The following is a 272,674-nucleotide window of genomic DNA, read 5'->3' on the forward strand; positions in this document are numbered from 1 at the left end:
TTTCCTAACAGTAAATATCCAGAACCATAAGGATTATGCTATCCCCCGAGGGGCATTTCAGTCTCACATGCCAGTGCTTCTCCTCTGTGATCTCACCTCTGCCCCCTTCAAATCCATAAGGCTCCTCCCGGTTTCCCTGGACAGACCCAACCACCCCAATTTTACCACCCCTGAGACTCAAAGAAGGTGCAAAGAAAATCGATCCTGCCTGAAAATCAGCAAGCCCAAGAGATCCCCTGGAGATGAGAGGAAGTGAGGGATGGCTGGGAATTCAAATCCCTCAAGTACATTTTAATGCCTTAATGTGATCAAGAGCACAGCCTTGTTGGCACTAGGAACATTCTGATGGACTCTGAGGAATTAATTGATTCCGAAAATGTTGGAAGGAGTAATCTGAAGAGTCATTGGGAGCAAGCAAAACACCACTTTGAGTAAACTGTTCCCCGACATTGGGTGACAGCTGAGCCTCTGCAGCAGTTCATCAGGTTTGGGAAGTAAGGCTTGACATCAAAAGTCTTTTGCTGCCAGAAGAGCAGGAAGGTAATAATTATGGCAGAAGGGGCAAGGAAGGCCAGAAAAGGAAAACCATCCAGTGACTCCAAAGCTCCTAGGAAACAACAATGATTGGAGTCAGGGACTGGGAACTCATACCATACATCATACCAGCCTCCTAGAGGCACAGTCAAGCTCATCTGCTCTAGGACCACGAGCAGAAGGGGCAAGGGGCAGACCAAAAGCCATGGCACTCAGGAGCTGGAGAACTCAACCTGAAGGAGGGACCAGTCCTGACCCAGGGATTGCATCATCACAATCCAGACATAAAGCTGGATGCAGCCAGGGAGGTGGCAAAGGGCCAGAGCGGGCAGCTAAAATGGTGCTGAAGGGGCACCAGACTCCCCAGCTCACCAGGTAGACTGCCTGCTTGCTGGCCTCTCTAATCAGGGAGGAGGCAATTGTCAGGCTCAAAAACCCTCCAGCATTACTGGGACTGGTACAAATGTCCATCTCACAGGGCAGTCACTTGTCAAAGGAATGTGAGAAAATCCCATCCTTCTCTCCCTGAAACTTGCCCCACAGGGCATTTAATCCAGGCCCTGCCCCACAGTGTCACATCACCAGCACCAGGCTAGAGAGAGAGAGGTCAATCCCATTTGAAAATCATCCTCTAGCCATAAGTTATTCAAGCATTTGATAATCTTAATTATCTCCAGGCAGAATCACAACTGAGGGAAGAGATGAGCATGCAGGAGAGGAACAGAGGAAAGAAGCCTCTCCATTGCTCACTATCACCAAAGAACCAGGCCTCATGTCTTCTCAAACTAAGATTTAAAAGAGGCAGAAGTGGAGGAGTTTTTAATTTGTTTTTCATTTTAGTTTTTGAGACACAGCGGGATATAATCAGCTTAGGAGTTAAATAGAGACATCTGCATGTTTCTACCTGAGGCCTCCCAGCTTGCTGCACATAGCCCAGAGTGCTTCTGAATAAAGCAATGGGATAAAGATACGTAAATATGTGCACACAAAAATGCAGAGTGCAGCCAGTTCCTCCCCATAGCCCTCCCACACCTCCCCTAAGTCACAGATTCCCTGCCACCTCAGAGAAGAGGCACTGCTTTCTCCAACAGGTGAGAACAAACTTCATCTAAGTGGCATAGTAGCAGAGGGGCAGCTTCTAGGGGAAAAAAAAAAAGTCCCTTAAGATTGAGGCCTTCCGGGATCCCTGGGTGGCGCAGCGGTTTGGCGCCTGCCTTTGGCCCGGGGCTGATCCTGGAGACCGGGATCGAATCCCACGTCGGGCTCCCGGTGCATGGAGCCTGCTTCTCCCTCTGCCTGTGTCTCTGCCTCTCTCTGCCTCTCTGTCTCTCTCTCTGTGTCTCTCATGAATAAATAAAATAAAATAAAAAAAAAGATTGAGGCCTTCCCCCATACTGCCCTGGTTGTGGATTCCCAATATTGCTGCCCCTTTTGGACACCAGGGGCCTGTAAAAAGCATTTAATCAGTCATGCCGCTTTGACTTGTTGGGCACCTACTTTGTGCCAGGGCAAAGACAAAACACGATAAACACCAGAGTTATGTGCAGTAGGAGGAAAGAACAAAAGGACACAAATGAACCAGTTAGATGGGGAAAAGGTTAAGGGCCATGAGGAAGACAAGTTAGGGTGACAGACAAGAGGGTCTGTGGGGGCGATATGTTTGCTACAACAGTCAGGGAGGGTAAATCTGAGGACATGACACTGGGCCAAAACCTGGGCGTTATGAAGAAGGCAGCTCTCAGCAAAGGGAGCAGAAAGTGTAGCACTGGTCCCAGCATGCACTACAGTGAAGCCATTCCCAGCCATGCGAGGTGAAAAGAGAGAAGAAACTAATGTAAGGAATTACGCACGAGGCAGCTGGACCTCATCCGTGTGCCCGCCAGTGTGTGCACATACACGAGTACTTGCATACGAGACGTCCCAGGTTCCTGCCACTGCTGGAGTGCCCATCTGGCTTTATTCAGCAAGCCCAAGGCACAGCCAGAACACGGAAATAAATGGCCAGATTGACATGTCAACCCAGTTCACAGGCCACAGAAAGCCATTCTACACGTCCATCAGGGCTTCCTGTTCACTCTGAATGTGGCTTCACCTGCTCCTGCTCTGTGCTATTAGGGAAACCTAATGGTCACCCATGGGGAGCAAGGCACCTTTCCCTCCAAACTGTCTGGAGCAGACAGAGCTTCCTTACATTTCATAACGAGCTCGGGCCTGAATTTATGCTAGGTCATTCTGTTCCATTAAGGTTGCCATGGTTACGCCAAGCCTGGGGTTACCTGAACTTTCAATGTGCTGGATGCAGGGGCAACAGACACTTCGCTGCTTCTGTGATTCTCAGGAAAGCCACAGTCCTGGTAAAAGTAGTCCAGTCCTACCTGTGCTGGACAGGACCCCAGAGTTTGGAGGATCTTCAGGTAGGAAGAACACACCACTCACCACTGGAAGACTAAGGCTTTTAAGACTGAGGTCCCCCAGCAGGGCAGGGACCCAGACTGGTAAATCCCGGTGTCCCCCAGCACCCGGTGCATTACAAAGTCTCAATAGATATGACTGGTTCATTTTGTGGTAAGAAAAAAAAATTACAAAAGAATTCAAATAAAGAATCCATCTTAGGCTCTAGCCTCTTTAAAAGTCAAGGAGCTAACGAGGAAATGACAAGGAAAACTCTGCCCCTCTTCATTGCAAACTGGAGTTCACAGAAAGTGACATTTCTTTCAATGAGGGAAAGGACCAGAACGTGTGAGAAGGGAGGCATGTTAGTGTCAGTCTAAGAAGTAGATGCCAAGATAGCATTAGATATGGAAGAAATGTGTTTGAGGGAAATGCCTATAAAGGATAAAAGGAGAAGAAAGCAGGAGCAGGAGGGGTGAGCCTTTGGACCACATTGTAGGTCTAACACTCATAAAAGGAGGAAGGGAAAAAGGAAGATTGGGTAGGAAGAGCCTTAGACTCTGGAAAAGTCTCAGCCAGGTGGATGGAGAGCCTCTGAGCAAAGGCTGGCCATTACAAGAGTCCCACGCTGAGAGAAATGGCCAACTCTAGTGTCCCCACAACCCTCGATCTGGGCAGGGCCCAGGGGAAATGTGGTCTTAACATTAATATGATAGGAAATTCAAAGGTAGGCAGCTGAGCCCACCACCTCTACACACACACACACACACACACACACACACAGGCAAGGAGATCTGGGCAGGGTACCTCCGTGGTCCTTCAGGGTGGGGGTATTTGGAGGGGGTGTCAGGAAGGAGAGGAAGATTCCCAACAGGGTAGGGTCTAGCACCAATGTGGCTGGAGGTGTGGGGAATGTCTTCAGGGCACAGAGACCAGAAGAGGAAGTGGTTGGGAGGCTGTGCTTAGCAATGCTGATTACCTACCCAGTCTCTGCTCCACTGTTCCTGCTCAAGCACAGAAACTACGTAGATTCCCTCATAGCTAGGAGGGAATCACATAACCCAATTCTGGCTGGTGAGATGGAAGCATGGAAGGAGAAATCCACTGGATATTCCTGATAAAAAGGGACTGGCTCAACTGGCATGTGCCTCAGGCTTTCCTGTCCGCCCCCCCACCCCCCTTGCTACTGGGAACTCTGGGCCTGAGGCCTACAGGGGAAGCAGTCATCTTGCTACTACAAGAGGATCACCCTGAGGATGAAAACCACAGGCTAGGGCTGGTGGAGCAGAAAGAAGAGACAAAGCCTGCAAAATTCACAACATGGTGTAGCCATGGAGGGGTAAGCCCACCTCCAGAATTCTTGCTACATGAGAAGAATAAAGTCCCATGGGATTAAGCTATGAAAATCAAACTAGCATTCCATGCAGTCAAGCCCAAATCCTACCTAATCCAGAGGAGATTTAGATGGAGGGCTACTCTGAGTTGAGCAAGGGAACTCCTCCTGTCTTTGTATTTGGTAAAATCAACTTGCCAATGCTCGCAGGAAAAGACAAGAGGCTGTCCGAAAGAACCTAAATCCTAAATCCTACCCTCAAGTAGTTTGCAATCTCACTGAAGAAACAAAGCAGAGAAATTCTACATTAATCTAAATATTAACCCTTAGATCCTACAGTTCAGGCACTGCCAGCCAGCTCTTCATCCCCTGTCCCCACCACCCATGGCACATGTCAGCAACTGTCAGGTCACTCTCACCTCATTAGGCCCAGAGAAGACGTGGCCCCGCCTTGCCTGTGGGCAGCTCCTACCACTCAGCTGTGGTCAGCCACTGAAATGAAACCAATTCACCTGACTTGATGTCATGATCTGCAAACCGGAAGATTGTCAACCACAAAAAAAAGAGAGTTGAAAAAGACTTTTCCTCTCATCTCAACACAACTTAAATGAAACAACTTTCCCCTAGAGATCCCTAGAATATGATTTGCCTCCCGGATACCGGTGAACACACAAAACAGGCACTCCAACCCTCCCATCTCATTCTGGCCCACGTTAGAAAGTGGCCCATCCAATCCAACTGATCTGGCGGCAAGAACTCCTAGTTCTAAAGCTCTGGGAGAACTGGCCCAGAGCAATTGCCCTGACAAACACCACACAGCTAAGCGGCTGAAGAGAGATCTCCCAGCCACACATCACCTGTCCACACGCCAATCTCAGAGTGTCAGCAGAGACGTGATCTTACCGCCACTGCTCCACAGGTCAAGCCTTGGACATCTGATCAACCCTCTGTGCTCCATGAAGGCACAGCTCACGGTCCAGAGAATTAATTAATGCCTCTAAAGGAAACAGAAAATTCTGGTCTTTAAAAGTGAAATAAAAAATAAATAAATAAATAAATAAATAAATAAATAAATAAATAAATAAATAAATAAAAAGTGAAATCAAGCCCCCTCTCCTCCTCTCACAGCCCCAGGAGACTTGCACAAAGTCAATCTTCTGATCTAAGCAAATCTATCCTTTTCTAATTGCCTTAACAAGAAAAAGTTCCCCATGGACCGCTTCAGTTCTTTCTTCAATCTGGAGAAAATACATTTGATTAATAATCATGTAATTACATTTCCAATTCAGTGACCATTATCACTGGATGAAGATCAAGACGAAGTCCATCAATAACTCTGACAGCTTCGTCTTCGTCAAAGTGGGGTCATCGATGACGGCAGGGAGGCTTTGCGAGGATTGCAGTCACCATGCCATTAAAAGTCTGACCTTTTTGCAGACTTTTTCTAAAAAACAAACGTACCTCTGTTAAGCCAAATTGATGAAAGTAGAAAGATAAAGACATGCAGAAGCTGGTCCTTTAGAAAAGGTGCCTAAGAGGAGACAGCCATAGGCAGGCTGCTGGATTTTGGCTTCACCCATTTCCCGCCCCTAATGCCACCCCCCAAATTGCTGAAATATCCTCACCAAACAGAGAAGCCACACTCCCAGACCTCCCAGCTCCCTCCCTCAGGGCCTACCATGCCAGCCATTTGCCCCGCTTGTGTGGTTCAGGTTTGCTGACTGCCCATCACTTGCTTATCTCTTGCACAACTGCTGTCACCTGGGCCATGTGAGCCAGCTCTTTTCAATAGATCTTTTGCTACATATCTCCTACTGCCACTATTTACTTGGTAGAATCCTGATTGATATAGCTAAGATACAAATAATTTGGAATACTCTCTTTCGATCACTCACCTTTTGTACTAAAATAAATATATTTTGCACACAGAACTTATATTCCTACCATAAGTAGAAAACTAGTACCACTTGCCAGCATGGAAGGAAACCATCAAGATAAATACAATTTTAAAAAATGGGCACGGAGGGGGGCACTTGATGGATTGAGCACTGGGTGTTATATATGTTGGCAAATCGAACTCCAATAAAAAAATATACCAAAAATAATGCCATGGGATTCCAGCTGGATGCTATTGCCTGCCAAAGGCTCTGAGCATGAGGCCCATCCTGCTAGCCTTAAAAAGATGAGAGAGTTGTTTTAGTGCTGGGGTGTGTCTCCATCAAGGACAAAGTCTCAGGGAGATGCTGATGAGAAAGATCACTAGAGAACTGAGAAGAGAAAATATTTCTCACCATGTGCTCCCTGTGATTTAATACTATGTCTGTGCACATCCCATCTGAAATCCTAGCCTGTGCAACCAGACATTTCTATTCAGCACTTGCAGATCCAACATGGCAGAGTTGTGGAAGGCCTGCCTGGGAATACCTGGAAGGAATTCCTTCACGGTGGTTACGTGGTGTCCAAAGCAACTGATCTTTTTTTTTTTTTAATATTTTATTTATTCATCTATGAGAGACCCAGAGACAGAGAGAGGCAGAGACACAGGCAGAGGGAGAAGCAGGCTTCATGCAGGGAGCCTGACGTGGAACCCGATCTCGGGGCTCCAGGATCACGGCCTGAGCCAAAGGCAGACACTCAACCGCTCAGCCACCCAGGCGTCCCGCAACTGGTCGTGGTTTAACTACAGAGAGTTGCCAAATCCAGTCATGAGGACAGTGGAATCAACCCACTCACTTCATCTTTCCTATGCACCCTGAAAACAGCATCCAGGAAAAGGCTCCCTAGTGACATATTAGGGTGGCATGGTCAGACCCCTTCTTGGTAATAGAAGCAGCAGCAGAAGCCACAGTAATACTGTCCCTTTCCCAGCAGCAAGAGGGGGCATCACCCCCAAATTCTCAGGTGTTATTGCTGGGGCTCCCTGTACCTTCCTGGGGCTAGGCCCCAGGAAGTGGTGTTCAGAAGGAAGAGAATTTTGGTGATGCTGCTGCTTCCTAAGAACCTGTCCTGTGCCTATCCACCATGCTATAGTTCTTTGGGCCCTGCTGAGCTCATAAGTAACGAGATTCATAGCACACAGAAGAGCTCTTTGGATCCCCCACCTGTGTCTCTGGCTCACGTCTTGTTTGACATCTGGCTTCACTTGTTTACAAGTAACCTGTAGGAGTCCAAGCCACCAGAAAGACAAAAGAGGTGCTCCTGAAATAGGTGCTGTCATATGTTTGCACAGGCCCAAAATCAGCTAAATAATGCAAAGAAGATGGGGTCAGGGTTCAAATTCCAGCTCTGTTACTTCCCAGTGGTAAGATCTCAGAGCAAATTATATAATTCTCTGACATTCAATCTCTTCATCAATGAAATGGATCCAATAATAGAATCTTATTTTTTGTCCTCTTTGGGTTAAAGAATCCTGATTTCTTTTGGGAATACCACCCCCTCCCACTCTCATCCCCATGCTATGAATGGGGTGGACCTTACTGCATCCCCCTAAGCACGTGTGGGACATACATGACCTAGCTCTTGCCAATCAACCTAATCTACGCATTTCTGGTTCAGGTGAGAATGCAAGCAAAAGTAGCCCACTGAGGCAAAGCACATTCTTTCTACTTGGGTGTTGAGGCTGGTGGGGATACAAGCTAGAGCTACTGGTGGCCATCTTTGCCATGTCATAAAGAGTTCCTGGGGAGAACAAAGCCAATATAAAGGAAGGCAAAGCAGTATGAGAAGAGACAGAGACAGAGAGAGGGAGAGAGAGTCCAATCATATCATTTAAGCACCTGGATCCTGCCAGGCCTAAAGCTATCACGATTTATCCCAAAGACTTTTTTTCAGTTTCATCACCAAGTAACACTAGATTGGATATTGGCGAAAGCTGAATCAAGTTAACTATCGCTTGCATCCTCACTAGGCAACTACCCCTCATAAGATGATATGAAGAATAAATGAGAATGCCATAAATAGTTGGTGATCAATAAGCAGTAGCTGTCATAGGGGTGGGGGAGTGCTTGCTGAAACAATGCCACCTAAAGTACCTCTCCGGTTGCTCACACAGGGTGAGCACTTACTCAATACATGGTAGTCATTACTTCTTTCCATGGTAGCTGTGTTAAAAGCCAATTTCATTCACCCAGCAGCCCAAACAGCCAGCAGGCTCAAATGGGGCTTTATTGCCAAAGCCCCACATCTTAGGCCCCGGGGATAAGAAGTTAATAAAACTATTTTTCATAAGTAAGGAAATTCTTGCAAAGCTCATGGTAGCCACCACTCAGTGCTGTGTGGCTTAGTGGATCTCAGCAAAGCTATTCAAATGGGAAAATCATTTTGCTACTGGTTAAGTTGGAACAAGCTCTGAGAAGTAAGCATTATGCTACTACAGAAGCTGAACTTTCTCAAAAGGAAAAATAGTAGGGGCACGAGGAAAATTCATCTTGTTTCTAAAATCCAGATTTAAATGCTGCCAAGAGTTACGAATGACACACAACCCCACTGCATCTTGATGACAAGAAAGATTTAATAATTACTTTTTTTAAAAGGTTGGCATACTTAACCATTCTTCCAAAAATACCAATGGAGACGGGAAGGGGGGTAAACAGATGGAAAGTGACAAAAATGCATCAATTGCCCACACCATTTCTTCACACCAACAGCCAGAAGGAGAAGTCAGTCAGCAAGTGATCAAACTGCCATCTTTAGATCCAGCTACCACTGGCAGATTTCATTTGTACCTGCTGCAGATAAGCCCGATCCTCTAAAAGGAAAAAAAAAATTGATAAGAGAAAACATTATAGAATGGATGTTGCTGGATAAACTCTTTAAAAATGATCTTTTAATCCCTTCTGAATTCTTCCAAGGTCAGTGTCATGGGCAGGCAACTTATGACATGGGTTTCATCTTGTTGGGGAAATGGCAGGAGGGAGGTAAGAAATTAAAACTTACTGTGTGGCTACCCTCTGAGTTCTCTCCTTTAATTCCCACCCCCATTTCATAAGATAAGTAATCAGTGACAATACAGATTTTGAGTTTGAAATGATTAAGCAATATACTTAAAATCACACTAGAAATGACAAAGGACAGGTCTGCATACTCCAAAATTTACATGCCCAACACCACTGCCCACCCTATGAATCTTTACTTTTTCTCTTTCTCTCCCAATTTTTATTGCCTAAATCCCTTTATCCCCTCTCTATAAGAACCGGAGCCCAGAGAGAATATGGACCAGGTCTATACTGTTGTACTTAATTCAATATATGATTGCTGTTCCCTCTCCATGTAACCACCTTAAGTACAGATTCATTCATCCAGCAGCCCAAGACCCTACTTTCACTCTAGGCAGGTATAATCTGTTCCCAAAAAAATGTTTGAGGAAGGACACAGGACAGAAGGAAGGAAAGCTTGTCTAGCCAGGCATCTTTTTTTGATCCTCAAAGAAGCTCAAAACCCAGACAGATGTTATAGTAATCATTATTTGAGTGGCTTTCCTCTGTTTTGTTCTTTCAACCTCTTTGGGGTCCATGAGGAGTCTATACCAATTAGAAGTTTCCAATCCGGCAAAATCAAAGAAACATGAAGATGAGGTCACACTAATAATCAGTAACATTTTCTTACCTATCTCCATACTACCTGCCTGGCACCCTTTCATCATTTAATTTACATTAACCCAGAGAATCTCCATAGCAATGCTAGACGGTACTATTAGCACCTCTGCTTTCATAGATGATTACTAAGACAAAAAGAGGTGAAGCCAGGTGACCAGAATCACCCAGCTGATAAATCGTACAAACCAAAGCAGCCAGCTCTGTAGCCTGAGTGGGAATCTACCACATACGTCCTCAGTGGGTAAGCATGACCCATTAACTATGTGCATCCTAGATTTTAGGCATATCTGGACAAGGGGCCTTTGCCTGAAAAAACAATGAGGCCAGGAAAGGAGAACAGACATGAAGCTATCCAAGTCCTCCCCTAACATAGTAAGCCAGTGTTGGGATGAGAAAGAAGTTTCGCATACAGCTGCCCATCAAATCATCTCTCAACCCAGTCCCCAAAGACTCAGGTGACCTGAGTCTTGGCAGGCGAATAACAAAGGCATTAACATTAAAATGCTGGGACCTTGATCAGATTCAGTTGCCCTGGGAGGAGACAGCCCCCAGATGCAGGTGCTGGTTGGCGGGACACGGCGCAGACGGCAGATGGCAGGAGTAGCCAGTGAACTAGAAGTAGAGCTGCTGCTGTTGGCATCCCTCGACACAGGAAAACCAGAGCAGCAGAGTTGGCATCTGCCTTGGGTCTCCAAGAAGAGAACAGACATGATCGCGAGGACTTTGAGAGGGGCTGGCATTTTCATAGATCGCATGAGGTCGACAGAGAAATTCTTATCTGTCTTCATCATCAAGACCCTACTTTTACCTTTTACCTGGTGCAACCTGGAAAGTGATCTATATCCAGGAAAAAAAAAAAAAAACAGCAATAAATCAAACATCAGACAGGTATATACATACATGTACATGGGTTTTGTATGTGGGTATATGTACAGACATTTGTGTACTCACATTTCCTTCACTTACAATTTTGACCAGTGTGTATATATTCTTCTCCTCAGAGTCACTGAGTCCTTTGAAAACGTACAGAAGCAGTTCTTAATGCTTGTGGTGATTTCTTTGGTTTATCTGAATCAAGAACTTCTTAGAAGAATCCTTCATGAAGACCCACTTGGAGCAAACCTCTGAGACTCAACTCATAAAACTCATTTGCCTATTTTTAAGATTCCAAGGCAGCAATGACCCTCATTCCTATAGCCCTCTTCCTCCATGCCATACATGCTGTTCTTTCAGACCTTGGGGGCACCTGCTCCCCCCACCACCAACAACCTGCTTTAAATCCCTTTGGCCCAGAACTGGCTCCCCTACTTCTCTCTCTCCCCCTCAGTGTCCAGCAAACAGTGGTGAACCCTGCAACTCTCCACTCAACATGAGGAAGTTGAGATTTGAGAAGTAAAACCACCTGGTTTCAGCTCTCCCCATGCCATTTTGTCCTCTTGCCTGCTTCACCCTTGACAGCCACAGTCTCCAATTCTGGGGTGACCTATGGAGAAAGAGTGGGCTGAAGATGAATCCAAGTCAGAGAAGCAGTGCTGAAAGTCACCACGGAGGTTTCTTGTTCCACAATTCATCCAGCAAATGTCAATTAAGCTCTTACAAAACAACAAGCAATACTTAAACCCTGGTGGAGGGAGCAAAGATCAGCTTACTTCCTCAGCTGCCCATCCCTTCTCTTATACTCCAAATCATTAGAAATTCCATTCACATATTGAATCAAAATCTGCCTCCCCATAACTTACCTCCTCTGACTTAGATATTAGTTGTAACTGCATTGTAAAGTATGAGGATTTAAATGTAAAAACAAAACCCAAAATGTATTGGGAAAAAATATAGGGAAACATACAATCTTAGATCAAAAGAGATTTTTCTAGACATGACACCAAAGGAGAATTAAACAAAAATTTTTGACGGATTAAAAATTAAGTAAAATTTTTGATGGCTTTGCCAATATGAATACCCAAAATCTATAAACACTAAATCAGAGGCAAGAAAGAAACTGAAAAGAAACATTTGTAACCCAGATGGCAAGTGAGGGCCATAAGACTTAATATTAAAAACCTTTAAAGTCAGTACAAAAATATATATAATATAGGAAGGGGAAAATGGGCAAAAGAAGCAAATAGACAATTCAGAAGAAGATATACAAATATGAAAGAAAAAACACTTAACCTCACTAATACTCCAAAACACATACAAGTTAAGACAAGATGCCACATTTTACTCATCAATCCGATAAGACATTTTAAAATCCTATTACCCAGTACTACTAGAGAGCCTGTGGGGAGACAGGTACCCACACACATTGGTGCAGCAGCCTAAGGAATGGCTTGGCCACACATATCAAAGATTTTTTTTAATGAAACATTTTTTTTATATATAAATTTTATTTATTTATTCATGAGAGACACAGAGTGAGACAGAGAACAGGCAGAGGGAGAAGCAGGCCTGGGACTGGATCCCGGGTCTCCAAGATCAAGCCCTGAGCTGAAGGTGGCGCTAAACCGCTGAGCCACCCGGGCTGCCCCAAAAATGAAACGTTTTAAAATGTTCATAATCCTTCGAGCCCTAGAACTTCCACTTCTAGGACTTTATACTAAAGAAATATTCAAGAGTGTGCATAAAAATGTATTTCCAATGCTATTCATCCTAGAATTTGCTGTATTAGACATAAATTGAGGGAAAAGAGAATTTTATAAATAAATCATGGTAAATCCCTGAAATAGAATACTTTGCGACACTGAAATACGGTGTTGTGGAAAAATATTTAATGACTTTGAAAGTGACTTACAATATCTAGTTGTAAAAAATATATTTAGTTATAAAAAAATTAGTTGTAAAAAATACATAGGTTTTTCAAAATAAGTTCTTTCAAAAATTGTACCATAGTGTATATATGAACTATTTTGCCTAGGAAAATTAATAGGTTATAACTCAATGGGTTAACAGGTAAACATGCAAGATGGAACTCCCTCTCTCTCCTCTTCTCTCTCTCTCATTTCTGTGTAATTTTCCAACTTTTTGGCGATGAATATCAGTTTCTTTTCTCCAAGGAAAATTCTGCATCATAAGCTAAGATTACATTCAGTGTTTTAAGAAGCTCTACCACACAATGTGTTCATGTTTAATTTTTCATAAAAAATAAAGCCCAGAAACATTTTTTTCCTGGTGTTACCTAGTTGATTTTTTAACCCAAATGCCATGTTTTGCATTTATGCCTGCAGAATGTCATCATTTTGGCTGGGACTCTGACTTCCAGTTTGCTGGGGTCCTTTTGATTCCTGTTTCTGTCATGGATACCTTAGCTTCCAGGCTCCATACCTTCGGGAAATTTAATCAGCATGCCTTCTCCTCCCTCCTCCAGCCCCCCAGGTCCAGAACTGAGGATGGGCTGCCACATGGGCAGTGCATCAAGAAGAGAGAGTGCAGTCTACCATGTCGACCCCCAGGACCCAGGAGCAGAATGGCAGAGAGGGAAATAGTATCAAGACAGAGAGATTATATGGAGGAGCCACAGAAAAACATTCTGCCTCCAATCTGATTACAGAGCCAAAGAAATAAGACCTCCGGGGCCAGCTCTCCTGGCTGCCTGCCTCGTCCGCAGACCCAGGCACTGTGGTTGACCCACTCTGCATCACTCACTTAAATGGCAACGACATCTGACAGACAGAGCATCGAGCCATGGCCCCGTGTGTCCCTAATGTGGTTAGAGCTGGAGAAATTATTCATCAGAGAATATGCTAAAGCGTTTAGTGTCCCCTGGATGCATTAGGGGCAGGTTCTGTTGGCCTCTATGAAGCACCTCTGTGTGTTTATCCTGAAAACCCCTGAGCTGGCTCCGCGCTGCCCTCATTACTCATCTCCAGAGCCCCAGCCAGTCTCCGTGACTCAGCCAGGTGGCCCCATCGCAGCCCCTTTGCTCTCTTCATTTCCCTCCAGGTCTCTTCTGGGTCACTTGCCTCCCTCCTTCTGAGGAGCGACAATCCCCAGCCAAGCTGCCAAGGGCTCCCCCTTGCTGTCCCCACCCTCAGTCTCCCATGCCCCCCGCAGCCCCCTGACTATGCTCTGCTCCCCAGCATCTCTGCCTGTCCTTCCTGTCCTTCAGGGTCTGGCAAAGGCCACCTTCTCCTCAAGTCTTCTCAGCTCTCATTAGCCAGAATTAGGAGTGCTCTCAAGTGCTTGCAGGGAACTTTCATTTTTTTCCAGCACTTCTGAAGCAAGCATCTAAGGACAGGAGAGGGGTGAGAGCGGGGAGAGAGCCATTGTAAGGGAGACTGCCTCCTTCTCCAGGGAGGAAAGCCCACCACCTCCTGCTCGTTTACACTTTGCATACAGCAGAAAACCAAGTACATGGGTTTGGTGGACATGGGCTGGAGTTTCTCATACTATATATACTATATTACACTATCCCTGTCCTATATAGACTACATTATACTCTACTATACCTATGCCCTGATTTTCTGTGAAAAAGAAGGGTTTACCATCATTCCCAATGACCATTGTCACAGAAATACTTGCCTAATATTCTGAAGTCTGAGTTTAGGGAAAGATCTCTACTGTACAGAAGCAACTCGTTATAACTCATTGTAATTACAACATTGTTGTTGTTGCTGCTGTTGTTAATCAGCTTCATTTACTATGCAGCTGTTATGAACCAGGTCCTGCTCTATGTGTTCTCTGCATACTGTTTCCAATTATTCCAATATTACCACAAGGTAAATCCTAACTCCATGTTAAAAATGGAAAACTAAGACACAGAGAGGTACAGTGACTCGCCAAAGGTCTAAGTACTCAAAACTTATGAAGCCAGGGTTTAAACCTTAGATCTAACTCCAAATCCCTGTTCTTGCCACAATTCAGGATTTTCTGATAAATTGTGGATTACTGAGCTGAACTTAGGTGTTTTGTTGGGCGAAAAGTAGTGTCATGGTTCAGAGCAGAGTTCAGGAGCTAGGCATCCTGGGTTTAAATTCTGGCTCCACTCTTTACTAGCTAGGAGACGTTGTTCAAGGTGCTCAACAAAGTCCAAGCTATTGCCATTCTGTATGCCAACCAGGTCCCAGCAATGAGCTCATTAATCCCTAAGAAAAAGGCATGATCAACATGGTGGGGAAGCTTATGAGGTAAAGGGCTGGAAAGAGTTTTAAAACCACCACGACTTGCAAGATCCCTCAAAATTTTTTTAAAAATTCCAAAAGTATCTTGTAAGTAATTTGGAAGTCATTTTATAGTTTTAAAATGCTTATTACGAGCACATTTTCAGAGATGTGAGTTTTGCCAGTTGTCCTGCCAGCCTAGACAAGTGTTTCGAGGTCATGGGGATCAGAAAGGAAACCTGTGCTTTCAATAGCTCATTTAAAACCCATCCTCCAGGGGATCCTTGGGTGGCTCAGCAGTTTGGCGCCTGCCTTTGGCCCAGGGCACAATCCTGGAGTCCCGAGATCGAGTCCCACGTCGGGCTCCTGGCATGGAGCCTGCTTCTCCCTCCTCCTGTGTATCTGCTTCTCTCTCTCTCTCTCTCTCTCTCTCTCTATGTCTATCATGAATCAATAAAAAATAAAATCTTTAAAAATAAATAAATAAAATAAAGTCTTTAAAACCCGTCCTCCAATGGGTCCTTACTGCCAATAGATAAAAGTCCAAATGCCTGAGCCTGCCCTATATAAATCTTATCAAGTTAGTCTCAGGCCAGATTGCCAGTCTTGGTACCTAATACACTAATCTTCCAATTCCACATGGTGCAAATTTCTACTCATCCTTCAATACCCAGCTCTAATATCCCTTGTTCAATAGAGCCTTAACTGATTTTTGTGGAGAGAAGTCATTGTTATTCCATCCCTGTTGCTACAGTCTTTTTGTACACCTCTATACTGCAACCCTCTTTACATTGTGTGCTAAATGTTTAGCCTCTACTCTTTGTCATGGATAGCAAGGTGGTCAAGGGCTGTGGTTAACATCCTGGTCATCTTTCATCTTTACATCCCAAGTACCCAGCACCTATCAAGTGACAAGTATATATTTCTGAGTGCACACATAAATTAAAAAATAATTTGTAATGCTAGTGAAAAAAATCACCCCAGCTAAGGTAGAATTTTGTCTGACCTTGATAAATAGTATCTCCTAAATCATCACTGTCGTCATCATAATCATCAAAATCATTAAGATCCCAGGAATACAGTCTGTGTGACTGAGAAAACTGAAGACCCTCTGTGGAGGATTTTCTTACCCTGTTCTCCTAAATAACCATGTCAATCAAAAGACTTTCTCAAGTCTCAGCTATAACTACCTTCCTTCAGCAGGCAGTGCGCTAATTACATAATAGCACAAGCACAAAAACCATTCAAAGGTTGACTTACCACTCTTGCAAGAACACATAAGCCTATGTCCACAGAGATGGCACACAGTAGGCACCTGGTAAATATTTGCAGCATGATGAGTATTTATGGTGTGAGGCAGCTCTCCTGTGGTGCCAGCTTGGAAATCAACTGTCCACATTGCTCTGATTCAGCCACCTAGTTATGAAGGAAAAGATGGTGTTACAAGGAAGAAAAGCATTCAGTCAGAAACCCCAAGTTTACGTCCTAGTTCTGCTGCTTAGCAGCTGGGTGACTCTGGGCAAATCACTTGCCTCTCTGGGAAATAGTTTCCCCATCTACAAAATAAGGATAATTTGCCTTGCCTTGTTGTGGTAATTTCATGAAATCCATACATAAGAAAGTATCTAACACAGGCCTGACATGGTGATCCATTGACATCTGTAGAGTATGAACTTATTTCTGTAGCTTTGCTAGATCTCAACTCAGGACCCAACATTTTATTTGTGTCCATTTTACCAGCATCCAAAATAAGAAGAGGAAGGAAGAGTAGAAAACAAAAGTGAAGAATTGACTCCTTGACTCCAGCTTTATTCAACTGAAATAGGGGTGGGGCTAAAGGAGAGCATCAGGGAAAACCATCAAACACACACACACACACCCTAGATGCTGGGTATAATAATGTGGAAAAACTCCATTTATCTGGCTATATAAAATTTGACAAAGTACTGTCCTTTATGGGAACTGCTTACTATTTGTGCCTAATCATATATTCATGATCATTATTAAAGATATTTGGCTTCAGCTGGCTATATGTTAGTAAGCATGCTGCATCTTCATTAATATGTTGCTTATTTGTTGGAGTCAGACAACCACTATTTTCAAAAATTAAAGTAGCCAAACTGTGGAAGGAGCCACAATGCCTGACAGATGAAAGGATAAAGAAGATGTGAGATATATATATTTAGCCATCAGAAAGGATGAATACCTACCATTTGCTTCGATGTGGATGGAACTGGAGGGTATTATGCTGAGTGAAATAAGTCAGTCGGAGAAAGATAATTATCATATGGTTTCACTCATATGTGCAATATAAGAAATAGTAAAAGGGACTAGAAGGGAAAGGAGGGACACTGAGTGAGGAAAAATTAGAGAGGAAGAAAACCAGGAGAGACTTGTAACTGGGAAATAAACAAAAGGTTGCAGAAGGGGAGGAGTGTGGGGGATGGGGTAACTGGGTGATGGGCACTAAGGAGGGCACTTGATGGGATGAGCACTGGGTATTATACTATATGCTGGCAAATTGAATTTAAATAAAATATTTTAAAAATAAAAATTTTAAATAAATTTTAAAATAAAAAATAAATAAAAATCAAAGAATATGTTGCCTCTTGTTCTCATTGATATTTGTGACCATGAAAAGAGAAACTTAAAATATATATATTTATGGATGCACCCATTAGAATAATTATCAACAACAACAAAATGGGGAATAACAAGCGTTGGTGAGGAGATGGAGAAATATAGAGGAACTGGAATCCTTGTGCACCGCTCTTGGGACTTTAAAATGGTGCTGCCAACTGAGGAAAACAGTATGGCAGTTCCTCAAAAAAATTTAACATAGAAATACCATATAATCCAGCAATTCCACTTGTGGAGAATTAAAAGCAAAGACTGAAACAGATACTGACACAACAGTGTTCATAGCAGCATTATTTATGAGAGACAAAAGGACACATACAAAGAAATATTAGCCAGCCTTCCTAAGAAAGGGAATTCTGATATAATGCTACACATGGACAAACCTCGAATACATTATACATAAAAGAAAAGGACAGATCCTGTATGATTCTACTTGTATGAGGTGACTGGAATAGGCAAATTCATACACAGAAAGTAGAGTGGGGGCACCTGGGTGGCTCCGTGGTTGATAATCTGCCTTCAGCTCAGGGTATGATCCTAGGGTCCTAGGATCAAGTCCCTCATCAGGCTCCCTCTTCTCCTGCTACTCCCCCTGCCTATGTCTGTCCTTTCTCTCTGTGTCTCTCATGATGGATAAATAAAGTCTTTAAAAAGGAAAAAAGACAGAAGAAAGTAGGGTGGTGGTCACCAGGAGCTGGGGGAGGGGTCCGGGGGAGGTGGTGTTTAATGCATATAGAAATGATAGTCACACAAAATTGTCATTGTACTTAATACTGCTGAATTCCACACTTGAAAGTGGTTAAAATGGTGAATTTCATGCTGTGTATATTTTATCACAGTGAAAAAAACATTATATATACATATGGAATGCATTTCTATGGCGTGGTGTTTGGGTCAGCTCTCAATTTTTCCTTAATTGTTTCAGTATAATAGCTGGCAAATTGGCAATGAAGGAAGTGTCCCAAGCTGGCCAGCTGCAGTTCCTTTTTGGAGACCTGCATTTGGAAGGTCCTGAAGGGACACAGTTTTCAATTCCCCCTCTGGACTGTCCAAAACCCTGCCAATAGGGTTGGCAAAATGTGGAACTAGGCCATTCTCCTTCCGGAGCCTGGGACTCCCTGGCAGGGCCTTAAATGAAAACAACCCTATCCTATAGTCCTGTGTCGGGCTTCTGCATGCAGTCCCCGAAATGACCTGCTGGGGCTTCTCCGATCCACTTAAGCAACCAGAACTAATTCAAGAAACGGGTGATAGAGACTCCACAGCTTAGCATACAGCCTCTCCCGGAAAACATATTTGCATTTTCACCAGGTTGTCTGGACACAATAGGTTAAATCAAAGGAGCAAATACAAATCCATTCTCTCAACAAATATTTGTTTATCATGGGACACACAGCTACACAATACTTTTCCTTTCAAGGATACACAGGGCGCACGTTGCAGGTAGCATCTGAAAAGAAGAGAACTCTCAAGCATCTGCAGAGAACTATGGGTACCTCTCTGTTTTAGGCTAGTCTCAGCCTACCAATAGTGATGCTGTCCCCTAGAAAGGCCTGGGAGCACACAACTGGGTGGGGTTCTCCACAAACAGTGTTGTGGCTGGCCCCTCAGTTGTGACTCTTTTTATGATTATAAGATGCCCTCAAAAATAACCAGGTGCAAACTTTGGAAAACAACACTATTACTCACGGGTCCTGGGAAGTACACAACATACTAGGGGCCACACAGCAAGGTCACAGGGTAGACAGAGAGAAAGAGGACCCATAGGCCTGAGGTTCAGCTTTTATTAGGGTCAAGGGTGAGGACCTGGGTTTCACAGATTCACTCTTTATTGGTGAATTTAAAACATAAAAGTGAGAAGTTAAACACAAGAAGAAAGGTGGGTGGTGGTCAGTTCTCTAAGTCAACCAAAGACTTCTAATACAAACTTGGGGGTGGCGGAAAGGCAGTCCAGCTCTCTAGCAGGTGGCTGGCACAGTTTTTGTTCAAATAGCTATCCTTGAAGTGGATGCCTTAGCAATCAAAGCTTCAATCAGGCACTTGCATTACAAAAAGGAAAACCAACTACCAGAGCTCACCCCCATACTGTAAGCAGGAGCCCCCCCCCTCCCTTATAAAGGAGATTCTTGGGCCGTGTTCTCTCTCGGGGCCAGTTCACTTCTAAATTGTACTGATTATGGCTCAGCTCCAGCCATACCAGACTCTCAGGTTACTCACCTGAACCACATTCCAAACCGAGGGCTTGGTAAATCAATAACACTGCCTTCCCACCCAGTTAATCCCATATGGTGCCTGAACAGGGGCAGGGCCAACACAGTTTTCATTCTTGCTGTTTGTGGTTATTGGATTACCCCCCACGTTCTCAGCTAAACTCCCTTAACACAAAGCTTTACTTTCTTTTTCTTTCTTCTTCTTCTTCTTCTTCTTCTTCTTCTTCTTCTTCTTCTTCTTCTTCTTCTTCTTCTTCTTCTTCATCTTCTTTTTAGAAAAGGGGAGGGACAGCAGGAGAGGGAGACAGAGAATCTTAAGCAGGCTTCATGTCCAGCACAGAGCCCCACATGGGGCTCGATCTCACAACCCTCAGATCATGACCTGAGTTGAAATCAAGTGTCTTAACTGACTGAGCCACCGAGGTGCCCCTCAAAGATTTAATTTTTTTTAAGAGTCATTTACTGATTTGAGAGAGAGAGAGAGAGCACAAGTGAGTGGAGGTAGGGACAGAGGGAGAGGGAGAGAGAGAATCAAGCAGACTCCCTGAGCATGAAGGCTGACATGGGGTTCGATCTTGTGACCCCCATGATCTTGAGATCATGACCTGAGCAGAATTCAAGAGTCTGACACAAAACAGACTGAATCACCCAGGGGCCCCCAAAAGTTTTACTTCTGAAACAGACTAACACTTGTTCCCAAATGAGCAAGGGCAAGGCCCCAAAGATACCTCGTTTTCACCAACAGGAAGCCAAGCAGAATGAGCACTCCAAAATGGATCTCGGTCCAAGGGTGTAAGGGACTCACAGTTTAGCATCTTTGAAGGAGGCAGGTAGGCATAGGGGTTCCCTAAGAAGGAGGAGCCATGCAACCTGTCCCTTCTGTCTCTGGCCCTCCAAGGAGCTCAAGCCAAGTCATCCCCAAAGAGCAATTCTAGCAAGAAGGGGTCGGGATTCTTGGTCAGAAGCATGAAGGAGAGGACTGGAGGCAATGGTGGGCTCGGGGCATGCCTCCCACTGCCCCCTCAGCTGACTGAACTACCCCACTTGACAGCATAAGAGCAGCTGCCTGTTCATACGGAGCACGCATGCACTGTACGCTGCATGGGCATCATCTCATTGCATTTTCAAGTGACACAAACTGTTATCTCCTCTGTATAAATGATGAGACTGAGACACAATGTGGTAGGCGGGTCGTACAAGAAAGCAAGTTTGTAGCTCCCCTCCACTACAAAAATAAGTTTTTAAAGGCTCCAATCATGGAATACCTTTGACCACTCTCCATGAAGCATTCCTCATTTTCTCAGGTGGAAGTAGAGGCCTCTTCACAATCTAGGATAGCACTTTGCCCTGCCTCTGTCCATGGTAACAGTTGTGAACACCTGCCGCTGGAGGCACTGGGTGTCAGGCTCATGCCTTGTCCATCTTGGATCCCAGCTGAACAGACCAGACACCCAGGAGGCCGTGTGGGATGACACAAGAGGAAACCCCAAGAGCCCGGATGTCTCACAAGGCCTTCCTTTCCAGGGACACTGACATTGAAAAGACCACTAGACACCCTGTTCCCTCCCCCCAGGCCGGAGGGCTGACTCTTGCCTGCAGTCTATAAGTAACAGCAATGCCAGACCTTGCAATATTTTCTCCGTCTTCTGGAGTCATTTGCCTCAAAAATATCCAACAGCTGTGCATTCCACAGCCGACTGTACATTAATCATGCGTCATAGGGGAACGTGCCATTGCTGCTTCCAAGGCTTCTGCGAACACACAGACGGGCACCCAGTTTCTAAGCTACTGGGGAATAGACACGGGTCTCTAAATTCCAGCTGGCCCCTCACTGAGTGCTGTAAAGCCTCAGACATCTGGCTAGAAAGATTGGCAAATGTGCAGTCCGTTGGCTGTGGAGCACATGATTATATAAGGGTCTGAGCACCATTTGACAAAGCCACGGCCACTCCTCAAGCCTGCGATGGTCTGAGGGCACCTGCCTCAGCTCACACCTTTTCCTTCCATCTGTCCTCTCTCTTTCTCTCTCCCTTTCGACAGTTCAGAGCAGTGCATGTTAAAAAGGATTAGACTCACAATATCAATTTAAAAACAACACAGCAGCCCTATCTGTTGAAGGCCTACTATGTGCCAGGCACAGCCCCAAGCCTCACAAATACCCTGTGGGCTGAGCGGTATCATCCCCATCCTCAAAGGAAGCAAAGGGAGCCAAAGGAAATTAAGGGACTTCCACAAGTCCCACAGCTGGGAAGTGGCAGGGCCAGGACTCAAACTCTGATCTGACTGACTGACTCGTTACACTGTCTCTTCTTTCCCACAGTCCTGTGGGGCCCGCCTTCAACCTCTGTCACCTGGGCAGGAGCCCCAAGCTTGGAAATGAAAACATGCTTCACCAGAGAGGCCAGGCCCACTCACTCCGGGCTCAGGACAGATCAGGGGTCAGGAGGGGGAAGGGGAAGGAGGCGGCTGTGGAAGCAGGAGAAGCCTATGAGGGAGACGGTGCAGAAGGAAAACTGTTTATTGTGAAACGTTTAATTATTGCACTTGGGGGTAATTTATTATCAGGGAAATTAAGTGATTCCATTAGCCTCCTGTCGCTTTCCAAAATAAATCTGTCAGAGTGGGGTGACGGGGAAAGAAGATGAGAGCTTCTCTGTTTTAATTTGTTTTTCTGCCGATTGCCAAATGGAGGTCCAGCTCCATTTATCTATGGGAAGGGAGCTGGCGGTGCTCCCGCATGAGCCTCCCTGCTACATTCAGCCCCTCTGCAGCCACATTTCCATATCAGAACAAAAAAAAAAAAGAAAAAGAAAAAAGAAAAATGAGCCCAGCTTGGGAAAATGGGGCAAGTGCCCAGTCAGCACAGGAAAGAGACCAGAGGCGTGGGAGCTGGAGCCAGCCCTGCCACCCACTGGCTCTGGGGCCTTGAACAGCGCAGTCCCCAGCTCATCAGTGAGATCCTCCAGTGCTAATGCCCCTTCTCCACCTAACATCCCCCAAGCACCAGCTGATGCAAGCTTCCAGTAATCCCTGTGCCTTAGCCCGACAGTCAGCTGATAGGAAGGCCCTGGTCAAGCAGAGCTGTCCCTCCTCCTCCCCGCCAGGTACTACAGCTCTCTGGATCTGACGGATGATGCTCTGAGGGAGCAAATGGTAGAGCCAGAACCAGGATGCAGGTCTGAGCCACTGGCCTGCGCTGCCATCGCACTCCTGTGGGTGTAGGGAATGTTCTTCCTGCACCTCGATCGTCCACATCACAGAGACGTGAAACCCTACCTGCCTGGACTGCGTGCAGCGCAAGACAAGGCACCATTGTTTTCTTCTTTATACCTGAACCAGTCCAGCGCCCAACCAGATCAGAAGAGCCTTTGTTACTGTTTGTACTCCCAGTTGGGCACTCAGCAGGCACGCGATATGTATTTGTTGAATTAATCAATCCCCCCTGTGATATGAAATTCCTCTCTTCGCTGAATAGGTAACCAGATCTTAACCAAGGGAGAGGAAGTTGCACCTTTTTTTACAGAAAATCTAGATATCTGGAGAGAGAAGAGCGGAGGGCAGTCTAGTCATTCCAGTGCAGAGAAGCCGAATTTGGTTCCTCGGCCCAAGAGATCTGATTTCCTCAGCAACTCTACTGTGGCTCCTTGGAGATGAAGGCCACCAACTGATAACAGTGCCAGGGGCCACAGGCCACAGGAATCTGCCTCTCCCAGATGCCCTGCCCTGGTCATGTGCCCAGGGAGTGCAGTCTTTCTCCAAGCACCGTTTCCTGGTCACTTCCTCATCTAGATGTCATAACAGAGCAGCATTGCCCAGCCCCTGAAGACAGAGCCAGGAATGACAGGCTACCAAGATTGTATTCAGGCCATCAGCACACACCCAGGCACTGGGTGAGAGACCTTCCGGAGAATTCGGTTCCAGGGAGTCAGGGAACTTCATGGTCCAGGCAGGCACCAAGCTCAAAGCCAAGAGGACCCAACACTGCCATCCATAGAAGCACCAAGACATGCAGCTGCCATTATCAAAGAGCTGTTCCAGCTCTCTAGCCATATCACATGTACAGGAAGTGAGACTTCCCCAGCATGGATGCTGCGCCTGACCCCACCCCAGCCTACCACCAGTGTTCACTCTGTGATCCACCAAGCTGGAAGGAACACACACCCGTCAGCCCTGGACACACGTTCTGGATGGTTTTCTAAGTCAGTAAATGGCTTTCATTACTATCAACCACTCTAACTGGTTGAAGATGTGAAGCCAATGAACACAGGCTGGGAGAGAGATTCAGATGCCTGACCCACGTGCTGCACATCCCTGTCTTCACCTCATGTGAGGGGTTGAGGGAAGAACCACTCTCATTTCTTGAATGATGACTTCCTGGGTCCCTTATTCATATCTGCCATAAGCTAGCTAGATAATGCCAGGCAAGTCCCCCAAATCCATGTGTCTTCAACGTTAATGTGCACACGAATCACCTGGAAACATAGGTTTTAATGGAGCAGGACTGGGCAAGGGCCTGAAATTCTGCAGTTTTAGCAAGCTCTCAGGCGATACTAATGCTACTGGTCTGCAGACCACACTTTGAGTAGCAATGCCCTGAATTCCTGGATCCTCAGTTTCATGTCTAAAATGGGGCTCACATTAGCTACCAAACAAGGTAGAGACTAAACATCATCATATCTGTGAAGCACCCAGTGAAGTGTCTGGCACAGAATGAGGCATGTAACAAATATGAGTTTCGCCTTCCCTGTACTTCTACATCTTTCTAGCTGACCCCTGAGCCAGTGTTTCTTGACCTTGTTTGGCCAATATTCCCCTCTGAGAACCTAATAAAAATGAAAGGTTCTTTACCAGCCATGGCTAGACTGTGCTGTGATAACTAAAAGTCCCAAAGCTCCATGGCTTAACACAACCAAAGTTTACTTCATACTCCTGCTACATGCCCACTATGGGTCAGCGGGGCTTATTGTAGTCATTCAAAGACCCTGATGATAGACCCTCCATCTCAATATACAAGTACATATTCATCATGTTGGAGGACAGGCACATGATGAATCACACATTGGCTCTGACAACATCTGCTCCAAAGTGACATATGACACTTCTCATATTTCAGAAACCAAAACAAGTTCCCATGCAGTGCCTCATTTCAAAGGGGCCAAGGAAGTGTAATTCTACCCTTTGCCCAGAAGATGGAGAGCCAGAAGTATTTGGTGAAGAACCCTAATGATTACCACCAACCTACTTCTCAGGGGAGAGAATACAATATAGAAGCTTGCTCATAATTCCAGGAGGTCCACAGACATCCCAAGCCCAGTCCACGCTTTGTACTTTCTGAGCATGTTCAGAGGAAACTGGGGAGAAGTAGGGCTCATTCATCCATTCAATAAATGTTAATTGAGCATCTACTATGTCAGGCACGTTCTGGGAGGGAAACAAGATAGAACAGATCCATGCCCTCACAGGTCTTATACTCTAGAGGGAATAAACTTATTGCTAAGTGGGAAAATTATAGCAGGTAGTAAGTACTATCAAGGTAAGGAACAAGAGTGCGATGTAACAGAGTAAGTGGAATGTTGGGAGAGACCTACTTTAGATGGAGAGGTCAGGGAAGGCCACTCTGAGAGGTGATACCCAAAGCCAAAACAGAAGGATCAGAATAAGCCAGACATGTGCCTGGCTAGAAAAAAAGCATTCCAGGTAGAGGAAACAGCAAGTGCAAAGGCCATGTTTCAGGAAGAGCTCAGTCTGCTAGATGGATAGACAGAAAGCCAGTGTGGTGAAGTCTTAGTGACATGAGCCATGGTTGGGGTGGAACAAAGAGTCAGGGAGGTCAGCAGGGGCTGGATCACATGGGCCCTGGATATGTATTCATGCTGCCCAACCCAGATCCTGAGTATCCTTCCCCCATCACCAGGAGAGTTGGGGATACCCTGAAGACTACGAGAGTCCACTAGAACCCCCAGGATAACATAGCTTGAAGCCGAGTCCAGAGGACATCTGGCCTAGAAGACAGAGGACACTAGTGCTAAGCCTAGGAACCTAGAGAACAGGACCATCCCTCAAGAGCTGCCATTCCAGTCTCCTCTCTCCCCACTACAGGACCCAACTTGAGAACTTCCTTCTGTAACCCAGCACATCTCCCTTTTCTCCTGTACAAAGACCCTTGCCACCCTCCTCTCTTGTCCTCAGCTGTGCCAGGCTGGCCTCCCCATCTCCAGAACAAGTTCCCTGCATTCCTGCCTCTAAGCTGTTAGGACATCCCTCCTTAAAGTGCTGTCTAATGGCCCCTCTACCTGAACGTGGACCATTCTTCCTACAGAAAGCAGCTTAAATCCCACCTTCTTTCTGACGCCTCTAAAGACCACCCACAGGCAGGAGCTGTCTGACCTCTTCTTAAATTTTTTAAGTAGCACTGAACTGGCCTAATGGCATTGGTTACTAGTTCACACATAATTCTCCGCTCTCAGGAAACTGGAAGCTCGTGGAGAGCAGGAATGATGCAGTTGAATAGCTGCCCCTCACCTCCCACAAAGTTGGTACTCAGGAAATGGTTTGACTGAAGACAGAGGTAGGAGACTGGAAAATGTGCCAACACTGCCCTCTGCACCCAGGCTCCCTGGAGGACAGGGTTGAGACCAGGGCCGGCTCATCTCTGAATCCTAGTCCCCTAACACAGGACCTGGAGTTACCAGCACTCAACAGAAGTTTGCAAAATAAACCACAGGACTCATTTAGGTGATTTTGAATAGGTGATTCGACATCTCTGAGTCTCAGCTTCCTCATCTCTAAACCAGGGATGATGAGCTCCTCTCCATACCAGGTTGTTGTGAAGACCAGATACACCCTAAAAGGGACTGAATGGATCCCTGGTCAATAGACTTGGTCATTTCCCGGGGGACACCACACCCAGAAGAGAAGGATGTAAACCAGAGGGTTGGTTGGCACATCCTGCTTCCTTGCCCAAGCAGGTCAGATGGAAAGGAAAGAGTGATGAGGTCATGTTTCAAGGAAGGGCATCTGTACTTTGAAAGATGATTATCTTCTCACCCATTGCATCTGATATCAACCCTGCTTGCCCTCTGATTCTTGCTTATGGTTCATAGTGTGAGGGGACGGAAGCTTGGGCAGCCAAGTTTCGTAACATCCTTGGTCTCCTGACTGCTTCCACCTTATTTGCTTCTCAGGGGGCTTATTTGAGTTGGGTTGCCCTCCAGAGGTCTGCTCAGCCTTCCCATACGTTCTATACACATCAAAAGAGAGCCTGGGTAGGAAGGATCAGTGAGTCCATCACATGTGTAAACAAGAGGTTTAGATCCTATGAGCAGTGAATGATGCACATCTGAGAGCCAACACCACTTTTAGCACCAGGTAAAAGGTAACATCCAGGTAACATTTCACTGGCAGACGGGGTCGAGCAGCACTCTGGCTCTGCCATGTATAAGCTGTGTGATGTTGGCCTAAGCCTTCAAGATCCACCTTCCTCCTAGTACCTACTTCATATGGCTTTGGTAAGAATGCACCCAGATAACACTTAACAAAGTCAGTGGCACATGAAGGAGCTCAACCAATTTTAGCTATTTTCATTACTATATCATCAACACAGGTTTGGGGTTTTAAAAGTGTCCTCTCACGCACCCCCCAAGAGGAAAAGAGCCACAAACCTCCAGTGCATGCTCCTAAGACATTCGGGGATCTTCTCTGTGACTTATGCACATTTGTCACACTGTCAGAGACAAAGGTGTCTGAGCCTTGGGAGCTTCTGCTGTATAATATATGCAGAACAAACTGGAAAGTGTCTACCCTGGCAAATTCCCCTAGACCATGATCATTCACATAAGGACCACACATCAAGACTCTCTTTTTTGATTAGAGCATGAGAACAGAAGGCAGAGCTCTCCAACAGTCCTACATCAAAGCCTGGCCAAGCTCAGGTACACACCCAGCACCATGAGGGGGCCAGGAGGAGGATGTCTCACCTTGGGGGCTGGTGAGTCAGGAAGTGAGTTTTCCTCCCCATCCCCAGTGCAGGAAATTGATGTTTGTGTGGGTCACCTATCTGCCTTGCTCATCAGATTTTGAATTTTGCAAAGGCAGTGATGAGTTAATACATCTCTAGCAGTCCAACCTGACCAAGAGTATGCACTCAATAAATGCCTGTTTACTTCAATTGCGCTGAGGGTATCCCTTTTCTCTCCCCACAGGTGAAGAGAGCAACAAGCCTGATCTAAGGAGGTAGCTTCCTGAGAACTCCACCAGCATTCCTGGGGCAGACGCACATCCCCTCTACTGTGCTCCATATTGGCATTTCAGTCTTGGGCTTTGGTTACCTGTTGACATCTGTCCCTCCATCCGGACATAGGAACTTCTGAAGAGTCAAGACACTGTCTTCTGGAGCAGAGGAGGCACAAGCATTATTAGTATGACATGCTGGCTACTCATCATTTGCCCCTCCAAATTCCTTCTCTGCTGTATTCTCTGTCATGGGAGACTGAACTCCATGAGCTGCATCAACAAAGTTTCCCTGGTAGCTGGCTTCCAGGTGGTTTCAGTCAATGGAGGTGCTAACAGGAGATCAGAAGGTGAAAGGGGAGAGAGGTCAGTGTATCGATTTCCCCAGCAACCTCCTTGATGGGTCATGGCTTGGCTGGTGGCTGTATTCCTCTCCACAAGGCCACAGCTCCTGTCAGGCACCTTCCTTCACTATAGCTCTCTCCTGTGTCCAGAACTGGAACCTTGAGCCCTTCAGCACAGGTGTGAAAATAGCGTCCCACTCTTACTAACCTTGGGGTCCTTCACCATCCTTGTCGGTGTCCTTTAACCCAACCCACTGCTTGGTAAACAGTCCCCTCATTGAATTCTCCCTAATTACTAGCCTGACTATGACATCTGCTTCCTGAATTTCAACAGATAGGCCTGGAAATCTGTTCTAGCTAGGTTCTAGTCCTGGCACTGACCAGGTCATGACATGGTCCGTTGTGGCAACTGACCACGTGCCTTTGGTGAGGCCCTGCCCCTTCTGGGATGCAGTCTTCCTCTGTACAATGGATGACTTGATTAAGTATCTTGAAGGCCTCTTTATGTTACAAATTGTTCTCACATATCTTGCAGGATCCCTGGGACAGTGTGGTGCACAGAGATGGTGCCGGAAACTACTTGATTGAAGGCTGCCAGGGTGGGGAAAGGAGTGAGTATGTGGGGGGCGTAGGGATGTAGGGGATGGTCTTTGAGACAGAGGTTAAAGTTAATACTATATTGTTCACTGGCAGAAATGTGAGCAGTAAGTACCAGAGGAAACTGGTTTCCTATGACCTGAGTTTTGTGCTTTACGTGGCTAATATGGCCAGTTAGGGACAAAGAGGCTGGGCTGAGGGGAGATGTGTAGAAACAGAGCAATACAATGAATAATTAAGCATGGGATGAGATCAAACCATCCTGAATTCAAGTCTCAACTGTGCCATTTCCCAACCCTGTAACCACAGCTGTTTCATCCTCTAAACCTCCCATCCCTTTCCTTAGAGTGAGGGTTATATGGACAGCTCCCTCAAGGGACAGATGTGAGAATGAGAAATGTGTGTATAGCATTTATCACAGTGCCTGGAACATCGCCAGTACTCAATAAACATCACCCATCACAATAAATAGCACCTATCATGTGACCAATCAGCTGGACTGGGAAGCAAGGTGCTATATGGTATGAGAACCAGGAAAGCTGGAGAACCCATGCACCCCTATAGCCCAAGATAGGAGATGGGAAATGAAATGCAAATGGTCTTAGGTGTTATGTTGGAAGAAACAAGATAAGAACTTGTAACCACCCCTCCTCCCTTTCTAGGGACAATTTCCCAATTTTGATGCGATGAACTTGAACCTAAGGAGAACATGTCAGTTTCAATAAGCTTAAGAGGCAGCTATTAGACACCAAGACAGCTGAAGCAGCCGAATTCTGCAGGACAGGGCACCATGGAGGAGAACACTGCACAGAGTCAGGGCAGAAGTCCCTATGGAGTTCCCTTGAAGTCTTGGGCTGAGGGCTAGGCCCTATGCGTGTGGGATGAGATGATCTAGTCCTTACCAGAGAGTGACTGCTATAGGTTTGAAAGCTGACCAGATAATGTTTGTCCTTCTCCGATTGACTTATTTCACTCAGCATAATACCCTCCAACATTATATGGTCTCATTCATTTGGGAAATATAAAAAATAGTGAAAGGGAATAAAGGGGAAAGGAGAAAAAAATAAGTGGGAAATATCAGAAAGGGAGACAGAACATGAAAGACTCCTAACTATGGGAAACGAACTAGGGGTGGTGGAAGGGGAGGTGGGCGGGGGGTGGGGGTGACTGGGTGACCGGCACTGAGGGGGGCACTTGACAGGATGAGCACTGGGTGTTATTCTATATGTTGGCAAATTGAACACCAATAAAAAATAAATTTATTTAAAAAATAAATAAATAAAATAAAATCAGCATAATGTCCTTGAGATCCAAAAAAAAAAAGAAAGAAAGAAAGCTGAACAGAGATATGAGCCGAAGAGTGCTGGGGAATGCTGGAGCTCTGACCCAGCCAGAATGCTGAGAGCTCTCTAATTCCTCATTAACATGAAATGTATACAGATGAGACACCAGTATTCAAGGGCTTAAAGGAAAATGTTGCCTTCATAAATGCACATATGGGGAATCTCATAAGGAAGGAAAATGAAAACTATTTTTAAAAAAGAACGAAATATAAATTATACAACTGAAAATTATCACTGCTGAAATGAAAGTTTCACTAGATATGCTTAACTTCAAATAGCAGAAGAGTCAGTAAGTGAAAAGACAGATCTATAGAAATTATTAGTCTGAAGAACAAAGAGACAAGGGATTGAAGAAAAATAGAGCCTCAAAGACCAGTAGGGCAGTATTATATGGCTTCATCTATCTATAATTCAAGCGCTAAAAGAGAAGAGAGTGAGATAGGGAAAAACATTTTTTAAGAAATAATTGAAAAACATTCCAAATATGATGAAAAAATAACAACTTACAGAACCAAGGAGGGAAAATAAAAAAAAAAAATTAAGTGAAAAAGTACAACCTGGCACATGATAGGCAAACTACTAATGCCTCACTTGCCTCTCTCTTGAACTGGCCCTTCTCTCTCTTAACTAGTCTGGTTTGAATGTTGGTCTGACACCAGATCTTTCCTGATTGAGAAGGCAGAGTCAAGGGGGAAGCATCCTTGAGTTTGGTCACCAAAGAGAGGGGCTCAGGAGGATCTAGAACCATGGACCCTGTAGGCATGGGTGTAGGTGGTGAAGTATGACTACAGAGCCAATGTATGGGTCCAGATTTATGCCACTGTCCACACTCTGCAAGCAGAGCACAGCATGAGCTATACGGTGAGAAACACCTCATTATTGTACACAGAAATAATAACCATCTCCTGGAGAAATAGTCAAGCTCTCCCTTTGCATGTATCCATCACCACTGAAATCTAGAACCAGGCCTTCCCCAAACTATAAATCCTGGCTCCAGAGAAAAGAAAGAGAATGTGTGCTGTATCTACCCATGGCTGCTCACCGCTTTAGACACAGGACTTCTCAGGGGCACCTGGGTGACTCAGTCAGTTAAGCATCTACCTTTGGCTCAGATCATGAGCCCTGGGATCAAGCCCCAGGTTAGGCTCTCTGCTCAGTGAGGAACCTGCTTCTCCCTCTCCCTCTGCCTGCTCCTCCACCTGTTTGTGCTCTCTCTCTCTCTCGCTCTCTCTCCCTTTCTCTCTCTCATTCTCTGTCAAATAAATACATAAGATCTTAAAAAAAAAAAAAGCAGGACTTCTCAGCATTTGTGGCTTGGAGCTTTCTGAGATCTAGCACCAAAGAGAGGACCCAGAGCCCAGAATTTTCCTCCTGAGAGGTATTTCTCAGGGATATCAGGAGATACAGTCCTATTACACCCAATTCCCAGAGCAGGGAGAGGAAGGTATCAAGTTTAGCATCAAAGCTAAAGCATAACCATCTATCTAGCTCAGGCCCTGTGACCCAGCAGCCCAGGGACTCAGCAGGGCCAGAGCTTCCACAGAAGATTCCATACCTCCGTTCCCTCCTGCTGAGGCCTGAGACTCCCAACTCATGGGGGAAGGGGAAGGACGGAGCTGAGTGGGAATGCCAAGCTCACTGTAAGACCAGAGAAGAGATGCATCAGGTTAACCTCAACTGCTGGCCAGAAGCTGATTGGGAATTTCTGAACAGGAGGGACTCAGGAGCAGCAATCAGAAGGAAGTGTTAGGGAGCAGCTCTCGGGCTTCCCGGGCAGCACTCCACCTGCCACTGGGAACACGTCCCTGTCCACATCAAAGATTGGGAGGCTGATGGGAAGTAATATAGGGGGAACCTAATGCCACTCACCCTCTTCGCACTGAATCCAGAGATTGCAGCCAAAAGGCGGAACGTGGGGGGCCTTTTGCCAGACAGTGTTAGAGAAGAGACAGGCCCCCCCAAAAGTAGTTGCTAAACATGGAGTTTCAAGCATCAGGAAGAGAGACTATGGGAGAATTTTCTTTTCACTCTTCAACTCGCGCTGCCTGTTGTACCCATGATCAAAGCCAGCCCTGGTTACTGGCTCAGCTTGGAGACTAGGTAGCAAAATAATCAAAGTACCTGAGTAGTCCTTGGCTATGTATATCAGCCAGAGTTCTCCACAAAAACAGAACCAATCAAATGTAACGTATGTGGGGCACCAGGGTGCTCAGTTGGCTAAGCACCTGCCTTTGGCTCAGGTCATGATCTCAGGGTCCTGGAATAGAGCCCTGCATCAGGCTCCCTGCATAGTGGGGAACCTGCTTCTCCCTCTCCCTCTGCTGCTCCTCCCTCTTGTTCTCTTTCTCTCAAATAAATAAGATCTTTTTTTAAAAAATGCATATATATACCATATGTGGAGACAGAGAGATCGATTGATTGATTTTATGGCACTGGCTGACACAACTGTGGAAGCTGACGAGTCCCAACTCTGCAGGGCAGGCTGGCAGATTGGAGGCCCCAGGAAGAGCTGATAGCATGGTCTGAGTTGGAAACCAGTCTGCTGCAGAAATTCCTCTTCTTCAGTCTTTTTCTATTCAGGAGGAGGCCAGGCATTTTTATGAAGGCCTTTAGTTGATAGGATGCAGCCCAATCACATTAGGGGAAGCTAATCTGTTTTACTCAATATTGATTGATCAAGTGCTAATGTCAACAAAAAACTTTCATAGAAACATTTGGAATCATGTTTGACCAAATATCTGGGTCCCATGGCCTACCCAAGTTGACACAAAATTAACCATCACACCATCATTCTGACAAAATGTGCCTACCGAGGAAAGGAGGAGCCTGAGGACAAGTCAACCAGGGCAGAGGGAGGTCGTGACTAGCAAACTTGAAGGTTCTCCTAGACAGTGGCCGTAGAAGTCAAGGGACCCATTTCCTTTCAGGGAGGCTTGACCAGAGCTTCTCCAACTTGAGTGTACATGCGACTCCCTCAGGATCCCAGGATCCTGAAATTCAGCTTTACCCACACTGGCTGAGCAACTGCCAGCACTCTGTAGGCCACACCTGGGGTCAAGGTCACAGGCCCTGGAGCTAGAGTTCCAGGTCCAGTCCCAGTTCCACTCCTTCACTTGCTGTGTAACTTTGAACAAGGGTAGATACTTACCCCCACCTCAATCTTATCTATAAAGGGGGGTGGGGAGTACTAGTAGTATCAGCTTCAGAAGGTCTTTGTGAAATTAAAGAGAAAATGAACAGGAAGTATTGTGGCAAACAGTTCAATCTCAATAAACGCTCTTGGTTACTACATTAATATGCAAACAAGATTTTAAAAGAATCCATGGCAGGTAAGATGCATAAATCTTATATCCATTGATTAGCTTGGCAAAAGGACCTAGACATAAAAACCACAGGAAGAACAGTTAATAAAATTGAGAACATTCTCCCTGGAGAGGAATGGATGTAGGAAGGAGGCAGAGGGAGAGCGGAGGCAGGAAAAGAAACGATTAAGGGCTCCGTGAACATACTTGAACCAGAGTTTCCATGAAAAGGAAATGAGAATTATCCTACGAGGCTCCCTAGGGTTAAACAAAACCCATCATATGGAGCTTCCTAGGAAGTCAAAAGGATATCAGTAACAGGACCTGGGAGGGGTCACTGAAGCTATCCAAAAGTGAAGCATGTGGTGCGGACTGAGTTATCCATCCACCACCAGTGATAGAACTAGGCCAGCAAGACTGTTACAGGCCAGAGGCCACAAATGCACGTGACAATTCCCCCCAACCCCCCAAGCCCTCCTAGAACTCAGAGCAGGTGGCTCTCCGTGGGAACGGCCTCTACCATGCAGTCCTGGCACTCTAGTCCTGCTGTCCAAGGGCCTCTCCTGGGGGACACTTGGCACACTGCAAGCTTAGTCATGATGCATCAACCAATTCATTCAGATTTCATCAATTCCATTACCAAGCCCTTTGAGAGCCAAATGGGAAAAAGAATCAGTTCATGTGCTGGCCAGAGAAGCAGCCATGTCCGAACAGCCTGCACCCCATGAAAACACTGGCCTGTCCTCCTGCAGCGTCCCAGACCAGAGCTGCCATGTTGCCGGGACATTCAGACAACCACACTGGGTGTTCATATGTTGAACACTTTGTATGCCCATTGAGACAGTTCCCCTAGTACCTTCTGCCCCAGCCTCTACCACATGACCTTCTGGATTGTTCCACAGTCTAGCTACCCAAGGGTTAATGCCTGACTCAACAGGAGTCATTAGCTGTGCGATATTCTGACATCACCTCATACATTCTGGGCATGCCCCCAGGGCCCACCTTTGGGTTGCTCCTCCATGCCTCTTGCACATGCCTAAGAGTTTCCTCTATCTGATCACAGCCTCCTCAGGAGCTAGAAGGACAAGGGAAACCATTGCTTCCCCAAACACATCCGACTTTGTGTGGCCTTTTACCCCCATCTCCTGACCCTCCCCATCTTCCCCTTGCAAGAGAAGAGAGCCTAGAAGAGAAACAGAGTAAAGAAAGAAGAACCAAGTTGGGGTGAGAATACCTGGGCCCAGCTGTTGGGTTGGGTGGTTGGACCATCTGGGCGGGGGGGGGGCTCTGCCTCTACACAGAAAGAAACAGCCTTCCTTGTGTTCCTACCCTTTTAGAGGGGGAGTTCATTTGTTCTCCCTGCAGCAACAGTGAGCACCTCAAGGCCAAGGACAGATTGGAAGGTCAAGCTTACAGGCCTGACTTCGAACCCTGACCTTGTTGCTCACTGTGTATCTGTGACGTGACTAAATCTCTCAGTTTCTTTATCTGTAAAATGGAAATGAGCGTAAAAATAGTACCTGTCTCACAGGGCTGTCATGAGGTTAAAAGAGATTAAAGCACATAAAACACTCAGTCTGATCCTTGGCGTTCAGTACTGAATAAATGTGGGAGTTAGATCTCATTGGAGATACCCCTGCCCCCAAGTCTGGCGCAGAGTGACCTCTGACAATACTCATCAAACTGAATCAAGTTGGGGGTCTGTCAGTTGGTCTGTCTGTCGCCAGCACCCAGGTCTGTCTGCAGGTGGATTCTGGAGTGGAAGCAGCTGTCTCCTAGCACCCCTTCACCCATCCTGCATCAGTAGGAGCCAAGGTTAAGGAGATGGGGGCCTCCCCATCTAAGGTCTACCAGGGGAGACAAGAGCTCAAACAGCCCAAGACTCATGCTGCTAAGGTGCTTCAAAGTCACAGCTCCTTCAGCCCCAGGCCAGGGTGTGTGCAGGAATGAGAGGGAGAGGGGGGACCTCCCCAGGAGGCCTTGCTCCCATCACTACCAGGCCCAAATAGCTTTAGCCTGAACATTCTAGCTTTTCTCTGTTACCTTCCTCACCCTCTATGAGGGGCCTCCTCTGCACGGACTTCCTGCTCTAAATCTAGAAGGGAGTTAGAACCCCATCTTACCCCAGCAGCCTCCACTGACTGCTGGACCAACCAGAGACAGGCCCACAGGTGGCTATGGCCTTGGACACTAACCCCCAACCAGCCCAAGTTCCTGGAGCTGAGCCTATTCCGACAGTTCAGTTAACAGTCGGGCATCTGCTGTGTGCCAGCCTCTGTGCTCCTTACAGGGGAAAATGAGGCACTCAGTCTGTGGAGGGAGGCAGGAGGGGTGGGGGACTGCCCCAAGGCTAGCTGTCTAAGGCTGCAGCAAAGGGCCACAGGGATCCACCTCTCACAAGCGCTTCAATGGGGACACAGGACTAGCAGCTGTCCTTCAGAGACATGCTTCCAGACCAGTAGGGAATTGCCCAGGGGCAGAGGACAGAGACCACAAGAGAATGTGGGTCATTTTTGGTGAGGTAGGCTCAAGGAAAAGCAGGGATGTACATGTGAAACAGAGGGACGGTAAAAGGCCTTGCACCTGGGATCTGAAACTAGCACTCCCAGGGGTGCTGGAAGAAACACTGACTTGCAGGACACCCACCTACAGAGGTTAGTGGTCAGAGGCCAAAAGAGAAAGCCCTGGAAGCTCCTCTCACGCTGCCCTGCCCCCCCTCCCCCACCATCCATGGAGCAGGAGGCCATCTCAGAACCTGGAGAACCTCAAGTAGCTCAGGTACCAGCTCTCCTCTCAGAAAACAGGTATCTGAAGAGGCCAGTTCCCCAAGAGGCGGGTCTAATTGCTTTCAGCCAATCATGGCAGTCCCTTGGGGTAAATCCTTGACTTTGGCCAATGATATGCAAGCCTGCATGGAGGGCTGCTGGTCAAGGGTGGCTTGCAGGGAAGCAATGGCCACCATATGGCAAACATATGGATGTGGCACCTGGGGATACTGCATCCGTGTAGTGACCCTGAGGGGCACCATCCTGAAGGCCAAGCTAAAAGAACCTCAAAGCAGGTAGAGCTGGAGCTCAGGGGACTCTCTGCCTCTGGACTCATGACCAATAGTAAATTCCCTTACTGCCCAAGCCCATACACTCAGGGTTTGTTAGCTTCGGGCCTTCTAAGAGATTTAGAGAGCCCATCTTCTCTCCTCTCCCCACATTGTGCTTGAGAAATATCCGGAGGCTAGGGTTGCCAAAGGAAACTAAGGTTAACAAATAATAAAAATATAGGGCACCAGCTAATTGAAATTTCAGGTAAATAAGAAATAATTTGTCTAGTATAAGTGTATCATATACTATATTTGGAACATACTCATACTAAAAAAAATTTATTCATTGCTTATCTGAAACTCAAATTTAACTGGGCATCCTATACTTTATCTGGCAACTCCACTACAAATCCCTCATTTTCTCTCACTTAGTGGTGATCTATCTTCCAAACTGGCTTCACTGCCCTGGGATGGCACCAATATACCCCCTCACAGAGCCCCACATACCACCCTGCATCCCCCACTTCCCTGCCAGGTCCTAACAAATGGTGAAAGAGGAATGAGGAGAGGAACCAAAATATCACCTTCATGACTCAGAAAGCCAATGCGGGGAATCTGGCTGAGAGCTGCAAGCTTCTGGGCTCCTAATATTGAACCCCAGAATTAGAACACCTACCCAGTCCCAGTCACCTAAGCCTCTCCCAGTCCTACAGGGGGAGGGGTGGGAGGGGGATGCCATCCCCCAACTAACCCCATGACCAAGAACAATGGAGACTCAGGCAGAGGCCTAGGCTTTGGGCTTGCAGAGACCTGGCTTCCAATCCTGACACCCCACTTGGTGGCTAAGTGAACTTGGGCGAGTTGCTTTCCCTTCCTGAGGCTTTGTATCCCTATGTATGAAGTCAGGATTAAAATATGTCCCTATTATCTGATCTATTACTTACTTTAAAATGCTTCAGTATAAAAAATGTGAAGTAAATGTCTATGTGTAGCTTATTTTCAATTTCACCTGAAGGCAACTCTTAGTAATTGCAGTTCCTTATCAAGGATCCACCTTCTAGTAGGTGCTCCTAAGAGCTTCAAATATCTATATCTAAATTTGCACCACAGAGTCTGTAGCCTAACCTCATGAAGGTCAGACAAACTCGTCGTGGGTGAAGTGACAGGTTCAGGAGATGGGGGCTAGCTGGGAAGACTGTCCAGCATTCTAGCCTTTGCATAATCAGGGTTCAAGAATCCAAAAACCCAGCCGCCTGACAGAGTGCTGGCGCGCAATCCAGTTCCTCTGGTCCTGTGTGCCCCGCCTTGTACTTCATGGAGGGGTCCGTCATCTGATCTGCCCTGAAGGGTGGCAGGTCCTTTCACCAAAATACCATGTCCTCCACCTGGAATGTTTTTATGCACAGAGCCTGTCCAAGCGCCGAAGTCAGAGCAGGGAGCACAGAGCTTGTAGAGACAGATTTTCTGCTTCGTCCCTCTCTTACCTGCAGTTTCCATGTAGCAGAATCTGTTCTGAGACTCACACTCATTGCCTTGCATATTCAAGTAGCAAGAAGATGTGGAATTCCAGCCCAACCACAATCACTGGAAGCTGTGTGCTAACAAAAAACAAAACAAAACAAAACACCTGACAGTTGCTGAATGGCCAAGTTGATTTAGATTTCCTCCCAGCTTTTCCTTCTGGCTTGTTGGGAGGATTCATGGTAAGAGACGTGAAGCAGGTGAAATAGGGCCAATGCTATTATAGTCATTATTCTTTTTCTTATTCCAGCCTCCCTTTCCCTTAATCAAAGAACCTCTCCATGTTGGGGAGAGAAACTGAGAGGAGGAGGAAGGAGGGAAGATGGGTGTTGTTTGCTGAGATTTAGAAGACCACAGCATGTCCCACCAACAACACCCGTGGCCCCCAGAAGCTGCAATGTGTGAAATCTTAGGGCACATGGGGTTCAAAAAAGCTCTCTCACTGGTGGCAAGAGCCCACGCAGAGCCCTCCATGACCAAGGTCATGAATTCCCGTCACTCTAATTTTGTGGTCACTTATGAGCTGCTGGAGCCCTGTACCCTCCCACGTCTGCCAGTGACACGTGACATTGAGATATGGCTATCTTGATGTGGGCACATTTTGTCGTGGAGACATTTTGATGATTATAAGAATAATAACATCAGAAATAATTGTTGTACCTAGTACATAGTAAGTGAAATAGTGCTAGCTGAGTTCTTCATGTGAATGTTCTCATAACACAATACCTTATGAAATCAACAACGAGGAAAGTGAAACTTTAAAAAATTATGAAATGTGCCCAAACTCCTGGAGTAAATGGTAAGTAGGGTTTTAACTCAAGCGATCTCATTCTGGAACCTGTACTCCTAACCACTGGTTTATAGAATAACCACAGATATTAGGGCAGAAAGTGACAGAAGCAGACAGTCACATTCTAAAGTTCAAAAGGAGCCATAAACAAACTAAAATATCCATAGAAACTCTGAAAAAGAAGATCCATAAGGAAGAATATGCTATCTATTCCCAATAATTAAGTCAGTGTGTCACGGCTTATGCCCAAATATCCCAATTAAACAGAAGAAAAATGTGACAAATAGACCCCTCTACCTCTATAACTATGTGATAAATATGGTATCTCAGATCAGGGAGGGAAATATGTATGAATTGATACATGGTATGGGGCCAACTGGATGGCCAACTGGAGAAAAATAAAGTCGGCTCCCTGCTCTACACTGTACACAAAGATAAACTCCAAACTGATCAAAGATTCAGATCAGGGGCACCTGGGTGGCTCAGTCAGTTAGGCATCTGACTCTTGGTTTTGGCTCAGGTTATGATCTCGGGGTCATGAGATCGAGCCACTCATCACTGGGCTCTGAGCTCAGCAGGTAGTCTGCTTGAGGTTCTCACTCTCCCTCTGCCCTCCCTGCTCACTTTCTCAATTTCTCTCTCTCTCTCTCTCTTCTCTCTCAAATGAATAAATAAACGTTAAAAAAAAAACATTTAAATTGAGAAAAAATGAAGTCATAACCTGGAAGAAAAAAGAAGAATTTCTATATAGCTGGGGTAGACATCTCTAACCAAAACTCAAATTCCAGAAGTCATAAAGGAAAAGATGAATCAATTTGACTACCACAAATTAAAACTTCTGCATGGAAAAAATGATAAGCAATAAAACTCTGGGAGGAAATATTTATAACCCATACCGCAGATAGAGGGCTAATCTCTCTAAAATGTACAAATTCTTACGAGTTGCTAAGGAAAGACAACACAAATGGATATGAGTAGAAAGTCCATAGAAGGGATGCCTGGGTGGCTCAGAGGTTGAGTGTCTGACTTCAGCTCAGAGCATGACCTCAGGGTCCTGGGATGGAGTCCCATAGCAGGGTCCCCACAGGGAGCCTGCTTCTCCCTCTGCCTATGTCTCTGCCTCTCTGTGTGTCTCTCATGAATAAATAAAATCTTTAAAAAAAAAAAAAAAGGAAAGGAAATTCATAGAAAAGGAAACAAAAATGGCCCTTACATATGTGAAAAGATTCTCTACCTTCTTCATAATGAGGAAAATGCGAAGGAAAACTGAGATAACATTGTTTATCTAGCAAGTTGTCCAAAAACCAAACATTCAACTCTCCACTCTGTTGGAGAGCTCGCGGAGAAGGAAGCTCCCTCACACAGAGCCTATGGGAGAACCCCCTTGGAGGGCAATTTGGCAATATCTATCAAAACTATAAATGCATATACCCCTTCACCCAGTAATCTCACCTCTGGGAACTTACCCTACACACGGACTTGAAAACATGTGAAGTGATGTACTTACAAGGCTATTTATTCACTGCAGCATAATTTGTTGTAGCAGAAAAAGATGAGAAACAGCCAAACGTTCATCAGTAGGGACTGGCCGAGTAAATCATGACATTGTGGTCCATCCACCCCATGATGCTGTGCAGCTGTTTGGAAAAAAAAAATAAAATGAGGAAGCTCTTTATGTCCTGATACAGAAAGAACTCCAGGGTATGTAGGGATTAAAGGAAAGTGCAGAACAGTGTTTAATATGCTACTTTGGGTGTAAAAAATGGGGGAGGGGGTATTTTTTTTTTTTTTTACTTACCTGTATTTTCAGAAGAAACTAAAATTTACAAAGGAAACCAGAATGATTGCCTATTAAAGGCAAGGGAGTGGGGGTGGGCACTGGAATGGGGGGGCTGAGGTGGGAGGGAGGATTTTCACCCTCGATCTTTCCTTGAACCACACGAGTATATTACCTATATCAAAAATTAATATTTTTACATTTTTTGATGTTAGGTTTTCAATCTTTTTCATGATTTACCAAGTGCTATGTGAAGACAGACATCCTCCCCCACTCCCTCGAGTGAGGCTCAGAGACCATTTAAGTGAAAAAGATGAGGGTCATCTAACCCTAACTGCTGGATGTGTTAGTTGGAAACTAAAACAGCAATTTTGCAGTTCGACGAGATTGTATCAAAAATGAGATTGTATCAAAATGTCCTACTCACATAGGTAGAAAGCTTCAGAGAGCATCCCCCGACCCCCACCCTAGGATCTGCCTGCAGCTCTGGGGCTTCTCAGGCCAGGTTGCACCTTCACCTCACCTGGGGGCTTTAAAAATCAAACCAGGGCCCCTCCCCGCTGCTAGACCAGCCAGGGCAGTCTGGACCTCCCTGTGATCCCAGCTCTCAGCTCAGACACTGAGTGCAGTGAGGCTGGGCCACTCTGCTCTGGACACCAGGACTTGCAGAGCCCCTAACGAGTCCCAGGTGTGCACGGGAGAGAAAGGGATCGCATGCGAAATGCCGTGCAGGACGTCCTGCCCTGTATTCCCAGCCTCTCTCCCTGGAGTGGCAAAAAGGAATCAGGAGAACTGACTTCCAGGCTCAGTGGGGCCCAGTGCCACCAGACAGGCCACCCAGACCTTCTGCACCTCGCTCTCCTCACCGGGCAAATGGGGAATAACATATATGACCTGGGCTTACTGTGGCACAACTCATAGGTGCCCAACAGAAGGCATCTGGATCAAATACACCGGATCCCATGACTCAAACCAGCTAGCGAGGCAGTGCTGGGGAAGTGGGAAGTGAGGGGTTTTCCTTTTAGTAAATACCCCACACCTCCAGTGCTTTGGCTCAGGTAGCTTATTGGAAATGGAGACATTGAAAGTCCTAAAGAGCCAGAGGGCAGGGACCAGGAGACAAAGGGTTAGCAGGAGCCACCACCACAGGAGAGTTGCTTTCCTTAAGAGCATAAGGCAATGAAGAGCAAAGGAACCGCAGGTGAGGCGCTCAGAGTCCAGGCCCCTGGGGGGTCCGGGAGCCCCGGAGTGGATCCCATGGGTGGTTTCTCCCATGTCACCCACTTCACTCCTGTCCAGGGTCAGGGTCCCTTTCACCCCCACATCTCAGGCATATGGATACCGATTGTAGGAATGAGCATGTGCTGAAGGCTTTCTGAGCGGGGGGCTGTGCTAAAGGTAGGACCTCAAGGTACTATTATCATTCCCATTTGGCAGAGAGGGAAACTGAGACACAGAGAAGGTATCTGCCCCCATCCTGCCCCCCCCCCACCCCAGCATAACTTGCTGAAGCCTTTGAGACTTTGCCAGGCAATACGATAACCACTAATGACACGCAGCAGTGAGTGCTCCTGTGTGCCAGTCAGAACGGGGATGTGCTCCACCGTGGCTTAAGCTACTACACTGTAGTTTAAGGTATGAGGAAAAGAATGTAAAATTCCTCACAAACAATTTTTATACTGATTACATGCTGAAATGATAATATTTTAGATATGTTGGATTAAATGTATTAAAATTAAATTCAGGGATGCCTGGGTGGCTCAGCGGTTGAGTGTGTCTGCCTTTGGTTCGGGTTGTGATCCTGGGGTCCTGCGATCGGGCCTGCTTCTCTCTCTGCCTATGTCTCTGCCTCTCTCTGTGTGTCTCTCATAAACAAATAAAATCTTTTTTAAAAAATTAATTTTAACTGGGTTTTTAATTACTTTTTTAATGTGATTACTAGAAATTTTTCAATTACATATACAGCCTACATTATATTTCTGTTGAGTAGCACTGCTCCGGGACCTAAGTTAGGGGGCACAGGGCACAGCAAACATTGGAGTCAGGCCATACATTATTTATGACTGACACTCATTTCATATAACTTCTCAGGGCATATCTGTTTCCCCGTCAGCTTCAGGTCGTATCCAAACCATGCATCGGTTGACTCTCACTGTTGGTCCCTTCTCTCTTCTGAGCTCTGGGACCTCAGAGAGCAGGCCCTCGGGGTAAATGCCAGGGCATGGTGCCAGGTGCCTTGCATGGACTCGGGCAGGGTCAGCAGAGGATGATGGTGACAATGATGCAAGCAAAGTCCTCACCGGGCCCACTTGGTGGAGAAGCTGGGAGGCCAACGAGCCCCAAGGAGGCCCCAGCCAGCTCAGCTGTGTGGGGTAGGTGAAGGAAAGGTCCCAGGGACATGCATGGTGCTCGAGCTCCTTCTCTTTATTCAGCTGCTGGGGGCCCCTTTGCCTCCCTGGCTAGACTCCTCTGAGTCTGCCTGCCCCATTCTAGAAAGGATAGGTGATAGGCTAGGATAGTGGTTTGGTAGAGATTGCCCTCCCTCCCTTTCCTTCCAGTTCATCAGAGAAGCTGAGTTCGAGAACGAGATGGGGCCACAGCCCTCAAAAGATGCCACATGCCACCCAGACAGACACAGATGCCACCCAGAACAAGATGGAGCCACAGCCCCCAAAAGATGCCACATGCCACCCAGACAGACACAGATGCCACCGAAAACAAGATGGGGCCACAGCCCCCAAAAGATGCCACATGCGACCCAGACAGACACAGATGCCACCCAGAACAAGATGGGGCCACAGCCCCCAAAAAATGCCACGTGCCACCCAGACAGACACAGATGCCACCCAGAACAAGATGGGGCCACAGCCCCCAAAAGATGCCACATGCCACCCAGACAGACACACACATGAAGTCAACAGGCCCCAGGGAAAGAAACATGAACAGGCCAATGAACAGCCCACTGTTTTCCCCACAGTGGCCAACGCTGTGCTGAACATGGGGGGGACTCCGTCTCCCGGAGGTGGGGATCTGGCTGAGGAGGAATGCAGCAGAATGCTCCCCTTGCTCAGCGCCAAGCTCCAGCTGGGTGGCCATATGTGCACCCAGCGCCACATCCTGCACATGCTGTTCCTTACCCGACAAACCTCCCACTCTGCCCCCCCCCCCCCCCCCGCCTCGGCTGGGGCCTCTCCTCCCCGTGACACCATCCCCGCCCCCCCACCCCGTGGCAATGGCCCCTCCAGCCCCTGTCCCACTGCCACACCTGGGACTGCTCTTCCCACGGCGCCCGGCTCGGTGCCAGCTCCTGCACCCCTGCACTCATCGGGTGGGGGGGTTGGGGATGGATCAGAGACACAGGCCTGCCCTGCTGGCACAGGCAGCCCGGCTGTGTCATGAACGACACCAGACAAGCACTGTTTTATCTCAACCTTCCCTCCTTTATTCCAAACACGAAAGAGAGAAGTTTTATCAAGCACATTTAATCACTGCTCTTCCTCCTCTTCCCTGGTCACAAGGAGGGTGACTTAAGCCGCGCCCTTGGCAGCCTGAAACACGTGAGGATACAACCTCCAGTCACTCCCCAGCACATCCCACATCCCGGAGTTCCTTCACCCTCACACTGGCTCCCTCCGTAATCCTCAGCCAGACTCTTCTGCGAGCCAGGGCCAGCGCCACTCTGCAGGGTCACGCTGTGGTCCCCGCCCCGTGGAGGCGGATGGGCTCACGGGGGACAGCCGGCTGCGGCCTGAGTTGTCCGTTTCTGTTCTCTCTTCTCTAACAGGGAAAAGAACAGAATGCTGTGGGGAAAACAGATGATCTGAGGGGCAGATCCCATCTGGGGATCAGGGAAGACCTGACAGAGGAAGGGACCTGTTAGCTGGGTCGTAAAGGACAACAAGGAAGGGAGAGACATCCGGGCAAAGGGAGCAGCCCGTGCAGAGGCAAGGAGGCATTTAAAAGAACACGTGCTGGTGACACCAGGGAGAAAAGTTGGGTCCAGAACTGGAAGGGCCACGTGTGTTGCTGCAGGCAGTGGGGAGCTCTTGCTGTCTATTTTGCAGGAAGTTCACAGTGGAAGCTGAGCGGAGGCTACACCATTCTGGGGAGTGTAGGGCGCTGTCCTGGGCACAGCCCATGGACTCCCGTAGGAGACAATTGACCTTTTAAAGTTTTGTTTTAAAGGTCTTATGCCTACAGACTGGCCAGGTCGGGGTGAGGAAATTTAATCAAATCCTCAAACAGGGGATAGCACAGGTGCCACCACTCCTCTGTCCCTGGCATTACTAATCAATCACAGCATCATCCTCATCCTACAGTTGAGGAAAACAGGTAGAGGTGGAAAGGTGGGCCCATGGCCCCACCACATAGGAAGCAGCAGAGCCAGGACCGCTGACCACAAACAGACTGTCAGGTCAGGGATTCAGACAAACATCAGCATGTAACCAGGTGTTTCCATCTACTGGTTGAGTATCTGTAGGCTCACTTACCTTCCCTGTGCCTCAGTCTCCTTAGCCGTAACATGGGGATAATAATGTCCTTTCTTGGGGCGCCTGGGTGCCTCAGTCAGTTAAGCATCTCACTCCAGCTTGGGTCATGATCTCAGGGTCCTAGGATCGAGCCCCATGTTGGACTCACACTCAATGGGGAATCGGCTTTTCCCTCTCCCTCTGCCTTTCCCCCTACTCATGCTCACGCTCTCTCTGTCTCAAATAAATAAATAAAATCTTTTAAAATAATAGGGGATCAGCGTTTTAGCGCCTGCCTTTGGCCCAGGGCGCAATCCTGGAGTCCCGGGATCGAGTCCCGCGTCGGGCTCCCGGCATGGAGCCTGCTTCTTCCTGCCTGCTTGTGACACACTCTGCCTCTCTCTCTCACTCCATGTCTATCATAAATAAATAAATAATTCTTAAAAATAATAAAATAATAATAATATCCCTTTTCGGGTTGGGCCGAATGGGATAATGAATGCTAAGTGTGAGTCCAGAGCCAGGCATGAATTAAGTGCTCAGTGAATGGCAACTATTGGTTATATTAATTATGTTATTATTTCTCACTGCTAACATGCCATCTTTCTATATGTCCTGCCCAACAATCCCCCCCTCCTCACTGTAGAGGCCCCATCTTTTCTATCTTTCAACACGCTGCCGAGGAAGCGAGGTGTGAGGTTCTTTAAGTAGTCATGGCACAGACAGATACGTGCCTGCTTTGATATCTCTGTTTTGTTCTGGATGGGCCAAGAAATGATCCTTTGTCCCTTCAGCAGTGAAGGGCAATGAGGAAAAACAGCTGCAATGGGCTGGAGCTGCCCTCATGTTGTCTGGGCAATCACTTAGGGTTTCTAAGAAAGGAATTATCTCGGATCCTTGGCACTATTAGCACGTGGCCAGCTGGGCAGCTGCCAGGAGCCTCATCTGTAAGAGGGGACACATAAACCCCAATGGAAATTTAATATGATGAGACATATTTAACAGAGTTGCTTTCAGGGAAAGTCCAGTGATGTTGGAAGAATTTTTTTGGACAAGCTCGTTGGGCTAGAGAATGTTCTCACTGGTAGATATTGAAAACATAAGATGGTCCCTTCACAGGATGGAGACAACACTCTGATGAGCTTTCAGCTTGCTGGATGCATGTAGGGCCAGAGCTGAATGGTTCAGGGCTGGTGAGGAGAGGCTGGCGCCCACCATTCGGGTTCTCCTTAATCTCCTCGGCACCCTGGAGGAATTCATTTTTAAGGGGTACCTAAATACTTGCCAGCCTGGGCAACCACATCCTTTGGCCAGCTCTGCTTGGTACCTGCCAGAGCAGCAGAGGCCTCAGGACCCAAGAGGCTGCTGCTCTGGGCCCTCCGGAGAGCCCTCCATGGAAACCCGGAAGCTCCTGTCCTGGGGGTGCAGGAGTCTCCATCTGGAGTCTGGCCAGGAGCAGGAAAACTGAAAGAGGAAAGTGGAGAGGTGCCAGGGGTGCAATTCTCCTGCTTTGATGTCATTCACCGAGAGTGTCCAGCCCCAGCTTGTATCAGGCAGTTGTTGCAGGAACTGCTGGTCCTGACCTGGCCACACGGAGAGGAAAACAGACCCCGTCAGGAATTCAGGTGGCCCAGGGAAGTGGGCAAGTGAGTGTGTGTCATGAAGGCCGCCGACCCAGAGACAAGGGCTGGAGATAGCTGAACCAATTTCTTCCCAGGATCTGCTTATGGTTTCATAGGCCTGAGAGGTGAGCATGGGCTGAAGGGTTGGCCTGGCCTGGCTCCTCCACGTGCAAAAGCTCCCACTCTACCTCTTGCCGGAACAGCCACCTCCCTGCCACTGGTAAAAATGAATGAGGACTCAAAGCACCTGGTCCTCTCATGGGCTATGAGGACCATCCAGCTGGATGTCCTGCCCCTGCTACCTGGACACTCCCTGGAGTCAGTGAACTGGCCTGGATGACAGCCAGCACACGTGCCAGGTGCCAGGTACCCTATAAGTTGACTCACGTTGCATATGGTCTTCAAGCCTTGCGATAAGCCTGCAAAGTCAGTTGTTAAACCCCACATTTCTACAGAGAAAGAAACTGAGGTTTAGGCTCAGGACTAAGTCTCAAGGTGGCCAGAGACCCTGCCCTGGTCTGGAAAGAGCTTCCCATGGGTGTCCCACAGCTATAACGGTGATGACAGATGAACTTTCTATTCTGTGGCATGACCCTGCCTGAGGGGTCCCGGTGGGGTTTGCAATAGTCCATCCCTCCCTGGGTAAGGGAACTAGCACAGGTCCTGAGCCCAGCCAGGTGATGGGTTCTCAGCCTGTTAGGACCCCAGTGGGGCTTTGTACATCCAGGTGAAAGAGAAGCAAATATGTGGTTTTTTGCATTGCCCAGCAAGGAAAGGGGGTGGGACCTCTTCTCACAGCACTTTGCAGGCCGTTCTAATTTGGGGTTTGGGGGTTTGAAACCCCAGGACCGGTATCTTTCCATCCCCTGCCCAGGGTGGGGTGGGGAAGCGGGAGAAGGAAAGGCAGGCCCTGGGCAAGGATCAAGCACAGAGAAGGGAGGATCACAAGGCCAGCGTGGTATGTCCATGTCCTATCTGCTTGCCAAAAGCCACAAGGAAGCCAACTGGCAGCTGGAGCACAAGACCCAAATCTTCCTCAGGATATAAGCCCTACTGGCATTCTGGAACTCTCCAGTGGGAAAGGGAAGGGGGGTAGAGCTCAGATGTATTCTCAACTCTTTCCCAGCCAGGGGAGGAGTGACCTTCTTGGGCCAGATAAGGAATCTGCCTACCCTGCCCCCTGCACCCCTGGGAACCCCAACTAGATGAGTTCTTGTTTACATCAGACTCTGCAACACCCTTCTCATTCTGCGGGCGAAAGCGGAAATTGGAAGGCAAGACCTGTGATGGCAAGGACTTGAAAATTGCTTATAATTTCCAAGTGTGTGGTAGAGAGAGTGACAGGTGCATGATGATTACTGTGTGATTCTGTAGCTTTGTAGGAAAATTAATCCCAAAGTACTTTATTCTAAAAGTACTTTCTCAAGGTTGTGAACTTGATTCTTCTCCACCAATAATATCTTGGATTTATTCTGAGTACTTACTCCTTGGGAACTTTTACGTTAAGCTTTCCTACCTGGTGCTGCCTGTTTTAACCAACTAATGTCAATGTTCAGTTTTATTTTCCTGGACAAGAATGCCAAACATGCCTCATTTCATGTGTCACCTCAGCTAAATGGTGGTGGCTACCTGGAGCTCTGCCTTGGGAAGAAATCTGTGGCCAAGACCAGACCCAGCAGGGGTCTGGTCATAATAGTGTTATGATTGATCAGTAATGCCTATCAGGGACAAGGGACGGAGGAGTGGTGGCACCTGTGCTATCCCCTATTTAGACATTAAATTAAATTTCTTCAGCCCTACTGGGCCAATCTGTAGACATAAGACCTTAAGAATAAAATATTAAAAAGTCAGTTGTCTCATAGGGGAGTCCAAGGAACAGAATGGTGTAGCCTCCGCTCAGCTTCCACTGTGAACTTCCTGCAAAATAGACAGCAAGAGCTCCCCACTGCCTGCAGCAACACACGTGGCCCTTCCAGTTCTGGACCCAACTTTTCTCCCTGGTGTCACCAGCACGTGTTCTTTTAAATGCCTCCTTGCCTCTGCACGGGCTGCTCCCTTTGCCCGGATGTCTCTCCCTTCCTTGTTGTCCTTTACGACCCAGCTAACAGGTCCCTTCCTCTGTCAGGTCTTCCCTGATCCCCAGATGGGATCTGCCCCTCAGATCATCTGTTTTCCCCACAGCATTCTGTTCATTTCTCTGTTACAGTAATAGACATATAAACAGGGCAAAAAAAAAAAAAAAAAAAAGGCATCATAAACTGCAAGGGACTATGACTGCCGAGCATCTCGTCAAGTTCTTGTTGAACAAGAGGGAATTCTGAGGAAGAAAGGCACCCTTCTGCTCATCACAGCCTGGAAGGCAGTGATTCCTCCTCTTTTCCTTGGAAAGGCCTTATGACATAAACAAGCTCCGTGTTGAGCCCAGGTCATGCCAACTTCAGGCTCCTTGAACACTAAGTCCTGACGCCCCTCCACTCATGTCTGGCCCGGCGTGACTCAGAGCAATCACATGCCCACTCACGAAGCCAGGTTGCACAGGGCCCCAAAGTGGGGAGTTGGCTGGATTTTTCCCATGTGAACAAGGAACACGAGATATGAAAATAGACATGGACAGAGGAACTCCACCCGACTGCTGATTGGTCTTGCTGAGCTAAAAAGGAGAACGGGGTTTTAAGACCCGGGCAAAATCAACAATGAATTGGCTTGTGGGGAGGAAAAGAGATGGCATTTTCTTGAGCTAAAGGGACTAAAAATAGTGTGAGGTTTTCCAAGAGGCTGCAGTGGCCCTTCAGGATATGACTGGGAAGCGTTTATTTCGACAGCTATTGGCGCACGCAAAGCCATTGATGGGACCGTCTGCTCCCCAGGCCCTGGGAGCGGAGAGCTGCAGCCTGCTTGAACATCAGGCCTCCCTCTGCTCCCAGCAGACCTCCTGCCCAGAAGGCTGCCCTTGCCCCCACATGGAGTCCAGACCCCCATGCCCTGGTTCCAGCCACTCCTCTGAGCTGCATTTCCCAGAGTTTCTGGCCAAAGCACCCCCAACAGCAGAGGAAAAATTACATTGTGGGGAGGGACTCAGATCTACAACTTGCCTACAGAGGCTACCCCAAGCATGAAATTTCCTCCAAATCTCGGCTTTATCCTAAGAATTCATGAAAATATCTCATTGTGGGGCGCCTGGGTAGCTCAGTTGGTTGGGCGTCTGCCCTCGGCTTGGGTCATGACCCCAGAGTCCTAGGATCAAGTCCCACATCAGGCTCCCTGTTCAGTGGGGAGTCTGCTTCTCCCTCTGTGCCTGCTCGTGCTCTCTCTCTCTCTCTCTCTCTCTCAAAAAATAAATAAAATCTTTAATTAAAAAAAAAAATCTCATGCTACCAAAAATAAAGTCCCAGTTTGTGTTAGTATTTAAAAATCAGTTTGTTCCTAATCTCATAGTTATCTCATCACTCCAAAAAGGAGGGTGAGGTTTATCCTAGGACATCAAGAGCCCCCCTGGCCCACCACCGCCTGCATGCAGTGCCCCACAGTGACAAAGCCGAAGCCTTCACTGAGGACCTAGTCTCAAAGCTCCCTCAGCCACGGAAGGAAATCATTCATTCACCCATCACCAATAAAATCATTTATTCACTCAACAGGTATTTACTAGGCTCCTCTTAACTGCCTAGACTTGAGATAAAGCAAGAAGGATCTGAGCCGTCCGGGAACCGCCCCAGAGGAGAAAGAGACAAGGCCACTAGGTGTCACCCCTTTCCTCTGGTGAGCATTCTAATAGGGAATTGCCACCAAGGCTCTGGGGGCAGGGAGGTGGGGATCTGGAAAGACTTTCTTCCATGGAAAGCACAAACCAGCCTCTACCCCAGGCCAGCAGTTAAGATCCATGTGTCCTTAGGGAAATCAGTTAAATTCTCAGCTTCCTCATCTGTGAAATGGGTACAACAGCTTCATGCAATTTCCATGGGGATCACAGGAGCTATGTAGTGCAACGTGCTCCTAAGTGCTGGATAAATGTTACCTGCTGAGCTGAGGGTTGAGGAATGGATGGAGTTAGGATGTGGTGGTGGGGCAGAGATAAAGGAGGGAGGGCAAGAGTGTGTTCCAGACGGAGTGAATGGCATGTTTAAGAACAGGTACTCAATAAATATTTGTTGAACGAATAAATTATTTAAGGGAAGCGAGAGTGATGCAATCTCAGTGAGCCACACACTTTCTCTCTTGTTTCCTGGTAAGTGCGTGTGGAGGTGGCAGAGGGTGGCCCCTCAGCTGAGCACCCACAGGCAAGCCCCCTGCATTTTTCTAACCAGCATGAGAAACATTTAAGGGCCGAGATTGGGTCCTTCCCCTCTCTGAGGCCCATCTCCCTGAGCCTTTAACCACCTAGGGAGGCCAACTCCCTTCTCTGTCCCTGTTTCCTCTTTCTGCTGTTTCACCCCAACCTCCACCCTGGAGAAAGGATTTGGCCAAGATCATTGGAGAGAGCTCACAAGTGACCTGAGAAAAGCAAGCAGGGAGCAAGGAGCCCTGACCTTATAGTCAGAGGCCCTGGATTCAAGTCCTTGCTCTGCTGGCTGGCAGCCTTAGGACCTGTGACCTTGGGTGACTCGCTTAGGACATCAGTCCAGAGGACCCCCTGGGCTCCTGTGATGAGTAGGTTTGTGGAGGGAGGGGGTTGAGACAGTTGGTTCACCAACCATCCTGGTTTTTCAGAGAACTGAGAGGTTTCCTGAGATTTAGGACTTTCAGGGAAGTCTTAGGCAAAGAGGCATGAGTTGGTCCCTCAAAGCCTTGCTTCTCCCCTGCCATGCTCAGACCCCACTGCTTCCCTAAACCTGAATCACAAGTTAGCACAGAGCAGCACTGAGCCCTCTGGCTTCCCAGCTGACCCATGGGGCCACGTCTATGCTGAAAGAGGAGGAAGAGGACGAACGAGCCTTTGGTGCTGCTGCCATGATGTTTCTACACCAGAGGTTGGCCTCGATTCACTGTCTGAGGAGGCCCATTGTCTGAGGGCTGGGCCAGGATTTCTCAGAGATTCAATGCAGGGCAAAAACCAGGCTAGTTGGGGTGCCTACAGGGCTGGAGTGGGGGGTTCTGGGGCTGCTCTGTGCTGCTCTCCAAAGGGTTGGGGTGGTGGAATTTATGACCCTGGTGGCACTGAGCCCATCACTCCTCCCCACAAGAGCTAATTGGGCCGGTCAACCCAATGCTGACCCGCTAGCCAAAAAGTAGGCAAGAGGCCGCAGACGGGTGCTCTCAGCTGGGCCCCACCCCGTCCACACTAGTAAATCCAGGAGAGCCTCCAGGGAGCTCTGCTCAGAACCCCATTGCATGCCCTGCCATAGAGATCACAGCAGGCTCTCTGCCATCCCATTGGAGAGACATCTTGTGTTTTCAATTACCAGTCCCCATTTACGTCCTGATTCGGGCTTGAATGCCAGGCTATATTAGGTCATGCCGAGCCAGGCCTGTTGTGCTTTCTCATTAGCTGCATCACATCGTATTTTTAGGGGAGGCCGAGACTCAGACAATGCTAGAGGGCTGCTTTTCTTCCTGACTCCCCCAGCACCACTGTCATAAAAATTTCACACTTGAAGGTCCGAGGGCCCCCATGATCCTACTGCAATATGGAAAGGAATCAGCTCCGAGAAGGGGATGAGTGGCTGGATAAACAGAGGCAACACGGAACACGGTCCCTCTGCCTGTTTCTCCATCCACTCCAGCCACTTACTTACACTCACTGGCCCAAAGTCCTGCTGAGCTCCTGGTTTCTCATGGCGACCACACTGTCTTCCTTGGAGCAGTCTTCTCTGTTCTCCTGTTCCTCTGCAGACCCACAGCCCTGCAGCGTGGGGGCTCCAGTACTCTATTGTCTGCCAGACCTTCATCACTATGGCAGGAACATTACAGTTCACAAAGTTGCCCCACTAGTGGGTGTGTCAGACTCACCCGTGGGGGTGGTGGTAGGATCTCTGTTTTCCAGATGAGGAGGTTGAGACAGTGAAAAGGGAGATGATGTGCCCAAGTCCTAGATATAGTACAGGTGGACACCAGAGCATCTGCATGGCCCTAAGGATGCAGCTCAGAAGCCAAAGCCCAGCTCCCTGGTGAAGGCCACATGCTGGGTAAGCCAGGAAGAGCTGTCATAGATGGGTTTCCCTCCCTGAAGCACACTACTCACTACTGGAAGTGAGGAGTCATGCAAGTGCCTGGGCTCTCTGTACTTTGCTCCTGCCCCAGCCATCTAGTGCCAAGACAGCCACCATCCGCAGGGGTGAGACTGGGGCTGCAGAGAGAGAGGCTGTGCTCTCTATGACTTTCCACCTATCTCTGGTCCCTGTTCCTATTTCACCTTAAATCGGCCTCTCTTGCTCTCTCCGTTTCTCTCTACACAACCTACACAGACATGCCCACATACACACATACACATAGGACCCAGCATCTAAGAGAACCCCCCAGGCCATCTCGGGGTGGAGGAGGGCAAGGCTATTCCTCTTGTTCTTCCCTAGTCAACTGAGCACAGTACCAATGTGCAAGGCCTAAGGGTGAAGGATGGCTCCCAGAAAGGGGCTATTACTGGCCATACTGGGGCTGGGGTGATAGGGATGAAGTCCTATTTCAAGGCAGCTGCTTTGAAACAGGCCTGGGATCTTCAAGATCTCTGTGTCCACGAGCTCTTTGGGATAAGGCTGCAGACGGTAGAGGGCAGAGAACCAGTTCCAGATGCCTTGCACACTCAGCCTAAGAAGGGCAAGGGCAAGCCCTTTGCCTATTGCTCTTTGGCCACTAGCTCTTCCATGTCATTCATATGTCATGGCTCAGAAAACAGACCACCTAACAGGGCTGGCCCAGGGGAAGGGCACCAGATCCAGCAGGTCAATTCACCTTAAGTGGCTGTGGTCACTTTTGCTTCCATGTCCCCAGCTTCACTTCAAGCTATAGATCCAGGCTCACTTTACTGGGGGCTCAGTGTAGCCAATGGGGCTCATGAACACAGACTAGACAATAGAGGAAGAGTTAGCTTCTTTCTCTCATTGACGGCTTCCTCCATCTTCTGGCCACCCACCTATCTCCCTCCCACATCAAACTTCTGCCCTCAGGCTCTTTCCTCACACCCACTGGCATTTCTTATCCCCATGGCAGCAAAGATCCTAAGGCCGACAAAGCCAACCAGGCACCCTCTATATGCAGGGCACAGTGACAGACACCAGGTGGGGGTAGGTGAGTTGGTTTGTAGAGAAACAAGACATAGTCTTGACCCATCCAGCAGTTTCAGGTTAGTTAGAGGGGAAGGAAAAGCCTACATAAACCCATCACCACCACCAAAAAAAGTCAAATAATATGGCAAGATAGAAAGATCCAGGATTCATCTCCCTAAGTGGTGGAATAAGCAGTCTAGAAAGATCATTAAGAAGGGGGAACAAAACATAGAGGAAGAGAAATTTGTAGAGTTGGTGACACCCCAGCTTGTCTTGGAAAGACAAGACAAATGTGAACTTCAGACATTTCTTTTTCTGGCATCACATAACTTATAAGGAACACAGGTCTGCAGACCCCAGAGTACGTACTCTTGACCACAGTGCTCTTTCATTTTTCCCTGGACTCACATTATACACAGCTGATTTACAGTCACTGCTGACATTTATAAGATTCATGCCCAATCACTATTGTACAGTTTCAAAGGCTCATATCTATATGAAGGTGTAAAGAGGCAGAATGTAAGTGCAGAAAGCTGGAAGCCCAAATGGCCCATGCTCTTTGCTCACAGGGCTTCATTTTGCCAACTAGATCAAAGAACAATATCTCAAAAACTCAACACACACACACAAAAGTACATACACATTTCAACAACCTCTAAACCCAGTTCCTGGAAGGTTTGGCCATGAAATAAATCATTAGGTGACAACAGCTCCTGTTTGGGGACAGTCAGGATTTGGGCCATGAACTCCATTGCTTTTAGTAATGATGACTGTGTTGGGCTATTTGCTCAGCCAGGAAACTGCTGTGAGAACAACTGTTCTGTCCTCTTTAGAAACACATGAAAGGTAAACTCAACACTGGAGCTGGAAGTCCAGATGACCAAGAATCTCCCACCTCCTACCCACAGCTTAGAAGAATTCCAAAAACAGATGGATGACCAACAGCTCCTCCCAACTCACCTAAGCAGTTGTACCAACTAACCCTGTTTACATGGTCCGTAGGCTCCCATAGCACATAGGTTATGGGTTTCTGCCTTCAGAGTGATGGCCTCCAGACAAGTTCAAAGAACTATTCAAGGCCGTTGAAAACCAAGAGCCTGGTTGAGCATCTGCCTTTGGCTCAGGGCATGATCCAGGGATCCTAGGATTGAGCTCCACACTGGGCTCTCTCTGCCTGTGTCTCTGTCTCTCTCTGTGTCTCTCATGAATAAATAAATAAGAACTTTTTAAAAAGGAAAGAAAAAGAAAGAAAGAAAGAAAGAAAGAAAGAAAGAAAGAAAGAGCTGAGTGAAGTAAGCCAGTCGGAGAAGGACAAACATTATATGTTCTCATTCATTTGGGGAATATAAATAATAGTGAAAGGGAATATAAGGGAAGGGGGAAGAAATGTGTGGGAAATATCAGAAAGGGAGACAGAACGTAAAGACTGCTAACTCTGGGAAACGAACTAGGGGTGGTAGAAGGGGAGGAGGGCGGGGGGTGGGAGTGAATGGGTGACGGGCACTGGGGGTTATTCTGTATGTTAGTAAATTGAACACCAATAAAAAATAAATTAAAAAAAAAGAAAGAAAGAAAGAAAGAAAGAAAGAAAGAAAGAAAGAAAGAAAGGAGAAAGAAAGAACATGAAAGAAAGAAAGAAAGAAAGAAAGAAAGAAAGAAAGAGAAAGAAAAGAAAGAAAGAAAGAAAGAAAGAAAGAAAGAAAGAAAGAAAGAAAGAAAGAAGAAAAGAAAATCAAGAGCAGTGTCAACACAGTTTGACTTAGAGAACTCATCATAACACTAGGACCAAGTGGCACCTACTAAAGAAGTAAAATAACTAAACTCACTGCAAAGTCATGGAACCTTTAAGAATATTGATGAGTTGATTTTGACCCCAAGCCCATAGGGCTATACTTGTTAGGATTTTCTTGGTAAGTGACAGAAAACCCAACTGAAACTGCCTTAAATAAAAGGAAAGGAGTGTATTAGCTCATGAAATTTATTTTTTAAAGTCTCAAGGTAGTTCTTATTTTACACATATCTGAATTAAGGGCTGAGTTGATGACATCAAGACTCCATCTCTCTCAGACCCCTGCTATCTACCAGTGTCACCCCAGGTGGTAGATGGACTCAGCAGGACCAGTCAAAACATACACCTGCCTCTCTCCCAACAGTTCCAGCAAAGTCTCCTGGCACCTCATTGGTTCTAACTGACTCAGGGATGGGACATGACTGCTCTGGTATGCATGTTTATGTACCCTCGCAAAATTTGTAGGTTGAAATCATAACATTTCAATGTGATTGTTATCAGGAGGTGGGACTTGTGGGAGGTGTTTAGGTCATGAGGGTGGAGCCCTCTGAATGGGATTAGTGTTCTTACAAAAGAGACCCCCAGAGAGTTCCTTACTCCATCTGCTACACAAGGATAAAATAAAACCTTCAACATGGAAGAAGTGCCTCACCCAATTATGCTGGCACCTTGATCTTGGACTTTTCAGTCCCAAGAACTGTGAGAAATAAATCTCTGTTGTCTATTAGCCACCCAGTGTGTGGGATCATAGTCTGCATAACAGGGGACTGAATGGACTAAGACAATGACCTGGTCACTGTGGTGGCTGGGGAGAGGGGGTGGACATACACTGTGGCCTACAGGTTGGTCTTAGCTCAGGTGACTACCTTGGAGCCCATCCCAACCATAGACTGGGAGCCATAAGAGGGAAGTGTCCAAACAGACTAGAGTGGGAGGAGATGGAGGAGGAAATAGGGTCTAGGAAGGCAAACCACAAATATTCACCACAGGACTTATGACAAATGGATCAATTTTCACAGGTGGATGTCATCATACACATGACCTTGATAAGCTACAGACAGAAACCATCACCTCTGTTCTCTCTGTCCCAGGGCAGGGAGATTCCTGGGAATGCTTTGGGAAAGCCAGGGATATGAAGAAGTTCAGATAAAGTGTCCAAGCCTGTGAAGAACTTAGAGGTGACACCTAGCAGAGAGCACCCGGTAACTACTGCTTCCCTCCACTTTGCTCCCACTGTCCTTCCCCCATGAGAGCTGTGTAGGCCTTATCTGCAAAGCTATGATCAGGAGAGTATGAGTCATCCCTGCCACCTTCCCAGTAGAGCCCTAGGGACTGGCTCAGAGAGGCATGTCCAAGACATTCCCCCTTGTTGCTGGGACAGAAAGCAGGCAGCACCAATACTAAGCAAATACTATCACCATCGAGAAGATCCAAGGCTCAGAAGAGAACAGCATATGCCAAACCCAAAACAAAACAAATAAAAAAATGAGAAAACTAGTGACCACATTGGTCACCAGGACAGCTGAGAGTAAGATGTGACAGTGTTGGGGCAGGTGAGTTGCAGTGAAGGGTTCAGGACTGAAAGCATGAACAGCAAGTAGATCCCAGGGCTGCGGGAAGACCAGTGAGAGGGGTAAGAAGGCCCAGACCCTGCCAGGTCCAGGCCACATAATAGAGAACCCAGAGGTGCTACTAAGGCACATCCAGCATGTCCCTGACTGTGAGGCTTTCCCCTCGCAGTCTCCACAAGGAGTGGCATAGAGCAGTTGAGTCACCCAGAGAGCAAAATAAAGGGTGGGATGTGTTGTTGCACTCACAGGGGATCGCCATGAATGTGAGGGTAAAGCGCTGAATTGCATGAACTGATTGCTTCTGACCCCTTCCTTATCCTTCACCATTGAGTCAGGGCCAGTCTTAATGAGCTGAAAACACCTTCTGTACATGGGCTGAAAGCTGGAACAGGAACTCTTGCCCCCTGACCCCGACCCCCCAAACAGCCACCAACTCCACTGTTCTGAGTACAAACCTCTAGATAAAGAGTTCTGTTTAAACCCATCTGTGATGGTCAATTTTATGTGTCAATTTGGCAAGCCCCAGGTATTTGGTCAAATATTATTCAAGGTGTTTCTGTGAAGGCATTTTTAGATGAATTAACATTTAGATCTGCAGACTTTGAGTAAAGCAGGAAGCTCTCTGTAGTTGTAGTGGGCCTCACCCAGGCAGTTGAGGGCTTCAATAAAGGAAGACTGGCCTTCCACAAGCAAGAGGGAATCTTGCCAGCAGACTAGCTTTGGACTAAAACTACAGTTCTTTCTGAGCCTCCAGCCTGCTAGCCTACCCTGCAGATTTTGGACTTGCCAGCCTCCACAATTGTGTGAGCCAATTTTCTAAAATAAAGCTGTATGGTAAATGATAGTGATGATGGAGAGACGGATAGATGATGATGATAGATAGATGATTGATGATAGATAGATAGATAGATAGATAGATAGATAGATAGATGATAGATATGTACATACATACATATATATGGAGAGATAGAGCTAGGAATGATAGAAAGAGAGAGGAGAGAGAGAGAGAGAGAGAGAGAGAGAAATGTGCACACATATACATCCTGTTAGTTCTGTTCCTCTGGGGAACCCTGATTAATATACCATCTGTCTGGGTTTAAACCTGAAACCCTTTCCACATCCCCACACAATCATCCCACTGTTGTATGAGATGAATATATAGCATATCTACTGTATACCATATATATCACATATACTATATCCCATACACACACACACACACACACACACACACACCTCCATTCCTCAAGGCTTTTCACAAAGGTATTCTCTCTGGGGATCCCTCCTTGACCCTCAAGCCCTACAGCCTTCAGGTCTGTCCGCACACCCTGCACTCCTACCAAAGAACAGCAGAACCACAGCTCATGTAGGTCAGAAGACCCAAATATCTCAGTTGATTCAACTGTAGCCCAGAAAAAAAAAAGCCCTTTTACTAAATCCACTTCTGCTTAAGGACCTTTAGGAGACAGGACTTCATTAAGCTGGAGACAGGCTCTCCCCCAACAGATTGTTCCCTCTGTTCCCCAAGAACGTAATCCACTCCACCCTACCCAGTGGGCATGCATGTGAGGGGAGTGTCACATAGTGTGGGTGCCTGTTCCACACTTGACACTACGCATTCACCTTTGGGCCCACCATTCCGTGCTTTAGCACAGTTCCCAGTGGTCCCATCTCCTGTGTGGGGTGCATTCCATCTCATTGTCATTCACTCATTCCTCTGAAAAAGCTTTATTGGATACCACTGTGGGCTCAGCAGAAAACAAAGTCCTTCCCCTTGTGGAACTCACACTTTCACGGATAAAACATGATAAACATGTAGATCTGACATGAGCCATGCAGCCATGACATTGTGGGAAAAGACAATATCTTACTCATTTTTCAGAGAGGGACATGAAACTCTGGAAGATGAAACAACCTGTCCAAGGTCACAGAGACAGCCAGAAATGGAGCTAGAGTGCCACCCATGTCTGTCTAACCCAGCACCCAAGCTCCTCTTTCCCAGGTGCCAGAGAGCTTGGGAGAACAGACAGGCTAGGAGTGGCTGGAAGGGGAGATATCCTTCCAAAGGCAAAATATCTGCGTTTCTCATGTTCTCCTCTTGCTTTACACCTCAAGCTCTTCTGACCAAAAGTTCCTGTGCAGTGGGCACAGTAGAGTTGGTGAAGTCTCTGGCTCCAAACCCATTCGAACAAGAAGAGTGGTGAAAACCACTCTGTGGGAGAGTAGTGCTCCCACAGAGCACTAGAGGATGAGCTGAGCAGCCCCTCTCTGCAGTGCCCAGAGCCCCTCGCATGCAGCCCCATCTGGGCACCTGCCACCTTCAGAGAGGGAAGTTGGCAGAGAGTCGGAGCCAGGGTTTAAGCCCTGGAAAAATGCCAAACCTCAAGCTCTTTCCTCTATTGAAATTAAAAAGTATTGTGGTGTAGCTTGGCTTTACAGTTTGGGTGTGATTTTGCTAGGCAGCTGGGGAAGAGCTGCGTGGCATTCTCCACGTAGAACAGCTTGAACGGTTATGGAGGCAGACACAAGAGTGGAGTTCTTCCAGGAGCCAGTAAAACCACCTGCGGTGAATAAGGCACCAAAGAGCATGATCCTGGGTGCTGGGAGACCTTGGTTTCGGGGCTGCTTCTCCTGAGACCACTGTGGTCATCGTGAATCTTACACCGGCCTCAGGATTCATCCAGTCCCACTTCCTCACTCTACTGAAGAGCACAAGGTCTTTCATCAGGCTGGAAATGAGAAAGCCAAGAGCCTGAGAGGTCAAATCTCTTCAAGAATCACCCTGAAAGGCTGGCTGTAAGGGCATGCGGCTCCCTCCACCGCTCCCCACCAACTGGCTGGCCCACCCTGGCCCAGACCAGAGCAGCTTCAAGAGCAGACACAAGCCTCCAGCTCTCAAACTGGAGTGGAAAAGCCTGGCACTACTGAGTCTCTGCCCTTTGCCAAGCCCTGCACTGGATAACTCACCAGAAGGCTAGAAACCATGATCTCCAAGTCACAGTGAGGAAACGGGCTCCGTCCTCTGCTCAAGGTTAAAATCAAAGCCATGTGATGTGATGGAACTAGAATTGGAACCCCATCTTTCCAACCCCAGTCCAATGCCTTACCTTTAAAATGCCCTTCTCGGGAACACCAGCCACTCCCTCTAAGACGTGGCGCCCCCCTGGGAACTCCTGCAAGGGACAGATCCCTCCCAAGCAAGCACATGTTGAAAGTATAAGGGCTAGGTTTCAAGCAAACAAACAAAGTGGAGAATCATAGAAGTAGACCCCCCAGGAACAGCGAGCTTGCTGCGGAGAGCTCCTGGGGCAGCCAGGTGTGTCAAGATACAGGTTCCCCAAACTGCTGGCAAGCAGAAGCCTTTTCCCTTGGAGAGGCCTGGACGGGCCTGGCACAGCAGTGAGCACAGTGAGTCCCAGCACTGGGGCTTATCAGATATCTCTCGATTCCAAGCGGAATCTCTGGGTGCTGAGTGCCTGCAAACCTTCATCCGCCTTGGCATTGCCACCTACTCTGGCAGCCCAGCAGTGCACACAGCCCACGTGTCTTCCTCCCTGGCCTATTGTATAGACAACAGGAGAGGATAAGAAACGGAAGCGTGTCAGACCAGGTCTCACAGCCGGTTGGATCTACGTAGCACCAAGGCCAACTGAGTCACCTCTCCTGGCGATGACTGAATGGTCAACCACAACGGGAGGCAGTGGCACATGGTATTTCACAAGCAAGGGTATACCTCTAAAATCCCGGTACCTGTGTCTGCACAGGAACTAGCACTGCCTTTGGGTGACCCTGGGGGAGGCAGGAGCCCTGGCTTCCGGAGTGTCCTGTCAGCACCCTGGTCAGGCCACTGTTGTCTCTGGGTTACTGCTCCCAACTCCACCCCACCAGCCTCCAGCCTCAGCCAGAATGATGGAGCCAGATGAAAAAAATCTGATGGTGCTTCTCCCCTCCCTAAAAGCCCTCCAGCGGCTCCTCTTTGCCCTCAAGACAAATCTTTCCAGGTGGCTGCCTTTCCAGGGCCCTGCCCCCTCTCACTTCTCCATTTGCCTTTCGGCTCTTCACATCCAGTCCCGCCAAAGGGGGCTTTGTTCAGTGGCTTGAACAGACGAGGCTTCCCACTCACCCCCATGGTCTTGGCCAGACGTCTTCCCGCCCATCCCTCGGTTCTCATCCAGCTGTCACTTCTCCGAGGACCCTCCTTTGATGCCTGGGCCCAGGCCAGGCCTCCTGAGTCCCCATCACCTGCTGTACCCCCCTCATCCTGCTTACCACTGCCTGGTGTCCCCTTAGTATCTGTCTCCCCCTGAGAGAAGCATGGCGGGGCAAAGCCCCTCACTGTCCTGCTCACCACTCTATCCCCAGCAATGAGCACAAACAGAGCAAGGTAAGCGATCCTTGTTTGGAGACACCTCCAAAAAAGAGTTGTTGAATGAATTAACGAATTAATGAATCTATCATTCATTAAAACTCCTGAGGCCAAGTCCTAAAAAAGAACCTTTAAGATGAGTATCTGCTGAGAAGGAAGGCTATGAGGTACTCACCGGTGCTGAGGAAGAAACCCCAAAATCCCCAGTGAACCCCAGGGACAGGTGGGGTCGCTGACCTGGGCCAGGACTCACCCCTCCTCACCAAGCCCCAGCTTCATGGGTCCCCACTGCTGGGCAGCCCAGTGCCTTGCTCTTGGCCAAACTGAGACCAAGCCACAGACATGACGATAGCCTAGAGAACTTGGTCAAGACCCAGCCTCATGGTTCCCTGGTGCTCTCTCCCCTGACGCACCAGCGGGCAGGGAGGATGGTGTGTGTGTCTGTGTCTGCATATGTCTGTGTCTGTGTGTCTGTGTGTCCGCATGTGCACTCTGCCATAGTCATAACAACCCCAACACATGCCCTTATATCCACAGAGTGGATGGAAAGAGGGTCTCTGTTTTTCTTCTACAGCTGCTCAGTGACCCAAGCAGCTGGTCTGTAGGCAAACCAAGTAGCTGGCCTCCCTCTCGTCCATCCCTCAAAGAGGTAGCACCTGGCTGCTCCCAGGTGTTGGGTCCTGCCCTGGCTATTCCTGATTTGCCCCTCTGGCTACAGCCCCTGGCTTTGTCCACCCTGTTTCAAGCCCTGGAAGGCTGTCCCCAGGAACTGCTCTCTGACCCTCACTCTCTCTGGTGATCTCCACATCCTGTGCACTCCCAAGGGGCTTCCCCACCACTTGTGGGTTCCCCTTAACTTTGCCTGCACCTTGTACATAGTCCCCTTCCAATCGCCCTTCACTGGCCTTCTCAGTGTGCCATCTTGTTTTTCTCAGACAGATTCCAGAGAGGCCCCAAATTCCTGCCCTTGAACAGTTGGAGAGAGCCTTAAAGGCCACTCCAGCCTGGCCTCCCAAGCCCTCCTGAACTCTTTGTTGTCACTTAAATTTCCTCTTCCAAGCAGAGCCGCTGCGAAAGACACCGCCTGCTACAGAACCAGTGTCAGCCTCTTCAAAAATATGCGCATTCCATCATCCCATCCTCCTAGCTCAGCTCCATCACCCCACTACTGTGAGGGGGAATGGAGATTCCAGCACTGGGGTGAGGAAGAGGAGCCAAGTCACAAGTTGGAGAGGTGCTAACTATAATGAGAATCAGTGACATAACACTACACTCCCTTTTAATTGACCTCTCCTTCCAGCATCACAGGTGTGCCCTCACCTCCCCTGATGCTTCCACCCTAGGTGCTGGTGAGCAAAATATCCCTGTGAAGGAGGTCTTGAACTTGTTCACACATGAAGAGACATGTGCACACACATACCCTCTCACATACACTCTCATACACAGCCATTCACATGTATGTATTCACTTATTCACACATACACACACACACAAAGGTAGAGCCCACATTTGAAAAACACCCCAAACTCTCACTTCCACTCCAGGTTTCTGTAAGGCTTGTGATTCTTCCAGCCAGCTGTCCCCAAGGACAACACGTGGCTTGGCCCTACCCAGCGAGGCTCACCTAAAGGGGGGACGGGAGGAGTCAGCATTTCAAAGAATCTTAAAACAGATCAACAGAAAAGCCCACCGCGATTTCATAGCCCAACATTACCTAAGAAGTATAATGTTCTCTCAGCTGCTCTATGAAAAATGAAATTCAAAAAAAAAAAAAAAAAAGGAAAAAGGAAATTCCGCAGTCCAGGGAGTTTGGGAAACCCAGCCCGCCATACTGTCTTCTCTCAGAGATTCCCACAGCTGTGTGAGGTCCTAAAGAGCAGGTTCCTGCTACAGGCCATTTCACCCAATATTTCAGTGACAGATGACAGATAGACGACAGAGAGATAGATGGTAAACACGTGAGAGAGGAAGAAAGGAAGAGGGAGAGAGATGGATATTGATTTTGTAGTTAAATAAACTTCAGGGAACATATGTTTAAAGAACACTGACCTAAACCAGCCATTTTCATTTTATAAATGAAGAATCGGGGGGGGGGGGGGCAGAAAGGGCTTCGCCCAAGGTCACTCAGCTAGTAAAAGGCAAAGGTGGGACTAGAGCCCAGGCCTCCTAATGCCCAGGTCTGGGCTCCTTCCAATAGGCCCTGTTCCATTTTTTTTTTTTTTTTTTTTATTTAACTCTAAACCTTAGGATTTCTGGGAATCAAAGGGATTGATGCTCTTTTCACAACAAACCCTGGTGTTTGTGATTGTACCTGGTGACTTCACCGGCTTCTCTCCCAGGCACACCGTCTGCCGAGGCAGACGCCCCTGCCTGCATCCCAGGCTCCCAGGTCCACCCGGCGGGGTGGCAGGGCCCAGGGCAGAGGCCTGGACACCTGGATCGTGCCACCCTACCTGGGTGGGGGTAGCTTCCTGACGGGTATGCCCAAACAGAGACAAGAGCTCACCGGGCCACCCCCAGGGATGGGGTTGGAGAAATGACAGCAGAGGTCTGACCCGGGCCGGGAGCGCCAGCAGCTGGCACCGCTTCCACGGGCTCCGCGGCATGAGCTAGAGCTCTCTTCCCGCCCCTCCTCCCTCAGCCCTAGTCCCAGCACCCTTCCTCCCGCATCCTCTGCCCTGGGCTCCCAGGCACGGTGACCTCTCCCTCGCTGCACGCTCAGGGCACAGAGAGATGCGGGCAGGCACACGCACTGCCCTTCCCCACGCTGTCCCCGGGGCTCGGCTACTCGCTGCTTCCCGCAGCACATGCCCGTCCCCACGCAGCCTCGAGGCTTCCAGAGCACAGGGCAGGCCCTAATGTCAGCTACCTCCCACGGGGCCCAGGCCTCGGCCCTGCGGGGCGCATACTCAGAGGGCAGAGACCTGCCTCGCAGTGCCTGGCATGGTGCTTGGCACACAGCAGGCACAGAGGGGACCCTGGGGCTTATCGGCGACTTCCCCATCCCACAGCAAAATCGAATCCAGGTTGGTTATCTGTCATCGGCAGGGGAGCCAGGAGGAGGAGTCTTCCGGACAGACTCTGGGATGCCACACCATCCAACGCTTGTCAGGGTCTCGGGTCCCTGAACAGCACAATGTGGGGGCTGAAGATGGGTGCGGGCATTTCTGGCTCTTGAAGTCTGATTCGGTCATAGACTCACCAAGAGGAAAAGCCCAAGCACTTCCCATCCTCTCCTCCAGGCCTGCGGAACGGCAGAAAATAAACAAAGCCTTGCACTCCAGACCCGAAAGCCGGGGGCTTTTGGTACCTGCACCAAAAGGACATAAAACAGGAGACTCAGCTGCAAAGACAGATTCTCCTGGCCCACACGCCTAGGAGGAATGTGGACAGGAAGCTGTGGGATAAATCTCATCTCCTGATCTCGAGGCTAAGACAGATCCCTGTGCTGGCCATTTCTCGTCCTCAGATCCCCACCCCACCCAGACCTCCTCAGGCTGATGCTCGAGCCCTGTGCTAGGAGCAAGCAGCGATGCCCTCCCACGGGGAACTCAGAAACCCGGGCCCCAGGTCTGAGCTCCAGCCCTCTCTCCTCCACCTCTCCCAGCCCCATCCACCTCTGAGGCTTCTCTGCCACTGGAATGGGGGTTGGGGGCTCCACCAGAGGCCTGTACCATGTGACACCATTGCTCAGACTTTTCCCCCCTTCTCAAGGAGCAAGGCCCCTGGAGGCGAGGGCAAGGCAAACACTTGCCCAGCAGACAGAGCAGAACAGAGTCAACAGCAGCAGTGTTTGTATCTACCCCTTTGTCTGGGACACACAGCCTAGTTCCTGAGGGCTTGCCACGGTGGCCTATTGTCTGGCAATGTTTGCCTTTGGGGCAATAGGTGCCCTGGAGTAGGAAGAGAGAGGCCCAGTAGGGGTGGGAAGTGGGGCCCAGCACCACACCAGGCAGCCAGCCTTGGTGCCAAAGGCCGTGGCTTAGGAGGCCCCCGGGGCAAGGAGCCAAGGGCCTGCCCACTCAGCTTTCTGCAGGCTCAGGTGACCGGGTGATGGCAGGAACTTCCCACCTCTAACAAAGACCCCTGAGAACCATTGTCTTCACACACACACACACACACAAACCCCAGACCCTGCTTAGGGCTCGCCGCTCTCCCAGCCCTGCACGCACACCCTCGCCCCCACCAAAGAAGTTAAGGAAGATAAGAGACACCGCTAGTGCCACCCGGAGGGTACAGAAACAGCTCGGGAGGGCTGAAGACCTGCTTCTGGGGGCACGTCCAGAGTTGTCCACGCAGATGTTAGAGGCAGCGGCCTTACGATTCCACCTTCCCCAAACCATGACCCGTCCCTTGATTGCCCTCAAACCCTGCTCCTCCGTGAGTGGCCCTCTCTCATCAGGCTACATCTGATCTTCCATAAGCGCAGAACCACTTCACATCTGTCAGCCGCTCCTCAGCTGAACGAGGCAGCATGGGCCCAAAGTCCTATCACCCGGGGCTCTGGGACCCCGAGCAAGGCACTCCCTCTTTGAGGATGAGGGGTGGGATCCCTGGATCTCTCAGGGCCCTTTCAGCCTCAAAGTCACATGACCAGAACCACAGGGTGAGGATCTTAGGCCCTCCTAGACAGCAGAGTGGAAGTTGATACTATAGAAATGCAACAGGAAGGGCCCATGCCCTTGGCCGGAGACAATTCAAGCCACCAGCCAATACACGGCTCTATTCAGGTGTCTCTACCACACTTTGTGCATATACCACACTCTGAGCTGTAAACCACATGTTGCATATTATCACACTGTAAGGCGTGATACACATTTCGAAGTATATTTCACACTTTGGATTATACCCACACTTTGAGGTATATACACACTTTAGGGCATATACTTTGCAGGATGTAGCACTTTGTGTATATCTACACACTTGGGCTATATCACACACTTTGTGTATACACCACACTTTATGCAGGGATCTCCCAGCTGGGAGCATTCTGCAGTGTTAAGGTGACTCTGGCAAGGCTCTGAGGCTCAGAGTACAAACCCTAGAACCACATAAAGCTGGAGTATGATGCCTTTCCACCACTTGTTCACCTCAAGCAAATCACTCTGAGATTCAAGTTTCTTCACCTTACAAAGGAGATAATAATACTGACCTCATAGGGCTTGGGGGGTGGAGATTAAATGAAGCAGAGTCTATAATGGGCTCACCGTAGTGTCCAGCACACAGGAGACACTCGGTAAGGGGTGCCCGGGTGGCTCAGTGGGTTAAGCTTCAGACTCTTGGTTTCCACTGCGGTCCTGATCTCAGGGTCGTGAGCTCCAGCTGGGATGGAGCCCCTCGTGGAGCCCCTCCTCTGGCTCTACTTGGAGCCCTGTGATGGGGTCAGCAAGGGCTCTGCTGCTGGCTGGGCTCTCTGGGAGTCCGCTTCTCTCCCTCTGCCCCTCCCCCCCTCACCACATGCCTGCCCACGCTCTCTCACGGCCTAAAATAAATAAATCTTTTTTTTTAAAAAAAAGAAACACTTGGTAAATGGTAGGCATATCATCGTTCACACTTTCAAAGGTGAGTGTTTTATAATGTAATGTGTTTTTTAACTTAAATTTAATTGAAATCATATATTGAATTTATGTATATACATTGAATATCTCTCTCTCTCTCTCTCTCTCTCTCTCTCTATATATATATATATATATATATATACACAAAGTCGCATGTTCCCAGAGTCTTAAAGCTTTGGAAACTCAGATAACAGACAGAACCATTTAATTCATATTTATTTCACATTTGATCTGTAAACTTTTTATTAAAAAAAAAATCCACCGTCATTAGCAACATGTGCTGACATTAGTTTGTCTTTAGTGAAATAAGAGCGCAGGCCTTAAAGAGTCTCGGTCTAAAACATGTAGAAACTCGGATGTAAACACGAAGTCTCCGCCCTCCTCCCTCGGTTTTGGGAGTTCATCAATGACACGACCTCAACCAGAACAGCAGGGGGGGGAAGGACAACACTTTGATACCTAAGAGCTCCTGGGGCAGGAACTGTACAGTTTGGCAGGCTCATTTGTCTTTTCGAACTGTTTACCTTGGGCAAATTGCATCAGGTTTGCTTCTTCCACATAATTTCCACTCCTCCATCTAAAAACAGCAGCCAAAAGATTTCTTGCAGTCAGCATTTTTGGGGAAGGAGGGGCAGGTGCACAAACATACAAGATAGAAACATACATATTCTTCAAGCAGTGGCCCTGGAGAGAGGGAAAGGGGGGAGGGGAGAGAGAGGGAGAGACCCAGGAAAGAGATACTTTTAAAGTGAGTTACTGGGGCCAAGGGTGTATCAGAGGATGATGGCTTTATACACAGGGCTGCTGCAAGGCAGAAAGGTTCATTTGCTTCTCTCTTGATCCCTCCTTGTAATATTTACATAGGAAAAGGCAATTATGCTGTTAGGCACAGGAAAAAATCGACAGAAATCTTTTCCCCCTCAGGAAATCTCCAAGCAGGTCCAGGCCCAGGGGACCATCACCAGTTGCTGGTGAAGAGGACACAGAAGGAGGTAATGACAGGAGAAAAGGGCTTGCATTGCAAAGGAGCTTGGCCTGAACCCAACACAACGTGTGTGCCTCAAGGGCATCTCCAACAGCATCAAAAGCCCAGACGTTGGGGACCCTCGCGAGTACTATCAAAAATAGTGTCTATTTACAGTGGGGGTGGGCCGTGGGGGAGGATGGGCAGGGCTGCCCTGAGCATTTGTTTAAAAACAGAGTTAGGGGAAGGGGGAGAGCAATCAGCAGGGGCTGGGTGACCCCCATCCCTTAATCCTTGGCGAGCCAGACCCTCCGGGGTCCAGGGCTTGCTTGCTCTCTTCTGCATGGACAGCGGGGCTCCGGGGGGAGGTGAAAATACCTTTAGGAAACAACACTGATTAGAGGAGGCCCCAGAGCCCAGGAAGACCGCTCCAAGTCACCAAGGGCCCTCCCGGCCAGCTCTTCCCGCTGCGTGGTCCGGGCGAGAGCAGAGGCCCACGGCGGGCCGCGGCGCAGGTCTGGGCCAGGACCCGGGGAGGCGGGCGGCGGGACCCGGGTTTCTGGGTACGCCGGGGCTGCATAGACGGGCCGTGCGTCCTGGATCCCCCGCGGGCCGCGGCGCTCACACGATCCGCTTCCTGTCCCCCCGGCAGAGGATCTTCTTGAAGGCCCGGCGGAAGTCGTGGTTGAAGATGGTGTAGATGACCGGGTTCAGCGAGCTGTTGCAGTAGCCGAACCAGAAGAAGAACTTGAAGAGCGTGCGCGGCACGGAGCAGCCCACGGCCGTGAGCGTGTAAGTGAAGAAGAAGGGGAACCAGCACACCACGAACACGCCGATGACCACGGCCAGCACGAACGTGAAGCGCTTCTCGCGGTTCTGCCGCCCGCGCCAGCGCGACGCCTTGGCCGCGCCGCCGCGCTCCGCCCCGGGCCCCGCCGCCGCCGCCGCCGCCGCCGCCGCCGCCGCCGCCGCCCCGGGCCCCGCGCCCCCGCCCGCGCCCCCGGGCCCCGCCGCCCCCCGCCCGCGCCGCGGCGGGCTGTCCCCGGGCTTCACCTGGCTCGCGCGCGCCTTGCCCTTGGCCCGGGGGCCGCGCTCCGACCCGCGGGGCCCCGGGGGCCGCTCGGCGTGCTCGGACGACGAGCTCTCCTCCAGGTCCAGCGCGTCGGCGTCGGCGTCGGCGTCGCGGGGCCCGGCGGGCGCGGGCTCCCCGGGGGCGCCGTTGAGCTGCGGGCGCGGCGGCTCGGCCTCGGCGCCCCCGGGGCCCGCGGCGCGGCGCTCGGGGCCCAGGCCGTTGGGCCTGCGCTCGGCGCCCCCCGGCGGCTGGGCGGCCGCGTCCGGGCCCCGGCGGCTGGGCGGCACGCGGGTGCGGCGCTTGGCGATCTGGTAGATGCGCACGTAGACCAGGATCATGATGAGGCAGGGCGCGAAGAAGGAGCCGATGCACGACGAGATCACGTACCACTTCTGGTCGTTGATCTCGCAGCGCGGCTCGGCCGGCTGCGCGCCGCCGCCGCCGCCCTTCTTCTCGATGGAGATGAGCGGCGGGAAGGAGATGACGGCCGAGATGACCCACACGGTGACGATGATGGCCTTGATGCGGCGCGGCGTGCGCTTCAGGTTGTACTCGATGGCCTGCGTGATGGACCAGTAGCGGTCCAGGCTGATGGCGCACAGGTGCACGATGGACGAGGTGCAGAAGAGCACGTCGAGCGCCAGGTAGATCTCGCACCACGCCTTGCCGAAATACCAGTAGCCCATGACCTCGTTGGCCAGAGAGAACGGGATGACGAGCGTGGCCACCAGGATGTCGGCCGAGGCCAGAGACACCAGGAAGAGGTTCTGGGGCGCCTTGAGCGCGCGGCTCGTGAACACGGCGATGATGACCAGCACGTTGCCGAACACCGTGAGCAGCATGAGCAGGCCGGCCAGGCACACCAGAGTCAGCGTCACCTGCAGGGAGTACGGGGTGGCCCGCGCGCCGCCGCCCGGCGCCTCGGTCCCGTTCCAGCTCGCGTTGCCCGCGTCCGGCTGCAGGGAGCCCATGGGCGCGAAGCTGCCCTCGGCCAGCGGCTGCTCCTGGCGGAACATGAACGCGGGCGCCCGCTCGCCCGGGCCTGCCGCCAGCTGCCTTCCGGCCCGGCGCCCTGGGTCCTCCTCTTCCTCCCGCGCCCCGCTCGCCCCGCCGCGCCTCACATGGGGAGGGGGCCGCGGGGACGCCGGCCGAGCCGGGGGGCCGCTAGCAGCCCATGGGCCCGGCTCCCGCGAACCGCACCGGCCTGCGCTGGCGGCGCGCGTGCTGGGCGCCCTCCCCTTCCCAGCTCAGCGCAAGTTTTATTTCTAAGCGGCGGGCGGGAGGAGGTCGAGTCGGCGGGGAGAGGGAGATTTACTCTTCAGGAAGGGAGAACAAGAGTCATCGGTGGCCTGACGACTTGGAGGGACGACAGCAAGTCTGCGGTCTAGCTAGATGTCGACTCCCGAGCCTGAGCGAAAGCGGGAGGGCTTACCGTGCGCGGGGCCGCCCCACCCCGGGGGCAGCCGAGGGGCGCTGGCGCGGGCCTGGGGTCCAGGGCTGTCTTCTCACATGCCCGAGGCGGCTACCGACTCTCTCGCTGTGCCCCGAGGCGCGGCGGTGCGGGCCGGGCCGGGCGGGGGCCAGGGCGCGGACCGGCCGCCTCCCCGGGAGCGCCGCCCGACTTCCAAAGTTGCGTGCCCCGCCGGGGCTGGGGCTCGGCGCGCGGAGCTCGGGGGCGGCGGCGGCGGCGGGGGGAGCGGTGTGCGGGCCGCATGAAGACGCCCCGTCCTCCGGTGGGCCGGGGCGAGCGGGCGGTCGGCCCCGCAGCAGCCGCGGCCGGCGCAGGGGTCCCCCGGGGCGCTGAGTGCCGCGGGACAGGCCGGGGCCCGAGGGCAGCGCGAGGCGGGCAGGAGCGCGGGGCGAGGGGCAGAGGCGCTGGAGTGGCCGGGCGGCGCGCCGGCTGCTGGGCGTCCGCGCCGGAGCCGAGCCGGAGCCGGAGCCGAGCCGGAGCCGAGCCGAGCCGGAGCCGAGCCGGAGCCGAGCCGGAGCCGGGGCCGGGGCCGCTGCTGCTCCGCCGCGCTCGCGGTGCACTGGTTTTATAGCCCCAGGATCAAGCTGGCGTTGCCGAGCAGCCGGCGTCAGCCCCCACGTGGGAAGCCGACCCTCCCCCGCCCCTCGCGCCTCCCCTCCGCGGGGCTAGCGCCCGCGCCCCGCGCGGGACCTTGGGGAGCGCTGCGCCCCCGGCCGGGCGGGCTCTCCGGAGGGGCGGGCGGGGGCCGGGAGCCCGGGGTTTGAAGAGCGGCCCCGGGCGCGGGAGCGGCCTCTGCCGGGGACGGCCGGGCAGCTCGGGCCGGCCCCGCGGAGAGCGGCGGGCGCCGCGGAGTGCCCCCATCCAGCCGGGTCCCGGAGGGCAGAGAGCGGGCGGCCGTCGCCCGAATCGGGAGCAGCCGCCGCCGGTACCAGTAGCGTCCGAAGCAGCGTGGTCGTGGGCCAGGCTGCCCCGGTCCGCGAGGGCTCCAGGCGGCGAGGCGAGCGGGGTCCCGGTGAGGAAGGCGGGCACGGGTTCGGGTCGAACCCCTGGGGCGGAGTGGCCAGCGCCCGGGGCAGCGGGACCCGCCCGAGTCCTGAGCTCGGCTTTGGGGAGCGGAGGCCTCGTGAGGGCCGGGCCGCAGGGTAGTGTGCGGGACGCGGGGCGCCGAGGGGCCTGGGCCGCGCCCGCGAAGCCGCGGGGAGGAGGGTCCCGGAGGCGGAGGCCAGGCCGCGAGAGCGAGGGCGCACTGACACCTGCTGGCAGCTCGTCGTCACGCCTGCCTCGCCCCGGCGAGCTTCCGCCTCCGCGGCCCTTCGCCTCCGGCGCCGTCTCCTATTTCAGGGCGACTTTGGGCCCGAGCTCAGGAGAGGAGAACCCAGATTTTAAGTTGCACTTTGTCACGTTGCAGAAATCTTCCCAAAGCATCTACTTTGTGTGTCCAGAGTGGGCGTTCGCCTGATCAAGTCACGCCGGGACGGGCTCCGCAGGCGTCAGAGCCCCGGACTGGCATCCCCTCCTGGACAAGGCGCGGCCCACCTGCCCGCAGATCCCGGAGGCCCGGCGCCCGCCCTAAGGATTGCCCCGCTCCAGCCTGCCACCAACCGACCATTTTGTCGTTGTAGAGGCAGGAAGGCCAGACTCCACCCCCTCTCCGCCCCCGTTTCACATGCATACACCCCATCTTCCAGTTAGGGAGGGCGGTGCTGGCCAAAAGAGGAGAGACTGTTTCCCACGTTCTTTCTGACAGGAATGGCATGGAGTGAGGTGAAGAGCTAGTTTTAGGAAGCCCGGGTGGCTCAGCGGTTGAGCGTCTGCCTTTGGCCCAGGGCGTGAACCTGGAGTCCCGGGGTCGAGTCCCACGTCGGGCTCCCTGCATGGAGCCTGCTTGTGTCTCTGCCCTCTCTCTCCTCTCTCTCTCCTCTCTCTCTCTCTCTCTCAAGAAAGAAGAGCTGGGTTTTCTCGGGATGCTAGATGTCCTACAATAGATCTTAACAATTGCTAGAGCAGCAGCTTGTATTGTGCTATCTGCACTTTTCCAATAAGCAGGCAGTTGACGGGTAAGCCCAGGAGGGTAGGAACTATTAACAGGAGAGATTAACAGATTTAAGGATGTGATAAACCAAAATACCTAGAGATCACCTAAGCTGGAAGTTCCAGATTCAGCAGATCACCTCTCTGCCTGGGAGGGTGCAGGCTCAGGTCTGGCTAGGGGCTCAGGACAAATTTTGTGGAGCCACAAAGCCTTTTTCTGGAGGATCTCGAGAAAGCTGGGAAGACAGAATTTCCTCCCTCTGTTGAGTCCATCACTTCCCATCTTCTACTCAAATCTCAGCTCTGAGTCTCACCGCAGGGAGTGGGCACATTGCATGAGGCTCCGCTGACAAGGTGATTACACTCATTTTGCACAGCAACCAGGAGCCTCCAACTTCAAGCATGAATGATGAGAGAGACAAAAATCCAAGCCCGATACAGTCTGTGGTTCGAGGTGTTGTCCTGGACCGCCGTGGCTGCCCACCTCCATGTCCAAGGCAAATACGCTGCTGTCCTCCACATCTCATTTCCGAAGCAAGAAGGAAAATGAAAACTCAGGCCACAGTACTTTCCTTTCTTGGATCTCTGCTGCTAGCCTGTGTATGACACCTCTTGTCACATTTTCTAAATGATTCCCAAACAGACAGTCAGTTCCTTGATTCCTGGGTTTGGAGTCCTTTCTTTTTTAAAAAAGATTTTATTTATTTATTCATGAGAGACACACTGAGAGAGAGAGAGAGAGGCAGAGACACAGGCAGAGGGAGAAGCAGGCTCCATGCAGGGAGCCCAACATGGGACTTGACCCCGGGTCTCCAGGATCAGGCCCTGGGCTGAAGGCAGCACTAAACCGCTGAGCCCCCCGGACTGCCCTGGAGTCTTTTCTACTAGAATGGAAACAGGTCTTTCAAGGGACTAATGTCCTTGGCAATTACTGACTTTTGTGAAACACCTGATATGATCATGTCCAGGGCTGTATGCAAAGCCCTTCACATGCAGAGTTCTTCCTTTCCTACATGCACCTTATCACTGGAGGCTCTGCTCCCTTAGTTTGACACACAGGGTCAGTCTCTCTGAGCTTGCAAAGCTAAGTGGGCACCATTATTTTTTGCCAGAAAATTTAGTGCTGTGCTGGCTGAGTGAGACAGCACTGAGCCGAGAGACATCCGCAAAGACAATACTTCTTAACCGGGCCTGTAGATCAGCATTGCCCTGGGGAAGGTAAAATACACTTATTAAAGTTCCGCCAGCACAATTAGGATATCAGGTCTGTGGTGGGATGCAGCATGTCTATTTTAATGAATTTGCTTGGCAGGTGCTAACAACACACTCAAGACTCCCGGGCCTAAGCAATACATCTCACTGAGGGGGCAGGAGTGAGGACCAACTATCTTGGTGGAGGCAGGGAGAGAGTGGCCAGACCACCTGAGGACTTTTATCAACCCAGTGTAAGCCACAAAGAATGTGCTCCTAGGCCACCTGGGTGGCTCAGTCATTTTAGTGTCTGCCTTCAGCCCAGGTCATAATCCCAGGGTCCTGGGATCGAGTTCCACATAGGACTTCCTGCTCCTCGAGGACCCTGCTTCTCCCTATTCCCTCTGCCTGCCATTCCCCCTACTTGTGTGCTCTCTCTCTCTGTCAAATAAATAAAATCTTAAAAAAAAAAAGTGAAGAATGCTTTAAGAATTAAAACATTAACACAGATTAAGAATCACTGTGTTAGTGGTCCAATGGGATGGCTAGGAGGGTGTCACAGCCCTCAGGGATCTGAGGCAGAACAGTAGAGAGCCACTGCATATAGAGGTTGACTTTCATGGCTCAAGGAGTCACTTCTGGGCATACAAATAGGGGTCTATCATTATCGCTGCTATTAATAAAAATAAACACTATTTATTAGCACTAAACCCATACCAGACACAATGCTGAGCAGTTTATGTACTACATATATTTTATATAATTCCAAAAAACAGCCCTAGAATGTAGATATTACCTGCCTTTATAGACAGGGAAAACAAGGCTCAGAGAGAGATTAAGTAGACTGCCCAGCTAATAAGTAGGGTCAAATCAGGACCTGGATTTCCTGGTTTTAAGCCCAATGAGCTTTCTACCTGCCTTTCATTGGGTGTCTGTTCTCTACCACACTGACAAAAGGAACCCTGCAAGAGATTCATTAGAAATAAGAAAAAAACAAGCTGAAAAAAAAAAAAAAAAAAAAAAAAAACAAGCTGTCAGATCCTCCCTGTATCCCTTTCCTCCTGGTCCATTGGTGGCTGCTAGAGCAGGACAGTATAGGGCCACATGTGTTCCTTCGTTCCACATTCAATGCCACTACAATTGGAGGAGGATCAGGTCTGCTCTACACAAGACTGAACATTCCCCATGGCCAGCCTATCGAGGGCCAAACCACACTAGCTGATTATGCAACCGTGGAGCCGCTGTCCTCTCCTTGGCAGAAGTCACCACTCCCTCTCATGGGTGCCCATACGTATTTCTTTCATGGCTTGGGTAAATTTTTATTGCACTAGCTTAGTTGTTCACTTATATGATAGTAGAATAAGGGGAAAGGACTGTTCTATTCATCTTTGTATTCCTAGAACCTACCTAAAACAGGCTTTCTAAAAATCAAATTTCTGGAACCTACCACTTGGAGACTCAACAGGACTATGGTAGGACTTGTATTTTTAACAAATACCTGAGTAATCAAATAAATACCAAAATGTAAGACACACTGGCATAGATAACCTGATAAATGCATGTGTGATGAATGAATGACTGAATTAGTGAATGGATACTACTTTCGATTAAAGTATCCAAGAGGTAAGAGGCCCAGAACAAGGTGCCTAAGATAGCTAGCATTTCGTTCCCAAATCGGGATTTAGTTGAGGTATCTTAACTAGCTCAGGAATATAAGTGTAGGACACTCTCATATTCTATCTATCTATCATCTATCATCTCTCTTATTATCCCTCTATAGATTTTTTCCTAAAAAAAAAAAAAGTAATGAGAGATGTTCTATTTATAGCCATCAGCTAGGCAATTTACCAATAAATGAAAGCTGCTTAAGCTAAATAATCTGTTTGTCCTGGAATTACACCTGTAATTAAAGTGGGAACACCAAAATGTACCTTGATTTCATCTAAAGGGAGAGTGGGAACTGGGTGGGGGTGTTATATTAATAATTGTAAGCTATTAAGCTTATTTTTTCTTTTCTTTCCTTCCTTCTTTCCTTCCTTCCTTCCTTCCTCACTCCCTCCCCTTCTCTCTCTCTCTCTCTCTCTCTCTCTCTCTCTCTCTCTTTTTCAAAGCCTTGATCAAGAGAAAAACTACATGGCTCATTAGCTTGGGTTCCTAGGCTGTGATCTAACCCTCACAAATAGAAGTTTGGACGCACAAACATAGGCCACACACCCACCCACACAGATTGTCCTTAAACATGGTCTCGTCCATCTGAACGCTGTGTTCCCACCGCTGCCCCTGTCGTGGGCACAGCTGGAGCCAAATGCTGCAGCGAAGCACAGACATCCATCAAGCCACTGTATTGTTGACACGGGGTTGGGGGGGGGAGGACCGTCACTAGAAAAAAACTCTATTGCTCCCTCTGAGCCATTATTTAATTCCTCCACTTGCTTGTACCTGCGCTGGAGCCCTGTGGAATCACACTGATTGAAGGTGAGCGTTGTTGTAAGGTGCTGCCCTATCACCCGCCTTCCACGTGTCTCCTAATTGCCGGATCCACCCTGCTAGACTCCCAGAAACAAGTGGAAAGTCCTGCCACTGCCTCCATCTCCTTTTCGAGAGTACTAGCTCATCTCACCATCGTCCCTGGAGGATGAAGCCGGGTGTTTTCTGCTCTTGCCAGGGCCCTGGCTGAGACCAAGAAGAGAGCACTGTGCCAGGATCCAAGGCTGGGTTCCACCAGGCTCCTTGCTCCTGCCCACCCCTGGGAGACATGTTTGCGTTTCTACTACACTGTGCCTGCGGAGGGCGGTGCGCATGCAGGAACCTTATCGTCACCTCCTGCAGCCCTCCAGATGGGTCCCCACTGCATCCAGGTGATTATCTTGCCTGCTGTGTCCAGAAGCATAAGGAAAAGCAAACCTTGAATCAGTTATGTCAAGTGATGGCTGTTCATTCTCAGGTATAATAGGTGAGCTAGAGCCACTGTTCCTGGGTATAAAGGAGATATTTTCACCAATGTTAATAACTCTTAAACTAATATTCATTAATCTAGGTAGGTCAGGGGAAGTCACCCTTCACATATACTCAAAGAACCATGGTGACACAGTGCCTGAAACATAACACACATGCTCTATTTAAGAGGTGGTCTGGCTACTAGTGCTCCCTAGAAATGATTTCACAAACTCCAAAAGAAACCCATCTTTCTAACCAGAAAGAAAAGGGGTTCCTGACAGCGAACAAATGATGGCAAGCTGGGGAATCCAGAGAGAAGGGAGGAGGGATCCTCTAAGTCCGTGTATGGCTGACATAAAACCCAGGCTCACCTGTGAGCTGTGTGTGCACGTAACCAACAGGATGCAGCATAGCAAAGGCTTCTAACACTTCATTTTAGCAACAGTGGCCATCAAAGGAAAGACAAAACCTGTGATCTGAAACCAGCCCTAACATAGCTGTGTATTTGCTCAGTCTTATACTATGTATAAAATAATTTCAGACTTGCTTCTTCATCTATACCACTACAAAAAGAAGAAAGAAAGAAAGAAAGAAAGAAAGAAAGAAAGAAAGAAAGAAAGAAAGAAAGAAAGAAAGAAAGAAAGAAAGAAAGAAAAAATCAAGCTCCTAAAAAGAGTTCAGAGACTATACAGTATGCTAAAGAAGCCAGACACAAAAGTCACATATTGTATGATTGCATTTACATGCAAAAATACCCAGAATTGGCAAATCCATAGAGGCAGATAGCAGATTTGTGGATACCAGGTCTGCGAGAAGGAAAAATAGGAGCAACCACATCTTGGGTATGAGGTTTTCTGTGGAGGTGATAAAAATGCTTTGGAACTAAATAGAGGTGGTAGTTGCACATTATAAAATAGACACTTTAAAATGGCTCATTTAAGAAAAGAAAAGAAAATGGCTAATTTTTTGTTATCTGAATTTCATCTAAACATTTAAGATTTTATTTATTTGAGGAAGAGAGAGAGAACACAAGCAGGGGGAGCTGCAGAGGTAGAGGAAGAGGGAGAAGCAGACTCCCCGTGGAGCAGGGAGCCCTATGCAGAGCTCTATGCCAGGACCCTGGGACCTGAGCCAAAGGCAGATGCTTATAGACTGAGCCACTCAGGAGACCCTCACCTAAAAAATTTTTTAAAGAGTTCAGAAATTGCAAGGTTCTCCCCTACCTTGCACCCAAGCCTGAGGGAATACAATTCCCTTGAGACAATCAAACACAATTTTATATGTTTCTTTCCTTCCAGTTTTTTTTCTTAGTTTCCCCTTCCTATTCAATTTACATTGTAAATATGCAAAATATGCTTCCAAAAGTCAAAACTATACAAAAAAGTTAAGAAAGTGTCAGCCATTGTTACCCCTTCCACACTCTTGCACCACCTCCACCATTTACACCATTGTCTTCCTTCAGTAAAAATAAGTAAACACGTATGTATTTTTTCTTATTCCCTCTTTCTTACACAAAAGGTAGTCTATGTTCTTTATGCTTTAATTTTTTAACTGGACAACATATCTCCTGTAAATCACTCCCTATCAGTTCATAAGGACCGTATTTTGTTTACCTTTTTTTTATAGCTGGATAGCATTCCATGGTATATTACATATTATGGCTTATTCAACCAATTTCCAATGCTTGGACATTTAGGTAGTTCCAATGCTTGCCGTTGTAAATAATGCTGTAATAAATAACTTCGTGCATATGTGCTTTCATTTTTTTGGAAACATAGCTTGAGCTTGAATTCCTAGAAGTGGGCCTGCTGTGTAAAAGGGCAAATGTGTTTGGAGGTTTGTTAGTTATCCCTGTGTTTCCCTCCACAGGGCTTGAACCGTTCTGCATTCTTGCCAGTCACGTGTAAGAGGGCCCATTTCCCCAAAGTCTTGCAAGTGGAGCATATTGTCAAACTTCCAAATGTTGCAAACCAGATGGGTGAAAAATACTATCTCACTGTAGCCTTAATTTGCATTTCTCTTAGGAGTACAGCTTAACATCCTTTCTGTATTTACATAAGTCAATTTTACAAATTTCTGTCAATTGTTTTTATGTTTAGCTTATTTCTCTATTATTCTATTTAGCTATTTTGGTCATAGTTAGATCTTTCTCACCTATGTTTTCTTCCAGTTACTTGTATAGCTTTAATTTTTACACTCAGATCTCTGATCCATTTGGAGTTCATTCTTGCTTATGGTAGAAGTGCTGGATCTAATTTTAGCCTGTTTCAAACAGCTGCCCACTTGTCCCAACACCATTTATTTAGAAGGCCATATTCCCCCCCCCACCCCCCCCCCAATGATCTGAGACACACTCTTTACCATATACTAGATTTTTATATGTGGGGCAATTTCTGAATTTTCTATACCAATCCACTGGTCTGTCTATAATACACCAGTATCACATGTTAAATTTCAGTATCTTTCGGGGCACCTGGGTGGCTTAGTTGGTTAAGGGTCCGCCCTCAGCTCAGGTCATGATCCTGAGGTCCTGGGATCCAGCCCTGTGTCAGGCTCCCTGTTCAGTGGGGAGTCTGCCTCTCCCTCCCCCGCTACCCTCCCCCACACTTGTTCTCCCTCTCTTGCTCACTCTCTCAAGTAAATAAAATCTTAATCACAATCATAATAAAATAATAAAAGCTTTTAAAATTTTTCAGTATATTTTGTTATCTGTCTGATAAAGCTAGTCCCCTCTCACCCTCTTCCTTTTCAGTGCTCTCCTTGGTATTCTTGAATGTTCATTTTTTCATAAAAATGTTAACATCAACTTGTTTCGCTCCATACAAACTCATAGGTGTTTTTTTTTCACTAAATTTTTAAAAATTCTTTATTTAAATTCATTTTAGGGGACACCTGGGTGGCTTAGCAGTTGAGTCTCTGCCTTTGGCTCAAGGTGTGATCCTGGAGTCCCGGGATCAAGTAGTCCCACGTCAGGCTCCCAGAATGGAGCCTGCTTCTCCCTCTGCCTGTGTGTCTCTGCCTCTCTCTCTCTGTGTCTCTCATGAATAAATAATCTTTTAAAAAATTTTAAATAAATAAAATTCATTCTAGTTAACATATATTGTATTATTAGTTTCATGGGTGGAATTTAGTGACTCATCAGTTACATATAAATACCCAGTGCTCATTACATCAAGTGCCCTCCTTAATGTCCATCACTCAATTATCCCTTCTACCCACCCACCACCCCTCCAGCAACCCTCAGTTTGTTTCCTAGAGTTCAGGATCTCTTATGGTTTGCCTTTTTCTCTATTTTCATCTTTTTTTATTTTTCCTTCCCTTCCCCTATGTTCATCTGTTTTGTTTCTTAAATTCCACATATGAGCGAAATCATAAGGTATTTGTCTTTCTCTGACTGGCTTACTTCGCTTAGCATATACCCTCCAGTTTCATCCACACCATCACAAAAGGTAAGATTTCATTCTTTTTGATGGCTAATATCCCCTTGTATGTATATACCACATCTTCTTTATCCACTCATCAGATGATGGACATCTGGGCTCTTTCCATAGTTGGGCTATCGCATACATTGCTGCTATTAACTTAGAGTCAACATCTGGATGATGCTAAGGTGTTCTATTTGAGGACAAGAAATGTCTTTCGAATTGTTCAAGTCTTCTGTGTTTTTAGGAGTACTTTATAGTGTATGTATTTATATCTACATCTATGCTTTTGAACATTTCTTGCTTATTAAGTATTTGGTTTTTCTTCTTGGTAGTGTAAATGGGATTTTCTCATCCATTGTATCTACTAACTGGGTATTTTTCATGTATATCATGAATTCTCAATGAGAGTATCATTGCCCCTGAAAAGACCAAAATTGCTCTAGGGGATGAAAAAATGGTATTACAATGCTTTGTGGATCTCCAAAGGGTCACAGTAATCAGCATACAGTATATTGTGTTAAAGTTTGGTCTTAATTTTATTGTATCTCTTCTTGTAAATTCTGTATTATATTTATTGTGTTTCTTCTCTACTTTGTCTTTTCTTGCTTTAATTTATTATTTTTTTTACTTAAGAAGGCTTGCCTTTTTCTTCTAGTGGTTATCTTTGTATTAATTTTACTTTGTATTGATACAATTAATTTTAAAATGCCTTAAGTTTTTTTCTCACTAACCTTTCATTATATGTACGTTGCTCTTAAGTGGTATCTTTTTTTTTTAAGATTTTATTTATTTATTCATGAGAGACACACAGAGAGAGAGGCAGAGACACAGGCAGAGGGAGAAGCAGGCTCCATGCAAGGGGTCTGATGTAGGACTTGATCCTGGGACCCAGGATCACGCCCTGGGACAAAGGCAGGCGCTCAACCACTGAGGCACCCCATGCGTCCCTTAAGTGGTAACTTTCAACTATCATCTACACAACAATTAACTGTCTTTTCCTCTCTCTCCCTTCTCGACAATTTTATCAAGATATAATTCACATACCATTCATCCACCTAAAGTACACAATTCAATGATTTATAGTATATTCACAGAGTTGCACAAGTAACCCAACAATCAATTTTAGGAAATTTCCATCACTCCAAAAAGGAATCTTATACCAATTAGCAATCACTTTCCATTTCCCCTACATCTCCCTGGCCCAGACCACCATTAATCTACTTTTGTCTCTATTGGACATTTCTTGTAGATTGGAATCATATAATTTGTGGCATTTTTTGATGGCTTATTTCATTTAGCATGTTTTCAGTGTTTATTTGTGTTGTAATATGATCAGTATTCCTTCCTTTTTATTGTCAAATACCTATTACACTTTGTGGATACCTCACATTCTATTTACTCATTAATTGATGATCAGTTGATTATTTCCATTTTTAGCTATTAATAATAATGCTGTATGAGTATTAATGTACAAGTTTTGTGTAGACAAATGTTTTCATTTCCCTTGAGTATATATCTAGGAGTTGGGTCATCTAATAGGTCTATGTTTAACATATTTTGTAACTTCCAGACTCTTTTCCAAAGCATCTGCACCATTCCCACCAGCAATTTGAGCATTCCAGTGTCATAACTTCCTCACTAATGTGTGCTATTAGCTGTTATTTTTTTATTATAGCCAACCCAGTGCATGTGAAGTGGTATTTCATTGTGGTGTTGATTTGTATCCCAACCCCCTTTTCTGGATTGCTAGGACATTTAAAGGTTGCATATTCTTCTTTACTCTCACTCCATCCTGGTTTTCATCCCAATCCTACAATTAAATATCCAAAAACCTCAGTTGGTATTTGTTTTTTCAGTCACCTTTTGACTGAATAGTACTCACCATCTAGGAGATGGTTCAGAAAGGGCACAGGTTTATGGTATCCCCCCAAGATCTTGTACATTTAAAACTGCTGGTAGTCTCAATACTTGAAGAACAGCTTGCATGGATTATAATAATCTTGGCTCACACTACATTTCTTGAAAATGATGTTCCCATAGCCTCTATGAGGACCTATCAAGTCTTTATTTGTATACTGTATTTTGGCATTTGCTGTCAAATTTCCTCTTGTTGGGGTACATTTATCTGTGCTTAAGCCTCCCATCCCCTGCTCTCCATACTCATAGGCTTGCAGCAACAGCTAGCAGTGAAAATTCCTTTAGAATTTGTTTTCTGTCTTCTAGTCATGCTGAAGATATGGGTCATGTGTGGTTTCATTTGGTCTTGCTAATTTTATGAAAAATGGGGGATGGATATAGAATCCATAGGGGTGGTGGGGAAATTCAAAATCGGGTAGCTGCCTCATTCTCCCCACCTGGAAGTTCTTTTTTTTTTTTTTAATTTTTAGAAAGATTTTATTTATTTATTCATGAGAGACACAGAGAGAGAGGGAGAGGCAGAGACACAGGCAGGGGGAGAAGTAGGCTCCATGCAGGGAGCCCGACGTGGGACTCGATCCGGGGCCCCCAGGATCACGCCCTGGGTTGAAGGTGGTGCTAAACCACTGAGCCACCCAGGCTGCCCCCCACCTGGAAGTTCTTAACCAGGCTGAAATAAAGTCAAGGTGAGTTCAGACTAAAATACAAAAGCAAATCAGACTCCATCAAATGCTGAGTAGTAACATACATGACCTGAGCTATACATTCAGCTGTATTTAAAACCTTTTATTTAAAAGTTTTGGCTGCAAATGGGCCTTGTTTTTGCAATATTTTGCGTATAGTATAAAGCATACTATACTTTATTATAGTAGAAAGGCTTTCTGAGAAACAAAGACTGTGAGCTGTATCCACCATCCCAGCTGATTCTGTATCCAGATAAAGGTGAAAGTGGTGATATGAGTATTCAAATCTCTGATTTTTAGATGAAGAAATGAAGGTGGACAGGGGCAGAGCAACAGAGAATGTCACTGAATTAGATTGAGGTGATTGTATTTTATTTCAATGATTTTCACATAACATGCCTACACGAGGTTATATGCAACAATAGTCATATGTATCTTTTAACATGCACACATACGTACATGTGTACACACATACACACATACACACACACACACACAATGGCTGACAGGCGAGTTACCTAAATGTGATTCCTCATAAGCGCCCCTCTTTTTTTTTTTAATTTCTAAATCTAAGCTGGAAATTTAAGACTCTTGGCACTTTTGAAACAGACAGACCTGTCTGAATCAGCTTCCTCTCTGCTTTCTTACTCTGCCCACACAGATGTCACTTAACCTCTGAACCTCAGTTTCAATGTCTATAAACTGGGAATGCTAGAACTTATTTCCTGTAGTAGGAATTAGATGAGATGAGGCACATTAAGTGCTTAATATAGTGCCTACCATATAGTAATGGCTAAGTAATGATAGGATCATTACTAAAATTGCTATTTCCTACTCTCTTCTACGTAAGTGGTGACCAGGAGGTAAACAGGATGGGAAGTAAAGGCTACCAGTAGAAAGAGACCTCCCCTCAAAAAGATGTTTTGCAAAAGACAGAAAAGATAGATGTTTTGCAAAAGATTGGCAATGATGCTGTTTTCTAAAAGTCTAGAAGAGTCCGAGAAAGAGTCTTCACATATCCTCGCATGGATCTTAGAGCACAGAGTCCATTAGGCTAGGGAGCACTATTCATGAGCATAGGAGAACCAGATTAGAATGTCTAGGCAGCTATGCACAGAGACCGAGCTGGAAAGTAGGTTTTCTAATAAATCTGAGATAAGATTAACCTAGGTAATTCAAAGATCTGAAGGAAAACAGTGGAAGCAATACAAGATTTGCCAAACAAACTCAGATAAACCAATGTCTTTTCCACCAACACCTTAAATCCCCTCTAGTTGATGATGATACTTTACTACGTTTTGTTCTATTTTTAAAATAATTTTTTCTCAATATTAGAATGTAATGGGTCAGAAGACTGTTATTTGCAAAGAAAAGGTGCAAATGTTTTAAAATAGGAAGATCATACTAGAGAAATGCAGAAATGCCATTTCAAGATTAAATTTCGGTGAAGGCAATTAATGAAATTCGAACAGACATTATCCAAACAAAGCAAACTTTAAAACGTGCCACTTTTTTTTTTGACAATATTGATTGCAAAATAAAATGATTTTTTTAATGTGTTAAAGAGGGACTAACCATGCTCACTACTAAAATAGTAGTATTCAAAATGCAGTATCTGGGAATGTTAGCTTGTTATCAAATGTAACTCTGAGAGTTGCACAATAACTACATGCTAGGGCTTATAGTTCACCTGTACAGCCAGGAGTAAAATCGTGCAAAATCATAAAGAAATGATACTTTGAGGCTGCTTATTACCACTTGGGGCATTAGAGTACTGCCATAATTTCTTAGAGAAGGCACAGGAGTCAATTTAACACCAAGAGAGAAAGAATTCTGAGAAAAATGGCATCTCAAAATTTGAGAGGCTAACTATAAACTTACCAGAATGGCTAAAATGAAAAAAATAATACTAAGTGTCAGAAACAATGCAGAGCTATTGGAATTCTTCTATATTTACTGGTAGATAAGAAAACTAATTCAACCACTTTGGATAATTGTCCAGCAGTATGTATTAAAGCCGAACACACATATATTCTATAATAATTTCATTTTTAGGGATATATTCAACAGAAATGCATATATCTGTTTATTAAAAGACGCATTTACAACTATTCATAGAAACTCAAAACTGGAAACAGTTCAAATATCTATCAGTGGTAGAATGGTTAAGTAAATTGTGGTATATTCCCAGGATAAAATGCTATACAGCAATGCAAATCACCAAACTACAACTAGATGCAATACTATGAATCTCATTTGTAATTTGTGTATTCTCCATTCTCTTTGCATCCTCCACCTTTTTTTTTTTAGACTTTATTTTTTTTTTTTAGAGCAGTTTTAGGTTCGTGAAATTGAGCGGAAAATAGTGTTACCATATATATTCTCCCCCCTATACAGTCACACACACACAGCCTTTCCAAACATAAGTATACTGTACTACAATGGTACATTTATCACAACTGATCAACTAACATTGACACATCATTATCACCAAAGTCCACAGTTTATACTAGGATTCACACTTCGTTGTATATTCTACAGATACAAATATATAATAACAGATATCCCCTATCATAGTACCATTAGGAATAGTTTAACCCTCCTAAAAAATCCCATGCTCCTTCTAATTATCCCCACCAAGTCTTTGGCAACCACCGATCTTTTTACTGTCTCAATAGTTTTGCCTTTTCCAGAATGTGACATAGTTGGAATCACTTAGTATATAGATTGACTTTTTCACTTAAAAATATGCATTTAGGTTTCCTCCATGTCTTTCATGTCTTTTCATGCCTTGATAGCTTATTTATTTTTAGCACAGAGTATTTCATTATCTGGAAGTACCATGATTTACCCATTCACCTACTGGAGGACATCTTAGTTGCTTCCAAATTTTGGCAATTATGAATAAACTCTCACAAATATCTGAGTGCTAGTTTTTGTGTAGCCATGTTTTCAATTCATTTGGTAAATACCTAGGAGCACAATTGCGAGTTTATGTCTACTTTTGCAAGAAACTGCCAAACGGTCTTCTAAAGTGTGCGTACCATTTTGCATTTCTATTATTAATGACAGCTCCTATTGCTCCACATTCCCACATTTGTCATCAGGGTTTTGGATTCTAGTTATTCTAATAGGTGTGCAGTGGTATCTCACTGTTGTTTTATATTTACAATTCCGTAACAACGTATGATGTTTAGCATCTCTTCATATATTTATTTATCACCTGTTTATCTTAGGTGGGATGTGCTTAGATCTCTGGACCATTTTTTAATTGGGTTGGCTTTTTTATGTTGAATTTTGAGAGTTCTTTGTAAAAATTTGTTATAAGTCCTTTATCAGATAAGTCTTTCTTCCAGTCAGTGGCTTATCTTCTCATTCTTTTGCCAGTGTATTTCACAGGGCAGAATTTTTAAATGAAACCCTCCTTATAAAAAAAAAAAAAAAAAAAAAAAAGAAACCCTCCTTATTTCATAGATCATGACTTCAGTATTGTACCTAGAAGGTCAACACCAGATCCAAGGTCATCTAAACTATCTCCTGTATTATTGTCTATGTGTTTTATAGTTTTGTATTTTACATTTAGGTATATGGTTCATTTTGAGTTAATTTTTTAGGAAGATTTAAGGTCTGGATTTTTTTTTTTTATACGACTATCTATCTAGTTGCTCCAACACAATTTGTTAAAAGGCTACCCTTTCTTCATTGCATTGTCTTTGCTCCTTTGTGAAAGATCAGTTGATTTGTGTGTCTGAGGTCTCTCTTCCGTTCCATTGACTTGTCTATTCTTTCACTAATACAGACTATCCTGATTACTGCAGCATTATTTAAGTCTCTAAATTAGGTAGTATTAATCCTCCACTTTGTCTTTCTCCTTGAATATTGTGTCAGGGATTCTGAGTCTTTTGCCTTTCCTTATAGATGTTAAAATGAGTTCATCAATATCCACAACATTTTCTGGAATTTTGATTGAGATTATGTTGAATCTATAGAGCAAGTTGAGGAAGAACTGACATCTTGACTGTTGATTGGTTTCTTATAATAGAATCTCTCTCCATTTTATTTAGTTATTGGTTTCTCTCACTAGAGATTTGTATTTTTCATCACGTAGATCTCATACATATTTTGTTAGATTTATACCAAAGTATTTCATTATTTGGATGCTAATGTTAAATATTATTTTTAATTTCAAATTCCTATTGCTCATTGCTAGTATATAGAAAAGCAATTGACTTTTGTATATGAACCTTGAATCCTCCAATCTTAATATAATCATTATCTAGGAGTTTTTTTGTCAATTCTTTTGGATTTTTTACATAGATGATCAATCACGTCATCTACAAAGATAGGTTTATTTCTTCCTTCCCAGTCTGTATGACTTTTATTTCCTTATCTTCTGTTATTACATTAGCTATTAATCCTAGTATGTTTTATTTTTTTTATTTTTTTTTTAAATAATTTTTTAATTTATTTATGATAGTCACACAGAGAGAGAGAGAGAGAGAGGCAGAGACACAGGCAGAGGGAGAAGCAGGCTCCATGCACTGGGAGCCCGATGTGGGATTCGATCCCGGGTCTCCAGGATCGCGCCCTGGGCCAAGACAGGCACCAAACCGCTGCGCCACCCAGGGATCCCAATCCTAGTATGTTTTAAAAAGAAGAAATGAGATATCCTGGCCTCTCAATAGAAAAGCTTCTACTTTCTATTTAGTATACTGTTAGCTGTAGGGTTTGCTTTATGTAGATGTTCTTTATCAAGTTGAGGAAGTCACCCTCTATTCCTAGTTAGCTGAGATTTTGCATGAATGGATGTTTTTTTTTTTTAAAAAAAAGATTTTATTTATTCATGAGAGACACAGAGACAGACAGAGGCAGAGACACAGGCAGAGGGAGAAGCAGGCACCATGCAGGGAGCCCAACGTGGGACTCGATCCCAAGTCTCCAGGATCATGCCGTGGGCTGAAGGCGTCACTAAACTGCTGAGCCACCCCGGCTGCCGGGATGGGTTTTTTTCAAATGCCTTTTCCACAACTTATATGATCATGTGATTCCTCTTTAATCTGTTCATATGATGGATTATATTTATTTTAGAACAAATAGCCTTGCATATCTGGAATGAATCCTACTTGGTCATGTTGTATAGTTCTTCTTATACATTTTTTGATTCAAATTGCTAATATTTTGCTGGGGATTTTTGCATCAATGTTTATGAGATATATTGGTCTGCAGTTTTCTTGTGATACCTTTGTGTGGTTTTGGTATTAAGGGGATGATGGACTCATAGAATGATTTACAAAGTATTCCCTCTGCTCCTATCTTTTGGAACAGATTGTAGATAATTGGTATCAAATCTTCCTTAAATGTTTGGTAGAATTCGCCAGTGAAAAACATTTGTCCCTGGTGTTATTTTGGAAGGTTATTAATTAGTGATACAACTTTAATAGAATTAGGCCTGTTCAGATTATTTCTTCTGAGTTTTGGCAGATTGTGTCTTTCAAGGAATTGGTGTATTTCATCTAGGTTATCAAATTTGTGGGTATAGAGTTGTTCACAATATCCCTTTATTATCCTTTTAATATCCATGGACACTATGATGATTGCCTCTTTTTTATTTTTGCTGTTTGTAATTCGTGTCTTTTTTTTGCTAGTTAGCCTGGCTAGAGTCTCTTCAATTCTACTGATCTTTTCAAACCAGCTTTTGGTTTTTAAATTTTTTTCTTTTGATTTCTTGTTTTTTATTTCACTGATTTATACTCTAATTTTTTAAATTTTTCTTCTATTTTGGATTTAATTTGGCCTGCTTTCCCCCTATTTCCCTAAGTTGAAAGCTAGATTGATTTTAGACCTTTTCTCTAATATATGCATTCAATACTATACACTTCCCTCTAGGCTACTGCTTTTTTTCACTACATCGCACAAATTTTGATTATTTTCATTTTATTTTGCTATTTTAAAGTTTTTATTGAAAGTACTCTCAATATTTAGAAATATATTTAATGTGCAGTATTTTCAAATTTTCTAGCTATCTTTGTTAGTGATTTGTAGCTTAATTCTACTGTAGTCTGAGAACATATTTGCATGCTTTCTTTTAAATTTGTTTATGTATATTTTATGGCCCATAATGTGGTCTATTTTTATTGGTCCATGTGAGCTTGAGAAAAACGTGCATTCTGCCGTTGAATGAAGTAGTCTATAGATGTCAATTACATCCAGTTGGCTGGTGCTATTGAGTTCAACTACATTATGATTTTCTGACAGCTGAATCTTTCCATTAGAGATAAAGGAGTATTGAAGTTTCCAACTATAATAGTGGATTAATCTATTTCTCCTTAATTTTTGCCTCACATATTTTGATGCTTTATTGTTAAGCATTTACACAGTTATGTCTTATTACTTATAATTTTCCTTGCTCTGCAGTTTGCTTTGTCTGAAATATAGCTACTCCAGTAGCATGATATATCTTTCTCCATCCTTTTGCTTTTAATCTACTTTATAAAGGGTTTCTTGTAGGCAACATATAGTTGGTCTTGTTTTATCTACTGTGAGTTTTAATTGGTACATTTAGACCATTAATGCTTAGTGACTACTAATATAGTTGGATTAATATCTAACTTCTGTTTGTTGTCGTTTTGCCTTCCACATTTTTTCTGCCTTCCGTGTCTGAATTGAACATTTTATAGAATTCCTGCCATCTTCTCTCTTTTCTTAGCATATCAAGTGTAATTCTTGTTGTTAGTGGTTGCCCTGGAGTTTACAATATACATTTACAAATAATTCAAGTCCACTTTCAAATCACACATCACCTCATTGGTAGAGCAAGCACTTTGTTTAGAGAATTTTCAATGCATCCCCCCATGTCTTATGACACTGTTGTGTCACTTATCCATAATCTATAATCATCAAATACACTGTTGCTATTTGGAACAAACTATTATCTTTAGACCAGTTAATTAGAAAGATTTTACGTTGTTTTTTAATGCTCTTCCTTAGCGTACATTGCTTCTGACCTACACCATTTCTCTTCTTTCTTAAAAACTTCTTTATGCAATTCTGGTAAAACAGGTCTACTGGTGATGAATTCCTTAAATTTTAGTGTGGGTAAGAACGTAGTTCTCCCTTGGAAGAATTAACTTCACAAGATACAGAACGCTAGGTTACTGGGGGCTCCCCACTCCCAACACTTAAAATACTTCTCTCTTCTTACATGGTTTCAAAAACAAGTCTTGTAATTCTTCTTGCTCCTTCATAATTGTTTTTACCTTCTGGTTTCAAGATTTATCTTGGACTTTTCTGCCATTTGAAAATGATATGCATAGGTATAGATTTGAGTGCATTTATTCTGCTTGATGTTCTCTGAGCTCCCTTGATCTGTAGTTTTGCATCTGATACATGTGGGAAATTCCCAGTCATTATTGCTCAAATATTGTTCTCCTTCTAGTATTTCCATGACATGTATATCTTTCGTAGCTGCCTCATAGTTTCTTGGGTACTTTTTGTAGTTTTTCTTTCTTTTCATTTGGAAAGTTTCTACTGACCTTCAAGTTTACTGATTCCTTCAATTTGTGCCATCTGCTAATGAGCCCATCAAAGGCATTCTTCATTTGTTTTATTTCCAGCATTTTAAAACTCATTCTTAGAATTTCCATCTCTTTGCTTACATTACTCCATTTCTGCATGTTATCCAACTTTTTCCATTTGAGCCCTTGGCATATTAATCAGTTAAATTCCTGGTCTGATGGTTCAAAACCCCTATGATATCTGAGTCTGGTTCTGATGTTGGCTCTGTCTCTACAAAAAAAAATTTTTTTCTCCTTTTGTTGAAAGTCAAACATGATGTATTGGGTAAAAGAACTGTTACAAATAGGTCTTGGTGATGTTGTGGTAAGATTTTGGGGGAAGGAAAGTGTTCTATAGTCCTGAGTAGGTCTTTTAGTGAGGCTGCGCTCCTGGGCTGTGGTAAGGAAATAAATACTTCGTAGTCCTCTCTTTCCCCATCCCCATTTCAGTGGAATAGGAAGGCTATAGTTGGATATTTCTATTCCTCCACATGAATAGCTAGAGGAGCCTGTAGTTGGTTATTTTTCTTCCCCCATATCAGTTAGGCTCTGATAACACCTCACCAGGTTAGGCTCTGGTAAATAGTTTCTCTTGAGGGGAGGGCTTGTTAAGAACAGAAATGCTCTCAGCATATTTCAAAATGGCTTTCCCCTCCCCGTACTGAAGGATGAGGAAATTATTCTCCAATTGTCACTGTCAGAACCTGCTAGAGCTTCTGGAGGTAATAACCTAAAAAAAAAAAAAAAAAAAAGGAGGCATGGGGGCCCCCTTTAGACTGGGCTGCTAGGATTTTCTTTTTAACTCTGACTTGTCTACACTGAGTCATCAGCATTCGTTCATTACAGTTTAGGTTTTCCTAACCTGACATGGTTTCCATAAAAATTTATGTTTATGGGTATCTGCTCCGGTATTGTGATTCTCCATATCCACCCATTGCTCCAATTTGAGGAGCACCAGTTGCCCTGTGACCTCAGTTCTCCTATAAATGTAAGAATTGTTGACTTTCAATTTGTTTAGCTATTTTTATCGTTAGGACAGAGTGGTAACTTCCAAGCTCTTCACATGCTGAGCCAGAAACTGGAAGTTTGGTTTTTGCTTTTTAGTAACATCTATCAACCTTGAATATAGACTACAAAACTTACTGTCTACCATTGGCCTTGCCTCAATAGACTATAAATTTCATTTCCTATGATCTGTTTTGTTCACTAATACATCCTTAGCATGTTACTGAGTGCTCAAGTATTTGCTGAATGAATATAGATCATTTCCTTCATAGTCAAGTTTTGGATCTAAAAAATAAATGCATAATTTTCTATCAGCTGTCTCAAAAGGCAACTATGATAACTTTAATTTGGATTTATACTTTATAGGCCACCTGGCTTCTATGGTCTTGGAAGTAAATGCAATCTGGTTACAAGACTGTCACTCCATTGTTCCCTTGGATTCATTTAAACTGATCAGGATGGCTAGCCAGGAGACCCCCTTTTGGAATTACTATTCACACAGCTCCAAACATCTCTCTCTCAAAGACGAACCTTTAGAAAAGAAAATGCATTCACAGTGAAGTATACAATATTACAAAGTAAACATGATAAAGTCAAAAGAACACTGAACTAGTAGAGGTAGTCCCCTGTACCACTGTACCACTTACTAGCTAGTTGACTTAACAAGCCTTTGATTTACTTTACCTTAAGTAATGTCTTATTCTACCTGAAAGACAGGGATGGTCCACATAATTTTTGAACTCCCAAATCTAAAGTCATTGATGACTTTATCCAAAACAAAAACTAGCAAACATTTCACCTACAATCAATGTGAAAGATTACCCACCCATTCAAAAATAGTAGTTAAGTGTATAAATTATACATTGTAGACTTAGGTCAAGAACTTTGCTTGTACCTTATACCTTACATATGGTTTATTCAAAGGATGCAAAAAAAAAATAAGTGTGGAACTCAATCTAAATTGTTCAAATTTATGGCTGTTACAATATATGGTTTTTCAAATTAGTAAATTCTTAACAGAGGAAAAGTGTTGCTTGATTTGGCTTTCACCCAGCTAGCAGATTTCACCCATGACAGGATACATGACGTGATTCAGGTGGGGAGGCAATACAATTAAGTAGAAGGAATACTAAGGAGCCATAAGACCCAGGCTCTAACTTCTATCTTGACATGATACTGCATCAGTGTATAACTCAACTAATACATAGACATAACTATGGTGTGCATATAATTAAGTATATAAGAAGAAGAGAAGGAAGAAAGTTTTTTTTGCAACATATTCTTAAATATGTTTGTTTTTTTTTAACTGGAAAATCACTAGGCACCTGGGTGGCTCAGGCTGTGATCCTGGAGTCCTGGGATCAAGTCCCACTTCAGGCTCCCCAGAGGGAGCCTGCTCTCCCTCTATGTCTCTGCCTTTCTCTCATGAATAAATAAAACCTTAAAAAAAAAAAAAAAAGGTGAGAGAAATGTAATCTCCATGAAAAGTATGTATGGGTGTATGTATATAAAAAATGAAAAAAGTAAACCTAATATAAATCTCATCTTTAATAACACTAAATGAATGTGTTAAGACTAATTATGCCCTGGGAAAAAGTAACATAATAACTTATTATTGTACAAAAGCAGAAACTAGAAAAAATTTGCTTTTAGTTTCCATCTGCAATCTGAATAAATTAAGGGTTACTTAGAATTCTTTACTGTACAATGTTCTTTTGAAGTTGACATCAAAGGCTAAAATGTGCACATTACTTGCATCTATGCTGATGTTCACAGAAGGAAAAAATAAGTCACCAAACATTTTAGAAGAATATGGTAATCATTTCAAACCCAGGTTCATCCAATAACTCTTCATGTTAATATTTTATTCTCTATTAACCAAGTCTATTGGTACTTTTTAAATGGCAATCAATGCTCTCAATTGCTTCAGGATGCCTTTATTAAGCAGTAATGAGAGGTGCTTTGGAGGTTAGAAAAATTAAATCAGCAATTCCTAATTTTTTAAGTAGATTACTCAACTGGTGAAACCCATTACATTGTGACGTCCTCAATGGAGAAAATTTGTCTGTAGTGTGTTTGACAAGATATATAGAAAAATCACACCCTGAGCCACCCAGGTGTGTCCCTACTTTCATTTTCAGAGAGTACATCATAGAGATGTACTCACACACACATACGGCATGTATCTTTACACTTTCGAAATTAAAAGACTAACCCCAAGCATTCTGAGTGCTATTTCTATCGTAAGAAATATGGCCATTTAGATGCTTAAACAGTGAGCATTAAAAACTCCCTAATAAATTACATTAAAATTAGGTTTTCTAATTTTCAAAGTTAGCAAAATTAGCAATTTTTAAAAATAAAAACCCAAGCATTCAAATCTTACCTATAATCTCAAAGAGGGAAATTTCAGTAACTGTATAATTAATTCAATCAAGTGAAATATTTTAAAAGATTTGGACATTCACAGTGCCTAATTTTGAAGATGATATTTATAGCATATATACTGTCTCATGAGGCACTGTTGCACTTATAATAAGGAGAAACTATTACCCAGTTTTTAAAAATCTCAGTTAAAAACAAGTTTGAGTTGGCAGTTTCATTGCTGTTGGTGAGAATCTAAACTGGTGCAGCCACTCTGGAAAACAGTATGGAGTTTCCTCAAAAAGTTAAAACTAGAACTACCCTATGATCTAGCAACTGCACTACTAGGTATTAATCTAAAGGATATAAAAACACAGATTCGAAGGGATACATGCACCCTGATGTTTATAAGCAGCATTATCAACAATAGCCAAACTATGGAGAGAGCCCAAATGTCCATCAACTGATTAATGGAGATATACATATAATAGAGTATTAGTCATCAAAAAATTGCAATCTTGCTATTTGTAACAACGTGGATGGAGCTAAAGTATATTATGCTAAGTGAAATAAGCCAGAGGAAGATAAATCCCATATGACCTCACTCGTATGTGGAATAAAGAAAACAGGCAAATACATGGGAAGGGGGCAGGGAAGAGGTGCAAACAAGCCATAAGAGACTCTTGATAGAGAACCAACCGGGGTTTGATGGAGGGAGGTGGGTGGGGGACAGACTAGATGGATGATGAGTATTAAGGAGGGCTCTTGTTATGCACTGGGTGTTATATGTAAGTGATGAATCACTGAACTCTTAACTCCAGAAACCAATACTGCGCTGTATGTTAACTACCTAAAATTTAAATAATAAAAATACAGGTTCAATGTTTTACTCTACAGATGTCATTAAAGAACCAATAATTTAATCACTTAAATTTAATCTAAGTATTTTTATATTCTATAATGTTATTCTTTTCAAGTCATAATCTTTCGGTATACATTTTAAAACTATCCCCCTCCCAAATACAGACATTCTCTTCCTAGGCCTGATTTTTGCAAGCGGGGCTAAAACCATGAAAATCTAGTTTAAGGAAGACTAGGTAAGCCAGTCTTGATCAAAGAGGAGTTAAAAGTATACTGATAAATTATCGAACATTATATCTGAAACTAATGATGCTGGCAAATTGAATTTAAATTAAAAAATTAAAATAAAAATTTTTTAAATGTATAAACTTGGCCAGTTATCTAAAGTCTAATCTATTTCAGAAGATTAACTACAAAGAGTTAAACAGCAAAAAGGAAGAAAACCCATCATAAACAGGTTGATTAAATAGAATATGGAAAAGGACAATTTTTTAAATGAAGAAAAACATGTTAAATCTTTAGGTGACATTTCTAGATAAGATTTAAGGGAATCAAGCTTAACTAAGAATATAAGCCATCACATAAGATTATTGGAAAGACCATGAAGAGTTGCCCTTCACATTCCTAATCTACTAGCACCCCCCACCCAATTCTCTGGGGAGAGAACAGGCTCAATCTTAAGAACAAGCACTTGGTATAATCTACAAGGTGTCAGGGCTAAAAATTAATTATGAAGAAAGAATGGCCATAGACAAGAGTCACTGTCAAAGAGAATTTTCTGTGAGGACAGAAATGTTTTGTATTTGTACTAATACAGTAGTCAGCTGCCACATATGGTTATTGAGAACTTTATACATGACTAGTGTGACTGAGGAATTCAAGTTAAATTTTTATTCAGTTTTAATCTCAGTCACATGTGGCTAGTAAGTAGCAATGAATTTAGTGCAGAGTCTTAGAAAAATCGGTATGGAAATTAAAATGATATTGAAGGAGAATACACTGAGAAATTAGAAAAAGTGAACTAAGTGAAATTAGCTATTAACTGAAGACCATATCCCATGTTTCTTCCCAATTCTACCATAGCTCCTTCAATCATTTTTTTTTTTATTCAGAAAGAATGCGTGCAAGCAGGGGGACAAAGGGAGAGAGAGAATTTCCAGCCGATCTCATGCTGAGCGAGGAGCCAGATGTGGGGCTCGGTCACATGACCCTGAGATCATGACCTCAAAATTCAGACACTTAACCGACTGAGCCACCCAGGTACTCCCTATCTATGTAAAAACTAAATGCTGGGAGTTCATCAGGATTCCACCGTGGAGGATTCTATTCTCTATCCAGTCAACATGTGCTCCCCTAGGAAATTCTATTTCAATGATCTATATGCTGGATCTTCTGTTTCCAGGTCTAATCCTCTAAGCATCAGGCTTAATTATCCAAATGCTTACCTGAAATCTTCAGTTGAAGTCCACTTATTTTGTATACCCTATGGATGTCATTTGCTGTTTTATAGTCTTCCAGAAGATTAAATTGTAGTGAAGAATCACTTTTCCCTCAGTTCCATATTTTTGTGGTTTGATGACACTGCAAAGACTGATTTCATGTTCCTATTTCAGTTACATGTCGCATTGAAATTTTTTTTAAAAGATCCAATTGGAAAACATTTACAAATGTATTATTTATTACTGAATACCTTAATAGAGAATGACTAAAAAAAGTAAGATAATTTTTATGTAGTGCAAATAATCAATAATATAATTCAGGTGAAAAGTACATTTCCTGAAGGCTGTTTTATACATCTGACCTTGAATCATAATTCAGAATAGCTAAGTATTCACCTCCGCATAAGCCCTGTTAAACATCAGTAGAAGCCTGAGCTTTATTACTAGGAGAAAAGTCAAAACTGTTAAATATGTTTTCAGATACTATCATTTTTGCAGTGTTGTATCTTGTCACTGTGTTCTATACTTTATAAAACCTATACTGAGCAAATTATCATATACCTAATTAAAAACAAGTTCTGACATGCCAGTTAAAATGTAATCGAAGGACATTTCATCTATTCATCATACAAAATATTTGTTATATTCTTATTTAGCAATTATAAGACAACTTGGTGAACTCTTTAAAAAATGAATTTTGAAGTGAGAAAAAATTACATATTAGTATACTTCTCTATTAAATACAAATATTAAAACAAAAAGATTCAGGCCATATAAATAATATTCCCTTTAATAACAGGCACCAGGTTTTAAGTGCTAGCTAGCTGGACAGACTTATTGAATAATAATTTCTACAAAATTATCTAAACAAAATGGTCTATAGACAACTAAAACAGATGTTATTTGTATATTAAGTCTGACTAGACTGGTTGGAGATTAAATTCTCCACATAAACAATGCCAGTAATGATAAAAGGTAACTTAATAACATATGAAATCTAATTAATAATGGCCATTGATAAAGCCCCTCAGAGTTTCCAAGAGGATTTTTATTAGTACCTAGCACATATAAAATGCTTATAATGTCATTTAAATATTATTCAATTATTAGGACTGTTAAGGTGGAGCTCTAATGATCTGCACAAAGACTGAATCTCCTGACTAACCCACCAGTACCATTGTGCTAAAGCAGAAAAAACTGCTCGTTCCTCAAGATTCTTTACTTCCATCTGTCAGAAATTTGACATAATATACTGATTTTGTTACAACAAGGCACTTTACTGCCATCTGCTGAAAAACTGTCATAATATACAAATCTATGATGTGAATACATCCTCCAACATGTACTGTTGTTGCACACTGCACAACCTGCAAAGCCTGTATGGGATAGCCCTGCCCATCCTACTCCTAATGGTGCAGAACTTAATAGTATGGACACTAATCTTCCTATCAAACTTTAAAAGTCCCCAATCTAAAACACCATAAATTACCATCCAGCTGAAGTCCTGATTATTAACAAGTATTTACATTCAAAACAGTTTATATCTAAAATGTATATGTCAGCAGGATAGTTAACAAGAGTGTAAAGTTTTTTAAAGGGTAATAATGACCCAATTTCAGTTTTTATAAAATCTCCCAAAAAACATATTTATATTTTAACTTCTATTTCAAAGTTAAACCCACAGGGGCACCTGGGTGGCTCAGTTGGTTATGTGTCCAAATCCTGATTTCAGTTTAGGTCGTGACCTTAGAGTCAGGAGATATAGTCCCAACTCCGGCTGCGAGGGGAGCCAGCTTGAGATTCTTTCTCTCCCTCTGCCAGGCCCCTCCTCACCCTGCTCACTCACACACTCTCAAAAAAATAATAAATAAATAAACCAACTAACCCACAAATGTTTCCTTACAATTAGTGTTATCAGGTTAGGAAGGCATTATAGTCAATAACAAAGTACTGACACCTATAAAGAACATTCTCTTAATATTTTAATATAACAACACCCAAGGTATCCCCTTATATACCAAATCAACATTGCAATTCTTACACCTTCAAAATCTCAGAGATGTAAACAATCAACCAAACATTGTCACATGTCTTCCAATTGCCCACACTGGCTCTTAAAGGCTAAAATAACCAAAGAATAGAGCAAAAATTTTAGCAAAGATATTTGGTATACTCATCCTCTAGTATAGGAAGAAGGAAACCTTTCTTTAGAAGTTGTTCATTTTAGTTAAATTTGAAAATTTCAGGAATTTATTCACCTGCTTATTTATATAGACTGTGCCATTTGTTTTCACCTAATTTTAATCTTGCAAGAGTAACCATATAACCTGGTTTTCCAGGGGCAGTTCTGATGGACGGCTGTTTGGCTCAATATAACGACTGTTAGTGCTCCTTTCTATTTTGAAGTGTCCCATTTTATACACTTTAACCACAACCCATTCTTGCTGATAAACAATTACAAATTTTGCAATCTGAAATTTGGACTCAATATGCATGGCCTAGCATTAATGGACATGAAAAGCAAAAGTTATAACAAAAGTTATCTCGGAAAGACTACATAAATTATGATGCATAACTGTTTATCCATATTAAATGATCCAGGCTTTACAAGGAGATAAATTAGAAATATGCAATTACATTTTGTTGAGCTCATTCCAATTTATCATCCACCTTTTTATATAAATACAAATAAATGTTTTATGTGTATTTTCTCCTCCAAGAGTTTCTATCTTGTCTTTATCAAGTCCATAAGTTATTTAGCATCTCCCCCTTCTGTATGAAATAATCATATGGGATTTAAAAAGTACTACCTACCACAAAAGGACTGTTTAACATCATCATTGCTATTTTGCAACTATATGTTAACAAAAAGCAAAGTTTAGAGCAATGTCTTTCAAATTTAACATTCTAATAAACATTCTTTTTTAATTTGCTGAGCCTTATGGACAGACGAAACCGGACTTCTTCAAAAGAAAGGAAAATGTCTGGATATGCCAATTAGTCCCACTGCAGTTTCATGAAAAGTATTAACTTATATAGAGTCATTGAACAATAGCCCTTAATATAGTCAAACTACTTCAATATTAAATATCTTGATTTCACCAGGATACCCCAATTAGAGTCCATTTTAGTTTCTTGTTAGAAGTAATGAAATTCATGGGCTCTTACAAGGTGGCAACCATAAAAAGGGCATATTTTATACTTAATTTTATATATATATTATATATACATTATATATATATATGTGTGTGTCTTCAGCTATGCATGGTTTGCCTATAATATTACTTGTACATATAAGAGTATGATCCTTCTGCATTTCTGTACAGACTAATATAAATGAAGGTAGGGGAACCAAAATGTTTCAAAAACCAAGTCTATTTTCATTTTTAAGAAACAGTAACTATGTTTTCTTAAAAAAAAAAAATAGACATTAGGTTACTGCCTTGAAAGTTCAAGTTCCATTATCTTAATATATATAAACACACCTGGATATAATATTTTTAAAAAACGACACATACACACAGGTGATAGAGCTGTAATAAACAAATTCCTTTTATAAACAAAATTTTAACTGAAAAGCCACAGTAGATGGAAAAAATGAAGAAAGGATATTACTTGGTAAAATCCAGTGACATCTACAATAGTTTTACAGCACATTTAAGCATTCTAGGGTTTTATATCTTCACCTGCCTTCTATTTCTTACTTGCTCCTTAAAAAATTGCCAATTATGAATACAGGTTTGACCTCAAACTTAGTCCTGATTGTGAGTGCCAGAAAAAGCAAAACACTTCAAATTTCTATCTTAATATAGCTTCAATTCAAACATGGTTTTATTTAAAAAACAATGCCCATCTAAAAGGAGGGGAAAAAAAAAAAACCAAGCAGCAATACTTAATCATACATAATATTCATTATATGGGAAGTGTTTTTTAGAATGATATAGAATGCACTTGTTCTGTCTCTTCAATAATTAAACTGACTTAGAATGACACCACCAAAAGTAAGATTACTGTCTAAGGGGCACACACTTAGAGTACTGCTAGCCTTAAAAGCAGTAAAGCAAAAGAAAACATATCAAACAGCACATGCACATCTTACAGAACTTCCACTGAACTATCAATGGCTTCTATACAATGTGCCTCTTTTCCATAATTGTATTAACAACTACCAGGAAAGGAAAGATGAGATTAAAATCAATGGTACTGAACTGAATTGTTTGAAGCCAGTGCCCCACATGTGGGGAAAAGTGCATTTAGTTCAGCAGCAATATAGCACAGTGTGAAGATATTGTGCTTAGACGCAGATATTCCAGAACTGAAAGATGTACAAGGCAAGTCAAGATATAAAACCATAGTACACTGTTAAATAACCTTGAAACATACATATATTGCAGTGTTCAAAGAAAAACATTCATTTCATTGTACAAGGCTAGGGAGAAATCCTTAAAGTTACCTATTGTAGTTTATGATATAATAAATACATATCTATATAGCATTGTATATACATATATAGAATGTGTGTGTTTATGTGTATCTTTTTATTTCTTTTTTTTTGCCAAATTATTGTTAGTTTTTGTCATTCTGCAACTTTCAGGAGTGAAAAGCTTCCATACTACAAGTTTCTGTTCCCCCAAACTTAAGAAAGGATATTTATACTAGAAAAGTTCTCCATACCCTCCCCCCAACCTAAAGACTCACTTTAGATATTTTGCTTTACAATTGATCAGAGAAACACAATTAAAAGAATCTAGAATTTTTGACTATATCTTTTCACTTGCCAGTTGTTTCAACAAGCAATTATCTTTTAGTATTTAAACCAGCCGATGCAAATTCTTTAACAGAGGATATAAACTAGATTTCACTGATTAAAACAGAGCAAATCAAACCAAAAAAAAAAAAAATCCAGTGATTTACTCTGACTGTAAACAATATATAAAATTTAAATCTCAAATTTCAAAATAAGTTAAAGAAAAATTCTACTTTCAGGGCCTATAATACTATAATGATCTGACAATTGGTAAGGGGAAAATGTATATAAAAAGTTGCAACAAAACTGTCCATTATTTTTGCTAAGAGAAAGTATATCTAACTATACTACCTCTGGCCCTTAAATTTAATAACTTCATAATTTGTTGGCAAATGTTTTAAGCAAACTGGCATATCATATTACACAACAAAAACATCCATCAAGTTCAGCAAAGAAAACTTATATAAGCCTTTTGTACAGAATTAAAAAAAATCTAAATGGCTATGATTCCTCTATTAGCAGAAACACATAATGCAGTCTTTATAAATCTGCCAAATATATCAATATCTACATAAATAGATACAGATATATATATATGAAACATTAATGGCAGTCTATTTTTGAACAGTGTGTGGGACCAGCAGATTTGTATCAGACCATGGCACGATATGGACCCTGCATCTTTAGGAACTGAATGATAAAGGAAGGACCCCCAGCAACAATCTGAGGTGGAAGATGACTGAGTGGACAGTTTTCAATACTCATGATTGAAAGCTTGCTGCAAAGGGCCAGCTCAAAGGGAAGGCTATGTAGATTGGGGTTGTCATTCAAATACAGTTCTTCTAGGTTCTCCAGTGTACCTGTTTAAAAAAAAAAAAAAATCAAATCAATCACTAATTTTTTAATTAGTTACTATTTTAGAAGTTCAATTGGGCATGATGCCATCCTGGGCATTATATATACTGAATACACATTTCCTCTTACTTTCCTCCTAGTTTTAAAACTCTACAACCATGGATCACCAATTTTCCTGCATATTCAAATAAAATGGGGCCAATTTAAAAACTCTGATGTCCATGTCATGCTCTATATCAATTAAATCAGAATTTCTTCCTTTATTGTTAGTTTTCAAGTTTGGAAGGCACTTTTTTTAAATACATATGCTACATCTCCAAACATTATGTTTGGGACAGCCTGACATTGGTATGTATTTTTTTCGAAACTCCAGAGGGTACTTTATAGTAAATCGGTGCCTATCGTCACTTTCCTGTTAGAAACAATGTGATGATCTCTTTTATTAACAAATTTCTCATGTGGGAAGATTTTTGTTACTTGATATAAATCTTTCACTAAGAGAGTTAGCACATATTTGGCAGGAAGTCAAAAATCAACCATGTAATTATTTAAAAAAATTATCTTAAGACTCTCTCAAGATATTCACACTTTCTAGGCAAATGTCTCTTGAAATCAGATGAGGCCAAATGAATAAACATACTAGAAGTAAAGTAGCCTCCTGTGTTTTCTGATTTTTAAAACTTCAAAATTTATAGTATTTGATAGTGGTATACAGAAGATTAATGAAAATAATGGCTACGGTAATGGGTAACGGATGCTTACATTTAAGATTTTATTTAATAATCAGAGCAACCCTATGAAAAGTTACTATTATTATCCTTATTTTACACAAGTAGAAAACTTGAAGCTTTGGAGTTTCCATCCCTTATCCAAAACCATAAAGCCAAAAAGCAGCACAGCCAGATTCTGAATTGTCTTATTTTACCCCAAAACCATTTTTTTAAAATTAAAGTATAACTTACATTTTAATTCCAAACCCATTCTTAACCACTAATGTAAAGGTAAAGGGACTCTGAAACAGCATGGTGTGTGTGTGTGTGTGTGTGTGTGTGTGTGTGTATACATATGGAAGAACATAATACATGGAATTACTAATTTAAGAATTATAGTGTGACCTTAATTGATCTAATTCTCTTTGTAGAATGGGGTTACAACCTGCACTGCCTAAAATTCAAGGTAGTCACGTTGATTATATGAAATAACAGGTATGAAAACACTTAGAAAAATCTGAAAGTACTGTCAAAATATTAATCAAATATTAAAATTAATCCTAAAACCTCATAAAGAAATGTTCTCTTGGAGTAAGATATTACTAATATAATTCAAACTTGTGTGATTTTTAAATGTGGAAGAAATATAGAATAACTCTTCCAAAATAAAATTAAATGTATTGGAAATAGTATGCTAAAACACTCTCAAATACAGTATTAACCCTAACACCCCAAGAGGAAATCTAACCAAAACCAACCACTCAACCAACTACTTGCTGCTCTACTAAAAAAAAAAAAAAAAATAAGAATCTTGACCCTGAGGTAACATCAGGTGACAAAAACAATCCTATTTATCTTAAATACTGCTTAAACACACAAGAGCAAATTAGTACAGAATCAAGCATCCAAAGGGTTCATACCAATTTCTTCAGGAAGATGAGTGAGTAGGTTCTCTCCAAGGCCTAGATGTGTGAGATTGGTAAGGTGACCAATGCCTCTGGGAAGGGTGGTCAACTGGTTGTTTGTCAAGACTAATTTCTGAAAGATTAACACAATAAAAGATAGTTACATATATATTTCCTACTACTGCTGTGAATTTAAAATAATACATCTACTAAGCTAATAAGAAATAGGTAAATTAGGTAAGAATCACCCAATAAATTTTACTTTCAAAGTATATTATTTGTTAGTAAGAAAAAAAAACAGGTTACATAAACATAAAACTCAGCCCTAATGTTACATAATTTTAAAAAAATCTCAGTTAAAGAATTACATCAAATTCTTAAGAAAAATGTACAATTTGGAATGTACCCCAAAAGCTTTAGTCATAGAACTATAAAATCACCAGGATAATGTCTTACCTGTAAATCCTTAAGATAAGCAATTTCATTTGGCAAGGATTCCAATTTGTTCTCCTCTAGATCCAATTCTCTCAACTTCCTAAGGTTTCCAAGACCGTGCGGAAGCTTCTTTAGAAGATTGTTTGATAATATTAGAACCTAAGAGAAATTATTGATAGTGTTTGGTAACTTATGAAATGGAATAATATATTACCATTGTGTGGCTTAAAATTTATTAAACTGCTAATTTTCTAAAGAATGAATATTAAGGATAATGTTCACTTATATAAGAGAAAACATTTAACTTACTATTCTTAAAAAAAAATCACCATAGTTATTGGAAATAAAAGAAATTTAAATCAAAACTAACGAAAGCAAAAGTTTAATTTTACCCATATAACAGAAAAATATAAAATTAACCACTTGCACTAAAATTCATATAGTTAATGGTATTTTAATATTAAGTGGTTACAAATGTGTATCTGATAGGAAATCACTTATTTATTCAAAACCCTTTATAAACCATTTTTAGGGAGGTAACAATTTCTAAACTGCCTATTTCAAAACACTACAGTTACTATTTGTGGTATACTTATTACATTGTAAGCCATCCTCCAATATACTGAAGACAGAAAAAAGTAGTTGAGAAGGATAGTTCCTATTCTCAGAGAAATGATGGTGGTGGTAGTGATGGGGAGTGTAGGGAGACAATACTAGGTATAGGGATAGTGAAAAGAGTACTGAATGGAAAGACATATACATAAGGTTCTGGCTAATATCTTATGCCCATGGTTTTCCTCCAAAGTTATAACACGTATAATAAACATGTAACAAGACCAAAGAAATAATAATAGCTAATATTTACTGAGTTTACTACTTGCAAGGCACTAAATGCATGTGTGCATTATCACATTTAATCCTAACTCCAACCTTTTGAGGAAAATACTATCATCTTCATTTCACAGCTAGGGAAACTGAAGCTTGGGCAAGTTCCATCTATAAACGGAGATAAAAGTGGAATGGTACCCAGATCTGTCTTGTTTCAAAGCATATGCTTTTAACCATTACACCATACTATTTCACCTTAATAATTATAAAAAGAAATTAGATTTTTTAAAAAGCATGGATACAGAGGAAACTTTAAATATATATATATTTACTATTAATAAGCTTTTTTCATCAAAAGGGACTCAGAAGCAGGAGAATTCAACCTTGACTAAGGAGGAGAAAATAAGGTGGATCTTTATGGAAAATAATCCTAAAGAAAAAAAGGGATGATGAGAAGAGGGCATTCTAGATACTGAGAACAATAAGACTAAATGTACAGAGCTAGAAACATGCACAAATTTCCAACAAAGAAGATAATCTAATTAATTAAATAAGAGCATACATGAGTAATCAGGATGTAAAAGTGCACCAGAATATATGAAAGGTTCTCAATGCCAGTCTGAGGAATCCATAATCATTTTGGTAAACAACAGTGCAGGATTCTTAAACAGAGTTAAGGGGAAAAAAAAATATGTCCTAAAAGATGCTAAATTTTAGAGACATTCCTTTCAAAGACACTTCATAATACTCAAGCTTACCAACTTTTAGCAGCAAGAGTAATTCGGAAGCACTGAGCCCAAATTAAGTTAATATCTCATCATCCTAATAAAGCTGTATGCTTAAGAGAGCTCTAATATTTCTAATTATGATCTTCCCCCCATAGAAACTGCTTATTTTAACTGAAGCTTTATTAGCAAGATAATTGCAGACAGGTCTAAGGAGTTCTAAATAAATAAGGAGCTCTTTTATACTCACCTCAAGAGAAACAAGACCAGACACATCCTCAGGAATCTTTGTGAGCTGATTAGTGGCTAAATTCAATTCTACCATACTGGTCCAAGTTCCAAAATCCAAGGGAAGTGATGTCAACTGATTGTCCTGGCAAAGACAGAAAAGAAGCAACCAAAGTAGAACCACAAAAACAAAGTTATACACACACACACAAACACACCTGGTGGAAAGAAAATTCTTAATTAAACACAAAAACTTATTCCCCTCTTTGATATCCAAATAAAAAATTAAAAAGTAATGAAAAACCTAAGCCTCCGAAGCAGTTTAACCTTTTTATTTTGAGGTTAAATTGGAAGTTTGCTCCCTATGTGATTATCTGTATTGAATATAAAAAATACACTCTACCGACCAACACTTGAGACTTCAAAGGTCCCAGTTAAAAGTAGATTTTCATTTCACAAATATCTACAGAAATCATGGAATAAATGTAGATGCTCAAGAGCACAAGGGAAGAAGAAACATTGAATTATAGCACATAAAGAAACCAGATAAGCTCAGCAATTCTAGAGATGCTGAGCAATAAAGTAGGAGAGGAAAAAGTCTTAAGATAGCAAATTAAATCATTAAAACACTACTTGATAGTATCCAAAATTTCACTTTAAAAATTCCTAAGAGATGACAAAAATACATTTCTCACTGAATAATACAGATGATGGAACACTTATCCTAATTTTGTTTAAAAACTAGATATAGCAATATGCAGAAAACATAGTGAAATATATGCCAGTGTTTCACTATTTTTCCTCCTGCTTCCTCCTCTCTACATATAAAATACATTTTCATCAGTAACAACTCTTACCACATTTTGTATTTGTTGGGGCTACTGGTAACAAGAAAGGACCACTAGTACCCCTGATGTATGCCAATGTGTTAACAGTGATGCTATCTCTCAGTGGTAGGATTATTTTATGTCCCTTTTGTTAATCTGTATTTTTAATTTTTTCTGCAATATACATGGATTACTTGTTTCATTTTACACAAAATCATCCTTAGATTCCAAGAAGCAAACATCCATTTGAAAGTCAAGTTTTTCTTTTATTATAATACTTACATTACCTATTCATTATAACTTTTAAATTAACTACTGATAATTAGTAGTATGATAAAGAATTTTCATTTAAAAAAACTTACTACTGGTGCTTATATGAGGAAAATATCAGGCTTCATTTTGACTTCTTTCAAAAAGAAAGTTTTTATTAAACATTTGTCATGCTATTGAAGAAAAAGTAAGGCAAAATTCTAGGCAGTTTTCTTATTTCATTGAAAACAAGCCTTTCCAAGCTAACGCTATAGTAATATCATATCCATAAAAATGTAGAACCAAATGCAAAAACTAATGAACACCTAGACTGCTGTGTTCTAAGCCTCTTATTATAGACAACATTCAGAATTGATACCATTACCACTGCTAAATCTCATACAACTGAAAAGATAAACAATAAATTTTAAACCTGTTTAAGATTATAAGATTATCTTGAATTTCCACTGATTCAATTATATACCTCTAAAGAATTATCATAAAAGATACATGTATTTATGAACAAGTATAGAGAAAATCAATAAACTCTATATTTTAGACTAAAGAACCACAATTATGTTGAAATAGTTCATCTTGGGACGCCTGGGTGGCTCAGCGGCTGGGCTGGGTGCTTGCCTTCAGCTCAGGCCATGATCCCGGGATCCAGGATCGAGTCCCACACATCAGGCTCCCTTCAAGGAGCCTTCTTCTTCCTCTGCCTATGTCTCTGCCTCTTTCTCTGTGTCTCTCATGAATAAATAAATCTTAATGGAAAAAAAAAAAAAAAACAGTTCACCAAAGATAAAAGGATGTAGTATAATACAATAGAAAGAACACTTACACCTGGAAGCAGGAAATCTAGGTCTTCTGGATTCCTATACCTCAGCCATAAATTAGCTATAGGGCCAATTTACTTATCACCTCTGTACCTAAAGTTTGCTCACTATAAATAAAATCACTGGAAAAAAAAAATCAGGTTTCATTTCTTTCCTCCTTTTTTCCTTATTATGTGAAACTCATTCACTCTAGAGAATACAGATATGCAAAAAGAAACTAAAGATCATCCATCAGAAGAAAATATTTGCAAATTATATATCTGATATGGGGTTAATATCCAAAATATATGCAGAACTCATACAACTCAATAACAAAAGAACAATCCAATAAAAAAATAGGCAGAAGATGTGAAGAGACATTTTCCCAAAAATGACATACAGATGGCCAACAGGTACATGAAAGTATGTTCAACATCACTAATTAGGGAAATGCAAATCAAAACCACAATGAGTTATCACCTCACACCCATCAGAATGGCTGTTATCAAAAAGACAAGAAATAAGTACCGGTGAAAATTTATATATAAAAGGTTATATAGGGGAACCTTTGGTGGGAATGTAAATGGGTGTACCCACTAGAGAAAACAGTATGGAGGTTTCTCAAACAATTAAAAACAGAACTACCATACAATCCAGCAATCCTACTTCTTGGCATTTATCTGAAGAAACTGAAAACACTAACTCAAAAACATATGCACCCCCATGTTCATTGCAGCATTATTTTAAAAAGCCAAGATACAAAAGCAACTTAAGTGTTCACAGATGAATTAAATGGATAAAGAAAATTCAGTACACACACACACACACACTGGGAACAATATTCAGCCATAAATACGAATTAAATCTGGTCATTTGTGACAACATGAATCTACCTTGAGAGCGGTATGCTCAGTGAAGTCAGTCAGATGGAAAAAGACAAATACCATATATTCTCACTTATATGTGAATCAAAACAAAACACCAAGCCCAAAGATAAAAAGTAAAGATTGGTGGTTGCCAGAGGTAAAGGTTAGGAGGTGGGCAAACTGGGTAAAGGGAATCAAAAGGTATAAACTTCTCTAGTTATAAAATAAATAAGTCATGGAGATATAAGCTACAGCATGGCAACCATAGTTAATAATGCTGTATTATATATCTGAAAGTTGTTGGGAGAGTAAATCTTAAACTCTCATCACAAGAAAAAAAAATTCTGTGTGTATGTGCGATCATTTCCCAATATACAAATATTGGATCATTATGTTGTACAACTGTAACTAATACCCTGTTGCATCAATTATTCCTCAATAAAAAGGTCATCCATAAAATAATTATGATATTCAAAGATAAACATATTTTAATAAATCCTAGCTATATCTATATATATAAATCTATACTTAATACATCATTAAGCACATTAAGAATAGTTTTTAAAAACTGTAGAAAGACAGTCTTGCATGCTTTAACTTTTTTCTAACTTAACAAACTGAGAATGTTTCAACTGGTATATAATATTCTTCTAAACTTGAGTATTATTTTTAATGACATCATAGTATTCCACCAAAGATGTACTACTTTTAAAAAATGAAATCTTTATTGGATTGGTACCAATTAAATAGAAAGTTCGACAATAAATATCCTCACAACTATGCTTTTATGGACACTCATGATTATTTCTTTAGGACAAAGTGTTACGAGTATGCACAGTTCTAAGATATTTGTTATCTAATACAAATTGCCCTCAAGTATCTATCAGTTGAGATAGTAACAGTAACAGTTCTCCACACTGTTCTGAGAAAACACAGAGATTACTTTAAGTACTAATAGTAGTAGCTTTACTCCCCCTCAAAACAAACAGAGGCTTACCTTCATATTCAGCTTACTTAATACTTTTGCTCTGGAGAAAATTCCAAATGGGATTTTATTGATTCGATTGTGTTCCATGTTGAGGGAATAGATGGTGGAAAACTGAGATGGACCACCTACTGGATATAATTGGAAGCAATTTCTAGCTAAGGTCAAACTATTCAGTTTCACAAGACTTGATAAAAGACTCTGTAAACAAATAAAATAAACATAAGAATTAGAATTGTAACAAGATTTCCTCCATAAAGTACAGAGCAGCAGTCACAAATGCCTCAAAGGGCCTTCAGGTAACCAATGACAGACACTGGTTGGGCCAGCTCTGTGCTGCCTCATATAGAGGGGACAGTCACTCCTCAGCCTTAGCTGTCACTTAGGAATGTGGAGCCAACAGAGTCAGATTTCCAGATTTTACAAGAAACAGAAAACTCATGCAAAATCTGATTTTTATTCCTTGGCTTTAGCTTATTAAAACACTCTATAAAGAAGGGGTGCCTGGGTGGCTCTGTCAGCTAAGTATCCAACTCTTGATTTTGAGTCAGGTAATGATCTCAGGGTTCTAAGATAGAACCCCAGTTGGCTGTGGAGCCTCCTTGGGATTCTTTCTCCCTTTGCCCCTCCAACCCCACTCTCTAAAAAACAAACCACCAAAAAAAAAAAAAAAATACTCTATAAAGAAAATGTCTGCAGGTAAGAGATATCTCATGAGTGGCCACTCTGAGAACCTTAAATGCAGAATCATTTCCATCATACAGTCCTGGCTCTCTCACTATTCAGGTCTGAGTTAATTATCCTCTAAATTATTATAAAGATTAACATAACCTGACTCAGAGTGAGCTATAATTTAATGGCTCCTTCACAGAATATTAAATTCAAAAGATAACAGTTCCCAATATTATATAATATTGTTTTTCCACATGGTAAAGTTTCAGAGGGAAAGATACATCTGTCAAACTATTACTGTGCATAATAGTCACACATCCCCTTACTTCAGCCTCCTACCATGTCACCACAGTGCTAGGCGTTTAGGTATTACAAAAGAAATTCTGCGATTAAAAAGATTAAACCCTATTTAGATAAATACAGCACACATGATGGGAAAAAGGAAACAATACAGAACTATATATAATCAATAACAAATTATATGTAATAGGCTCTCATTATCCAAAGTCTGGTTGAAAGAAGAGCAGCACTGCCTTGTTTGAAATGTAGACTTTTAGGTCCTACTCCTACAGAATCAATATGAATCTTAAGAGGATTCCTTAGTGATATGTATACTCATTAATGTTTGAGAAACACTGGTATAGGCTATAAAATAATTCTGAATCCTGGCTCTATCCTTCGGTGGCTTGTGACTTCAGGCAATTGCTCCAAACCTTCATTTATTCATTTGTAAAATGATGGCTTATTTTATAAATTGTAGTGAAAACATTTTATTTTTTATTTTTTTTAGTGAAAACATTTTAGAGAGAGAAATACACAAATAGCTTTACAATCTCTAGCACATAAATAGTGATTAATTTTTAAGTCCCTCTTCTATTTAAATTTCAAGCAAAGAGGAAATACTGGAGTAACTGGAAAAGCAGGAAGGAGACTGAGAGTGAGCTAGATCTTGAAGGATGAAAAAAATTTAAATATTTAGAAAAGTAGAAGAAATATTTTAGATTGAAGTAAAGGCCCAAGCAGAGAGGAAGAGGAAACAAGCTGTGTGAGGTATGTGTGTGTATTTTAAGAATGTTCAAATACCAGCTTCATACCATGAGGAAACTGAAGACTTAGTACCTGAAATTTGTAAGGCCAGCTGAAGGAATGAAATAACTATGTAACTGAAGGCATAATTATATGGTGAACTGAAACTTGTTCTTTATGCTGAACATTAAGCAGCTTTCAACATTTGTCTACTGATGTACACAGATAAAAGGAAGAGCTCAGGTAGTCAATTCAGGAAAATTGCCTACATCTTATTTTACTGGAAATACATGAAGTTTTGAGTATCATGGCAAAAATGTTATATTTATTATTCTTACAGCTGACCAACTTTACTGATATTCTTTGAAAAACCCTAAAGATATCTAAAAAGGGGCAATGAGAAGGCGGCTCTCCAATCTTTCATTCTTAGATCATAAAATGAAGCTATGCAGTTGTGCTCATCGTTGCTTTAAAGTCAGACACATCTGGATCCCCATCTTAGGTCTTCCACTTACCAGGTGTGTGACCTTTGGTGAATTAGACAATCAATATATTTCTCACAGTACTCCCAGAAAAATACTTATGTAACAAGTTAGGCCAAAAACATAACTTCCCTTAAGTCTTATTACCCCAATAATTAATACAATTTGATAATACCCCAATAATTAATACAATTATAATGAAGATTTAAATGGGTTGATCCACGTAAAGCCCCTAGCCTTATACCTTGAACATATGTGCTTAAATTTATTAAATTCCTTTTCCTTATGTGTTTGTGTCTACATGAAAACTAGTCCATTTTCAGACAGTCATCAAATAGAAAACTGTATAGTCATTTTGCCAGCTCTGGTATCAGCAAGGAGCCCCAACTGAAAACCACTGTCCTGACTGCACACCCAACCCAGCTTGAACTAGATGTCTAGTAAGTGCCATCTAATGGATTTTATTGTTTTCCTCATTGTGATTACAAATGCAGATAATTACATATTTGCATTAGGATTATGCTGCTTCCAAAGCACAGAGACTACTTTTAAATAAGACTTAATGCTTCCCCAGATTTGGAGAGGGCCAATCAAGGGCTTCCCCCACAGGCTCTCTATCTGAAAATAGGCCAGTTTAAATTTGTGTGTGTGCACGCACATTTCTTCCACAGCCAGATTGAGGATAGCTTGTCCTCTTTATAATTCCTTATCAAAAATAAATCTTGACTAATTTCAGTCACAAAATATTATACGTGAAACTACTTACCACAATGTCTGTATCCTAAGAGTTACCCAATAATTACTAGTTTCACTGATAGTGGATATAAAAATAAGTTTTAAAATTTCTCACTTTTTGGAATTTAATATACACCTAGTCTTTATATTTAGCCTTACTGACACTGTAAAAGCAGTCAATTTTACTTAAGCTCACAAATCACACCCTAAAAAAATCCCAAGATCTAATTATTTTGCTAATTACTGTTAGAAAAGGAGATGACATTAAACAATAGAACCCCACCCATTTTTACCATTCTACATTATCACTAGCAAAGAAAGACAAAAATCCAGACAGTCTAGTTGTCAGGGCTCTCTCTACAATCTGTGGATTCTGTTCCTGACCCCATTTAAATTGCAGATGATAAATTGTCATAGGAGTTTTAGAGAACTAGCCCATCCTAGAAACTATAATCCTGGACAACTGATTTGTGTACTTTGAACAAATGGTTTTTAAAAAAATCCAAAGACCCAGAATAAGAGAAGCAAAATTAATAGGTGCTTTTTTTCTGTATCCTGTAGCAACAAATCAATTAAATACATTTATTTTATAGCTAATTGCTATAAGCCTATATCTTCAAATACTCAAATTATTCTTTATAAAATCATAGTATATATCTATAAATAAACATTCATCCAAAGCATCTTTATTTTTAATTCAAACACACACACACACACACACACACACACACACACACACGGAAAAACTAGAAATAAAGGGCCACTTAAAGAAAACATCTTTAATTATATGAAAAAGAGAGACTTTGCGAAGTTCAATCAGTAATATAACAATTCCATTATTTTATTTGTTAGAATACCACAATAAGATCTAATGCTTGAATAAGCAAACATACAAGTTGTGGGTATGCTAATTAATAATATGTAGCAAAAGAAGGCAAAAGAATAAAAGAGTACTGCATTCTGCCCAATTAATCTCTAAGCAAAATAAGTGAAAACATTTTTTCATAGAACAAAACCCAAATTAAAAATGTGTTAAGAAATAACAAATTTTGGCGACTGGTATATGTTAAATAGGCTTTAATACTATTGCATAAGCAGGGTAATAATTTGGGTCATAAAATGTTACAGCTAATATTAATATGATTAATAAGTAATGTGTTCTATGTAGCTCATTCTATTCCTGGATCATCTTTCTATAGCACTTTTTAAAATATCTGAACTGGCTGGGTAGTTGAGTTTTAAAAGCAACCATACAACTTTTCCTTAATAGCTGTAGCTGTTATTACTAGTTCCAAAATGATGTGAGAAGCATGATGCTTACATGGGAATGTAGCACACTGATTTCTCACCTTGGTTTCTCCCTTCTATACATGAAAAAAGAAAAAAATAGTATGTTCCTATAATCATTCCTATTCTTTCTTCTTCAGAATATTTATCTTACTGGCAGCTAAATGTCTGTACTATATTCATTATTTAAACAACTTCAATAATCAAATTATTCACCCAGCTGTAAAGATTTACCACCTCTCACCTCTGGTAGAGCAGAAATGTTATTGTTCTCTAAATTTAGCTCTTCGAGGGCACTGCACTTTGCCAGTGATCTGGGTATTGCTGACAGTCTGTTGTATCTCAGACCAAGACGACTTAAACTGGACAGGTTTCCTGTGAATACAAAAAAAAAGGAATTTTTTCTTTTAATCTGATAAATCTGTCACTGTCCCTGGCTATTCCCTAGATATATACGAATTACTGAGCAGTACTATTTTGGCAAGATCCTTAACTCCTAGTACCAAGGAACTACATACTGCACTCTATCAATTAGGATGAAATTGAAACCACTTTTGTGTCCACTTGTCTTAGAGAAACAATGGAATACATAGCCATAAAGTCAATTTTAAAAATGAATTACTAGAAAGTATTGGCATACTTTAATAACAAATTGACCTTTATATAAGGCCTAACTGAATAACATCAAAGTATTATATAGTTTAAACTTATAATAATCATCTCGTTTGAATCTATAGAACCATCATCCAACACAGAACAATGGTTATATAACAAATGTTCATGTAATTTTGAAGAAATTTCCAAATTTCAAGTGACATTACTTAAATATAAGATGCACAATTATTTTGTGAAATTGGAAAGGTTTAGTATTTTTCATAAGCTGAAATATGAATATTCCATTTCTGAAGGTCAAACTGATAGTAAAAAATTAGCCAATTTTTAAAAATTACAAACAAGGGACAGCTGGGTGACTCAGTGGTTAAATGTCTGCCTTCAGCTCAGGGCATGATCCTGGAGTCCCAGGATTGAGTCCCACATTGGGCTCCCTGCATGGAGCCTGTTTCTCCCTCTGCCTATATATATCTCTGCCCTTCTCTCACTGTGTGTCTCTCATGAATAAAATAAAATCTTAAAAAACAAATAAAAAAATAAAATTACAAACAAAAGTGAAAGTTATAGTCTCTTATCTAAGAATACCAGTTAGAGCACAATTTAGCTATCACTGAATACATAAAAAAACAGCAGAAAAATAGGCTAGTTTTATTGGCAAGCTACATGCAGGCTACTTGGATGAATATATCTGCCGTCATAAAAAGTTTAAATCAAATTTGATTCCCCAAATGATATACTTTAGAAAACAAGTTCATTTTGATACCAGAAAGAGGGGGGAAAAGGTACAAGAATTTAATTTAGTTCAATGTAATTCCTTGTCATGGTTTGTTAATTTCTTTTCTGACTTCAAACTACAACTGCTGGTATCACATATTTAGATGGGCCAAGTTTAAATGTCAATGTAGTGTAACCAGCTTCTAGTTTTAAATTAAACAGTATTATCAGTGTTTAAATTACAAAAGTAGATGCCTGTGTCACAAACTGGAGACAAGTGTTTTGATGTCTTGATTTTCACCATCCTTCTGAAGTTTGCCCATTTCTTTCCTTTTGCTTTGACCATTTTTCAAAATTATCAAATGAATAATTTTCTTAGATATAACATTACTACAGTACGTACAGAAAACATATATTAGCTTTTAGCATAAATTAAGCCTTGAAACCCTAGGATGGCAGTCACTATGCCTCATAATTCTATCTAGTTATCATTCATCTGCATCCTTCCCTCTTGCTGAAGATATCAGTGATTAAAGTTATAAGAAATCATTAAATAGAGCTAATTTTTACTCTTTATATCCTCAAGGCAAAAATCAGCCATTGATAATGGTAATATTCTGATAATTAAATACCGTAAGTCTAGCCAACTATAATGCAGAAAAACTTAGCAAACATTTCAATTCCTGTAAGAATTGTAATTGGAACTATTCCAGAGGTATGTTATTTTCATTTACTTTTATACTCTCTTATAATAGTGTCTCGAAACTAGGCCAAGAGTTTGCTGGTCCTGTTTAAGATTCCTATAGGCAGAAAACTGAATTCAAATGCAATGACAGAAACAATCATTTGGCAAAGACAAGTTAATTTTGTCTTAAAATGCTTTCTAGGGGGCACTTGGGTGGCTCAGTCAGTTAAGTGTCTGCCTTCAGCTGGGTCATGATCCCAGGGTCCTAGGATCAAGCCTCACCTCCCCACCAGGTTCCCTGCCTCTCCCTCTCCCTTTGCCTGCCACTGCTCCCCCTGCTTATGTGTTCTGTGTCAAATAAATAAACAAAATCTTTTAAAAAATGCTTTCTAAATTAACTAAGGATGCTTCCCTGAATCTTTCTAATGATATTCTAGTAAGAGGTGTCAATTTTGGAGGGGAGGAAAAACAAGCTGAGCACTGGATGACTGTCCAAAGCCCCAGAGAATTTAGAGATTAGAAATAAGGTCAAGAATAGTTATCACTGCACTATGACATTGAATAAGATATAAATGTTTCTTAAAAGTTGGCTTCCCAGATAATAATCTGCTTTGTGATTAAATGTTAATTAACATTTGTAGTGGCAAAAAAATGGAGACAATCTATTTATTCAAGAATATATGAAGAATTATTTAAACTAGAGACACCACAGTGCCACAGATAAAACAAAGAATTTTATGTTATCTATCTGATTCTGGGCAAGTTACTTAACTGAGTCTATTTCCTCATCCATAAAGTGGAGATAACATCAAATACTTGACAGGATCACTCTCAGGGTTAAATACGATTAAGTAGCAATAACTGATACATAACAGATGTTCAAAACATGATTTTGCTCTATAGTGTGTATATATATATATATATATATATATATATATATATATTCTGCTATATCTAATACCTACAAAAAATTATGTTACAAAAAATTTTAAGATGTGAAAGAATCTATGATGTTAAGGTACGATCTCTACAATGTAAAAAACAAGTGGAAAAGAGTGGAAAGAAAACATCAAAATTAACAGTTATCTCTGTATGGTAGAATTACAGAAGATTAAAATTTTTTTCTTTGAACTTGACTTTTTCCTAATTTTCTAGTTTTGTCATTTAAAGATATTTTGATAAAGAAAAAGTGTATAATTCTAAAGTCATTTTAATTTTAAAAACTACCGTTCTTTTTCTGAATATTTTACATTAGATGTTTTATAATAATGTAGAGGTAAGACATTTGGACACTTTACACTGTGAGGTTCATCTTCTTCATAAAGTGTAGATATGAGCTAAATTGGTTGTTTGAGTATGGTTGTTTGAATTCTTAGGCACTCTGATAAAAAAGATGAAAAAATACCTAAGCAGCAGCAGTTAAGAGCCATCTAATAAGCATGGACTTTAGCATGAGATATGTGAAAAGACTTATCAAAGCCACCAACTAGTTAGTGGCAAAGCTAGAATCAAACTCAGCTGGCTCCTTATTTCAAATAATCATTCTTCAAGATCTTCACTGACTATGCTCCAGTTAGCTTGCTGCCTCTTGACAGAGAAGGCTATGTTCATTCTTTCTCCCAAACTGTTGTGCTCAAAGAAAGCATTTTTATTCCATACTAAGTCTAACACACTTGTTCATGAAGCTTTCCTGACCATTCTATCAAGATCTCGGTGATCTCCCTGTAAACTGGACTCATGGCTACATATTGTTTTCACTACAAGATGGCATAATTATGCTTGTTTTTAAGTTGTCAGTTATTACACAGATTAGTTACTTCTCTACCCAACAGACTGAAAACCCTTAGAGTGAGGCCTTATGTATTTCTATCTCCTCAAAGAATATGTTTCAGTGCTAAGCCCACAGCAGGCATTCATTCATACTTTCTTAATAAACTGCAGAAGCTAAAACATTTTACTATTTGTTCTCCTCTCCATTAGGAGCAAGATGTAAAATCTTAAAACTATATGAGACACTTTTCTTTGACCCATTCTCATTTTAAAATAGGGAGGAAGGGAAGAAATCAATTATTTTATTTTTTGCCTAGCCCATGTTTCATGGCCACTATAGCTACAACAAAGCTGGTAAAGATGGAAATTTTTCTCTAAGCTGTGAGAATGCCTGATTTTAAAGAACTTCAAAAATCTTATGGTAAAACTTTAATCTGCTGTATGAAGTTGAAGACAGAAAAGGCAGTTGTTCTTAGGGGAAAAAACTAAGCAAAACAGGGATGCCTGGGTAGCTCAGATGGTTAACCGTCTGCCTGCAGGGTTCTAGGATCCAGTCCCACATGGGACTCCTTGCTCAGCGGGGAGCCAGCTTCTTGCTCTGCCTGCGACTCCCACCCTGGTTGTGCTCTTATTCTAACAAATAAGTAAATGCAATCTTAAACAAAACAAAACCCAGAAGTAAGACCATCCCTTTCTCTCCTTCATACCACTGTTTTCCCTATAGAAGAAACCTGCTCCAATGTAATAAAATGGCAGAAGCATTTACCAGAGTCTTTGAAACCTGCCAAAAGAATAAAGCACAAAGCCCCTTATTTTTGCTCCATCAACTGACATCCCTCACTTAACGTTTAGAGCAGAGCAGGTACACAAATACAATATTTTAAACATTTTTTATTCTCATAAAAACCTAGAACTTTCTCTAATAACAAAGATTAGTATAACAAATTCTAAATGTTTGTCAACTCAAAAGCCCAACAAATAGAACCAGATTCCTGAAATGTCTCTTCTAAACGCAATATAACTCTGGAATTCCGCACTTTTAAAATCAGAATAGGTTTCTAGAATTCTAGTACAAAATTAGTGGTTATTTAAACAATAAGAGTATCTCCAACTTTCCTAAACTTTTCCTCCCTCCCCCGTTTTTGGTTTTTGTTTTCTTTTATTTTTGGTGTGGTAGAAACTGAACTTTTAAAAACATAATCTGTAAGAATATGCTATTTTGATGAAAAATTCACATTTGCAAAATTCTTATCACTTTACTGACAGCATGGCATATTCAGTCATCCACATTTTGCCAAAATCCATTACTCTCAGGAAAATAAAAGCGATGAAAAAAATTAAGGATGAAATATCAAAACTCTCTTGTGCCAGGAAAAAAGCTGGACATCAGAAGTCTGATATTTACTATGATTCAACCCCCTTAGTGGTTTCAACTCTTGCCTCTTTCAGTGAGCAGTTTTACCACAAACTAAACTACAACCTAGAAATCAAGCCACAGCTTGCTTTAATGTTGAGCCATTGTGACTACGAAATAAAATCAATGTTGCTGAGCTTCTGTGTATAAATGTAGGCTGATCACTGTCAATCACTGGCATTTAGCTTTTAAGTGCTTAACTTTGTAAATTGTTCTGTGCTCTGCCTCTGACAGCTTGTTTTCTTAGGCCGTCAGATTTTTAAATTACAGCAACATCAAATGGCTATGAATTAAAATTAGATGCTTTTAATTTCAGCAAATATAATCAACATCTATAGGTTAATTCAGTATAACTGTTCAGTAAAACTCTAACTCAAATGATCTTAATCTTACTTTAACAAAGTAGCAAAACAAAAACAAAAACAAAAACAAAAACCAGACCAGTATAAAAGGCACATAGTTCTAACGATGAAATAATGTCAGTTACTTTTTTCTCCAGGAACAGTGAGCCAAAAAAGTGAAAGCAAACTGAAAATATAAAAATTCTTAAACGTCAAAAACCCCAAAGAATGCCACCATTAAAAAGAAAACTAGTAAAGTTGTTATATGAAGCTGCACTGTAATTACCTAAAACCTAATTACTAAAACTCTACTTGTTGATATAACCATAATTACTCTAACAATTTCTTCTGAGCCCAGTGCAACAAAAGACTTCTGTAAATTGTTCTGTGCTCCAGCCTTGAAGGCAAGGTCTTGTTGCAGATTTCTCTCTTTATCTCATTTGAGAAGAAATAGAAAATAAAATACTTTTTTCCTACTTGAGACCTCTTAAGTCCCCTCACCCCTGGTTTCATAAAATGACCAGAGATCACAAAAGGCTTTAACATATCAAATTCATAGTTTGAAACAAAATGACTTCTGTAATGAAGTTTAAGATTTTCTTTAGTTCATGACTGATTTTTGAATTAGACAATATTAACATGAAAGAAAATATACATTCTGTTCAACAGAGTAGACTAATGGTTAAGTCAGAGAAACTAGAAATATGTTTTGAAGTACTCTCTCGCTTAACTGCAACCAGCTGTCCCCTCCCCACTTCCTTCTGCCTCTTCTCCACATCCTGTGAGCTGTCAGTGATCCTCGCACTGCTGCTCAGCCTGGATGTAAATTAAATGGCAGTGATTACACTGTCAAGGAGTGAGAACTACTCTAGGAGTGTTCATGTTAAATAAAGAAAGGGGTAAAAACATCTTGGTCTACTTATAAGAAAAAAGGCAAGGAAAAAAAGTGATTTTTTTTTGAAAACTTGATTGTCAGGTGACACTTTAAAGATATCATTTCAAATATGAATTTAGGGCAAGTTTCTTTAGCCCAGGTAAAGGACACCAGGGCAGCTACTGCAGGACTTACACTGACTGGGCAGGATAGGTGAGGATTTTTTTTTTAAGTTATATTTTCCAAAAGTAGCATAGGAAAAACAGGAAAAGTATCAGGAGAACTAAGTTCCAATTAAGTTTAGCACTAAATGTTTTGGGTGAATTCCTCTTCTCCAATAAATGAAAGGGAGAATCCCAAAGGTCAATGATTTTAAGACTGCTGAGATTTGTAATAAATCAAGACCAAAATGTTTGAATTTCTCACCAAATCTCAACCTTCTGCTATACAGTCAAAATACTGGGGATGAGAGGGATGGAAAAGGCAATAGAATTTTTAATAAACATGATATATAATAAATGACAGTATTATAAAAAATTCAATAAACATTTCTTACTTTACATTATTTGGATTAACAGCTAGAAATACTCCATTTGTTGACAACTATCAAGGCATAAAAATAAATAAAATGTTTACAATTATCTTATTGTTAATGTTTCAGTTCTCACTGATTTCCAATACATACTTGTAATGTGGTCATGTAGAATGTTCTAGAATAGAAGGCATCTGTGTTACTCTGAGATAATATCTTAACCACAACAGATTAATAATGAAGCCAAATGTTTTCATTATTAATAAACATTCTTAAAATACAGTTAATTCTGACAAAAGAGAAAGATATATATAAAATTAAGAAAGCCAGGAGGAAGGAGGATACATGGAGAAGTTACCCTTTGTCAGAGGAAGTAAATCCAAAAGACCTTGATCCTAGTCCGAGTAAATGGAAGATTTTTATCATCCACCACCACCTATACTTTGTCAGGGTATTCCTCTTTGTACTCTAATTTCATCCTCCTTTCATTGTTATCTGACATAACAGAGATACAGATATATGCACAAAATATTAAACAAAAGACTGTTGGACTATTTGAGAGAAAGAACAGCATGGATGACTTATACATATACATCCATTTGATCAGCTGAAAGAATAGAGGAAATTATGTGGGCATTTAGGAGAAAGAGTCATAAGCAGAGAGACTAAGAAGTATAAAGACTCTGACACTAGAACTTTGCCTGATATGCTTAAGAAGCAACAAGGTGTTTAGCATCTATAATATCCTAAGAAACATACAATGACTAAGCTTCAGTGAGAGGGATAAGAATATTTAACTTTGTAACATCTCAAGCATCTTTAATTTTGGTTCCCCTGTCTGATTTGTAGTAAATAATCTTTATTTTTCTTTCTAAAACTGAGCAAGACTTTAATTTTATAAAAATTAAAAGTGCTTTTTAAAAGTGCTTTTTCTTAATGCAACATTCCACCGAAAATCGATCATGCATTATTTCTTTTCTCCTTTACTGTTGCAATTAGTTGGTTATTCAAAATAAGCAAACTTACAGACATATCTTGCAATGTAAAAACAAAAACAGAAACTAAATAGGTCTATGTAATTCAAGAAAACTATAAAAAGTATATAAATTACATATAACTATCAAAATTAAGCCTATATGTTGAATTGGCTCAGAGGAACTCAGGGAAATGGACTCTGAAAGATCAACACTGAGAAATATAATAGAGTTCTTGAATTTCAGAAATAAGGAAAGTACTCTGGGTGGCCAGGCAAAAAGATTAAGTCCCTTACAATGAGAAAAAAATGGACTGGCCTTATACTTTTGTATGTTCAATGCCAGAAGAGAGTAGATCTCTTAAGTTCTATTAAGATGCTCAAGGAAACAAAGCTCAAGGTCCCCAATGTTTTTTATATCCATCAAAACTGTTCAAGTATAAAGGTTACAGGCATTCTAGAACTAGGGAACTATTACTTACGAACCATTTCTGAGAAAACTACTACAAGATTGACTTGAGCCAACCACGAGATGACTGGGGCAACTTACGACGACAGGACTGTTGATGAACAGTAAGATGAAAAACCACCTCAGATCAGCCTAACAAGATATACCATGAATGTTATATGTCCCGACAGCACATCCAACAAATGTTAGGAGGAAAAAAAAAAAAAGATAATAAAATAAATTCACTGACTGTCTCATCTATGTCACTCTATTCAACAAAAACAGAATACACATTCAGTTGCACATGGAATAATTATCAAGATACACCATATACTGAGCCATAAAATAAGCCTCAATAAATTTAAATGACTCAAGTCACAAAGAGTATGTTTTCAACCACAAAGGAATTTAGTTAGAAATTATGAACAAACCCTTGCAAAACTGTCAGATACTGGGAACAACACACCACACTTCTAAATAAATCACTGAAGAAACAAAAAAGTAAATTAGAAAGTATTTTAAACCAAAGAAAAAGGAAAACAATATATCAGGATTTGTGGAATGCTACTAAAGCAATACTTAAAGGGAAATTTATAGTACTACATGCATAGATGGGGAAGAAATCTTCAATGTCAGAACATACAGGCAAATCGAACTCCAATTAAAAAAAATTTTTAAAAAAAAAGAATCAAGTGGCATTTTCCTCTGCCAAAAATTGTTACTCATTCTCATTTTACAACATCTTAATCTCCCTATTATACCCAAATGCCCATCTCTGTTACAGAAATAGGGTTTTAATCTTCCATTTGGAAGATATCATTAAACTACATTTTTAAAGGTAATCAAATCCTAACAGCCAGAAAGAAAGATGGACACAACTTCCTCATCAACAAATAAGGGACCAAGACATTTTAGCCTATCTCTAAGGTGACCTTAGGTACCTACTCTTCTGAAAGCCACATGAAACTCCAGAGTTGAACTTGCAACTGAATTATTTGGGGATTATTTATTTTTCCAACATGGAGCTCCTATAAGCGACTCAAGGTAATCAGAACTCACACAACAACCAAAGAAAGTAAGTAGAGGGGATACAGGGCAAGATGGCGGAAGAGTAGGGTCTCCAAATCACCAGTCCCAACCAAATTACCTAGAAAAGCTTCAAATTATCCTGAAAATCTATGAATTCGGCCTGAGAATTAAAGAGAGAACACCTGGAATGCTACAGTGAGAAGAGTCTGCGCTTCTATCAAGAATGACTAGAAGGAAAACCTCACCTCAAAAGAATGAATCAGAAACAGTCCTCTGTCCCACAGAGTTACAAAATCTGGATTACAATTCAATGTCAGAAAGCCAATTCAGAAGCACTATTATACAGCTACTGGTGGCTCTAGAAAAAAGCATAAAGGACTCAAGAGACTTCATGACTGCAGAATTTAGAGCTAATCAGGCAGAAATTAAAAATCAATTGAATGAGATGCAATCCAAACTAGAAGTCCTAACGACGAGGGTTAACGAGGTGGAAGAACGAGTGAGTGACATAGAAGACAAGTTGATGGAAAAGAGGGAAACTGAGGAAAAAAGAGACAAACAAAAGATCATGAAGATAGATTAAGGGAAATAAACGACAGCCTGAGGAAGAAAAACCTACGTTTAATTGGTGTTCCCAAGGGCGCCGAAAGGGACAGAGGGCCTGAATATGTATTTGAACAAATTCTAGCTGAAAATTTTCCTAATCTGGGAAGGGAAACAGGCATTCAGATCCAGGAAATAGAGAGATCCCCCCCTAAAATCAATAAAAACCGTTCAACACCTCGACATTTAATAGTGAAGCTTGCAAATTCCAAAGATAAAGAGAAGATCCTTAAAGCAGCAAGAGACAAGAAATCCCTGACTTTTATGGGGAGGAGTATTAGGGTAACAGCAGACCTCTCCACAGAGACCTGGCAGGCCAGAAAGGGCTGGCAGGATATATTCAGGGTCCTCAATGAGAAGAACATGCAACCAAGAATACTTTATCCAGCAAGGCTCTCATTCAAAATGGAAGGAGAGATAAAGAGCTTCCAAGACAGGCAGGAACTGAAAGAATATGTGACCTCCAAACCAGCTCTGCAAGAAATTTTAAGGGGGACTCTTAAAATTCCCCTTTAAGAAGTTCAGTGGAACAATCCACAAAAACAAGGACTGAATAGATATCATGATGACACTAAACTCATATCTCTCAATAGTAATTCTGAATGTGAACAGGCTTAATGACCCCATCAAAAGGCGCAGGGTTTCAGACTGGATAAAAAAGCAGGACCCATCTATTTGCTGTCTACAAGAGACTCATTTTAGACAGAAGGACACCTACAGCCTGAAAATAAAAGGTTGGAGAACCATTTACCATTCGAATGGTCCTCAAAAGAAAGCAGGGGTAGCCATCCTTATATCAGATAAACTAAAATTTACCCTGAAGACTGTAGTGAGAGATGAAGAGGGACACTATCTCCTACTTAAAGGATCTATCCAACAAGAGGACTTAACAATCCTCAATATATATGCCCCGAATGTGGGAGCTGCCAAATATATAAATCAATTAATAACCAAAGTGAAGAAATACTTAGATAATAATACACTTATACTTGGTGACTTCAATCTAGCTCTTTTTATACTCGATAGGTCTTCTAAGCACAACATCTCCAAAGAAACGAGAGCTTTAAATGATACACTGGACCAGATGGATTTCACAGATATCTACAGAACTTTACATCCAAACTCAACTGAATACACAGTCTTCTCAAGCGCACATGGAACTTTCTCCAGAATAGACCACATACTGGGTCACAAATCGGGTCTGAACCGATACCAAAAGATTGGGATCGTCCCCTGCATATTCTCAGACCATAATGCCTTGAAATTAGAACTAAATCACAACAAGAAGTTTGGAAGGACCTCAAACACGTGGAGGTTAAGGACCATCCTGCTATTATATGAAAGGGTCAACCAGGAAATTAAGGAAGAATTAAAAAGATTCATGGAAACTAATGAGAATGAAGATACAACCGTTCAAAATCTTTGGGATGCAGCAAAAGCAGTCCTAAGGGGGAAATACATCGCAATACAAGCATCCATTCAAAAACTGGAAAGAACTCAAATACAAACGCTAATCTTACACATAAAGGAGCTAGAGAAAAAACAGCAGATAGATCCTACACCCAGGAGAAGACGAGAGTTAATAAAGATTCGAGCAGAACTCAACGAAATCGAGACCAGAAGAACTGTGGAACAGATCAACAGAACCAGGAGTTGGTTCTTTGAAAGAATTAATAAGATAGATAAACCATTAGCCAGCCTTATTAAAAAGAAGAGAGAGAAGACTCAAATTAATAAAATCATGAATGAGAAAGGAGAGATCACTACCAACACCAAGGAAATACAAATGATTTTAAAAACATATTATGAACAGCTATACGCCAATAAATTAGGCAATCTAGAAGAAATGGACACATTCCTGGAAAGCCACAAACTACCAAAACTGGAACAGGAAGAAATAGAAAACCTGAACAGGCCAATAACCAGGGAGGAAATTGAAGCAGTCATCAAAAACCTCCCAAGACACAAGAGTCCAGGGCCAGATGGCTTCCCAGGGGAATTCTATCAAACGTTTAAAGAAGAAATCATACCTATTCTACTAAAGCCGTTTGGAAAGATAGAAAGAGATGGAGTACTTCCAAATTCATTCTATGAGGCCAGCATCACCTTAATCCCAAAACCAGACAAAGACCCCACCAAAAAGGAGAATTACAGACCAATATCCCTGATGAACATGGATGCAAAAATTCTCAACAAGATACTAGCCAATAGGATCCAACACACATTATTCACCATGACCAAGTAGGATTTATCCCCGGGACACAAGGCTGGTTCAACACTCGTAAAACAATCAGTGTGATTCATCATATCAGCAAGAGGAAAAACCAAGAACCATATGATCCTCTCATTAGATGCAGAGAAAGCATTTGACAAAATACAGCATCCATTTCTGATCAAAACTCTTCAGAGTGTAGGGATAGAGGGAACATTCCTCAACATCTTAAAAGCCATCTACGAAAAGCCCACAGCAAATATCATTCTCAATGGGGAAGCACTGGGAGCCCTTCCCCTAAGATCAGGAACAAGACAGGGATGTCCACTCTCACCACTACTATTCAACATAGTACTGGAAGTCCTAGCCTCAGCAATCAGACAACAAAAAGACATTAAAGGCATTCAAATTGGCAAAGAAGAAGTCAAACTCTCCCTCTTCGCCGATGACATGATACTCTACATAGAAAACCCAAAAGTCTCCACCCCAAGATTGCTAGAACTCATACAGCAATTCGGTAGCGTGGCAGGATACAAAATCAATGCCCAGAAATCAGTGGTATTTCTATACACTAACAATGAGACTGAAGAAAGAGAAATTAAGGAGTCAATCCCATTTACAATTGCACCCAAAAGCATAAGATACCTAGGAATAAACCTCACCAAAGAGGTAAAGGATCTATACCCTAAAAACTATAGAACACTTCTGAAAGAAATGGAGGAAGACACAAAGAGATGGAAAAATATTCCATGCTCATGGATTGGCAGAATTAATATTGTGAAAATGTCAATGTTACCCAGGGCAATTTACACGTTTAATGCAATCCCTATCAAAATACCATGGACTTTCTTCAGAGAGTTAGAACAAATTATTTTAAGATTTGTGTGGAATCAGAAAAGACCCCGAATAGCCAGGGGAATTTTAAAAAAGAAAACCATAGCTGGGGACATCACAATGCCAGATTTCAGGTTGTACTACAAAGCTGTGGTCATCAAGACAGTGTGGTACTGGCACAAAAACAGACACATAGATCAATGGAACAGAATAGAGAACCCAGAAGTGGACCCTGAACTTTATGGTCAACTAATATTCGATAAAGGAGGAAAGACTATCCATTGGAAGAAAGATAGTCTCTTCAATAAATGGTGCTGGGAAAATTGGACATCCACATGCAGAAGAATGAAACTAGACCACTCTCTTTCAACATACCCAAAGATAAACTCAAAATGGATGAACGATCTAAATGTGAGAAAAGATTCCATCAAAATCCTAGAGAAGAATACAGGCAACACCCTTTTTGAACTCGGCCACAGTAACTTCTTGCAAGATACATCCACGAAGGCAAAAGAAACAAAAGCAAAAATGAACTATTGGGACTTCATCAAGATAAGAAGCTTTTGCACAGCAAAGGATACAGTCAACAAAACTCAAAGACAACCTACAGAATGGGAGAAGATATTTGCAAATGACATATCAGATAAAGGGCTAGTTTCCAAGATCTATAAAGAACTTATTAAACTCAACACCAAAGAAACAAACAATCCAATCATGAAATGGGCAAAAGACATGAACAGAAATCTCACAGAGGAAGACATAGACATGGCCAACATGCATATGAGAAAATGCTCTGCATCACTTGCCATCAGGGAAATACAAATCAAAACTACAATGAGATACCACCTCACACCAGTGAGAATGGGGAAAATTAACAAGGCAGGAAACAACAAATGTTGGAGAGGATGCGGAGAAAAGGGAACCCTCTTACACTGTTGGTGGGAATGTGAACTGGTGCAGCCACTCTGGAAAACTGTGTGGAGGTTCCTCAAACAGTTAAAAATATACCTGCCCTACGACCCAGCAATTGCACTGTTGGGGATTTACCCCAAAGATACAAATGCAATGAAACGCCGGGACACCTGCACCCCGATGTTTCTAGCAGCAATGGCCACGATAGCCAAGCTGTGGAAGGAGCCTCGGTGTCCATCGAAAGATGAGTGGATAAAGAAGATGTGGGTTTATGTATACAATGGAATATTACTCGGCTATTAGAAATGACAAATACTCACCATTTGCTTCAACGTGGATGGAACTGGAGGGTATTATGCTGAGTGAAGTAAGTCAATCGGAGAAGGACAAACATTATATGTTCTCATTCATTTGGGGAATATAAATAATAGTGAAAGGGAATATAAGGGAAGGGAGAAGAAATGTGTGGGAAATATCAGAAAGGGAGACAGAACGTAAAGACTGCTAACTCTGGGAAACGAACTAGGGGTGGTAGAAGGGGAGGAGGGCGGGAGGTGGGAGTGAATGGGTGACGGGCACTGGGGGTTATTCTGTATGTTGGTAAATTGAACACCAATAAAAAATAAATTAAAAAAAAAAAGAAAGTAAGTAGAAGAAAAATCTGTTCATATAGAATTCATCCAAATCAAGTTATTAAGTAAAATACATTTAAGAGATGGGGAAGTGGGACAGAGGTGAGAAATTAACCTTCAAGATTTGTTATGAAAAAAATGACCCGTCAATTAGAATCTTTTTTAATTCAAATGTATGAACACTTAAATGGTAGAAAATATGTCTATAGAGCACCAATCGGTATTTTTCCCCACTTATTTCATAAAATGAACTTTTCTCTCAAAGAAAGAATCATCCTGGCATTCAACTAATACTTGGGAAACAAAAAAAAATGTAAGAACATACAAAACAAACTAAATATGTCATTTAAATCGAGATAACTCAAACTACCCCCCAAAACAAGAAACTCGTATCAATGACCTCAAGCTTCCATCACAAGAAACTAAAAAAGAATAAAACTCAAAGTAGATGAAAAGATTAAAGGTCAAAGCAGAAATCGATGAAATAAAAGCCAGAGAAAAAATACAGAAAGTCAGTAAAACTTAGAAATAATCAATAAAATTGATACAATTCTAACTAGACAGGGAAAAAAAAGAGAAAAGATCTAAGTTACTGATACCAGGAATAAAAAAAGCGACATCACGATAGATTCTACAGTTATCAAAATAAGGGATTATTACAAACGATTTTATGCCTATTAACTATAACAAATGAAATGGACCCATTGAAAGATATAAATGATTAAGTTTACTAAAGAATAAAGTGAGAGACATCTGGATGGCATAGTCAGTTAAGCCTCCCAAAACCTCCAACTCTTGGTTTCAGCTCAGGTACTGACCTAAGGGTCCTGAGATGCATCCCTACATAGGGCTCCACACTGAGGGTGGATCTGCTTAAGACTCTCCCCCTTCTCTCTGCTCCCTCCTCTTCTCTCTCTAATAAATGAATCTTCAAAAAAAATAAAATAGTGATAATCTAAATAGTTCCGTATCTAGTAAAGAAATTGAAACTTTTTTAGAGATTTATTTATTTTACAAAGAGAAAGTGGTCGAGCGCAGGAGAAGGACCAGAGAGAGAATCCTCATGCAGACTCCCCACCAACATAGGGCTCGATCCCAGGACCCTGAAATCATCACCTGCACCAAAATCCAGTCTACTGCTCAACCGTCTGAGCCACCCACATGCCCAAAATTGAAATTGTTTTTAAAAGCATTTCTACAAAGAAAAATCCTGACTCAGGTGGCTTCACTGATGAATTATTACCACATATTAAAGGAAGAAAAAAATGCCAACTTTATACAAAGTGTTCCCACATTTTCCTACTTATTGTAGGAAAATGTTATTATATAACATATATATAACATGTATACACATTATATACATATTATTATATGTGGCCAGCATTACCCTGAAACTGAAACTAGACAAAGACAGGTTTTATAACATTACATGTCACTATATGGTGTATTCAAAGCAATTAAGTAAATCTAATTTTTAAAACTTCTACCAGAATGTACCTTTTTTCATTATGTCTTCTTTGTAAGCAGTGTCAATCATATTATCTGAGTTTTTGTCATAGTTCAGGGAAAGATTATAAAATTATATTTTATTAGTTTCTTCATTGTATTACCTCTATTCTCTTTCTAGAACTTCTAGTCCTCTCTCTCATGACTCTTATTTTGTATCTTTCTGTCTTTTCGTTCTAGATACTAAGAGACTTCTTCCACTTATCCTACACATTGCTATTTTAGTCTTTGGATATGTTCCTTATATTACACAGTATTTCCCATTAAACTAAACTTTATATGGCAAAGATATTTCTAAGGAATGTATTCTTTGCTTCTTTTTTGTATCAGTCTAACCATGTTAGATATGTAATACATATCTTTTCTATGCTCTTTTTTCTTCTAGGATCACTGCTCTTTATTCATTTTGGCCATTTTAAGATTAAAAAAAATAATAATAATTGTGTCCCAGTCCCTAATGATCCAGAAATTAGATCCTTTTATTTATATAGAAAATTTGATAAAATTATTAAGAATATACTAGAATAGTTCACCATATGTTATATACCATCTTACCTTTCAGAAATGAATCTAATGCAGCTAACTAGTTAACTAGAATTACTTAGTCTGTTGCCACTAAATATAGTAATGTAATATAAAGAACTCTGGGCCAAGAATCAAGAAGATAAAAGTTCTAATGGGTAGCTATTATATCTAAAGAAGTCTGAAATTAATTGCCCTGTAACCTAAAAACAGATTATAACTTACTAAAAAAATCCTCAACAATTACTTGTTTCAAGCAATAGTAGACTAGCTAATTCAGACAAACCCTTCCACCAAAAAAAGTTAAAAACACGTCCAAAACAAAAGTCAGAGAGCTAACAAGATAATGACTAATCACCAGGTCAGAAACCAGCTGGAAACCTAAGAAATACGCAAAATAATGGAGAAAATTTTGTCCTAAGAGTGCTTCTCTAACTAGAAAATGCAGCTAAGAAGGCAAGTATCTGCCAAGAGTCAAAATCTACAATCAGCCAATGGTGGGAAGTCCAGAAGTCAGAATCAACTGGGATACTAGAGGGCTGCATCCTAGCACTCAGGGTAAACCTGAAGTAAAAACAGCCCTTCAATTCGTCTACAGAATACCTCTGAATGACGTGTAGGACCAGAAAAATTTCAAACCTTAGAACACAGATGGATTCAAGTGGTCCCTTAGGTACCTGACAGAAACAAACAAAAATCCTTCTGGAGAAACATATCATCATAGGCCTCTTATGATATTGTAACAGAACCTCATAAATATTCATTACTGAAATTACAAAAATTAGGTACAGGTGTAATTTTCCTAAATAAACATTACAGTTTTCTTATAACACACCATTAACTACAAAGGTGTCCAAACTTTAAAAAATTTCCTTTAAAAAAAAAAAAAAAAAAAAATTTCCTTTAGTGTTTGTATAAATTTATGGACATTTAGAAAGATAAACAAAAGACTATGCAAATATATCACAATAAACACACTTCAACTTTTTGAGTCTGGCTATTTTGTACTTCAAGAGATCTCTTAGTCCCTTCAACAGTAGAGATGAACAAGCTTTAAGCTATACTGCCCATGTTTTTATTTATTTATTTATTTATTTATTTATTTATTTATTTATTTATTTATTTATTTATTTATTTATTACTGCCCATGTTTTAAAGACTAAATAGCAGTGGTTTTATTTTTCAGTGGTTTGATTTAGCATAAGAGACCATACCCTATATAATAGCAAGCAACATTCTGAAATAAGCAAAAGCAGAAAATGCACCCATTCTGCAATTTAAGAATTATAATAAAATATATACTCAATATTCCACAATCTTCTTTATGATCCAACATTTGCTAAAATCTAATTATTTTCTTCACCAAGAAATGGAAATAAAAAGCAATTTAAAAATATACTCTTTTAGAAGTTTTACTACTTTAATAATAATGAATTTTAAATTTTAACTTTTAATATAGAAATGGATCAAAAGTAGTCTTTTTAATGTCTAAGTAACTATAAATGACCATCAATGTCTTCTTTCTTCATTCATACCTATAGTATCTGGGAGGTCTAGCAGCTCATTGTGCTGCAAGTCAAGGTTGGTTATCTGTGTGCAGTTTCCAATTTCCTTTGGGAGGTGTTCAAGTTGATTGTGAGCTACATCCAGCGTAATGAGGTTACATAATTCACCTGTAAAATTGATCAACATAAATATTTAACAAGAATTATTAAAGAATATATTAAGCAAGACTGAAAGAAAGAAAAAAACTTCATTTTCTATATCATAATTGTACTTTCTTTCTGAAAAATGTAAAAGTCAAACACAAGTTCTGAAATGTGTTAGAAAATGACATCTTACAAATATTGAGTCACCTGGAATCAATGTTGTTGTATATCTGGAACAAATGTAATCTGTCAATCATACCTCAATAAAAAAAGAAAAAATAAAGAAAATGAAATCTGATAAACTTAAAATGTTGATTACAGAGGACTACCAATATACATGACCACCAGTATTATATACACAGTTCTAAGTAATCATCAACCACATTTATGTTTGTATATTCCACACTTTAAAGCTCACTAATTTTTTAACCAAATTCAACACAATAGTATCAGATTCATCTTGAGTTTAATTTGACAATCACCTTCTACTTTAAAATATATACAATCTCAAATAGGCATATGTTCTGATGTTATATAAAGTGAGATTTATAAATCAAAAACTGCTTCTAGATTTAACAGTACTCCAAAAGGATAGAAAATAAGGATATTTTTCTTGTTGAAAGAGTTGTACTGGCAATTTAGATTATTCTTAGTATTATTCCTCAATATTTTTGTTACAGAATCATCTGAACCTACAGTTCAAAAACTTTATAATTTGTAACAGCTACACTGGTTCTCTCATGACTTCCCTTTTTTTCTAAAGGCATTAGTCGGGAATCCTGAAAAAGTAAGATGAGCAAGTAAAGTGCATGAAGCTGAAAAATGGGGCTGGGACACATTATCATGCCACATTATTATAAACACAAGCAACAGAGAAAATAGGTAAACTGAATTTCATCTATATTAAAAACATGTACGTCAAAGGACACTATCAAAAGAGTGAAAAGGTAACCCACAGAATGGGAGAAATGTTTGCAAGTCATATATCTCCTAAAGGATTAATATCCAAAATAAAAGAACTCTTAAAACTCAACAACAAAACCCTCAATTTATAAATGGTTAAAGAACTTTATATTTGTCCAAAAAATACACAAACGGCCAATAAATACATGAAAATATGCTCAACATCATTAATCATTAGAAAAATCAAATCAAAATCACAATGAAATACCCCTTCACACATGGTTAGAATAATAATAATAAAACAGTAAATAATAAACATTGGCAAGAAGGTAGAGAAAGTGACCCTTGTGCTTTACCATCCAGGTTTTCAGGGTGAAGACAGAAGAAAAATCCCCTCCTATTTTTCCATAGGCATTGCATATTCAACTGCAGAAAACCCAAGGCAAAGAGAAATTTTTGGAAGAAGCTAGAGGATAAAAGCACCTTACTTTTGGAGGAACAGGATAAGAATTATATTAGACTTCTCTTCAGAAAACCATATAAGCAAAAAGAGTACAATGAAATATTTAAAGTCTTGAAAGAAAAAAACCCTACCAACCTAGAAGTCTGTATCCAATGAAATTATCCTTCAAAAGTAAAAGAGAAATAAAGACTTTCTCAGACAAACAAAAATTGAGGGAGTTTGTCACCAGTAAACGGGTCTTGCAAGAATACTAAAAAAAAGTTCTTCACAAAGAAGGAAAATGATATAGATTAGAAACTTAGATCTATATAAAAGAACACTGGAGAAGGAATAAAGTATTTTCTTACTCTTAATTGACCTTACAGATACTGGTTTGTTCAAAGTATTAATAGCAACAATATATTAGATGATACAGATCAAGGAAAAATGAGATGAATGACAGCAATGTTATAAGGGACAAAAGGGAGGAATTGGGAATACTCTGTTACAAGGTAACCACACTATCCATGAAGTGGTATAGTGTTATTTGAAAGTGGACTTATAATTGGCTGTGAATGCACACTGTAAACTCCAAGACAACCACACACATACATACAAACAAAAAGGTATAAAACAATATGCTAAGGAGAGAGAATATGGAATATAAAACGCTCAATTTTAGAACAAATTCAACTAATAGAAAATGGTTACAAATATAATTGATATTAATCCAACTAAATTAGTAAACACTGTAAATGTACATAATCTAAATGCACCAAGTAGTGAGACTGTCAGAGAGGAGAAAAGAAAACAGACCCAATTGCATGTTGTTTTCAAAAAACTCACTTTAAATACAAACACAAGTAAATTAAAAGTAAACGCATGGAAAAAGAAATAGTGTTAATCAAAAGGAAGTTGGAGTAGCTACATTAAATTCCGAAAAAGCGGACTTCAAGGCAGAAAAATTATCAGGGATATAGAAAGCATTACATAATGGTAAATGGAGCAATTCTCCAAAACATAATAATCCTTAAAGTGTGTAGAGCTGTTTATCCCCTCTTTATCGAGTACAATGCTCAGTACCATGTTAAAGAATAAGTGAAGATAATTAGGGAAAGATAAAATTTGGATCTAATACGCTTCAAGCCAGAATAAAACATTTTTTTGAATTTGCCATTATCGTTTCTAATAAATAATACTTGAAACTGCTTTAGTTCCTACTAAGACAACCCACTTCTCTAAAGAAAGATACATAAAACCAAAAGTGTACAGAGTTGAGGCAAGTAAATAAAACATGTTGAAAGAAGACTATGACTAACTTTAGCCCATATGGAATAGCTGGGATTCAACTCAGATCCATAACTGCTATACTATAAATTATTTGACTTTCCCCCCAAGATCCACATATAAATTTTAAGACTCATGAAGAACATTTTTAGAACTTTTAATTTTGCTCAGTTTAAAGAAAATAAATCCAATAAACTTCAGTGAAGTTTTATCATTATACAGTTTCCATGAAAACCTACAATATTTTTAAAACTAACCCAAAACTTCCTATTTAATACAATGAACAAAACATTTTTAGTATTGGAGTTTAAGATCTCTCTTCTTTAGAGTAACACTCATAACTGCCCAAGCTCTTCTTATTCATATTCAAATAATTAGAAACATTTGAAAATTGTGAATATATGAGAAATTTTATACTAGACACTGTGCCAGGAAAAGAGCCTGTTATATCTAAGCAGTTCTTGAAATACTTACAGACTACTTGCTATTTCTATACTCTGTCCAGCTATATAGTACTTTTAAACATGTTTCACCACATATGATCCAAATATGATAAAAACAAAACAAAATATAAATCCATCCCAGATGGTTCTCAAGGACAATAACCAAGGTGTTATAAGTGACTGGCCTCTGACTGGGTTTAATAGTGGTAAAAACCACTATTTTCTACTTTATACATTTGTATTGGGTGATTTTTTCCTTCATTTTTGTACCTTTTTTAATTCAAAGAGAAAAAGGAGAGACTCAAAGAAGTAAACACTAGCAGTCTCTCCTACACTATTCATAGAAGAACACTTTCTTATCCACAATAGAAGTTTTCTGTGGAGCAGATGTATCTTTTAGTGAAAAAGAATGCATCATGCTAGTAACATCAGTCACTGATATTACACATCTTATGATTCATATTCCATACTTAATAAGCAATCTTTATACTTACTAAGCAATCTTTAAATTTTAAATCTGACTTCCCACACATTTGCTTACAGAGAGAACATGGACTTCATTTATCCATTCTACAAATGTTTATTAAGCACCTACCATGTGCTACACAATATTCTAGGAAATGAGGATACAGTAAGAGAAAAAAAGAGCTAAAATGCCTGCCTTCATAGAACTCACATTTTAATAAGAAAAAAAAAACACATATAATCAAGGTGAGGAAGTATTAAGAGCTATACAAGACAATAAAGCAAGATAAAAATAAAAGACTGTGATAGGGGAAGGAAACTGGATGTATTGATAGAAGTAAAAGGGAAATAAACTGATGAAGTAGCATTTGAAACAGATCTATGCTTGAGGATTCTCTCTCCCTCTTCCCTATGCCCCTCCCCCACACTTGCACACAGTTGCTTGTTTGCTCTCACTCTCTGGAATAAATAAATCTAAAAAAAAAAAAAAGAAAGAAAAAGAAAAAGAAAACAGACCTAAATAATGGGAAGAGGGAAGAAGCAATGAGAATTCTGGGGGGAAGAATGTTCCAGGCTGAGTGAAGAGCAAGCACAAAGGCAAGAGAGAACTTCAAAATATAACAGAAGGCCAATGTGGCTAGAATCATGATTAAGGAATCAAGCGGTAGGAGATAAAGTAGCCCTGGGTTAGATTCACTTAAGGTTTTGCAGTCTAAGGTAAAGACTTCAGCTTTGACTAAAAGGAGTGGTAATGGTAATTAAGTGTTTTTTATTGTTGCTTTAATAGCAGTTTTAGGTTTACAGAAAAACAGCACAGAAAGTACAGACAGTTCCCAAAGATCCTCTTTCCCCACACACACACCAATTTCCCCTATTAACATCTTCCATTGTGTGATACATTTGTTAGAGTTGATAAATCAACATTGATACATTATTTTAACTGAAGGTTCATATTTTACATTAGCATGCACTCTGTGTTGTCCAGTTCTATATGCCTTGATAAATAGATAACATCATGTACCCATCACTATAGGTATCATATAGAACAGTTTAGGGGCCTTTAGGTGGCTCAGTCAGGTAAGCATCCAACTCTTAGTTTTAGCTCAGGTTATGATCTTTCGACTGTGGGATCAAGCCCTGCTTCAGGCTTTGCGCCCAGTGCAGATTCTGCTTCAGAGTGTCTCTCTCTCTCTCAATTAAAAAAAAAAAAAAAAACGGCTTAACTACGCTAAAAATCCCCTGTGCTTCACATACTTATTCACCCCCTTTTCTTCTCCCAAAGCCCCTGGCAACCATCGATTTTTACTTTTTCCCTTTTTCAGAATGTTATATATAGTTGGTATCATATAAGATGTAGCATTTTTCAGATTGGCTTCTTTTATTCAGCAATATGCATTTAAGGTTCCTCTATGTCTTTTTGTAGCTTGATAGTTCATTTATCACTGAACAATACTCCACTGTATGGTTGTACCATAATTTGTTTATCCGTTCATTTATTGAATGACATCTTGGTTGCTTCCAATTTTCAACAATTATGAATAAAAATGCTAAAAACATTTTGCGTTTAGTTTTTTGTACATATATAAGTTTTCAACTCATTTGGATAAATAACTAGGATCATGATTGATGGATTGTAATGGTAAGACTATGTTTAGCTTTGAAAGAATTTGCCAACTGTTTTCCAAGTGTCTATACCATTGTGCTTCCCACCAGTGACATGTAAGAGTTTGAATCTGCATTTGGTGTTGTCAGTGTTTGGGATTTTAGCCATTCTAATAGGTATGTAGTGGTGGTGGCTGTATTTTCAAAATACAGTTTTACAGGATATAAGGTAGCCTTATGGAAAAGCAATAATAATATGATAATGTCTGTCCTCAAAAAACAAAATCTACCCTGGAAAAATAAGATCTACATAAAAATATATAAAAGCTAAACACTGTAAACATAAAGGAGGAGGTAAATGAGCCTGGATGACTCAGTAAAGCATCTGACTCTTGATCTCAGCTCAGGTCTTGATCTCAGGGTCATTAGTTTGTGAAGCCTACAGAAAAAGAAGAAAAAAAAAAGGAAGAAAGAAAAGGAAAAAAGAAGAAGGAGGAGGAGGTATATATACAAAGTGATGGATAGGGGGTGGCTGGCTGGCCCAGTCAATGGAGCATGCAACTCTTGATCTCAGGGTATGGGTTCAAGCCCCACATTGCATGTAGAGACTACTTAAAAATAAAAATCTTAAAAAAAAAAAATGTGATAGGTAAATAGAAGCAAGATTCTGGCTGGGTAGATAGGGAAAAGCTAGATTTTAAAAGATGGTCAGAAACTGGGATCCCTGGGTGGCGCAGCGGTTTGGCGCCTGCCTTTGGCCCAGGGCGCGATCCTGGAGACCCGGGATCGAATCCCACATCGGGCTCCTGGTGCATGGAGCCTGCTTCTCCCTCTGCCTGTGTCTCTGCCTCTCTCTCTCTCTATCATGAATAAATAAATAAAATCTTTAAAAAAAAAAAAAGATGGTCAGAAACTACACAAATATTCAAAAATAAAGAGAGATAAGAAAGAGAGAGAAAGAATGAACAGGAAGAAAAGAGGAGTGGAAGGAGCCTCGGTGTCCATCGAAAGATGAATGGATAAAGAAGATGTGGAATACTACTCATACAATATATACAATGGAATATTACTCAGCCATTAGAAATGACAAATACCCACCATTTGCTTCAACGTGGATGGAACTGGAGGGTATTATGCTGAGTGAAGTAAGTCAATCAGAGAAGGACAAACATTATATGTTCTCATTCATTTGGGGAATATAAATAATAATGAAAGGGAATATAAGGGAAGGGAGAAGAAATGTGTGGGAAATATCAGAAAGGGAGACAGAACATAAGGACTCCTAACTCTGGGAAACGAACTAGGGGTGGTGGAAGGGGTGGAGGGCGGGGGTAGGGGTGAATGGGTGACGGGCACTGAGGGGGGCACTTGACGGGATGAGCACTGTTATTCTGTATGTTGGCAAATTGAACACCAATAAAAATAAATTTATTATAAAAAAATGCAAGAGGTTCAGTGATATTTGAACTTCAAATAAAAAACAAAAAACAAAAAAAAAGGAAGAAAAGAAGAAGGCAAAAAAAAAAAAAAAAACTGGAGCTCCAATTCCTTTGCCAGGGATATATTCAACAGAGAGGAGTCCATATATTTACTAAAAGATTTACATTATAGTAACACAGTAGCCCTATTTGTATTAGCTCCAAATAGAAAGCACTAAACAACAGAATGGATAAACTGTGGCATATTCACACTATGGGATATTAAGCAATAATGAGAATAAACTATCTCTATATACACCAATTATGATGAATACCGCCAAAAGGGAGAACTCAAATACAAAAATATACATAGATTTATGGTTTCATTTATATAAAAGAAATAATGTTTGTTCACAGAAGTCTGTATACTACACTTACTCTTGATGGGAGCAGTGACTGAAAGAGGGATCTCCTGGATGGTTTTGATGTTCATTTTTTAGCTTGGATACTAATACTATACAGTTTACAATCCTCAGTTGTACATTTATGATACATCAATAAAAGTAAAAAAAAAAAAAAAAGTCTCTGGCCCAAGCTCCTGCTTTGGACATGCTTTAATCTAAACCATGGCACAGAAATAGAAAAAGCCATTTCTTAAATTTGTATTAGATGTATAACCTTCAATGTATTTTAGTAAAATGTGCTTTTTTTTCTCCCCTCTATGGAAATTCTGAAGTCTAAATTAATTCCATTTTGAAAACATTATTTTCCTTTTTTCTTGTCTTTAGAGGAGGCAAAGGTTGCACATTATATCCAAGACTTTTTAAGCATGGTATTACCTTTTATCTAGACAATGAAACATGCTGGACATATTCCTTCTCAAAGGTGACAACACTGTCTAGACTCTTGCTGGGATTCTTCCTGTTATTTCTCTGAGCAATATAGTCGACCAGGTTATTCTAATATATTAAACCCATTTTCATCTTGTAATACAGAAAGTTAGTGTTCCACATGCAAAAAGCAGTGGGACACATGATGCCTGATATCTAAAAGTCACATAGTTGGTATGTAAAACTAATGTTCATCAAACAGAAGAGTGATTTAGGAGGAGAGTATCTTTTTTTTCCCTTCTGGAGGCTGCAAGTTATTAGGATGCATTTAAATATCAAATCCCTGAAGATTTGGAACTTTTCTAAGTTTCCCATTTTTTCACATTGTGTTTTAGAAAGATCTTTGATTTTTTAATAATTGTTAAATTATTAAATTTAATTTAATATTAAATATTATAAATTATTATAAATATTATTATAAATTTTAATAATTGTTAAAAATATTTTATACATTGCTTTGTTCAGAGTAGCTTAATATTTGATTAAATAAGTGACAAAACTAAACATGGAGTTTGATAATTTATTGCTCTAAGGGCATTAATTCAGTCTGAAAAAAATTCTTACATGCATGTTCTCTTTATCAGGCACAACACTATGCACTAAAGATACAAAGACACTTCAAGACACTAAATACCTGTTTTCATGAAACTTAAAATTAGGAGACATCATGTGATTTGATGGGAAGCCAGAGAGGGCTCTGCTTATGAAATTTCACCATTAAAAAGCCATTTTTTTAGTTGATCTTTCACTGTCAAAGTTCTTTACCTTTAGGATGACCATCTCATTCACTTAATCACTCAAGAAAAATTTATTATGTACCTACTGGAAATTAAGCAGTGAACAAAAAGTCTATTCTCAGGGAGCTTACATTCTAGTATGCACAGAAGGAAGAATCAGAAAATAAGGAAATAAAGGACTAACTGCTATAAACAAAAGTAAAGTAAGGAAAGACAGTTGGAGACAAGAGTGTATGGACCAGCTGGGAGGAACCATGTGCATATGTTAACTAAAACACAGGACATGTGAGAGGAAGTAAGGAAAAAAGGAAAAGAAAAAAGAAAAGAGATCTGGAGTCTTAAATATCAAACTAAGGAATACAGACCTTTTTGATCAGGCAATAAAGTACAATTTAAAGTTTCTGAATAAGCATGATAATCAGAATGTTGTTCTTAAAGTCTGTTTTCTTTCTTTTTTAAAAAAATTTTATTTATTTATTCATGACAGACACAGAGAGAGGCAGAGACACAGGCAGAGGGAGAAGCAGGCTCCATGTAGGGAGCCTGATGTGGGACTCAATCCAGGATCTCCAGGATCACACCCCAGGCTGAAGGTCGCGCTAAACCATTGGGCCACCGGGGCTGCCCTGAAAGTCTATTTTCTCATAGATTAAAAGAATGGATTGGAGAAGGCAAAATTAGGAAGCACAGTCTATTAGGAAACTATTGCAGTTAGCCCACATGAAACATGAGGGGGCCTACAGTGAGTAATCAAAAGCAGTGGAATGAACAGGCCCACTACACAAGCAACAAAGAGAGGAAAAAAGCAATAGGAATGTGGTAAATTATATACGGTAAAGGACTAGTTTGGGGTTTTGCTTTTTTCCTAGGTGGTTATAGACCAACATTCTGTAAAATACAAAACTGCATTCTTGGATGTTCCAGCAATGTCAAATTGTTATACAAGATTCTAAATGCTTACTTTCAATTTGTGTTAACTTGTGACAAACTGGTGATAAAATAATTGGTTGGCCAGCAATCTGTCTGGTGATTAGACCACACTTTGACATGATCTAGAACAGGAAAAAAATCCTGATTTCAAGATACTGAGCCAGATTTGACAGAGAAGATAGTGATGCAATTAAAAGAGAGAAACAGAATCCAAAAGGAAGGGAAGTGTTTGGTGAGGAGTTATATTTTAATAATGCTAAATCTGAGATATTGGTAAGATATACAGGTAACAATCTATTGGTTAATTAGGAAAAAAAAAATACAGGTCTGAAGAAAATGTTATCATGACAGAACATTTTTTGCCCCAAAGAGGGAATTGGGGTTAATAGCCAAAGAGTCAAATACTGCTCTTCTGGCTAACAGTCATGGTGGAGTCCTGGATAAATTATCTTTAAAACACTATATAAAAGCATGCAAAGAAACTCAAAGCAGAAACTAGAAGGAATTCAACTCTTGCAAAAAGGGAACTATGATACGCAGACTTTTAAGATGGCCTCAATGACCCTGTCTCATGTATAACTACACATTGCATAATTAACCCTCTTTTGAGTGTGTGCTGAACTCAGTGACTTGTTTCTAATGGACAGAATATGAGAAGAGTGATGAGATGTCACATCTGTGATTAGGTTACAAAAGATTGTGCTCTCATCTTGCTAGCATTCTATTCCCTTCTCCCCTTGTACCCTTTGATAAAGCAAGCTGCCACGCTGGAGAGATCCATGTGGCAAAGAACTAAGGGCAGCTTTCAGCCAACAGCCAGTAAGAAGCTGAAGCCCTTAGTCCAACAGCCTGCTAGCACCTGAATCCTGAAAACAATTACATGAGCTCAGGTGTGGACCCTCTTCCAGACATGTGTTCAGATGACACCCCAGCCCCTGGCTACCACCTTGAGTGAGAGATCTTATAAGAAACCCTAAATCAGAAGATCCAGTTAAGCTATGCTTGATTCTGAACCAAAGAAACTGTAAGATAGTAGTAAACAAGTGCTGTTTTAGGAGCTATGCTTCAGAGTAATTTCTTATGAAACAGTACATAACAACAACAAAAAAATTACACTGGGTAAGATCCACATTTTTAAGGCTTTTACCATGAAGTTACTCACAAATCTGCCAGCAGAAAATAAATCTCAAGTAGAAAACCAGAGTCCTACTGGCCTGAAAAGCCAGAGGATAAGGTCTAGGGTTTATGACAGTGGCTGGAATTCAAGGTTGGATATCCTGGAAAGGAGGAAACACAAAGAGTGTAGTCCCAAAAATCTGCATATGCATACCCCTCATATTTTTGACTGCCTCCAAAAGTGCTCCTATGGGAGAGAAGACTGCAAGGAACCCAGGGGAAAAACAACAGCTAGAAGGCTAAAAGAGCCAAGCAGAGATTTTGATAGCTGCTGTATGTAGTAGGTAAGTTTTCGGAATTTTGGTCCTGCCAAGTTAGAAGGGTCAGAAAACAAAATCCCCAGATAGTCATACTATAAAGACCATATATCAGACTAAATCTCAAAAAAATAAAGTATCTCAAATTAAAACTTCATTTGCATGAGATTAACAATAGATTAGACACTGAAAAGGAAATCATATATAGCAATAAAAAATGCAATAGAAACAATCTAGGGATCCCTGGGTGGCGCAGATGTTTGGCGCCTGCCTTTGGCCCAGGGCACGATCCTGGAGACCCGGGATCGAATCCGACGTCAGGCTCCCGGTGCATGGAGCCTGCTTCTCCCTCTGCCTGTGTCTCTGCCTCTCTCTCTCTCTCTCTCTCTCTCTCTGTGTGACTATCATAAATAAATAAAATTAAAAGAAAAAAGAAACAATCTAAAACACACATAAAAATGAATAAAACATCAGTTACCTGGAAGGGAACATAAAGAGATTTAATATACATGTAGTTAGAAATACACACCAAAAAAAAAAAAAAAAAAAAAGGCATTTTTTTTAAATATACGGAGAAAAACACTTAAAACACTGAAACAAAGATAAGAACTATAGCAAAACTGCTGGCCTGAAACTAGGCAAGCCAGAAAAAACAAACAAAACAAAATGCACAGAGATAGGAGAGAGTGTAAAATACAGAAAAAAGGGAAAAAAAGAAAAAGAAAGCTGTCAAACTAGAATTCTACACCAAGAAAAATAGTTTTAAAAAATAAAAGCAACAGGCTCTAAGACAAAAGCCTGGAGAATTCATTATGAGCATACCTGTACTACAATATATATTAAAGAAGTTCTTCGGATAAAAGAAAAATAACAAATTCAGATCTACATAAATAACGAAAAGACTAGAAATGGTAAATTCATGAGTAACTATGAAAGGGTTTTGGGTGGTTTTTTTTTTTTTTTTTTTTTTGCATTTTTTTAATCTCTTTAAAAGATAACCGAGAAGGATGATGGCACAGCAAAAGGCAGAGGAAACAACCTAAAAACGTCCACAATAACCAAAGCTGAAACAAAAGGAGCAATATAACAATAAAAGTAATACTGGGCTGGAAACCACAGAACAGAATGAGCCCAGACTGATATAATTTAAGTAAGGAAATAAAACAATATATAAGGGAGAGAAAGAACAGCTCTTCGTTATAGAAGAATATCAATTAATGAGAAAGAAATGAGGCAAATTTTTTTTTAAAAATCACCACTAGAACACAGTAGTAACTGTTTCAGGAAGATGAAGATCCATCCATGAATGCTAAACTCAGGGAGCAATGGATTAAGGAAAAATAAGGTATTGGTATAGACTAAAACCAGCACTCCTTAAGGTAATTATTAATTAAGAAGAAAAATTATTAACTTTAAAGTGGAGCAGCACAGCAAAAATCAACATAACCAAGGTCAAAATCACCAGCAATGAGACATATCAACATCATGTATCTCTCAATATGATTCACTCAGGAAAGCACCACAATCATCTCAGTGGCATTCTTGCCAAAACACATAATTTCAAACTAGTCAAGAGAAAACATAATATAAATTAAAAAAATGAGTGATCTATTACATAATGTCTGAGCAGTACTCTTCAAAAGTATCAAAGTCACAAAAGAAAAGACTTTCAATCTTTCTCCAGGCTGGAGGAGACTAGAAACATACGACTATTAAATGTAATGTAGGATTCTAGAACAGAAAAAGGACATTAGAAAAATTGATGAAATCTGAATAAAATTTGTAGTTTATAGGATTGTAGCAATGTAAAGTTCTTGGTTTTGATCACTGCATAATCACTGTATAATGGTTATTTAGATTGTTAATAAAAGAGGAACCTGGGTAAGGAGTATGTGAGAACCCCATGTACTGGTTTTGCAACATTTTTGTTAAGTCTAAAATTTGTTCAAAGTTAAAAGTTTTAAAAAGATAAAATTTAAACAAAAATAAGAGCAATTATGGGATTTATAACATATAAAGAAATAAAAGGTATGACCATAATTGCACAAAGAATGGAATAAAAGTGTTCTATGTGAAGTTCTTAAGAAATATGAGAAGGGATATATTACTTGAATGTAGACCATTATGATAGGTATTGTAAATACCAGAGCAGATACTAAAGCAAATTAATAAGGGCATATATAACTAATATGCCAAGAGTTGAGATAAATAGAATTTATAAAAATAGTCAATCTAAAAGAAGGCATGAAATGAAGGGGAAAAAAACATATGGCACAAACAGAAAATAGATGGCTGGGCAGCCCAGGTGGCTCAGCGGTTTAGCACCGCCTTCAGTCCAGGGTGTAATCCTGGAGACCCGGGACTGAGTCCCACATCAGGCTCCCTGTATGGAGCCTGCTTCTCCCTATGCCTGTCTCTGCCTCTCTCTTTCTCTCTCTCTGTCTCTCATGAGTAAATAAATAAAATCTTTAAAAAAAAAAAAAAAGAAAAGAAAAAGAGAAAGAAAATAGATGGCTGATTTAAACCAACCACATTGGAAACTATATTAAATGTAAATGGTCTAAATCCTTCAAGTTAGACAAAAACTTCCAGGATTAATAGGATCTCACTTATATGTGGAATTTAAGAAAGAAAACAGATGTACATATGGGAAAGGGGAAAAGAAAAAAAGGAAAAGAGGGAAACAAGCCACAAGAGACTCTTAATGAGAGAGAACAAACTGAGAGTTGATGGAGGGAGGTGGGTGTGAGAAGGGCTAGATGGTATCAAGAAAGGTGCTTGTTATGATGAGCACCGGGTATTGTATGTAAGTGATGAATCACTGAATTCTACTCCAGAAACCAATATTGCACTGTATGTTAACTACCTAAAATTTAAATTAAAATTTTAAAAACTGCCAGGATTAAAAACCACAAGATCTATATGTTGTCTATAAGAAACCATTCTAAATGTAAAGACACAAAAAGGTAGAAGAAAGGCAAAAGATATACAATGCAAGTACCAATTAACAAGGAAGTTGGAGTGACTGTATTAATATCACTTAAAATAGGATTCATAAAAAAAAATTACCAGAAATGTTACCAGAAAAAAAGACAGATATTTCTCAATGACATAATAAGTAGCCTCATCAGAAGAAGGGGAAAAAAAATCCTAGGTATATCCACAAGTACTAACAATTTCTAAACATAAGCAGCAAAAATTAATAGCACTAAAGGGAGAAAAATCTATTAGTATGGTTGGCTACCTAGTACTTATTTTCTCACTAACTGAAAAAACAGTGGGCGGAAAATTGATAATAGCATAGAATAAATGAATATTATCAACTAACATGACTTTGCTCCAAAAAAAAAAAAAAGGCAACTCAATAAATACTCTCTTCAATTTCATATAGAATGTTTTTAGTAAGATAGGCCATATTTCATAAGTGAATAACAAAAACACTGGAAAACATCTCCCAAATACTTGACAAATTGAACAATTCACTTCTAAATAATCCATGGGTTACAGAATAAAAGATTTAGAAAATATTTTAAACAATAAAGAAAATACAGCATTAAAATTTACAGGTTGCTGCTAAAACAGTACTTGGGAAAATTATAATGAAATGCTTATATAATGAAAAGGTCTGAAATCAATCCAATAACACAGTCGACAAAGAAGAGCATATTAAATCTAAAGGAAAAACTAATAGAAACATAAAACAAAAGATTAAAAAAAAACAAAAAAAAACAAAAGCAGAAATTTTTAAAAGACCTATAAAATTGATATATCTCTAGCCAGACCGATCAAGCAAAGAACCATCTTTGAGGTGCCTGTGTGGTACAGTCGGTTAAGTGACCAACTTCTGGTTTCACCTGAGCTCATGATCTCAAGTTGTGAGAATGAGCCCCAAGTGAAGCTCTGCATTGGCCATGGAACCTGCTTAAGATTCTCTCTCTCCCTCTCCCACCCCCTCTAAAATAAATAAATCTTAAAAATTATTTCATCTCTTGTTCCTGAGCATATGGGAATATTTTCAATTATTCAGAGATTAACTAATACAAAAAAAAAATCACATCAAATCTTACTAATTTGTAAAACTACATAATTAACAAAAGCTGGAAATACCTATCAAACAAGCTTGAACAGATTTAGGAACTTACATCAGAGTTTTTACTATTACTTAAATTTATCTAATAGGCTTAATTCTCTCTTTCATTGCAAAGACGACTTCAGTAAGCTCTTCTAATCAAGGGCATCTGCAACTAGGCAACATGGACAACAGTGTCTATATTCCTTTGAATGGGTAGGGTAGCATGCTGTTATTAGAATACAATTCCCTATACCTCAGTAGGGTGGAAAGTCAATTGTACCCGATCCTATCAAACCCTTCTAAGATGGCTTAAGTGTTATTTTCTGTTCTCTTACAGCCTCCTTTAACAATAACAACTCATATAGGTTTTCGTTGTTCAGTGAGACACCTGACAATCTGATGACAATAAGTTAACAGTTCATTTCCAAATTTCTAGGGTCTCTTGTAGATTCTCAGTCAAAAGGAGTTATTTATTAATAACCATGAATTCCCTTCCCTGATCTCTTTTTCCTGCCAAACTAAGTTATTCATTAGCACTCGTACAAAACACTCAAATGAGATCCATCAAATAATGTTACCTGGACCATGAATTTTATCACCCCTGGCAGTCCTGGGAGAATTTCAAGAATTTTAGGAACTAAGGGTTAAAATTTGAGTTAATATTGAAAAATGAGTAATAGTATTGAATTTCATTACATTGCCTTCAAGCTCCACTTATTGAAAAACTACCGTTTATTATCTATAAAAATATAAAAATCCACAGAAAATTAAACAGGGAATTAAAAATCTCTAAGGTCCTTTCAACTTTTAAAAAAATTGCTGATTCTGATTCTGTCCTTAGTATTTTTATATAGACATTGATGATATTATTTCACTTAACTTATAGAATGTAACAGCAGTAATTCAGTATAGTAGGAATTGTTTTCAGTAACTGTTACTGTGTCAAATGGATAAAAAATTTTTGCTGATTCTAATTTCTTACAGATCTGAATGCTATGAGAGCTCTTTCTTTAAAATAGGTAAAAATAATATGGGTTTGAAAAAGCATACATTTTAACATACCAGATCATTCTCATAAGCAAATGGATTATTTTGACAGATTCACATGAAGCTGTGTATTATATATAATGTAGGAAGAATACATTTTTTAAAAAAGTACTCCTAACTTTAGCTGTTTTTATAAAGAATAATTAAAAAGGGTTAAAGTTTAAAGAAATCCTAAACTAAACCATACTTTTCAATGAAGGAAAACTGTAGGAATACTCATAAGAGAGAAAGATGGGAGTTTTTTCTGGTTTCAAAGAACTACCATTTCCTTCATAATAGAATAAAATCCTTTAAAACTTCATTGTCCAGAATTCCCTAAATAATTATTCAAATTGACTATCTGATGGCCCTAATCCTAATCCACTCAGGAAAAAAAATTACAAAAAAGCACATCTCTAACATAAAACTCAACAGAACCAGCAGGGGTTATGGGGAGAAACAGTGATTATATCCCTGCTTTCCCTCTCAAAATGCTATTTCTTGACTGTCCTGGTATACAATGATGAGTCTTTTTCAAGATTACAAATTGTAAAAGAAGGTATGGGAGGAAGGATGAAAACAGATTTGTAAAAGAAAGCAATGACTAAGAGTTTCCTCTACTACTTGACACAGAAAGACAGGACATATACTTTCTGTGTCCATGCCTTATCACACAAAAAGAAAGGTAAATGAATATTATCAACTACTACTGACTACTGACTACTCTGATGTAAAAATCTCTAGCTCTTCGTATGATTACATTTACTGTCTGTTTAGTATCCTTTTACTGTTTTCTGCCAGTGTTCACGAATATGTATCACTGGTATGAAATCACAACGCATTAATAAAGATGCCATTAATGCTTATAATGGATAGATGTTCTGATTTTAATATAGTTCCTTATAAAGCAGCAAAACTTGTGTAATGACTAAATTCCAAATATATTAAACTAAACAACAGGCTGTATTTCAAGAACGTCTAATTTCTCATACTCCTCAAATATATTGCTAGATGGCATGACTGAAAGTATACTTATATGACAAGAAAATAAATACTTAATATGTATAATATAAATCTGTTTCTATAATAATACAAATCTAAAATATATAGAAGTAAGTTTTACAAAATGATAATTAACATGTATTTTGAATTGTAAATTCGTGTTATGGGTTGCAGCAGTAAGTCAAACTACAAAGGTATATAACACTTTTGGGGCACCTGGGTGGCTCAGGCCCTTAAATGACTCCTGATTTCATTCAGATCAGGTCATGACCTTAGGACTGTGCAATCAAGCCCCACATTAAATATCCTCCCTTTCTCCCTCTCCTTGTACCCCTCCCTCACTCCAAAAAAAAGTATAGAACACTGTAAAAAACATCAAATTTCCGTTTTACTTGTTTTTTTCACATGGGTCTTAATTTGGAAACATTTTCAAAGGGGTTTGGGATTTTATTTTTTGTAATTAAAAAAGCAGTAAAGCAAGATCTGCATTAAAGAAAATAACTATTTCTGTCTTTCCTTTATAATAAAAGATAGCTTTTAAAAATTAAAAACAAATCTATAGTCATCAAAACACTGCAAATCAAAACCACAAGATACCACTTATTACTCACGGAGTGACTATAATAAAAAAAGATGTGAGGATGTAGAGAAACTGGAACCCTCATATACTATGGTGGAAATGTAAAAAAAACCACTTAGGAAACCAGTCTAGAAGTTCCTCAAAAGGTTAAACACAAGAGTTACCATATGACTCAGTAATTCCACTCTTAGGTTTACAACCTAAGAGAAATGAAAACAATGCCCACACAAAAACTTGGGACACAAATGTTAATAGTAATTTTATTTGCAATAGCCAGAAATTGGAAACAACCCAAATGTTCAACTGATGAATGGGTAAATAAAATGTGTTTTATTCATACAATGGAGTATTATTTGGCAATAAGAAGGTATGAAGAACTAATACATGCTACAATCTGGATGAATTCTGAAAACATGCTTGCTAAGTGAAAGAAGCCAATCACCAAAGACCACACAGTGTATAATTCCATTTATATGAAATGTCAAGAATAGGTAAATCCACAGAAACAGAAAGCAAACTAGAGTCTGCCTAGGGCTAGGGGGTTTCAAGAAAACAGAGGAGGGGTAACTGCCAAAGTGCAGAGTTTCTTTTTAGAATGATAAAAGTGTTCTAAGATTGTTTGTGATGGTTGCACAACTCTGTGAATATGCTGAAACCAACTGTGCTGCACACTTTAAACATATGAATTGTATAGTATGTGAATTATATCTTCATTAAACTAACATCCTCCTCCCTCAAAAAAAAACAAAAACAAACAAACAAACAAAACCCAATGCAATGGCTTTTAACTGCAGCTACAGATCCAATACCTGAGCTTACTCTTTAGAAGTACAGATCCCTGAACCTCCCAGACTAAGTCATGTACTATGGGAGTGGAGTGGGATCAACTCGTCTAGACTAGTGGGGGGCAACAGAGTTAAGAACTAGGTTCATATTCTGACTCTGTCAACTTCCTAGCTGCATGACTTTTGGTAAATTAATTTCTCTATACATTTTCAGTTCCTACTTCAATACAATGGAGGAAGAACTGCCTATTGCAATGTGTTACTGTAAGAACTTAATGAGAAAATATACACAAAATATACCATATGACAAACTATGCTCAAACAGTTACTCTTCTTATTATGATTATATTATTTTTACTGGACATCTTGTTTTCTATAGGGAAAAGATAATGCAGACTTCTACAATGTCTGCCCCAAATCCATGCATCTAAGTTAATCCTTATAAATCTTGGGACACCTGGGTGGCTCAGTAGTTGAGCATCTATCTGCCTTTGCTCAGGGCATGATCATGGGGTCCTGGGATGGTGTCCTGCACTAGGCTCCCTGCAGGGAGCCTGCTTCTCCCTCTGCCTATGTCTCTGCCTCTTTCTCTCTCTGTCTCTCATGAATAAATAAATAAAATCTTTAAAAGAAAAAAAAAACACCTTATAAATTTTAACCTCTCTTAAGAAATATTAACTTTTATCTTTAAAATCAGTTTATTGTCTATCTGATGCCCTGCTTGGAATAAAATAACATTTATGAAGTTACTATTTTTACAAAAATACAAAAATTACAAGAACACAAACTTTAATGACGCCACTATAATTGTGGAAGGGTACTTCTTAAATTCAACGGTTATTTTTAAAATTACAAACTTAGGAATAAAGGTCAAAAGATTAGGCAGGCACAAACCATTTAATTAAATAAAATTTGCCAATTTTTAAAAAATACATTCACTTTTGTAAAAATGCCACATCTATATGCTAAGAACAAACTGAAGTAAATTTCCTATAATTTCTTATATAAGAAATGTATGCTTTTAATTCTCAGGTAATTTGATAACATCTCTATGGAAAGACATCTTTAATAGGACTCATGAATTAAAGCTAACATTTTCAGATGGAATGTAATATATACACAAAACAATAAGAAAAAAACAGGAAATAACATTTGATATTTCTATCTAAAAATTTAGCATTTCTTTTTTCTTTTAGCATTTCCTACAGCCTATAATTCTATTTCAGAATGAACTATACATATTGGTGAAATTTTAACTGAATCTGGTATGAAATCAAAAGTCAATCAACAACCACATTTCTATCTGAAGACATGAAAAGGAGTATTTCCACTCAGACTCCTGAGGATATTTCAATACTCATAAGTGAGTCATACTTTCAGAGTACAGTTTATTGCTTGGGAAAATCTATCATGGATTTTCTAAATACATTTAATGAAACCAAAATTTAGTTAAGATATTGTGTGGCTGGATAGAGTTAAGTGTAGAAAAACGCCATACCTAAAATTTAAACTACATCTTTTTTCAAAGCTAAATAAATTTTTAAACACACATACAGAATATTCTAACAAGCTGCAGTGCCAATGCTCAAGCAACAATATTTTTAAATCGCCTATTTTATTCAGAATATATCTTTCATAAGAAAACCTTCTTTAAATTAAAAAGTTACATAATTAACTTTTATATCAATTTAAAATATTATAAAACAAGCTCATAAATACCTTAATTGCTTAAAATTGGTAAGTCAAAGTTTACCATATTCCCTAATTAAAAAATAAAACATTTTTACTGACTTGTTTACATATATATCCTATTTTTTATACTACTCCCCTTCCTTTGTTTTTTATTTACAACGCTCTTATATGCCAATCTTTTGCAGTAAATTACATAGAAAAGTCATGTGAATTTACACATTTTTCAGATAAAGAAGAGAAAGTGAAAGAACTGGAAAATATAGCCTTAATGAATCTACCATAATTTTTAAACATTTTTAAAAATAGGTAGTAACAAGTTAAAAACCTGGGAAACATCTTTTTACTGCTACAAATTTACTTTTTCTCCAGGAAAATGAAAGCAGAATAGGTTTACATGAACAGGCCCAACTACATTTCTATTCTAACTCACTTTCTTAAGTGTATAAAATAAGCTCAAACCATACACTAATATTACTAAAACTGAATAATTAAATAAAACATAAAGAAGATGACATTTAGAAACCAGTTGTTTTTAGGCAAATATCAGATATTTTCTAATAGGGAAAAGCACTCAACAAAATTATGTGGCATAACAAATACTACGAATAATAGTAATCCAAGGTCTCTTACCAATTTCAGCAGGTAGTTGTTTGATTTTGTTCTCTCGAATGCTAAGCATGCTGAGTTTTGATAGATTTTTTATGTCCTTTTCCACAGTAGTTATACGATTAAAGCGAAGGTAAAGAGTGGTGAGAGAATCTAGCCTATACACCACTGAAGGAATTTCTCTCAGTTTATTATGCCGTAAATCAAGCATTCGCAGCTTCTTCAAGTTATCAAGAGAGTCAGGCAAACTGGTAAGTGAGTTTTCGTTTAGAGCCAGTGTCATGAGATTTACTAGACAGCCCACCTCTGCTGGTAGAGACTGCAATTTGTTGCTATATAAATAAAGTTCTGTTAATTGAGTCAACTCTTTGATTGATGATGGCAATATGTGTATAGATCTCTTGGATAAGTCCAAACGCATTGAATTCTCTTCCCGGCACTTGTTGAGCTCTTTAATCACCTCTGCATTGCTAGATTTTTTTCTCGTCCCAGGTGCTGGATTTGGCCGTTTGATCGTATTGTCAACTGAAAAAGCCACCCCGGGTTGGGCAGCACTGGAGTCCTTCTTTCCATCTTTGGCATCTTTCCCTTTGGTCTTAGGTTCTTTTTCTTTGCTCTCTTTCCCAAAACCTCCAGAGGCTTTTGCCTCCTTTTCTCTTTCCTTAGCTGATGGCACTTTGGGATCTTTCTCTTTAGAGTCTTTTTCTTTTCCTAAACTACTACTCATGGTGACTCAAACTTGGGCAAAAACTACATGAACTCCTTTGTTTTATTTGCCAACAACAGTAACTGGAATTCAAAGATGAAGAGACAAAGATCCTACACAATCAAAAAAGGTGTTGGCTTGAAGAAATAATCACCATGGAGTAACAGCCATCTGTTACATGTTGGATCTAAAAGCACTATGCCCATTTCTGATAACTTGTTCCAAATGGTAAAATGGTGCTTGGTCAATGATTCATTAGAATTCCTGAAATACAATACAAAAAGAATATTAAATTACTTTAGATTATAATTTATAATAAGCAAATGGGCTCTGAAAAAACAATCTCATTGAAAATTTGGCCATTTTTCTGTGATTTGATACAGTAGTTACTGAACACTTTCTATTATGCAAAATCCATCAAAAAACTATAAAAATTGGTAAGGCAGGCCCCTATCTTCAAGGACTTTACAATCTAACAGGAAGAGGTAAGGTAGGCATATAAGTTTCCGTAAGTTTGTAAGAACTGAAAAATGGGAGAAATCATAATAGCAGCTAATGTTTGAGAGCTTTCTATGTACAAGCACCACTGTAAAAAAATTACAAATATTAATTTAATACATGTAACAGCCCTAGGAGATCAATTATTGTCCCTATTTTACAAATAAGGACACTGAGGCACAGAAATATTTTTAAGTAACTACCTCTGTGATCTTGGAAAAGCAACAGAACTGAGATTCCAATGTATATATTCACAGCCTGTGTTTCTAACCATTACATTAAAACTGCTCTATCTGCACTAATTGCCAAACAGCTTTAGGTAACAGGAACAAATTCAAAGGCCATGATGATAGAATCAAGAGCAATCTCACTAAAGAATAAAATGGCAAGTGAAATATGTACAGAGCAAAGCAAATAGTCTAGGAAAAAGGTCTTAAGAATCTGTACTTTAATAAGCATTCTAGGTGACTCTAACGTAGGTAGGTCTAGGCACCACCTTTGAGATACAGTAATAAAGAGAAATCTCCAATGAGATCTATAAACTAGAAACTGAATGGTGATAAGGATTCTTAAGGGTTCTTAAAAGTAGAAAAAGTTCATGGTACAATTATTGACCAAAAAGAACCACAAAAGCTGAAAAGATGAGTAAAATCTTTGTGGAGTCAGTCTTCCCTAAGCATTTTTCAATTTAAAATATAATTTGTATCTTGTGACTTATTAACTTTATAAGTAACTGATCTTTATGTAGTAGTAGGGCTCAAAGGTTAAAGACAAAATGATTCACATCCTACTTGATTAGCTTAAGATGTTAGGAAAAATAGTTAATTTTATGAAACCACCAGAAGTATCTGATAGTCTAAGTGCACAGGATCATGCTTAGATTTTCTATACAGAGGATGTGAGTCCTACCCTATACAAGATTATGGTTTAATTAGATATCCAGGGACACCTGGGTGGCTCAGCGGTTGAGCATCTGCCTTTGGTTCAGGGTGTGATCCCGGTCCCGGGAACAAGTCCCATATCAGGCTCCCTGCGAGGAGCCTACTTCTCCCTCTGTCTCTGTGTCTCTGCCTCTCTATGTCTCTCATGAATAAATAAATAAAATCCTTTAAAAAAAATCCAAAGCACTCACATATGACAATAACATAAGATAGTAAATCCTTAGACAATGACATATGCTACTGCTCTTTTGAGAAAACTGACCTCAGTGAAAGTGGCTGAGAAAGGCTGTGTACAGAAGTACAAGCAAGTAAAGACAAGATGGCAAATTAGTCCATGTGGATACAATGAAAGGGTAACCTAAGCCAAGAATATGGAATGAGCTTAGTTTGCCATAGGAAAGTGAAAAGGTGGAATTTTGCCGAAGCAAAAGTCTCAGGGGTGCAGTAATAACAGGAGCTGGGTAGAAGACTAATGATCTGTAAATTCCAGATTAGAGTCGAACTTCATCAGCCTATAAGATTCTACAGTTAAAAAAAAATGCTAGTTTTTGCTAGCATATCTGAAAAGCTATTATCTCCCCACTACTCACCACAACCTTCAAAACGAGAAAATAATTTTGAGCTACAATGGGGAAAGAAAACCTTCAGAGGTACTAAGAAATGCTGATGAGCCAAAATGAAAGCACATTTATTACAATGATACAAGAGTGAATGATGGGAGATAAACACAAATGACAGAATGCAGAACTGCTTATCAATTTATATGTAAGAAATGTCATTCATTATGCCAAGTTCCTGAAAATCAAATTTCTATTTAGCAAGATATGTATGTACTGAATTTAAAAATGCATATGGTAGAAAAAAAGATGTTCAGTATTAAAGAACAAATCCAGCCTCTCAAGAAGTATACTAGCAAAACTTTAATGTTTCTGCTTAGATTTAAAGGCATTTTTGTGACTTAAAAGTAACACTTTTCTAAACACACAACTGGCAATTTAAAAAATGGAATCCTTGATCTCCTATTCTGATGTTTCCCAAACTTCTCTATTAATAAAAAAATTAAGTAAAATAAACCTGGGATATATGTTTTTAAAAAAAAAAAAAAAAAAGCCCAATCTCCATCCTAAACCACTGAATTGGAATCTTTAGAAAGAATCTGGAAACATCTGTTTTAATAAGAAATGTCTCGGCAAAGGCTTATCAAGTTTGGAAATACAGGATATAACCAAATCTGAACACTGAGCATCTGAACACTGATACACTTACAATTTCTTAAATATTATTCTAAAAATGAAGATTGAGGGGATGCATGGCTGGCTCAGTCAGTACAGCACGTGACTCTTGATCGCGGGGTTGTGAGTTCAAGTCCCACAATGGACACAGATATTACTTTAAAAAATTAAATAGGGGATCCCTGGGTGGCACAGCGGTTTAGCGCCTGCCTTTGGCCCAGGGCGCAATCCTGGAGACCCGGGATCAAATCCCGCGTCGGGCTCCCGGTGCATGGGGCCTGCTTCTCCCTCTGCCTATGTCTCTGCCTCTCTCTCTCTCTCTCTCTGTGACTATCATAAATAAAAAAAATTAAATAAAATGAAAACTGAACTACATAAATATTTGTATGTTCCATACATGATACTACTATAAATGTTAAAAATGATTCCATAAAAAAATAAAATAAAAATGAAGATAAAAGGAGTGGGTCAGGAAACTGTATTAATGACAAAAAAAGTTACTAATAATTTAAAGTTTTCATTGAAGTTGGAGAGTTCCCATGGTATATAAATAACATAACATATCTGAAGTTCATACTAGAGATACTTAGGCTGTTTGATGGTTTTCTTACAATAGCGATGGATTTCAACTGATCCCACATACTCATCCTATAACTCTTGCAACTGAGATTTATTCAAATATGGTTTAGACACTGTTCATAACAGTAGAACTAGTTAAAGAGAATAGAATTTAGACTTTGACATTATCATCATACTGAAAGGATTAACTAACTAACCAGGCTTGACTATTAACTAAAAAATTTTCACATTCAGTAAAAATATATGTTGTCTAAGTCAACTAACAAACAACTTGACAGTCCCAAATTAAGATCTGGGTCTAATCTAGACCTGAATCAGATGACACTACTAAGCTTTTTTGGACAAGAAAAAAAGTATTGGGAGTAACCTTTCATGTTTCTTGGAAATAAACTATTCAATAGATTTTTTTTTAAATCCCTTTGTAACAATGGGAAACAGTTAGGTTTGCACAAAATTTGACTAGTTATACAATAGAAAGTGACAGTACCCATTCTAAAAATGCTTAAAATCTAGTGAAAAGCATAAAATTGCACCACTTACTAAGCTTGAGGCTAGCAATTGTGTTTTTTTAAAAACATTTTATTTATTTATTCATGAGAGAGACGGGCAGAGACACAGGCAGAGGGAGAAGCAGGCTCCATTCAGGGAGCCCGATGCGGGACTCGATCTGGCTTCTCCAGGATCACGCCCTGGGCTGAAGGCAGATGCTTAACCTCTGAGCCACCCAGGTGTCCCGCAATTGTGCTTTTATACTGGGATCTTCACCACTCCAGAAGATTCCTCTATTCCCTACCACCTAATAACTACCATATATAGAGCACTTGACATGAACTTTTTATCATATTTCAAATTCTCACAACCACATCAAGGAAAACATTAAAAGTATCTCTACTCATAACCAAGTTAGGTTTCTTGAGTTCATTTTATCATTTGTCCAAAAATTGATACCAAATAAGAAACTACCAATGCTATTTGCTGACAAAGGTCTAAGCTGATAAAATTTTTCTCAGGTACTTAATAACTATATTCCAAATCATGAAAATTCTTAACTTCAAATTCCTAAGTACACGAGTTCCTCTATTTCCAATTTATAGACAAGAAAATTAAGGCACTAAAGTCAGATACCTGGTAAATAAGGAAAAATTCAAAACCAGGTCTACCTGACTGTAAGCCCATGAATGTTCTTTCCACTATACTATGCTGTATTTCAAAGATAACTATCCAAGTCATAATTGTAGGAGGATGCTGATTATAGTACTTTAGGCCTCAATACTTTCTAAGTCAGAGGTCAGGAAACTTTTCTTGTAAACGGCCACATATTAAATGCTTTAGGCTTTGTGGGCCAGATGTTCTGTTACAAGTACTCATTTCTACCACTTTAGCATGAAAACAGCTGTAGACACTATGTAAATGACTAGGTGAGGCTGTGTTTCAATACAAGTTTACCGAAAGAGGCCACACACTGAATTCAGCCACCAGGTGACAGTTTTCCAGGTCACTGTCTCAGATTATATGCAAACTGGATGTAAGAAGTAGAAAACAAAACAAAACAGAAAAAACAAAAACAAAAAACAAAACAAAAAACAAATCCTTGTTCTTATAAAACATTCAACAATACTTTTAGCTATTTCTAAAATTAGCTACAATTTCCTAAAATCTAGGGGATGGGAGGACTGGAGCAGAGATGGAAGTGAGAAAGCACTAGCACTAGTAAGATCTACTCTTGGTATAAGACTACAATGATAATCATCACTTGTAATAATTATTTTTCTAAAACTCATCAATAGGCCACATATACTAAATATATTCCTTAGTCTTACTTTAAATGAGGATGTGAAAGCTTAACAATACTGGATCTTGTCTTACAATGAACATGACTTCTGGTTCCAAACAAGATGGAATAAACCCATTTTATCCTGTTCCTCCATTATAACCTAAAATCCTGCACAAAATACATAAAGAAACTAGCGTAAGATTCTGAAAGGTAAAGAACGTACAGTGGCTACGGACTCTGGATGAAGGATAACCCGATGGTGAGTTCTCTGGGTTTTTTTGGTTTTGTTTCCTATATATCCTGGTCTGGCAGTAGGGAAGTCCATAATCCAAAAGCACAAGTACCTACCAAAAAAAGGTCTCCCTAGTCAAAAGATTATGAAGAGAATGAAAAGAAGCTACAGTCTGGGAGAAAAATGTATCCAGAATATGTAAAAAAGTCCTTTATATAGTAAGAAAACAATCAATCCAATTAGAGACCCTCTACTAAAGACACACATGTAAAGATGTTCAACAGCATTAGAGAAGTGCACATAACCACATGACTACTAGAAGAACTAAAATTAAAAATATGGATACCAAGTGCTGTTGAAAACATGGAAAAACCGGATCAATCACTCATTGCTAATAACGTAAATTGTACAGCCACTCTGGAAAACAATTTGGCAGTCTCTCATAAACATACAACCCTGGCAATTGTACCCATGGACATTTATCCTAGAGAAATGAAAACTTATGGTGATACAAAATATGTATACAAACATTTATAGCAGCTTTATTTGTAACGCCCCAAATGTGAAAACATTTGGGTGAACTGATAAACTGTGGTATATCCATACAATAGAATACTGCTCAGCAATAAAAAGGAACAAACTATCCTTGCACACAAAAACTGGGATGGATCTCAAGGGCACTATGCTGAGGCAAAAATGATCAAAAACTTGATATGTAGAGGGGGCGGGGCAAGATGGCGGAGGAGTAGGGTCCCCAAGTCCCCTGTCCCCACCAACAACCTAGATAACTTTCAAATCATCCTGAAAACCTACAAATTCGACCTGAGATGTAAAGAGAGAAGAGCTGGAACACTATAGAGAGAAGAGTTTGTGCTTCTAACATGGTAGGAAGGCAAAAAAAAAAAAGGGGGGGGGGGCGGGGGGAGGGACGCCCGGGTGGCTCAGCGGTTGGGCGCCTGCCTTTGGCTCGGGTGGGGATCCCCGATTCAGGATCGAATCCCGCATCGGGCTCCCTACGAGGAGCCTGCTTCTCCCTCTGCCTGTGTCTCTGCCTCTCCTCTCAATCTGTGTCTCTCATGAATAAATAAATGAATCTTAAAAAAAAAGAAAAAAAAAAAAAGGAATCAAGTGAGGAGCCCCCCCCCCCCCCCCCCCCCCCCAGGAACCAGGCTAAGGCCCAGCAGCGAGAGCCTCCCGGGAAATTAAGGCCCCACCTGGAGAAGCGGGAGCTTTAAAACTCTGCACCTGGATTCTTCCCGGAGGGAGAGGCGCTCAGCAGGGAACCCGGGCAGGAGCAGGAGGGGCAGCGGGGCCTCCAGGCTCCCGGGGTCACTAACAGGAGGGGCGCCGGGGGAGAGCGCCCCACACACCCGGGCCCATCTCGGTAACGGGCTGGAGCGCCCAGCGGGGCCTCGGGGAGAAGCCGGGGGGCAGGCGGGGGCTCCAGGGTAGGGGGTTGCGCCTGCTGCCTGCGGGAGCCACGGCCGGGAGCGCAATTCCAGCAGCGCAGGCCCTGGAGCCCAGGGCGCGGGGGACACGCCCAGGACCCTGCGCTCCCCCGGGACAGGCGGAGGCAGGGAGGGCCCAGGACAGCGAGACGCCTGCCCCGGGCGCCAGGCACCCCCACTGTGTAGACCAGTATCCCCCGCCCCCGGGGGAGCATCCAGGCCGTGCGGACTGGGAGCTACAGTAGTTAGTTACTGCGGGAGCTGACTCCATGGCTGGACTGGCCGCCCCCAGTGTAGCTGTTCCTCCTGGTGTCACCCTGTGCCTGGAACAGAGCCGGGCTGCCAGGGAACAGGGACCTCACCAGGTAAACAGCTCCCACTGAGCCGTGCACCTGGCAGGAGGCAGGGGGCAGGGCAGCTCCCCCCCACCCACACACACACCTGAGACTCAGCACCACAGGCCCCTCCCCGAGAAGACCAGCTGGAAGGACAGGGGAAGAGCAAGTTCTTGACCAAACAGAGCTGGAAAGCTCCAGGGGAAGTAGAGGGATTTATAACATATGGAACTAGAGGATACCCCTCCTTATTTTTTTGTTTTGTTTTCCTTTTTTTTTCTTCCTTTTTCCAGTACAACTCGTTTTTAGCGATTCTGCACTGAGCAAAATGACTAGAAAGAACAACTCACCACAAAAGAAAGAATCAGAAACAGTACTCTCTGCCACAGACTTACAGAATTTGGATTACAATTTTAAGTCAGAAAATCAATTCAGAAGCACAATTATAAAGCTACTGGTGGCTCTGGAAAAAAGCATAAAGGATTCAAGAGACTTCATGATTGTAGAATTTAGATCAGGCCGAAATTAAAAATCAATTAAATGAGATGTAATACAAACTGGAAGTCCTAACGATGAGGGTTAATGAGGTAGAAGAGAGTGACATAGAAGACAAGTTGATGGCAAGGAAGGAAGCTGAGGGAAAAAAAGAAAAACAATTAAAAGACCATTAGGAAAGGTTATAAGGGAAATAAATGACAGCCTCAAAAGGAAAAACCTACATTTAATTGGGGTTCCAGAGGGTGCCGAAAGGGACAGAGGACCAGAAAGCATATTTGAACAAACCATAGCTGAGAACTTCCCTAACTTGGGGAGGGAAACAGGCATTCAGATCCAGGAGATAGAGCGATCACCCCTAAAATCAATGAAAACCACTCAACACCTCGACATTTAATAGTGAAACTTGCAAATTCAAAGATAAAGAGAAAATCCTTAAAGCAGCAAGAGACCAGAGATCTCTAACTTATATGGGGAGAAATATTAGATTAACGTCAGACCTCTCTCCATGGAGACCTGGCAGGCCAGAAAGGGCTGGCAGGATATATTCAGGGTCCTAAATGAGAAGAACATGCAGCCAAGAATACTCTATCCAGCAAGACTCTCATTCAGAATAGAAGGAGAGATAGAGTTTCCAAAATAGGCAGAAACTGAAAGAATATGTGACCACCAAGCCAGCTCTGCAAGAAATATTAAGGGGGACTCTGTAAAAGAAAGAGGAAGCCCAAAGAAACAATCCACAAAAACAGGGACTGAATAGGTATTATGATGACACTAAATTCGTATCTTTCAATACTAACTCTGAACGTGAATGGGCTTAATGATCCCATCAAAAGACACAGGGTTTCAGACTGGATAAAAAAACAAGACCCATCTATTTGCGGTCTACAAGAGACTCATTTTAGACCTAAGGACATCTACAGCCTGAAAATAAAAGGTTGGAGAACCATTTACCATTCAAATAGCCCTCAAAAGACAGCAGGGGTAGCAATCCTCATATCAGATAAATTAAAGTTTATCCCAAAGACTGTAGTAAGAGATGAAGAGGGACACTGTATTATACTATATATACTATCCAACAAGAGGACCTACAATCAAGAATATTTATGGCCCTAATGTGGGAGCTGCCAAGTATATCAATCAATAACTAAAGACAAGACATATTTAGATAATAATACTCTAAAACTGGGAGACTTCAACACGGCACTTTCTGCAAATGATAGATCTTCTAAGCACAACATCTCCAAAGAAACAAGAGCTTTAAATGATACACTGGACCATATGGATTTCACAGATATTTACAGAACTTTACATCCAAACGCAACTGAATACACATTCTTCTCAAGTGCACATGGAACTTTCTCCAGAATAGACCACATACTGGGTCACAAATCAGGTCTTAACTGATACCAAAAGGTTGGGATTGTCCCCTGCATATGTTCAGACCATAATGCTTTGAAACTTGAACTCAATCACAAGAAGAAATTTGGAAGAAATTCAAACACATGGAAGTTAAAGACCATCCTACTAAAAGATGAAAAAAGCGTCAACCAGGAAATTAGAGAATTAAAAAGATTCATGGAAACTAATGAGAATGAAAATACAACTGTTCAAAATCTTTGGAATACAGCAAAAGCAGTCCTGAGAGGGAAATACATCTCAATACAAGCATCCCTCAAAAAAAAACTGGAAAAACTCAAATACAAAAGCTAACCTTACACCTAAAGGAACTGGAGAAATAACAGCAAATAAAACCTACACCCAGCAAAAGAAGAGTTAATAAAGATTTGAGCAGAACTCAATGAAATAGGGGATCCCTGGGTGGCGCAGCAGTTTGGCGCCTGCCTTTGGCCCAGGGCGAGATCCTGGAGACCCGGGATCGAATCCCACGTTGGGCTCCCGGTGCATGGAGCCTGCCTCTCCCTCTGCCTGTGTCTCTGCCTCTCTCTCTCTCTGTGACTATCATAAAAAATTAAAAAAAAAAAAAAGAACTCAATGAAATAGAGACCAGAAGAACTGTAGAACAGATCAATAAAACCAGGAGTTGGTTCTTTGAAAGTATTAATAATATAAACCATTAGCCAGCCTTATTAAAAGCAAAAAAAAAAAGACTCTAATAAAATCACGAATGAGAAAGGAGAGATCACAAACAATACCAAGGAAATACAAACAATTTTAAAAACATATTATGAGCAGCTATAAGCCAATATATTAGGCAATCTAGAAGAAATGGACGCATCCAGTTTATCCAGGTTATCCAGTAGTTTCTGGATAACCAAAAACTACCAAAAGTGGAACAGGAAGAAATGGAAAACCTGAACAGGCCAATAACCAGGGAGGAAATTGAAGCAGTCATCAAAAACCTCCCAAAACACAAAAGTCCAGGGCCAGATGGCTTCCCAGGGGAATTCCATCAAATGTTTAAAGAAGAAACAATACCTATTCTCTAAAGCTGTTCCCGAAAGATAGAAAGGGATGGAATACTTCCAAACTCGTTCTTTGAGGCCAGCATCAGCAATTCAGCAGTGTGGCAGGATAGAAAATCAACGCCCAGAAATCAGTGGCATTTCTATACACTGAGACTGAAGAAAGAGAAATTAAGGAGTCAATCCCATTTACAATTGCACCCAAAAGCATAAGATAAATAGGAATAAACCTAACCAAACAGGTAAAGGATCTATACCCCAAAAACTACAGAACACTTCTAAAAGAAATTGAGGAAAACACAAAGAGATGGAAAAATATTCCATGCTCATGGGTTGGAAGAATACTGTGAAAATGTCAATGCTACCCAGGGCAAATTTACACATTCAATGCAATCCCTATCAAAATACCATGGACTTTCTTCAGAGAGTTAGAACAAATAATCTTAAGATTTGTGTGGAATCAGAAAAGACCCCAAATAGCAAGGGGAATATTAAAAAAGAAAACCAGAGCCGGGCACATAGCAATGCCGGATTTCAGGTTGTACTACAAAGCTATGATCATCAAGATAGTGTGATACTGGCACAAAAACAGACACACAGATCAATGGAACAGAAAAGAGAATCCAGAAATGGGCCCTCAACTCTATGGTCAACTAATATTCAACAACGCAGGAGAGACTATCCACTGGAAAAAGGACAGTCTCTTCAATAAATGGTGCTGAGAAAATTGGACATCCACATGCAGAAGAATACACTAGACCATTCTCTTACACCATACACCAAGATAAACTCAAAATGGATGAAGGATCTAAACGTGAGACAAGAATCCATCAAAATCCTAGAGGAGAACACAGGCAACACCCTTCTTGAACTTGGCCACAGCAACTTCTTGCAAGACACATCCATGAAGGCAAGAGAAACAAAATCAAAAATGAATTGTTGGGACTTAATCAAGATAAAAAGCTTCTGCACAGCAAAAGAAAGAGTCAACAAAACTAAAAGACAACCTACAAAATGGGAGAAGATATTTGCAAATGACCTATCAGATAAAGGGCTAGCATCCAAGATCTATAAAGAACTTACTCAACTCAACAGCAAAGAAACAAACAATCCAATCATGAAATGGGCAAAAGACATGAACAGAAATCTCACAGAGGAAGACATAGATATGGCCAACAAGCACATGAGAAAATGCTCTGCATCACTGGCCATCAGGGAAATACAAATCAATACCACAATGAGATACCACCTCACACCAGTGAGAATGGGGAAAATTAACAGGACAGGAAACCACAAATGTTGGAGAGGATGTGGAGAAAGGGGAACCCTCTTGCACTGTTGGTGGGAATGTGAACTGGTGCAGCCACTCTGGAAAACTGTGTGGAGGTTCCTCAAAGAGTTAAAAATAGATCCGCCCTATGACCCAGCAATTGCACTGCTGGGGATTTACCCCAAAGATACAGATGCAATGAAATGCCGGACACCTGCACCCCGATGTTTATAGCAGCAATGTCCACAATAGCCAAACTGTGGAAGAAGCCTCAGTGTCCATCGAAAGATGAATGGATAAAGAAGATGTGGTTTATGTATACAATGGAATATTACTCAGCCATTAGAAATGACAAATACCCACCATTTGCTTCGATGTGGATGGAACTGGAGGGTATTATGCTGAGTGAAATAAGTCAATTGGAGAAGGACAAACATTATATGGCCTCATTCATTTGGGGAATATAAAAATTAGTGAAAGGGAATAAAGGGAAAGGAGAGAAAATTAGTGAAAATATCAGTGAGGGTGACAGAACATGAGAGACACCTAACTCTGGGTAATGAACAAGGGGTAGTGGAAGGGGAGGTGGGCAGGGGGTTGGGGTGACTGGGTGACAGGCATTTGGCGGGATGAGCACTGGGTGTTATATGTTGCCAAATTGAACTCCAATAAAAAAATGTAAAAAAATGGAAGCTACTTATAAGATTATTTTACTGATCATATGTATACATTAAAAAGAATACTTTGTTATTAAAAGAAGATTGTTTGAGCCAAATCTTTTCTTTCATAAACATGAAAGACATCATAATAATGTAATTAAAAAAAGATAACTTAAATGTAACAAATCAAGGGAAAATTCAGTTTTAAAAATTTTATACAAGATTAAAAATATTTTTTTCAAAAAGGTAGGAAAATTTTTCAAACTGTAAGAAAATATATCTTAGAGGTAATTTTTTATACATTAATTTCAACTTTTTTTAAAGATAAATTTAGAGCAAGCATGGGGGAGAGGAGCAGAGGGAGACAGAGAAACTCAGGCAGACTACACAGAGGGTGTAGAGTTCAACACAGTGCTCAATCTCACAGCCCTGAGATCACAACCTGAGCCAAAACCAAGATTCAGAGCAACTGAGCCCCCCAGGGGCCCCTAATTTCAATATTCTTTAGGACAAGAAGCACTTTGGGAAACACAAAAATATAAAACCAGCAGAAATGTCAAAGGTCACAAGGCAAAGAGAAAGTATTATAAGCAGTTGTAACTGAAGAAACAGAGTGGTCTTAAAGAAAATGGACTGCAAGAAAGCTGTTGGGCCCACAGAAGTTGCTTCCTGCAATTAGGCACATATGGACTCCAGGGTAGATGAAGCTCTTACAAGTGACTCTACAAAACCTACAATTTAGTACTTACTAAGTTTTGTGCTACCTATATTTTAATAAACATGTTTCTACCATTTATAACTTTGTTATATCCTCCAATTTTTAAGATAATAATCTTTAAGTTATCTCAGGGTTTGGGGGCACATCTAAACAGGAAGGGTTGTCAGTATGAGATGTCAAAGCCCAACTGGAGATAACATCAGAAAAATAACAGTGAATACCTCCAAAACTTCACTCCTCTACAAAAGCAGTGAATAGAAAACTGGCAAAATCATTTGTAATTAATTTTATCAGAACTCTGAAAATTAACCAAAAGTTTCCTTTAGAAAGGAAGGAAGGAAAGAACTGAAAGGAAGGAAGGAAAGAACAAGCTTCGTTAGATTTTAACTTGTCCTAGTCTCATTCCTTGCTCTCCAGATGGATAGTAGCCTTGAAAAATTATAGCCCACATTCCCAGTGCAGCCTAGCAGCTACCAGAGGGAGCAAAACAAAGCTGGAGCCCACTGACAGCTTCAATCCCTCCAAACTATTACTATTAGCCCTGGTTGGTAGCTCCCAGAGAGTCTACTTGCAATACTATTCATATTTGACCTAATTCAGTGCTTGCCCAATGCAAAAGACATTTTCCCCAGGAAAAGATTTGCTGAAAACAATTATAGGTAAGTGTTTTATACTCACTTGGCTTGAGGTGGTGGCCAACATTTGAGCCAAACAACAGACTAATCAAAAAGCCTTAAACAAACTAGGAATGAGATACCACAGGGACTTTGAAATATTCCAACACATCCCTGGGAATCTAAAAGCTCATGTACATGCTTAAGGCAGTATGCATGCTGGAGATTGTGTATATGCTCAGGAAAAACCTGAGAATGTCCCAAGCCCTTATTTTTAACTGTGGGGCCCTGCATAAGCAGGAAGTAAAGGCTTAGTCAGAGTTGTCAGATGCCTGGTTGAGTGCTTGAAGGTACATCCCAACAACAGAGTTCTTTGGCAAAGACTAGAAGATTTATTAGTTCCAGGCATTTAAAGACATTTCTGTCCAATCATTAGCTAACCATTAAGCTAAACAAGTGAGACTTCAGTGGCCACACAACTTGAAGGACTTGTGCAAGAATTATAGTTTAGCTATGAACACATTCATAAGTTTGAGTTAGCCAAAATTAGTGCAGAGAAGTCACTAAATCAACAACCACCACAATAAGCAGCAAGAACAGATCCTGGGGAAAAGGCAAAAATCTCAACAACTGTCCTATTTTGTAATTTAAAACTGTTCTTTAAACAATTTTTTGTAAATGTCCATATTATTTAAATGCCCATTATTTAATATGTCCAAATGTAATTTTTCAACGGAACGTCTCACCAAATACAGACTATGAAAAGATAAAAATTATTTGGGGGTGAGGCTCCTGGAGGCTCAGTCAGTTAAGTGTCCAACTCTTGATTTCGGTTCAGATCATGATTTCAGGATCCTAGGATTGAGCCCCACATCAGGCTCTGCACTTAACACAAAGTCTGCTTAGGATTTTCTCTCTCCCTCTCCCTCTGCCCCTCCCTCTTCTCATGCTCTCTCTAAAATAAATAAAATCTTTAACAAAAAATATATATTTGGAGGAAAAATCAAATAGATTGTTTGATGTTGAAATAACAAGAACTGAAATGAAAAAGTAGAAAGGTTCAACAGGTATAAGCAGGCAGAAAAAACAGTGAACTTTAAGATAGATCAATTGAGATTATCCAGCCTGAGGAATAGAAAAACATGAAGAAAAATAAACAGAGTATCAGAAATCTGTGGAACACCATATCAAATGAACCAACATATATACAATGGGAGATCCAGGAAGAGACAAGTGACAGAAATATTAGAAGAAATAATGGCCAAAAAGTTCCTTTCCAATTTTGAAGGAATGAATTAATCTACACCTCCAAGAAGCTTAACAAACTCTAAGTAGGATAAATTCAAAGTAATCTATACACAGGCTACATTGAAATCTACATTACCAAACTGCTAAATGGCGAAAGCTGACAAAGAAAAACTTGAAAGCAGCAAGTGATTCATCCTGTGTAAGAGATAAAAAGGTTAACAGATTTCTCATAGGAAAATAAGGAGGCCAGAGGCAGTGGGAGGACATATTCAAAGTTCTGAAAGCAATAAAAAAGAACTGTCAATCAAAAATTCTGTATCCAACACTATTCTTCAATGAGGGTGAATTTAAAACATTCCCAGATAAGCAAAACTGAAAGAATTTGTTGCTGACCTGCCCTACAAGAAATACCAAATAACTCCTTCAGTGTTTAGAAAGAAAAAACACTAGACAATAATTAAAATACAAATGAAGAAATAAAGATCACCAGTAAAATTAACTACAAAAATAATATAAAGAGCAGTATAAATGTATTTCTTGTAGTTTTCTCCTATTCAATGTAAAAGAAAATTTCATAGGGTGATGTATTGAAGTGCTAAATCACTATACTGTACACCTGAAACTAATACTATATTATGTGTTAACTGGAATTTCAGTAAAAACTAAATAAATGAAGCTCTATTCCCTACTTCATCAAAAAAACGAAAGAAAATTGCATAAAGCGATACATAAACATCTGTGCTGAAAGGCACACAATGTGTAAAGATATAACGTGCATGACAATAAGCAAAATGGAGGGGGTAAATGGAGCTACATAGGCACAAAGTTTTCTTACACTACTGAAATTAACTTGGTATTGATAAGAACCAGATTCTTATGATTTAAGATGTTAATTTTGTAGGGTAACCATTAAGATCACAAAGAAAATAGTAGTCTAGGAAATATCTATTTAATACAAAAGACAGCAATGGAGAAACAGAAAAACAAAAAAGTACACATAGAAAAGTGTCAGATATAAATTCTACCTTACCAATAATTACATTAAATGTGAATGGGTTAAACTCTCAAAAGGCAAAAGTTGGTAGAAAAGATGAAAATAAGGTGATCCAACTATATACTGTCAACAAGAGACACATTATAGACTAAAAAACATGAACAGATTAAAATGTCAGAAAAAGGTATACCATCCCAATAGTAACCAAAAGAGAGCTGAAGTGACACTATTTCAGATAAAATAGACTTTAAAACAAAAATTGTTACTGAAACATTTTATAATAGAAAATACAGTAATTATAAATCTATATGCACTTAACAGAGCACACAGTACATTAAAAACTGACAGAACTGACATGAGAGAAGATTCAACAATAGTGACTTCAATACTCTACTTTGAATAACAGAACTAGACAGGAGAAAAGAACTAGAATTCAAGAAAAGACTTGAATTCCACTAGAAACCAACTAGGCCTAAGAGAAATTTATCAATACCCCACCAACAGCAGCATAATATACACACTCTTCTCAAGTGAACATGAAACATTCTCTAAGACAAACCACATTGTAGAACATAAAATTTTAAGTTTCAATAAATAAAAAGGAAAACATACTGTCCAAGCACAATGGAATAAAACAACAGAAGGAAATGTTGGAAATGTTAAATATTTACAAATATGTAAATTAAAAACCACACTCCTAAATAATCTATGGGTCAGAGAAGAAACCACAAGAAAAATGAGAAACCAGGCAGATGAGAATGTCTCAAGAGACGGGGTCCAATTCCCTGGGCAAAGCAAGTCAGAGCCTGAGCAGGCCAAGGACGGTGTTAACTACAGCGAAGTGACCTAGCATGGACTGTCAAAACCTGAGCAGGGTAAGGAGGCTCTAAAGCCCTTTAGACTGAGAATGTGGCAGAGATTTTTCTGAAAAATTAACCAAGTGAGCCTGTCACTTCAAAGAACACTGAATATACTTGTACCCAATGATAAAATTAGACTTTAAAAATATGTAACCTCTACCATGATTTTCAAAAGCTACTCAATATTTAAAGACTTTTCTCTTAAAAAGTGACATTATTAACAAAAGGGGATTTTTAAATATTGTATAAAATGTGTCAACATTTAGAAAATCTGCATAACTCAGTTAAAACAGTATTTTCCAGTTGATTATTTAAAAAACCATACATGGGTAAAAGGTCCATTCAAAATACAAGACAGGGGGATCCCTGGGTGGCGCAGCGGTTTGGCGCCTGCCTTTGGCCCAGGGCGTGATCCTGGAGACCCGGGATCGAATCCCACATCGAGCTCCCGGTGCATGGAGCCTGCTTCTCTCTCTGCCTGTGTCTCTGCCTCTCTCTCTCTCTCTCTCTCTCTGTGACTATCATAAATAAATAAAAATTTAAAAAAATATATTAAAAAAAAAAATACAAGACAGGGGCATCCCTGGGTGGCTCAGCGGTTTAGCGCCTGCCTTTGGCCCAGGGCATGATCCTGGAGTCCCAGGATCGAGTCCCACATCGGGCTCCTTGCATGGAGCCCGCTTTTCCCTGTGCCTGTGTCTCTGCCTCTCTCTCTCTCTCTGAATAAATAAAATCTAAAAAAAAAAAAAAGTACAAGACAGATCAAAGAATTTTATTTTAATAGAGAATAAAAAGTTCATTAGATGGTACTAGAAAAATCAGATATCCATTGGTGGGGGGCAAAAAAACAAACAAACAAGGAAAAGTGAAAAAGGAAAAAAGAACCTTAACCTAAATCTCACACTGTATAAAAATACAATTAATTAAAAAAAAATAATTAAAGAGATGCCTGGGTGGCTCAGGTGGTTAAGCATTCAACTCTTGATTGCAGCTCAGATCATGATCTCAGGGTCAAGGGACTAAGCCCCATGACAGGCTCCAAGCTCAGTGAGGAGTCTGCTTGAGATTCTTACTCTTTCTTTCCTCTGTCCTTGCCCCAACTCTCTCTAAAATCTTTTTCAAAACTTAAATAATTTAGGGCACCTGGATGGCTCAGTGGTTGAGCATCTGCCTTTGGCTCAGGGCATGATCTCGGGGTCCTAGGATCAAGTCCCACATTGGGCTCTCCACAGGGAGCCTGCTTTTCCCTCTGCCTACATCTCTGCCTCTATGTGTCTCTCATGAATAAATAAACTCTTTAAAAAAATTAAATAGTTTAATCCAAAATCACAAACACTAAATGTAAACCTATAAAACTCTGAGAGGTAAACAAATAAAATCTTTGAGATCTAGGGTCCGATGAAGATTTCATAAGCATAACATCAAATCACAATTCTTAAAAGAAAAATACTAAAATCCCAATACAGGGATGCCTGAGTGGTGCAGTGGTTGAGCATCTGCCTTCAGCTCAGGGCGTGATCCTGGAGTCCCGGGATCGAGTCCCACATCAGGCTTCTCGCATGGAGCCTGCTTCTCCCTCTGCCTATGTCTCTGCCTCTCTGTCTCTCATGAATAAATAAATAAAATACTTAAAACAAATAAAATAAAATCCCAACACATTAAAATTTAAAACTTTCACACTGTAAAAAACCCTGTTAAGAGGATGGAAAGACAAACTATGGGAGAAAACATTTGCAAACCACATAGTCAAACTTTGTTGACTTAAATGCAAACCTATAAGGAACGCTCAAAACTCACCTTAAAAAACCAAACGACCCAATTAGAAAATGGGCCAAGATACATGCAAACCTTTCACCAAAGAAGAAATACAGATGGCATAATGGCAAAAATAAGATTTTGGACATCACTGGTCATTAGGAAATACAAATTAAAACCAATGAATTGGGCAGCCCCGGTGGCTCAGCGGTTTAGCGCCACCTTCGGCCCAGGGAGTGATCCTGGAGCCACGGGATCAGAGTCCCACGTCGGGCTCCCTGCATGGAGCCTGCTTCTCCCTCTGCCTGTGTCTCTGCCTCTCCCGTCTCTGTGTCTCTCATGAATAAATAAATAAAATCTTAAAATAAATAAATAAACAAACAAACAAACCAATGAATTGCCACTACACACCTATCAGAACACAGCGGTAAATATTAAATGCTAACAAGGATGCAGAGAAACCAGTGTCTGCTATTACTAATTAGGTAAAACAGAAATGGGTATGGCTACTCTGAAAAAATAGGTTAGTAGTTACTTATAAAACTAACTGTATACGTATCATATACGATCCAGCAATTTCACTCTCACATTTACCTCAGAAAAGTGAAAATTCAGGCTTATTAAAAAAAAAAAAAAAAAAAACCTGTACACCAAATGTCCATAATATTTATTTGCAATGGAAAAAAAAGTATCAATTCTTAATTGATGTCCTTCAGAGGGTGAATGGTTAAACTCCGGTATTCAACTCAATGTAACACTGTTCAGCAACAAAAAGGAATGAAATATTGATATTACAACCTGGATGATCTCAGGGGTTGCTTAGTAAAAAAAAAAAGTCAATCTCAAAAGCTTACACACTTTGTAATTCCATTTATACAACATTTTTGAAATGATGAAAACAATACAGATGGGGAACAGAGTAATAATTGTCATGTTAGCACAAAGTGGAGAGGTAGAGTTTCTTTGTCATAATGAAATCATTCTGTATCTTGACTGTGGTTATATGAATCTATACATGGGATCTGAAAGCACAGAATTAGAGACAGACCCAAATGAATACCCAAAAAGGCAAAAAACTGAGGCACCTGGATAGCTCAGTCAGTTAAGCATCAAACTCTCAATTTTGGGTCAGGTCATGATCTCAAGGCTATAAGATGGAGTCCTGAGCCCCATTCAGTGCAGAGTCTGCTTGAGATTCTTTCCCCCTCCCTCTCACTCCCCCTCTTTCACTCAAATAAAATCTTTAAATTAAAAAAAGGGGGGGGGGGCAAAAAACTGAATAAGGTCCATAGTCAAGTTAACAATATTATACCAATGTCAATCTCCTGGTTTTGATAAAGCACTATAATTATATAAAATGCCAACACCAGGGAAAACTGAGTGAAGTACTATTTTTGCAACTTCCTATGAGTCTAATCATTTCTAAATAAAAAGGGGAAAAAGTTCAATGATATAGTTCTAGATTCTACATTGCAATTAAACTTTAAGAAATTACTGTCATCTGAAGCAGTATCAGTGAATTCCTACAACCATCTGTAAAGACTATTAAAATATTCCTTCCAACTCTGTATCTGTATGAGGCCTGATTTTCTTCGTATTCTTCAGCCAAAATAATATACTGTAACAGACAAAAACAATTACGAGAATTCAGCCATTATCTATTTAGATACTAAATAAACTTTCAAAAATGTGAAACGAAATCACTTGTTATGAAAAGTAGTTATTTTTTCCTAAAAAATTCATGTTAACATGTAATGAGTTTATTTTCAAAAATAAGTGATATTTTTAAAATTTCTTAGCTTTAATTTCTAATATAGTAAATATGAATAAATACAACCCATACGTAGAAGCCCTCTCTGATGTTCTAAATAATTTTTTTAAGACTGTGAAGTTGTCCTCAGGCCAGAAAGAGAATTACTACACCAAAGAATTCAGGAATGATGGAGCATCAGGTGGACAACTTACTCTCAGAGTTCAACTGAACTCCAAACTTCTAACTTCATGATCATTTAATAATTTTTAAGGTTAATTAGAAATAAAACAGAGGCACCTGGGTGGTGCAGTCAGCTGGGCTTTGAACTCTTGGTTTTGCCTCAGGTTGTGGTATGGTCATGAGACTGAGCTCCAAATCAGGCAGGCTCCAGCTCAACGCAGTTTGCTAGAGATTCTCTCCTTATCCCTCTAACCCTCCCACTCGTGCTCTTTCAAATAAATAAACCTTTAAAAAACAAAACAGAAAAATATAAAAGAACATGCTTCTGACTAGGAATAGATCTTTGTAACTCATACTTCTAAAACAGTATGTGTATCCAGAAAATATTAAGAAACATAATAAATTGCTAAGAAAAAGACAAATACTGTGCTATAAAAAGTTAAGCATGCAATTTCCAGAAGAAAATTCTCAAAAGGCCAATAAACATTGTTTGAAAACTCTTCAATATCACCAGTAATTAAAGAAATATGAAGAGATATTATTGCCATTAGGCTAGAAACTGAAAAAGTCTCATAAAACCAACTTGTTGGAGAATGTAAAGCCATGAGAACTCAACACTCTGCTGGAAAAAGCACCAATTGTTAAAGCTACGATGGAGAGCAATTTGGCAAAAATCTGATGAACGAAAATGCCTGTATCCACTCATTCAATCCATCAGTTCTACTTCTAGGGATTTACAGTATGAAAACTTCTATACAACTGCACAAGAAGTCACTGCAGCAAGGTTACATATACAATGATAAATATCAGTGACTACACCTAGAGAAAGCAACATGGACAAATCTCAGAAACAATAGTGGACAAGGACAAAGAAACCTACAAGCTGCAGAATGATAAAAAATGATTCAATCTGTATAAAGCTTTGACACATACAAAATTACATACTGTTTGTGGATACATACAAAGTTTAGATAAACATCAAATTCAGAACAGTGGATTCTAAGCTTTATCTGAAGATAAAAACAAGGTAAGATAGTATGCTAAACCAATGTTTGATAAATTCTTTAATAAGATGATTTCACAGAGTTCAAATTTATATCTCCATTTTGAAGCAAATGCTTAAATGAATTCTGAGTTCTACCTTTGGCTGTATGAAAGATCTAGAAAGATATATTCACAAATCATTAGAAGAACATTTAAAAATGCAAGAGAAACAATGTTATATCTATTAAATTAATGAAAATATTAAAGAGTGCTGGTTAAGGATACAGAGAAATGGACATATCATGGAGAGCTGCTGGGCATATGATTCAAGTAAAGCTTTATCAAAACTGTGGCTTCTTCATAATATAATTTTGGGGGGTTTGTTTGTTAGGAGAAATTTTGTAAATGTATGTGAGGGCTACATTTACGGAAGATTATAAAAATATATTTCAAACTGTTCATCTAAGTGCTTATCCCTCAGGAAGACATGGAAGTTGGTAGTGATGTAAGGGGTGGGGGTGGGGAAAGAAGGGAGGGAGGGAGAGGGGGAGGGGAGGAAGGAATAGGAAGGATTAAGGTAAAGAAATGGATGTTGAAACCAAATCATAAAGGGCAATGGGTAGTGAGCTAAGAGTTTGGACTCTGCCACAGATTTTTCATCTTCATCTAGATAGATCTTTTATGGAAGACACTGATGAAACAGTTATGTATTCTGGAAAGAAAGTTATGTGTCTACACCTGGCACCTCAGTTTGCCAGTAGTGAAGACAAACAGGTGTATCTTCAAGCCTTCAGCTAAACTCTCCCAAAAAAGCAGATCTCCATTCCATCTGGTTTTACCTGTCTGGTTCCTAATGGTTTAAGACTTGTTACCTTAGCTCAGATAGGTTGACAGTTCATAAACTACTATCACAGGATTACATTTGATTTCCAAAATAACCCTGTGAAGCAGACATCCAACATAGTTACTAGTCTTCCCATTAATAGATAAGCTAACCAAGATTTATGGAAGTTAAATTATTTGCCCAACAGTATGGTGTGAATCTGACAATAACATCATGAGCAGCAACAGATAATATTTACTGAGTATTTATTACAGGCCAAGTACTGTGCTAGGTGATTTTAGCTGTTATTTCATTAAGTTCTTGCACCAATTCTGAGGCAGTTTAATCTCCATTTACAGATAAGGAAAGGAAACAGAGGCTCAAGAGAAATCAAGTGACTTCTTAAAGATCACACAGATCATAAAGCAATCATAAGACTAATATAGTTCTGATTCATTTAAAACCCATGTCTTAAAACTCGTATCTATATTATCTGAGAATACACTATAGATATAAATAGTGATGTAAATAATGAGGATTAGACACATGAATCAAGGAAAATTTTAACACAGAACAAGATTGAAAAGCTATTATTGCTTTCTACAGTTTGAGGAAATGTCAGCTAAAAAGACCAATAAAATACAGAAAATCTAAATATCTTTAAAAAATGGTTTCCCCCATCTAAAACCTAATTCTATAGGCCAAACTAGTATTTTATGGAACATTCTGGCATTTAAAAGATAAATTTCTTCCAATAATATGTTATTATATATCTTAATGCATAATTCACATAACCTTGAGCTCACTTATTTTCTACCAAGTGGTATCTTGCTGAAAAGTATGACAAAAAGAATATATTTACTGGGGCGCCTGGGTGGCCCAGTCCATTAAGCTTCTGCCTTTGGCTCAGGTCACGATCCCAGGTTCCTCGGATAGAGCCCCATGTCAGGCTCTTGGCTCAGTAGGGAGTCTGCTTCTCCCTCTCCCTCTGCCTGCCACTCCCCCTGCTTGTGCTGTCAAATAAAATCTTAAAAAAAAAAAAAAAAAGTATTTTATAATTTCAACTCCGTATGTTAAGAGTTTAATTCTATAGCTATTTAGGTCCACTTTTCCATTAATAGAATAGATAAGTAATTGTTTCCATAACTGACCACTAGGGAAGTGATGATACAGCTCAATTTAGAAAAGAATCTGACCCATGCACCAATTACTAAAAACTAGCACTAGGGGTACCTGGGTGGCTCAATCGGTTGAGCAACCAACTCCTGATTTCAGTTCAGGTCATGATCTCATGGGTCACAGGTCTGAGCCCCAGCAGGGACTCTGCTTGAAGAGTCTCTTCCTCTGCCCCTCCCCTCATTCACTTATGTGCACACACCCTTGCTCTCTAAATAAGTAAATCTTAAAAAAAAAAAAAAAAAAAAAAACACTAAAAAACCAAGCACTAACTATTCCTTATTAGCAATACTAAAAGTACATGCTTATTTTAAAATTATTTTTCTCTAAACTAAAAGAAAGAGTAATTCAGATATGTGAAACTTACTTGGGAAGTTCTATCTATATTAAATTTGACCCACCTTATAATTTAACTCAATCTCACCCTAAATTATGTTACATATATCTATCTCCTCCTGGACGTCTATCTCAAAAGGAATGCAATTAAGAGTAATATACTGAAAGAAAATGCAGTAAAAAAAAAAATCTAGAGCTGTACAGTTTGGGTTCCAAATTCTTTGATAAATTGCAACATAACCTTGAACATATAGCTACACTAAAAAAAAAAAATGAGGGGATCCCTGGGTGGCTCTGCAGTTCAGCGCCTGCCTTTGGCCCCTGGTGTGACCCTGGAGTCCCGGGATCCGGTCCCAGGTCGGGCTCCTGGCATGGAGCCTCCCTCTCTCTCTCTCAATCATGAATAAGTAAATTAAAAAAAAAAAAAAAAAAAAAAAAAAAAAAACTGAGGCCCTTATTTATTTTTAACTTTTTAAAAGATTTTATTGATTGATTTAAGAGAGAGCAAGTAAGAGGGTGGGCAGGCAGAGAGACAAGGAGACTCTGGGCAGTGGTGGAGCCTGATGCAGGGGTCAATCCCATGGCCCTGAGATCATGACCTGAGCCAAAACCAAGAATCAGACACCCAACTGACTGAGCCACCCAGGTGCCACAAAGGCCTCAGTTTTTTAATCTGAAAAATGAGCTTAGGGGACTATATGATCGCATAGGTGACTTAAAGCTCTAAAACTCCTGTTTGCTAAGTCTTAGCAAAAAGTAGTTCCAAGGACCAATAATGGATGTTCAATACATACTAAGTCGAGAAGTACTTTCAGACTGGAAAACCAATTATAACAAAATGTCCAGGTCAAAAAACAAACCCTTAAAATTATAGTAAGAATACTATCATAATTGTGTTGCATATGTTCACAAACTGGGACATTTAGTTACTATTTATCCATATTTAAAAGCTTGTAAGATCCCCATAACTATAGGTAATCCTAATTGTCATGCAAACAGGTATTTTGGAATACCTTAACATGTTTACCTGAAAATGTTCTGTAATACATTCTTAGCATTTCCCAAACTATATTTCTACAACACCTACTTCTATGGTTAAACAGCTTTGTTTTTTTTTTTTTGTTTTTTTTTTTGTTTGTTTGTTTTAAACAGCTTTGTAGTTAGGATGAGAGGTTTTCAAACATAATTATTCTGTCTTTATGGCAGAAATTATCCTTTTCTGATAATAATAATGTACTCCATGAGAGAGGATAGATGATACGAGATTTCCCAATACATTTGGATCAAAAAGCCTTTTTAAGGAATATCTATAAAATCTGAGTTTCAAGTGCTGTAAGTGCAAATATTTAGTAATAAACATAGCTCAGCACAAAAGAAATTAGAACACGGTCAGAATTTTACAAAAATCATTAAAATTTTGAAATTTAAAAAACACTGGAGTAATCAGTAATTGGAGTAACAAAGACTTAACACTGAAATCCCCAATAGTCTAGCAGCCATTAAAATTTCCTGTGAGAATATGAAAATGTATTTGTATTTAAGGCTAAGAAAGCAATATATTCCATCACACAAAAGGAATGGGATGATGGAAAAAATACCTGGTTTCTTTGAGCAGTCCCCCTGCTCTTGCTAATGGACAAAGGATAGATAAAACAGAACAAGGCCAAATGAATACAAGATTATGTTTAAATCAGAAAACAGAAGAAAGCTTACCCACCAGCTATTTTAAGATTTTTTTAACATATTTCTTTTAATAGAGTCATTAAGATAAACTGACATTTCTCTTGAAAAACAAGATGCCATTCAGAATACCAGAATATTCCAGAGCTAAAATGTATTACATCAAAAGACAATATTTTAAAATTCTAGTGCATATATATTTAAAAAGTTCAATTTTTAGAGATGCTTGGCTGGTTCAGTTGGTAGAACATTTGAGTCCTGATTTGAGATTTGAGGGCCATAAGTTCAAGTCCCACATTGGCCATACAGCCTACTTAAAAAAAAAAAATAAAGTTTGATTTTCAAAGGCAACTGTAAAAGGTATCAACACCCAAAATTAAAGAACTAATGAGCATTCTAGTCATTAGTTTTTCGTTTCATTCTTGATGCTTTGTAATGACAAGGCTTTATAAATACAAATTAAGTGATATATTCAAACTCAAATGTTACACTGTGATTTTTTTTAATTAAAAGATTTGATGGAGGGCCCCTGGGTGGCTAAGTTGGTTAAACATCTGCCTTAGTCTCAGGTCATGATCCTGGCATCTCAGGATCAAGCCCTACATCCAGCTCCCTGCTTAGCAAAGAGTCTGCTTTTCCCTCTCCCTCTCCTCTTGCTCATGCACTCTCTCTCAAATAAATAAAATCTTTCTGTAAAAATTTGATCAAGGGACACCTGAGCGGCTCAGCAGTTGAGCGTCTGCCTTCTGTTCAGGGCATGATCCTGGTCTGGGGATAGAGTCATGCATTGGGCTCCCCACAGGGAGTATGTTTCTCCCTCTGCCTATGTCTCTGCCTCTCTGCCTCTTTCTGTCTCTCTCTCTCTCATGAATAAATAAAAAAAATCTTTTAAAAAGTTGAACAAAAAGAACCTGTATAAATGATTTTTGGCTTTCAGAACGCTACATCAGCATACATTTTATCCCTTATACTTGTAAATGATCTTAATTCCGGTAAAACTAGGCCTACAGCCTTTACAATTTCTGGTGAAAATAGCAATGTAAAGATGGTGTGGACCCTTTCTCCTCTTGAAAAATCTCAAAACAACTAGCAAAAAGAGAAACAGAAGCAAAATCTACATCTCCATCCCGAACCAAAAGACATCTCTAACCACACATACATAAGAACGGCTGCCGTATGCAGTGAAGGTAAAAAGAAATGCTGGAAGATCTCAAGCAAGGGAAAGGTTTGCAGCTTCATGTCTCAAAACACTCACAGCTCAGTTTTCTAAAATGTACATGCCATAGCCATAAGGGCAAGCCCAAAGCCCCTTGTAAGGCACATCTGAAGCTTTCACAGACTTCATCTGGCATTACTGACACACAGGAGAGTCAGAACTAAACAAGAAAAGTGATACACCTTTTCCTAAGAAAAAAATTATTGTAATTTAAAGAGAATTTTTGTGAGACACCAGGCTGGCTTGGTACATAGAACATGCAACTTTTTTCTTGTTAGAGAATGTGACTCTTGGTCTCAGGGTTCTGAGTTCAAGCCCCACACTGGGCCTAGAGAATACTTTAAAAATACATAAATAGATATATAGAATTCTTGCAGAACCTAGACAAAATCATTACTACCCAAAAATGGAAAAAAAGGAGGAACTCAATGCTAAAAACAGTACAATACCTATCAGAATGTCAAGGGAAAAAAGTTTGCCTCAAGAATTTATATCAAGTCTAACAATACAGTTCAGTTAAATAGCAGTTGATAGCAACAGTTAAATAGTATTGAATATGAAAGAACTCAAAGAAAACTGTTCCTATCAACTGCTCTTGAAGAAAATACTAGTTGACAAAATTCAGTTATCCAAAGGATAGAAAGAAAAGCCATGAAAAAAGGATAAGTTTTGAGCGCAGTGTCCATTTAATTATTGGCTTTAGACTGGGGAGGAAAAAAAAAAAAACACATCGCTGCAGAATATAAGGTAAATATTACAATCCCCAACGATAGAGAGGAAATGGACTAAGGTATGCTAACACCTTTATACTGCACTGCTCTATATACTTTAACTTTTTCTTAAAAGATGAGGAAATAAGCATAATGCTAGAATAAATATAGATGAGCTAAATACACTCATTTAAAAAAAAAAAGTCCCAGGTTATATCATAAAACAAAACTGTATGAATAACAAATCCAGGGCAGCCCGGGTGGCTCAGCGGTTTGATGGGCCTTCAGCCCAGGGTGTGATCCTGGAGACGGGGGATCGAGTCCCACGTCGGGCTTCCTGCATGGAGCCTGCTTCTCTCTCTCTCTCTCTCTCTCTCTCTCTCTCTCTCTCTCTCGTGAATAAATAAATAAAATCTTAAAAAAAAAAAAAAGAAAAAGAAAAAGAAAAAGAAAAAACAGATCCACCCTCCCCTGCCCCAATTTGAAAAGATGAAAATGAAACATGGCAGACTCTTTTTGTTCAAAATAACACAGGCATTTATATCCACACAAAGATATTCACTATAGCACTATTTGTAACAGCAATATACTGAACAACCTAAAGGTCCATCAACAAGGGTTATGGTTATGGTTAGATAAATTAAGTTTATTCACTGAAATACCTACATAGTTACTAAAAAGAATGCTGCAACAACCATGTACCGGTATGAAATAAGTGAGACAGCAAAGCATACTAACTACTACTGGTAAGGGCTCTGCAACCATTCTTGGGAGTTCCACAACCTCCAGTTTCCCAACTTAACTAACATGTTCAAACCTCAGTTTCCTTCTCTGTATGAAAGGGATAATATTACCTGCGTCTCAAGGCTGTGATGAAGATTAATGAATACCAAAAAAACTTATCAAAACAGGACCTACAAAGTACTATGCAAGTATTAGATTTATTATAGTTGAGAGAAAAAACCCAGCTATAGAACAGCATCACAAGCTACCATTTATGAAAGAAAAACAATCTACACCTATATATGTATAAAAATATGTATAAAATATCTGTGGATGTATACACAAAACTGGCAGTGGTTTCCCAGGAAAGGAAACTAAGCACAAGAGGTTGCAGAATGAAAGAAAGATTTGCTTTATACTTCTGTATCTTTTTACCTTTTTTTTTTTTTTTTAAGATTGTGTTTATGTATTTACTTGAGAGAGAGAAAGGAGAGACAGAACATGAGAAGAGAGGGAAGGGGAAGAAGAGTGGGGGAGGGAGGAGAAACAGGCTCCTCACTGAGCAGGGAGCCTGATGAGGGGGCTCCATCCTGAGATCATGACCTGTACCCAAGGCAGATACCCAACTGACCAAGCCACCCATGCACCCTCAATTCTGTATCTTTTAGATCTTGTACCATAAATATGTAATGACTAAATAAAAATTACTACTTAAATTTAAAAACTTTAAAGAATTTAAGTTCACTGAACATGGTGCTACCTTTCTGGTTAGTTCTCCAATTACCATTCCTAAGGTATATTTACTCAGATTAGAGGTCATAAATTACACTCTCAGAGACAAGTTTATTTCCCCAAAGCATCTACAACAGTTCAGACATTTAATGTTACAATATAAATACAAAAGAAATTATCTTTGGAGACACCACTACAAAGACATTTGCAAAAAAGTGTTAACAATGTGCATATTTATAGCAAAACATTGGAAATAACACACAGGTACATCAATAGTCTCAATAAATTACAGCGTCACACGATGGAATATCATACAGACTTAAAATGACAGCATACACATATAATACAAGTTTATGTATAAAATTGTCCAGTTTGCATTAAATGGTAAATAGTAAATTATGGACTGTTTCCATACAAGAATACAGATATACTTCATTTCTTTTCATTCCTATGACTGGTGCTATAACTATACCATAATTTAATTAATCATTCTCATATCAACTTGCATTTGGGTTTCTATCTGCCTTTTTTTATGACTTTGAGAGAGCGCACGAGGGCGCACACACACACACACACACACAGGCATGCACCTGAAGGCTGATGGGGGAGAGAGAACCCCAAGCAGATTTTGAGTGGAAATCAAGAGTTGGACACTTAAATGACTGAGCCACCCAGGCACTCCTTCATTTACTTTAATTAAATATATATATATATATATATAATTTTTTTTTGGCCAATAGTGCTTATTGAGCATAAATCTTCACATGTAGTAACTAGTATTTCTGTAAGGCAGATTCCTGAAAGCAGAAGTGTTTGGTCAAAACTAATATGCATTTAAAATACATATAGGAAAAAAAATAAAATAAAATAAAATACATATAGGTAGTTCCAACTGATCTCTTTCAAAGACACTTCATCAATTTATACTCTCCCAATCTTGCCAAATATTAATCTTTTTCATTTCCATCAATCTGATATATAAAAAATGATATATTTTAAGCTACATTTCCTTGATTAGTAGGGTAAACAAATCTTTCCATTCTTCCACTATTTGTGGTATTAACAAAACATAGATCATGGCCACACTTAACAGTTTTTTTTTTTCATTTGCCAATACTTAATAATTGGGAATTTTACTACAATGTAGATCTCTATTTCTCTTCTTAAATATTTAAAATGAGAACATTCTGGGTCAACATTCTTAATAGAAAAATCAACTGGTAGTGAATAGAAATTGTGCCGAGTGCTTTCCAGCTAACCCTGTGTGTTCACTCATTTATGTTACCTGCCTGGTCTCCTGTAGAAACTGAAGTTTAGGAGACCATTTCTATGGAGTTACTTGGTTATATGCTAGGTATCAGGATTCTTTGTATGAAGGGTATTAATATCTTTCCTTACATATTTATGTCATGTATATTTCCTCTCTGTGGATAGCTTTTAACTTCATCATAGCATTCATAAATATATATAAAATCTTAAAAGTCTACAACATCCATCAAATGATATTTGGGTATTTATCCTTGGGTATTAGGATATGTTTTATTTTTATCTCTGTATTATTCTTTTAGATGTATTAAATAAGCATTGATTCCTTTTACAATCAGGGAGGGAGAAAAAAGTTATTTTCATTTTGAAACAAAAAATTCTAACAGTAATAGTTTGGTTATGTTGACTTTTAAACTGACAAAAGACAAAGCTAATTAAAATTTATTTATAAAGAAAACCAGAATGCATAATACCAGAGGAGGTCAACATAATAATCAAAGTCCATATATATTAGTTCATGACAGTCCATGAAGAATAATATATCCAGTACTTCAGATCTGAATTATAACATTGTTTTTACAAAAAAGAGATTCAAAAGTGCATGGAATGATCTAATCGACAGTGAAGTTATAAATAAGTTTTTGGATACTGATACTCCGGAAAAACATGTTTTCTCTAACTGTACATATAAAAACTATTATTTTCAGGGTGCCTGGATGGCTCAGTCGGTTAAGTGTCTGACTCTTGATCTCAGTTCAGGTCTTAATCTCAAGGTCCTGAATTCAATCCCCATGTTGGGCTCCATGTCCAAAAACTGTATTTTCATTCAATATTTTATTTAATACATAGTGTTATGCGATGTGCAAGGTTCTAAATATGTAATAATAAGGCACGGTACATGCCTGTAAGCTTACAAAGCAAGTGGAAAAGGCAAAAAATATAGTGTGGTAAGAGGTTCTGAAGCACAAAAACGAAGCCAGTCTTGGAGGTTGGAGAAATAAGAAGAGGCTTCTTAAAGAGAGAAGCTCTTAGGAGAAATCAACTAAGAAGAATGGGAGAAGGTCAAGAATCCTACAGTCACCCTGACTCTTCTCTCTCCAATTATCATGTCCTAACAATCACCAACTCCTATCTAACCATCCTTCTAAAATTTCTCCTGACTCTTCAACTTCTCTTTATTCTCACTGTTACTATCCTGCTCCAGGGTAGGCTAAATTCTCTCCTCGAAGAGTTTTTGTAACTGGTCTCACCACAGCTACCCCACCATCCTATTCCTAACCTAATCACTACACTATACAGTGATCTTTCAAATACTCAAATCTAATCAGGTTACTGTCCAATTTAAAACATTTGGGGGAGAGTGGCTGGTCCCCACAAACCTAGCCCTGGATAAAATCCTATGTTCTTAACAAGATCTGGCCCCCATTTACTTCTTCCACAACTCCAGTATTTCCCATCTTGTGTTCAGGTCACATGAACTTCTTTCAGATCCCATATCGTCCTGCTACCTCCTGCTGTCAGGACTTTACAAAAGCTATTTCCTCTTGTCAAAAATACAGGTTTATAGTTCTTCACTGAGCTAACTCTCATGTATTCTTCATACCTCAGCTTAAGACATCTGGGAAAACGTTTGCAAACATTCAAAAGCCTTTCTGGATACATCCTCCTCCAAGCTCCCTTTAAAACTTCCCAATCAGAACCTTTATCACACTGTATTAAAAGTCTGGACTCTCCCTCATTTAAAGTAACAAGAAAATAGGGACACTTTTGCCTTTTTCACAGTCACATCCTCGTACTTAGAAACAATACCTAGTATATACAGCAGTTATACTTACTGAAATATTTATAAATGTTTACCTTGGCTTTATCTACCCTACTAGAGAGCAGGCACCTTACACAAAGCAGCAATTTTTACACTACAAAGCACTCTACAACTTCAAAGATATTATGAACTTTTTATTAAGTACACAATAAGTGCTCAGTAAACACTTATTGCATGAAGATAGTCAAATAATAGACAAAAACCTTGTCCCATGCATGGGTTTCCCTATATTCTACTTAAAATTAACTCTAAGTCATTCAGATTTTGATATAAATTCCTAAAATGACAAGATTTCAATTGCATTTTCTTTTGTTTACAATGATCAGAAATGCTCTTTTTTTTTTAAAGTAGTTTAAAGGACAAAAACTATTCTCCCCTCCAAGTCACATCAAGTCATACATTTTTTTTAGTTCAAGAGTTAAAAAAGGAATCTTGAAAACTGGGAGACCAAAGATCAAAAAAAAAGCACCCAAAATTAACATGCTCAAAGGAATGTTATTATTCATACAGAAATGGAAAAAAAAATTCTTAAGTAGCATGAATGAACTCATGGAGGCTAAAGAAATAACTGAAAAAATAAAATGCTCTATACTTGTCCATGCTAAAAAGAATTATGTCAAAAGTATAAAACTTATAACACCTGCAAATTCATTCATTCAACTTTTCCCCCCCTTTGGTGAAGAGGTAAGATGAAATTGTTTGGACTGGCATAGAGAGGACTAATTTATTTTATATAGTAGCAAATACATGAGAGTTTTTAGAGAAATCTACATTTCTTCTTATGGAAAAGCCTAAGATTATGAAATTTTGATTCTGGGCAAAATTTTGAGCAAAGAACTGAAAATATCTGTTTACCCAACCCACAATATAAGCCATAATTAGAATTACAGCTCTCCTGGACAACACTACAATTCACCATATATAAAAATTGCAAGATTCTCTAGCAAAGCCTCAAAATAAAGGCAGGGGTGGGGTAGGATGGATGTAAATGTCTCAATGGACTTAAGATAAAATAGTAAACATCAAATATCTTGGCCAAACATTCTCTTAAAAGCTGTTATGCCACCCAAATAACTCTCCTAAAAAGACTGACCTATAAATGTTTGTTGTAACCACCTTTTTTTCCAAGAATCTCCAAACATGTCACACTCGACCTAAGTATTCGCAAAATATGTTACTTTTCATTTACTATGTGCACATCAGCAATAAAGAAAAAAGTTGATTACCTGATTATTGTTGTAAAGCAAAATGAGAAAATTGCTATCTTAATTTATATGCACTAAAATGACAGTATTCAATAACGTAATTTCAACTTAAAAAATGATTTTCAGCATTTTTAAAGTAAACATTAACTTTCTCTAAATGCTTCATTTATATATGTATAAACCCACACATTCCTTCACTAGGTTTTATTTGATTATAAATCCTGTTACTCACTGTATAATTTATCAGAAACTGTCAAAAAATGTAAACAAAAATAAATATATTATACATAACAAGATTTAGAGGATATGTGGTCTTCAGGTAGGTATCTTACATTTAAAAATCAGTGTCTGACAAGATGCTGTTATCATAGAGCACATAGGGCACCTGGTTGGCTTATTTGGTAGAGCATTTGACTGATCTCGGGGTCATGAATTCAAGCCCCATGTTGGGTGTGGTGCCTACTTTAAAAAAAAAAAAATATATATATATATATATTATAGGGCAAATAGTCTTTCTTATGTTTATATAGTCCATATTTGAGACTATTTAGATGAAGATCATATGTTTAACTAATTATCTGCTTATCCTAGCAGTTAAAAGAGGATTTACAAAATGCATTTTGAGCTTTAAAAATATAATCTGATTATCTCTGTATTAGATTTTTTTAAATATCCTAAAGCAAAAACATTCCCCAAACAAGATCAAAAGAAAGATACGGAGCAGCCAAAAAGGTTAATAAGGTTAATAAGGAATTTCTCTCATCAGAAGCTACTCAAAATATTGAAAGGCAGGCATTGCTTACATTTTTGAATACACATAAAAGGAAATTATTTTTGTAGGTTACCACGTTAAACAAACCAGTTCCCAACCGGGAAGTATCTTGTCACTAAAATCCCAAAATGATTCTCACAGTTTACAGAAATTTTGACATAAAAAATTCTTAGTACCACAAAGATGTAAATCATTTAGTAATTTGCAGGTAGCCAGTGATATTTAAATCATGCCAGAAACATTATTTGGCAATATCTAAATTTAATTGCTCTAAGAAGCAATGCAAGTATTACCATATTGTTAGTTATAAAAACTGGATAATGATATAGTCAGGAAAGAGATGAGCTAATTAAATTATTTTTAGCACATGAATCTACAATTTGTGGGTTTTAAATTTTCAAAAAACCTGAATATAATAAAATATAGCAAAACTTCGGTTTTATTAATTTCAACTTTCACTGATCAAAAATCTTCAAGATGCTGCCAAAGATCATTACTATTTTATAAATTATCATTAAATGCATACACACACTGTATAACTGAGTTCCAGTAGAGAAAAAGTCAAATTCTTTATATTTTTGTATACAACTAGTTATGCATTAAGGCACTACCCAAAGAGCTAACTCTACAAGAATTACAGAGCTGACTTTTAAAGCAAATTTATGAAGTCTTTCTTTTCTGTATCATAAAAATCTTTAAAGTGAAGCATTTAACTCTACTATCCATCTGCATGATATTAAAATCATGCAGATCAATTCAGTCACTTTAATAAAATAAGATGGCAAAAGTATGTTTTTTCAAATGCCTTTACAACCATACTTTCCTGAACAATGAGTAAGAACTAGTAGATTTCATTCTTCACAGTTAGTAGTAGCTAATCAGTTTCAGTATCTGGTTCTCATAGACTGACAAAATACTGCAGTGTTTTCATTGCACAACATTCTGGGGGAAATGTTTAGGATTATTCCTACTAAAATTTTTAAGTCCTGTACACAAACATCATGGAAATGTTTAAATCAGAGCTATCAAACTTCTTAAATGAAAATTTTAGTTGAATTTTTTAAAATTTTGTTTCAAAAACAGTGATTCCATTTTTTTAAGTCATTTTTCTCAAGCCCAAAAACAATTACTGCTTTATTTGCAACCTAAAAACATTACCACCTGATCTGTGTCATTCACTATCATTATATTTGATCATCTTTTTAGCTTCTTGGTACTCAACACAAAGCCTGACAGTCTCACATGTTTTGGAGACTTCAATACACTTTGTTCTTGTCCCAAATACTCATGTTCTGTGTGTACTACTATAAGCTATTATATAAGAGGGGGTGGGGAAAATTAAAAAATACTGCAGCACTACAAGCCATTTAGCATGCTGAGTTCCCACAGTTGCTTAGTGGGTGTTCTGAAACTAGGCCATATTTCTAGTATTAAGAATTTCAAATCACTACTTCCAAAGTACAGAAATAAATGTCTTCAAGATTAAATCATAAAACCTTACTATTTTAAGCTGCCTAGTATATAAGTATCCTATTTCTAAGAGTTTAAAATGGTAATTAACACATGGTAGATAAACCAGTATTTGTTTTAGCAACAAGAAATAATTAGCTTTTCTACTGGTACTTACAGAATCATAGGATTCAACAGGATCACAATATTAAGATAAAGTGCAGTTTATCTGAACAAAAACTAAAAAGGTGAAATTTTTAGTTCTTTACCTCAGAAGATACATAAACAAAATTAGAATTAAATATAATCTCTTTCAGGTCACTCAATCTATTTTACTTCACATGCTTCCAGCAAATAAGTGATTACCAACCCTCAACCTAATTTTTCCAGTCCAGATTGCCAATACCAAATAAATTAATAAAGCTTACTCTCTTTAACAGAATGAAAGTTGCAGAAATACTTATGTCATTTTGTTATATCATTGCAACAGGTATGTTTTTAATCAAAACTAGTGAAGAAAAACATGTTACTCAATTTTACGTATTTCATAGCTAAGTAAGCAAAGAAACATGGTAGGTATAAAATCTACTTCAACAAATTGTAAAATACTTATACTGCAGTGAGTCAGTAATTTCAGATAATTATTTGCTTCAATTTAATTTTACTCAGTATTTATGGTGCCTACTGTGTTTCACCTCATTTAAGCAAATCTTTCCAATACCAAAAGCTTGACATTGTGATTTTTTAATTGCATCATTTTAGATAAAAACTTTTTCCAAATACAACACATAGTCCTGTGTAACCTTTAACAAAATTCACTAACGGTACTTAATTTTTCTTCACGATCTTCTATCAGCATTACTCTTATACTGTTCTATACATAAAACAAATTGTGTCTTGAAAGAGTCTATGTTGATCACATTAAGTTGCCTTTAGCTGCCATTTAAAGAAAATATCTTGTATCTGATTTTTAACTGTTTTTCCTGTGCTCTCATTTTTAAGTCTCTTATGATGTCTAGGAAAAATCCCAGTCCTTTTTATCATTAGGTTACTAAACTTTTGTAAATTGTACATTATGACTTAAAAAAAAAAAAAAAAAAGCCTTCAATTAAGGCCTGAGGGAGTCTAAAAGCGGAAAATATGTTTAAGACCAAAAGCACTAGAACATCTCTTTGTCCTTTTTAGTTAAAGGTCTGTTTGTTTTGGGGTTTGAGATTGCTAATTTCAGTAATTTTTTATTAGGAGCGTACAAAGTCTAGACATTATATATTGGAGAAAAGGTAGTAAAGAAGACAGACATACTTGATGCTATCATGAAATTTACAGTCTAGCAAAAAAAAAAGGCAGAAATACATTATTACCAAAAAATGTTAAAAAAAAAAAAAAAAAAAAAAAAGAAAGGGTAACCACAGGTGCCAAAGGACCTTAGAATAGGAAAATTTAACTAAGGATCAAAGAAGGCCTCCCAAGGGATGTGATACTGAGGCCAGAAGGGTGATTAGGTTAGTCAAGTGAGAATGCAGGGGGTTGTGTCCAAGGAGATGATATCAGAAAGTCTTAGTTTCCTAATAAATAACCTTGAGATAAATGAAGTGATATAAAATTTGTAATGTAGGGGCGCCTCAGTGGCTCACTTGGTTAAGCACCTGATTCTTGGTTTCAGCTCAGGTCATGAATTCATGGGTTGTGGTATCAAGCCTACATCAGGCTCTTCACTCAGAGAGAGTCTACTCAAAAGACTCTCCCCCTCTGCCCTTCCCCCTGCTGGCTCCTGTGCTCACTTTCTAAAAATAAATATAAATAAATCTTTTTTAAAAATGTATAATTTAACTGCTAAACTGAAAATTTTAAAAAGCAATTTCTCAAGTTTCTATAACAAAAATAACTGGAAAGATCAAAAGCAACAACAAAAAGCAGTATGAGAATGTCTTAGAATGAGAAATTCTGGTACTTTGGAGGGAACAGTTTGAAATGGCAAAAAAAAAAAAAAAGAAAAAAAAAAAGGCCTCAAAGGAGTTCTAAATCATACTATATGAAAAATATTCAGGCAGCCCGCGTGGCTCAGCGGTTTAGCGCCACCTTCAGCCCGGGGCCTGATCCTGGGGATCCGGGATCGAGTCCCACATCGGGCTCCCCGCGTGCTTCTCCCTCTGCCTATGTCTCTGCCTCTGTGTGTGTGTGTGTCTCATGAATAAATAAATAAAATCTTTAAAAAAAAAAAAAAAAGAAAGAAAGAAAGAAAAATATTCAAGTTCAGAGAACCTTTTTTTTTTCAGAGAACTTTTAAATCATATAAGCCATATACTTCTACCAAAATATAGCTGATTATACAGCCTTACACAAAGGAAAGAGTGGCACTTTGAAATAAGTATGGAAAGAGATTGGCTTTTAATGCTCTCAGAAGAGTGAATTTTTAATTTTTAGTAACCTCAACACCCAAGGAAGGGCTCAAACTCAAAACCCCAAGATCAAGAGTGGCATACTCTTCCAAATGAGCCAGCCCCCAAAAGAGTGAATTTTAAATGTCTGTACAATAAAAAACTTACCATGAATTTTAAAAAGGTTCATAAATGTTACTCTTAACATGATGCATAAATGTTGAGAAAAAATATTTAAATATGATTCTGAAACAATTATCCAAGGTCTAAACCTGGGGGTTATTCCATATCAGGCTGGTATGCTCTTCTCATATTTAATTAAAATACTAATGAAAAACATGCTTAGTTAAGAGGTTTAAATAATAATTTGAAGCAGATCCCCAACATTCATACAGATCCACAGTTCAAGGCCCAAATTAAATTTAGGCATACAAGAAATAACAATCTCTAAAAATATATGCTTTCATGAATGCCTACTGAAATACTAAGTCATATAAAGAATCCTAATTGCTATTCACCTGCAATTTTCCAAATGGATCTTAACATCTCTAACTTCTATGCTTTTTCTATCCACTATTATCCCTCAAGAGTTAGTTCAAGACCTACCCTCCAGCAAGCATTGCTGATCGTACATGCAATCTGCCTTAACTCATCAGAGTTCTCCAGCACACACTGCTATCAAAATACCTGTCACATTATGAGACAATTTACTATTGTACAGTTCATGCAACATACTGTGAACTTCTGAAAGCAGGAAATACTTATCCATGCATCAAACTCTGGGGCATACATGACACTTACTAGAAGGTAGATGATATTGTGAATATAAAATTATAGTAAGATATATTTACAGAACAGAATTTTAAAGTTAATTTAAGGACTATTGATAACTGTGACAGTCTCAAAAGCAAGAAGGAGTGTTGTACAACACAAAACTGGAAACTGAGAAAGCACAAAATTAACTGATAATATCTAGAATTTGGAGTTAATTTTATCTCTGTCAGAACAAATAATTTCTACTTTACCTCTGAGACTTTAGAAAAACCAAAAGAAAAAAGATTTATCTTTATCAACTGTAAAATTACTTAAAATTGTAGGATTTACAAATAGCATTTGAGGGCAAATAAAGTGCTTAAATTGTGAATGCTCACAGTGCTATAAACATTAGAAGATAGGCAACTCAAAATACTTCTTAGTGTTTCAGGTTCATTTCACATAGGGACCAATTATATCCACTTTTAAGGTCTCCTTTAATGTTTTAGCTTCAAGCAGTATGTTCATTCTTTCCGATAAAAGAATCCTTACCTTTTACAGCATGCATTACTTTTTGCAATCAGTTCTGATCTTTAAAGAAGTTGGAATGAAATATATAGTGTGAAATCTAATTAGTTCTTTTAATTCTTGATAATGGGAACTTCATACTTTCTCTGAAAGCACATATGTTACCAACATCTCAAACGCTAAAGAGCCCTTTGTAATTAGGATATTCTTTTCACGTGTCACAACTTTGATTTGCAGAATTAAAGATGCTGCGCTAAGATGGGAACCAGGGGAAAGTACCCAACAAAGAATGAGCATGAGTTTACCTCAAAAATAATGCAATTACATATTTTAGAACATAAATCTGTTTTTCCTACTTATCCTTGTTCCTTTCAACCTTCACTGACTGCAATTACAGTTCAGAACACTATATAAAGTTCAAGCATTCCATAGGTCACCTTGTGACTTAGACATTTTTCAGATTTAAAAGTCAGCGTAAACAAAGTTGAGAAAAAAACAAAATTTTAACTAGTGTATTATCAGAGAAAACATTTTGGGAAAGATTTATATGGCATAACTTTATTGTGGTATAACTAAGTAGACAAAACAAAATTCAGAACACAGGGATAGCAACTTTTTTTTTTTATAATTTAGCCTATGAAAGATTTAGACTTAAATTATAATATGCCAATGCATAATATATAATGTATGAAGTATAACTCTAACAATAAGCAAAAATGCAACCAATATTTGCAGTACTCATTTCTCAAGTACCACGTGAAAGTACTTAATGTATCACTGCTTCTAAATTACAGCTCATTTCTATCTAAATTATGTACAACAAAATATTTACAACTTCCCTACCAGTCTTATTAGGAAATGTCAAAGTGTTTATTCTTTATCTAAATCTCCTCTCCTATCTGAACTGATATTTTATAAACTAATTCAAGAACACTTTCCACCAAGGTCAAAATATAAACCTCAGAACTCACTGAAGGATTTGTGGATCAACCTGTTTGGTTTTAGCGGGTTTGGGGCGGGGAGAGTGGGGGACTGGTCTTGTTTTGTTTTTTTTTATTTTATGCTTTTTTAAGTTACAAATCTTAAAGCCTTATTTGCTTTTTTCATACGTGAATGATACATAAATAATACAGTAAACTGAATTGTAAAGATATATTCTTCCAACCTCCAAAAAAAATTCATCCTTATTTCTGCACACACTGAGGTATACTTTCAGTCAAAAACACAAGTTTATTTTTATGTTTGGATATCTTCCAAAAAAAAAAAAAAACCTAAAAAAATGTTTAAAGAACACAAGTCTTACAGAAATATTAAATTACACAACAGAGATTGATAAACCACCGTATTTTCAAAACAAATAGGAGACTGTGTGGATAACAAAGAAATTCAATTTTATTTACCTTTCCCCCACATGGGTAAGGCAAGTCAAAAATATACTACCAGAGGGGTGCCAGGCTGGCCCAGTTAGAGCATGCCACTCTTGATCTTGGGTAGTGAGTTCAAGCCCCACACTGAGCATAGAGATTTTACTTAAACACACACACACACACACACACACACACACACACACACACCAGCAGCTATTCAGAAGGCATCCCTGGAAATATTCCATGTAGAATTCCAGTTTATGTCTCTCTGAACATGGGGACAAGCCCTGTCCCAAGTCACTGAAGAAATAATAATATTTAGAAAAGCACAATCCCAGCAATATAACACAAGAATTTATAATTTGGGTATTCCTTTTGTTCCAAATTTCTGACTGGTTTGTAATTCCCAACTTGTTGTACAAGTCTGGTTACAATTACTGAAACACAGCTCTGATCAACCTGAATATGGTAGTTTAAAAACTTTCTAAGAATCTAACTGCAAGCTATTTATCTCTTAATATCGCTCTTTTATCCATAACAACTTTTAGCAAGAGAAAAACTTGAAACTGTATTAACAATGAGATATCGGTAAACAGATGCCAATCTGAGAGTAAATGTAGTTGTTTCTTCAAAAATTAAACACCCTAAGAAATAGTAGTAATCTTAGAAATAGGCCAAGTCCACCCCTCAAAACTGGCACTTTAAGAATACAGTTTTATGTTAGCTTTACATTAGATTTATGCCATTTGAAAGTCATAAATCTTAAAGCTTTTACTTGCCTAAGTTCTATTTTTATGTATATTCATAATTAAAGTTTATGTACCTTATGTCCAAATAAGTATTTTAAAAACATATCATATTCAGTCTAAGCTCCATAGGTAGGAAATGGTCATATATATCATCCCTAAAAATTCTTGTCACTGTCACATAGAAAGTCAGGAACACTTGATAAGTTCAAACTATAAATCTATGGATGTTACAGGCTGTATCCGAGAGTTCAGTTTCTTCAAATACGCATTAACAGTTATAGGAGCAACTGTATGGAAGGAAGGGCCAGGGTAGAAATTAGTATACTAATAAACTGAAGTCTTTATAGAAGATCATCTTCCGGTGTCAATGCTACGTTTAAAAAAAAAAAAACCTGGTTACACACGTATACTCCAGGATTCTGAAAAACAAAAAAAATAAGTTTGGGATACCGTAATCCCTCTCAGTAGATACTAGAAGCCCACATGAAGGGCACAAAAATTACACAGGTGGAACAGCCACAGACTGTTGGTAGTTACCAGGATGGAGGCAAACACTAGACAGTACACGTCTGCAACCCAATTTTGCTTCAGCATCCCCAGAGACCGAAAAAAACATTTCTTTGGGTAGGTTGCAACACATTGCTTCCTCTTTTATTCTCATCACCCCCATTACGGTACAAAGCTACAGACGAGAAAATCAAATCACCAAGTGTTAAGGGCTGAAAGCCTGAAAACACACACACACACACACACACACACACACACACACACAAAAGCATCTTCTTTCCAACTCCCCGAATCGGCATTCCTTCCACCTGTTTGTAAATCCATACTAACACAATAACACATAAGCTCTGCTGATTGAAAAACGGGGGAGGGGGGGCAATTAAGGGTTTGAAGTCCTCCTCCTTCCACCCAGGCTTGGGGCGGGGGAGGGGGATGGTACACAACAATGGATACTGAGGGGCTGGGGGGAAATCGTCGGTCCTTGAGGCTCCAGCGCGGGGGGGCGGGGGGGGGGGTAGAGTACTTTTCCTCTATTCCGAAGAGCTGCCGCGGAAGGAGGCTGGCACCAGGCAAGTCCGCCGGGGCCGGAGGGCAGGCTCTCCGGGCGGCACAGCCTAAGCCGCCTCGCCGCTCTTCTCTTCCCCGGGAGGCGACGAGGGGAGACAGCGACGGGCTCCGGGCTCCGGGCAAGGGGCGGGGGAAGGCGCGACCCCGCACCGCCAGCGCCGCGCCAAGGCCCCCGCCGAGCCTCGCCCGCCTCCGCGACGCCCACGGGGCGCCCCGCAGCCCGGGCCAGGTGCCCCCGGGGGCGGAGCGGGCAGGGCCGTGCTCCGGGCGCCCCCGGCCCGCGCGCCGCCCCGCCGCCCGCCGCCGCCGCAGGCCCGGCCCCGGCCGCTGTCAGCGCCGCCCCGCTCACCGCCGGCGCCGGGCTGCGGGCCCCGCACGAGCGCCGGCTCCGAGGGCCCAGCCCTCCCCGCGCCCGCGCCCGCGCCCGCGCCCGCACCCGGGAGAGCGGCGGCGGCGGCGGCGGCGGCGGCGGCGGCGCCTCCCCGGGCCCCAGCCCCTCGGGCCTCGCCCGGCCCCGCCGGCTCCTGCCCCTCAGGGCGCGCGGGGCCTCCCCCTACCGACAGCCGGCCGGACCGCCCGACGGGCAGGAAAGAAGGCAGGAAGAGCCGACCGACAAACACCCTCCCGCCTCAGCGGCCCCGCGTTACCGTCGGGAGCCCCAACTCCGCCATCCTCCTCGCTCGCCCTCCTTCCTCCTCCTCCTCAGAAGCGACGCTGCCCAACCGCCGCCCCCCGCCCGCCCCTCCCCCACTCGCCCCGCCCCGCCCCGCCCGCGCCTCCACACACTCTCGCTCCCACCGCCCCGCCCCACCCCTCCGGCGCAGGCCAGTCACTCGCTGGCGAAGAAAAGCAGGCGGAGCCAGGCGTGCCGACGCCGCCCAATCAGAGCGGGGCGCTGGCGCCAACGCCGCTGTCCAATCACAGCGAGGCACTGGCGCCAGCTTCCCTCGCCCCGCCTTTTTCCTCTCCTCAGCTGCTCTACGCCCTCTCTCCCGCCCACTGGGCGCCGCCGGCCGGCCGAGCCACCGAGGGAGCCTCCAGCAGGGTAGAGGGACGACTCCCAATCGGAAGTTACTGTTGAAGCTAAGGCAGCCATGACGGATAATGGCACGGAGTTTCCTGGCCTCCCGTCTCCAGTGTGACGTAGTTTTCCCTTCGCCCAAAAAAAAAAAAAAAAACTCACCGTTGCCCTGGGCAACAGTCGAGCCGTCTGGGAAGAGAGAAATCTGCAAGTAGGCCCGAAAAAGGACTAACGGTGACCAGACATCCCAGGTCAGACAACTTAATTCCTATTCTGAACTACCTGCCCGGGCTGGGGGAGAGGAAGGCGCAGGCTTCCTGCCCCTTATTGTGCTGGGACGTCTGGTCACTTACCCAGCTGGACAGGAGGTCAGGGTGCCGAAAGTCCCTGTCCTGCCCGGAAGCTGCATTTGGCACTTCTGAATGGGGTCATGGCGGAGGGGTGGGAAGAGCCAGAGCCCCCCCGCCCCGGCGCCCCGGGGATCGCAGAGTGGGGTGACGGTGCGTCGGCGCTGTCCCGCGAGGCGGCCCGCGGGAGACGGAGAGCCGAGGAGGGGCGCCGAGCTCCCAGCCGCTTCCGCCGGAGGAGGGTTTCTTTCCGGGAGGGCCCGGCGGCGGCCGCCCCACCCCCGCCCCCGCCCCCGCCCCCCGAGGTTCCCGGAGGGGCTCGGGCGCGCGCCGCGGGGCAGAGCGCGGGGCTCCCGGGGGCCGGGGCTCCCGACCGCGCCGCCTCCCCCGCCCCGACCTTGGGAGGACGGCGGGTGCTGGAGCTCCAGGAAATCGTTTTGCGTCGCCACCGAGGAAGGAAGGGGGGGGGTCCGCCACCGCCGCGGCAACCCCTCCGAGTCTTTATTTTCCCGCCTCCCGTCTGCACGCTCCGAGTGTCGTTCCTCTGGTTTCCCCTCCTCCGGGCGCCTGTAAGGCGATGACTGCAGTTCTGGGCGAAGGTATACGGTCCTGCTCCCCCACGGCCACGCTTCACTAGACAACGTGAGGCTTGTGAATGTGCTTAGAAATGCCGTCGTGCTTTTCACACGTTCTGTCGTGCAGTTTCTTCCGTAGGCCTGAGTCGAGGACTGTAAGTCATCCTGGTCATACCGGGTCGGGCGCCTACAGTTGCCGGGGAGAAGACCGGGAGAACTTGCAGGTAAATGGAAAATTGTATTTGCCCAGCCAGCCAACAAGGGTGCAGACCTGCCTTTTCTCCTTTCTGCTTCCCATACTACCCATGCCTTAGCCAAAAGGAACTAACTACTCTTGTTTCTTCCAAAATGAATCATTGAAGCACTAACCTTTGGTGACTGTTTCCATGCCCCACTCATCCTTGGAGATGTGTTTCCAGATTGTCTCCAGCAGGAAGTAATTTCCCCTGTGCTTACCTAGCACTTTTTATGCTTCTTTTAGGACAACCACTATTTTATATAACAGCTGCTTATGTTTTTAGCTTTACTGCTGTGTTTACATCTGAATGGAATGATTTTGTCTTATCATCTTTATCCTGCACATGATACTGTTTTGGTAAATACTACTAAAAAAGATTGTATATATTTGGTGTCTGCCGGGTGCCTAAGACACTGCCAGCTTCAGTCGATCAAATGCAGCGTTGCTCTTGTTACTCAACCTTTTCTTAGATTTCCCCTCTGAAGTCTTTCCAACATGATTTCTTCCCTCAATTAAAAAAAATTATGCATAAAAAAAGTCAAAAGAATGTAATAAACATTAGAGAGAGGCAGAGGGAGAGCCTGATGCAGGACTCAATCCCAGAACCCCAGGATCACAACCTGAGCCAAAGGCAGACGCTCAACCACTGAAACACTCAGGTGCCCCACGTTTTGCCATATTTATTTCATCCTTATTTTCATGCTTTTTTCGTTGTCATTAAATTATTTGGAAATAGGTTACAGACACCTATTGTTAAGCAGACATTTCTAAGATTTCCAAAATGTACTCCCTAAGAATTATAAAGTTCTGCAAAACATGTTATCATTATCACAACTGAAGAAGTTAATAGCTTCTGCAACAAAATTCAGGATTCTGTCAAGGTTTATGTATTGTATATGGGTGTTGTAACTCTAGCCTTAATCTAGAGCAACTCCCTTATCTTTTTTTCCCCTGTAACATTGTCATTTTAAAAAGTTCAAGCAAAGGTGTTTTTGAATGTCTTTTTTCTTATTTCTTGTAAGTCAGAAGTTTATCTAGAGGCTTGATTAAATTCCGCTTATTTTGCAAGAATACTTTGCAGTATTCATACTTTGCCAATCATGATTAAGCCTTCTCAAATAACTGTATCTACCCATGTCATATGTTGCTAGTTAAATCCGTCCCACAGAAAAAAATAAAATAAATAAATAAATAAATAAATAAATAAATAAATCCATCCCCCTTCTCTGCACACACTACCTCCTGTGGTATCCTACAAAGAAGGGTTTAGTGTTTAATCTTCCTGTCTATGAAGAGTAAGTGCTAGCGTCCTGGACTGTCTGCCTATAGTCAAGTGTTGCTGCTACTTTGCCGACACTTGGAGCTGATGCGATATGATCTGCAGCAGTGTACTGATGTCAGCACAGTTTCATGAGTTTCAACTCCTGGCACCCTGAGGATTGTTGATGAAAGATGTGTGGGCCCTGCAATTCAAATACAGATGAATCTTGATGTTATCAAAGCAGATACCAAGGCAACTGCTGGCCATCTGGTATTTTGTGTGAGTAGGATGTGTCATTTTCTATTAACTTAATAGTAGTGTCTGCTAGTGAAGTATACCAGAACCGGTGGCATCATCCAAGTTCATCCAAGAAGAACAGTTCCTGTTCTTAGGCCTAGGCACAGTTCAGAAGCTAGACAACGCACATTTTATTCACATGAGTCTAAATTAATTAGCCAAATTGAACATGTTGCAACATTTTTCTACCAGCAGATGCCAGATAGCAAAACAGAATAGAACTAGTATAGTTTCCAACTACATGACATATGATGTTATTTGGCATCTCCAGATGAATATTATCAGTCCAAATTAAGCTCTGCTAGCAAGTAGGCAGCCGCTTGAGTGAGAATGAACATTACTACTATATATCTGCTGAAAAACACTTACTTTTGGGGCTCCCTCCTTCACCTTTTCTTCATGTTAGTTTACATTCAGAAATCTAATCTGTTTGAAAATTCATCTATCAAGACTCCTGAGTGGCTCAGCAGTTGAGCATCTGCCTTTGGCTTAGGGCGTGATCCTGGTCTAAGGATCAAGTACCTCATCAGGCTCCCTGCAAGGAGCCTGCTTCTCCCTTTATGTCTCTGCCTCACTCATGAATAAATAAATATATAAGAAAAGAAAGAAAGAAAGAAAATTCATGTATCAGTCAATCTAAGTCTTGAAAAAAACAAAACGTTTCATATTTTTCCTACTATTTCTGCGTAGCCATCCACAACCTGTACTGAGCAGATTGAATTTACTTAAAAGGATCTAAATGAATAAATATTCACCAAAAATTATCCTGTATTGTCCTTTACATAAACACATTGCTTTTGGCATCTCCCTCAGTTCTCAAAGATTGTATTTTTGTTTCTTAATACCTATTAATGATAAAATAGGACATTTGGCCTATAATGTGTTATAGTGGTTCTGTATTCTTCTGAAGTTGTGAAGTCAAGTGCCTGTAGCAATGGGGACGGTAAGGGAGATGGAACAATAGGCAGTAGAGGGGACTAGAGGACTCCCCATGTTCATCTAAATGGGACATTACTTCCCAGCCCTGGCCAAATTTTGCCATATGGGAATATGGGCCCAGTGTTGCCAGATTTGTCAAGAGGAGCTGAAATTTGGACTTTAAGTGAAATCTTCTGGTTTTTAAACATTGGTTCAAATACTTTTTAAACATTTAGCAAGCCAGGAAGACATTTAACTGCATAGGACCAAAAGCTACCAGTTTATGACCTTTGTTTCTTACATGAAAATAGGATTGACACTTACATGAAAATAGGCTAGAGTCTGAAAATACTTAGAAATATGTTTTGCCTTATTTCAGGTGCATTTATTTTTCTAGGTTAAGCAACAAGCCACTTGTCATACTTGTCACCTCCATCAAAAAGCTTATGTACACTAAGCTTCCATTCCTTCAATTACAATTTTAAAAGTTTTTATTTGCCACCAGCTTAAAAACTTGTCCAGTTTCTCAGCCTTGAATCATATTGTGAAATACATTTGCTTTATCATATTTTTAAAATATGTATTTACTATGGGCACCTGGGTGGTGCAGTTAGGTAAGCATCTGACTCTTGGTTTGGGCTGGGATTATGAGATTGAGCCCCCACATTGGGCTCTGTATTCAGTGAGGAGTCTGCCTAAGATTCTCTTCTCCCTTTGCCTCTCCTCCTCCACACATTTGTGCTAGTGCACATGCTCTCTCAAATCTTTTAAAAATATTTTCTTTCAAAATATTCTTTTTTTAAGGGAATAGTTTGGCAGCACATGCTTTTTTCCCTAAGATTTTATTTGGGACACCTGGGTGGCTCAGTGGGTTGAGCATCTGCCTTCAGCTCAGGTCATATCTCAGGGACCTGGGATCCAGTGCCCCTAGCAGGGCTCCCTGCTCAGTGGGAAGACTGCTTCTTCTCCCTCATCCTCTGCTGCTCCCCCTGCTTGTGCTCACACATTCTGTCTCAAATAAATGAGTAAAATCTTTAAAATATATATATTTATTTATTTATTTATTTATTTATTTGAGATAGAGCAAGAGGAAAATGAGCAGGGGGCAGAGGGAGAGGGAGAAGCAGACTTCCCACTGAGCAAGGAGCCTGATGTGGGGCTCGCATCCAGAACGTTGAGATCATGACCTCAGCTAAAGGCAGACGCTTAACCAACTGAGTCACCCATGTGCCCCAGCACATGCCCTTTAAAAGTAAAAAACATAACAAGTTTTTAAAGGAAAATATCTTTAAATAGCTCATGCTGTCTTACAGGTACTATCATGTTGATAAGGATTCGAAGAATTTTTAGAGTCAGAAGGTACTTAATGGAAAATCTAAAACAGTCCATTACTACATCGTTATTTTATGATGATATGAAAAACCTGGAATAATAAATGTCATGCTGTATTTCTAAGCACTTTTACATCTACTTTTTACTTGAATCTTGCAACCCAGGATAGATAATAAACATGCTTTTTATGAGAAAATCAAACCTATAATTGGTTAAGAAATGTATTCAGGATCATACTAGTTAACAGTAGAGCTAGAGTAGAACCCTGTATCCCACCTGAAGTATAAATGTAAAATAGATTAATCCAAAAAAAAAAGAAAACCCTCCAGTACAAGCTTCTGTTTTAAATTTTACATTAGACTTTATTATCATAGCTTGTTTAAAATACTTGGAATCCTAGAACACTCTGAAGCATTCAATTTCAAACTTTAAAAATGTAGTTTTTTTACAATTAGAATAAGCTGATAAGTTTAAGATAAATTAATAGAGGGAGAAAAGCATTATGTTGAAGAACTAATGGCAAGTTGGAGTGGTAGGCACATATGGAAGATAACCACGTTGACCCACAAAGTGGCTCCTTGGGGCTCCTAACAAAGATCAGACATTACACTAAGGAGATTTTAGTATGACTAGGAAGACAGTTTTAAAAACATCCAAATCTTGTCTTAAACATTTCTAAAAACAAAGACTTGGCATTGGCATTGGCATTCACAGTGTGTTTCATTTTGATATTTGTATTTTAATTTTGTATTTTTTTTAAAGATCTTATTTATTCATGAGAGACACAGAGAGAGAGGCAGAGACATAGGCAGAGGGAGAAGCAGGCTCCCTGGGGGGAGCCCCATTCAGGATTTGACCCCAGGATCATGACCTGAGCCAAAGGTAGACACTTAACCACTGAGCTACCCAGGTGCCCCAAGATTGTATTTTTTCTTAAGTAATGTCTACCCACAGCATGGGGCTCGAACTCAAAACCCTGAGACCAAGAGTCACATGCTCTCCTGACTGAGCCAGCCAGGTGGCCCTCATTTTGATATTTCTAATCTATATGTATATGCTTTGAGTGACCATGAATGAAATTTGGATTTTAGTAACCTATCCCCCTTCTCTGTCTGCCCCCTTGTATGACTGTAGCCTATGTTTTTCCAGATGATTAGATGAAATAGTGTGCCATCTAAAGCTAACAGTCTTTTGACTATTTAACCCATGATCTTGTTCTCATCACTATATTCTCCTGTAAACTAATCTGGTAGGGGGTTGGGGAAGATGCAAAACGTGTAAGCTTTTAAAGTGTTGTATATTTTCTTTTTTTTTTTTTTTTAAGATTTATTTATTTATTCATGATAGAGAGACAGAAGCAGAGACACAGGCAGAGGGAGAAAGAAGCAGGCTCCATGCAGGGAGCCCGACGCGTTACTCGATCCCGGGACTCCAGGATCGCGCCCTGGCCAAAGGCAGGCACTAAACCGCCGAGCCACCCAGGGATCCCCAGTGTTGTATATTTCTAATTAAGCTTGAGATTTGAAATTTCCAGTGACATCTTCTTTTAAAAATAATACTAATACTATAAACAAAATCGACAGACAAAAAGCAGTATTTCTTCCTACTAAGATATTTCTTTCAGGATGGTATCAAACATGACAACTGGAATGCTGAATCCTCAAATTAAGGAGAGGGAAATCGAGAGAAAGAAAAACAGCATGTTGGTTAAAGCTATAGCAGAGAGAACAAAATGCAGGGCTTTAGTCAATATGCTGCACTTTACATGTTTATCCAAGATTTACTCTGTTTTACATTCCTCCTCCTCTGCAGAGGTCATTAGTGGTTTAAAACTGCCCATTTTAGTAGAACCTGAAGATGCCGTGTTATTTTATCCTTCATTGGCTTCTACATACCATAATCTCTCCTCTTTTCTAACATTTTCTTAAATGGTCGCGTTCCTGCAGTGGGGCTCCATACTAAATCTGTCTAGGATCATCAGGCCATCCCAACAGATGCAGCACAGAGAAAACTAAAGAGACCATGGCTTTGGAGTCAGGCAGACAAGAATTCAAATCCTGTTTCTTCACTTACCAGTTATGTGATATTTGACAAAATCACTTTTCCTAGACCTGGTCTTAGTTAAATTCAGTATATGTATATATGTATTAGGAGATGCAGTGGGAGATGGGTAAAATGGGTACTTCAATTCTAAAATCACCTCTTTGGGTGAAAGTTGTTTATTTTCAGAATTACTGTAGAAAATCTCTTAAAATGTCTGTATAGTTAAAATACATGATTTTATACTAAAACATTGTTATTCTTAAGCAAACTAAAATTTAAGAGCCATGATGCTAAAGGAAAGAAGCTAAAGTAGATTTCTGGGTATTGAAACTGTTCTTCCTTTAAGATGACCTATAAGGCAATACTGATGCAAAGGAGATGAGTGGAGAATTCTAATAAAGTGTTCTGCTTCCCTATGAGTTTTTCTCCACTCTGTTTTAATAATAAGCCTCTATAACTCTTAATACACGTCAATAGACTTATTTTTTCTAAGAATCTAAGTTTATGACAGTATTGTAATGGCTTAACACAGAATCATCGATACCCATTGAATTCTTACCAGGTGGTAAGGACTGATAATGAATTATGTAATTTAATATACTGTCTAAAGTTAGTGCCATTATAAGCTTTAGGTTCCAGATGAAACTAAAGCTTAGAAAATAAACTTGTTTAAATAACTAACCTGACTCCATATCCTTCTCTTACCCACTACACTGTATTCATGTCTTTTTACCACCTATCCTACCACCGTCTGACATCTTTCCATATCCTTCTTAAGTGATAATACTCATTTCTATAGCTTATACTACTGTACCATTGATTCTCTGGGCATCCAGTCCTTTTTTGCCTTCCTTTTGGACTTCCATACCCAGTGTACCTGATTCTTGGTCTTTATCCTCCCCTCCTTAACCTGTACCTCTTCTGTGTTCTCAACTTCCATTAATACCTTCATTATTCACTCAGAAATGTTAGCTTGAAATCTCAGTCATCCTTGATCATTTATCACCCAGAGGTTGTGGGGGATGAGGGAAATAGTGGAGGATGTTTGAATCTCAACTTCTTATATCCTTTAACACCTCTTGTATCTTTTCCTCTTGATGCTTGTTATCACTGCTTTTGTTCATACCCTCATCATCTTACCTAAATAATTATAGCTTTCTTACTGATCTCTCTGCCTCTAGTATCTCTTCAGTTTTTCCTTTTTGTCTAGAATGTGTTTCCAAAAAACTAATTGTATGTCACATACCCACTCGGAGCCATCCAATTAGCTCCCTTCTGTCTATAGAATATAAAGCCCAAACTCAGGCATGGCACTTAAGGTTGAACTGGCCTCCACCTTGTCAGTCCCACCACAGTACATATACTATATGTACACTGTACTCTGTATTCTAGTCATTTGCCTAGATTTTTTTTTTTTACGACTCTGAGCATCTTGTTCACTTTATCTAGAACACTGTCTCCTTGCTACACAGCTGCTTCTCTGCATAGTAAACCCCGATTCATGCTTGGGGGACTAACTCTAGTATCACATTTAGTAGTTCTTCAAAGACCAGCCACTGTCACCTATCCTAAACCAAGTTATTTATGGTTTTGGTTTCTTAAGGCACAGTACACATGCTTTTATTAAATTTGGTTATATTCAATTGTAATTATATACTTACATGTTCTCTTTCTCCTCCTTTTCCTCCCCCAAACTCCTCAAAGAGAACTGCTTCTTATCCACTGTATCTCCTTCATTTAGCTGTGGCTGCCACATTATAGGTATTTGGTATGTTTGTTGAAAATATGTTTGCAAAGGAACATATGATCCCAAATTCCTATTACGCTAACATTTATTTTCCATTCTGAAAGAATAATTCCCTTGTCCTGAAAAGAATATCCATTCTACTCCAGTCTTTACTGTCCAGTATATATTTTTAAAGCTCTGTCCTTATTAACAGATATAGAGCCATTAACCTTATTTTTCATCTTCAGTAATTATTTTATCCATGTGTATGTAACTTGTTTCGATAGTTTTTCACTAATAATTAGAATTACTCAATCCAGAATATTTTAGTGTTTCGTTTAAATTCATAAACGTTGTTGAGGTGCCTGGCTGGCTCAGTCGGTTAACTATCTGACTCCTGATCTCAGCTCAGGTCTTGATCTCAGGGTCATGAGCTCAGGACCCATATTGGTTTATAAACATTTTTGTAGAGAAATATGGTAGGAAAATAAACCATTAAAATATGTTTAAGTATGAAAATACATAAAATTAAGTGGAATGATACTAGAGGTTTAGGGAGAAAAAAGATGTGAAATTTCTGACTTAAAGAGTTCTTTTTATTATGGATGATAATAGCTGTCAAACTTTTATGATACTTAGATTATATTGGCTATGTTTTCAAAGGCTAATGTAATGGTATTTTTAAATATGCTGGAAATTATATCTTTATAACTATTTGAACTTAATGATAAATTTATATGTCATTTAGAAATTTGTAAAGAAAAAACTTAGTTTTTTTTACCTAGTTTTTTAATTTTTCTGTGGGTGTTATATAAACATAAAATCTGAGGACCACTAACATATATTCTCAGGATTCAAAAGAACACTTTAGTGCTCTTTACCAGTCTCACACATAAGTTAGTTCTAGTATCAAACTAAATCACCCCAGAAATTTTTAACTTGTCCAAGTTGTAAGATTAATTTATGATATCATTATGGGTTTGATTGATTTAAAGTGTAACCCTTCCTAGATTTTAAGTGTCTTTTAGCTCCCACTCCCACAGCTTAGTATAATATCTCATGACAAAGATTTGGTTTCCCTCCAAGTTCTTCTGCATTAATCTTAGGCATCCAAGTCAATGGCTACCAGTCTGCTTAACTTCATCATGACTTTGAAATGTACTATCAAAACCATTATTTCTGGGACAAATTACAAACTAAAGAAACTATGAGGGAAAAGGAAACATTATTTTCCAATTACCCAGACCAGGAGCTTCAAAAAATGATTGACATTGTATTCTCTAAGCATTAAAATTTGGGTTCTATTAGTGTAAGAATTTTACTTCTGCAAATGTTATGTTTTCTCTTAAAAATATACCTTGATAAATGTATCATTTTAAAGTCTTGCAAATTATGGCTGTTCCATAATTTCTTTAGCCTTTGACATATTGCTAAACATTTTACTATTCAGTGCAGTGCTTTAATGAGCATACTTATTTGTAGATCTTTATACACTGGTGCATTGTTTAGAGCTTGTTACTAGAAGTAGAACATTTGAATCAAAGAAAACGTGCATATTTAGCTGTAGTAGAAAATATAAAATATTAATAGATACTACAGAGTATCCCTCTAAAAAAAAAACCTGTATCAAGAAACCCACCCACCAAACTGCCCATTTCCCTGTGCCTTCTCTAACTCTAGATACTATCAGGCTTTTGGCTTTTTTGCAATTTCAAAAAATGTAACATGCACCACCAAAATGAGGTCACAGTAATTTTCACCTTTATAATGAATCCATCATCATTTTCCTACTTAAAATGCAGTACTCCCCCCCCCCAGCACTCCTAAATCCTCTTAAACTATTTAATATTCTGTGGCACTTACTATAAAATTACATTATTTCTCTGTCTCCATACTCTAGAGTGTAAGCTCCAAAAAGTTTTGGGTTTCATGTTTTGTTCACTAAGGAACAGTGCTTTGCATGTGATAGACACGAATTTTTTTAAGATACTATTTTTAAGTCATCTCTACACCTAGCGTGGGACTCAAATTCACAATCCCAAGACCAAGAGTTGTCTGCTCAAAAAAATTTAAAAAAAAAAGAGTTGTATACTCTTCTGAGCCAGCCAGGCACTCAGACACACATATTCATTGAACTGACTGACATGGCACTGGTATGATACACATGAATTTCAGTCATGGCTGGTATGGTTTTTCTTTGACCCTATGTCCTAGTGTTACGCACTTATCATACATAATAATTACTCTTAGGAGCAATCACAGCTCCATAGGGCACATTACACCACCCATGTCTGGCTATTAGCAGGCCACCTGGTAAAGAAAGTCCCTTACTCCTGTGGACTATCTGGGCAGTTAATTATCAAGACAATATAGCCTTACCAACGAGGGCCATCCATCCAATCACCACCTTGCTTATTTTAGCCCTTCCCTTCCTGTTTCTCTCCCGCCAATGCCTAGCGGGGAAGCCTAGGACAATAACCAACCCTAGTTAAGCAGACACTCCACCCAGGCAAGTGACTGCTGGCGCTGATCTTCCCCACACCAGACCCAACCCACTCCCTACCAGGCCTTTGGCCCCACACCCTTTACAGTAACAATGGCAGCTTAGTGAAACAGAGAACTAAGGTTTGGTTGAGCACAAGTTTCATTGTTTTCCTCAGACCATATTTTGGATGTGAAAGAGGTTACGAGAGAACAAAAGGATAGCCGTTGAGTTCTGAGTAGCTGGAGTTGCTACTCTATATAGTGGTTCATCTGTTTTGCTAGTAAGAAATTTGGTGATAAAAAATTTTATTATATTCCCTTCACATTTATCAATATCTGTCCTCCCTGTTAGCATATTATGTCAGATTTGCATCAAATAAAGCCTAGTGAATATTTTCATTATGGTATTTTAGTGGAGAGGCTGTTTTTTATTATAGCTATATTCAGACTAATGACAGATCTGCAGTTATTAGCCTTCAACATAAATGTGGAAAAAAGGGAGGGGAAATGATCACTAAGTACTACTGGCAGGCCTAGGTAACAAGAATAGAATGTGGCAGAGTTATGCATTCTAAAGTAGCTGCTTATTGCACTAATCTCAGATTCCAGTTAGTGATGAGTTGCTTTATTCCTGTCCATTCCCTATTTCATCTTCACTCCCAAAAAGAGCAGTGTAGAGGTAAATCCTAATGACAAAAGTTCTGGAAAACAGATAGAGGTTCCTCAGGACTTAAGATGTTCCAGAAAAGGAATTTGAACAAGAAAGAAGAGGCTTCGTGGATAGAGTAGGAAGCTTTTATTACAAATGTCAAAAGTAGTGGGAGAGTGGGACTGAGACCAGAAGCAGCTTCACTTGATTAAAACTAATTTGCAGTGGGCGGTAGACAGGCATCATGCCAGCATCACCACTTTATAAATAATAAATCTTCTGTGGTGATGTTGTGAAAGGCACATGGTAAGGTTGCATCACTATGGTGAAATATCACAGAAGGGGTGGGACTGTCTGGAGAAGCATCTGTGTTTGGAAAAGGATCATGCTACACATTACAGTCTAGTATACCTTGAATACACAGCATAGCAGTAATTTGGAATGTAACCCTGCAAACAAATGTCATCAGCCAGTTGGTACACGCTGCTGTCTTAACAAAATACTCAGGGTGAAGGTATTTGCTGGCACTTTAGCATATAGTATCCCTGTAATACAGGAAAGTAATAAACCGAAAGCAAACCTCTCACTTGTTCAAGAGCCAGTTTCACCCATTTGTATTGCTTCTTTACAGATGTCAGCTGTGTAGCCAGTAACTGATCCTATAAAGCTTGTCATTATAGCAAAGAGATTAAAGTAGACATCAGGGAGAAAGAAAAATGTGGGAACGTGTACCTACTACCTCCTCTTTTTTCTAACTACCTGCCTTCCCCCACTTTCCAAATGGTAGTATTTTTTACCTGATACATCATTCATTCATTCATTCTGGGAGATGCTATCAGTGAACCAAATGGCCACATATAAATGCTTTTGGTTTTCTTCAGCTGGTATCAGGTAATTATGACTTAAAAAATGAAGTCCTACCAATTTTTCACAAGGGAAAAAAATTTAGAACATGTAGCCTTACAAACTAACACCTCCACTGATTAAAGAATGTTGACCAGATCTAAATGCTTATGTGAACTCGCTCAATTTTGTTTCAATGAAAAGACCCACAGGAAATTAATACAAAAATTATGCAAGGATAAGATAGTTCATCTTCTATAGGAATTGTGATTTTACTTTTTTTAATTTTTTTTATTGGAGTTCAGTTTGCCAACATATAGCGTAACACCCAGGTGATTTTACTTCTTAAACTACAATGGAAATACCTCAAGCAGTATGCTTTGTAAATTAATTCTTGAATATTAATAATTGATTTCTCTTTGAAGGAAAAGACTTAGCTGTATCCAACAATTCAGATATGGCGGAAATGAAGTCCATGTTCCGCGAAGTTCTTCCAAAACAAGGTATCTAAATCACAAATACTTAGGTCATGGAATATTATAGGAACCCTAAATAAAAAGTAGCAGGCATGGCAGATAGCAGGCCCATTAGCTAAAATTTGTAACTCTTTTGCATCCTGTATGCCATATTTACTGTCCCTTTTATTATGCTTCTTTTAGGTAGTTAGAACTCATCTATTACTTTTTTCTCCAGCAAAAGGATGACAAGTGAAGCAATTTCTTAAACCTAAAAATCCTTATACTCAAAAAATGAAATTTTCAGTGAAAAAAAGTAGTATTGTAATTGACCATAATGTTAAGTAAGATCTGAAAGTGGGGGAAAAGAAACCCATGTCAAGCAGTTGTTAAAGGCTGATGGTTTAAGTTCAACACTCAGTAATGAATATTCGTATTAAATTAATACCATACTTTTACTAAGTACTCTTATGCACTATGTATTTCTCCTAAGTCTTTTTGCAAATTAAACATCTGACACAAAATGTTCTCTCTCATAGGTAGCTTAGAATCTTAGGCAGGAAGTTAAAAATGTCATCTTTATGAACTCCCTAGTATTAAATATTGATATATTTGAAGTAACTGAAAACAAGAGTTTTCATTGACAGTAGATTAAGTCTTTAGACCTTCGTTCTAGCTACGAATTCAAACCACCGTACAACTGAGTCATCTCACTAAATTATTTCTTTTTAAACTTAGGGCAGTTGTCAGTGGAAGATATAACCACAATGGTGCTGTGTAAACCCAAACTTTTACCCTTAAAATCTCTGACTCTGGAAAAACTGGAGAAAATGCAGCAAGCAGCCCAGGATACAATTCGCCAACAAGAAATGGCAGAAAAACAACAGCAGCAAATCACTCACTGAATAACTTAGCACTTTTACAGAAATACCTACCTTACTATTAACAATAGACAATTATTTGCATCTGTGTGCTGAAGATAGTGAAACTAACAGTACTTTTAAATAATATTAAAAATACCTGAGACTAATGAAACTTGTGAATTTAGACACTCTGGTTTGTATTGTACTTTGAGTAATTAAAAAACTTTGAACCCAAATTTTATAGTTGTTTTTTTTAACTCAAGTTTTTAGAACATAAATTACTGTTCACCATTCCTACTATCAGTCTTGTAGATAACATTCTTAGGCACAAGTGACTAAATGCAACTTCTATATTCAGATAATCTGTACATGTTTATTAAAAACTGAATTTGAAGATACATTCTAATCTCATACAAAGTGTTCTTGGGCTTTTACATTACTTAATTTTAAAACTTGTATTACGAATTTTGTGTTTCATGTTTAAGGCTATTTTGCCTGACCAACTGGTCCTACCAATAATGACAAAATTGTTATTTCTTAAATTGACTTTTAAGAAACCTTCACTTATCAAGTAGTCCCTGAGCTTTTAATGATACTGATTTTAAGGACTGAAGAATTACCATGCTACCTCTTATCATCCAGGTATCAAACACAAAACCCTAAAAATAGAAAAATAGGCACTTGAAAGAGCCCATGAGATAAATATGAACATTAAATTTGGAGTTTTAGTTCTAAGAGACTGCCTAACCCTGTAACGGGCATATTCCTAAGAATACCTTTGTAAATTCTGAATATAATTCTCAGCTGGTTGCTACAATCAGTAATAGAAAATTTAAATTAGCATAGACCTTGAGGCCTTGCTGAATAATTAGGCTCTGCAAGAGAGGTTAGAAATGTGCTCATTCTTTAGAGAACTATTACTTATTGGTAGCTACTATCTTCTCAGACACTGAATAAATGCAAAAGTTTTTGAGTCTCTGAAGATAATTTTTTATAACACAAACATTAGTAACAAGTTAAGAATGATGAAAGATATATTTTACAAACTTCATTGAGCTTTATAGATAAGATCAAAAAACATGTATTCATTTCCCACAGATATTAAAAGAATTTACTATTATACTTTTTGATTTAAAAGTTTGCAAAGACCAAAGTTTAAATTCACTAGCTTCAAATATGCTCCCCGATAGGATTTAAAATTTACTGTGTAAGATAAAAGTTTTTAAAAAGGCCTAAAATAAATGTACTCCCAATAAAGAATCAACACTGCTTCACATGTTTTATTTTGTCATACATTCTTTTAGAACCGGGTTCATTTTTCCAGTTTTGTAGAAAAATAGATGTTCCAGCCACCATTTATCTAACTGTCTAGTCTTTAAGACCAATCAATATGTTCCCTGGAAAAATGAATAAGTCTTATGACTAACTCATTTTCTTACAATTCTGTAAGACAAAGAAATAACTTTTTTTTTTTTTTTTTACTCCCAAAGCACAGTATTCCAACAGCAGCAGCCAACATGGGGTTTTTAGCAGCTTAACTTCACCCCCTAAATAAAGCTTTGTATAAACCAGTGATTTTACTACAAAAACACTGTCCTTGAAAGAAAGGAGTGGCAGTCAGACATCAATGCAAAACTTGGAATGATTAGGTCATAAACATGGCACTTACAAAAGGTAGCTTATGAGAATATTCCACTTAAGAAGTGGTTACTCTTCTGTCCCTCAAAAAGAAAAAAAGAAAAAGAAAAAAGAAAAGAAAACATTTCCTTTAAAAATTCCCCTTAAATTGTAAGTTTATAAAATTTCAGAAATGCCTTGTACCCAAAAACAAGTGCTTCAAAAAAAAAAAAAAACCACAAAAACAAAACACCTGTGCTAACAACTCTTACAATTCAGATATATTTATATTTTTTAATAACATCTAAGACTGTAAGAGTTCTTATATTCAGTAGCTTTCTGGTTTAAGACGACCTCCATCTCCTTCACTTACAAAACGTTTTCTGCCCCTGTAACGGAAAGAACACAAACGTGAAAATGGATACCAATTTTGACTAAAGACCAAAAAGAAACAAAAGAAAGCCCATGGGTTCTTTTGGTTAGTCATTAGGTTAAAAAAAAAGAAAAAAAATGAGCGTGCCTCTAATTCTTTTGAAAAAGACTGTTTCCCTGCTATATATCCTAGAATATAACAAATTAAATGAACTTGCTAATCTAAGCAGTTTTTAGTTAAATAAAAGCTTAATTATTGAAATAAGTTCATTGTCCAAATGGAGTCATGTTAAAGTTAAAATATAAAGCAAACATGCTATTTAGAATTTTAATATTTCCTTCAATTATGCTTTTAGTATTTAAAAACTAAACATGAGTCAAAGACAACATGATTTGGAATTATGCAAACTAGAGCTACAGAACCTATGAAAATATCCATGTTTAAAAATTTTTTGTAATTTTCCCTCAAATGTAGAAAAGCCATAACCTGTACATGGACAAACAAATCAGAACCCAATTAATTCTGTTCTATGCCCCATTTCGGGATTCCTGCTATTTCAAACTCAAGAGGCCTTGCTTCATACTGTAACTACACTTAGGCTGTATGTAGCTATAAGCAGTAGCAACAGTTGACCAGCAGCCTAAAGCAATAAGTGGAAAACAGTTTGCTCAGGACTAGCCCTCATTCTCTGACCCTAGACCAACATGCGCAAGCATTCAATACCACACACAAATATGCACTTCACTCAACTAAACTAATGGGTAGAGGATTAAAAAGTCAAAATTCTATGGCATAAAAAGAACATTTAGGTATCTCCTTAACTGATCCATGATAGTAAAAGCCACAGTAGAAATGACCAGTTAGACTTGTGAACAAAGGCTGAAAACCTTAAAAAGCTAGTGCCAAAGTGCTGACCCCTTTTCATAGTTTAAGTAGAAATCAGCTACATTTTCCTGCACATAAAAGCTTCAGACATAATATTAGGAAACTGAAATGGGGAACAAAGCAGTAAGTAGCAAGAAGCAAGAACTCTTACCAAAGTTGACAGTTTTTACTTGTATATACTACTTGGCACATAAATGATGCCATCACCAAGCAGAGATCTATTTACGTATTTTTAGAGACCTATATTTTCAAACATTTTTATCAAAGTCATTAAGCTCTACCTTTCTCCTCTCTTAATGGCTTCTAAATTTTGTAAAGCAAAAGACACTACCAGGAACTATTTTTCTGAGATTTAATTCTCACAATCCACTTCAATAAAAACAGACAAAGCTTTGTAATTTTTTCAGATTAAAAATTACAAAAACAAAATGTTCATAAAGCAGATGTACACAAGCCTAGCTATCATTTATATCTATTTATTTATAAACTTCATTATAAGTTTTATTTTAGCCACAAAAAAATTCATCAATATCTCAAAGAGATCCTAGTAGTGCAAATAGATCATCTCCAAAGAATCATGCACATACACTTGTCCAATTAGCCTCAATTCTCCATTCCATGAAGGAGCAAAAAGAAGCTACATGGAGTACAGGAGGGAGCCTACATCTTTGAAGCCAGGAAAGGTAAGGATTCATCCTTGGCCTCTACTACGTGTGACCTTAGAAAAGGTATATTACACTTCCTTAAACCTCAATTTTCTTTTTTCTTTTTTTTTTAATTTTTTTAAACCTCAATTTTCTCATCTTACTGGCAAATAATATCTACTCTGAATATTTCAACTACTTAGAACAGAACCTAGTACAAAGAACTACTACACAGAGTTAGTTTCCTTCCAATGAACCAAGGGTTCATGAAGTACCCCTTTGCCCAAGGGCAAAATAAACTTCGCCCTTGTTTTCCCATATGCTCACAACAGATGATTTTCACTCTTGAGTGGCTTCAGGGGAGATAGTGTTATTTTTCTGGAATGACAGAAAATTACCTTAGCCTTCCAAACATGCCACCAATATTTTACGTGGAAAAAGTAATAACATACCTCGAAGGACAAAGATCTCTGAGTTGTTTGGAAATTATTCCAGCCTGAAAACATTCTTCTACAAATCGCTCAAGCACAGAGTATGAATGTGGGACATCCAGATTAATGTCCGGAATTTCATTGTAAATTCTCTCATAACCCTAAAACAATAAAATTATATACAGAATTGTTAGCCCAGACGAAACACATAATGCCATACAACCCATCATTGTCATCAAGCTACAGTTAAGGCCTTAAATGTCCATAAAATTAGACTGATCTAATCCAGATCTGATCCTTGAAAAATAGACAGTACGTATATTTTCTTTAAAACTGTTCTCTCAAAAGAGTTTAGGTAGATTTCAGACATTGGACATATTTCTTCACTATCTACTTCTCTATATACACTTACCACACTTTTTAAAAATGTAAGACAAGAATCTCACCAATATGAATAAATTAAATGCTTTAAAGTATATTTGTTAAAAGATCATGTTCATGTTTGTTGCCAGATATAAAATAGAAACTATCATAAAACTTAAAAGCAGAACTCCTGAGGAAGAACAATCACATCTTAAAAAAAAAAGAAAAAAAAAAAGTTAAAAAACCCAATAAAGTGTTACGTTCCAAGAAATGGCTACAAGAGGTCAAATAACCACAACCACTAAAAACAAAAAAAACAACACTATAGGAACAGTACTATTAAACATACCTAAAAGAACATTTCATTGACAACTCATAATCTTTATTCAAACACTTGACATTTAAGGTGTAAGTCTAAAAAGTATTCAAAATGTTATACTTACTCTTTTCATTTGGTCTAGAGTAATGGTAGAAGATTTCCAAAGAGATTTTAATAAATCCAAAATCATCTTAAATGTACTTTCTCCAGTTGACTCTAAAACCATTACAATGGCCTAAAAATTGAATGAACAAATGTTTGGTCATTAATTCATGTAAGAAACTGCTCCTAAAATGTATCAGATCACTTTTGTCTGATATGTAATTTTAATCATTACAAAAATTTTTTTAAAAACTTACTCCCTGAACATTAAATTTTTTAAAAAAGGAAAAAAAAAAAAAGACATATACTCCTAAAGAAGCATTCAGTCATGATGGTTCAAAAAGGAACACTTAATAATTCTCTTTGGAATGTCACAGTAATCTTACTTCATATACAAGCTCATGGTGAAAATGAGGTACTTCCAATTCCTTAAGGCAATGTTCAGCTTCAGATATGTCTCCAGAGAGTAAATACTCTTTCAGCAGCATATCAATCTATCAAATTTAAAAATTGAAATGTTAGAATTCTTAATTTTTATTTTTTAAAGATTTTATTCATTCATTTTTTTAGAGAGAGAGCGTGAACGTGCCCATGCACATGTGGCACAGAGGGGCAAAGGCCAGAGGGAGAAAGAATCTGAAGCAAACTCCACACCCAGCACAGAACCTGTGGTGGGGCTCCATCCCACAAATGCCAGACCAGGACCTGAATCAAAACCAAAATTCTGATGCTCAACCAACTAAGCAACCAAGGCACCCCTAAAATTCCTAATTTTTACCAAAAAGAACTGCTTTTTGCCTATATGATTTATTTACTCTCAAAGCAGATTACAAACAGCTGTGTAAGAACATAGAGACTTGACACTATTACAAGTTTTTTTCATAATTAAAAAGTAAACCTCCAATTTTTAAGTGGTTCATAATTATAAAGAGAATACAGTGCTTCAGTGTGTCTTAATGATCACTGAGATCTAGTAGTCTTTAGATGTACGTGGCTTGCGCTGTAACCATAGTACTTCAGTGCTCACTATAAAACAAGGGATTTTAAAGACCACTAGAGGGCACTGACTGAAAGTCTCAAAATATATTTTTAATAAAGTGTCACAAACTTTCACTTCCATCAGGATGACCTTAAACAGTGCACTAGCAGCCAAAAAATGAGTGATGATAATAGAGCTTTACTATACAGAGGAAAATGTTTATATACTTTCTCTTCTCTACAGCTAAGGATTTGAAACCCATTATCTAAGATGTTCATCAGCAATTCTGCTTCTAGTTGTAGCTAAAGAGGCAAGACTTGACTTTCTTGTTCAAACACAATAACCTCTATGACTCCAGAGAAAAGGTGAAAAAGTTTTCCAGCACAAGCACTTCAATCAGAATGTTCTTCCCTATAGTTTTAACTGCCTGTTAAAATCACCTCTGCACCCAGTACATGCTCAATGAATGCAGGCTGTTAAATAATCTCATTTAAGTCTCTTTGACTTCAACTCCTGCGATGTATTTTCATGAAAGGTAAAATAAAATTTGATCAATAGAAAACATCCTAATAATTCCTATTATCCTGCTTTAGGAAAGTAAATATTTAAAGCATGGCATTTGACTAAAGTGTTTTTATTTTATAATTATAAGGTAATACATTTATTATTTAAATTATATTACTTATTATAGTTTTATAACTTTGTTATGCAACTTAAAGTATTTAAATGTTTCCTATCGGGTTCCATGCATTTTTCTAGAATAATTATTTTTTTAATATTTTATTTATTTATTCATGAGAGACACAGAGAGAGAGGGAGAAACCCAGGCAGAGGGAGAAGCAGGCTCCCTATGGGGAACCTGATGTAGGACTCGATCCCAGGATGCCCTGAGCCAAAAGCAGATGCTCAACCACTGAGCCACCCACGTGCCCTAGAATGATAAATTATAAAAACATGTATACATTTCTAAAAGTCCTCTTGGTCCAACTATCCTCCCATGTAAAAATAAATGACAATCCAGATCATGTCAACCTCACACTCCTTTATTGGTAGTTTTATTTCAACTTTTATCTTGACTATTTTTTGGTTGAGATAATTCACATAAAATAGTTTGGCAGTCTCTCAAAATACTAATTTTAGGGGAGTACTGCCATCTTTTTTTTTTTTTTAAGTTTTTTTTTTTCTTAGTAATCTCTACACCCAGTATGGGGGCTCAAACTCATAACCCTGAGAGCAAGAGTCACAAGCTCCTCCACCTGAGAAAGCCAGGTGCTCTGACCATTATGATCTTAACGATATTATGTCTTCCAATCCATAAACACAGGATATTTGGATATCTTTCTACTTATTTAGGTGTAATTCATTTCAACAATGTTTTGCAGTTTTTGTGTACAAGAACTGCACTGCTTTTGTTAAATTTATTCTTAAGCATTTTAGTATTCTTTTTATTCTATTGTAAAAGCAACTGTTTCTTAACTTCACTTCATATCATTCATTGCTAGTGTACAGAACTAGAACTGAATATTGTATACTGATCTTATATTCTACAACCTTGAATTCATTTATTTTGTTGACAGTTTGGTTGTTTTCATTTTTTTTTTTTTTTGTAGATTCAGATTTTCTGTATACAGATCATGTCATCTCAGAACAAATAGTTTTACTTCTTCCTTTCCCATCTAGATGCCTTTTATGTAATTTTGACAAACTGCTGATATCTTGACTGTGTTTATACCTCAATCTTCCTAACAACTTGAAAAATTTTTTAAAAGCAAATATTGTGATCATGATATTACAAACACCAGCTTATCTACCTTAAGATATAGAAAAGCAAACTGGTCAAAAATCTGTACTTTCAGCTCCTTAACCCCCAAACTAGAAACGCATATCATTAAAAGATTAAATATCAAAACTCTAGTCACATGAAAAGATTATACTAAAAAATCAGAAGCACATGAGCTATAAATCTTCTAATTTTCTTAACAATCTGCAAAAAGATTAAATACTTTTTCTCGTTTCCTGTTACAGAATATTACTTTATTGCCAGAAAAAAAATCCATAGATAATAAATCTTGCATTTTAATGCAATAAATAATTTTTACTTTTAAAGCATGCATACAAGTAGTGAATTTCCTTACAAAAATTTACTACTCTGATCTACCCTAGTGTTCATAATTCATCACTTATGATCTAAGAGTATCCAGTTTCAAACTATTCATATATAAAAATATAGTTCTTTATTGAATAACTTAGGAAGTCTTATTTTGACAGTATCTGAAAAATTTTAAATATCAATATAAAAAGGATTTCAGGCATTCCTTTGAGGTTCAAATACAGCCCTCCTTTGAAAGCCCTTTTAACTTAGTCTTACTTTTAAGTCAGAAACCATAAAAATTTAATAACAATTATATAATTATTGTATAATTTATAGCACCAGGATATAAAGCCAAATATATGAAGGTTATCCAATTTTCCATCAGTAGCTTTAAGCCTGAACTTAATTTTTCTCTGCAAAAATGCCAGCTAGAGGGCATAGTTTACTTATCTAAAGAAATACATGTAAATTAAGTTAAAGACAATACCCAGTAGTTACCTCTTTAACAAGATGATTAACAGACTGCTGTCCACCTCCAGAACCCCACACACTGTCTTTGCGCTTTCCACCTTTAGACATACTCAGGAGCACAGTAGCCTTGTCCAGAGCAGCTCTATCAAAAAAAAAAAAAAAAAACACACACACACACACACAATAACAACAAATATCTGTGACAACTTGGACATGTTTGAGGCTGATTTAAAAGTTTTGTTTTTGTTTTTTTTTAAGATTTTATTTATTTATTCATGAGAGACACAGAGAGAGAAGCAGAGACATAGGCAGAGGGAGAAGCAGGCTCCCTTCAAGGAGCCTGATGTGGGACTTGAACCTGGACCCTAGGATACACACCCTGAGCCAAAGGCAGATGCTCAACCGCTGAGCCACCCAGGCATCCCTAAAAGTTTTCATGTAACATGAAAGCAACCTAAAACTCAAAAGTCTTTTAAAAAGCAACTTTTTAAAATAAAAAGTTGGGAGCAAAAAAAAAAAAAGTTACTTTTTTCATTATTCTCATACTCATTTTTATTTCTCAGTCATAAAAAACTAAACTTATTACAAAATAATTATACTAAGAAAAAACATTTTGCATAAAACTTAACTTTTACATAGATCTACGCCTTCCCACCAGGGCAATCATTGTACTCTGATCTGCGTAGTCCTAAAAAATTAAGTTAAGATCTATACCTAAGATCTAATACATGGCTAGGACCAAATCTATGTTTCTAGAAAATTCTAAAAATCATACAGATGACTCCCAAATATTACATTTAGCTTAAATTATACCAAAGACCAAGAGTGAAAAAACACTATTTCCTAATATTGCTGTAGCAGATAAATATAAAATAGGAAATAGGGCTCCTTTGTTAATACTATCCATCTTATCAGAATATTAAATAATTACAGAACGTAAAATCTTGAACAGACCTTAAATATTCTCAGTGCAATCTTCCATTTTATAAATAAGGAAACTGAGGCCCAGGGAAGAGAGGTGTGACATAAAGGTAGCTGATGGTTTAGCTAAGATCCCAAACTTCTACATTATAATATATCTTCTTCCTGTTAATATCATGTCAACAATCTCTCAATTTTAGCAGTGGAGAATGCACACAAATGACAGATGTCTACAATGTCTGATTAATTCAAATATCATTTCAATAAATCCTGTAGAATTTTCCCCTTTTGAAATTCTAAGTAGGAAAATTAATTTACTTACCTAGCCTGTACACAATCTACAGTTCCTTTGTAACTATCAATATAGGTATTACATAAAATTCCATCTCCAACAGCTCTAGCAATAAACTGGCCCACCAACTACAATAAGAAAAAAAAAAGCTATATAAAACACCCTAAAATAAACCTTTACAGGACACAATTTCTAAACACACCAATGATGAAGACTGACTGAATTACACAGTCAATATCTAAGACATGTCGGAACATTCAAAGACATCAATTTAGCACCTGCTAGTTATGGTTGGCTTATGCTCCCACATCTTAACCTTCAAGATAAGTACCATAGGGCAGACATACATCAGTTTTGCTCAATACTGAATTTCCCAATACCTGCCTGAAACATAGTATAGTCAAAAATATTTGTTAAGCCAATGGCCTAAATTCAAGAGAAAACTCTCTTCTAGAATCAAACAAAAACATAGGACTAGGTTTTCTCAAAAATTCTTTGATCAAAATAATTTATTGTATGGAGAAAACTTTGTGTAGAAGTTTCTATCTAAAAGTATATTCATAGAATTATTTATGTTTGTTGTTGTTAAAGTCAGCTCCACATCCAATGTAAAACTTGAGCTCATGACCCTGAGACCAAAAGTCACCTATTCCACAGATTGAACCAACCAGGCACTCCTTTTCATAGCATTATTGCTTACAAAAATTAGAAACGACTCTAGTGTCCAACAATAAGGGTATGGTTAAATGATACATAAGATGGTATACTATGTGGTCATTAGGGAATACATTTACCACATTTTATGGTGTAAGAAAAATGAAGTTTATAAAATAGCACATACAGTATAATTTCATTTTTAAAACAAAAAATACAAGGATATATAAAAATCATACATGAAAAATCATACCCACAGAAAGTAAAACAGATTTAACACCAAAATGTTAATAGTTAACAATGGTTATTTTTGCTGGCCTTTCTTCCTTTTGACTTTATTTTTCAAAAATTCTATAATATGTATTTATGTAATCAGGTTTTTAATATGAGTATTGCTATAAAAAGCAAAAAAAAGTCCATACCTGAATCATAGCTCAATACCTTACACAGACTACCATCAGTCATAGGAAAGTATAACAGAAACAGTATAACAGAAACAGAATTAACTGACCTATAACTCTATTCCTAAATTAAACTCCTACCTTGATTTAAAACTTTGGTCAATAGCAGCAATTTCACACATTTTCATTGTCAAACCAGAAAGTCACATTATAGTATCAGCATGTATCAAATCTAATAAAAATATAAGGCTCTGAGGACAGAATCTAAACAGCAACATAAATCATGAATTTTCTAATTTCCCCACAAAGCTATAAAAGAGAACAGACTTATTTATGATTCTTTTTTTTATGATTCTTTTTATAGTAAACATCACTCAAGCCAATTCAATCTTCAATTAGAACAATCTACATATTTTTGAAATCCTAGCTCATACAATAGCTTAATCACATATAATAGAGAATATAAAGACAGCAAAAGCAATGAACTACAAACTATACAGAGCATGGGTGGAAAAGCAAAATATAAAATTATAGTATGATGAAAACTGTGTTTGAAAACGAAAAAGAAAAGAAAAACAGCTAGACAAAAATATACTAAAATGTCAGAGGGCTATTTTTGTGTGGTAAAAAATACAGGTCATTTTGTCCTCTTTATCTACTAAAATTTCCTAGGAACATGAATTATTTCTATAATTGGAAGTGTAGTGGGGAAGAGAATGAATAAAAAGAAGAGCCATACAAACCTGTGGTGCTCTAGGAGTATCCAATGCCAGTTCAGGTAGATCTTTCAATAATTTGTCAAATGATTTTTCTACATCATTTGTGCTCATTACTGTCCCACAAAGGTCAGAAAGCAGCTTAGATGTCATTTCTCTATGACTAGCCTTTCCCTCCAATGCCAAGGACACTGCCAACACTGGTACCCCACTCTTCATTTCACCAAGGTTTAAATCTCTTAGCATTTCCTATTAAAAAAGGAAAAAAAAAAAAACTAAAAAGTATGTCAATTGCTTTTAATTCAATATAATTTTATTTTTGAAAATTCAAGATTTTATCCATATATCCTTACCTTTTCCTCTGGAAGTAATCAGAAAAGCAGTCAATTTTGTAGAATAGGATAAATACATCTTTCTTTCTATGCATATAAATTAAATGCTGATCCATTTGGCAAGCTTTAACTATCTGAACATCACCGAACTCAAGAATGTGAATTATACCTAAAACAGTATTAAGCTATATACTGCTAATAAGTTTGATTTTAGGAATTAATTAACCCTGTGTCTTATAATTCTAAAAAATTTTTCTTATTTAAATAATCTCAAAACCAATATGGGGCTCAAACTCACAACCCCAAGATCAAGAGTCACATACTCTTCCAACTGAGCCAGTCAGGTGTTCCTAATTTCTAGGAATATTTTTTCTATGAATATTTGTGGTAAGATTCATTTCATATTATCATAAGCTGTTTATAGTCTACCTTTCCTCTAAGTTTTCTCTTCCCACTAAAGTTTACTTTATACTGTTCATATAAGTTTAAAAGAAGATCTTAAACCATTGTTTTTAAGTCAAGTTATTTCTTTAAATGCTGGGATTAAGTCAAATTTTCCTATTAAAAATATAATAGCAGCTGCTAATACTAACTACTGTATATAATGTATCAAGCATTGTAACAGCCACTTTAGTTTCTATTATCTTATTTAAGACTCAACCCTTTCAGGGAGGTATCATCATACCCAAAGTAATGAAAAATTGAGTATTTGCTAAGGACATATAGCTGGAGTGGCCAAGTTGGAAGTTGAATATAGGCAGTATGTCCCTAGAGGCTAACTTGTAACTCAGTTACTCAGAGTAACTTAGAGTACCTTCCCTTTTACTTATAGATCTATCAAAGTATTTAAACCATGTTATACAGCTATAAGGGTGCCAGAACTATTTTCACAGCCACCTAATGCTGTCCTTGTTAACAGTTTCTTCCCACTGAATTTCATCTCCTGAACTGTGCTTGCACTGACTCACTGCCTTTAAACATGATACTTCTCAGAACACCTGGGTAGCTCAGTGGTTGAGTGTCTACCTTTCGCTCAGGGTGTGATCTCCATGTCCTGGGATGGAGTCCCACATCAGGCTCCTACAGGGAGCCTGCTTCTCCCTCTGCCTATATCTCTGTTTCTCTGTCTCTCATGAATAAAAAAATAAAATCTTAAAAAATAAACAAACAAACAGGGATACTTCTCCTTTCTGGAAAACTCTTCAACCATCTTACCCTGGCAAACTTCTAATCACTCTTATGTAGCTCAGAATCATCTCAATTTTATGCTTCCATAACACTGCGCTTATAGTACTACTCAGTTAATAAGTATACATAGTATACCACTAGTCCTATGCTAGGTAGATAGAATTTCATTTTTTTTTTAAGATTTTTTATTTATTTATTCATGAGGGACAGAGAGAGAGAGAGAGAGAGAGAGAGAGAGAGAGAGGCAGAGACACAGGCAGAGGGAGAAGCAGGCTCCATGCAGGGAGCCTGATGTGGGACTTGATCCCAGGTCTCCAGGATCATGCCCTGGGCCAAAGGCAGATGCTCAACTGCTGAGCCATTGGGGCTGCCCTAGATAGGATTTCAATGGTCTGCCCCTATAATACTTAAACTCCACCTCTACAACAGAGGGCTTTACATTTTATTTTAATAATCTGTTTATAATATCATTTCTCCTCACTTGGCCAAGCTTCAGAAGGGCAAGAAAAACCTATTACAAATTCCTTCACATGGTATGTACTGAATGAATATTTGTTTTACGAGCGCCTGGGTGGCTCAGTCTGTTAAGCATCTGCCTTCTGCTCAGGTCATGATCCCAGGGTCCTGAGATTGAGCCACACGTCAGGCTCCCTGCTCAGTAGAGAGCCTGCTTCTCCCTCTCTCTCTCTGCTACTCCCCTGCTTGTGCTCTCTCTCTCTCTCTCTGTCAAATAAATAAAATCTTTGAAAAACCCAACAAATATTCATGTTCAAATCCTACAAATCTAAGGATATCAGATCTCATGGTATCAGACAAACTAAGAAAGCCCAGTATGAAGTATAAGAGTCTAAATTATAAAAGCCTTCATGGGATCCCTGGATGGCACAGCAGTTTGGCGCCTGCCTTTGGCGCCAGGTGATCCTGGAGACCTGGGATCAAGTCCAGGTGATCAAGTCCAGGATCAAGACCTGGGATCACCTCCAGGTGATCCTGGAGACCTGGGATCAAGTCCCACGTCTGGCTCCCTGCATGGAGCCTGTGTCTCTGCCTCTCTCTCCATGTCGATCATAAATAAATAAATTTAAAAAAAAAAAAATCATAAAAGCCTTCAAAGAATTGCAATTTGAATAAAAAGGGGGGAAGGCCTGGGTGGCTCAGTGGTTGAGCATCTGCCTTTGGCTCAGGGCATGATCCTGGGGTCCTGGGATTGAGTCCCACATCAGGCTCCCTGCAGGGAGCCTGCTTCTCCCTCCACCGATGATGTCTCTGCCTCTCTCTCTGTCACTCTCATGAATAAATAAATAAAATCTTAAAAAAAAAAAAAGTTGCCATTTTAGTACTTCAAGTCTGTAATCCTAGTTAGGTAGCTTTATTTTACCTTTTTAGATATACTTTATGAACAATTCATAACACAGGAAATATTCCCGTGCAAATTATGTTTCTTTTTTTTTTTTAAGATTTTATTAATGTATTCATGAGAGACACAGGGAGAAGCAGAGACATAGGCAAAGGGAGAAGCAGGCTCCCTGCAGGAAGTCCAATGTGGGACTTGATCCTGGAGTTCCGGAGGCAAAGGCAGACGCTCAACTGCTGAGCCACCCAGGCATCCTACAAATTATGTTTCAAAAATACACTTTTTCTCTTGGTTTCTGCATATATTCTTTTTCAAATCTTTGTATCTATGTTCTCTTTCTTTTGGATAGACTACAAAGATAAATTTTATCTTAATCCTGAGCATTTAAATGAATGTCAAAAAAAAAATAGAACTAAATCAGTCATTTTTAACTGAGATCCTTAAAGAGGTTTAAGAAGGTCTATAGATGCTAGAAATTATTAGTATTATTTTATACACTATAAATTATAAAAATATATAACTACAATAATTGTTAAAATATTACTGTGCTGTTTTTCAGGGGAAAAAATGGCATATAGCCCTCATCACATGCCAAAAAAGAAAGAGCTAATCTATATTAAAGAAATTTTACTCCACTTCTTAGAAATTCATTTATGCAAAAGAAAATGCTTAAACTTGGGACGCCTGGGTGGCTCAGCGGTTGAGCATCTGCCTTCGGATCAGGGCATGATTCCAGAGTTCCGGGATCGAGTCTCACATCAGGCTCCCCGCAGGGAGCTTGCTTCTCCCTCTGCCTGTGTCTCTGCTACTCTCTGTGTCTCTCATGAATAAATGAAACCTTTAAAAAAAAATACTTATTCTGTGATTCAAGATCATTTTGGATATGATGTTTTTCTTTTAACAGTGTTTTCTTTACTATATTAAATAAATCATACTTCCAATTTTAAACCTACCGCAACTTCATTAGTATCTCCATGCTCAAAATATTCCTGTATGATTGGTGTTAAAGTCTTCTCAAATGCTGTTTCATCCAAAGGCAAAACTACAGTTTCATAAACACAGTTCTCCTGGGAGGGAAAGAGTTATAAATTAATGGACGTAACGATTCAGACAATATTAGAATATTTAGCAAAGATTCTATGGTATTTGAGTCCTACATTTTTTCATGTTCTCTTAGAAATATTTCCATGTTCAACAATTAGCTAAAATAGTTATACAAACAATATGGAATAAAAACAATATAATTTCCGGTCTGTAATTCTCATCACCTTGTGTTATTTTCATGCAAAGACAGTACTTCAAAACAGATGTCATGATGTCTGGGATTTGTTTCAAAATAATCCAGAGCCTGGGGTGCGGAATGCATGCAGGGGGATACAAGAGGAAAAATATATGGAGGTACAGGATAAAACAAGATTAACCATGAGTTATTAATTATTGAAGTTGGTAAAGCTGGGAGATGAGTACAAGCATTTTCGTTATACTATTCTACTTATTGTCTAAGTTAGAAATTTTCCATTAAAAATATATATGTTCATTATAAAATCTGTTAAAAATTTACACCCTCTTGGATCTAAGTAAAATAAGCTAAGTGAAATAAGGCTAAGACAAATACCATATGATTTCACTCGTATGTGGAATCAAAAGCAAGTAAACAAAAAAAGAATCAGACTTGTAAACCCAGAGAACAAACTGACAGTTGCCAGAGGGGAGGGGCCTCCAGCTATGGAAGGAGCAAGTTATGGGAATAAAAGGTACAGCATAAGGAAGAAAAACAAAATTTACATTCTCAACACTGAAAAAAAGATAGTAGAAAAAAGATAATCCCAAAATAAAATTTACCACAGAGTTACCATCCTAAACAGTAATATTTTAAAAGAAACCTCATATCTATAAATCTTATGATGTTCAAAAGAATATACATTCTTCCCAGTTATCATTACCAAAGAAACTCTGTTGTATTACCTCAACAGAATTTATCGAAAAACAGTCAACTTGGGGCACCTGGGTGGTTCAGTTGGTTAAATGTCTGGTTCAGCTTTGGCCATGACCCCAGGGGCCTGGGACTGAACCTTGATCAGGCTCCCCGCTCAACAGAGAATGTGCTTCTCCTTCTGTCCCTCCCCCCACTCATACCCATTCTCCCCCCACTCCAGCTCCCACCAAAATTAATAAAATCTTTTTTAAAAAAAGTCAATCCAATAATCCTACATGAATCGGTAAAGACCTACTTTTGACTTCAGAAATGAAGTGAAAATTATGCATATATCAGTTAATTTGGTTTCCTAATCCAAAATTTACCTAAAACTCTGAAAGTACTGAGTGTATGTATGATTTAGATACACTAATGTATGTGTATACACATATATACACACACACACTATAAATCATATATACATAATGTGACAGGCACCAAGTACAGATACAGAATGTATGATTTGACAAATGTATGAGTAAACTACAGACCTAAAGTCAAAAAAATTGTATTTTAAACACAGATTAAAAAAAAAAAAGACATGGATACCTGGTCATCATCATAGTTAGGATCTTTCACATCCACCTCTTCCACATCATACACCTGTCCGGGTGTACCCCATACACCTTTGCCTCCTGCACCACCTGAAAAAGTTTAGAAATGAGAAAGAAAAGACCAAAACTTCATAGTTCATAAATTTTTATTGAAATCTGAAATAATTCTAGATATTCAGATATTAAATAATAGTTTAAAAACTGTAATTTCTGTTCCAGTTTTTTCCAGTTGAGTTATACTTTAAACCTCTTTTTTCTCTAATCCCTGCTTTTTCAGTAATTATTAAATATAACATATTTCTAAAACATTGAGTTGAAATAGCTTACAGTTAAAACTAAAAAGGCAGATGCTTTAAAATGAAAGCAAAAACAAAACAAAAATCAGAAAAATAACTATTATCAGGGACCCCACGGGATGTGATGATATAGCTGAACTCTAAATTTTATTTGACATTTCATAAGACCAAAACAAAAAGAAATACGTTGGGCCAATAAGAGGTGGCATAGAAAACTCAATAAAGGAGAAATTATTTGACAAAGCACAGTTTCCACTCTGTTTTTTCAATGTTTTGGGTTTTTTTGTTTTTGTTTTTTTTTTGTTTTTTCAATGTTAAATACTTTTTAAATGTAATAATACATATTAACTACCCTTGACAACTAGCAATGTTATGAATAACTAAGCTATTTAAGCATTAACTGCACTGATCATTTTCTCTGTACTTTTTTTTTTAAGATTTTATTTATTTATTCATGAGAGAGACAGAGACAGAGAGAGAGAGGCAGAGGGAGAAGCAGGCTCCATGCAGGGAGCCTGACATGGGACTTGATCCCCGGGTCCCCAGGATCACACCCTGGGCTGAAGGCAGCACCAAGCTGTTGAGCCACCTGAGTTGCCCTTTCTCTGTCCTTCTATATACAAACTGACCAGCTGAAGTTTAACAATTCCAATTTTCAAGGTGGTTTGTCTACAAAAACTTATTGAAGTATTTTTATAACGCTTAATAGATTGTATAATTTTTTAAGAACTTTCCAGTATCACCAATTTCTTTGAGGTTGTAGTTATACCAAGACTAGAGCAAAACAGAATCTGATTACTAGGATTCATTCTGATCCAACCAATGGTTGTAGAGTCATTCAGCAAGAGTAAAAGTTTTTGACCAATCACAAAAACATTTTACATGAATCCTAGGCTATAAATTGAAGTTCACACCATTCAGAAGCTGTGAAATCCCCAAATTGTATCAAAATCCTACCACAGACCAAAGCTAACATCCCTCATCAACAAATACTTAAGTATCTACAACTGCTCATCACTACTCCAGGCACTAGACATGGCAGTGAAATAGACCAGTCTACTATAGTTTCCAAAAGATACTACAACCTGGCTGGCTCACTTGGTAGAGCATGCAACTCTTCTTGATCTTGGAGTTACAGGTTCAAGCCCCATGTTAGGTAATAAAGATTACTTAAAAAATAAAATCTTGTAATAAATTACATTGAATGAATGAAAGGATGGATAGTAAGAAAAGAACGAACAAACTTGGAACTTGGATCTACGAAATCATTAAAATTCTGTTTCAGTTATTACCAATCTAATTTATATTTATCTAATTTATATTTATCATGTATTCTTTAAAAAGGACATAATTACATTCATTAGATAATAGGTATGATCAATTTTTTAAACTTTTGTTTATTAAGTAATCTCTACCTGCAATGAGGGACTCAAATTCATGACCCCAAGATCAAGAGTGACATACTCCACTGACTGAGCTAGCCAGGTGCCCCAGGTATGATGAATTTCTGACCCTACTTTCAAGCAAGTTAGAGAACACATGTACAATTCCTAACTGTACAAAAAAAACCCATGTGTATTTTGTGAAAATAATAAAGTTCTGTTCCAAAAAATAATCTCCTCCGAAAAATCACTTAATTTAAGGAAAATGTGGGATGGTCTTCAGATTACTTTGTAAAAATATACATAAATCATAAAATCTTGCATTATCATTGTTTAAGTTTCTTACATTCCTGGAACAAGGAAACCATCATGTAAAGAACCAGCTATACTGTTTTCTATTTGTTTCCTCAGACATGGAATATACCAACCTTTCTTTGGTAGTCCTCTTCCTTTCCCAGATCTGGATCGCCTATCTAGCAACCTTCCCTTTGGACTGGTTGGTACAGTTACTCCACTTCTAAGGGCTTCGCTTCCATTATCACTGACTGAATCGCCTCTGCCAGAGTCCCGGGATGAGTTTTTCCTCAGGCGCCTTTTTGCCTTGGCATTAATTCTAGCTTCATTAATGGAGGATGCCGAAATCCAATTTCCATTGATCTCATTTTTTATTTCCTCAGTCCCAGCATTTTCTTCATCACCAGAAAAGAGAGAGTCGCTTAAATTATCAGGATCTTAAAAAGGAAAATGAAAAAAGAAAATTCTACATAAGTACTTTTTTTTTCTACATAAGTACTTTTTCTACATAAGTACTTTAATCATCCACTGTTATACCAGTTATCATTACAAGTTATATTAGTTGAAGCACATGAAATTACTATTTTTTAGGTCAGTAACTCACATATTGGCAATTTCATATGATTCCCTCTAATAAATGACAACTAAACAGGACTGCTTGTTACATTATCATAGAAAGTAAACTAAGACAGTGAATTTTAATGAACAGAGTTTAATGAAAGCATGTTATCTCACATGTTTAGAAAATAACATCTATGTTAATATACAACCATATTTAGACTTTTGTGAGCTAAGAGAGTTAAGTAATTGGAGATAGTAAGAAAATACTAAGAATCCTGAAAGAAGAAAGATAAATATTTACAGAATGCCTACTATCATTTACCAGGCATTGTGCTGGATGCTTTGTCATTTACCCACAAGTTTGAGAGCTAATTGTTACATACAGGATCATTAATACTGATAAGGAAACTAAGGCTGAGAGTATTTAAATAATGTGCCAAACATCTCCTGATTAACTACAGACAGTTGAAATATTACTAATTCAAAGAGCCTGAAAGGTATTTGGCAAATAAATGATCACATATGATTACTGAGCTGAATTGTTGAGGATTCACTGCTTTCAATAATAAAGCTTGAAAAAAAAAAATAAAGTTTGCTTTCAAAGCTCTAATTCACTTCTAGAAGCTTGACTTATATTACTTATCATACTCGGAAAATCTTCCAGCCTATGTAAGATTTGTACATTATTCCCTGAAAAACAGCAACATAATTGGAGTTTCCAATGGTCTCATTTATTTTTTTTTAAGATTTTATTTATTTATTCATGATAGACATAGGGGGAGAGAGAGGCAGAGACACAGGCAGAGGGAGAAGCAGGCTCCATGCAGGGAGCCCGATGTGGGACTCGATCCCAGGACTCCAGGATCGTGCCCTGGGCCAAAGGCAGGCGCCAAACCGCTAAGCCACCCAGGGATCCCCCAATGGTCTCATTTAGAATGTCATCCCCACTGCTCTTTTCACTTATCAAAATCCTTTAGGATATACTCAAGTTATTTTACCTCCATAAAAACTTTCCTAACAATTCTAGCCACAAGAATACTAATGCCCACACACCATTCGTTTACCTAATCATGGAAACACTTTGTTATTTCTATTTATGTAGCAGTCTTACTTTTCCAAATAAGTCATAAGCCTCAAAAGAGGAGCCATGCCTTTACCTGTACTTCTCTGGACCCTCAGCAACTAATAGAGTATCCTTCATACTATCAATTCAAATGTCCATGGAGATCAATGGCATGAAGACTTTGGCTTTGCCCTGAAAACTTTCTATGTCAACAAGCTACTGAATTAGTTACCCTTGAGTCAGAGTTCTGTTCATTGTGGCTAACTCAAGTCAGAGCTGAATCCCTCAAATGGTCTTACATATCTCTAAATGTAATTAGACTATGTCAAGTCTATGTGTATAGGCTTTAACACATCTTAAGATAATATGTTGAAACTTAAAATTTCTTAAATCAATCTATAAAAAACATAGACGTGTTAAAATATTTGTAATTCTTGACAGAAAGTATAAAAGAACAAACACTGTGGTAATAAAAAACATAATTAAGTAGAGTCCAATTACATCATTAGTCTTCTAAATAGTCTCTATGCCTTCAATCTTCAAACCATTCTCAAACTGCATGAAAACTGATTTTCTAAAACAGGCCCCCGCTGAAAACCCTTTGAAGGTATTTCTACTAGGTCAAAATAAAACTTAAATTCATTACTTTGTAACTTAAGATCCTTCATGATCTTGCCCCTGCTTACATCATCTGAATAACTGCTGACCACTCTCACATTCAAACAGTCAGAGCTTAAATTTGATATCATAGATAGTGATAGGGGGATTAGTCTGAGAAAGGAATACAGATTAGGAAAAAAAGAAAGTACAAAATAGAAAAGCAGCTAAGAAAATCTTGCAATAAATTCATTCACTAACTGAAAAAATCAAGGGTAATAATTTGGGGGTAAAGTTACAATGAAATCAAAAAGAGCTTTTAAACAGACTAAAGAAGCATGAAATGAAATCTTAAAAGTTTTTAGACTAAGACAGGAAGTCAGAGTTAGAGAGTGAGTTTGCGACATCATCACAATCATCATTAACTACTACAACTACTAGTAGCAGTAGTAGTCGTAGCCGTAATGCAACTTCTTTTTTCATTATCATCATCCTTGTTACTACTAGATACCAGGTTCTATGCTAGGCACTTTACATATATGGTCTATAATCTTCATGAAGCTCCAAAATAAAACTGTTTATCTTCAATTTACAGATGGAAGATGTTTCACAGAAAAGTTACATATCTAAAAAAAGACTGTGGCCAGGATTCAAATCCACATTTAAATCTCAGATGACTGCAACTGTAAAAAATACAGAACTAGAGTAGAGCAGAGTAGTGACAGCTAAAGAGACAGGACAAGGGAGTGATTATTAAAAGAGAAAACAAGAAGAGGAAGGAGCAAAAAAGACCAGAGATGAGACAAGTTAGATGGAATTTCAAGAGCATGCAAGTGATGAAAGTATTACATATTTACCTGTAACATACTGCTTTCATTATTCTATGACAGCAAACCACCAAACTCGTCCAGAAGATAAAGGACTTAAATTATAATGAAATGCTTTAAGCTGTCACTTGGAGTACTAAAGCATTCAATTTCAACATATTGGCCACAATTGAGTTTCATTTCAACTATTTTAAGATTTTATTTATTCATGAGAGATACAGAGAGGGAGGGGGAGAAGGGGAAGGGAGGGGGAGGCTGGGGGGGGAGAAAGGGGGAGATAGGGGGAGAGAGGTGGAGGCAGAGACACAGGCAGAGGGAGAAGCAGGCTCCATGCAGGGAGCCTGACGTGGGACTCAATCCCAGGTCCCCAGGATCATGCCCTGGGCTGAAGGCAGCGCTAAACCGCTGAGCCACCTGGGCTGCCATTTCAACTATTTTAATATCCTTCCAAGTATGTTTGTATGACTGCAGCAGAATATATTTAGATATATTTTATCTGTTAGAACTTATAATTTTTTTTAAAGATTTTATTTATTTATTTGAGAGAGTGACAGAGCAAGCATGAACAAGGTGGTGGGGGGATGGGCAGAGGGAGAAGGAGAAGCAGACTCCCCTCTGAGCAGGGAGCTGATGCGAGGCTTGATCCCAGGACCCTGGGATCATGACCTGAGCCGAAGGCAGATGCTTAACCACCTGAGCCACCCAGGCGCCACAGATCTTATAATTTTTAACCCATGTTTCTATCAATTACTCTTTTGTATTTTGCTACTCATATTTATCTGGTTTTTTAACGATTAACTTATTTGAGATAGAGAAAGTGTACATATGAGTGGTGGTGGAGCGTGTGGAAACAGAGAGAAATCCTCAAGCAGACTCCCCACTGAGCACAGGGCCCAATGCGCGGGACTCAATCCCAGAATCCTGAGATCATGACCTGAGCTGAAGTCAGGCGTCATTTGCACTTAACCAACTGAGCCACCCAGGTGCCCCTTATTTACCTAAGTTTTAGCTTCCATAAACCACTATTGATCTGACTTTAAGAAAACCAAAATGCAAAAATAAAAAACCTGAGTACATAATGGCAGTGACTTCAAAATTGTTTTCCACTGTGTACGAATTCCCCTTCTAAATTCTTTGGTATCATAAATAAACAAAAATCTTAAAAAAAAAGAAAAAGAAAAAAGGGGGGTAGGCTGAAACACCTGGGTGGCTCAGCAGTTGAACGCCTGCCTTCGGTTCAGGGTGTGATCCAGAGGGCCCAAGATCAAGTCCCATGTGGGGCTCCTTGCTGGGAGTCTGCTTCTCCCTCTGCCTACGTCTCTGTCTCTCATGAATAAATAAAAATCTTTAAATTCTCTGGTATCTCAGTAGTAATCAATCTAACTTATAGTATAACAGTACCAAATAATCAAATTTTCAATTAATGGTCCATTGATTGGCATAATTATAATTGATAATATTAGCACATTTTCATTAGTTACATACAAAATATGTGCTATGGGCATGACACACACACTATGATGTCACTGAATCCTAACAATAAACCTATTGAGAGGGCATTTGTACCCCAGTTTTACATATGAGAAAACTGAAGGTCAGAGCAAATAATCTACTTCCCCAAAGTAACAGAGCTGGTCAAAGTAAAAGTTGAAGTTAATAGGCTAGTCTGATTTGGACTATTTGCTACAGGAGGAATTTGTAGCAAAGATCTGTCTTAGGCTCATTCAAGTATTAAAGAACTACAAGTCCTTTATATTAAGGCAGTTCTGGTCAGAGGCATCAAGAACAGGGTTAAAGAACTAGAACTTGTTATATACAGAAAGCAAAATATGTAAAATTTAGAATCGTGCTGTCTCACAGAAATATAATGCAGGCCAAATGTGTAATTTTAAATTTCCCAGTATCCATATTAAAAAGAAACAGGCAAAATCAATTTTTAATATATTTGATTTAATCAACTAGATCTATTACAGACTGAACACAGAGTTAATATAAAAAGTTAATGAGGTATTTCATTCATACTAAGTCTCAAGATCTAGAATGTGTTTGTACCTATAGTACATCTCAATTCAGACAAGTGACTTTTCAAGTGTGCAAGAGCCACATGTGGCTAGTAGCTATTGTACTGGGCAGTGCAAAAAATCAGTAATTATGTATATGTGAAATACATTCTTCAAATATATTCTTACCATCCCCACTTCAGTGAAGCAGGGACATGATACCCATTTATAACCCTAAAAAACAAGAACTCATATAGCTATTGTTTATAACAGCACCAAAATAATCATTAATTATTGCAGTAATTTTTTTCAACTATAATTTCCTACCACACATTTTTTTAAAAAACTATGTTTAAAGATTTTATTAATTTATTCATGAGAGACACACAGAGAGAGGCAGAGACAATAGGCAGAGGGAAAAGTAGGCTTCCCGTGGGAAGCCCGATGTGGGAATTGATCCCAGGACCCCGGGATCATGACCCGAGCCAAAGGCAGATGCTCAACCGCTGAGCCACCCAGGTGCCCTCCTACCACACTTTAAATCAGGTTTGTAAATACAAAATGGCAAAGACGTTTCAAAGTGTCGGTTCAGATCAAAGAAAACTATATAATTTGTACACACTGAATTAGAGTCACTGAAAAAAATAAAACTACTACAATATTAAAAAATGAAATATGGTAAGTATATTTAAATCACAAGAAGATCTTTTCAATACTAATAAAATTATACAGCAAAGAATTATCTAAAATATACCAACAGGAAAAGCTCTTACTATTCAGAATATTACAAAATCCTAATTAACTCTACAAAGATTATTCTGAAAGTTAGAAATACATTTTAAGTTGCCTGAAGTTACTCAACATTTAAACATCTATTCCACAGGGCAGCCCGGGTGGCTCAGCGGTTTAGCGCCACCTTCAGTCCAGGGTGCGATCATGGGATCCCAGGATCGAGTCCCATGTCGGGCTTCCTGCACGAGCCTGTTTCTCCCTCTGCCTGTGTCTCTGCCTCTCTCTCTCCCTCTGTCTCTCATGAATAAATAATAAAAATAAAATCAAATAAATAAATAAATAAATAAATAAATAAATAAATAAATAAATAAATAAATAAATATTAACATCTATTCCACAAAACCAATTTTATGATAATGTGCTATTGAAGTATCATGGAAAATCAAGAAAAATACCATCGGTAATATATAAATTATTAGGAAAGAGACCAAAGATACCAGTAGTAATTTATATTGTAGAAATCATTAGCTCATTTGAAAATATTAATGAACAGGTTCACTATTCTTCTCCACTATGTACCATACATAGTTTATTATAAATAGTGGAGAATAAGAAGGTATGGAATGTGAAAGGATGGGCAGAAAAATTAAGAACACATGAAGAATTTCTATAAAAATAGGAATCACAAACAATCTCAAAAATATAACTTGCATTCTTGTAGCATGATTAAGATGCCTTTTTCAAGTAAAGATGGTTTTAATACTGTATTTTCTCAAAATTTTGTAGGGCCTCACATATGCTCACAATATAGTCAAGGTTCAAAATATTCTTACATACCTGCAGGGTTTACATTCAGTATCTGCTCATTTTCTACATCCATCGTTCTTTAATGTTACTTGCACTGATTAAATTCCTATTGGAAGTCTTCCCTTGGGATCTATTTCCTTAAAAAGAAAAAAGTTTCAATGTTGTCCAAACTGACATAATTAATGTAAATTGAATTTTACTTAGTCACACTGTAAAAAAAATCAGACCATAATTTCATTTTTCAAAAAAGAGCTCTTTGAAAAATAGTTTACCACAATTAACATTTGGTTTCAATCTTCCTGACAAGTATATGTGTCCAAAAAATCCGCCCATATTTCTGAATGTGCCAAAGCATCTCTTTAACTTGGAAGTAAAAGATGTATTTACTATACGGGTTTATTTCAAATTAAAGCAGTATATACATACTCCCAAGTTCTTTAGGGCTACAAGGCCTCATAATTAATCTTATGTAATATTGGATAGCTCACTACAGATGAACTATAAGAACAATTATAAAATGCAAGCAACAGTTTTTGTTTTGTTTTTTGGGGTTTTTTTTTTTTTTTTTTGCAAGCAACAGTTTTAATCAAGCATTTCACATGACTGTTAAATTTTTCACACTACAACATATCTGAAGGCGGATAGGTCTGTCATTTCATCACTTAGGTGTCCATAATTACAGTTACAAGACTAAAGTCTGGGAGAAATTTTTGTAAATGGTGTTTTCATAAGAGTATTATTTTCATAATCTGAAAAACCATTCTTTTTTAAATCTTTAAATTTTTTTAAACATTTTATTTTTAAGTAACTTCTACATCCAATATGGGTCTCAAATTTACAATCCTGACTTAGCCAGGCACCTCCTGAGTCTCTTTAAAAAACAAAAACAAAAAAGCCTTGCCTTTAAAAAAGAAATAAATAGAATGGCATTAGCTTTTCAGTATTTTAGACCTCAGTTTCAAAATGGCTTAAAAATTACTGATGCTGAAGGTTTTGATGAAATCAGTTCTTTTATTTAACTTAGTGATATAAATCTAATGTTATTTAAAAGACCATCAAAATGTTTTCATGAAAACTAATACCAGAAGGTATAACCAAATATGATTTTAGAATCTCTCTGTAACTATTTTTTAAAGTTGCTTATAGTACTTAAGCATCAATCCGTTCAAGTCATATAGGTTAGATATAAACCCTCCTATTCATTTATAATTACATTTCACTAGCTGTGTGCTTTCAAGATATTAAATGCACAAATTAATGAAATGACCAATAAAATAATTACAAGAAAGCATATATTTCCAATATAACATAACCTAGTGTTATAGATGTCATTTTAGAATAATAACATATGATGCCTCCTGGGGACTCAACTGACTTTTTTTTTTAAGCAAACTCTACCTCCACCGTGGAGCTCGAACTCATGACTGAAGAAATCAAGAGTCACATGCTCCACTGACTAAGCCAGCCAGGCACCCCTCAACTGACTTTTAAATCCCTTAATATATACTATTTTAACATTTTAAAAGTTTATAGTCCTTTAATCCAGAAAAGAGTATTATTTTGTAAAACAAAAATAAACACACCTTAATGCTAAAATGATCAACTTCCTAATGTGGCATAATCTTTAGGCTACCAGCATACTATCATACCACTTCAGAAGTTAAGAAAATGGTGAGATCGCTCTAATTCTACTCAGAATAAACAGACTTCTGTCATTCTATATAACGACTTTCAGTATCATAAATTTCCAACTCTGGATTTAGGGGGAAAAAATGAACCTTAAAAGATATGTATATAGAGATATATATATAAACAAAAATAGCTTGCAAACCTAAGCATTTAGTCTTTTTCATGTTTGAAAATGCCATGTTTCATTTCAGTATGAGTTACATGTTATACAGGAAAGTAAAAATGTCCTATGATGTGTATATGAGCTTTTTAAACTAGTTACATTAAAAAGTCTTTTTCATATTTGATGCAAGTATAATTTTTGAGAGAATACTTTCTACAGAACCTGGCTAATAAAGGAAATGAAATTATAACTGATGTTTATAAAGCCTCTTATAATTCAGAGAATTTTACATGCATTATTTCATGTACCTCTCAGAGCAACCTTAAGGTATTTACTTCACCTTGCACACAACTAAACAAATTCAGAGAAGGCAGGTGACCTGTCCAAAGAGAGACAGCTGCTCAATCCAAGAACCAGAACCCAGACCTTCTCAATCCATTACTGTTTACACAAGTTCAATACAAGATTTTAATATCCCACAAGATTCTTTTTCAGACAGAAGCTTATTAAAACATAGACTCTTATTACATCAAATCTTTCAATACTACTTTCCAAACACTAAAAATATTTTTTAAACAACTACGCAAAAGCCATTCAACCAGGTAAGAAAATTATTAGGTGTAACTATCACCTACAACTTAGCACATGTTTTTATTAAGTAATCCTAACAATAAATAAATAAATAAATAAATAGCCCTGTGTCCTTAGGCAATGATAACACAATCAAGAACTCAGTCACATTTGATAGCAACACAGACATTTTAAGAATTTAGAGAAAAATAAAGATATATTGCATGTTTCTCCTCTCTTCAAAGTAGTGGAGCTTTTTTCCAGTTTACTCAACAATCCATTAGATTTTTGGCCCCAAACTTAGCAAAAGCAAAAAGCAAAACCTCTAAGCACCATATCCTTAAAACTAAACAATAAAATTTTCAACAAGAAAAGTATGCTTAGAAGTTGGACAAAATTAAGGCTAACATTAAACAGTTTTCATTTCTTCAATGTGTTTTACAGAAACACACTATCAGCATTCAAATGCCATCACATTTCCTAAAAGACAGAGCCTCACCTTCCCACCCTCCCACCCCCAAAATCTGTTTCCTGAAATATACTTCATAAACCACTCTGACAGTTCTGGAGTCAAGTTTAGGCCATATGTAAACCAGGAAATTATTTGTATTCATTCCAGGGCTACAATCACAGCTAATTAGCAACTTAAAATAAAATCAGCTAAAAGTATTTAACCATAATGATGCAAAAAGCAAGCAGCGCAGAAAATACCAAAGTGTCATTTATTTTTGCACTCCCAGCAACTATTTTTCCTTTCTCATCACTACAAGAAAAAGAAAAAAAAAAAAACCCACCAATCAAAATATAATTCAAAGATCCCAGCTGAGATGGTAAGGAATTGAAGAAATCTATAATGAAGGAAGGTTAAGGGCATAAACACGAACCATCAAATTTGGAACACATATGCAGTGCTCCCCTTTTAGAAAAGTATACGGTGGTTTCTTAAAAAAAAACCTCACATTAGTAAGAAGGCCAAAATTCTAAAACTTATCGGTAAAAATACAAGTAAAAATAAGCTGCGACTCTTCCTTCCACACGAAGCTGCGTTTTTGGGGTGGTTTTCATCACTGCAGAGCCTGCTGCACAGGTGCCGGTGGCACAGCCAGTTCTCCCAAGGGCAGGGGCGCGGGAGCCACGGGCCGGTCCGCAGACAGGTTCTGAAGCTCCGGGGGGGGGGGGGGGGGGCGGGTCACGACCCCTCCTCGCGGGCCCTGCAGCACCAAATTGACGACTGCAGCAGCCACGGCCTGCGTTTCACAGAAAGAGGCCTCTCTTCCCGTCTTTGTTGTCTCTGGGCGGTTTGACTTCAACTAAAGCAGCGACCCTTCGCCCGAGGTCCGCACGCGTCCGCCCCCCGCCCCCCCGCAGCGGGTCCCCGCGGCCCCGGGTCCAGGCCCGCCCCGAAGCGCCGGGGCCTGGGCTCCGGAGCGCGGGCCAGGCGCTGGGGCCGCCGGGCCGGGGGCCGCTCCGGGGAGGGAGGGCCCCGGGGAGGGCGCGAACCCTCCCCGCAGGACCCGGGCAGGCCACAAACACGCCTCCCAACGTCCCCTCTCAGAATGAAAATGAAAACGCGGCGTCCGCGGGGGCGAGGGGCGGCCCGAGGCTGGCTGGAGCCCCGCGCACCCGGCCGAGCGCGGAGCGGGTCCGGGAGCGGGTCCGGGAGCGGGTCCCGGAGGGGGCGGGCCCGCGCCGCGGCGCTCGGGGCCCCGGCCTGGGAGGGAGGAGGGAGCGGGGGGCCGGGGCCGGGGCGGGGGCCGGGGGCCGGGGCGGGGGCCGGGGGCCGGGGGCCGGGGCCCGCCCTCCGCTGCCCGGGGCGTCGGGGCGCCTGCGGCCCTGCTAGCCCGGCTCGGGGGAGGCGGCCGGACCCCGGCCCACCCGGCCGCGCCCCCCCGCCCCCGCCCCCGCCCCCGCCCAACGTGCGGCTGCCTCCGAGGAGGGTCGAGGCTGGGGAGAGGGCGCAGTCGTTCCGGGCGCGCGGGCCGCCCCGCTGGTACTGACCCCTCGGGCCGCCGCCGCCGCCGCTCGCCCGGGTCCGCGTCCGCCGGCCCAGACCCCGCTGCTCAGCGTCCGCCGCCGCCTCCGAGCGCCTCTGCCCCCTCTCGCTCTGTTTGTTTTTGTTTTGTTCTACCCAGTAACACGGGGGCGAGAGGGCCGCGCCTATTGGCCGAAGCGAGGAGGCCCGTCGGCCAATCGTGGCGGTGGAGCGGCCGCTGGGGAGGAAAAGGGAGGGAAGTGAAACGTGGAAAGCCGGGCTGGGGCGCCGGGAGGCGCATGCGCGTCGGGCTCCCGGTCGGCGGGAGGGCGGGAGGCGCTGCGGGATGGAGGCGTAGGCGAAAGGGCAGTGCCCCGGGGCGAGGCCCGCTCACCCATTCCCTTCGCAGGGCGGTCAGCAATCCGGCCTAAATGTTGGGCTTGCAGAGCGTCCCCGCTTCCATTTCCAGAGGCTCCTCAAGCCCTGAATCTCTGCAGCTGCTGCTCCTGTCCGCCCCGTTCACCCCCTGGCTCCTACTGCGTACACCCAGCTTTATCCCGGGAGGATGCTCTGGTTCCTTGAAGATAGAAATCACGCCCATTTCGCAGATGAGGAAACAAACAGACTCAAAAACTCTTTGAAGTCCCTGTGGTAATCATGACTAGTTCGGCCCCTGGGATTCAAACTCCCACATTCCCAAACCAAGACTGGGGTTCTCAGGCACGGCTATAACTTCTTCACTGAAATTTGTACCCCGCCTGGCTGTTGGCGTCCTTCCTCCTTGGCTCTTTGGCTCACCTTGTGCTCTCATTCTTCCTTCTTCCCTATCCCCTGAGGAAATGACCAGAACCTTCTGCTGTCTGTGCTCTCAGGAGAGAACTCAGCCATTATCTCTGGCCAGATTTTCTGATTGTCTGATGTGTTAACACCCCCAAACTGCCCCCTGCCCTGACTTACCCCTTTCTGCCTGGTCACCCTGCCTGGGAGTCGTCTCTAATGGTATTATTATTTCTCCGAACAATCGCAGCAGAAAACCCTTCACTAGCTTCCTGCCTGCCTGCCTGCAGTGTCTGTACTTTAGCCAGGCGTTCAAGACCTTACAATGTGACTTCAAGACTTTCTGGCCATGTCTCCACACCCTCCCAATCCACACACACCCCCTTGGCTGCAATCCACTTGGACCTCTCACTGTTCCATATGCTTCCCCACCTCCTGAGGGTTATCATATCACTTTGAATATGCCTCTTTTATCCCCCATCTCTGCCTGGTACAATCTTATCCATGCTTCATGGCTCTCCTGCACAGGCCTTCTTGGGCCTGGTGACTTGATGTGAATTTCCTGTCTCCTGATTCCTCCCTCTAATGATTTGTACCTCTGGAGACACTGAAACATTCTGCCTCACATTATGTTATCTGAGTTCCTGTCCTAACTCCTCTCTTCATTAAACTGTCAACTTGTTAGGGTGCCTGGGTGGTTCAGTTCGTTAAGCATCTACCTTCAGCTCAGGTCATTAGCCCAGGGTCCTGGGATCCGGCCCTGGGTTGGGCTCCCTGCTCAGTGGCGAGCCTGCTTCTTCCTCTCTCCCTCTGCCGCTCCCCCTGCTTGTGTGCTCTTTCTCTCTCAAGTGAATAAACAAAATCTTTTTTTTAAAAATTTTATAAAAAATAAACTGTCACCTTGCTGAAGGTAAAACTTGTGTCTTCTCATCTGTTATCTTTGTATAGGTCTTAAGAAGATGCCTTGTACATTTTCCATACCAGTGTGGTAAAAAATACCTCGATCTGAGTTCACAAAGGTTCTCAGCATTTCGTTTTCTCATCCCCATATTCTGGTCAAGGGCCTCTTAGCATGTCCAGCATCTGAATTAGCTTTATGAGTCACTTTTACTTTTTAAAAACAAAGCTTCCTGGTCACTCAGTTTTGTTTTGTTTTTGTTTTCCCCATAACCTGCAGCTGTCTTCTTTCTTTTCTCTGTCAGGGCTTATCCGTCCTCCACTGAGCAGTAACTGCTGGCTCCTTTTTTTCACCCATCCCCCTCTTTCTCCACTCCACTTTTTTCTCACTCCTTTTCAGTTCTTGACTCCTTCTTCCTCCCTGGCACCATCCTCCTCTGACTTTTGCTGGGTTCTTTCATTTATCCATTCATTAATACATTTACGAAGCACCTATGGCATACCCAGGCTGCAATAGGCAAGCACCCCAAGATCTATGAGATAACAAAAGAATGGGATATGATTACCCATTTTTAAAAGCAGCTAGAACAACCAAAAGCTTTTAGCAAATTACCCCGAAAGAACCCATTATGGAGTAAAATGTTCATATCCTTTTTACCCACCCATCATCTCTACATATGATGTTTGGTATCCTAGAACCCACCTTAGAGAATGCCCCTCTAGCTGGGTGTTATTGACTAGTTTGGACCAGGCAAAAAAGAAATGGGATTCTAGTCCTAGCTCCCCACTAACTACCTATAGTTAGTTAGAATCCCTCTCGGGACCTCTGATTTTTCACCAGTTAAATTCAGAAATTGTGTTCAATTAGTAGTTTCCAAGGTATTTTCCAAAGAATATGAATTTTGTGAAGCTTTAATGGATATCACAAGAAATATGTGGGAAGGGCTGTTCCATAATCAAATCAACCTGGAAATAAATTATTTTAACAAAAAGTTAAAGCTGGTTTTGGGGGAGAGGAGGGCAACTCTTCTCAGTACTTTTAATAAGCTAATGAGCTTCCAAAATCTTGAGAGACTAGAGTCAGAAGCTAAGTAACACTCCCCAACCTATTCAAACAAAGAACTTTTTTTCCCCAAGATACCCCAGAATCAGTGTCACCTAGAGACCAGTTTGGGAAATAGAGATGACAGCCATTATCATCAACATTCCTTCCAGATGTATTAAACACTGGCCATCTGTGCCTTTGCTAAGCATTAAAAAAGAAGAAACTGAAAAATGGAAAAGTATGCAAGTGCCAGGAATTTTTGCCCATCAGATCAATCCACAAATATTTTTTATGTGCCTATTCTGTGAAAAGCACAGAGCTGACCCAGCTGGGTTCTTGGCATAAGCCATTATATTCTACCTTAGGGTCAATAGTGTCTGGCATAGACTGCCCTGGGCCACAATGTACACTTTCATTTCTCACAACTGGATTTTCTTTCCTAAAGGCCTGTCATAAGGGCTTAAGTTAATTCAGCTGTTGGATGAGAGAAAAGGAGGAAGACTTCATCCTAACTCATTCTATCCAGAATGATGGAAGTTCAACTTTTATTTCAAGAATGACCCATTCCAATTTAGGAGAGGATGGGCCACCACTGTTGCCTGGGGAGAGATGGGTGTTCAGAGGTGGCACTAGAAACCTTGCTGTGTGATCAGACATACATGATGTCTCTCCTTTTCCCCATACCCCTCAGGTTTAAGCACTAATGATTCCTCAAGGGACATGAAGAATGTTTAATTTATTTGGGTGTATGGGGGCGAGGGTAGAGAGTAGTTTTTTTTTGCCTCTTAAGACAGGTTACTGACTGTGTCTCTAGCTAGCTGTGTTGCCTTGGTTGTTTCACTTCCTCTCTAGGTGGATTGAATGCTTCAGTCTTGCACCATCAGAGAAGGAGTTGGCCCCTGCGGAGAGTCTTTAAAGAGTCATTTCAGTTCTGACACCATGATGCTGGGCCAGGCACTGGGATGGCATCACTGGAGTCCTGGTAGTGGGGGACGAGAAATGAGAGGCTTTGCCAATGGTGACAGGGAAGAACTAATCACCAGGCATGGGTAGAGGAACTGTCACTCTCAGCCCAGGGGCCTTCTCTGAATACAAAGCTCAGATAACATTCCCTCCTGCCACCCCAAAAGCAACCTGGAAGGCTGAGGTAGTGTTGGAAGTACTGATGAGTTAATGTCAGTAAATGGCTTGGAAAAGCACAGATGCTAGGCACAAGATAAGCACTTCAAATTACCATATATTACCATTATTGCCCTTGGAGCTTCCACGGCCTTTTCATTCTTTGGGCAAAGCCCCATCTGAGACCCCCAGTTTGTTAGTAAGCACTGTTCACACCTTGGCATAAGGTCAAGAAGAGGCCTTCTCTCTCTGGGGACTGAGGGAACCCTTAGTCCACTTCCTTAAGAACTTTCAGATACTACTGTCATTTGCAACAACATCTACCTGAGCTGACAACTGCCTCCTAGTTTGTCAAACCAAGGACTGAATTTTAGGAATTCCTATAAGGCAAGGAATTGCTCTTTAGCAGAAATGGCAGAAGATATGGAACCTGCTCTGAAGAAAAAGAGAGTTGCATAAGGAATTCTAATTCCTCTAATTCATAATAATGTGTAATTCCTCTAATTCATAATAATGATAACTGACATTTGTGTTGTGTTTTATGGCTCACTGAGCACTTTCACATATACTTTTACCCCCTCCCTATGAAGTGGACAAGCAGATATTATATTCCTGGGTTTAAAGATGAGGAAAATGGGCTTGAGCAGGTCACTGATAATCACAGGAGTTTTATGATAAAGGAAACATGGGGATCCCTAGTCCAAACCCTTCCTTTAAACAGAGACCCCAAGAACTTAAGTGGGTTGCTCAAAACCACACAGCTAGTTAGTTGCTGAGCTAGATTGCAACGAGGTCTCAGTGTCCCTTACACAGGCTAGGCAACATTGACCTTCTAGTACCCAGGCCTCTACTGGATTCTTTCTGCCACTCAACTTTGAGTCGCTTGAATAAAAGTTAAATATCTTAGCCATTTCTGGTCCCCCAAAGCCCCCTGTTATCAAAGGAGTCCATTTAAGGTCCTAAAAGTGAGGAAGGAAGGAGAGTAGTGATAGGGGAAGTTTAGTATGATATTTAGGAGCTGTTGATGGGGACATTTTTCAAGAATCTCTTTCCTAGACTAAAAAGCATAGACTAACGTGAAGCATAGCACAAAGTCAATGCGATATTTATAAATAGTATGTACCAAGAAAAGCTAAGAAGGTTTTACTTCCCTAATTCAAGTTTCGAGAGCTTGGTGCATTTGTCTTTGTGTTTTCCCCCCACCAAATCACTCTTGCCACCGTAGAATGTAGAAATAAGCTAAATTCAGGCTCAAGATCTCCAACAGATCATCTTTTCCCAAAAAGCCCATATATTTTGACACATCTCCAAACCTGGTCTGAGTTCTAAGCCTGTAAAACCTCCAGCTCCTCAGAATTTTGCAATCACAAGACCATTCAGCCAGATACTTTTCCAAGTGCTTCCTACAACTGTCACACCTTGCCTCGAATTAATTGTGTTGAGTCAGCGTAGAGAAACACTTCTCAGTTGTATCTCCAGGGGCTTTATTTGTACTCTTCTGGAACCCGGGATCCTCAGCTAGATTGCACACTGTCAGAATTCATCCTCTTCTCTCCAGTGAGTGCTGAGCTTGAAGAAGATGCCATTATGCCTTCCTCCTGTCTGTGCTGCACTAGTTCGTGCTCATCTGCCAAAAGAGCACAGGGGACCTCAAGTGGAAATGAGAAACTCGTCATACTGGAAAAAAAGAGGGATGAATGATCATAGGTTGCGATTAAGAGAGCCTGAACCACAGGGAAACACAACCAGAGACGGCTGGAGACGGGTGGAGGGTGGTTCAAGAGGCCAGTGCTGGGTAGACAGAGACACACATAGAAAAGGAAGTTAATGAAGGGAAGTAATCAAACCTCTATTTTGGACAAAGTGAAATAAAAGTAGTGGAAAACAAGAAGAGGTCAAGGGCAAGCCAAGGGAGATATTGTTTTGTACTATTAAATGTTTATAATAAAAATGAGGTTACCTTCATGGAAGGTCAGAGACTGCAGAAGAAATTCCCAGGAGATAGTCTAGTGAAGCCAAGTTGCTTGAATAAGAATATAAAAACTGAAGCCCAGAGAGGAGCAGAGGTCTGGCTCCAGGCGAATGATAGATAGCAATAGTACCTCTTCCTACTATATGCAGCCGCCTTCCTTTTTCCTTATGGCTGTTCTCTGCATGTATCTTGCCCTTTAGCCTCCACACTCTCCTCCATCTCTGTCTCTCTTTCTCTGTCTCTTTTCTAAAAGGGCAGCTTTCAGAAAGAAAAACAAGGAGTGACATTTTATTTTATTTTATTTTTTTAAGGAGTGACATTTTAAAACAGCTCCAGGAAATCCCCAAACCCTGCATTTAAAGCAACAGGATTGCAGTCCTTCAGCATGATTGACAAAGCCAGGGTTAAAACAGGAAATAGTAGACAAGGCACCAAGAACCAAGAATTCAAGGGAAAGAGAAAAATAACTCCTGAAGGACAACTTAAAGTCTTACCACCACCATTTCTTGTGTTGTGTGTATGTATTTGTGTGCATTTTGTTTTTAGAAAGTTTTATTTAAGGGCAATGTATCTAGGCCAGTGATCTGTTGATGAGCTTCAAAGAGTGCAAGACCATCCTAAAATTTTATGCAAATTTTATTGTGAATATGTATTTTAAGCACAGGGGGTCTATAACTTTTAAATAAACCCCTAAAAGGGTCATGTCCCAGAAAAGATCAAGAATTTCTGGAACACATCATGTTATATGTTTGGGCCCTTCTACAGAGTGGGTATTCCACTAAGAAATACCAGCAGAGGGGCAGCCCTGGTGGCCCAGCGGTTTAGTGCCACCTTCGGCCCGCGGGTGTGATCCCGGGTCTCCGGGATCGATCTCATGTCAGGCCCCCGCATGGAGCCTGCTTTTTCTCTCTGCCTGTGACTCTGCCTCTCTCTCTCTCTCTCTCTCTCGATCTCTGTGTCTCTCATGATAAATAAAATATTTATTAAAAAAAAAAAGAAATACCACCAGACTTTCCTCTGTATATCAAACCAGAAGCAGAATCAAAACGCCTTCAAAGCAATGGCAACAGAGAAACAAAACAAAACAAGAGTGGTTTTTAGAATAGCAGTGGTGCTAAAAAGAGATAGAATGTCATCATCTTGGGACATCCCAATAGTCATTCCAGTTAGGTATGGCAGCTACCTTCCATAATGTCAACCTCAATGGACCAGAAATATAAGCTGAATCTCCCAACATTTCCTGAACTAAAGTCCAATAGCCATTAATTTATCTTTTTAAAAAAACCTCCCACTTATTTAAAAGACAAAGCAGTATGTAGTGTCTCTCAAAATATGCTTGGCAGATATTTTATCACCAAAGGATTCTAGGATGAACTAAGCTGGGGAAAACTCCTTATCATCTCTCCTCTTGGAGGATCACAATAAAAAGAAGGGTATTTTAAAGGCTCTGAGAAATCTATCATAAGTAAATCCATTTAATTTCCTTTAACCCAATGTTTACTGGACTTACTTGACTATGGCACTCTTTTTTACATAATATTGATTTTCATCTTATGAGATACACACCAGAAAATACTTATATAATAGAATGGGACTTGAAGTAGAAGGCAAGAAGCCTGGACTCTGATCCTGGTTCTGCCACTAGATTGTGTGCTCATAGGTCTTCTGACTGCTTTGAAATCATAGAACATAAAAGACCTCCCAGATTCTTTCTGGGCTGTGATCTAGCCAATGTATCTCTGGGTTGGCTGCTGGCCTAAGACCCTGCTTATAGCCTTTTTCTATGATTATACATATTTTTATTCAGGAAACTGAACGGTACCTGTTACCCTAATAAGACATTGTCTCTTAAGAATACTTTTAAAGTGGGAGGTACAGACTTCCAGTTAGGGCATGAATAAGTCACAGAGCTGAAAGACACAGCACAAGGAATATAATCAATGGTATTATAGTAGCGTTACATGGTAACAGACAGTAGCTACACTGGTGGTGAGCATAGCATAGGTAGAGAACTGCTGAATCACTATGTTGTACACCTGAAACCAATATAACATTATGTGTCAACCATACTTGAGTTTTTTTTTTTAAAGAAAAGAATCCTTTGGAGAGATGAGGTAAATGTCTAGGAGCTAGAACAGAATGGAATCAGCACTGCAAAGCTGAGCCAATCATTGACTTTATTCAACACAAAGGCAGCTAACTGATGGGCATGTGTGTTTGATGGGACTGGTTTTTTTTTTTCTTAGTATTAAGACAGCTTTTTAACTTGTTAATGTCACATAAGGAATTTAAGCAAGTTACACTATCTGAAAAAGCACAACTGATGTTTTTTTTAAGGAAACCCTTCTTCCTGCCCTTACCGCCCTACTCCCATCCCCCTCGTGAATTAATAATCTAAGGGAAGAAGTAATTATAGAATCCTTCATCCAGAATGCTTACATGATGATCAGGTTAATATTGCCTTCTTACAAAATTTCTTTTTTCTATTTAAAAGAAATTCTTGTAGTCTTGATTACTTATTACCAAAAAGCAATACAAACCTTCAGTATATTATGAAAAATGATTGAGCTCTAACCATTATATATAGCAGAGAATAATCAAGAGCAGATTGCTAATCTAGATGGACCAATCTCCAAATTATATGCAGACACACAGTGGTTTGTTTACTCTCCCTTCCTCATAAGAACTCAAAAAAACATGCCCAAACAAAAAAAAATGTCAGGAAATTTGAGGGGCCTTGTCCAAACAGTACATAGTTAGTTCAGTGTCAATAATTTACATTTTGCAACAAATTATACAGATATGATTTCTCTTAAAGAATTTTCAGCGCCAGAAAGAGAAATTAAGTCCATCAAACTTACAGCTTAAAAATTCACATAAAAGAAATATGAAAATATTCTGGGCCTCCGAGAATCCTCTACACTATATGTAGATAAGAATGGCCATACTTGGGCAGCCCCAGTGGCCCAGCGGTTTAGCCTGGCCTTCAGGCTCAGGTGTGATCCCAGGGACCCGGGAACAAGTCCCACACCTGGCTTCCTGCATGGAGCCTGCTTCTCTCTCTGCCTGTGTCTCTGCCTCTGTGTGTGTGTGTGTCTCTCATGAATAAATAAATAAAATCTTTAAAAAAAAAAAAAAAGAATGGCGATACTTCTTTATTTTGAGGAAGGCAGTTGACTTGAGTTTGTGCAATTGCTCAGCTTCTCTTGGATGCTCTTGGGACTCCTCACTGGTTGAAAACTTCTTTCTACTCCTCTTCCTCTTCAGGTATGTTTTAAAAGCTGTACTTCATTGGGCAACAACCTCTCCCTGAGAATTTTTCATTATAACCTTTTACATCTTTACCAGTGCCCCAATAGTTCTGGTGATAGGGTTGGGTTGTGTGTGTGTGTGTTTGAAATTACCCAGCCTCTCTGAAGCCAGCAAGATTTTACCAAGCATGACCACATGACCTTAAGAGCAAATGCCTCTTTTCAAAGGACCAAACTTTTTCCCACAGTCATTATTATCGTCTGGGAGAACCCCCTCTCTCAGAGAAAGGGGGTGCTGACTCTCCCTCATTTCCAAAGGTGTTTGAGTCAATAACAGCCCTGACAGTGAGCTTTCCCAGGGAATCCTAGAGGCCTGAGAGCACGTTAAGTACTACCTGTGAAGGTCTTGAGCTCTTGCACAATCGGGGAAGTATTAAGGCTACATACGCTTCCTGCATCCCAGGCATGGAAGCTCTATAAAAAAATTTGCAGGCATAACACAGGGAAGATGTCATAAAAAAGCAGAGGCCCAGAGCTGCCAGCAACAAAGCCAGAGATAAGTTGGAGCTTGTCCCATGGCAGGACTTTCCCCAACCACCACTGTGACAATCTGCATGCCCTCATATCCAAGTGGGGCCATGAGATATCACTCCCGGGATATGCTTGTCTGGTCTCGTGCTGGTCTCCCAGGCTCAGCTCTTTGTTTTTACAGAGGCTCCCCTACTGAAAGGTAGGCTGCAGAAGCCAAAACCCCTGCCTCTGCATCAGGTACTTAGTAGATGTTTGACAATAAATTCTTTGGTGAAAGAATGAAGATACTAATACCATTTTGATTTTCTGCACCAAAGCACGTCTGAGGCTGTCAGCAGGAGTTTCATTTCCTGGTTTAGGCCAGCAGATGCCTGCCTGTCCTGCACTGGGTCTGCAGGGAGCCGCTCAGAATAAACTACAGCAGGCGGCCTTCGGTGCCTGCAGCTGAAGCCTGACTTCCCTGAGCGCGGGCCAAAGAGGGAAACCGTGGCAATTTGTAGGGGCCTCCAGGAATGGCAGGAAGGTGGAACTCTCGGGGGACCCAGGCACTCTGGATCCCAGGCAAAACATGCAGAGTAATACTCCAGCTGTCTCGGGAACACGCCGGCCTGACGGGCTGAGGCAGGATGGAAGTTTCTGCCCCAGCACGGGAGCCAGGCCCAACCCCCCCATGCTGTTTGTGTTCTCACTGAGCCTGCTTCAGCGAGGTGAGGACTGGTTCAGAGGAAGAGCTGACAAAAATAAAACCAGAGCGATGAAGTGCTGTGCAGGAAGTGGCAGGCTGTGGAGCGGCGCAGAGCACAGGTATTGAGGTGACACACCACAAAAAAGCTTGCCTGAAGATCAGACCTGAACAAAACCCTGGCTCTATCAGTGTTGGAGGCTGCTTCTTCTAGGAGTCAGGTCAACAGCACCTACTAGTACTGTCAGGTGGGTTGGGTCTAGGGTTAGCCTCTGCCACCAACCAGTGGGTGAGCTTAGACAAGTGAGTCTCCAGAGCCCCATTTTCCTTGTCTGGGAGCCTTTGGGACACATAAGCAAAAAGCACATGCTAAAGGATCAAGCATTCATGTAACAAGTGTCTTTTCCTTCCCTCCCTATTTAGCATCGTTGCAGGTGAAAGACAAGGCCTCCAGGAAGAAGGTGAAATCTTACTGTAAGAGATAACACACCCAAAAAAAATTAAAAAAAAAAAAAAAAGAGATAACACACCCACTACACACAATATACTACACCCAAACACCCACACATACACCACACAACACATACACACAGCATGCACAACACATACATGTGTACCATACACACATACACATACCACACACACATGCACAGGCCACACACACATACACATACTATACACACCACAAACAATACACTACACACATAGACCACACACATGCACACACCACACACACACACACACACCACAGACATACACACAATATACTGCACACAGTATACTACACACACACCACACACATATACACACTATACAACACATACTACACATACCACGCACACAACACATACACACCACAAACACATAGATGCTAAGTTTAAGGCATTTATGAATCAACAACTCTGTATTTCACAGTTCTTCCTTTGGCTGTTCCCTAATTGGAAACAGATTGCCTTTCCCCCTGTTTATGGGGCAGAGTTCCTCTAAATGTGGGTCTATTCATGGTGATTTTGTTTCCTTTCCTCAGTCAACAGTCACTCGACACCATTACCCGGGTGTTCTCTGCAGCTCTGTCCTTTTATTAGTTCATAAATCTAGGAACTGGGGGAAAGTTTACAAAATTTCATGAAGACTCCACCATTTATTGAGTGACTACTGTGCCTGGCACACTCCCTGGGGTCTGAGCCTCATCACACCCTGCAAGATACTCCTATTATTCTCTACACAAAAGATAAGGAAATTTAGGCTCAAAAAGATCAAAAATTGCCTAAGACCTCACAAGAAGTAAGGGGCAGGATTTGGAATTAAGTGACCTATTAGCCTGAGCTGCTTCCACTGCCCACTGCCTCCTGGCAACATAAAACCCGATTTACTCTTGAGGAGTCCCAATCCACTGTCCTGAATACCACCCAGGCTATTCCCCTGCCGAGTTTCTACTTGGGCTTCCTTTTGGCCCAAGCTCCCTCTTCTCCCTTCTGACCTCTTCCCTCTTGGGAGCCACAGGCTTTGCCCATTTGGAGCTGTGCCCTGCAGGCAGAAGGCCGGAGGCCTCTACTTCCCTTGCCCCCACCAGCATGGCCAACACAAACTTCTCACTGGAAAACACTGTGTCCTGTAGACAACGGCTCTGTGTGAAGTTCTAGTACCTGCCTGACAGGTCTTCTGTGAAAAGACCCAGCTGGGGTAGCTGGGCTGCCAGGCCTAAGACAGGCAGAGTTCATAAATAGCTTCGTCAGCCATGGAGCTGAGGCTGGGCTGGAGCCAAGTGCTGCCTGCCTCAGTGGTCTTGGCCAACCAGAGCCCTTTTCTGAGAAACCAGAATTTTCAGGAGCTGTGGGTAGAGGGGCTTCACAACAGAAAATTGGTTGGATTCAGGCATTCCCAGGTTTAAATCCCAGCTCTACCACCTTCTACTTGTGTGACTTTAGGAAAGTAGCTTCTGCTGGCAGCTCCTCAGCCCTGTGGGAGAGTTCCTGGTTCGATTTAACAAATTTTATTGAACACCCCATGACATCCTGTACTGTTTTAAGACTCAGGGTACAAAGATAAGCATAGGCCCTGCCCTTAAGGAGCTCACAGACTAGACCAGTAGGGATGATAAGACCTATAAAAATAAGTATCATATGCAGTTGGAAGTGATAAGTGTATTAGGAGGGGTATAGATAAAACCATGAAGGTTGAGAGCAGAAAGAGGGTGATTCTGGGGTGGGAGGGAGGTAAAGCTGTGGCCAATCCATAAGGGGTCTTGAGTGATAGTTTGGACTTTGTAGTGCCAGGCTGTTGGGAACCAATTAAAGGCTTCTGACCACAGCAGTGGACAGATCAGAGCCATGGGGGCTGGAGCCTTTTTTTCGACCTCCGCCACCAGACCGTGGCATTTCTAAAAGGGAAAGACTCAGGTTCCACCATTTTAAAAGGGCTTTGTTCTCTGAACGAAATAGTTTAGGACTTGAAACATGCAGTGGTCAAAAGGTGTCCTCTATTCTTTGTACTGTGACCCAATGCCCACCATCTCTCTCCTCTGGGCCTTCTCAGCCAGCCATCTCCTTGTGTTAAAGATGTGAGATTGAGGCATATGGGGCCAGAGGCAGGCACCCAGCTCAGGGAAATTGTCCTGGCTTGACAAACCGAGTGCCCTGGGACCTTTGCTGCCCTGCCAGTTTGTCTTGGCCCAGCTCACAGGCTTCTGGGAAGAAGTTGGCCTGTTGAGGAAAGGATGTGTCAGTGAGTTGTAGTTGGCTTAATTTCCCTGAGGTGTGTGTGTGTGTGTATGTGTGTGCACACATATGTGCATATGTACTCAGGACTAGGTGTTTTGCAGAAAATTTCAATTTAGGTCAGAACTAAGCAGCCCTTAGTACATCAATATCCAGAGAAGATAAGCCTGAACAGTCCTCTCCAGGAATGAACAGCAATAAACTAGGCCTCCTGATTGTAAACACAACAGTTTACCAAGCTCTCTATTAGCAGAAGGGATCCAGGTGGGTTGTGCATTTGGTTGAGCCTTCTGGAGAGGCAAGGGGTCCAGATGGGTTGTGGGTTTGGTTGAACCTCCTGGAGAGGCAAGGGTCTGCAGTGCGGCCTGTACTTTAGGCCCACTGTGTTTAAAAACACAGAAGAGGCAATGGTGAGTTCTGCCCCAGTCAAGCTCCTGCCACTTGGCCCATCAAAAAAAAAGCATGCCCACAGCTGAACCCGACAGGGCCACGGAGATGAGGAAGACCCAGGTTTCTGTGCTGTTTCTGCCACTCAGCTACCATGTGACCTTGACCAAGTCACCTTGTCTCATCAGTATCTGTTTCCTCATCTGTAAAATGCAACTAAGGCTCTTATCGATGTGCAAACCAGGAAGAAAATCCCAAAACACTTCTGAGTAATCAAAAGAAATTGCTCCAACTGTCAGTCTACCTTATATTCTTTACTCAGGGAAAAGCCCTTTAGAGCTCCTCCAAGAGCCTGTGTTTTCTGAAGTTTACATATAATGAAAATATGTTTGGTTTTCTGGCTTCCTGGCCTACCACAGATGACAAACAATTGATTAGCAGGGGTTGGTCCGCTAGAGATAGACATACTGATGACTGACAAAAACATAGAAGGCAACCAAGAGAGCGAGGAAGGAGAAAGAAAAATTGTAGGGCAGAAACAAGATCTTTAAAAGCAACACAAGCCATTTAGTACTATGGTAAACACTTTTACATGTGTCAATAGCTCCAAAGGCCCTCATGCCTAGAGCCTAGTGTGATAATTGTTACTTACAAGCAGGGCTTTATAGGCTATTATTTTAGAAAAATTTCCTTCCAAATATTTTAAATAAATAAAGTTTTGATGCTTAAAAAGAACACTCTTGGGACACCTGGGTGGCTCAGGGTTAAGCATCTGCCTTCAGCCCAGGGCATGATCCTGGAGTCCCGGGATCAAGTCTCACATCAGGCTCCCTGCATGGAGCCTGCTTCTCCTTCTACCTATGTCTCTGCCTCTCTCTCTCTCTCTGTTTGTCTCTCATGAATAAATAAATAAAATCTTTAAAAAAAAAAAGAACACTCTTTGATATTCTGAACATTCAGACATGAGTAAAGATGTACATTAATCCAGGAGTGCTCTGGAGGGTACAGTCATTCCTGTTCTCTGCACATCAATGTTTGGCGCCAGGATCAAATCAAATGATATGGAGAGGGTACCAAAAAGGTATGAAACCCTATCCAAATTACCAGTTGGGATAGTGAGGATTAATCCCTTGGTCTCAGTTGTTCTTGAAGACTATTTAGGAATGATTCTAACAAACATGTTTGTGGATGAGTTAGCATGGAATGTGAATTTGTTTTGTCTTTACTCATGCTTAGAGTGTGAACTTTTCCCAGTATGTGTGGCATACCCACTATGGGAGGAAGGAGAGGGGGAACCAGGAAATAAAATTTCTGACCAGAGAAAACATCCTTTCCAATGAGCCAAGCTGTTATCCACGTGAAAACTGTGAGCTGGTAAAGAAATTTAACCAATTGAGCTTCTGCTGCTGGTCAGGCCCTGTGCTAGGTATGTGGGAGGAAGGGGCACCCAAGAAGGATGGGACTGCCCTCAAGAAGCTTACAGACTGGTGCTTTTCAAGAGCTAGGTCAAAATGAGGTCCTGGGTAATCAGCACTCCTCCTGATGCTTTTTTCTTTAAATATATTTCAGTACATAAATAACAGTTGTTTATATAGAAGAACAAAAAAATACAGATGAAGTGTGCCTGGCTGGCTCAGTCAGTAGAGCATGTGACCCTTGACCTCAGGACCATGACTTGACCGCCCACACTGTGGGAGTGGCCACACCTCCACAAGGTGTGGAGCCTACTTAAAAAAATTGTATATAGAAAAAAAAAAAAAAAAAAAAAAAACAAGAAAATACAGATGAGAAGATAGAAAAATTAAAAGCATCTTCAATTCCATCACATAGAAATAACCAATATTGGGCAGATCCGGGATCGAGTCCCATGTCGGGCTCCTTGCATGGAGCCTGCTTCTCCCTCTGCCTGTGTCTCTGCCTCTCTCTCTCTCTCTCTCTCTTTCTCTGTCTGTCTCTATGAATAAATAAATAAAATCTTTAAAAAAGAAATAACCAATATTAACATTTGTATTGACAACCAATATTAGCAAGTTGTGGAATTGTTCATGTAAATGAATACATTAATCACACAGCACACGGGTCTTTTTTACTCAAAAAAATAAAATAAAATATGGATCCTTAACACATTCAGAGTAAATGAGGAAGAAAAACCTCAGAGACACATCATCTACACTGGAAACATACATTCCTCATCTACTCCAAATAGAAATTCCTGAAATATTAACAATATGAATACAAATAAATGAAGCCTTAAAAAGATGATAAGAAAACAGAGGAGACTAATTATGTAACATCAGGGCAGGACAACTTCTTGAGCAAGACAGGAAACCCAGAAACCAGCAAGAAAAAAATACACATTTGAATACTGAAACATTTAAAACTCCTACATGATGAAAAACAGCATTAAAGTTTAAAATCAAGTAGTAGACCTGGGTAAAATATTCAAGACATTTAACAGGGCTTCAAAACACAGTGTCTTCTCTTTCTGCCAACAGATGCTTAATGTACAAAGAGTGCCTACAAGTACGAACAGCTCCAACGTCCAAATAGAAAAATAGACAAGGAACATAAACAAAGAATTCACAGAAGAAAGGCAGATGGCCAATAAACATAAAAAGATGTTCAACTTTACTGTTGTCAGGGAAATGTAAAAACTAAAAAATTAATGGAAAATGGCACTGACGAGGTTATGTGGAAGCAGGTGCTAACCTATGTTCCAAGTCCAAGGCTAAATGGCATAACTTTGGGAGGAAGGTGATTTGTTAGAATCTTGTATGCACTTTCCATGTGTGTACTTTTTGACCAGCAAGTCCACTTTCAGGACACTCTTCTACAGATAACATAGATTCATAAACATGCATGTCTATTATGGCACATTTTGTAATAGAAAAACATCTGAACTGGGGTGCCTGGATGGTGCAGTTGGGTAAGCAACCTACTCTTGGTTTTCAGCTCAGGTTATGATCTCAGGGTTGTGATCTGGAGCCCTGCGTTGGGCTCTGTGCTCAGGGTAGAGTCTGCATAAGAATCTCTCTCTCCCTCTACCCTCCCATCCCCATACTCTCTCTAAAATAAATATTTTTAAAAAGATGTGAAATGACCTAATATCCATCAGTAGATTGTGTTAATCACCACATATCCATAAAAGGAACACTATGCATTTGGTATAAGGAGTCATATTTTGTATGTGTACACTTGAAATGCTGTATATGGTAGATTGTTGAATAGAAATAAATCAAGTTACAGACCAGTATGTATAGTAATATTTGGTTTGTAAAAATATGCATGCATATACATACATAGCTGTGTCAATATAAACCTAGGGAAAAGTCTAGATGTATTTGAAACAAAATATTAATGCATGTCTGAGAAGAGGGATTTGACTGGTGAAGAGGAGAACTTTTACTCTCCTCTTTTACACATTTCTATTTTTTGGTAAGATTTTATTTATTGATTTGGAAGAGTGAGGGGAGGAAGGGGCAGCAGGAGAGAGAGAACCTCAAGCAGACTCCCCTCTGAGCACAGAGCTTGATGCAGAGTTCAATCCCACGACGCTCAGATCCTGACCTGAGCTGAAACCAAGAGTCAGATGTTCAACCCACTGAACCACCCGGTGTCCCTACATATTTTTAAATAGGTGCAATTATTATCCTTGCTTTATGTGTATGTTTACTTCAGCACAGAGAAGTTGTCACTTGCCAAGTTCACGTGACAGAGCTGCTACCAGGTGGCAGAAGTGGGACTCCAGATGAGTTGGACATGGCCCCAAAGCCCATGTTCTTTCCAGATAAGCAAGACCAGCTTGCAAGGCTCTCCTGGGGCTCCTTAGGTCCTGAGCAGGTGGGATTAAGTCTGTGACTACACCTGAAGCCAACTCAGGCTGAAGCTGCAGGGAGGTCCTGGGGAGGTACTCTGCTTTTGACCTTTGCCCCTCTTCCTGGAGCCTCAGAATTCCATGAAATGTTCTGAGGGGTGGCCACTGAGGCACCAGGACAATCTTTCTGAGATGATTTTCTCTTTGAGTGAAGGTTACACAGTCTCTACCAGGTTCTACTGCCTGTCAACCTGGACACAGAGGGTGGACCAGACCATCAGCTGGTGGTGCCTTAGAACAAGGGTGGCACGATTTCAGCAACCTGGGACACTTCTCTTTCCCCTGTGAACTCCTCTGAAGGCCACAGCCATAAGAAAAGAGAAATTCCAGATCTAAAGGAAGGAGCCTCCTCCTGAGAGAACAATCCCTGTGCCTTTGCTGTGCTCAGGAGGCTGTAGAGGCCAAGATCCCGTCTGAGCCACCATCGGCAGACAGTGTAAGGGAGCCCTTAGCACAGGCAGCTCTTTTATCGACACCGTTCACCTCCTTGTTTGTCATGTCAGTGCTGCTTTTGGTTGGCTTTCTGGCCTCTTGCCTGAACCAATATGACAGAGCAACCCTATCCTGGTTGAGTTTCCTGACTTGGCTTCTCCCCTGCTGGTCTCGTGGTGCTCACCTGATCCTGCCTTCCTTATACACCCTTCCAGAACTTCACAACAGAGAATTTCTGGGCAGCTGTGCCCCGGCCAAGGTGACCTATTGACAAGTTGACACATTAAAACTATCAGGAGTCCGGCACCTGAGTGGCTCAGATAGTTGAGTTGTGATCCCAGAGTCCTGGGATCAAGTCCTGAACCAGGCTCCTGGCTCAGCAGGGAAGCCTGCTTCTCCCTCTCTGCCTCTCTCTCAGCTCGTGCACTCACTCTCAAATAAATAAATAAAAATCTTAAAAAAAAAAAAAAGGGTCAGGGGTCACTGACTCATCATCCTTACAGACGTGCACATGAAGGCTGGTGGATTTCCAGTGACCTGAGTCTAGACTCTAAGCATCCTGAGGACAGGGACCGTGCAGCTTTGTCTGCCAATTGTATACTCAGGGCCTAGCTCCCATTAGAACTTGTTGACCAAATGGATACTGGATGAATCTATTTAAACTCCCTTCTCCCCTGCCACAAAGGACAGCTGAAGTCATTCTAACGAAGGAGATAATTCACTTGAGCAGGTCAGAAAGTAAATAGTTTAGGTGTTGTGGGCATGAAACAAAATTAAGCCTATTCTATAGGTACTCAAAAAGCAAGAGAAAACAAATTCCTATGAGATTTTTGTTAATTCAAAACAAAAAACTATAACAGAGTATGTATTTTTTTTTAATAATACAGGTCTCCTAATGAGAAGAATAAAATTTTTTTGAGGAATAACATTTCACTTACCTGGGCTTCAAAGTCAGTGTCTTCTGGGGTACCTGGCTGGCTCAATCAGTAGAACATGCAGCTCGATCTTGCAGTCGTGAGTTCAAGCCCCACACTGGGTGTAGATTGCTGAAATAAATAAACTTAAAACATTTTTTTTTCCAAAGTCAGTGTCTTATCTATCAAAATCTATTGCAAATATTCATCTGTTAATGCTGATATGTAATGAGATATTATGTATATACTTCTTAGAAAATAAAAGTTGGATTTCATATAATTTTCACATAATATTTTTTTTCCTTAAAGCTCAATCATGGGGCAGTACAAAAACAGGGGAGTGGGTAGGGTTTGGCTTCAGGCTGTAGCTGATGAACTCCTGCACTTGAAGATGATAGAAAGTAGGATATTCTCATTCAGCCCCCCAAATCCTACATATTCAAAATTTTGAGGTTTCCGAGACATTTTCACTCCTTTTCTTCCTGCCCTTTCCTTCTTGAAGGAGGCCACGTGGACTGAGCCCAACAGCTCCCGAGAAAGGGGTCAGGAGCTTCGTTATTGCCCAAACACCCAGAGTCATAGAGTGGAGTTGGAGTGGCGGTAGGCCCTTTCTTTTCCAAGGCTGTGGCGTTAGCTCTTTGCCAACCACAAGCAAACCACTGGAAAGGGCATGCCTGTGTTTCTTCTGCAGCCCAGACCACAGAGGGGAGGGAGGGCTCAGAGCGCCTGCGTTAATGGGAAACAGTTGTGCTTGTCCAGCCCTATGCACAGAGGGAACAAATTTAAATACCTAAAATCTCATTGCATCCTGAAAAACATATCATTTGGAAGAGACAACTGACCACGGCACAGAATTCAATGCTGGCAAAATGACATCAATTATGCACTGCAAGGGCCTTTTTGTAAATACACAGAGTACTGAGGAGATCAGGGACTTGTGAAAGTATTGATCATTCATTGACTCATTAGTTTACACAACAAATCATTGTCAGGAGCCGGTTTATGTCCCAGGCACCATATTAGGCCCTGGGCATGTCACAGAAAGTAAGGCAGACAGTTTCTGCTCTCATGGAGTTTACATTACTGTTCAATGGCATTTGCTAAAGTTCAATATTCTATGGCGTATTACTAACTGGTTGGGGAAAGAAGAAATTAAATGAAGTCAATCCTGTTACTTTATTGCAAGACTTTAGAACCTTCAGCTTGTTGATTTCCACTGAGAATCTCCAAGAGAGGGATATATAGAAAGGAGCCTTCAAAAACTTATTTAATTATAGCATCCTTTTTGAGAGTTGCATCTTGTGGCATCAGAGTCACGCGGAATACAGTTTGGGGAACAAGGCTCTCAGGACCACTGGGTACAGCTGTGTAGGTTGTGCACTAAATAGCTTTAGCAGGACCACTAAACAGGCTATTGATCCAAGGTGCCCTGGAGTTTTCTGGCTGAGGGGCCTGATCTCTGTAACTATAGGGCAAAACATGGGGAGCACGGGGTTCACAGGGCTATCACTCAGCTACGTGCTGCTTGGCTCCCCCACTCAGAACAGACCAGGAGGCTAGTGCTCGGCACCTAGGAAAACTGACCTAGTTGTGGAGATAGCCTTAGGGAAGGTGGCCAAGAGGTCAAAGCACAACATTCATGTGAGTCTCCAGGCCGAAAGAAACCAGCAGAATGAATTTAAAAAAAAAAAAAAATTTTAAGGACCACACCACGGTACAACACAGTTACATGTAAAACTCTGAAGGTATAAAAAGACCTTAGAAGTTTCTAGAAGGCTAAAACAAAAAACAGATCACACACAAAGGAACACTTCTAACAATGACATGGAGTCCTCAAAAGCAGCTTTGGAAACTAGAAGACAAGGCAGTCATACTTGCAATATTCCAGATGAAAATGATTTTCATTTTCAGAAATCTCGATTTGGCCTGACTCCCTATCAATTTTAGAATATAACTATTTCAAGAATTGTAAAGCCTCAAAAATATTACCTCTCATGCTTTCCAGGATTTATTGAACATCTGGTCTACTAAAAACAAAAACGAATAAACAAAGAGAAAGGTATGGGTTCCAGGAAATAGGAGATGCAAGACAGGGGAGATCCAAAGGGCATCTGGGATGGTGGTAGGAACAGTCTAAGGACAACAGTTGCGAGGTAAGTCCAGAGGGCAGCTGGTCCCTCCTGGAACTGGATGAAGGGACAGCAGTAGGAAAAGAGGCTTAGAGGGAAGCTCCAGCAAAAAAGCAAAAAAAAAAGAAAAAGGAATCAAGAGATTGCCTGATCCTGTGGAAAATCTTCGTTATAAAATGAAAAGACTCCCATAAAAAAAAATTAATAAAATAAAATAAAGACTTATCATGAGTTTGGAGGAAACTAACAACAACAGAAGGAGGTAATTATTAACTAAAACCTATATATATAAGAAAGACAACATGATCACAGTTTGTTACTTCGCTCAGGAGTGATTCATATCTATTTAACTACAACAAAAATGCAAATACCAGTTTGGAATGAGAGGAAGGGAGATTCAGAGAGAACAGTGTGAGCAAGCTAAAATTTTCCCACCATACAAAGAAGTCAATAATAGTGTTTAAAATTCACTCATCAAGGGGTTCCTGGGTGGCTCAGTCAGTTAGGCATCTGACTTTGGCTTGGGTCATAGTGTCAAGGCCCTGGGATCAAGCCCCAGTCAGGCTCCCTGTCTATCCCTCTCCCTTTCCCTCTGCCCCTCCCTGGCGCTCCTATTCTCTCTCTCTTTCTCTCTCTCTCTCAAATAAATAAATAAATAAATAAATAAATAAATAAATAAATATCTTTGGGAAAAAAATGAAAAAAGAAAATTCACTCATCCAGAATGAATGCACTGTATGCACAGTATTTAGAAACATGGAGGTAAATATCTAACAGAATAGCTGAAACACTGGGGAGTGGTTGGGAACTGGTTGGAGGTTGTGGGGAAGTAATCAGGTAATGCAAGGAAGTGCCATTTTCTTTATAACCTTTTAGCACTATTTGACTTTTTATGTTGTGTACATCCAGTTACTTTGGTTTTTAAAATAGGGATTTGATTTTTTTTTAAAGATTTTATTTATTTATTTATGAGAGACACAGAGACATAGGCAGAGGGAGAAGCAGGGTCCTTGAGGGGAGCCCAATGTGGGACTCGATACTGGATCCCGGGATCATGCCCTGAGCTGGCGGCAACACTTAACTGCTGAACCACCCAGGTGTCCCTAAAATAGGGATTTTAATCCAGGCTGTTAACCAGGTTGTAATTGGCTAAGTGGCTTATGCCATTTATCAGTTTCAAAGCTTGCCCAATTAAAGTTCATGGATTAATAAAAGCACAAATTACTGCATGTGCTGGGCCTTTGGGACTCAGGGAAGAGTAAAAACTGCAAATGTCAAATCTGAGAATGAGGAGTTTCCTGCCATACTACTCTAGGCATGGACCAGAAGCATGGTGAATAACCTGGCAGCTTGTTAAAAATGAACAATTTCAGGTGGCACCTAGACCCATTGCATTTTGGAAGATCCCTAAGGTGATCATACGCACATTAACAAGTTTGTACTGGGATGATGGAAGGTGGCAGGGGAAATGGGGTGGAGGGTCCCATTACAGAAGATATTATACACAGGCCCATTATAAAGTCAGTGGTAATAGATCCAGAAGGCAATTTGGGGGACATTTTAAGCATCTCTGGGGCTTTAGAGACCACAAGCCCCATTACAATAACCCCACACTATAATAAAATGTATATATCTACATATGAGAGGAATTGAATTATGGGAGACTAGTTAACATGTCACATTCTGTAGGTATTTAAAAATTAAACATTTAGCTATTAAAACCAACAAAAAGTACAGTGTCCAGGGGTGTCCAGTTTAGGCACAAGCCAGGGCAGAGAGCCCCGGGCCAGCCCATCAGACACATGAGGCTATTGGTCAGTATCCTTGGTTGCAGGTGATATAACCCCAATTCACTCCAGCTAAAGCAAAGAAAACTATTGCCTTTCATAACTTAGAAGTGTTCTTCAGTGTTGCAAGCATGCCACATCAGGGAATTTGGTCCAAATGTTTGTATATCTGGACTCTGACTCTGTTTCTCAGTTCTGCTTACCTTCTTTTTCAGGAAGCTTCTTGCCACATAATGATGAAAGGACAGCTGTCTAACCTTATAAATAGTCATTCTCTAACAGCTCTTAAAATAATTTAGGACCCCAAAGAACTTTTGTGTGCACTCTAGCTGTCAATATTTAACTATAGTAGAAAATAAACTGAAAAAAAAATAAAAACATGCATAATTAATTCATTTAAAAAAATAAGAAACTCATTACATGTAAATATAAAGAACATGTTTCTAGTTTCTATGAGAATATTATATTTTCCAGAACAAACAGTATTTACTAAGAAGAGAGTAAACAATGGTTTTTACATTTTTGCAGATCTCTTTAATCTTGAAATTAAGAGAAGATAGCTGAATTTACCTATCTACTTCTGAATTCAATTTGTTGCAATATGTTGTTTTGGTTGAAGTATGTGAAGAAATCTGGCCTCACAAAGATAAGTAGGTAGAGAAGGGGAGAATCTTTTAATAACCTTTTCAGATAGTTGTGGTGATGCTTTTTTGATATTACACCAAAATTCAAAAATGGTAGTGTTGGGAGCCAAGGGCAGGCCACCCCAAGATGGGCCACTTTTGCATGAAGATTATTTTGAGTTAAAAAGTAATAAAAAAAAAAAAAAGTAATCAGGGGGGAAAAAAAGTAATCAGGGGCACCTGGGTGGCTCAGTCATTTGGGCATCTGCCTTCAGCTCAGGTCATGATCTTAGGGTCCTGGGATCGAGTCCTATATCAGGTTCCCTGCTCATGATCTCTCTCTCTCTTTCTCTCTCTCTCTCTCTCTCTCTCTCAAATAAATAACTAAAATCTCTTAAAAATTTTTTAATTTTTATTTATATTTATTATTTTTTAAAGATTTTATTTATTTATTCAGGAGAGACACCGAGAGAGAGAAAGAGAAGCAGAGACACAGACAGAGGGAGAAGCAGACTCCATGCAGGGAGACTGACATGGGACTCGATCCCGGGTCTCCAGGATCATGCCCTGAGCCCAAGGCAGGTGCTAAACCACTGAGCCACCCAGGCTTCCCTTTTTTAATTTTTAAAATAGAAAGTTATCAAAACCCAGCAGATTCAGGAAAAATTCTTTACGTCCCCCAACAACTGCCTAAAAAGAATTTAGGTAGAGAACTCTCTCCAGGAAAAGCATCACCACAATAGATCACTGCTTTATGATAGAAAGCAAGTATGGTGGACAGGGAGGAATCTGGCAAGGCCTGTTTGGCCAAAGGCCTCTCTTTTTTCCATTGTTTCTGAGTGGTCTAGCAAATATGTGTCTACCAAACATTTACTCTTTTTCATTCTTCCGGAAGCTTGTATTCCTTCCCTTTGAACACCCAGACCCCACCTCTTTCTTTTTAAGTTCAGAATGACATATATTCCTCATTTGCCTGGCTTCTGAATTTCCATGTTTGTGGAGATTCCTTGTACCTATGCTATTAAATTTCATTTTCTCCTGCTAATCTATCTCATGTCAATTTGATTCTAGGTCTAGCTAGAAGGACCTTGAAGGGAACAGGAATTTTTGCTCCTCAACAGTAGTTTATTAAAGGGTCATTGCAATGTGGAGTATGAAACCATATCAATGAACTTTTCATACTCTGTTATACTAAAATCCATTGATCTGGGGTGCCTGGCTGGCTTAGTCAGTCAGTAGAGCACTGGATGCTTGATCTTGGGGTTGTGAGTTTGAGTCCCATATTGGATGCAGAAATTACTTAAAAAATTAAAAATAAAAAAAAATTAATATAAAGAAAATCCATTGATCTCTCCTTCACCGTGAATAAGTCTTCTACTTGTGAGTGATTTTTAAAAAATATTTTATTTTTATTGTAAAGAGAAAGAGAGAGAGCACAAGTGGAGGGAGGGGTAGCCTCCTGAGCATGGAGCTGACATGGGGCTTGATCTTACGACCCTGAGATCATGACCTGAGCTGAAATCAAGGGTCAGAAGCTTAGCCAGAGTCAGAAGCTTAACTGATTGAGCCACCCAGGCTCACCCTCCATGGCCCATGAATGATTTAAAAACATCATGGGCCAGGCATTTGAAAAGTATTGGTTCATTGAGGGTTGCAGAATCTTTCAGTGTTGACCCTTCTCCTTACACAATATCCTATTGTTTAGCATCCCTACCAATCTTACCAGAAAAGCAAGCATTCAAGCTTTAGAAAGCTATGAAGTCCATGGCGAAGATATATGACTTTTCAAAATTCCAATTTTTGTTTCAAAGCTCAAATTTTACTGTTGACAACAGAACTATCATTTGTTTTCCTTGAAATGGCAAACTTGTTTCATTCATCTTTAAGGAAATGTCTGCCAAATACCAAGTCTGAGAAACTACAGTTTGCCAGTCAGTCATTCTTTTCAGTCAAAATGGTATTCTATGAAAAAAGCAGCTGACGCTGCTCATGGCTCAAACAATCACATGAGTGTGTTTCATGAGACAATCATGGTATTTTGTTACGCAAAAGTACTTTCTGTACCTGTAGGACCTTCCAGAAACAAATACCAAAGAGAGATTAGACGGGCATGATGGGAAAATCACCTGTGAAGGAAAAAGAGTGAGAGCTAGAGAAGAAAGGAGACTCTTGAGACCACCATGCTGGTCTAACGGGGGAAAGGAGAGAGGGGTGGAAACGTCTCAGCCTGCAGTGAGGCCAGTCAAGAGTCCTCAGGCCAAAGTCACCCAGGGTTAGAGGCCCATGTCTCTCAAGAATGGACTTGAGTTAGTGCTAGAGCATCAGCTGGGAGCAGACCGAGAGAAGCATGGCTTGGGCAAAAACAAGGTGGCGGAACTAGTGGACGGCAGACATTCCCCTGGCAGGAGATTTGAGGGGGGCCTTCTCATGACTTCCCCAAGCTTTATGGGCACTTCCCATTTCATCACATCACAACCCAATAAAGATGTATAGGCAAAGGTTAAGGCTTAATAAAATTAATCATTTTTACTGTTCATCCCAAGATTTCTTTTAAAGACTTTATTTATTTATTCCTGAGAGACAGAGAGAGAGAGAGAGAGAGAGAGAGAGGCAGAGACACAGGCAGAGGGAGAAGCAGGCTCCATGCAGGGAGCCCCACATGGGACTCGATTCCCCGTCTCCAGGATCACGCCCTGGGCTGCAGGCAGCGCTAAGCCGCTGCACCACCAGGGCTGCCCTATCCCAAGATTTCTTAAGTGCAACTGGCTTTGTGTTCCCTGCAAATGTGTGGCAATGAAGAGCACAGTGACTACAAGTCCGCTTTGGGGCCACTGCCTGGATTCAGGCCAACGTGCCAGTAATTTTACCCAGCATTGCTTCTGCACTATCAGTGAAAATGTCAACTCAGAGAAAAAGGCACACGAAATCTCGATGTTACTATAAAAATGGCTTTGACCTTATTAATCCCCTGAAATGATCTCAGGGACCCCCTCAGTGATCTCTAGACCCCACTGGGAGAACCAGAGACTTAAAGATTGCAACCCCAGAATTGGAGGATGCTGGTTTTTCATTTTTGTTTTCCGTTTTTTTCTGGATAGTTCGGGCAAAAATCACAGGAAATCAAAAGATATTGATTTTCACTTGGGTCACATTCCTTCCTCTCCGGAATCAGTCACTGTGAAGAGGAGGGTGAGGTGTTCTGATTGGTCAGGCCTTGATCATGTGAACAGCTCTCCCAGCTGGATGGGATGTTTCTACCTGCCCAAATCACAGCAAATGGGTTCCCACCAGAAAGAGCAGTTCTCTCACAGGAAGAGGAGGGAATGGTCGCTACACAGGCAACACAACCAATCGTACAGTTCAATAGGGTAAGAATAGGTGTCTGGGCTAGGGGACAGTCCTGTTCCTGAGGGAGCCTGGGGCCAGGGTCAGGCAGGAGAATGGGTCACAGCTTAGGAGAAGGTGCTCAGGCAGCAGCCCAGCCCCTGCGGGCACCGGGGCCTGCAGCCAATTTGGCATCCGGAAATCAGCCCAGCAGGCAGGACCAAGTGAGCAGGGCTTGGGTTTGGTCAAATGGTGTGTACTTTCAGGGGCCAGGTGTGTTTTAGCGAATCCCATCAACAATACTGGAGCGGTGACTGCTGACATTTCCTATCTTGGTCAGGCCTGACTCAGGAATTGGAACCCAGTGGGCCCTCAGGGGTGGGGAGCCGGGCAAGGCAGAGGGGATTCACGTGTCAGAAGCTGGAGATGAGAATGACTGTCTCTACTGCCCATCTATCATAGACAGAGATTGCAGTTTTAAAATGGCATTGGTTCAAATGCAACTCTACCTGTCTAGCCTTCTCCACATTTACCTCTGAACACCTGCATCTTCTGTGTATCCTCAGTGTGACTCACTCAACTAATTAGCACTGAACAAATACAATCTAGCAGGATTACAGAACAGCAGTTCAGCTATTTACCTTCAATGACTAGCTCTTCTCTCTTGAAATATTCTCTTTCTTGGATCTCCTTAATGGCACTCTCCCAGGTTTCCTCCGAGAGATTCTCTGGCTACTTTTTCTTAGACTCCTTTGCACGTCCTTAAATGATGCCACTCTTTGGGGGTGCTGTCATAAAACCCCCTTTCTTCTCAGTAGGCAATCTGATCTGTCCCCAAGCTCTCAGTTACTACCATATTTCTTTCTTTTTTCTTTTAAGATTTTATTTGTTTGAGAGAGAGTACAAGCAGAGGGCCTTGACCTCAGGACCCTGAGATCATGACCTGACTCAAAGTCAGATGCTAACCCCACTGAGTCACACAGGTGCCTCAACATGTTTCTTTCTTAAAACTGCTGCAGAACCTTCTCCTCCTTCCTGCAGCGTGCACAAACATTCATTGGGTGCTAAGTCCTCATCTACGCTTTCCCCAAGAACCTGAGATAATTGGAGTAATTGGTACACTACTGGCACCAAGGCCATCATAACTCCACACACGCATCAGAGCACTGAAATCAGGGCCTGTGGTCACCCAGATGTCAGACGGTCCTATCTATCTTTCAGACTGTCATTTAAGTGAAAATATTTATGAAGACATTAGGAGAGGATCCGACTGCAGCCCCCACACCCTGCGAATATGTGGTTGCTCCATAAAGTTCAGTTGAGTGTGTCCCTACAACGTGCCAGGCGCCTTTAGTAGGTGTCATGAAGCTGACCAGGGTGAGAGTCAGTGTCCCTCCTTGGGATGGGTGGGGGTGGGGCTGGAGGACAAGCAGACACATGACTGCAGGCAATAAATCTAAGAGCCCCACACTGGGGCTAGTCCTAGCAGGCTACTGAATGGTAAATAATCCAAAGTATCATATGCATACATTTATTTTTTTTTCTTTTTTTTTCATACATTTAAACACATGCAATTTTTCACAATGTAACATCCCTGAAGGCAGGCTGCATCTAACAAATGACTGGGTAAGAACACTTGGTTAGAATTTAATTGGCAGGTGTTTTTTCCTTCCTCCTAGAACAAAAAATAAAGCTGAAATTTACAATTGATGCTGTTTTAGATTAAAGGAAAAACGTTATTTGGGTCATTCAAAGAACAATGAGATCAAACATGTAATCGGTAACAACGTGTCCTTAAATCCCTGCTTCCATTTCTTTTGGCTTCTACCTCTCTAACACCTTCGAGCTGGCTGGATGCTTCTCTGCCTCCCCATCCTGGAATCTGTACTGTCCACAAAGACAAGTCAGAGCCTCCCTGACATCCTCCCCAGAAAGAGAACATTCCTTTCTTCCTCTCCCTCCTGCTCTTCCCCTCTCTCTCTCTCCCCTCTTCTCTGTGGGAGTCTGTCTCAGCCATCTGCAAAGAGTACCTTCCCAGCCCTGCAGACTGACCTGTCCTACCTAATAAGAAAGGAAGGGGCAAATGCTTGGTGGTTAGGCCGTTCTTTAGCAAGGCAAGGGAAAGAGACTTTGAATAATCCCAAAGGAACAACTCTTGGGCCAGGAGTGAGAGTACAGGCAGATAGATCACAGTGTGGGTGGAGACAGAGCTGGATGCACCCAGCTCCAAGGGGCAGGATAGGAGTGCTAACTATGATTGCACATACTGGGAAGGCTCAGATTTTTTTTTTAAGGCTCAGATTTTAAACCTCCACCTGTGACTATTGCTTTCCAGAAGCTTCACATACGTGTACATCTACAGGCACCCATGCACGCAGGTGCGAACACACATTGCACACGTGCACCTGAGCTCAAACAGTAAGCCCAGGCCTTTCTGTCCTATCTCATAGTGCCAGGAGGAGGAAGGCAGGGCCAGGGCAATGGCCTGTTTTCCAGGGAGGGAGGTCAGGAGGGCTGGCCTGAGGCCGAGGCACTACAGAGCTGGAGAAGCCGCTCCTCCCCACCCTCCCAAATACAAACAAATCACAACAGGCTGGTCAATGTGCTAAAAGAATGGCTGCCACTGCCTATCAGCTCTGGGGAGATGTGGCTTGTAAAGGTGGTCTCTAGAGAGGAGATCATGCTTCCCTAGGGTGTCAGGGGGAAAAAAAAAAAAAAACAGGGAAAAACCAGAGGGTTAATCTGCCGAGTGGGGAAGGAATGAAGGAACCCCACTTTGGCTGCCTGGTTGAGCCCTGGTGGTGGGGTCCTCAGCTTCCAAGTTGTCCAGCAGCCAACCGGAGTCTCAGGGTCCTTGTGGCTGAGGAAGATGTTGGGAGAACTTAGGGGGTCCCTGTTGGGAGGGTGAAATGCATCCTGGCTGACTAGATCCTCCCTGCGTGAGCTGAATGCTGCTCCTGTGCCGGGGTCAGACACAAAGCTGGTACTGGACCTGCTGGGAGTCTGTGGCCCCTTAGGGAGCTGGGCAGCAGGAACACGGATAAGAAAGGGAGAGGCCGCTCTGGAGGCACTCACAAAGGAGCTGAGGAAATCTAGCGTCAATGCAGGTGGAGCCAAAGTTCAATCTGATCTGCAAATCCCGCCCCAGGGCAGAACCAGCTGGCTGCACCCGACTGTTGCCCAAGGTCTGCTCAGAGCCTGTGGGAAAACCAGGAAAGCTTTACTTAGGCAGTGGACTCATAGGACCTCTGGTAGGTGGGAAGGAGGAGCCCCGAGACTCAGACTCGTAAGAGGCTATTTCACCCCCAGGGCTTGGGGAGCTGGGCCCACACTGAGCTTCCCGGCTTTCTTCTCAGCCCCTGTTCTCCGATTCTTGGCTGCAGGGTGTGTGTGGCTGGGAATGGGTCAGGTTTAATTATTAAGCATCTAGCTAGCCTAATCAATCTAGATCAAGGTCTCTCTCTCTTCCCGGACTGTGAAATCCCCACTCACTGGGCTAAGCCCCTAGGGCTTTCTAGGTGCTAGGAGAGAAGGGTGTCAGGAGGCTCCCTGTAGCCCGTGGGTCCTCAGGAGGAGTTGACTAGGTGTGGGCACCAGGGAGGCAGGCGTTGTTTCCAAGATGCAGGGTGAACCAAGGCCATCCATCCAGTGTTGACACAACTGTCACAAACCATGCTTTGTTCCCAGCTCTGCCTGGGAAGGTCCCTGAGAACTGGGTGGGCCTGGCCAGGTGGGGATGCAGAGTGAGGACAGTTCGGTTTGGAGAAGGGATACTCCTGGGGACACAGAGGGTTGCGGCTGGCATAAGAAGCCCAGCTCTGTGGCCACAGAAGATTCCAACTGGTAAAAGGCCAAGCTTTGGGCAGTACAAACAGGATTTGTGTCTCCAACTGTCAGAGCTATGTCCCAGGCCTAGGTGGGTAGGCACCCTGGAGGGAAGGATGGACAAAGCCATGGGTGGGGTGGGGGAGGCAGGCAGGAGCTCCTACAGGCAGCTGGTGACTGGGCAGAGACTGGGGGCTCAGTTCTCCGTTGCTGCAACCAGTCCCAGGGGTGGCCAAGGAGGCTGCTCAGTCTTCAAAGAATCATCAGTACCTAATCTGCGGTGCGCCCAGAAGCAGCAGGACACACTCCCGGCCCTTGCAGATGCAAAGGCTAATGTAGAGACAAACCCATAAATTGATCACAAGGCAGCGTGACAAGGGCTATAAAAGAGAGAGGCTGTTGCCTACGTGTGTGGTGTGGGGAACTGGGTCCTGAGACACGGTGGGGGCGCAGAAACACCTGTGAGGAGGTCAAAGGGGGTCAAGAGAGACTTCAGAGAGAAGGTAACACTTCCCTGGCATGTTCCAGAAAGTCACCATTTGCCAGTAGAGAGAAAGGGGAGGGCACTCCAGCCAGTGGGAAGACCTTGTGCAGAACCAAGGAGCCAAGAAGGGCCTGTTCAGGACAGTGAGGCAGGGAGTGGGACCACCCCACAGCTGGGGGGCTGAAGGGTGTGTGCAGAGGATGCAGGCATTACGAGGTACCTTGCAGGGCCCGTGAGGAGCAGGACGCAGACACCAGGATGGCAAATGTAGCCCCAGCTGGGGGTGGTGGTGGTGCTGGGAATGAGCCCCCTCTCCAGATGGGCCAGTGGCTTGTAGCACCGGGTGGTGGGAAGTACTAGGACAGAAGGGCAGAGGCCCCCGTCCCTGGTGACCAATAGCAATTGGTTTTCCCCACCCCTCCATGGCTCCCTTTGGCTCCAACAACTTCAGGCAAGCACAAGGCACACATCAAACGTGCAGAGGGGCAGATGGAAGTGGCAGGAGGCAGACACTTGCCCAAGCCTGAGTAAATTCACTATGGCTCTGACACACGGAAGCAGGGTCCTGATTCCCAGCCCTGGAGCCTGCCCCTGAACTGGAAAGCTCTCTCCCTTGTTGCCTTGCAAACCAATAGGAAGTACCCCCCCCTTACCCACCATTCCCAGGGTTGGTCCTTTCCAGACACGTTTGAGATGGCCCCAGGCTCAGTGATTCCCAATCAAGCTGGGTTTCCTCCTGGTTGTGCCACCCATGGGAGAAACCAGAAGAGTAAACGTCCACCAGTTCTGTCCCAGGACCCAGACCAACAGGATTACCACCCAGCGCTCTATCGTCAGGTGGGTGTGCAGGCCAATCTGGTGGCAGAGAGGACAGCAGCCTCCTCCTTGTCTTGTGCACTTGGCTCCTGGAAGCTCAACTAAGTAACAGGAGGAGCTGGAAAAACAAAACAAAACAAAACCCCACAAATTCAAGCCAGCACACTGGCCCAAGTGGGCTAGGCAGGCACACACAAGGTTCAGGTCTTTTGACGCTGGGAGAGGTCACCCTGACATCAGGAACCCCTTCACACAGGCCAAAAGTCATCTATTGCACTGTCTCCAGTGTTGGGCTGCCAGCTACCCAAGGACCTCCTCCAGGCCTCTCAGTGCCTCTGCCCACATCGTGTACAGTCCTACAGGAGAATTCTAGAATACAGAGTCAAGAATAATTTCCCCAGATAGACTGGAACACATTTTCTCTTCTAACAAGGAAAGCCACAGAACAGACCCTGCTTCCTCCTTTTGCCTTGGCTCCCAGGAGGCTCCCAGTCCAACGTCCTGCTTGTTCACCATCCCTCAATCAGCAGCCATTCTTGCTCACATCCTTCAACTTTTCTCAGTCCCCAATTTTTCTCTTGATTTAGGGGCACCTGGCTGACTCAGTTGGGAGAGCATCTGACTCTTGATCTCGTGAATTTGAGCCCCACTTTGGGTACCGAGATTACTAAAAATATAAACAAACTTTTAAAAAAATTAATTTTTTTCCTGTTGGTTTACTCTGGTCATACGTGGTCCGTGTTGTCTATTATCTCAACTTGTTGGAAAGATGTGGTAGTAAATAAACAATGAAGTTTCACTCAGGAAGGAGAGGTTGAAAGTGCAAAGTCTGGCCTGCATGCTGGGGCTGTGGGAAATCCCCTTTCGATCACACCTTGTACCCCAAATTACCCCAAAACAGAGAACAGGGTGCTTTCCTCTCCTCCCTGAAGCAGGAGAAACTGGAGCAGCCCCATCCCTGGACCCTGAGGCCACGCTCACCCCCAGATCCTGCTCCTCCAGGTGAACTGCTGCCTGAGGACAGGAAGAAACTGCTGCTTCGATGCCTGGGGCCTTCCTGCCAGTTTTTCTGCGCGATGGGTGGGGGCCTGCCTTTAGCTACTTTCTAGGGAGGGCAGGTGTTGAGGAGATCAGTTTCAGGACTTTAGCAATCCAGGTGTCAGTCATAAGACCGGAGTGGAGCTAAACTTGGCTCTGCAATCATCTCTACCCCATGGTGTCTCGTGGCCCTGGTTGAGAGGCTTTAGGGAGACATAGGAAGAGAAGGCCCCCATCCCGAGACAGCCAGTGGAGAAGGGTTAAAAGCATGGTTTAGAGTCACACGGACCTGGGTTTGAATCCCAACTCTGCCGTTTACTGGTCTCTGACCCCAGGCAAACCTCTGTGGTCCCTGAGCTTCATCTTGCCCATCTGTGAAATGGGAGACTAACAGTGCTAAGGCCAGGAGACAATGTCCCCATGGAGCACACACTGAGTGTGGCACATAGACCTGCTCAATAGTCTCAGGGGCTAATATTGGTATTGGGGGGGCGCTCACAGGATTGGAGGAAGAGTTTGCGAAATTCAGGGTTCCTCACTGGCAGTGACATGACCCTGTGGGGTGCCCCTGTTCTGTGGGATTCCAGTCTCCCAGAAGACCTGCAGAGTGTGCACAGGGGGCCAGGGCTATCTAGGTTTCATGGAGCCTTCATAATAACCAGTGTTCTCAGCCATTAAAAAGGATAAAGAGACCATTGGAAAACTGACTTTTGCCTAAGCACAGTCAATATGAATCCAGCTTAAAAAAATCCTGACACATGCCCCAAACCCAGTCTGATGACCACCCCTGCCACCACCAGCTGCCACCATCTCC

General features: G+C 40.5%; 4 protein-coding genes and 1 long non-coding RNA gene across 13 annotated transcripts; 1 reads left to right on the plus strand and 4 right to left on the minus strand.

Moving 5' to 3' along the window:
• Positions 1-8,796: 8,796 nt before the first annotated feature.
• LOC140620559 (uncharacterized) lies at positions 8,797-28,350 on the minus strand. Its single transcript, XR_012020316.1, has 4 exons — positions 28,123-28,350; positions 16,206-16,361; positions 11,255-11,335; positions 8,797-10,689 (listed from the first exon to the last, which is right to left on the minus strand). It is a non-coding gene; the product is annotated as an uncharacterized lncRNA (long non-coding RNA).
• A 39,152-nt stretch (positions 28,351-67,502) lies between these two features.
• Positions 67,503-70,907, minus strand: ADRA2A (adrenoceptor alpha 2A). Its single transcript, XM_072805338.1, has one exon. The coding sequence runs from the start codon at positions 70,353-70,355 to the stop codon at positions 68,889-68,891; it is 1,467 nt and encodes a 488-aa protein (XP_072661439.1). The 5' UTR covers positions 70,356-70,907; the 3' UTR covers positions 67,503-68,888.
• Positions 70,908-99,744: 28,837 nt separating this feature from the next.
• On the minus strand, positions 99,745-196,248 carry SHOC2 (SHOC2 leucine rich repeat scaffold protein). Of its 4 annotated transcripts, none has more exons than XM_072805340.1 (10): positions 195,276-195,341; positions 175,555-175,719; positions 152,193-153,138; positions 131,742-131,879; positions 113,838-113,968; positions 109,404-109,592; positions 105,672-105,794; positions 103,890-104,027; positions 103,449-103,566; positions 99,745-101,823 (listed from the first exon to the last, which is right to left on the minus strand). In XM_072805340.1, the coding sequence occupies exons 3-10, from the start codon at positions 152,893-152,895 to the stop codon at positions 101,615-101,617; spliced, it is 1,749 nt and encodes a 582-aa protein (XP_072661441.1). In that variant the 5' UTR covers positions 152,896-153,138; positions 175,555-175,719; positions 195,276-195,341; the 3' UTR covers positions 99,745-101,614. The 4 variants fall into 4 exon arrangements, with proteins under 4 accessions (XP_072661441.1, XP_072661443.1, XP_072661442.1 ...); XM_072805342.1 differs by lacking the exon at positions 175,555-175,719 and adding an exon at positions 173,003-173,170 and having other exon boundaries at positions 195,276-195,322; XM_072805341.1 differs by lacking the exons at positions 175,555-175,719; positions 195,276-195,341 and adding an exon at positions 196,003-196,248.
• BBIP1 (BBSome interacting protein 1) lies at positions 195,563-209,916 on the plus strand. 3 transcript variants are annotated; one of them, XM_072805350.1, is made up of 4 exons: positions 195,563-195,900; positions 196,711-196,795; positions 208,788-208,865; positions 209,556-209,916. In XM_072805350.1, exons 3-4 carry the CDS (start codon positions 208,820-208,822, stop codon positions 209,720-209,722), a joined length of 213 nt encoding a protein of 70 aa, XP_072661451.1. In that variant the 5' UTR covers positions 195,563-195,900; positions 196,711-196,795; positions 208,788-208,819; the 3' UTR covers positions 209,723-209,916. The 3 variants fall into 3 exon arrangements, with proteins under 3 accessions (XP_072661451.1, XP_072661449.1, XP_072661450.1); XM_072805348.1 differs by having other exon boundaries at positions 195,564-195,900; positions 196,699-196,795; XM_072805349.1 differs by lacking the exon at positions 195,563-195,900 and adding an exon at positions 196,335-196,595 and having other exon boundaries at positions 196,699-196,795.
• A 1,017-nt stretch (positions 209,917-210,933) lies between these two features.
• On the minus strand, positions 210,934-239,415 carry PDCD4 (programmed cell death 4). Of its 4 annotated transcripts, none has more exons than XM_072805343.1 (12): positions 239,263-239,415; positions 234,933-235,039; positions 228,450-228,752; positions 226,339-226,433; positions 224,768-224,881; positions 220,968-221,189; positions 219,200-219,297; positions 217,984-218,098; positions 214,801-214,908; positions 214,437-214,547; positions 213,652-213,791; positions 210,934-211,686 (listed from the first exon to the last, which is right to left on the minus strand). In XM_072805343.1, the coding sequence occupies exons 2-12, from the start codon at positions 234,973-234,975 to the stop codon at positions 211,626-211,628; spliced, it is 1,410 nt and encodes a 469-aa protein (XP_072661444.1). In that variant the 5' UTR covers positions 234,976-235,039; positions 239,263-239,415; the 3' UTR covers positions 210,934-211,625. The 4 variants fall into 4 exon arrangements, with proteins under 4 accessions (XP_072661444.1, XP_072661448.1, XP_072661447.1 ...); XM_072805347.1 differs by having other exon boundaries at positions 234,933-235,032; positions 239,263-239,362; XM_072805346.1 differs by lacking the exon at positions 239,263-239,415 and adding an exon at positions 238,059-238,405 and having other exon boundaries at positions 234,933-235,032.
• Positions 239,416-272,674: the final 33,259 nt, after the last annotated feature.

The sequence above is a fragment of the Canis lupus genome, chromosome 29 (genome assembly GCF_048164855.1).
Source record: "Canis lupus baileyi chromosome 29, mCanLup2.hap1, whole genome shotgun sequence".
NCBI classification, from domain to species: Eukaryota; Metazoa; Chordata; class Mammalia; order Carnivora; family Canidae; genus Canis; species Canis lupus.

Excerpts from the sequence above, each read along its gene's own strand:
- ADRA2A (XM_072805338.1), bottom strand. The coding sequence starts at position 70,355 with ATGTTCCGCCAGGAGCAGCCGCTGGCCGAGGGCAGCTTCGCGCCCATG.
- SHOC2 (XM_072805341.1), bottom strand. The coding sequence starts at position 152,895 with ATGAGTAGTAGTTTAGGAAAAGAAAAAGACTCTAAAGAGAAAGATCCC. Across the intron at positions 109,593-113,837 it reads ACATTTCTGCTCTACCAGAG|AGTCTTTTATCAAGTCTTGT; the intron begins GTGAGAGGTGGT and ends ATTTGTTTACAG. Across the intron at positions 105,795-109,403 it reads TAAGTAAGCTGAATATGAAG|GACAATCAGTTGACATCACT; the intron begins GTAAGCCTCTGT and ends TGTCTTTGCCAG.
- BBIP1 (XM_072805350.1), top strand. The coding sequence starts at position 208,820 with ATGGCGGAAATGAAGTCCATGTTCCGCGAAGTTCTTCCAAAACAAG. Across the intron at positions 208,866-209,555 it reads CGAAGTTCTTCCAAAACAAG|GGCAGTTGTCAGTGGAAGAT; the intron begins GTATCTAAATCA and ends TTTTAAACTTAG.
- PDCD4 (XM_072805343.1), bottom strand. The coding sequence starts at position 234,975 with ATGGATGTAGAAAATGAGCAGATACTGAATGTAAACCCTGCAG. Across the intron at positions 226,434-228,449 it reads AAGAGGACTACCAAAGAAAG|GTGGTGCAGGAGGCAAAGGT; the intron begins GTTGGTATATTC and ends AAACTTTTTCAG. Across the intron at positions 214,909-217,983 it reads TTAATCATCTTGTTAAAGAG|ATTGATATGCTGCTGAAAGA; the intron begins GTAACTACTGGG and ends TAAATTTGATAG.